A 288,358-nucleotide genomic window follows, 5' to 3' on the forward strand; every position below is an offset into this window, starting at 1 on the left:
AGCCGGGGCGGAAAATGTTTAATATGGTGGCGGTGTCTCATAGACACCGCCAGCCATATTACAGTGGGCTTTCAGACATGCCTTTCCGTGGCGGCAATGCCGCCACGGAAAGGCATGCGGTCTTCACTCTGGGGGCCCCCTGCGGGCCCCAATAGTGAAGGAGGGGTGGGGGCTGCACACGGGGGGGTACCTGTGGTACCCCCCCACATTTGCATAAACAAAGCGGCAGGCACCGCGCGGTGCCTGTTGCTTTGTTTATGCAAATGCTGAAATGCATTTCTAGCATTGTGCAGGGCGGTGCTGAAAGCACCGCCCGCCACAATGCTAGAAATGCAGGATGTGCCCGCCACTGTGGCGGGCACATCCTAATGCCCCCCACGGGACCGCCGCCCTTATGGCAGGCGGTCCCAATCCCCGCTAGGATGACGGGCGGACAAAGTCCGTCCGTCATCCTACTGGACCCCTTAGTCTCTGTACACACTCCTCATGGGTCAAAAGTAACACTCTTCTCTGTGTATTCAATTCCAATAGATCTATATATCCCTGTTCTCTCTGTTAATGTCTTTTATACTGCCCATGAAAAACATTCAGCTCTGTACACACCCATGGTAGTTCCCAGCAGCAGCGGCTGGTGTCACGGCAGAGTTTTGGGAGTAGTGGAGGTGAAAATCAACAACTGCGAAAATATATTAAAAAAAATAACTTACCTGCCGTCCGTCACATCGCCGCTCTGCTGCTCCTCCTGGCTCGATATTGAACAACAATGGTCCGAGACCTCTATATTTCCAAACAAATTGAATTGATCAATCAAGGTTCACAAATAAGGAGCAGGTACTTATTAATCAGCTCCACTCAATTAATGATAAACACATGAATAAGGCAACAGCATCCATTTCCAAAAACAGCACAATATTTTAATCTATTGTATCAATTTCAACCAAGAATAAGAAATTCAAAGCTTCAATTTTGAAATCAATACAAAAATATATACATTGCCCCGTATAGAGCGTGCAGCATAGCAAAGGGTGCCAAGAGACTGTGAAAGTGATTAAAGAAAAAAGAAAAGAAGAAATTAAAAAAGGGTGAAATACAATTCCAATAATTTTTAACGAACAGTATCAGGCCTATAAATCCCGGACCTGCACAACCTAGCCACTTGAATTAATTAGTCCGCACTCTCTCTATTCTTGACTTAAGACAGAATTATATGTCATTAATATCTGCACATAATCGTGGAGAGAGAAAATAGTGGTCCAGGTTTTAGTAAAGTGTCGACGTTTCGACTCGTCTTACGGCCTTGCGGTTAATTATGCCTGGGCCTGGGCCATGCGAGTCTCGAGGTCAAGGTGGTTATAATTCCCACACTGAATGGATAAATCAATTTAGTCCTAAAAGATTCCTGTTGTATGTACTGGTATGATGGTTAAACCAGGATTCTCTTCAATGGTCTAGAATTTTTGTGTCATACCAGTACATACAATAGGAATCTTTTAGGACTAAATTGATTGATCCATTCAGTGTGGGAATTATAACCACCTTGACTTCGAGAAGGGCTCATCATAAAGATCCCTGTTTGCCCCGTACAGTATGTCCTGAAGAAGACTCGCATGGCCCAGGCATAATTAACCGCAAGGCCGTAAGACGAGTCGAAACGTCGACACTTTACTAAAACCTGGACCACTATTTTCTCTCTCCACGATTATGTGCAGATATTAATGACATATAATTCTGTCTTAAGTCAAGAATAAACAGAGTGCGGACTAATTAATTCAAGTGGCTAGGTTGTGCAGGTCCGGGATTTATAGGCCTGATACTGTTCGTTAAAAATTATTGGAATTGTATTTCACCCTTTTTTGATTTCTTCTTTTCTTTTTTCTTTAATCACTTTCACAATCTCTTGGCACCCTTTGCTATGCTGCACGCTCTATACGGGGCAATGTATATATTTTTGTATTGATTTGCAAATTGAAGCTTTGAATTTCGTATTCTTGGTTGAAATTGATACAATAGATTAAAATATTGTACTGTTTTTGGAAATGGATGCTGTTGCCTTATTCATGTGTTTATCATTAATTGAGTGGAGCTGATTAATAAGTACATGCTCCTTATTTGTGAACCTTGATTGATCAATTCAATTTGTTTGGAAATATAGAGGTCTCGGACCATTGTTGTTCAATATCGATGTAATACCCAGGTCCAATACCTTATGGGTTACCCCATTTCTGTAATGGCTCCTCCTGGCTCCACACAAGCTGCCACACTCCCCTAGGCCCAATCCTGATACTGCTCGCATGCATCAGGATTGGCCGGAGCGGCCTGGATGTCTGCCCCCAGAGAGACTGGGGTCCCGTGCCTGCTGTTTCCTATCCGGCAATGTCGCTCGGGTTGGAGACAGCTCAGTGCGCATGTCAGTTTGGCCTTTCTAACACACCCGGCCAAACCCACATAAGCACTGACACCAGTGCAACCACTCTCCCTCCATGACTGTCATCCCCATGGACCTGCCCCCAAGACTCGGTCCTTAGAACTTGAAAGATAAAACAGTAATAAACCTACTTTATTGTCATTTTATTTTTTTACTTTTGAGGCTGCTGGCAGGAGGAGGCGACGCTCCTCTGCCATAGCGGAGGGCCCGCCACTGGTTCACAGATAACACTGTCTCTAGTCTCTCTATAAGTGCCCTTTTGGGTCCCAGGTGACACTATTCTCTGTGCATGCTACTCTAGTGGATTGCAGGTGACACTGTTCTCTCTGGTTCCCAGGTTATAATGTTCTCTCTGTTTGCGCTCCTAGCTGTTCCCAGGCAACACCATTTCCACTTTATGTACCTGTGGCAGTTTCCAGGTACAAGTGTTCTCTTTATATGCATGTCTGAATATTCACAAATGCTATTATTCTCTCTGTATGTATCAGCAAGGTCACGTTATTGTGTTAAACCTTGTATTAGCACCTGTTTTCTGAACGCCCAGCTTTGCATCTCTAATGAGGTGCAAAGTGGGCGTTCCTGCCCTGACATAACTGGAGAAATGTCGCTAAGCGACATTTCTCCAATTATCAATGGGCATGCTAAACTGCAGAGCGACAAGCATAGTAGCGATAACCTCTGTTATCGCTACTTTCCTTACGCCTGCTTCAAGACTGACTTAGTCATGATATCCCATGTAAAGTGGATATCATGGCTAGGAATGCCTTGCCCTATCATCAAGGTATCGCCAAACTTTGTGAGATTATCGCTGGATTTCCCGCGATAATCTCACATTTGGCAGTTAGCGCTTGGATGTTTATCGCTTTTGAGATAAGCGTTGCTAATAGCACGCTATCTCAGCGATAAAATTCCACATTACCCGGCGATAAATATACTAGCGCTAAGTGCGCTGAGCGATAACTATCGCCGGTCCTTGATGATATGCCCCTTGGGTCTTTGAAACAGTCCTGCACATATTAAAAATATTTTAAAAGAAAGATGAAAAAAAATAACCAGCTGGTTCGACACATTGCCAAATCAAGACACCACTCTGCCAGCTTAAGGACGTGCTGACCTTTATCTTAAAACACTAAGAGGAAGAATGCCTAACCTGAGATGTTATAATTTTTCACAGGTATTGATCGGTGGCAATGCTGCATCCTGGTATCTAAGATCACACAGCAATTTTAAGTTCATTTCTCTCGACTGTATCCCGTACTTTTTGTATACAGGTCGATGAATCTGTTTCCTTTCCTTGAGGAGGGGTACACAATCCATCAATTGATGGATCACTGAATATTTCCTACCCCGCTTATAGAGGCATTGGCCATGGCCCTCGTCTACTTTGTTTTTTATCCCTGATTTTCGCCAACCCGGGTCGATTCCCACCCTTAGAATTTTGTTCCATAAAGACTTATCCGGAATTGCATATAGATACGGAAAGAAATCCATGTTCTCCTGCGCAGCTAAAAAGTAAATAACTGAACTCTTAACTTTGAGATACTGAAGGTCCTATTTCCAACTGGTATCAATAGCACATTGTCTGAAGGTTCTCTTGATATGACTAACTTGTGTTACTGTCCCTCCGTCGGTGCGCAAATCAGGAACTTCCAAGCGCTTAGACATTTCTATCACAGGGGTTCCTCCTAGTGGGGAAGGTTGCCAGCATCACTGCGGGTGGGGCTCTCTCACTAGGGATGTGTCCTTCTGGGGTACCGGTGCTGCACTACTCTTCTGCGGACCTTCGCTCTTTTGACACTCTGGTCAGAGGCTGCCGCACTGTCTTTCCTGGACGTCATCGCGGGAAATCCTGTTGCCCGGTCTGCAGCTGGCGCCCTAACCGCTCTCAGCTTTCACGCCCCACCTTTAACACTCTTAGTGCGGGCTACCGCTGTTTGCTACTTAACACCAGGTCAGCGGGTAAACATGCGCAGGACATTTTTGAGCTCCTTGATACCGTGAAGCCGCTATGTCTTATGCTAACTGAGACGTGGTGGGGTGATTCTTCCAACCCAGATGTCGTGACGGCAATTCCGCCTGATTATAACATCTTCAGGAAGGATAGAGCTAAGGGCAGGGGAGGTGGAGTGGCTTTGGTGGTCAGGAAGGGCATCTCGTGTGTGATCTTGCCAGTAAAGGACATTCGAGGTTCGGAGACCCTTGCTTTTGTTATTACTCTGTCTCCACATCATTCTGTTAAGGGATTGCTCGTGTATAGACCCCCGGGCTCTCCCGGCACGTTCTTTGAAGATCTGGACTCCGTGCTGTTGGGGCTGGCCCTGAAAACGGAACATTGCATCGTGGCAGGAGACTTTAATTTCCGGATGGATGATCCATCCGACCCTGCTGCCATTAAACTTTCCGAGGCTATGACCCCGCTGGGACTGATCCCCTATTTGCAGGGGCCTACACACGAGAAGGGGCACACTCTGGACCAGGTATTCTCGTCTTCCCCGCTTGAGGAGATTGAGATTACACCTGTACTCTGGTCAGACCATCTGCTTGCCAAATATACGATCAAAGGCATAGCTAAACCGAGGGTTGCCCTTGCACAGCAACAGGGCCGGGTCCATAGAGCTTATCACCGAGTGACCCCAGAGTTGCTGGCTCAGGCCGCTGTGGATCACCCGTGTTCCATCTCGGGCGATTTGGACAGGGATCTGGAGACCTTGCAAGATTGGCTTCTAGACAGGCTAAACGATCTGTCCCCGGAATTGACACCACGCTTGACACCGAAACGGGTCTCTGCGCCTTGGTTTACCGCTGCACTGTTGGCTTCGCGGCAGCAGTGTAAGGTAGCCGAAAGAGCTTGGCGGGCTAAATATGATACGGTAGCCAAGTTGACCTATCAGACGGTGGTCAAAGCCTATCACCGGGACATTCGCCTGGAAAAGAAGGCATATCTTGCTAGGAGAATAGAAGCTGCTTCTAATTCCTGCAAGGAGATTTTCTCCATTGTGAGAGAATTTATCTCCCCATGGTCTAACACCTCGGATGAGAAACCGTCTGGCACCTGGGCTTCGGACCTTGCTGATTTCTTTACGAGCAAGATTCAACGCATACAGGATTCTTTTCCATCGCCTGGACCTACGGTCCAGACTAATCCTGAGATCACCTTATCACCGCTGGCTTTGCCAGCTGTGACGTTGAATGTGTTTCCACCGATGTCTGCCCCGGACTCTTTAGCGATAATGGGCAATCTTAAATCGGGGTCGCCCCTCGACCCTTGCCCCGCTAAATTCTTGGCGAAAGTTGCGGAGGTGATCAACCCTTTGGCAAACCCGCTGTTAAATATCTCATTGAGCAGGGGAGTGGTCCCGCAAGCCTGGAAACAGGCGATGGTGATTCCATTGTTGAAAAAATCTGGCCTGGATCCGAAGGCCCCGGTCAATTACAGGCCTATTTCTCTGCTGCCGGCTTTCTCGAAGATTGTGGAAAAGCACGTCCAGGCTGTGCTTTCCAATTTTCTTGAAACCAATGGGATCTTGCATGCCACGCAGTCTGGTTTTCGTCCCCATCTAAGCACAGAGACTGCGCTCCTTGAGGTTTCGGAAACCATTAAAGGTGTCCTGGACTCAGGGGGCAAAGTCATGCTGGTGATGCTGGACTTGTCGGCGGCATTCGACACCGTCCCCCATGACGGCCTTCTCGCTAGACTTTTTGAGATAGGTCTACGGGGGACGGTGTTCGATTGGTTTTCTTCCTTCCTAGCCGGCCGCCGGCAAACGGTCTGGGTGCCGCCAGACTCCGCCGTGATGCCGCCTCTGGGAGTCGGGGTTCCACAGGGCTCTATTTTGAGCCCAACCCTTTTCAACATCTTCATGACCCCATTGGCGGCGTTGGCGGAGTCGTATGGCGCCCGGATCGTGTCTTACGCTGATGACACCCAGCTCCTCTTCTCTTGTCAGAGGGGAGGAGACTTTGAGGAGGAGAGTATCCGGGATTGCCTTGGGGCTGTTTTTCATTGGTTCCATCTGAACAGCCTCAAGTGCAATTCCGATAAGTCCGAGGTACTCTTCTTCGGGTGTGACACAGAGCCAGACTGGCAGGCCTGGTGGCCGATTAACATGTTTCCTCCATCCTGCTCTTCCCTGGTCGCGAAAAATCTGGGGGTCAAGATGGACAAAGGATTAACACTGAAATCCCAGATCCTTGGGGTTGCGGGCACTTGCTTCGGCATCCTCAGGATGCTGCGGAGGTTCCTTCCCCTGTTGTCCGAGGAGCACAGGAAAGTGACAGTGCAGGCTCTGATTGGGTCCAGGTTGGATTACGCCAACATTCTTTACCTGGGCCTTCCAGAGTACTTGCTGCAGCGGCTTCAAGTGGTGCAAAACGCCGCCGCGAGAGCAATCTTTGGATTAAACAGGCGGGCCAGTGCATCTGGCCTGTTGATAACTCTGCACTGGCTTCCCATCCGGAAACGGATTGCCTTCAAGGCTTTGACTCTGGCCTACAAAGCTCTCCACTTGGTGGGAGCTAAATACCTTAAAAAAAGACTGGTCTTTTATCAACCGACTAGGTCCTTGAGGTCAGAATCTCTGTTTTTGGCGGTCGTCCCGCGTGTGCAGAGAGCGCGCCTGGGAGGTCGCTCCTTTGGTCTGCTGGCACCACAGTTGTGGAATTCTTTGCCGCTCGTCCTCCGGGGAGCTTCTAGTCTCTTTGCTTTTAGAAAAGGTTTGAAAACCTGGTTGTTCACTCAGTAGCCGGTTTTCTGTTTGCACTTGTTCTGTATTTCTGTTTTTTTCTTTTATTCAGTGTTATGTTATTATGTGGCAGCCTTCCTTCTCCAATAAAAGCGCCGGGACACTCTTTTTGAGTAGCCGTGCGCTATATAAAAGAATAAATAACATAACATAACATAACATAACACTGGTAAAATTATCCCCAACAGGGACCCCACTTTCAATCGAGAAATAAAAGTGTAAAACTGGCATTTGCCAGCACACTCCAGTCTACTGTTCTCAACTCCCTTCTAATGGCTTATATCACATCATTTTTTGGTAAATCCAGGAGCAGTTTCAACGAATTACCCTTCTAAAGCATCCCAAGCAACCCGCCTATCCATTGCCAACAACTCTGCACCATAATAAGTCTGGGATATAAATTTGCCTTGTATAACTTTACTTAGTGGCTCAAAGGTATAGCTACCAAATTTGCCGCTGAACTTCTTCAGGCCGTTCACTACGGTTGAAAGTACAAGTCTCCGGGAGGCCACATGTTTATCCCACCTCAGATCATGAGAAAAGGTAATGCGCAGATACTTATACTCCCTAACCTGCTCTAACCACACATTACCTAAGAACCTAGCATTTTTTTTTTTTTTCTAGCGACATCAACATTTATCGTCAATTTGTTTTCCAGAAAATAAGTGTTCATTTTCTTCAGAGCCCTATTGGCTTTAGGTCCATCAGCACCATATTGTCCGCGTACATAAGGCAGCTAGTGTGCCTCCCCAATCTTTGGAGAGTCACTGGGCATACCAAGAGACCATTGATTCTGCTGTAATCTCAATGAATTTATGTAATGGAAAAACACACTTGTTCACATAAAATAAACATGCACTTTTCTTTCTGAAAAACATAAATGATTGTCAGTGAAACAGGCTGCAGCCCAAAAATGCTTACTAAAGCTTACCTACATTAGGGCCTGATTTACAAACGGTTTGCGAGCCGGTAACCAGTCACAAGCTGGTAAGCACCTACTTAACATGCTGTTTGCAATTTAAGATGATTCTCTAACTGAGTGTTTCTTATAAGAACACACCACACAAATAAATATATATTTCTTAATTTAGCAATAGAAATTACAGAATCACTAAAAGCGATTTCCTAATAGCAAGTCGCTAGTTTGATTTACAAATCATTTGCAATAAGAAATTTAGTAAAAACACTGTTTTGCACGTGCAAATTATCATTCATTTGAAATAGGTGGTAGCCAGGTGCAAACTATAAAAAAGATGCCAAAATGCCCTGCAGTCTTCCACAATGGCTGCACTGTATGTGTTAGTTAGGAAGATACACATTCTAGTAGCTCAATGGCGGAAAAGGAGGAAGGGAGAAAGGATTTTCAGGCAAAGGGTGACATTTTGTTTGAACAAACAGATACGTTTTATGCCAGATACTGATTTACCAAGGGGGTTATTTTGAGCTTAATTAATGAATCTGACCCTGTAGTAAACAGGCCTACCCAGTGCAATGCAGCAATACTTATATATATTCAGGTATTATGTAATTGACTCCTGCTAACTTCTGGTACTGTGGTTGTTACTGATGAAATTTTGCAAAGTACTTTATGTAGGCTTTTCTGGCATTGATTTAGAGACAATTTTGTCTCAAACTAATTCCCGCATTTCTCTACTTAGCACCCCTGCAGAGTTGGGAAATACCCAAATTCAATTATATGCCATAGCACATTTCCCACAAGTGCTTGGTTATGTAGATGGAAAACATATTTTAATATCCAAACACTCTGACAAGGAGTATGTGTACCATAACAGCAAGAGTCACCATTCTTTTAAATATCAAAGTAGTATGTATTGCAAAATGCCTGATCACAGACCTAGTTGCATGATACACTGGGAGCACTTGTGAAATCATATATATTTAGACACTGCAGACTGTATGAACGGCTATCCAGTGGAGAATTTGGAGAAGGCTGGTTGTTAGATGATTTATATTAACAGGTCTACTTATTTTTTCACATTTAATAGGCGATAAACATTAAACCAGTTGTGTTAATTTTGGTGTAGAGTCAAAATATCGTGTTTTTAATTTCGACTAGACATAATATCGAGTAAAAAATATAGAATGGACATAATATCGACTAGACATAATATAGACTACCAAAATATCGACTAGAAAATTTAAATATCGAATAAAATGGACATAATATCGAATCAAAAATATAGAATGGACATAATATCGACTAGACATAATACAGACAACAAAAATATCGAATTTTGGGTAAGTTCATATTAATTTTTATTTTTTGTGTAATATAAATCTGTAGCGGGTTGTGGGTTTATAGGGGAATAGGGTGGAAAGTAATTTAATTATAATTAATTAAATATGTTATTTTATTTATTGTTATTTATTTAGAATTAATTGTTAATTAATTATTAATTGGTAATTAATTAAAATGTAATTGGTAATTAATTTTAATTGATTAATTGTTAAATATTTTAATTTTAGTAATTTATTTTCTGTAGCGGGTTGTGGGTTTATAGGGGAATAGGGTGGGAAGTAATTTAATTATAATAATTAAATATGTTAATTAATTAATTGGTATTTATTTTGAATTAATTGGTAATTAATTTTTAATTGATAATTAAGTAATTGTTAATTGATAATTAATTTTAATTAATTGTTTAATTCACAATTATGTGAATAATATTTTATTTTGTGGGTTTATAGGGGAATAGGGTGGGAAGTAATTTAATTATAATTAATTAAATAAGTTAATTAATTAATTGATTGGTATTTATTTTGAATACATTGTCAATTAATTTTTAATTGGTAATTAATGAATTGTTAATTGATAATTAAATTTTATTATTTGATTAATTGATAATTATGTGAATAGCATTATTTTATTTTTAGGAGCGGGTTGTGGGTTTATAGGGGAATAGGGTGGGAAGTAATTTAATATAATTAATTAAACATGATAATTAATTAATTGGTATTTATTTTAAATAAATTGTTAATTAATTTTTATTTGGTAATTAATTAATTATTAAGTGGTAATTAAAATGTATTAATTGTTTAATTTATAATTATGTGATTTATATTAATTTATTTTCACTAGAGTGGGGATATTAAAATTTACCCCTATGCTATCCAACGCTTTCCCTACTGTTGCACTCTCTGGAGTGGGAATAGTAATTTTTACCACTACGCTATCCAACGCTTTCCCTACTGTTGCACTCACTGGAGTGGGAATAGTAATTTTTACACTTACGCTATCCAACGCTTTCCCTACTGTTGCATTTGGTGGAGTGGGAATAGTAATTTTTACCCCTACGCTATCCAACGCTTTCCCTACTGTTGCACTCTCTGGAGTGGGAATAGTAATTTTTACCCCTACGCTATCCAACGCTTTCCCTACTGTTGCACTCTCTGGAGTGGGAATAGTAATTTTTACCCCTATGCTATCCAACGCTTTCCCTACTGTTGCACTCGCTGGAGTGGGAATAGTAATTTTTACCCCTACGCTATCCAACGCTTTCCCTACTGTTGCACTCGCTGGAGTTGGAATAGTAATTTTTACCCCTACGCTATCCAAAGCTTTCCCTGCTGTTGCACTCTTTGGAGTGGGAATAGTAATTTTTACCCCTACGCTATCCAACGCTTTCCCTACTGTTGCATTCGCTGGAGTGGGAATAGTAATTTTTACCCCTACGCTATCCAACACTTTCCCTACTGTTGCACTCTCTGGAGTTGGAAAAGTAATTTTTACCCCTACGGGATCCAATGCTTTCACTAGTGTTGCACTCGCTGGAGTGGGAATAGTAATTTTTACCCCTATGCTATCCAACGCTTTCCCTACTGTTGCACTCGCTGGAGTGGGAATAGTAATTTTTACCCCTACGCTATCCAACGCTTTCCCTACTGTTGTACTCGCTGGAGTGGGAATAGTAATTTTTACCCCTACGCTATCCAACGCTTTCCCTACTGTTGCAGTCTCTGGAGTGGTAATAGTAATTTTTACCCCTGCGCTATCCAATGTTTTCCCTACTGTTGCACTCTCTGGAGTTGGAATAGTAATTTTTATCCGTACACTATCCAACGCTTACCCTACTGTTACACTCACTGGAGTTGGAATAGTAATTTAAACCCCTACGCTAACCAACGCTTTCCCTACTGTTGCACTCGCTGGAGTTGGAATAGTAATTTTTACCCCTACGGTATCCAACGCTTTCCCTACTGTTGCAATCTTTGAAGTGGGAATAGTAATTTTTACCCCTACGCTATCCAACGCTTTCCCTACTGTTGCACTCTTTGAAGTGGGAATAGTAATTTTTACCCATATGCTATCCAACGCTTTCCCTACTATTGCACTTGCTGGAGTGGGAATAGTAATTTTTACCCCTACGCTATCCAACGCTTTTCCTACTGTTGCACTCGCTGGAGTTGGAATAGTAATTTTTACCCCTATGCTATCCAACGCTTTCCCTACTGTTGCACTCGCTGGAGTGGGAATAGTAATTTTCACCCCTACGCTATCCAACGCTTTCCCTACTGTTGCACTCGCTGGAGTTGGAATAGTAATTTTTACCCCTACGCTATCCAACGCTTTCCCTACTGTTGCACTCTTTGGAGTGGGAATAGTAATTTTTACCCCTACGCTATCCTACGGTAAAAATATTGTATATGTTTTGTAAATAATATGTATACATATATATATATATATGTATTTAAAATATATATATTTTTTAGTTACATTAATTATTTCTCAATTTTACGTTTATTTAAGTATTTTAAAAATGTTTAAATTAATTTAATTCATTATTATATTACTTTTAATTTACTTTTAAGACATTTAAAAAAAATCGATATTTTGGAGTCGATATTTTTGTACTTACCTGTTTGAAGATAGGAAGTCGATATTTGTACTTCTATATTTTGTCCTCTCAATATTTTGTCTGTCGATGTTGTGTCAGTGATCCGTTAATTTTCAAGTGAGAGTGTATACTCTTTAAGGCATTGGCTTATGACTCCATACAGGCTGGAACCCATAGACAAAGGAGATACAATGCTTCCCACAGACAAGAAAGTGGCATTTTAGAGAGAACTTTTGAGATACTTAAAGGTAGATTTAGATGGCACCATAAAACGATGAGTGCCCTGGAGAATTACGCTACAATGTGCTGTACGATTATGGCCATATGTGCTATGCTACACAACTTAGCATGAAGATATCTCCACTCACTTTCCTCCTCTAGGACCATATGCTGCAAGAGCTGCAAAGGGACATGCACCTCAAAATGAAGTTACAAATAACTATTTTTAAGATAAATAAATACATCAATTGTATACAAATATAAAGAAAACCCTAACTCAAGATGTGGTGCATTCTAATAAAAAAAATACTTTTCTTCACAGATACTGTTGAAAATTGACAGAATATACAATATCATTTTTATTTTTCATCACAAATGTGTTCTTTCCGCATTATTGCAATTTAAGGCTTGTCAAAGCTTATGTTACTGTTTACACCTTTGAAGCCCAGTACTTGGCCTTTATTGAGAACACTCGTTGATCCTTCCTTGCCCTTCCACACTCTGGCTTCTAGTTTTTCTAGATGTAGCAAAGGATATACCGCTCACACTTGAGTCCTCATCAGTTTCCCCAACAAACCTTTTGGGCCTATTTTCTGCATTAGTAATTAGCATTTCTTTAAGGGTGTTGGTTATTCATGCAAGGCTCTTTGCAACATCACTACTGTGACTCAACCTGCATGTTGGTTGTTCTCCTACACATTGTTGATGTCACTGTAACCAAATCTTACCAAAGAACATCCAAATGTTGTAGACAAGTGTTCTTGCACTTCTGTTGACGCATGTTGGAGCAGAGACTTCTGCCATTTGATTGGCTAGATCTTTTACAGCCATAGTTAAGCCTTCACAGCCTGTTCTCATAATCTCATTGCCTTCTCTAATGCCTCTCTCTAATCTTCCTACCCTTCTACATAATTCAGATGTAAACAATACATAAAACATGATTAGGATCCGCATAGTGATAACATTATTAGTTCTATAAAGAATAAATAAGCAATTTAACCTACAGGGGAAATAATGTATCCCCCTGAAACAATCATAATTCATTTAACACAGTTTACAAAAAATCTAAATCCATAAAATTCATGTTAATGGAAGAATACTAAAGCATGTAAAATCAATGCCCCTCCTTTAATTTCTCCCTTACAAAGTCTTTTGTTGCTTTCAGAAATTTTCCCAATGCAATTGTAATATCTAGAGATGGCATATCCGTAAGTAGACAAACTGCTCGGGCATGTGAGTTAACCTTGTACTGCTTATGTTGTATTTTCGGCCTGGATTGCTCCAATACATATAAGTGTGCAGGAGTAGGCGACGACTCACGGATATCTTGCCTCCTAAACCTTTCAGTCTGTCTCACAGGCCTTTCTCCTCTATACACAACTAGTACTGATGGAATGCTTTTTTCGTCATTGTCAGTCGAAGTGGCAGGAGTAATAGTGTGTCATAATAAAATATTTGCACTTAAATTGAGTGCTTCCTCCATCTGTGTCAGTGGAAATATAATTGACACTTTCTACCTGTTGAACTTGAGTGGGAGTTGGTGTTTTTCCTCCATCCTCAGTTTCAGGTTGTTTAATATTAGTAGGTTGATCTGTAGCATGTAACAAAATGAAAGAAGTAGTTTAACAGTTGTATTATTGGTTTATATAAAGTAGCAATGCTTACATTGATGTTTTTTTTCTTTACAGGAAAAATACATTTCAACATCAATAATGTTTATTATTTTTTACGTATAAACCTAGAAATTTAAATTTGTATTTGCTCTGGCAATGTTTTTATTATGACTCTCTAGACTACATTATCCACAATGATTTTATGGAAACCAATGAAAAACAGATATGTATTTTCCAAACAATGTTGTATTAACTTCATTTGACTAATGAAATACTTATTTTATTAAATAAAAATCATACTGAAATATTTGGCATATCTATTTTCTAATGATTAAGCATAAGTTATCAAAGTCAGTACCTTTTTTTATTAAGAACATATCTAAGAACTAACCTTGAATATCCGATGCAGGGACAGAAGTTTCAATGGTAGATTTTCAAGAGCTTCCGGCTGCACGGTGGATTCTATTGTATCTTCCATAAGCGGGGGGTGTTTGCTCTTTACTCTTGCCTCCACCAGAAGCTGCCGCCTCCTTCATTTGGTTTGCCAGCTTCTCTTTGGTACTAGAGTGAAGGTCGCCCTACTTCATGCTTATTTCTTCCACTGATCTTTTGGTCACTTCAACAGTATTTATTTTGCCCTGTATCCTGGTCCATATTTGTTTTTTGTAGACTCAGGAAGAGACAGGGAAATCCAAAGAGCCTGTCATGCTCCCTACACACTCTTCTACCTAAATACATTAAATGTTTGTTTCCTCTTCTTCCCCCTCCTGCTGTGGCTCTTGACTTGACATCTTCAATGTTGAAAGTTGTAACAAAGAAGCAAAACAATGACTTTGCTCTGCTGGTCCCAGGAAATACCCTTCCTGAACTGGGAGTGGTCCTCATTCTCTCCAGGAGTGACAATCACACATTACAATTCATATATCAAGTTGCATTTACCAATTCAGTATTTTAAAATACTGCATTACAACAAAGCGCTATTTACCTAAAGAAAAGCTTCGTAAATCACAATTACCTATTTTGAGAATCGGTATGCATACACTTCAGGAATCTGTAAATTTGATTTTCAGGACCATTGTCATTATTTTCTAGTAAATTAAAACTCTCTTACAAGGACATGCATTCAGAGACACTGGGGGACAAGGTGAAATGGGCTGTAGAGAGATTGTGGGCTTGGGTGTTGGGAACAGTAATCAGGTGAAAGTTAGTGGAGTGATATGAGGTTCAGGAAGGTGAGTTGTGGGAGAGTGTTCGCCATGTGAAGGAGGCGATAGTCCTTTTGAAAACCAAGATAAGAAGCATGAACCAAGTTCTTTTGTTGGCGGAAATCCAACTGGCCTATCAGCAATGCAATCTATGGGCTCAGGTTGAGGGGGGGGGGGGAAGGGCACACTGGTTGGAGACTATGTGAAAGGGAAGAATGTATTGTTTAGCAAGAAGAAAAGCAGAAACTTCCAGTAGTTACGTTTTCTCATGACAACTGTGCTTATGAGGGCCTCAAACCTGTGGAATTGATGTTGCTGCCTCGCGCAAACTTGGACCTAAGTACCTCTCGGAGAGATTCACTCCCTATATTACATCAAAAACCCTCAGGTCCTCATTAGCTGACTTCCTTAGACCTCCTAACTTAAGAGATATAAAACTAAAGGAGGAAAGACAGTGGCCGTTCTGGGAACTAAGGCATGAAACAAGTTGCCTATCCATCCGAGACTGCAAACAAATGAAACCCAATTCAGGAAATTGTTCAAAACATGGATATTCAGCTCTGCAGACGAATTATGTCTGTCCCTCATCTAGTTGCCCAGAGAACCACCTCTCAAATCTAACCAGCGCCAGGATGCTCTTTTCGGAGTGGCAGTCAGCGCTTTATAAATAACTACATTACATTACATTATCAGAAATTCAGCAGCTGACTTCTACCAGCATTAGCTGCAGTGGAGATGAAGGAATGCAGAAGTGTTTTGTATCAAATGTCACCCCAAGAATTACGGCCTAATGGGGAAGAAGTGAGGACTTTAAGGGAGAAAGTGTTCAGAAAAACCATGGAAGTTATGTTAGAGGAGGCGAGTAAACAGATGAGTAACATTTTCAATGAGTTGAGCATAAGGGAGGGACCATTGAGCAATTCAGTCATAGCAGTGAGAGAGTTTGGGATTCAAGTGGGGAGCTGAGATCTGAAAGAGGACAAAGAAGATTTCAGTTTCATCAGCAATGGAGTAATAGGACAAGCCAACAGAGGATATGGAGCCGCTCAGAGTAGAGGAGTACCGAGGGAAGAGTAGAGGCACCAAGACTAAGCCCTGGGCTGGAGAAGTGCATAGAGGGAGACTATTTTGTTTTCAATAATCGAAGCAACAATATTGCTATCATGGTTTGCCTTAATAAAGTGCAGGATTACATTAAACATATACTGATGGCCTAGGCGCAATCTTGATCAAGTACTACATAATTTATTTCAGTTTAATTTAAATATACATTTTCTTGGTCTGAGTTACCCCTGCAAAAATATATATTAGTATTGCAACAACATGGTTTTATTGAGCTGATACAAGTTTGTAGCAAGCTCTTCTTGGTCTAGTGAGTTACATTTTTAGGTCTCGCCTACTAGACACTACAAGCTGCCTGTTGGTGTAAATAACTATTGTCTGCCTCTTAACATTGGTTAGATTTATTGTTGCTCTCATTTGCTTGCTTTTATTTGTCAGCTTGTGTGGGTTTAATTTCCTCTTGGGTTTGGCTCTCCCCTGGAGCAGTGACACATTACTTGTGTCCTTCCACTGCTCACTCCTACTTTATTCTTTTTGGTGAAGCATTTCACAAGAGTCTGAGGGGCATATTATCAAGATGGGTGTTAAAATTATTGCTGCTTTAGTGGCAAGAAACTGCCGCTAAAGCGGCGATAATGGGCTTGATAATATGCCCTTGAGAATTCCCATAGAAGCCCATGTTCACACCAGAACATGGGCCATCGCCCATTCCTCTCCGTATTGTGCTCACCTTTGTGTGCTTTTCTCTCGCATTGCTTTTTCACCTGTTTGCTTCCCTCAACACTGTCAAATTCCTCTCTCTATCCTGTGTATTGCTCTTCACGCCCACTATCCACGTTCCGCTCTTGCCTGTGTTGCTTCCCTGTCCTATGTATTGCTTTCCCCAGTCGCGTCCTCCATTTTGCTTCTGCCCCCATGTTGCTTTTCCCACCCTGTATTACTTCCCTCCACACGTGTGCCATCTGTGTTGCTTCACCCACTCGCATCCTCAGTGCTGCCTCCTCGCACAGGCTTCTCGAAGTTCATAAAAAATAGGAAAACGCTTTAAAGAAAAAGGAGAATACAAGTGCCCACATAATTGTTATAGGTGTGCACATGCATGTTTTGCGAGCCTACAAAATGAGGCAGGTGGACATGTCATTGTGCTTATTTCTTGTTGTTTACTCTTCAGCCATACTGCACAGCTTTAGGGATGCTGCGCATCTTTGCTAAAAACCATTGTCAAAGCCAATAGGTCCAAAAGGCGAAACCAATTGGCTTAACCAATGGTTGTTAAAGATTCGATAGCACCTGCACTTCTTTCATTGTAATTCTAGAATCGAAAGCATCTTTAAACATTCTGTGATCATATGACTGAATTGCTAATTCTGAATGTATTCATATATTCAGTTACAGTGTTTGATGTTCCGCCGCTTACATGAGTATAAAATTCCCCAAATATTTATGTAATACCGAAAGAATCAGAGATAATTGCACCCAAATCATTTTCTATTTTATCATATTTTTCTCACCGCTTCTGTGCAGGCAACAAGATCCCCAGCTTTATATCCATATTTAATGTTGGTTCTTCTTTCATGGATATTGACAAACCGTATGCCATGATTTCTCAATAATAGATATTTGGTTCAGATTTTATACAATTTAAATTTTAGTGACTTTTTGTAATAAAAGATCTTCATTGCTTGACAAATTAACATCGGGCTGACTTAACACATTCAATACAATATAGGTTTTGAGATTATTTGCATTGCATTTTATGTGTAGTAGGTAACTACATGTGGTAGGTGTCTATTAAGGCTTACAAGGGATAAAAATGCAGTTTTCTCTCTTTCGTTTTCATTAAAAATACCTATAATAGATTGCGAGGAAGACACTTGAAAACATTAATTACAAGCTTTAAAATGTATATTGAATAGAATCAGACAATGTTACAATTAATGTAAGTAATTCACTTTGTATTTAATTTCCTTGAGATGAGCATGTGAAATCAATAAACAATCAATACAAAACTAAGTCAGTCAGTTATCTTTATTGTTTAACGCCTTAACTGCTTTGAACGTTCCGCGCCTGTGCGGAACGTTCTAAAAAACGGGCGGGGCCGCATCGGCCAACGGACGTGCGCAGCACTACCGAGGTAGTGCTTGCGACGGCCGTTGGCTGACACCCACAGTGAAAGGGTTAAGCAATATGCATTAAAAACACAAAAAATAATAAAATCGAGTTAAAAAAATTAGGGATAGTAAAAAGGAAATAAAAAGAAGAAAGCTGACAACATTCGAAAAATTAATTCAATAATATCATTTTAATAAGAAATACTACTCTAAAACAGTATTTATGCAGTTTAAACGGCATGAATATCAAAGAAATCATCAGAAGCCAGAAAACCTCAGCTAGCCTAATCAGGTGTGCAAATATTTTTTTTCAGAGCAAGCCATGCAGCCCAAATATAGCATGTGACAGACATAAATATATAAAGTCATCAGTTCTCTGGCAAAATTAGGAGCAAAGTGAAAGTGTGTAATAGCTCTCCCAAGTATTACGCATCAGGGGTTAGACTAACACATTTTAGTGCTGGTGGCCCCATCACTAAACTAAAATGTATTACTCACACTTTTATGGACCTCCTCCGCACTGTGGAGATCATGGGGCGCTCCACTGCATAAAGGCAGCCCGTGAGCAGCGCTGGTTATACACTGCTATGGCGCTCTGCCTGCCCAGGCAATTTACAGCTGACCTGTGGGCCTACTTGTTGCTATAGTGATCCTGGTGTAGCATTTTGAGTTGATACATTGTTTCTCTGCTGCGCACACACAGAATTGTGCTGCCTGATGGGGCCTGTCCTCTCCGGGAGATGCACAGACGAGATACTGGCAAGATTGTTCTGCTAGAGTTAAGGTCAGCGGGAGTAACTTTTTTCAAAATAAAATCAGACAAACAGCAGGCGCTGGGTGCATTTCCACATGGATCCAGCGTCTTCTGCTGTTTTAGGACCCAACTGCTGCAGGTCATTTGTACAGGCGGTAGCAAGAGTTCGCAATAGTAAGAAATTAAATTTCCCCCTGAAACATGCTGCACCTGCCCATAAAAGTGGCGCTATGGTGATGCAAGTGGTCGGAGCAAGCACCACCGGAGGACTCAGGCTATAATTTACTGCCTCCAAGGGAGAGCCCTGTGATTTTGAGTTGCTGGCAAAAATCTGCAAATGCTGAGCGGAATACAGTCGAGACAACAACCGGATTGCAGAGAGAACCATCAAAATAAGGAGCAGTGATGATCTTGGTGAGTCCAGGTATCTGTTCGCAGAGCCACCGGAAGCATGTTTTGACAGACTTGATTCTTTATTATGAAAGTGCCTGATCTGTTTGACAATATTCCCTCCCATGTCCGTCTTATGCCTCCTTTGGCGTGTTCAGTGCACTTCCTACTGTGTAGTTTCTCCTGTCAGGGGTGTAACAGTTTCTTGTTTCTTCTACTGTTAAGATGAGGTGGTACTTCTGTGGGTGTGTTTTGTGGGGCACACATGAGCCTGGGGTGTATATACTCTGTACTGTCTTTCCCTGCCCGCAGAAACTGGACTTCGCGGGCAGGGAAAGACCGCGAGGAGGGATCATGCTACCTGTGATTCTATGTCCAATTATGCTTCTCTATCTTTACTGCACATATTTGACAGCAGACAATTACAGTCAAGAAACTTTAAACTTCATTTCCCATGTACTGTAACCACATCAACATCACATGTTCCAATCACCATGAAGCTAGTCCTTTAAGAGTCGACACCCCCATTCTGGATCCTCTTTCTTTGCTGCTGCACAGCCAGTTAAGTACCTTTTTCACTATTAGCAAATGCTATGTGTAATATTTGTGATAATAGATATTAATCATTGGTGTAAAGCTTTGACTTAGGCTACCCTGCTGTGGGGACTTTTCCCATCTTGCACTTTATCAGGTGTGGAACACATCTGAAAATCCGTCAGGAGGAGATGCTTACCGCACATGATTTCTGTTTTGTTGAGATACCTTTTTCCTTACGGGTGGAACCCGGCCTGCCTCTAATTCGTCAGCGGCCCTAGGCGCTGGCGTTGATTCTGTGGAGCAGGAGTGGGACACGCCCGTCCCTGAGATGGTTGTAGTCCATTTTTATGTTTAGGTGCCATACGTGTGCCTGCACAGAGTAACCGCGAACTCTGAAGAGTGAGGTTACAGGTTTTAGATACGTTTAATGGCTCATGTTTTGCCGCTACTCTAACTTTAGCCTTTATTATACCCCAGGGAATCCCTGCTGCACCAGAGGCTACTCAGGCTATTAAAATTCTATTAGGCTTATCCTAGAGTATGATTGACAGGCGACTCCCTCCACACTTTATTTATTTGTTTGTATTCACCTGTCTAGGGTTGTGCACTCCCCTCATTGCTTGATAGTGTGTTTTCCACTTTGTTTATTGATAATTGATTGTTCCATTTATGGATTGGTGCCATGGCCCAAATATGACCCATTTGAAGTTGAAGACTCCTAACAGGATGAGCCTGGGGGCTCCCTGGAGCAAGACGTTGTAGCCCCCATGAACTCAAGAATCCAACAATTTGTGAATAGAGCCCTGGCAAGGGCTTTGGGGCCTTTTACTCAGCTAGCACAAGGCTACGCCCATCAATAGGGCTGGGTCCCTTCACTCACTCCTTCGAAGGATAAAGCTGATCCCCCTCAGAATCCCTGCAAGGCTAAGTCCAAAACCTGTGGGTGGCCTAATTCCAAAGCTTTTGAAAAGCTGTCTGGCACATTGGTGGGTGATCATGGCTTCAGCGCCCCTCCATTGGGAGTTTCCTCTCGCTCTGGCCTTCTCACCAAGACTGATTCCTTTGTGGACACAGATTTGGCTACAGTGCATTCCAGTGATAGCGCTCAAGAGGAGGAGCCTATGCCAAGCAAAAAGAAATGAGCGCTTGAGTGAACACCCTAAGGTCTTGAAGGTGTTATATTTCGAACCCAGTGACATCATGCATCTCAGTCGTCTAGTTGGGTTCCCCCTTAAGAGGTGGTGGATTACGTTCAAGTTCACATTCGACAAGGCTTCAAGAAGGAGGTCAGAGCCTGTCTTCGGGCTGAGTGTCCTACACCAGACCTCCAAGGCAAAGTCACCTAGCCCCTATGGTGGTCACTTTTATGAAAAAGTACTCTAGCGACCCCAAAAAGGGGGACCCAAAAAAGGGTTTAGACAGAGCTTGGCGTAACTCTCAGGACAAACTGCTAGGTATTTCTGGCCCCCTGACAAAGATCCTCAAGCTTCCATATCAAGCAAGGGACTCCTCTAGCCCTATAGACCAGAGGTCTTCAAACTTTTTGATGCAGAGACCCCCTTGTCAAACCTTTTTAGGTGTAAGGAACCCCTTTTGAGAAATGTTTCTAGAAACTGGTACTCTCCATCATCAGAATCTATCGAAAACCATAAATGCCCCTGTTAGACCTGGCATCTTTTGGCATCTTTCCCCTGTTTTTTTCCTTTTTGATCTTCTAGTTTAGACTCTGTTTTTGCTGGTTTAGTGTCTCTGTGCACTTTCTCACTGCTGTTCAGTGTTAAAGTGCAAGTGCTCCTATTGTAAATCGTTTAAGGATTGGTGCTTCCATGATTGCCATGTTTGACTTACTAGTAAGTCTCTAGTAAAGTGCATGGAGGGTGCCAGGGTCTGTAAATCAAATGCTGCAGGTGGGCCTGCAGTACCGATTGTGCCAGTCACCCAAGCAACCCTGAAAGGGGTTACCAGACCTGCCACTGCAGTGTCTGCACGCAGTTTGTTACTGCCATGTTGACCTAGCAAGTGCACCCACTTGCCAGGCCCTAATTTTCACTTTTCTTACATGTAAGTCACGGGAAAAATCCTTTACCACGCGGATTTTACTCTGCGTGGCCTTTAGAACGCGTCCGTTACAACGCAAGTCGTAACCACGACTTGCGCTGGAGGGCGCTAGAGGATTAAAAATAGTATATTTACTATTCCAACACCTTCCCTAGTGTCCACGGGGACTGGTGTTAGAATAGTAAATTATACTATTCGAAATCCGCGCCCCCAACGCAAGTCGTGGTAACGACTTGCGTTGTAAGGGACGCGTTGTAAAGGACTGCGTTGTGACGGTACGCGTCGTACCGTCATACATCCGTAAGTCACCTTTAAGGTAGGCCCAAGGTACCCTTGTGGGCAGGATGCTGTGTATATTAAAGGTAGGACATGTCCTGGTAGTGAATTATAGTGTGTTTCATTTTTCACTATGGAAAGGCTATCTGTCCCATAGGATTGAATGGGAGCTTACTTATAACATCTTATACGCATATCTTACCATTGGGACAAAGTAGAGAAATGGGGTTTAGTATGCCTGAACTCAGAATATAAAAATGCATCTTTCAGTAAAGAGGCTTTTTATGTTCTGTTTTTGAAAATACCACTTTTAGAAAGTAGGTATTTTCTTGCTTAGCCACCCTGAGTGCCTCTGCTGGGTTTGTGGATTGACTGTCTTGCTTTCGAGTGACAGGGGCTGGGGATGTGCATTCTAATCAGACAGCCACTGGTGGAGGGGGTGTCAAGGTGTGTCCTGCCTTTCCCGGATGAGTCAGGGCTAGGCTGAATAGACCTGGGCTGTATTTATGGTAGTGGGAGGAGATTTCCTTGCACCTGAACAGGCCTGGTCTGCCTTGGACAATGCTGTCTCCACCTCCTGCCAGGAACCTGAGTCAGAGAGGATGGAACTGGTTTGGGCTGGGCACAGGCACTCTCTGTCCAAAAGCACAAAGAGAAACTGAGTATAGATATTGGGGCCCAGACCCCAGAACTTTAGAACTCAATGGTATCAAGGAACCTTCCAAGAAGAAGATCTAGAAGGACTTCCAAGAGGAGTACTGCTCCTTTGCTGTGGTGTTGCTTTGTTGGGTTGGCCTGCAGTTGCTGCTTCTGCCTTGGGCAGCGAAAGGAATGGACTGAACTTTCTTTACTTGTTGCTGAGTATCTCCAAGGGCTTGAAGTAGAGCTTGCCTCCTGTTCTGAAGTCTCAGGGACCACAAAGACTTCACCGACCTCTGTGTACCGCCTCTGGACTAGTGGTTTCATTTGCCACAGAGGGGGGAAAGCAACCGACTGTCGCTGGCTCCGTGTCCTGAAGGCACCACAGAAGGCACCGCCGCATCTCGCACCGCAACCCTGGTCTCACTGACGACGACTACCGCTGCCGGGCTGCTGCTTTCACTGTGACTAACCTTGGGCGTAGGACTACGCTTGCCTAGTTTGCGCAACTACCTGCTTCGCGAATTGCACGTAGCACAGTGCAAGAACGCGTAGCGTAGTGAAGTGGGCATTTTGTGCTTGTTCGCGGTCCTCAGCGTCAAGTTGGCGACCTCGAGCGAGCAAAATGACATCCCGGCGAGACTTTTTCCTCGTTCGCGATCAGCAACATCAAGTTGCCGAGCGTGGAAAATAAGCCTCCTGGCGAGATTCTCAAAATGGGAAGGTCAGGTTTCTCATTGTGAGTGGTCGTGTATGCTCGAGACCGCTCGTTATGAAAAACTACCAGTCTGCGTTGAGAAAGCTTCCGCTCGAGTACAAATCTACTCGAGCGGCAGAAAATGACTGCTTGCACTGTGCAAGATGCAGTTTGCACTGATTGCAGAGTGCTGATAAGCATCCGGCACTTTGCAATCAGTGTGAACAGCAGTTTGCACAGTGCACTATGCAGTTCGCGTAGCTTGCGTAGTGCGAAGTGCACTTCGCGTAGCTACGCGTAACTCTACTACGCGAACTACGCCCAGGGTTAATGGTGACCTGTGGGCACCGCACTCCGCACTGCCTTGCTTCACTTCGCCACCCTTGTCTCACCGACGGCATTGCTGACTTCGACAACCATGACTGCACCGTGGCTTGGGGGCACTGCTCGTAAGTCTTGCAACACTCCGCCCTGTCCCACACCTCAGTCCGGTAAACAGCCATAACAACGCGGGCATTACCCCACGCTGCTATTACAACGCTGCTTTTACAACGCAAGTCGTTACAACGACTTGCGCTGGAGGGCGCTGTTGGATAGGGAATAGTTTAATTTTCTATTCCAACACCTTCCCTACTGTAACGTGGGCTGGAGTTGGAATAGAAAATTAAACTATTCCACTATCCAGCGCTTACAGCAAAAGTCGTTGTAACTACTTGCATTGTAAAAACAGCGTTGTAATGGCACGCGGGGTAAAAACCCGCGTTGTAATGCCATAGAACCCCTCAGTCCAGACCAACCGACACCAGCTCTCCGAAACCAGGACTGTCACCTGCACTGTGATCTGCCAGCACCACAATGAGCACCGCCTTCACTCCGCACAGCAGCCCTAGTCTCACCGATGCCGCTAGATGGCCGTCACCGAGCTGCTGCCTACACGGCCACTTGAGGGCACCGCACACTGCACCGCTCCGCTTCACAACGCAACCGCGATGGTGGCCACGACCGGCCCTCACCAACGTCATTGGCCGCAGCGAAAAGGTACTGTTTACAAGTCTGAGGACACCTCGACCGACGCAGTCAGACAAAACTGTTGGATTCTGTTGTTCTCAGCTCCACTATAGCACCGGACGGAGCTACCAACTTCAAGGAACTGTATTTTTAAGGTTATTCTTGCAAAGTGCATATTTTTAAGTACTGTTTGTTGGATTTATATCGTTTTGGTCTTATTTTGAATATATAAAGTATTTGATTTTTTTTTTTAACTGTGTGGTGTCCTTTTGTAGTGTTTTCACTGTATTACTGTTGGTTATGTGCAAATCCTTTACACACTGCCTCTGAATTAAGCCTGATGCTCATACCAAGCTACCAAGGGGGTGAGCAGGGGTTATTTCAGTAGTGTATACCTCTTACCCTGACTAGAGCGAAGGGTCCCTACTTGGACAAAGGTGCAAACTATTGCCAACTAGAGACCCCCATTTCTAACAACCCCCAATTACCACAGCAAATATTTTTTTCGGTGGGGAAATTATAATAAACAGTGTTTATCAAAACAAAGGTCATTGAGTGTAGGGGTATAGCCAAAGGTGTAGTTAAAAACAAAGAACCTCATTTACGAGGGATTGGCATAGGGCAGCTCCTCAAGTCTTCTTGCGGCGCTGCCCTATGCCAATGTGAAAGGGCAGGAATGCACCATATTTATGAACTACGGTTCATTCCCGTCCTTTTCCCTTCACAAATTGCTGCCTAGCACCAAGGTAGGCAGGATTGTTTTGTACGGGAAGAGGCACCTTCCTTCACCAAAACAATCCTGAGCGGCATTTTCCTATTTCTATGTGAGATGCAGAATGCAGCACACATGGAAAGAGGAAAAAACACGGAGAAATGAAAACATTTCCCCTCGTTCCAACTCCACTGGGGATGCGTCTATTTTTGGAGCTGCCCCAAGTTTACGTGATTTTGTAAATATGGGGCAGCATCAAATCCATGGGCTTTGCATGGGAACCCCACGCAAAGCCCATGGAACACCTCCTTGGCGCAGAGTAATGCAACGCAGTGACTTGTGCAGCAAGGTCTTACTCCATAACTATGAGGCCATGCAAAGCTATGCAGGGTGACTTTTCACTACCTCAACGGTTTGGTTGAGACGCTTGCGCCACCGGAGCATCAACAAAAGTGATGCTCCGGCGATGCAAGCTTCTCATAAATAAGCCCAAAATATTATGAATGTTTTTAGGTCTTTCACCATCAGGTATTTACATATAAAATAATGGGCAGCGTAAATGAAAAAAACTTTTTAAAAAGTTATTGCTCAATGGGAAATGCACTGTAGTACACTATGACACCTCTATTAGTTAATGCACTGCAGAGGTCTGTGTGTAACTAGAGAACCACAGAAATAAATCGTGATTGGGGCAGTGCAGCCTAGTCATGTGTATTTTTAGTGCTACAAAGTCACAGCATGTGACTGAAAGCACTGCGAATATGTAAGTAAATTTTTTATACTTTCATTACATACAGTGTAAGATAGAATGCTGCAAAATGTGTAAATAGTTTTACGATAAAATGGTGCTTTCAAAATATAGATTTTAATAATACTAGAGCATATGTAATGCAGTTTTCTTTTTTTACATAACTGTCCCTTCAGCACCTCTTTAGGGGCACTACGGGCTGTGTAAATGCAGTCAAAATTAAAATCAAGAACTTCCCAGCCCAGCTGTTAACTCTTTGCACTTTCACTCAAAAAAAAATCTTTGTCATTGCAAAGTGCCAGAACTGCTCCCAAGCATCCTTTACACTTGCAGATTAACTGATAAGGCACATGTGCCTTTCATTCAGGCAAGCAACTGATAACAATCTAAATTAGCCATCCCAGGATGGCTGTCTTTTTGCAGGGTCAAGTGATGCTGGGGAACCCTCTTCCCAGGATTCCACAACCCCCCTGGGGGTCGCACCCCACAGATTGAAGACCTCTGCCATAGACTGAAGACCTCTGCCATAGACCGAGATGTCCTTCTAAGTTGGGTCCAACGTGTCATTTGGCAGTTAGGGAACATTAACTGTGCGATTTCTACAGAACACAGACAATTGATTCTGATGCGTATTGACCCTAAATTAAATGACTTTGCTTCTTCGGAGGCCGGTTTAGTGGCCCACGGTATCCTCTTTGGGTGGCCGATTGTGTAGGACCTGGTCAAGTTTGTGTCCACCTACATCACTCTAGATAAGGCGCAATTGTCCTTTAAGAAGGTCTTCAGGCAGACCCCTTTCGGCAGGACTGGGTGATTCAGGGGTCGCTTGTCAGGTCGTGGATTCTATCAAGGCTCCCAGAAAGAGTATTCGTCCGTGGTCGGGGAGAATGGCATGGGCCCACCTCTGGCACCATGTCCTTCTCCTCTAGATTCAGGGGAGGTAGTAATCCTTTCTGCAGAGGGCACCACATGGAAGTGCAAGGAGCCAGTCAAGATCCCGGAGCTACAGGTAAGAGTTATTCCCCTTTCCAATGTGGTTTTGGGGGGCAGAACTTGTTTATTTCTCCACAATTGGCAACTTTTGAAGCAGGACACGTGGGTCCTCGAGTAGGTTCAGAGGTAGAAGCTAGAATTCTAAGAAACCCCTCATCAGCTCTGCCCTTCACAAGAAATGTATTTTTCCCTAAATTAACAGAGTTTCATCTCCTCAGAAACAAGTACTCTTGTGATAAGATGCAATTTGTGTTTCCAAACCTCACATCCATGGATTTCTCAGTACCATCTTCTTGGTGGAGAAGAAGGGTGGCGGGTGGTGCTTGGTCTCAAAATTAAACAACTTCAGTGCCTGGATTATACACAAGCATTTCAAAATGGAAGGGATTCATCTCCTTCGATACATTCTTCAAGAGGACGACTGGATGGTCTTTTGGATTTGAAAGACGCTTACTTGATGATTACCTTTTTTCTCCCTCACAGGCGGTTCCTAGAATTCATGTGGCATGACCGATGCTTTGAGTTCAAGATCCTCCCATTCTTGTTGTTGTCAGCCCCCTGGTGCTTCACCAAGCTGATGTGGATGGTGGTGGAATCTTTGCGTGCAAAAGGAGTTTGCCTTATAATTTATCTCGATGATCTCATTCTAATGGCCCAAAACCATCAGACTCTGATTTGTCACCTAACATGGACTATCCAACATTTACAAGACCTGGGTTTCATCATGAACGAGCAGAAGTCAACCCTTCTCCCCTCTCAACACCTGCAGTTTTTGGGCTTCCAGATAGACTCTGTTCAGTGGCAGTTAGTCCTTCCCCTTCAAAAGATCCAAGCAAAAAAGAAAGGGTTGAAGTCTGCTATGAGCTGGGCGATTTCTCTGAGATCTGTGGCTGGGATTGTAGGCCTCCTTGCCTCCTCAATACAGGTAATCTTTCTGGGCCCTCTTCATTACAAAGCACTGTAAAGACTCAAGACTCAACACCTGCGGAAGGGTCTGGCATATTCAAACCAAGTCCACTTGACGAATGCGGCCAGAACGGAGATGACATGGTGACTTGACCACATAGAGTCTTAGAAAGGCAAGGCAATATTCAGCTCTATCCAGGAGATCAATATGGAATCAGATTCCAGCAGATGGGGCTGGGGTGCGAGATGCGCCCAATCTCCAAAGGGCACCGATGGTCAGAGTTGGAACTACGCCTTGGCGATAAATTCAGATCTCACTCTGTCATGGATTACAGCAATTGGAGGCTTTACCCAAAGATCTGTGGGGTCTATGCAAGGTAGATTTGTTTACATTCCACCTCAAATGTCAGATCCTGATTTTCTTCAGCTGGCGCCCGGATCGGGAGGCTCAAGCAATGGATGCCTTTCTCCAGGATTGAAAACTAACAAAATACAGGTGATGCCAAAGGTAATTCAAATTGAAACATAATTATTTGGGACACAGATACAGTCAATTGTCTGTCTCCAACATATATATTTTTTATACAGATTCAATCCAATCTTACATTTTCATGTTCATCTTATGGAAAGCTTAGAAATAAAGAAGAGATTAGAATAAGGAAAAAAGAACCAAACACATAAATGGTATATCGTCTTTATGTATTAATCCATAAAGAACCGTTTTCAAATCTTCAATATTTAGATCATACAAATCAGAAATAAACACACAATATATTCATTAATTTTCAACAGGACATATATATATATACAAACTAATAATCAATCAAGTTCCACAATCCTTAACCCTTGTTCCATGGGTTATGTCTGCAGCCCAAAAGTTAATAGCGGAAGGAAATTTTGGTAATTTCTTTTGGCAACCTTAATTCCTTTTTCGAACACCATAAAGTTATGTATAGGATTCAGTAAAGTACCACTAAACGTTTTTTGTGTGGCTCCCAAAGTCACTCTGAACTCCTGAGGAATATATCCGTTACTGTTTTTCAATCAAACAAAAGGTGTCGAAATCAATAACAAACTGTCGACGCGTTTCGGCCTGTCAAGCAGTTTCAGGCCTCATCAGGACAAAGGGCAAACAAAAACACGAAATATTTACCTACAACAAAAAATCAAAAAAATACAATAAATATTCATTATAAAAATCACAATATCATGTTAACTGAATTCATGGACACAGGCACCCGAGGGTGCCCCTACCAATCTCGAGAGTGAGATTCCTAAAGGTTGGGGTCTCTTAATCATTACCACACCTAAAGAAAAAGTGAGTATAGTAGTAGCCACCACCAAGAAAACACCTAGATTGAATAAACCACTAAATTGATATAACACCTACAAGTACCATATTCTCCAATCACCAAATTATTATCACACCTGAATAACCTGAGTGCAAGTTCAATATATTACCTACCGCATATCTCAATGCTGGAAGACCCAAACTAGTATCACGATCGTATGTACAGCTATGTGGTACACCAAAGGTAATTAACTGCCATTTTCCAATTAGGCGGTATAACCTGCAATGCAATGCATATATCAATAGGGCCATCTCTAACTGTTATGCAATTCCAACTCAAAAATATCATCTCAAGAATACATTCCACTATGGTATTAGGCTCCATTAATTCCTACTTTAACCTTGTCCGTGGCAAATGACTCACCACATATGCCCTAGGCAATAGATAAATCCGAAAGAGCTCCTAATTATCTCCAAAATGTACTCATAATCCAGACTCTATTTATACACAAGCTCCGCTATTAATTAACTAGAGGTGTCCAAGTGTGATATTTAAAAATGGGGATTACTCCATTGAATTGCATACACTACACCGCATGTCACACTGCCATCTACAATTCTATATTACCTTATATCTAAATATGAGCGCGATCTCTCCAAGTCACATCAGCCACCAAAGGATCACTTCTCGGCCGAAGCGCCAACCATTCACGCCAAATCCCACTCGGTAACCCTGAGTATTACCGGAAACAGCATCCCGAAGCAACAAGATGCCTCGGATATCCGCATCTATTTCAACTCACCAAAGATAGTGGAAGGACTAACTCAAACGGTGCGCCTTAACCAACATGGCTGCCGTTCAGCCTCACTTAGCGTGTATGAACAGAATAGCTCCGTGTCCCCATAGGAAGTATATCGAAATTCTATCAACACCCGGGACTAATCCGAGGCAGTAGTCCGAAGGTTATAACTTTAAACCACTCAAAATCGTATTTATTAAACCCAAATCAAAATTATAAAATAAAAATAAGCTAGAAATAAAATAATTAAAGAAAAAGGGAGGAAAACACTAATCACCCGTGTGAGACCTTGCCCCTCTTACATTCTACATTTTAAATGATAACACCAGCAAATAATTCGCTCTGGCATATCTATAAAACTGTACATAACATACAAATTACAATCAATCAGCATTATCTTTGTATAATTAAAGCTATACCCAGCAACATCTCAAAGTACTATTCCACCTACATTAGTAAAAGAAATAAGTGAGATCCATATAAAGCATTCAACCTATTAGGGACCATATTTCATCTCTGTCATTCAGTCCAGTTTTAGATGTCTGATATTTCTCAATAAGTCTTGCCTCCAATTGGTTAAGTTTTGCTTCAGTGTCTGGTCTGTTTCTGTTTGTCACCACACATAAAACAGACCATTGTATCTCCTTAAATGAGTGATTATGGGTCTGATAATGATTGACCAAAGGAGCCCCTAAGGTCCAGCATTTAATTCTCGATTTATGCTGCAAAATTCTTGCTGTTAAAGCAAGAATTTTGCACCTTAACCAACATGGCTGCCGTTCAGCCTCACTTAGCGTGTATGAACAGAATAGCTGCGTGTCCCCATAGGAAGTATATCGAAATTCTATCAACACCCGGGACTAATCCGAGGCAGTAGTCCGAAGGTTATAACTTTAAACCACTCAAAATCGTATTTATTAAACCCAAATCAAAATTATAAAATAAAAATAAGCTAGAAATAAAATAATTAAAGAAAAAGGGAGGAAAACACTAATCACCCGTGTGAGACCTTGCCCCTCTTACATTCTACATTTTAAATGATAACACCAGCAAATAATTCGCACTGGCATATCTATAAAACTGTACATAACATACAAATTACAATCAATCAGCATTATCTTTGTATAATTAAAGCTATACCCAGCAACATCTCAAAGTACTATTCCACCTACATTAGTAAAATAAATAAGTGAGATCCCTATAAAGCATTCAACCTATTAGGGACCATATTTCATCTCTGTCATTCAGTCCAGTTTTAGATGTCTGATATTTCTCAATAAGTCTTGCCTCCAATTGGTTAAGTTTTGCTTCAGTGTCTGGTCTGTTTCTGTTTGTCACCACACATAAAACAGACCATTGTATCTCCTTAAATGAGTGATTATGGGTCTGATAATGATTGACCAAACAGCAAGAATTTTGCAGCATAAATCGAGAATTAAATGCTGGACCTTAGGGGCTCCTTTGGTCAATCATTATCAGACCCATAATCACTCATTTAAGGAGATACAATGGTCTGTTTTATGTGTGGTGACAAACAGAAACAGACCAGACACTGAAGCAAAACTTAACCAATTGGAGGCAAGACTTATTGAGAAATATCAGACATCTAAAACTGGACTGAATGACAGAGATGAAATATGGTCCCTAATAGGTTGAATGCTTTATAGGGATCTCACTTATTTCTTTTACTAATGTAGGTGGAATAGTACTTTGAGATGTTGCTGGGTATAGCTTTAATTATACAAAGATAATGCTGATTGATTGTAATTTGTATGTTATGTACAGTTTTATAGATATGCCAGTGCGAATTATTTGCTGGTGTTATCATTTAAAATGTAGAATGTAAGAGGGGCAAGGTCTCACACGGGTGATTAGTGTTTTCCTCCCTTTTTCTTTAATTATTTTATTTCTAGCTTATTTTTATTTTATAATTTTGATTTGGGTTTAATAAATACGATTTTGAGTGGTTTAAAGTTATAACCTTCGGACTACTGCCTCGGATTAGTCCCGGGTGTTGATAGAATTTCGATATACTTCCTATGGGGACACGGAGCTATTCTGTTCATACACGCTAAGTGAGGCTGAACGGCAGCCATGTTGGTTAAGGCGCACCGTTTGAGTTAGTCCTTCCACTATCTTTGGTGAGTTGAAATAGATGTGGATATCCGAGGCATCTTGTTGCTTCGGGACGCTGTTTCCGGTAATACTCAGGGTTACCGAGTGGGATTTGGCGTGAATGGTTGGCGCTTCGGCCGAGAAGTGATCCTTTGGTGGCTGATGTGACTTGGAGAGATCGCGCTCATATTTAGATATAAGGTAATATAGAATTGTAGATGGCAGTGTGACATGCGGTGTAGTGTATGCAATTCAATGGAGTAATCCCCATTTTTAAATATCACACTTGGACACCTCTAGTTAATTAATAGCGGAGCTTGTGTATAAATAGAGTCTGGATTATGAGTACATTTTGGAGATAATTAGGAGCTCTTTCGGATTTATCTATTGCCTAGGGCATATGTGGTGAGTCATTTGCCACGGACAAGGTTAAAGTAGGAATTAATGGAACCTAATACCATAGTGGAATGTATTCTTGAGATGATATTTTTGAGTTGGAATTGCATAACAGTTAGAGATGGCCCTATTGATATATGCATTGCATTGCAGGTTATACCGCCTAATTGGAAAATGGCCGTTAATTACCTTTGGTGTACCACATAGCTGTACATACGATCGTGATACTAGTTTGGGTCTTCCAGCATTGAGATATGCGGTAGGTAATATATTGAACTTGCACTCAGGTTATTCAGGTGTGATAATAATTTGGTGATTGGAGAATATGGTACTTGTAGGTGTTATATCAATTTAGTGGTTTATTCAATCTAGGTGTTTTCTTGGTGGTGGCTACTACTATACTCACTTTTTCTTTAGGTGTGGTAATGATTAAGAGACCCCAACCTTTAGGAATCTCACTCTCGAGATTAGTAGGGGCACCCTCGGGTGCCTGTGTCCATGAATTCAGTTAACATGATATTGTGATTTTTATAATGAATATTTATTGTATTTTTTTGATTTTTTGTTGTAGGTAAATATTTCGTGTTTTTGTTTGCCCTTTGTCCTGATGAGGCCTGAAACTGCTTGACAGGCCGAAACGCGTCGACAGTTTGTTATTGATTTCGACACCTTTTGTTTGATTGAAAAACAGTAACGGATATATTCCTCAGGAGTTCAGAGTGACTTTGGGAGCCACACAAAAAACGTTTAGTGGTACTTTACTGAATCCTATACATAACTTTATGGTGTTCGAAAAAGGAATTAAGGTTGCCAAAAGAAATTACCAAAATTTCCTTCCGCTATTGACTTTTGGGCTGCAGACATAACCCATGGAACAAGGGTTAAGGATTGTGGAACTTGATTGATTATTAGTTTGTATATATATATATGTCCTGTTGAAAATTAATGAATATATTGTGTGTTTATTTCTGATTTGTATGATCTAAATATTGAAGATTTGAAAACGGTTCTTTATGGATTAATACATAAAGACGATATACCATTTATGTGTTTGGTTCTTCTTTCCTTATTCTAATCTCTTCTTTATTTCTAAGCTTTCCATAAGATGAACATGAAAATGTAAGATTGGATTGAATCTGTATAAAAAATATATATGTTGGAGACAGACAATTGACTGTATCTGTGTCCCAAATAATTATGTTTCAATTTGAATTACCTTTGGCATCACCTGTATTTTGTTAGTTTTGAATCACCCAGATGCCCTATGGTTGATTGGGTTTCCCCTGTTATTACTACACACTTTCTCCAGGATTGGTCTTCATTCCTGGGCGATGCATTCCCTCTGTTCCTCAAGATCTCTAGAGTTGTACGACATCAGAAAGCGGAGATCCTTCTTGTTACTCCGTTGTGGAAAGTTCTGCCTTGGTTCCTGTTGGTTCTGGAAATGTAGTGTGCTCTCCCGGTGGGAATTACTTTCCGTCAGAGCTTGTTGCTGGACCCAGTGGGCCAGCCTCACCCATTTATCCTTCCAGGGGATCTCATGCAAATGGCATGGAAAGTTTTCTGGGAAAGATGTAGTTTGTCATGTCATTTGCAGCATGCTGCTTTCTACATCAAACAAGCATGGTCTGCTAGGACCTGCAAACGATATGCTTCGACATGGAGACAATGGTGTTGTTGGTGCAACAAACAGTGTGCTGATCCCATGGGAGCAGATTGTTTCCTAGTGATCAACTTCTTGTCTTCCTTAGTGACCTTTGGGTTAGCGTATAGATCAATTATTAATTTCAGGTCTGCTGTTTCTGAGGGTCATCTCCTGGTTGACGGTAAGGCTGGTAGTGAGCATTCAGTGGTATGCAAACTCATGCGAGGTATTTGAATGTCTAAACCTCTGCAACCACGGTACTCTGTGTTATGGAATGTAAATGGGGTACTCAATTTCCTAGACAATTAGCCAGATAATAAATGTATTTCTCACAAAAACGTTTTGCTAAACTCACTATGTTACTCTGCTTTATTTCATGCAAAAGAGTTTCGGATGTCGAAGCTCTTGATCTTTCTGGTAGAGTTTTTTCTCCAGGTGTTTCTTTTTACATTTCTAGATGAAGAACATCATAGTCCAGATTTGTTTCATATGCAGCTTTTATGAATAACGCAAATTGGTGTGTTGTTCAGTGCCTCAAAGTGTGGGAAGCATGTACTAGCAAATTTAGATTGTGCCCTCTGAGCCAACTGTTCATCGCTTTACAGAAGCCCTTTAAACCCGTGGCAGCGGCCACCTTGGCCAGATGTACGCGCTGGCTTTTGACCAAGGCAGGTATAGATACTTCAGTGTTTGGTGCTCACTCGTCTAGGGGAGCGATGGTGTCCAAGTCATTCACCTTGGGTTCCCGTCTGGATGACATCATGAAAGCGTTGATTGGTCCTCCAAATCCACTGTCAAAACCTTTTCTTATAAGCCTATTGTGGATTTTGTGTCAGGAGTGGTATCACAGCTTTAAACAAGCATAATCAGAGCCTCCTTTTCTTACATAGAATTTAAAAAAATTCAGGAGATAATTACTCCTTTTGCCCTCCTGTTGTGTTGTACATATATCCAATCACAATTCAGTCCTGAAGAAGGTGGTCACATAATTCCAAATACGGGCGTTGACTTTCAACGTGTCCAGTCTGGTGCCATTACAGTAGGTAGAGAGAATTATAGAGATCCTCCTGGTGTATTTTGGAAAATTTTCTGCTTTTCCAGATTGGTGTATGATGAGTGTATGAACTGTAGTGTGGGATGTTAGCGGAGAGTGTGACATAGGAGGTCGAATGTAAGAGTGATGTTTTGAGGTGTGAGAATTTTAAATTTATAGATGAATTTGTAAAATGTTATGATTGAAAAATGTACAATTCAGGGTATATATTGAAGAAATGAATACATATCTGTTTTGTAATAAATACTAAATAATGGATTTTTTATAAGGAATGATAAAAAGTATAAAAAATAAAAATCAATAAAATATGGCAAAGTAACATGCTACATGTTAATGAAAAAATATAGTATGTTCTGGTTCTGATGGATTCATTCTCGTGAAAGAAATTTAGGCAGGTAGGACCACTTTTCTAAAAACAATATGTTGCGCTTTTCCCCCCTGGTCCTATGCCTTCCATATGTAGAATCAAAGTGGGCCCAGGAGTATATTTTGGGTGGACGATGATGGACTCTGGATGGATCCTAACCTTCACAACATGGTGTTAACTGCTCTCAACAGGGCCTGTTCTGCCAAGGATTACATGGAAGTTGAAGTTATCAGTATTGGAGATCGGTTAGCACTCCTGTGGGACTTTTAGACTTGACGTGGTTTAAAACAGTATGGTTATTGTTCCAAAAGTTTGTTTCTTCTGTTACGTTGGCAAAGATAGAGGATCCAAAATGGTGGTGTCGCGCCTAAAAGGACTGGCTTCATGGTGATTGGAACATGTGATATTGATGTGGTTACTGCTCATGGGAAATGTAGTTTAAGTTTTCTTGACTGTACTTGGCTGCTGTCAAACATGTGCAGTAAAGATAGAGAAACATAATCGAAGCCTCCATGCACTTACTAGACTTGAAAATTCTTATTGCATATGCTAGAAACGTTCTTACTCTCTGCTTAGACCAGAGTTGGAGAAGGGCAGAGAATAGGCTGGGCACCAAAATAAAAGTGATAAAAGTGCCCCTGTTAGTGAATAAGTTAGCTAAAAAAAGTGACCAGACCATGCTTGCAAATTGCGGCAGGTTTCCACTTGTAAGTGTTTTGCAAGGAATTGAAGAGTGTTTGAAATTCAGCTTACTGCAGGCAATGTTTGTTTTAATAATGGAGAAATCAACAGTGAAAACCGGTCCGGCAGACCACAAACCTGGCCCATAAAGAGCCCCAAAAAAACACAAACAGCGCAAACAATGACCTGGCAGACCAGGCCTTGGGCACTGCCCGACTGCTCCATAGGCCAGTTTGATTTTGGCTCAGACACATCTTTCAACTGACGCCTTCAGTTACAGTCTGTGCTCATTCTACCCAGCCTGGCCAAAGAACACACAGTTCAATCGACAAAACGCTGACCTGGAAAATTCAACATATCAGATGGGAAATGCATTCTTTTACATTAATGTTACAAAACCTTCAATTGGTTGCTGCAATCACTGAACTTTGTCCTATTTGGCACAGTGCTGGATTGTGACTTCTGTATTACTGGTACGAGGTCCCAGTACGCGACTGAAATCACTGTGAATATGCACATTGCTTTAAACTTGTATTAGTACACAAGCTGAAGCAAAATGTGTAGAGATTTAGGGGCATATTTACAAGCCCCTTGAGCTGCCGGTGTGTCACTTTTAATATGGGAAAAAGTGACGTACTGGCTTGTAAATAAGCACCTTAGTGTTCATTATGAAGCCAGAGTTAACCTTCCATTGGAGGGGTTTTGCAGCAATTTCAAGATATTGTTAGAGCTTCTCAATATTCAAAATTTCGGATATTTAACCATTTCCATCCACCTCATTCTTGGATTCACTTGTGAGAAAGTGTCACTCTTAAGTGTCACACATTGGTGATTGAATGTCACTCATAAGTGCACTGAAACTATGGAAATGTCACACATAAGCAATCTGAAAAACTGGCAGCTATGGTGTTAGTGCAGGTTGTCGGAAAAAAAGGACAATGGACTGCCACTTGCAGCAAGGAGAGGATGGTGGGAAGCAGGGAGAAAATGCAAAGAAGCTGGAAGAGGACGCTAGAGAAGATCATCAGCTGGGAAAGGAGCGTGAACGACACAGAAGACTAGACTACAGAGCATCCCAGTGATTATTTTGAGGCCGTCCACACCGAGAACAAGCTGACTCCAGTGACGAGGAGAAGAGAGTGAAGAGATGTGATCGGAGGGCTGATGGATGACACCAACAAAGGTCGCAGACCACGCCAGAGTTCTGGAGGGCTATGGCAACCTGGGTGAGTGAGCATAGCCAAAGAAGAGGAGGGTGAAGGGAATGGAAGAGAGGTTTTTAGGGTTGGGTTTCATTTTTTGCTTTATTTTTAAAACAAATTTATAAAGCTGGGGTTCACTGAGGGCTTTGTTATATGTGTTACAATATTCTGCCTTCTAGTGGCGGAATGTGCTAATAGCCTTATAGCCCAGAACAGCAATGTAATTCCAGCTCCCTTGTTAAGGGCCCGGGCCTTAATGGCCGGTATAACCCGCTACGGTGGGCTATAAGGCGATATCAGAACATTGAATGTACCCACTAAGGGTACAATGTTCTAAATTGAAAAGGGAGAAACATGAAGACAAACATTGGAATGTTCTTAGCTCCAATGAAGACAATGGAGTAGCTCTGGGTTCTTAATGGCTGATATAAGCCCATGAGCTCCAACATTCCAATGTTTGTCTTCATGTTTTTCCGTTTTCAATTTAGAACATTGTACCCTTAGTGGGTGGAATCTTCCAATAGCCTTATAGCTCTTCTACGTAGGGTTATACCTGTTGTTAAAAGCCCTCACCTCGTTATGGGTTCAAGGACTTTAACAACCGGTATAGCCCTTGGCTGCCGGCTATAAGGCTATAAATCAACATTTTGAAGAGCATAAGTAAACTTCTGAAGCCTTTTTTCTGACCCATTCTCCAACTGTGCATTATCGTGCAATGACCCCCATATTCAAAATCACAATACTCACTAATCGCTGGATCGTTAATGAACTTTAAAAACTATATTCTAGTGGGGAGAACACTAAATCTAAATTTGAGATATAAAGTGTGACGTGCCTATGATAAGATGCAGATAAAATATCCTTCTAGTCCATAAGGATGTTTTACTAGAAGGTAGCTTGCAGTCTGTTGTGATGTGTATGCAGTTTTGGCCATAATCTTATACTTGTGGGACCAATATGCTTCTTTTACTTGCATAGCAGCATCAGGGGAGATTGTTGCAGGGTCATTCCATTGACCTTTGAACACCCAGCTCCATTAACCCCTACCGCGCTACCGCGTTTTCCCTCTGTGCGCTAAAATTTAAAAAATGGCTTGATCATGACAAAGCCAGCTCGTCATCCGCGCAGCGCAGGTAATGTTGATGACGAGCTGGCTTTGTCATCAGCACTGAAGGGGTTAATGTTCTTTTGACATCTAATGCCCATAGGTTGCTATAAACCTTGCCAATTGAGGATGCCTTAATTAAGGTTCTTGGATCTACTCTCCGTATCAGTTTCTGTTCAGACGCAACCAGTACATGACGCAGCATAATGTAATGATATTGGATATAGGTCAGACACCTGTTTGCATATACAAAAGGAGTAGCTGTGTTCCAAGACCAAGCTTTAGAAGCATCCTTAGAAAGTTGTTTTTCTATTGATTGCAAATGCTTGGCCCTAGTGTAGCCCCACAGTTCAGCTCCATAATTGCTGCAGTGACTGTTTCTGTCCATACATATGTAGTTTACACCCAACGATTGCCTGCCTATTTTATCTCGAAGAGGCAGTATCGCATTAGTTGTTCATCTGAGAGTGAGTGCACCCTTGTCAAAAGGGTCATGCTACTTTAATTTGTAGTTAAAATGTATGCCCAAATAGTTGAACATTGGTACACTCTCAAAAACGTGGGCGGTTACCACAGAGGAGCAACCGTTTGAGCACCATTATCTTTGTTTAGGTGGAATTGATTAGGAGATCTATATCTTTGTATTATTATTACAAATTAGCCAGCAATCTAAATGCAGCATTTTGCGTGACTGGATAAATCACTGCATCATCAGCAAAGCGAAGGATTAAAAAAAAAATTTGATTTATTTTTATTTCACAAGAGAAAAGAAATACAGACAAAATACAGCTTACAGAGTAGACGGACTCCCAGGTCATCATTAATTACCTGCAGAGAAACAGTGTTAGCCGCACAATCTCTTTGTCGCATAAAATGTTTGTTCCAGACACTATTAGGCAACCCATGGGACCTGCTGTGTATGTTATGGAACCTTGTCAAGTTTAAAGAAGATGGTTCACCTTCAGACCATATAAATTGATATTGGTAAATAGGCATAGTGTCGATTGCATTGAACTTTACTACTCCTCCCGTAACTGTGCACATGCCTCCACTGGTTTCTAAGGTGAGACCATCATGAATAGGAGGTATGATTGCAGAGGGCTCAATATGTCTATAAGTAGGTGTGTCTGTAGGATTGTAGAATAATATATTTTTAAATGCTTGTTGCAATAGGCTGGTTTCTTCATTAAATCTCTGGGGCTTGTATCGGAGGTGGGCAAATGATATGGAAAGCGCAATGATTGCAGAGAAAGAGGTATTTAAACATCGAGGCTGTCCCAAGAAATGGGATCAGAAATGGGCCAAGTGGAATGCGTCAAGAGGGGATTTATGTGTTTCCCCAATGAAGGAACTGGGGGGTGCAAGAGTAGATGGTAGTCTTGATCTGAGCCAGGGTTGTACTCAACTTGTGTTACCGTAATTGATTACTGTGGTACCAATGTCACTTTCAAATGTAAAATGGCTTTACTATGTACCTTACTATACTGTCACAACTGTTTAATAAAAAGTTTATTAACCCCTTCGATGCTCATGACGGAACGGTTCCGTCATGAGCTACGGTTGAGCTGTGCTCATGACGGAACCGTTCCGTCATGGCCACGCCCGTTTTTATTAGGGCCCAGCACCGGAGGGGGAATCGCGGTCGCGCTGAAAAGGTTAAAAAAAAAGATCTCTGGGGCTTGTTTATTGCAAAAAATATTAAATGGATCGATTTTATTTAGATATACAATGGTATCTCTAAACAAATTGATGTATTTAAGTCTGGGATGTTGCCCTGCCTTACTCTGAACAATGAGCTGGAAGCCAGGCAGTAAATCAACTTTCTGCAATGTGACACACAGCACGGTTTACCTCTCTAAAGCCCTTCTGTGCTATGGTAGTCTATGGTGGTCTGCACTGTAGGCTAGTGATGCTGTCAGCTTCACAATTATGGGCACTGCAGGCTGCATGCCTGCGTGAGGCCAGACATCCATCATTCACAGGCATATATCCACCCATCCTCCCATTCGGCACAGAAGTGGGTCCAGGCGATGTGAGATTTGGTGCCTTGTTGTCCTCTGTATTGGTAAGTGTTGTAAACTTGTATTAGGCATATTGTGCTGAGACACTTGGTCACGCTGACATCCCCCACTGTGACACCCCAGCCCGTGGCTGTAGGTCACTGGCCCCTTTAGAAGTGGAGCTGATGTGTTTGTTTTCTGGAAAAGTTCATCCAAAAGACCACCAGGGCTTTTGTTCCCTTGCAAAGCTGATCCAAATAGCTGAGTCAAGTGGGAAGGCAGAAATATGTGCTTGTAGTGTCCTGATTGTGGAACACCAGAAAACTGTAAAAAACATGAAATGTTATGAATATGCATGGCTAGAATATGGAGCATAATTCCTGCTTATTAAGGTCCTTTTTTAGTTAGATTGTTCGGTGCAATGGCTTTAGAATGTTTTATCCCCACTGTGGACATGTTTGGATTTTAAAGGCAGTTACACACTGTAGCATGCTTGGTGTTTTTATGCAATATTCTGCGGATATGACATTAAAACGGACCCTATTTTCATGCCCTTAACATTATTGCCAAAAACATGGATTGATTTCCAAACAATGAATGTTAAAAATGTTAAGGTAATGCATGTTAGCAATTTAGTTCTTCTTTAGTTTCACATTTTACTTAATCTTGCACTTCCTAAGGGTGTTAGCTCTTTCCATCATGTTGTGTTTCCGTGTTTTTTCGGTGCATCTTATAACTCTTGTATAGTGCAAACTTTGAGTTGTTTCAGGTGTGCTGAGGCACCGCGATTAAGAGCTCTGGTGCTGAGGCTGAACGCCGTGCGAGCTACTGATGGTGCCTGTAAGCAGATTGGCCTCCCTGCAGAGCACATAGAGCAATGGTGACGTATTCCAGTTGAAATTGAAATTCTGTGTAAATGTGGGTACCTAATTGTCAAAATATGTACAAGGCAAAAGTAAAACAAAATAAAGTACTTACATGTGAGTGAGGGCAGTGTATGTTTGAGGTGGAAAAGTGAGGAAAATGTGAGGAACTGCATTCGAGGGAGAGTGAAAAGAGGGTGCTGAAGAGAACAGAGATGCGGTTGAGGATGTACAGATGGATGAGATGTGGAGAGAAAAAGGGCATACATGTCTAAAATAAAGTGCACATAGCTGAAGACTAACACTCCTTCCAAAGGCATCAATATCATTTGCTTCACGGTCTCACAATTTCAGAATTTAAACATTTTCAATGTTAATTATTTACGACAAATGATTGTCATTCATCTTAAACAGCTAACAAAGTCAATAGTCCTGGCAGTTTTATATGTAAGTCAACTGTTGTGTTATACATCTGGATGCAGTAACAGCTCAGACAGAAACCAAAATAACGGCCGGGTGTCACACTATAGGAATACCATACATTTATTTTACATGTTCTCTTTTAGAGAACCCTACTTTTTTATCCCACTTAAAGACCTGTCTGCACAAATTTCTACATGACTGACTGCAGCAAGTAGCTGTGGGTGCTTCATGAAGCCCGTTAGAGCATTTTCTTCCAAACTCGATGCTGCATAGATCGGAAGGCAGTGGTAAAGCACACACTTTAACAGTTCTTGCACTGTACAATTTGCCAACTACAGTAACTGTCGAACATATTAATGCAGTAAGATATGCTGCAGTTTTTAATGTGTTTAAATGTTTTGAGACTACACATTGATGGTTGTTTTATAAACCTTCTATCTTTCACACTAAATTCTTTATTAAAGTTTGCTTTAAAATGCACCGTTTGTCAAGCTTTTTTACATTTTTTCTCAAGGGGAGAACTTGAACAGACGTTCGTCTATTTAGCATGCTTGCGACATAAGTCATAACCAACTTAAATGCACTACCACTTTCAAATGTTACCAGCCACCACTGAATAGATTAGATAATTAAAGCAGGTTTTTTACCACAGGAGTAACGTCTTTACTCCGCACAATAATCACTCATCTTTTGGCCATTAACAGTGCCACTGACGAGAGTGGTTGGACAATCCAAAGTATCTCCCTTGTACAACCTAGGAATCCTATTTTTCGGGACGGCATAATCATTGTACCAATTTAGTTGGAGACAACTTGAAATTCCTTGCACCGGTATCTATACACAAGAGGCTAAGTGTATGAAGTTGGCGTCCTGGACTTTGCATCTCACACAGATGAAATTATCCCTCAGTTTATTATTAAACCGTTTTTATAGTGTGTGGTATGTCTGGTTGATGTGTATGAAATGTTTGAGGCGTAGGTGGTAAGGTACAGCAATGTAACCAGCATTTGCTTGAGATCTGATCCTTCAGACCACCCTCCCATTTTGCTGTAGTTTCAGGTACCACCACCAGGGCTTCTGTCTGCATCGTCAAGTGCAGTCTAGGGACCAAGCATTTGGGTGATTGCATGGTTAACAATAATATTAGGGACTGAGAAATAACAGCGTCGGGCGGAATGTTGGATATCGGTCCTTACAGAGAGCCTGAAGTTGGAAATACGTGAACATATCAAGTACAGTGACACCCTCTATATCTGCTGAGTTAACGGTATCAGAATATTGTAAAGGAGGCATGGTAATTTGAGAAGTATGATCATTTGAGAAGTATGATCATTTGAGAAGTATGATCACTGCCTGGCCCTAAACAACGCTAAAAACCGCCCCAACGAACTCTTTAACATCATTAGCAGCCAAACATCCAAACCGGCAACAACCAACATGACGGCGTCAAAATCGCTGTGTAACAACTTTGCTAGCTTTTTCAATGATAAAATCGCCAAAATTGATCTGGCTCTCAGCACGAACCGGCCTCTCTCACGGGGACCTCGACACTAGCAACATTAAGCAATCCTCTAGTGAGTCCTCCTACGCTTTGGTCCTCATTCCGCCCTATCCAGGAAGTTGAGATAATCAAGCTGATAGCCGACACTAAACCCTCATCCCACTCCCTAGACCAGCTCTCCTCGAACCTGATGAAAGACATGAAGCTCACCCTAGCCTCAATCTGGTGCAAGATAATCAATAGTTCACTGAGTACGGGACTCATTCCTGACTGCCTCAAAATAGGCCAAGTCACGCCGTTACTAAAAAAACCTGGTCTGGACATTGAGGACATAAACAACTTCAGACCGGTGTCCAACCTTCCGCTCCTATCTAAAATTCTCGAAAGATGTGTTCTCCCTCAGCTAACCCAACACCTAGAGAATATCAATCTACTTGTCCCTCACCAATCTGGATTCAGAAAGGGATGCAGCACCGAAACCGCAATCTTAAACGTCCTAGACGACCTTCACATGTCCCTCGACTCGGACCAATGCAGCCTTCTCATCCTACTTGACCTATCAGCCGCGTTCAATACAGTTGACCACTCCCTGCTCCTCAAAGCCCTCCAAGAGTGAGCGGGCATCGAAAGGACGGTACTTAAATGGTTCTCCTCCTTCTTTCACAACCGCTCACAAAGAATAAAAATCAACGACTTCGAGTCCGACCCCCGGCCCGTCAGTAGAGGAGTCCCTCAAGGATCAGTTCTCTCTCCTCAACTCTTCAACGTATATATGGAACCCCTTACCACACTTCTAAGGAAATCTAACATTCCCTTCCACCTCTACGCAGACGATACACAACTCTACCTGGAAACCACATCGATTGAAGACATCCACAGACTAAACGCCACACTCAAAGAGGTCCAGCAATGGCTCTCAATGAACCACCTCAAACTCAACCAAGAGAAAACAGAAGTTCTTCTCATCTCAAACTGAGACAAAAACCCGCAAATCGAAGAATGGCTCAAAGCCTTAGACGCCCTCAACGGGGCTCTCACGCCAACGAACTCTGTGAAATCCCTAGGGATCACCCTCGACTCCAAACTGGACATGAAAAATCACATCTCAAAAGCCGCAAAATCCGCATTCCTAAACCTGAAGCTCCTGTACAGAATAAAACCCTTCCTACCTCCCAAAGATCTCAAACAGGCCACACAGGCGTTGGTGCTTTCCAGAATCGATTATGGAATCGCAACCTTGACCAGTTCAGCAAGTTCTCACTTAGGTCCCCTGTCCACGACCCTCAATGCAGCAGCAAGAATGGTCACAGGAACGAAAAAGTTTGAGCACATCTCTCCGGCACTTAGGGAACTGAAGTGGCTTCCTATTGACCAACGAGCCAGCTTTCGCACAGCCTGTCTCACCCATAAAGCCCTACACACAGGCAAACCGGAATATCTGGCCGCCAAACTCAAAAGGGCCGGTCAGTCCAGGAACCTCATAAGCTCCAACACGCTTCTACTCATCCCACTAAGAGCTCGGAAACAAAAAACCAAAACGAAATCCTTCGCGGGTAAATGCGCCCAAAATTTGGAACTCCATCCCTCCCCACATCAGACTGACCCCCTCCTTCCCGAAATTCAAGATACTTCTAAAAGCCCTCTTCCTAGAGCGCTCTCGACCGTAAAGATGAACACAAAATGGACTGAAGAAGGCTTATATTGATTTCCCACCTCCGGGAATCACGCTCCGGTACTGTTGTCATTCTGACGCTGATTTACTTAACCAAAGATGCTTTGTCTGTATTTTCTTCTTTGCTCCTATTTTCCGATATTGTTTGCACACAATTTGTACATGCTGTGAAGCGCTCTGATACCTCCGGGTCCAGCTAGCGCTATACAAAACTTCAATAAATAAATAAATAAATAAATTTTGATCACCGCAATCCTGCCCGTAAGGGATATCGGGAGTTTTAAATTTTTGTATTTGGTTTCCTTCTTTCACAAGGGCAATACCATGAATCTTCATATTTACTGTACTCTTATTAATTCATAAACCTAAATATTTGACAGAGTTTGCAGACCATGCCTGTGGGAAGACCAGCTCATGGGTCCACTTGGCCTGTGTTAGAGGGAAGGATGTGCATGTAGTATCTTAAGATCCACTGGCAAGCATTGTGACAAACTTGCACTGTCTTTATCCTTTGATCTGTAGCTCTCACCCAGATACCTATAGACAACTCACTCAGTTCACAGTGTGCACTTTAGAAAAGGGGATATGTTGCATGAAGAAACCTACAGAAACATGGCAGCCTGAAAAAGGAAATACGTGTAGGGAATGAAAGGTGAAGTAAAACGTGAAAAGTGGACGGAAACTGCATAGCAACTGGTCAACACCCCCACCCACTACGCCGGCCACACGCTTGATCCCGTCTTCTCTTCCAGCAAGTACATCACCTTCAGCCACGCCACCGGACTCCACTTGACCGACCACAGCTGCGTCCACTTCAGCTTCAAAAGATCCACGACCCACCACCACCCGCAACAGTTACCTCACAGGAATTGGAGCAAGATCACCGCAGATCAGCTCACCACCTCCCTTAGCCAGAGCCCACCAGCCAACACAACGGACCCCAACGAAGCAGCCCGCAACTTCACACAGTGGCTGACCGCCTGCACCGACGACCTCGCGCCACTAAAGAACCCTCCCAGCAGACCCAGAAGCAAGAAGGCATCCTGGTTCACCGACGACCTCAAGGACTCCAAGAAGACCTGCCGCACCCTCGAGAAAGCCTGGCTCCTCGACCGGACCACCGACAACATGAACGCCCTCAAACACGCTACCCGCAAGCACCACCAGCTCATCCGCACCACCAAGAAGAAATCCCTGAAGGAACGACTGGACAACAACGCCCACGACAGCAAAGAGCTCTTCACTATCGTCAAGGAGTTCTCCAACCCCAGCACCGACACCAACGACATCACTCCGTCACAAGACCTCTGCGACTCCCTCGCCTCGTTCTTCCACCGCAAGATCGCCGACATCCACAACAGCTTCGGCGCCCCACCCACGCACCCAACCGTCGAACCAATGCCCCCCACCGCCACCCTTCGCACCTGGACCACGGTGACCACCGAAGACACAGCCCGCATGATGAACACCATCCACTCCGGATCACCGACCGACCCCTGCCCACACCACATCTTCAACAAGGCCAACTCCACCATCGCACCCCAACTCCGAAACATCATCAACGCCTCCTTCAACACCGCCACCTTCCCGGAGAGCTGGAAGCACGCCGAGATCAGCGCCCTCCTGAAGAAACCTACAGCGGACCCCACCGATCTCAAAAACTTCCGCCCCATCTCGCTCCTCCCTTTTCCTGCTAAAGTCATCGAGAAGATCGTCAACAGACAGCTGACCGCCTTTCTTGAGACAAACGGATCCCTCGACCCCTCGCAGTCCGGCTTCAGAGCCAACCACAGCACCGAGACCGCCCTCATCGCAGCCCCCGACGACATCCGGACCCTGCTCGACAAGGGGGAAACAGTGGCCCTCATCCTCCTGGACCTCTCCGCTGCGTTCGACACGGTCTGCCACCGCACCCTAGTCCAGCGCCTCAGCAACATCGGTATCCAAGAGAAGGCACTGGAGTGGATCGTCTCGTTCCTCGCCGGAAGAACACAAAGAGTCCACCTCCCCCCGTTTCGCTCCGAGGCCACCGAAGTCATCTGCGGCGTCCCGCAAGGATCTTCACTCAGCCCCACCCTCTTCAACATCTACATGAAACCTCTCGCAGCCATCGCACGCCAGCACAACCTCAACATCATCTCTTACGCCGACGACACCCAGCTGATCCTCTCCCTCACCAGAGACCCCGACACCGCCAGAACCTGCCTACACAAAGGGATGAAAGACGTCGCCGAGTGGATGAAGGACAGCCGCCTGAAACTGAACTCGGACAAGACGGAAGTCCTCATCCTGGGATCTTCGCCCTCCGCCTGGGACGACTCCTGGTGGCCCCCAGCCCTGGGCACCGCACCCAAGCCAACCGACCACGCACGCAACCTGGGCTTCATCCTGGACCCCTCCCTCTCGATGTCCAGACAAGTCAACGCCGTCTCCTCATCGTGCTTCAACACCCTGCGTATGCTTCGCAAGATCTTCCGCTGGATCCCGACCGAGACCAGGAAGACTGTCACCCAGGCACTCGTCACCAGCCGACTGGACTACGGAAACGCCCTCTACGCCGGAACCACAGCCAAGCTACAGAAAAGACTCCAGCGCATTCAGAACGCCTCCGCCCGACTCATCCTGGATGTCCCCCGACGCAGCCACATCTCCAGCCACCTGAGGAACCTGCACTGGCTCCCCGTCGACAAGAGGATCATGTTCCGGCTCCTCACCCACGCACACAAGTCTCTCCACGACCTGGGCCCCAAGTACCTCAACGACCGCCTGACCTTCTACATGCCCACCCGCCAGCTACGGTCCACCAGCCTCGCCCTCGCAGCCGTACCATGCATCCGAAGAGCCACCGCCGGAGGAAGATCCTTCTCTTACCTGGCTGCCAAGACTTGGAACTCCCTCCCCATCCACCTTCGGCTGACCCAGGACCATCTCGCCTTCAGGAAACAACTCAAGACCTGGCTGTTCGAGCAGTAGCATACCCCTCCCCCCAAGCGCCTTGAGACCCTCCCGGGTGAGTAGTGCGCTATACAAATGGCATGATTGATTGATTGATTGATATCTGTCATCAACTACCTTAAAGGTTGGTACAGTCACTGTTGATAAATCAAACCGTGTTTTTGCCTGTAAAAGTTAAGGATATGAAAATTGGACATGAAAATAGGACATAAAGGGACCAATTTGATAGCCTCTTAAATCCCTGCTAGCAGTAAGCACTGTATAAAGGAATGTCATGGCTCAGGCACTGTGTACAGCATGATCTCGGATTCTGAACGAGGGCTGACAAGGATTTAGGCGAAAGGTTCTGCATTTTTTGTGGATGCTTAAAAATTCCTTTTATTTATTTTTTATTTTATTTTTTTATAAATTTTTTTTATTGCAAGTTGGTCAGGTTACAAAGAATTCAAAAAAGAGCAAACAACAACATGAAGAAAACAGAATATTCCATTCAAGGTTATGCATGAAACAAGACAAACAGTCTCTAGTAATGAAAAAAAAAAGGCAACTACCCCGATTCCCCCTCCATCCATCGTTCCAAGGGTGCCCAGAGTTTTATTCCTAATGCCTTTCTTTTACGCCCTTTAGTTTTATAGATAGCACGTTCTAAAACATACATGGCCAGGAGGCGCGCACTCCATGTACAGAAAGAGGGCGGGTCTAGACTAATCCAATCTTGAGTTACACATGAATGATAAACCCCAGTAGAAATAAATATAATTTTTTTGTGATCATTGCACAAAGGTGCAGAAGAAACTCCAAACAGTACAAGATCTGATGTAAGTACCATAGAGATGCCAAGTATCAAAGAGAGAAAGGCTTGAATTTCAGATAAAATTGTAGTTAGCTGTGGACACGTAAAAAACATATGGACCGCATCAGCAGCATGCCAGCCACACCTGCTACATGAAGTGCCAACCAATGAACCCCATTTTGAAATTTTAGCTGGCGTGTAATACAAATCATACAGCACCATATAGTGCTGTGTCCTGCTCCTTCCAGAGAGCAAAATAGAATTAGCCAAATAAATGGACTCCTCGATGTTAATGGAGTCCAATCCCAATTTCTCAGCCCACACTTTTTGTCTAAAGAGTAGATCATCCGGATGTGAGGAAAACAAAATATTATAAAAATAACCAATCTTTCTCCTTTGATACATGGAATCAATCAGAGGAATCCAACATAACAATTCTCGTTCCTGACACGTTAATGAATTAAAATAACTATGCCACTGCAAATATTTGAAATAGTCAGTATTCACAAGTTTAAATTTCGCTTGAAGGTCCACAAATGTTATCATTTTATTGTCCTGAAGTAAATCACTAATTTGATTAATGCCCAGGTTGTGCCATCTTTTCATGGTGTAATCTGTACTCGCAAATGGAAATATATGATAGGACGTCAGGGGTGTATATCTCGTAAGTTTAGGGATAACCATAATACGTTTAATAAATTTCCAAGCCCTAAAAGCAGCTTTTAAAATCTTGAATTTAGTTCTTTTGTAGTAACTAGGCTCAACAAATTTTAACAAAGAGCCCCTAGCCTCTACCCCTAGAGCCAATTCGTAGATTGATGGAGAATGCGAATCCAAAATCGGAGCCTTGTCACCAATTATTAAGGGAGTAATAAATTGCAACACTGGCGCCAAATAATAATAATAAAAATATGGAATACCCCAAACCCCCCCTAGCCTTTGGAAGTATCATTTTAGGAAAAGCTCTTCGGTGAGGTTTATAACCCCATAGGAATCTCCCTGTCATTTTCTCTAGCTTTTTGAAAATGGAAAGAGGAAAATCCAAGGGTATACAACGAAATAAATACAAAAATTTCGGCAGAACCACCATTTTCAACACATTATTTCTGCCATATAAGGATAAATGTAGGTGGTTAATACGCTCAAGTAATGCATCAGATTTTTTTATCATAGGAACGATGTTCATTTCAGGAATCTGCGAGACTGGTGATGTGATCTTTATACCCAGATAAGTGGCTATGGAGACTATATTAGGACGGTCAGGAGGGTTCTGGCCGGTCACCAGAATTTGTGTCTTCGACATATTCAGTTTATAGCCAGAAAAGGCTCCAAACTGGGCTGCCAAAGCTTTTATCCTTGGGATTGCATTTACTATATCCGTGGTGAGAACCACCACGTCATCTGCATATGCCAATGCCCTATACTGTACACCTGCTGTCACCACTGGTGTTATATCCTGCGCAAGGTTTAGTTTATTTAAGAAAGCATCAATATAAATTGTAAGGGTGGGCGTAGTTCGCGAAGTAGCGCTACACAAAGCTACGCGAAGTGCACTTCGCACTACGCGAACTTCACGTAGCACTACGCGAGCTGCGTAGTAGCATGTTCGCACTGTGCAAGATGCGTTTTCAATGATAGCACAGTGCGGACAAGCATCCGGCACTGTGCAAGCATTGAAAACGGCATCTTGCACAGTGTGAGTTGTAGTTTTCTGCTGCTTGAGTAGATTATTACTCGAGCGGCTGCTTTCTCAACGCGAACAGGTAGTTTCTCATTGGGAGCGGTCGCGAGCATGCGCAACCACTCACAATGAGAAACCTGACCTCCTCGCCTTGAGAATCTCGCCGGGATGTCATTTTGCTTGCTCGCGGTCGCGAACATGACATTCAGGACCGCGAAGAAGCAAAAAATTACCGCTGCACTACGCTACACTGCACTACGCATGTTCGCACTGTGCTACGTGCAGCTCGCGTAGTGCGAAGTTGCGAAAACTTTGCAAACTCCGCGAGCGTAGCGTAGTGCTTCGCCCAGGGTTAATAAATTGCATAAAGCAACGGGGAGGATGGACACCCTTGCCTTGTGCCTCGGTAAATGGAAAACGAGGTTGAATTGTTCACTCCAATTTTAATAGAGGAAGTAGGTGTTCTATACAGAGCTTTCACTGCGGTAATAATACCAGGTCCAAACCCCTTAAAGGATAAAAGGTCCCAAAGGTAAGGCCATGCTACTCGGTCAAACGCCTTTTCGGCGTCAAGCAGAGTGACCGCTACCGCTGTGCTTGTGCCCTCTGCCCAATCCAACAGTGCAATTACTCGACGAACATGATCCGTGGTATCACGGTTAGGGATGAACCCATGTTGCCATCGAGAGACTATGCTAGAAATTATCGATGAAAGCCGTGCCGCTAATATTTTAGAGAAAACTTTACTGTCGGCATTATTAAGTGAAATCGGCCTATAAGAAGCCGGATCAGCGGGAGGCTTATCCTTTTTAATAAATGCCATAATTATTGATTGACTCCATGAAGGGGGGGTATCGCCTTTCTGTGCCGCCAAGAAAGTAGTAAACATGTCTTGTTTTAGGACATTTCTGAACATTCGATAAAATTCTAAGGGAATCCCATCTGGTTCCATGGCTTTACCCATTGCAAGAGACAGTATCGCAGACTCTATCTCTTCCCATGTAATATCTTGATCTAGAGTCTGAGCCTGTTCTAGTGACATTTTAGACACATTGTCATTTGAAATAAAATTCAGAAATGAGTCGCTAGAGTAATCTAAGATTTCTTGAGCATAGAGATTGCTATAAAATTGACGAAAGACCTCTAAGATCTCATCAGGTTTAGTATGTACCTGTCCAGTCTCGTCCTTGATTGAGCTTATAAAGTTTGATGCGTCTTTTTGGCGCGTCTTTTTTGCCAGAACTTTCCCTGAATGTTCACCCATTTCATAAATCTGTGCCCTCATAACTGCAGACTGTTCTGCCAGTTTTGCTGCAAAAACCTCATAAAGTTTTGCTTTAGCAATAGCCAATGAGGTTTTAATGCTAACCGTGTCCTGGTTGGCCTTAATGACTGATATCAGCTTCTCCTCACACTCACGTACCGATTTATGTAAGAGATCCATTTTATTTCGAATACACTTCTGTTTATTAATTGAATATGATAATGTCTCCCCTCTCACTCCCGATTTGAAGGCATCCCAAACTATTATGGGGGAAGCACTCCCTCTATTGAATTGAAAAAATTCCTGAATCCAATTTCCCATATGTTCCAAGTAAATTGAGTCTGCCAGCAATTTCCGATCGAATGACCACAACTTGAAGTTCTTACTAACATCAGTTTTAATCTCAATCATAATCGGATTGTGGTCCGATATTATTCGTGGATATATCTCAAATACAGTGCTATCTAAAAGGGAAGTATTGATGAAAAAGAAATCCAACCGCACCATCTTCTGATGCGGTGCAGAGAAGAAGGTATAATCAGGAGAATTAGGATTTTTTGCATAGGCTACATCAGACAAACCAAATTCTATGATTAAGCTCCTGAGAGCCTTATAAGTCTTTTTCTTTACACCTAAATAAGAGGCATTACTATAAAGATCTAAGCCCCCATACAAGTGTAGATTAAAATCACCACAAAAAATCAGGGGAGATGGCCATTGCGCTAACTAACTCTAAACTTAAAAAGTTAAAGATATCCGGATCATCTGTATTAGGGGCATAAATTGAGCAGATAGCATATGTTTCACTATCAATGTTAACTTCCACAATAACCCATCTACCGTGTGGGTCAGCCTTGCTGCGCTTTAAATGCCCTAACCCTCTTCTAATAAGAATTGCAACCCCCTTTGTAGTTGTTCCTTGACGAGTGCAGCCCAATAGATGCATGCCTAAATCATTAAAGTAATGCTGATCGTGCCAGATCAAGTGTGTTTCTTGTATGCATAATAAATCTATACGCATAGTCTGTATCATCTGTGCACAAATCCCCCTCTTCTTTTTATTATTAAGACCACATATATTCCACGAACATATCCTCAATTTCCCCATCGTGAAAATGTAATCAAACACTGCCGAGCTGCCCCATCATAGCATTGTAAAATTATCTCTTGAAATCCCCTATGCAATACAGAAAAAGCCAGCCTATTGATATTGCTTTTCATATTCAAATAAGCTGCAACAACAAAAAAAAAAAATTTTTTACTCTCTGCTTGACTTTTATGGAAGTTACGCTTCACCTGACCATTCTTGCACCCTACCCTCCACCCTACCCTACCCATTCCCACCCTAGCAGCCCCACCCCTCTCCCACCCCCTCCCAAGGAAAGGCAAAGGGACTAAAGAGTCCCTTATTATGATGAAATGTGAGATGCAACTAGTGTGGCTCGCCGTTCACCCTCCACTAACACCAAATATGAAAAAAGAATACAGAGAAAAATCATGGATCCATACGAGCTACATAAGAAATACATTAAAAAAATTAGAATATTAATTAGTTAATTAGTTAATGAGTAGTAACTCCATAAAAAAACCAACCGATGTTAAATCCAAACAATATGCTCTTTTGGAGTCTCCCGCCTGGCCACATCATACACCATCAACTACTAAGGTCTAAACATAGTTCATATTGAAGTGAGTAGCTCTTTAGCTGCCCCCTCTGAGGTAAAAAAAATATGTTTTATCTTTAAATACAACCTTCAATTTAGCAGGGTTGAAGAGAAAGGCCTGAGCCCCCTTTGCCTGAAACAATGGTATTAACTGACGCAATTGCCATCGGTGTTGGACAGTAGTATGGCAATAATCAGGACGGACAAAGAACTCAAGACCTCTCCCCCTACGTTTCCTATCTGGCCTAGCTAGGTCATACAGGGCTTCCCTTGCAAGAAAGTTATTTAGGCAGATCAAAATAGCCCTAGGTTTAGAATTTGACTCATTTCCAGCCTTCTTTCGAAAAGGGAACCTATGTACTCGTTGCAATTCAATATCCCATTTCCACTGAGTGAGTTCTGGAAAAGCCTCTGTAAAGAGATCAACTATAAATTGTCTAATATTCCCCCATTCACTATCTTCAGGAATACCTAAAATCCGCAGGTTATTCCTGCGTGATCTATTTTCAAGATCCACAAGCTTCCAGTTGATCTCCTCTTTTAGGTCCCCTAGCGAGGATAACTGTTTATTTTGCTGAGTCATGGAATCCTCTATCGCTGAAATCCGAGCTACGGCTTCAACCACTCTGGCAGAAACCTCTCTGCAAGTTTTACCAACTCGTCGCAGGTTGTTTTGAAGACGGCGGACTGCGCCTTGGGTGATGGCGGACGCAAGGCGTCCGTGTGAGGAGCAGCAGCAGTAGTGAGCTCGCCACTATTTTCTCTCCACATTGATGGGAAGCATTATTTCAAGTGCTCCGTTACGGGCGTCTTTCTGAAATAGCTGCAAGTAACATTTATTACTGTGCCTGGATGCGGCGTGACCTTACTTCGAAATTTCGGCGTCTGCTCCAGGTGTTCTGGCGACGGTCTGCTGGGAGAGGAGACGCTGTTCGCAGCTGCGAGATTACCGGTCCGAGTGTGTTTGCTAGAGGAACTCGTGAGACGTGCAAGCCTGCCGGGTCCCGACGTCAAGGAATACAGTCAGTGGAGCCGGTTTGTTACGCTCGAACCAGTATGCCGCCAAAGCCATTGAAGCCAAAAACCCGTGCCGCGATGGCTCAGGACGCGGGGCAGAAGCGGGGAGCTGTCACATCGCCATTTGGTCTAAAAAATAAAGACAAAGACGGTAATGGTATTGTTGCTATAGGTGGTGGAGATAACATAGCAAGTAAAACTCCTCCGGGAGAAGGAGCAGGATTGACGACAGCAAGCACTCCTGGTCTGGATGACGGGCAAGTACCACCAGTGCATTCTGGGACTAGTGGTGCCTCTATTGGTGCCTCTACTGGAGCTGTTCCAAAATTTCATGGGTTTTTTCGGAAAATAAATAAGGGTACTATTAACAACAAGGGAGAGCAAGATGTCCAATCCCGAATCCAACAAAATGTGACCCAGGGGAGTGATGACACAGCAATGCTTAACAGTCCTACTCTGTTAAATACAGGCATTCATACTGGCGCTATTATTGAGCGGCCTCCTCAGCACGTGGCTCCATCGGGCTTATCAGCTTCTGTAGAATTAGAGCTTGGCGCCTCAAGTGTTGTTCGATCATCGGCACAGCAATTGCAGTTGGAGGGGCTGTCATCCCCTGTCACTCTTTCTCGAGAGGCCCCGGAGACAATGGTCACAACGGAGATGGTGAATATACAGACAGATGTGGATTCAATCGATTCAGCCGGGCATTTCTATTCAATTTTCAGATTTATCTAATGCGCTGGAATCTGGTAGTTGTGATGGGGAGGAGGATGGAGGGGGAGATTGGGGAGACGATGAGAGCGGGAAGAGTATACATAGCTCTCTCCAGGATTCTGATTTTGATCTAGACAAATCTCCGGAGCGGCTGGACTGGGGCTCTGAGGAGCATACTGTTCTCACGGTTCAAGGGGCTAGTGAATTACCTATTACTCTCCCGGTAAGCATGCCTGAGGTATCATCGATTCCTGAGATAACCTTAACTACTTTATATCAGGTAATGCTTCAACATAGGGAACAGACCAGGACAGAGAACTTAAAAATTCCTTTTAAAAGCAGCATGCTAGCGCGTACTCAAAAATTAAGGGCTTGTGCAGTTGGACTCTTGCTCTTGGACTGTGGTGCTCGCCTGGCATCAATAAGCTGTCCCATCAGGCCCATTGGCGCATTGTCCCCCACTTTCCTCCTGTACTCTTCTGCAAACATCTCAAAGTTCTGGTGAGTATGCCCTACATCGATCGCCCCATTAATTTTTGTAGGGTATAAATGTGCTAATGGGACAGTAAGAACACATAATTTATTTTATTGAATGGTAAGAAAAATCCAGGCCCGTTCATGCAATTTGAGATGTGTAATGTGCAAAATTAGACCTGTCCCTGTAAATATTGTAAACATTAAATTGACGCCATTTAGAAAAAGCTCTGTATTGACTGAGAGCTTGACTTTATGGGAATTTCTGACAGCAGGATACTGAAAAACATAAGAATGTGGTTCAACTTTACTGTGAAGCAGAGACGGGTTATCTGTGCGCGCATTATCAGTGTGGCGCCAACCTCTGGGGCTGGGTGCGTGGGCACTGCTGTAGAGTCAGGAAGGGACACATGCCACATCAGGGTTGCCACTGTTAGAGCTCTAATAGGGAACAAATCATAAATGCAGGGATGCAGGGCATAGGATGACTGCGGCAGGCCCTACTCCTCACTGACAGCAATATTAAGTGTGCACCGAGGAGAAGATGGTCCGACGCAACGACCACCACGCCTATGCAGACATATGCGCACGAGTAAGCGCATACTACAAGTGCACTCCAAGGTGCATCAGTATTCATGCTGGTGAACCTTCTGCAGTCCAAGTCAGGTTCAGCTAATTGACATCTATGAATAGAAAGGTCAAGCATCAAGAGAAGAAAAATTAATCACCATGAGATTGAAAATGAACTATTAGAAAAGTAGGCGAGGTATGCTTCCCTCTCAATTGCATTCCACCTCTGTTCCCTTGATGTAGCCTTCTGCTGCTGAAGACTACAGGGTGGTTCATGCCCTCATCACCTTATCATTTAACTGTGACAAGACAGCCGCAATGACATGTTCTGAAGCATCCATCTGAACTAGTATTTCCTTGTAGAAGTTGGATGCCTTGAGCACTGGTGGCACACACATGGCCCATTCAGGGTGTCAAAAACTTTCTAGCACAGATGGATCCAGATGATCCTTTTTGGGCTGCTTCTTGGAAGCCAGCTCAGTTAAGGGGGCAACAATGGGGCCATATCCCTTACCAATCTTGTTTAGCACCAAGTGAGGCCTAAGAAGGCTCTCACCTGAGTTTGTGGCTTGGGACGCTCCCAAGCCATGATAGTCTGTATTTTGGGATGAAGAGGCAGATATTTGCTGCCACTAATTTAATGGCCCAAGTACACTATTGATCTGTGTCCAGCACCTTCCTGAGCATTAAAGGATGCCTACCCTGTCAGTGGCAGATGTAGCTCAAACCTAGACCTGTCTCCCCAGTCACCTTGGCTCCAAACCCAATGGGAGGAGGAGCTGCCCCAGACCTGGTTTGGAGTGACCACATTGGATAGTTTGCCTATTATCCTAGCCACACTTCTGTGTGGGCACATGGAGCTCTGACCAGGGGAAGAAAGGTTCTACCTTGCTGGTTTTTGGGGAAAAGGGGTGCCCTCATAAACCTTGAAAGCGTTTAGATTGAGAATGAGCAATGACGGGGTCGTGCAGATGTTTTTCTTCTGGCACTACCTGTTGTGTTATCAAAGACAGCCTGCAGCATATCTCCCATGCCTTTAGTGATGTGACATTAGTGGTCAGCACCCTCCCTTTAAAATGTGTTCCAGCTTCAATGAGTGGGGTAGAGGTGAAAATGAGAAAGTGCATGTCTAGAACTATGTGAACTAGAACTCCTTGAAGAAGTTAGAAGTTATGTGGTAGGGTAAGGTCTTTCTGGACTCAACTGAGGGACGAGGAGGATTCCCAAGGGACCTTTTTGAGACTGTTTACCTCTAATGGTTTCCATGTAACATTTTGCTTATTCATTATGCATCTTAGGGCTTGCAGGTGACCCCATTCTCACTAATTACCGGGTAACCCTTTTCATTCTATATGTGATGACCTTATGATGTTTAGGTAGCACTGCCTGTTAGGCCTGAACCCTTCAAGTAGCATTTCCCCAGACTTCTTGCTTTTTTCTCCCGGGTTCTGTGGTGGCCGTAGTGATTGGGGTGCTTCCCCACTGCAGATGCATTGGGAAGGTGCGTGCGCGCCCGTCCTACACACGTTAGGAAGAGGTGCTTATCTGATTTGACCATTAGTATCAATGGTGGGTTCTACAAGCGAGGCCAGCCTGCCATTGTAGGCTGGTGTGTGTGTTGCCCCACTAGTGTTTCTGAACACGGGACAGCTTGCCATTGCAGGCTAAGGGTGCGCTTTTGCACTGTTGGTATTTCCACATTATGTGCCCAGTCTACCATTGCAGACTGGGGGGAAATGTTACAACGCTGGTATTTCTAAGTACATGTACAGTCTGCCACTACAGACTGGGTTGCGTGTTGCACTGCTGGTATTCTGAAATACTTGGGCCACCTGCCAGCCCAGACTGGTGTGTGGGTGGCCCCGAGAGTGTGCCCAACCTGTGTTGAGCTTGCCATTGTGAGCTGGTGGGCACACTGGCACTGATGGTGCCTCTGACTACATGTCCAGCCTGACCTGGCAAACTGTTACATTGCGTTGCAACAATGCATTGCTATGGTGCACCCTTAACATGTTTCCTATGATTGGATTTGCAGTGATAACCCTGTTCCAATGATAAAGGTGGCTTTGTCATAATTCACGTAGAAATGTTAGTACTAGAAGATGGGCATTTCAATGCTCTAGCATTATGTTGTGTTCCTTTGTGCCTGGCTCCAGTCCATTCAGGAGGTTGGGGGCGCACATCTGGGCATTCCCTAAGGACAGTCATAAAGCACTGGTCATGCAACTGGAACGACAGACCTCTGCCACTTGCGGGTCGACTGGAGAGATTGGAGTAAGAGGTTTTGACACTTGGTCTCTGGGAGCCGGATCATGGCCCCACTAAAGATTAAAATCTGCATTCCATGGCCCCATGGCAGACACGACTGACATTTAGGGGACACATCTGTGGTTCAAAGGGAGGCCATTTGAATACCCCAACTTCAAAGAAACACTGGCGCCGCAATTCAGCAAGGGATGAGATTACAATTGTGGGTGCATAGGACTGAAGATCCTGGTCTATGTGGTGCACATTGCCAGAGGACTCTGTTGTGCACAAAGAGAATTACTGTCATTGAAGGAGACCGCATGCCCTTCGTGAATAGTGGCTGGCCTGGGCCAACTAACCCTCCAAGGGCTTGTTGTGCAAGCTCCTGTTCTCCCGGAGATCGCAGGGACATCAAAGATCTCCTACGAGGGACGCCCACAATCTACCTATGACATCTGGAGTACGGTGCCCTCTCAAGTGCACCGGACTTGCGCCTCATTTCCAGGGAGGTATGGAATTTGCAACTCTTCATTGTGCTTGCGACCAGACCGGCCTGGTGTGACTCATATCATTGTGCACAAGATGATGTGCCTGGATTGTTTAGTGTGACCAATATCAACTTGCACTGGACACTTGTGCCTCCTATCGAGGGAGGTACTGGTTTCCACTCTTTGTTGTGTGACCAAGACGGTCTGGTTAGACCCGTATCATTGTGCACCAGACATCGTGCCCATATTGCCTGGGTACGACACGGATCGATCTATACTTGATGGGGTGCCTCTGCCTTTCGAAAGGCACCCCCTCCTCTGCTTTATTCGATGATTGTTCCCCCTCTGGCCCTCCAGCGCGGTAGACCCGCTGGTCTCTCCTAACCTGGCCATCCCAAAGGATATTGTGGTGCCTGGTAGTATAGCCTGGCTAGGGCCTGAGTGGTAAGAGTGATTGCCGCAAAAAAGAAGCTATAAACATCTCTGTGAAGCATAGTGTAGGACCAATAATACACCTTGCACCTTGGGGATACGCCAAATCTACAGGGAAAGGAAACCCTTTTCTTCATATAACTCTCCCCCACACCAGTAGCGGCATGTTTCATCATCGGGTTCATCCTGACTCCTAAAGGTCAGGGTGGATTCGACCATGTTTCAGTCAGCTCTTATGAAGACATTTTCCCAAGGGGACGTAACCTTAAATAAAATTTCTCACCCACCTCAAAAGAATCGTTTATTGGTGGGGTGGGTGGGAAGGTAAAATTAAAATACTATGAGGGTGTAAGGATGTTATGGTCCTATGACACCAACATGTTCAGCCCTGTTCTACTGGCCTCTATGAGGTCCTGGGTTTTCGTCATGTTAGTAAAGAGGTCACCCCCCCATTTATATGTCTAACGTGTGTTTTTTTAGTAGTAGTTGCTGTAGGCATGCAATTAGAATGCACAAGTTTTTCAATACTTGCCATTGTTGGGAATTACCCCCAGTGAGTGGGACAGCTGTTCCCACATGAGCTTGAGAGGGCGGCCTTGTAGGCGAACTTTCGTCAAAGGTCCATACCCGTCTGGTTACCTATCCTCAGCTCAGCTCCCGTTTTTGGTGAGGGAGGCTGTATCCCTTCACACTAACTCCGGAGACCTCTTTGCCCTTGAGGAGCTGTATGTATTTACCTCTAGTCCCCCTGTACCATGTTATATATGGTAAGAGTGATTGCCTGGGCTGGATAAGTGTTTCCGAGTTCAATCGGAAGCAGGTTGAGATACTGCGTGATCCCCTTGTGTTTTACGTAACTGGGCTGGAGCTGGAAGGCCCTTGTGGACTCCTTTGTTGTGACCGACTATTGCCCCCAACCCGTCCCTGCACTGCATCCTGTGGGTGAACTTCTCGAGTGACTGCCAAATTCCTTTTGACTGCTGCTTTCTAATTGACTTTGTTGCCTACCTTCCACCTGCTTCCCGGGGACACTGACTACTTCGGTCGCATGCATCCTAGTGTCTGGGGGGAGGATGGGGTGTCTTTAATCGGGGGAGGGGGTGAAGGATAGCCGGGTTAATGTGGAGGGTGGAGGGAAGTTTGGGGTTATGGGGTCCACAGCATGTTACTAATTGACCTGCTGGGTTTTAGTGGCATAGCATTAGGGAGCTGGGTGTGTATGTGTGCGAGTCTGTTCCGTACGGAACTGACTGATTACTGTGGCACAGCCTAGTGGTGCAGAGTGAGTATGTGTGTGTGTGTGGAAGTGACCGTTGGTAAACCGCCTGTGATTCATGACACTGGTCAATGGTTTGCCTAGTACGTTGCTTTTATGTAAATAAAGCCTTATGTTGGACATTAGTCTTAACCACGCTGCCTCAACTCACTGAGTTGCTAAAAAGTGGTATTGTTTGGTATATGTACATATTTCTGATATCGTTGTGGCCTGAGGGGCCCTGTCTAACTGTGTGCTGTTGACTTATAATCATTGTGTGGTGGGGCTGAGGGTGTACAATGTATTGCACCATATGAGGCTGTTGCAGGGTGGTGTAGGATCGAATTGTGCCCAAGTGTACATATCACTGATTTCTTTTGGAATCCAGCTGGGTCTAGTACTGCTAGAAATAATTTCCAGTGTGATTTATGCCCAGACGGACCCAATGCTAATGTTATGCAGATTATTAAGTGTGTCTTGAATATAAACGTTATTTACATACATTACGTGTGAAGCCTGCTTTGTGGCATTCCGTTATTTATCGTGAGTGTGTGCTGTGCCAACGCTTTACACATTGCCTCTGTGGTGAGCCTCACAGCTCAGTGCCAAGCTACCCAAGGGTGAACGCAGGTAATACAGTGTGTGTAATCACCCGCCCCTGACTGGAGTGGTAAGTTCTGCCTGGCTGGGGTTTGTCTCAGCCAACCAGCTCCAATACTGCCTCAATCTCTGTGTCCCTCATGGATCCCATGTGCGCCTGCTCTCCCTCTTGCTCACGGTGATGGTGAACAGCAGGGCCACAGTCATTGGCTTTACCATACTTGCCACACAATCCACCATCAGCTGCATTATTCAAAAGATCCATAAAACATTTCTAAACAAGTGCCACCATGGCAGCTCTTTTGCAGCTCAGATGCTGACTGCTGCGTTCGTGCGTTAAACTGCTACACGTGAGGCAAATCATTTTCTCAGTGTGTTTAAATGCAAAAATAAAAAACAGTCAAGTAAAAGCTGGATCATTTGTCTTTTCTTGCCGCATAATTTAGTCAAAGGCGCCAAACATTTTGGAGCATTGCTTCATAATGCCAGTGTCCTTGGTACACAGGTAGCCGTAGCACTGCTCTCACTGCCTACGCCCGAAAAGCGCTAAATGTACGTGTTGCCAGTCCAATTCTAGAGAGGATGATAATCATATTTTGTTTTTCTGTACTGCATATGATTTGGCAAGGAAACGATGGATCAAGCCTTTGTGTAATGCTTTAGGTATACGATCGTACGTTGAAGCATATAGGATTATCAAAACGGATACTAGACAACTTGTCGTGTTCTGTGTCAGCAGATTCTTATTGTCAGCAAGCTTTTCCCGTAAGAGATTGGGTTTAGACCTATAAACGACTAGGCTGTGTGTATTTATCATGTATATTTTAGGTTTGTTCTGACTATTATTGGTTGTACATTGATGAGTTGCTCCAGCAGAATAATATCTCTCGGAACTGCACAAAATAGCTCTTTTTAAATTAATATTTTAATGTGCCTTTTTAAATAACTTATGAATTTTATTGTATCTTCCGCAAACCCCATTGGTTATCTTGCAAATATTTTGTTTTCACCATTGTAATATGTGCTTGTTGTTTTGTATGTATCTTTTATGGCCACAATGTGCCGAAATAAAGATTAAATAAATAAATAAAATAAAACATTTCTAAACAAGTGCCACCATGGCAGCTCTTTTGCAGCCTCAGATGCTGACTGCTGCATTCGTGCGTAAAAACTGCTACACGTGAGGCAAATCATTTTCTCAGTGTGTTTAAATGCGAAAATAAATAACTGTCAAGTAAAAGCTGTATAATGTCTTTTCTTGCCGCATAATTTAGTCAAAGGCGCCAAACATTTTGGAGCATTGCTTCATAATGCCAGTGTCCTTGGTACACAGGTAGCCGTAGCACTGCTCTCACTGCCTACGCCCTTGATGACTCCCACGTGTCCCTGCTCACACGCCTGTGTTCCTTTGTTGTACCCTGTCCCAGACATTGTCCCGTCGTGAGTAGCTGACGGTGCAATGCTTGAGCTGCACGCACGCACTGGCTAACGCACGTGCAGACCTCTCGCGCCCTCCTGCTCTCCCTCGCGGGTGGCGCCGCCTCTGAACCCGGCTGAAGATCAGATGCGGGGGGCGTGGCGCGCGCAGACAGGGCTGCCGCCAAAGTTCAACCTCCGGAGCTCCCTCGGCAAACAAAGCAGGACGTCCCGTGACGCACCCACCTCATTCATCGGGTACAGGGCACAGCTGGGCGTCCTCGCCAGAGAGGGGGACTCTGGGTCCTCACTAGTCTACAGGTTGCGTCATACCGCACTTTCAGCAGCCAGGACGGCAACTCGTTCGCCTGTTGGATGCGCACAGACAGGATATATCGAATTATTTTGTATTCTGGGCCTGACTGAAGACCACGAGAAGCAGTCAAGCGTCGCAGCCCCCGGACTCTCTACCCAAATCAGCAAGATGCAGCGTCAACGGGACACTTACCCTGTGTTGCAGTCTCCACAGGATGAGAATTAAACTACAAACTGCCGTCTTACCTGTTCTGCTGAGGAAACTTGAAATGAACATGAACTTGCTCACGCCCTAGCCCCCTAGGAAGGCACAGGGGCCTCCAGGGAAGTTCCCTCCACGGTCTGCTGCTTCAAAGAGAACGGATGCAACGTTGCCCCATGTTACAACATCTTTTGATTTTGATCTTGGGCCACCTAAAAGTGTGTGAAAAGTGCCCTAAGTGCGTGTGACTGCACAACAGCCTCACTTTGTCATTAGAGTTCATCGAGTGTGAATATATAAGTCCCCAAAAAGTGCGGAGTGTGCTTCTATCCAGGGCTTCACACTTACCCGCACATAAGCGACAATCCGTGCAACATGGCTTTCCTTGTCCACCTTCTGGCCTGCTTGTTCGGCATCGGCGCTTGGGTGGCCATCAATGGACTCTGGGTGGAGCTCCCCCTCATCGTGAATGAGCTCCCGGAAGGCTGGTATCTACCCTCTTACCTCATCATCATCATCCAGTTGGCCAACGTTGGGCCGCTTTACGTGACCCTGATGCACAAGTTCCTGCCAGGGAAGGTCAACGAAGTGGCCGCCATTTACACCATTGTGGCCATCGGCGTTGTCGCCTGCCTCCTCTTGGGGTTCCTCTGGAGGTACACCTCCGTGGTGGGAGGAGTCCTTCACAGCACCGCCTTCTTTTCCATCACCTTCCTGCTGTCCCTGGTGGACTGCACCTCATCGGTCACGTTCCTGCCCTTCATGATGCAACTTCCGCCCAATTATCTGACCACGTATTACGTGGGCGAGGGTCTTAGTGGCTTCATTCCAGGCCTGCTAGCCCTGGCTCAAGGTGTGGGCATGCACAGTTGTGTGAATGTGTCCTTGTCTCTTAACAGCACCTTGGGGAACACCTCAGATGTGGAGTACCAGATCCAGACAAAATATCTGCCGGCCAACTTTCCGACCAATGTCTTCTTCTTCCTCCTAACTGCGATGATGGTCTTCTGCTTGGTCGCGTTCTTCTTCCTAACGCGCATTTCTGGAGCACAGCAGGCTCTGTCCAGGGAGAACCTACTCACAGGATCTGCTTCCCTGAGCAAATTTAAAGATGCTGCCCAAACAACCAACGGACCAACACCCTCTGGAGGTGAAAGAACCCCCTCAGTAGAAGGTCCACAGGAGACAATCCTGGATGAAAGACCCAACACTGAACCGGAAAAAGCCAGCTACACCTGCGCCCACTTGGTGTTTATTTACTTCCTGGTTGCCTGGGTGAACTCCCTTACCAATGGGGTCTTGCCATCCGTTCAGACGTACTCCTGCATGCCATATGGTGGCATGGCTTACCACCTCTCGGCAACCTTGGGCTGCATGGCCAATCCACTGGCCTGCATCATCGCCATGTTCTTACCCACCAGGTAGGTGTGCCTCATGCTTCACGGAGGAGAGTTTGGTTGTGCCGGAACATGAGGGGTTAGTTCAGTCTCATAGCTGGCACTGTGACCCTGAACACAGAACATCCTCTGCATCAAGTTTGTAAGTGACTCCATCTCTTTTTCTAAGCTTCTCCAGCAGTCACCTTCATTTCTAGTCTATAAACAGCTGGCTCCCAAGTGTGGAAAGTGTTCTATTTCAGAACTCCTTGAACAGTCGAGACAGACACCAGGGAGGAATGGCGGCAACATGCTTGATGGGCACTCTGAGGGGCATGGGTGCAGCTACAGCATGGAAACTGGCTGCACATAGGGTGACCACCTCACTCCAGGTCATTACAAACACTGGTTCTAATCCTGAACTTTTCACATACATTTGTCTGATTTACAGTATTAGCTCAATTAGTTAATTGGAAGAAAAAAAAGAAACCACCACCCAGAATGCATTAGGCTATCACACAAAAGTCCAGGATTGGGAATAATACCTGTATTGACCTGGAGGGAGCTGGTCATCTTGGTAGATTTCACACTCACCAACGTGAGTCCGAGACATGAGGCAGAGGGCACTAATTATGGGTTTGTAATGTAGTGACGTAAATCCCAAATGTACGGTAAGAGCATCTGGGACTGGAGGCACAGTGCAGGAGAGTGAGGAGTGTACAGTGATGGAGGTGAGCCCACAGAAAGGAGGAAAGGGAGAATCAGAGGAAATGCTAGGCATACCTGCCTAGATTCCCAGATCCATGCATGATGTGCTTGTCCAATGCAAGGGTTTTTTCTTTGAATTCTGGGACTTGTAGTCTTAGGGCCGCATTACAGAATGCGGCACATTTTCCTTGTTAGTTCTGGGCGAACCTTTTAAAAGGTGTGCTTCGTGCTAACAAGGAGAGTGTGCCATATTAGATGGAAAGCGCTGCCCCCAGGGCAGCTGCGAACCCCTGTTACCCTGAGGGCAGGGCAGTCAAGTGAATACGGAGCTGCTTTGAAGCTGCCCCTTCATGTTTCTCTGTACAGGCAGCAACCCACCTGCACTTTTAAGGGGAATTAGAGATCCCCTAGCAGGCGTGTGCAGTGAGTGACTGCAACCGCCTGCAAGTGGATGTCTGGGGGGGGTCCATAGGACTCCCTTTCCCGCCTCCAGAGGGCTGCCATCAGGTGACACACTGACAGTGCACTACCATTTATTTGGTGCACTGTCAGTGCACCTCCTAACAGCTTCTTTGCCTCTGTGCCCGTGCCTATAATATGACACGGGTGCAGAGGCAAAGGAATTCCCTCATTTACATGGGGCCATGCCCCCATGCAAATGAGGGAACACCCTCTAGTGATAGCCCTAGGACATGTGAGGTGGGCTGAGACTCTAATATAGTTACTCTGTAAGAGGAAATTACCCAGGGAGGGTGGGAGTGTACAGTGAGGTGGTGAGTACTTCATTTCTGTCTGTGGTTCCATGTGGTGGTCCATCAACATTCATTTTTTGGGGATGGGGTATAGTTTTCATCTTCAGACTTTGTCAGAGAGCAAGAGGGAGGCTGGCAGAAAATAGGGAAAGAACAAAGAAGAGAAAGACAGGAAAACAGTAGCAAAGGGATAAAGAAGTGATGAAAAAGAACCAACAACAGGAAGTGAGCTAAAGATATTGGGAGTGTGTGGTGGTGGAAGAAAGGGTCATGAGGTGGAATTAAGACTAGGCCTCCTGCACCAATTTTTAAATATTTAATTATTTACAAATTAAGCACTCAAAGGATATGATACTTTCAGGGAGAATGTGCCCTAAAATTCAGAGAGTGTCATATTGAACGGCCCCACGATTCAAGTCAAATTTACTATTCACTTTTAAACAGATAATTTGTGGCTCCTGTTGGCGAATGACTCAATGTCACCAAAGACACAATAATCCAATCAGAGGCCTGTTTTTAACCACGTTATTTTTTTTTCAGGTGTACTAGTTCAGTTGGAGCAACAGCAGGGACAGCTCCTCCATTATGGTAAGGAGCGTTGCCCCACTGCTGGAACCAGCAGACGCATGAAAAATAAAATGATAATAAAGCAGTTAATAAAACTGCTTTATTATAATTTTATTTTACTCCAGAGCTGCCGCTGAGTCTTGAGGGTGAGGACATCAGGAGCAGGAGAAGTGGTGCGCTCAGGGCACTGCCAGTGCGCATGTAGGTTTGGCCCGCCGTCCAAGGACGGCCAAACCGACATCGCTCTTGGATATCTCCAGGCTATTGCTTGGAGATATCGGCAGGGCTCAGGAGCACAGGCTACCAGTCTCCCCTGGAGCATGGAACCAGCCCGCTCCACCCAATCCCTACGCTTCTTTTATACTGGGTTATCCCAGCATGAGAGTAGTCTGGATTGGTGCAGGGGATTCTGGGAGACTGTGTGAGCATCGTCTGTAGAGGTGGCGGATGTCAGCCTTCAGGTAAGCATTTATGTTTTTTATTCCCCCCTCTCCCCTGCGCTGCTCACCGATACACCCAGCTAGCAGCTGCCACTGAGCAACTGAAGAGCCAGGATTACTACTCCTAGAATGCAACTGGTTATTAAATTAATACTCAGAAAAGGAACACTTTGTTCGTGGAGGAATGGACTTACCTGGTCACCTAATCCATTAAGTACACCCACCAAGAACAGCAGGCCTTCCCTGATCTGCCTTGCTCACCTGACTCCTCCAGTTGTCTGATCTAGATCGGTCACAGCCCCAGAAAACTGGACATATCCAATGTATTCCATGCACTGAGCAGGGAGGCACACTCACATGCACTGTGCACAACACCCTGAGATACCACACTCTTGCCCCCACAGTGCAGGTGCGCAACCAGACCCAGATCTTGGGGGGACTGATACTTAGAATAATGGGGTAGTGCCATCTTCATAGCTGAATTAAAGTTACTTGTAGGGTTTGGGTTGCCTTCAACATTGTGGTACAATACCTGATATGATGTGTCATTCTTCTCAGTTATATGTAGGCAATAATGCATTTTAAGTGCACTGGGCAGTAAGGGTGGGCTTATAATAACAAGATTTAACAACTCTAGGAGTGGGAGGGTGTTAGACTTTGCATCTTTTGGCGTGTTTCCCCCAAGTTTTTGCTTTCTGCCCTCCCGGTTTTGACTCTGTTTTTGCTGGTATAACGTTTCTGTGTGCTTTTCGCACTGCTGATCAGTGGTAAAGCCCTGGTGCTCCTTTGGTAAATTGTGTTATGATTGGAAGTGCGACTCACTAGTCAGCCCTCAGTAATGGGCACTGTGAGTGCCGGGGCTTGTGAGTACACCGCTGCTCGTGGTCCTGCAGCACGGATTTTGCCACCCACGTATGTAGCCCAAAAAAGGTATAAGTGAATGAAGTTTGGTATGGCTGAACTCAGCGTTTAAAGATGCAGCCTTTAGCAAGGGTGCTCTTTTCATTCTGAGTTCATAAAGGCCACTTTTAGAAAGTGGGTATTATTTTGCTCGGTCATCCCCTGTGCCTCTGCTGGAATGTGGATTGCATGTCTGGTTTTTAGGACGACTGATGGCTGGAGAGCGGGGTGGCCCCTGATAGTCTAGATAGGTCAGGAAAGGGCTAAACAGACCTGGGTTACGATGGGTGAAGAGGGAGGGAATCTCCTTGCACCTCAAAGGGCCTGGTCTGCCTCTGACAAAGCAGTCTCCACCTCCTGCCAGGAATTCACGCCAGAGATGGTCCAACTGATTCTGGCTGGAAACAGACACCCTCTGCCTGAAAGGTCAAAGGATTTTTGGATACAAATGCTGGGTCCCAGACCCCTGAACTTAAGAATTCATCTGGAACAAGAAGACTGCCAAGAAGAAGAGTCGGAGAAGCTGCGAAAGGAACGACTGCTTTGCTGGGTGCTTTGCTGGGCTGACCTGCAGTGGCTGCTTCTGTCTTTGGCAGTGAAAGGCCTGGACTGGACTTTCTGCAGCCAAATTGGTGAGACTCTCCAAGGGCTTGAGGTAGAGCTTGCCCCCTGTTCACGAAGTCTCAGGAACAGCAAAGACTTCAGGTTCTTCAACCCGCAGCACTGGGGACTGTGTGTTTTGTGCTGCAACCCGAAGAAAGCCCCTAGATGACGTCTACGACGACCCTGCCGATCCTGTGTCCTGAAGGCACCGCTGCAGCGCCGCACCGCGACCTTGGTCCCACCAACGACGCCTGCTGACGCCATCACTGAGCTGCTGCTTGTACCGCGACCTGTGGGCACTGCACTCCGCACCGCCTTGCTTCGTGCAGAAGCTTTGGCACCGCAGAGGGCACCGCCATACCGCGACCCTGGTCTCACCGACGATGACGCCACTGAGCCGCTGCTCGCACCGCGACCTGTGGGCACCGCACTCTGCACCGCCTCGCTACACGACGACGCCGTGGCCTTCCTGACACCGCCACTTCCCGCAGAAATCAACGTCGCTGCCTGCACCGTGGTTCGGGGGCACCGCTCGTAAGTCACACGACATACCGCCCCACACCCCAGCCTTAGCCTACCGACGTTGGCGCCATCGACTCCAGTTCATCAGCCGATGACAGTGCTTCAGCCACAACAATGCCGCAGCTTGCACCGTGACCTGCTAGCACCGTGACCAGCACCGCCTCAATCTCGCACCGCGGCCCTGGTCTCACCGACGACGCCATCTGACGGCGCCACCGAGCCGCTGCCTGCACCGCTGCCCGCACCGCGACCTGGGGGCACCGCACGGCGCACCGCTGCGCTTCACACCGCAGCACACGATGCCTGTTGGCGGCAGCGCTCCGGATCCCATCAGAAAGGAGCTCGACCTGCAACCCAAGTGACTTCAAGGGCCCCATCGCCCTGAAAGGTACTGTTTGCGGGTCTTCCCGATACCATAGTTGGCCTGCGAACCCGCGGCCAGCCAGAACTGTTTTTGGATTTGTTGTTCACGATGCCGTGATAGCCCCGGATGGAGCTATCGACATTAAGGAACTATTTTTAAAAGCATATTTTGATAAGTGAAGATTTTTAAGTGTAGTATTGTGGATTTTTATCGTATTTGGTCTTGTCTTAAGTATATAAAATTGGATATTTTTCTAAACTGGTGTGGTGTCCTTTTGTAGTGCGTACACTGTATTACTGTTGGTTATGTGCAAATGCTTTACACACTGCCTCTAAGGTAAGCCTGACTGCTCATGCCAGACTACCAAGGGGGTGAGCAGGGGTTAGTTTAGAAGTGTAACTCCCTTATCCTGACTAGAGTGGTGGTTTCAGCCTCGCTTTGGCGCAAGTCTCAGCTAGCCAGAAATCCCATTTCTAACAGAGGGTTTTCCCTCAAGGGATTTAAGAAGAATGAATAACAAATGTTGCTTTGTTGTATTACATATTAAGCCATTAGACTTGGTAGGTTGCGGAATTTAGGGTCCTGGTTTCTGGGTCTAACAGTATGAATTCTATCATACACTTTTCTTAAAAACAATGCTTGTAGAATATTTGGGTGGCCACCACACCACCAAATTAAGTTTTGCAAACGGTCACTGGTTAAGGACAAATTTGTACGTATCATTATGTTCATACTATATTTACCAGACAGTTTCCAGAATGGGCTCAACCGGATGGTGGACTGGACCACTCTTATCTGATCATATCTGAACACAACTGTTTAGTTGTATTTCTTCTGCGGTGTTTGATTTTGTGTCAAAAAATAGACTAATTCATATGTTTAATATCATATGATGTCCAAAAACATGTTCAAGTTCTGAATTAACAATCAGAACATTTGCCTTGAGTAGGAATCATGATGCGACTACCAGCAGTCCGACAGTCCCACAATGCCCCGACAGAAGGGAAAATAGTCATGCTCACATAGACGGTGCACGTTGTCTGTCTCTTCAACCTCAAAACAATGCTCTAGGGTTTAGGACCATGTGATAGGGAGGCGCCCCAGCGATCTCTGTGGAATGTTGGGCTTACTGGGAAAAACAAAAAAAGACTATTACAGGAAAAAACAGCAAGGACAGGGCAGCATACTTTTCAGAGCCATGCAAGAAACTTCTCTCCCAAGACTGACGTTCACTCGTTGGTGACTTTAATCCAGCTTATTAATTAATGCTGCACTCAACGAAAGACTGATATGTATCCTCTTCTGTTTCCTGTGACAACCAAATTTCAGTTCTGGGTGGTCCCCAAATACCCTGGTACAAGTAGTGACTCTTGCTTTTCCTTGGTCATGGCATCTTGCCCTCCTGGTTGGACCCAACAGACCCCTGATTCTTAGGGTTGCTGTGTCTCCACTCACTTCTTGGTGGGCCCCATAAGCTCATATAAGAAGTATCTCTTGATTGAGTCGTGCCATTTCCAACCCTGGGTGGATCCCATTAAGCCATATATGAATGCGGTCTCTTGATCTTGCTGGTTCAGAGCATCGCTGATCGTTGGTGCACCATGCAACCATGATGTTTGTTGATGTTCTTTGGGGTGCACCCATGCTTTGCCTGGGATCCAAACCCACACCTACTCACCAAGCACAGCAGAGATAGCTCACTCAAACAGCACCATTATCAACAATGATGGTAAGTATGGTGGGGTACGTGTCTGCAAAAGCAGCTCTACTTTCCAACATCTTTTCTGCTTTGTACCTTGGTTAGTGCTGCAGCAACAAATGACTGGGGATGAATGTTTGAATTGTTCAGCAGTCCGTCCATCATTTGTTCCTTTTGTGTTTGTTGCAATAAAGTGGGAGGAGTATGCTCAGACATGGGTCCCGTGCTCACTGCGCCAATGGATTCAAGCTAGCCTGGCTGATGAGGGGTGATGCCCTGAAACCGGTCCCAGGATGCTTGTTTCTGGTCCAGGGAGGACCTGGCTCTGCAGTTTGGGCTGGACTGTTCCCAAGGGGAGCAGGGTCAAGAATGATTTGCATATGGCTGGGTCCAAACTGGAGAGGTGTGGTGAGCAAAAGAATGATGGATTAAACCCAGATTTTTTTGACTGTGGGTGAATGTTTGCATTGTTCGGCATTCCATCCATCATTTGTTCCTTTTGCTTTTGTACCTTAGTTAAGCACAGCAAAATATTGCTACAGCTTTGTAGCACACCACTGAACTTCACACAACACCAAAATACGTTCAATATAGCCTACAATAGGAAACATACTGCTTACCAGCCATGCATATCAAGCTGAGTATATGCTTGCTTACCGGAAGACCCAGAAAAAACTTTCAGGCATTAGTAGGGACATGAAATTGCTATACAAATGGTACAGTAAAACACAGCAGTCCACAAAACCATTACCAAAACCAGTTCAGTAGGTTTAATTATTAGACAATGAACATGAAATGGGTGTTACATATAGGAACTGGTAGGAAAGCCACTTCGTTAGCTGCCTCGCACACAGGAACACTGCCTAATCAAATGTATATTTAATATAATGAGTGTATAATCAGGCAAGCCAAGATAAAATTATTCAAACCAATGTACATTTAAACCAAGAAAGTAAATTTAACTCTATTAATGTTTATCTGCTCCAAAGAATTCAGATCAATGAATGTACATTCACAGACACAAATGTAGATTTATATACTGTCTACATATCACCACATTAACAGGAGTCAACTAAACGCTTACAAGCTGAACTGACCATAAATGTATCCATATTCATAAAAAAAAACCATAAAATAGCATACATGCCTATCTGCCAAATTGATGGATCATCAGTTCTATTTATAGTCACGTAGACCGTCATGTTTCTGATGGTGGTGCCATCTCTGGCACCGGCTCTGCCGGTGGAAACCTTACACTGACAGCCTGACTGACAGGGGGTCTTTAGTGTAAGTACATCAGACCATCTGTTCTATTCAGAGTGGGTGGTCAGATGTACTTTTTTCGGTTTGGGACCACTGTGGAAAGCCTGGTGGTTCGGAACAGAAAAAAGTACCCTCTTACCCTGAGAGAAAACTCCCATTCGTTTTTTGTTTAAAAAAAATAAAAACTCCAGTTTGGGAGTTTGTTTTTATGAAGAAAAAAGCGTATAAAGTTCCTGCATGAAATGTGGCGGCTGCTCAGCACATTTTCAATGCCTTTGAGGAGCCGCCATGGCAGAGATCTCTTCCAGGCCAATGGTAATCTCTAGGTACTGTGGCCGGTAATCCATAGGGCAAAACATTTTAGTACTCCTGCTGCCCTGATGGATGGCGGGCTACCCACCAAACTCTAAATCAGGAAGGATGTAATTGGTTTGTTTTTTTAGTCCTCATATATGCGATTTAAGTGGTTATGGTAAACAAGGTAACCTTGTGCTAAGTAAAATTGAACCTCCCTTAGGTAGCAACGTGAGACCATGTCTTAAGAACCTTCAAATTCATTTGGGTTTATCCATCACGGATCTGCCATGATAGTTTCCCCAAATTCTTGAGTCGCATTGGGTAAAATCTTTTGACATCCCTTCCTACCCTTCCAATAAATTCTTATCCCAAAGTTCCTAATATTTAGTTTGTTTACTCTTCCCCCGGATTTATCTAATTTCCTGACCTTATCTTATCTACTGAACAAATCCAATCTACTACTTTAGGGGGAGTTGGAAGAATTCAATTTACACACACCTCGCGTCTAGCTAATAAAATGAAGACAAATAATAAATATTTTTGGTTATTACTCAGTATAGAAGTAGATTTATTACTGTCCAAAATGCCAAAAATAACAGTGAAGGTGCTTACCTTAATGTTAGTTTCTAGAGCCTTATTAATAATCTTACCAACTTCCTCCCAAAATATATCGAGATGGGCACACAGATGGAACATATGGATATCATTCGCTTTTGGCTCACGACATTTTGGACACGTTTTCATCGCCTGATTGTTCATTTTAGATAACTTCTCAGGTGTCCAGTAGGACCTATGTAAAGTCAAAAGATGATTTTTCCAAAGGGGTGCAGAAACAATAATCTACCATAAAAAAGTGCTGGATACTTGCCATTGCTGTAGCAAGTCTTGAGCCGGGAAGATTTTCTTCTAAATGTCGCCTGGCGTAGTAAATTCGTCGTCTTCTTTCTGAGTTAAATACCAATACCATTTCGATACCTCTTTTCGGGCTGGATCTTTTTGGATTTCTTCCTCCAATTTCCTACTGGATTCTAAATTTTTCTCTTGTTCCTTTGACCAACTCACCAACTGATAGTACTTAAACCTTGATATTTTCTCATTGGTTTTTTCCGACAGTAGGTCCCAACTATGTAGAGTTCCATACTCGTAAAGTTCTCCCCATTTTGATATTCCCGCTTTCTTCAACGGACCTGCTAGGTAGTCTGTTAAGTAGTCAGGGGTTCCAGGCGAGTTCCATATTGGTGCTAAACAACTATAGTAAGGAATCTTCCATGCTCTTCTTATCTCGTACCATAGTTTGTACACCGCTCCTAGTACTTCGGATGTCCAAACTTAAAAAGAAAATGGTCGTCAGCTGTTGCAACTTTCCAGTAGGAAGTGTAAAGCTCATGTGATCTAAAAAGAATTCTGATATTCTTAAATTGGAAGGCTCTATAATAAGCCAAAACATCGGAACTGGCTATACCACGTCGATTTTTCCTCTGACATAACTTTCTCCATGCTATCCTTACGCCTTTAGAGGCCCAAATAAAGGTATTGATTTCACTTTGGATCTTTTTTAACCATTGAGGTTTAAACTCCAAGGGATGGCATTGAATAGAAATTTAAACTTAGGCAGTATCGCCATTTTAATAACATTAGCTCTCCCCATGAAGGTAAGAGATAGACAACTCAATAATCTTAATAATTTTCTTATTTCCTTTACTTTTGAATTCAGATTTACTTGGGCGATTTCGTCAATATTTGTTAAAATTTCTATCCCCCAAGTATTTAATTCTGGTTTTAAGTCCCGTCGTTGGTAAGTTCATATTCCAATACTTAGGGGTCCATTAGGTTAGCAGGCAGATTGCCACTGCCCGTATGGCGGTAGCAATCCACCCGCTAAAAACCACCGCCCACTCTGCATTTCCTCCCCCCCCCCCCACATTACCATGACGGGGGGGACCCCGCCAGTTTTCTGCCAGGTCGCAGAGTCGACCGGGTGGAAAAGCAACTACCATGGTGGCGGTGTCTGGGAGACACCGCCATCCATATTAGCATGAATGCAGGGTTGTGAAAAAAGGAGAGCGGGGAATGGGGTCACAACCAATTGCACCTATCCTTAGTGCTGTTTAGTGAGGTTTTTTGGTGCCGCGGACCAGAGATTCACAAGCCCCTAAATCTCCTAAGACAAAAGTCTTTCTTACAATTTTGTAGCATACAGTGGTCCAGCACACTAATTTTACAAGTATATTCCAATATTTCAACAATAATAATAAACAGAAAAACTCTTTTAGTTCGAGTTGATGAAGACAGAAATTCAGTGGAGTTATTTTCATTTCACTCTTTATTCCTTTATTTTTCTTCAGATAAAACACTGTAGCAGTAGCCAACGCGTTTCATCCTTCACAGACTTCTTCAGGGCTACAAATAACATATATACATATATAGCAATTACTTTACAAACATTTACATTATATACAGTTAAAAAGCAGTTTTACTAAAAATGTTGTCAGTCACTAGAATCATTTTCATAGTTCATATATGATGTAATTTATACAGTATTTACAAAACATTCTATGATACAGAATAACTTAAAAGAAGAACAAATCTTTATCCCTCCACTGTTGCTATTCTATCAAGTCCATTGCGTGTCATATTACACAGCATATTTAGTCAGAAAGGAGAATTCTAAACCTTTCATGTCCTATTTTTATATATGGTGGGCTAACACTAACAAGACCATTATAACAAAACCCCGGTTGGTACAAATTCGATCGGAAAGCTAGAATTTCCTACCAGAAAAATAATAATAATGTTGGGATTTGATCTTTGGCGAGTTTTTTAATTCTCTCCCCAGTGGCATCCAACTTGAAATCAGAATGCCTAGTATATGAAGATAGGGGTTCAATCAGTCAGTTCTTCATTGATTAATTTTAGACAATAACCATATATGCAAAACACAATGCAATGCAATGCATACCTTGCAAATTCTCTGTCTTTTCTTCTTTTTAATAAATTCACAATGAAGCAGTTGCAAAGGTCCTCCTATTTCAAGGGTGCTCCTATATCCAGTATTTGATCCTATCATGAAGTTCCTAATACTGTTTGTAAAAAAAGGGGGAATAGTGAAGTATCTTTTAGTAATGTTACACTATTCCAAAAGAATATATATTAGTGTTAACATGCACATATACTTTCCATGTTTTTACGTCTTTTTTACGCTGAATAATGTTTTACTAATACAGCCTGCCCATTTGATCTTTTTTAAGGAAGGTCAGTATCAGCAGATTACAACCATTAATTTCCCTCCCTCATTAAGTTGCAGTTGGTATCCCCTCCAGAAGTCTACATCCGCATGTTATTACAAGCTGGTAGTGCCATATTGATCTACCCACAAACACATTTGGCCAAATGTACCAACTGCCATTGTACAGTGTATCTGCTAACTTTATGTGCAAATATAATTGGAAACATGCTTTTGCATATCAGGCTTAGCATAGTGCAGTTAGTTCTCGATATTAACTATCTGTAGTAGCACGAGGGAAAATGCGACCAGAACCAAAAAGAGTGAGTAATAAAATCCCCTGTCTTGCTCTCACTTACTTCATAAGAGATTTCGGGCCGGCTCGGTAGAATGCAGGGTTGTGCCTTTCCGTGGCGGCGTTGGAAAGACATGCGTTTTTTGCCATTGGGGCCCCGAAACCGGCCCCCAGGTATTTTGGGGGTGGGGGGTGCACATGGGGGTACCTATGGTACCCCCCTGCAGTTCCATGCACAACATGGCAGGCAAAGCGCGGTAAATACAAAGAGGAGGCACATAGTCAAAAAGCAGTGTGTGTAGTTGTGAGTACAAGTTAAGTGGAAATGAAATTGAAATTACACCAGGCTGAAAAAATTCCCATCAGCCCACCAAACGTGGTGGAAGCATCGTCATGTGGGAAATGGATGGTATATTCCAAATCTCACTCAACCCATCAATCGATGGTGCAGAGACCGGAAAACCGTGATAACCTTCGAGCCACAGTGTATTTCGGAGTGGTGCTGATGAATGTGCAGTGCTCAGAAAAAAGTGTGAAAGAAAATGTTAAAAACAACTACTGGAGCAGAAAATATGTTTATTAGGCACTGCTCTAGTGATGTGATTAAGAACATGCGCTTTGTAGTCTGAAATTATAACTACAATGTGGCGCTAAGCAGTGTGGTCAACATGTTTCAGCTGTTAAAGACATTATCCAGCTTTCGTCAGGACCAGTGATAATAAAGATGCAACTGCAAAAATATGGAACGGCAATTCAAAATGGAAAAAGTAATCCTACCAGCAATTTGGAGCCCCAATATTATCCGGAAGAGACTCTAAATGAATTGTCCTTTTCCCAGCATTATGTGGGAAGTAACCTCACCTCACCCGGCACCCGCTCGGGAAAAATGAGGCCCCGCTCTGTCCGTCAGTACCTCTGGCCAGCATCCGAGTGGGAGTGGAGGTAAAGCGCGGTGCCTGCCACGTTGTGCATGGAAGTTCACGACATACCTTCCTGACATTGCTGAGAGCACCGCCCGCCGCAATGTCAGGAATGCAGGATGAGCCCACCAGTGTGGCAGGCACATCATAATGTCTGCAACGGCACCCCCGCACCAATGGCGGGCGGTCCCAATACACGAAAGGATCGCCCGCCATCCTAATGACCCCCTTAGTCTCTGTCTTTTGGTGATTAACTTGGCAACCGGAGATATTCCCAAAGTTTGTTAGCAGTCTTGTTATGGTATGGAAAGACTTATAATGCCTCTTTCATAACCCATCCTTTACATTTAAATGGGGTTCTATATATAGGTTAAAAAGGTGGGGAGAGAGAGGACAGCCCTGTCTCGTACCTCTTTTAATCTGGAATTCTTTCAATAGACTTCCATTTATGAGGATTTATGCTACCGGAGCCTTATATATGTTCTTTACTGCTCTTGAGAAGTTTGCCCCAGACCATAATAAGAGATAGCAGCCTGCAGAAATGACCAGTTCACGCTGTCAAATGCTTTGGCAGCATCAAATGTAAGTACAGCGAGGGGAGTCTGTTCCTGGGTAGCAATATCAATGGCTCCAATAAGTTGGTGAGTGAGCTTATGTAACTGTCTCCCCCTAATAAAACCTTTTTGGTCATTATGGATAAGTTTATCCATGATAATTCCAAGTCTTGTTGCTAGAATCTGTTTGAAAATGTTATAGTCGTTGTTCAGGAGGTATATAGGCCTATATGACTCACATTCAAGGGGGTCTTTACCAGGTTTCAAAATCAAACTAATAGTGGCTTCATTCCATGATTTTAGAAGTGGTAAACCTTCTAAGAAGAGTGAGTTAAAAAGGTCCACTAAAGTCGGGGCCAAAAAATCTTTTAGAACTAGGTAAAGCTCGTGTGGAATTGCGTTGGGGCTGGCTGCTTTCCCTTTTTTAATCTGTTTAACACCTTCAAGACGTCGATAGTAATTGCTGCATTTAGTGATTCGCGGAAGGCTGCGTCCAACTTAAGAATTTGTGAATCTTTTAAGTAGGAATCTACTGTAGGACCAGAAGGTGTTAAATCCTCCTCATACAATGACTGAAAGAAGTCTACAAATGCATCTTCTGTACCTGTCCTATCTTCTACCTTTACCCCATCCTGGCCCCTATGCACAGCCACAATTTTGTTTCTGTTAGACTCAGTTTTAAGCTTCCATGCCAGGAGCTTCCCCGCTATTCTCCCCATACTCATAATTTGATGGAGTGCTTGCCTCCCACCTTTTTGTTACCCTTCCTTCCAGATAGAGTGATAGGTCATACTTCTTTTTAGAAATTTTTTCGATCGCTTTTTTTTGTTCTTCCTCCGAGGTTTCAGCTTCACACCTCTTTTGCCTATCTGATATATCTGCCTCTAACTGGCTGATTGTGAGCCTATTCTCCCTATTCCTTCTTGCCGCTAGACTGATCATATTCCCTCTGATCACTGCTTTGTAAGCATCTCAGACTACACGGCTGGATATTTCCCCATTAGTATTAACTTGGAAATAAATTGTTGTTGCGTCTCTCAATATTCCGATAATTTGTTGGCCTAGCAAAAGTGTACGGTCTAATGTCCACCTGGCTAACTGTTCCACATAATCTTCAGGAGGGCTGGAAATTTCAATTGGACCGTTGCCCCTGCTACTCTCAGATCTTGCATTAGGTTCCCTAGAGCCCACTGTCTATCTGATGTTGTCTTAGAGATGTCAGCATGAATTTTATAGTTATAACCGCCTTGGAAAGGGTACCTGCCTTTAAAGCCTTGTTTAGAATACTTTCTTTTAAAGTGTAGGTTTTAAAATTAGCAAGTATTCTCCGGTGATTTTTCCTTGATTTCTTCAATCTATAAGGGTCTCTGTGTACCCTTTGAATGTCGTCTATAGTTTTTTCGTCTAGCTCTGGAGAGATTCCCTTTAGCAATTTAACTATACAAAATGTTATATTCTGCCCTTCAGAGCCTTCCGGGATATTTAGTAATCATAGATTATTCCGTTTTGAATTGTTTTCTAAGGTCTCAACTTTATCTCTGAGCTCTTTTTCATTTGATCTTAAATTGTTGATATCGTTTTGGCAAGATTTCACCTCTTCCCTCGTCCGCTCCAGTGTATTTTCTATAGCGGACACTCAATCAACTAAGGCATTGACATTAGACTCCAGCGCCTCGCATGTTGCTTGTATTCTCTCTTGGTTTTTTTCGGACTTTGCGAAGCTCAACTTCATTTATTTAAAGAGTGACCACATCAAGTTCCCAAGTTCAGCCTGCGTAAGTGATCTGAGTCCGAATTCCTATTCAACGTTCTTTGAAGTTGGTTATCTTCGCTCTCAGGTCCCTCTTCCACTTCCGGGCCATTTTCTTCCATAGGGTCTTTTGACATAAGGACTTGAAACCGGTTGGAGGTTTCCATTGATCTTTTATTAGGAAAGGATGTTAGCTTTTGTGTGGATAGGATCCCTTTATTATCGCACCTTTCCTTTAATATTGCGTTTTTAAGCACTGATTTCTCCTGGACTTTAAAGAAGGTGCGAAGTGAGGGTGTTACTTTTAAATTAGCTCCTTTTTTTGATTGCCCTTTGTTTCGCCGCTTTAGCAGCTCTGGTTGATATCACAGCCGCAGTGACACCCTTTGTTCTTTGTCCTCTTTGCTTTTTATTTACTGTATTGTCCTTCGAAAATGTTGCTAGCTCTTGTTCTTCTTCAACTAAGGGCAATTGAGCTACGTCTTTGTCGCCGGAGGCGGGAGTCAAACCCCTGTTTCTTAGCGCGTACCTTATGTCTTGGGTGTGGCTCTTTGTGGTCTCTTCCCTATCAACACCGCTTAGTTCTGCCATGTCTTTTTTGGGGAAGTCCTGCACTTGGGATATTAAGTCAGTGGGGTCCAATAAATCCCCTTGTTGGGATTTCGTGCCAAGCTTGGAAGCCGACAGAGCCCCTCGTTTGCCCTTTCCCCTCCCTTTATTGAATTCATGCACACTGTGTGCTTTGAAGCGTTATTTTCTTTATGCTCCTCGTTAGTGTCGTTAATTTAATTCGTTTTTATTTTACAGTCTTGTTCTGCGCTCGCAAACAACCTGCCAATATTTGTAAGCGGGCTACTTGGGGGGCCTCTGTAACTCACTTTTATCAAAGTTCTCCTCCGCAATTTCAGTCCTTCCACAGCAGCGTCCAGACACCTCCCTGCCTCCCAATCATGCTCGGAGGGTTGGGACTCCGCTTTCCACCAGATCCCGCTTTCGCCTCCATTCTGCTGCTTCCTGACTACCCCGCCCGCCTTGGCCTCCAGAGTCCAGTTTCCCGGCGTTTTGAAGCTCAGCGTCCGCAGTCAAAAGTAAGCATTTTTCCCATTAAAGAAACCTTGTAATTACAATCTGCTTCGAGCCGCTTTGCGTTTCATCTGTGAACCTCACTCGACGGAGCTCGCGACCTGAGCTCTAGCCGGCTGCCATGTTCTCCCCCTCCAGACGGATGTAATTGTTGTTAGCATAATAACAAGTTTCTGATGAGAGACAGGAATGGTTCAAGGATTATTGGTATCAGAGGTAAACTTTTTATATTGGCTCCAGACTCTGCAGAAGGATCTTATTTGTTGATCCCTGCTGTGATATGGCATTCTTTGATGCCTGCTCCTCTTGGTGCAATAAGGCCACAGCGCATCACTTAGGATGCTTTTGAATAAACTTGTTATAGTTCCACAGAACATGACATGACTTTATGCATTATTAAGGAAAAGTTATCATTTGTATGGTGCTATTTTATATATTACTAAAGCACACTTCAACTCATATTTTCTAGTACTTTTTAAACTTTTCTTTTTCTGATAACCCACTGCAACACTTTGTGACACCTTGTTTTTATTGTAAAAAAAAATATATATATAGTATTGTAATTTCTTTTTTTTAGTGCTTACCATCCCGGACAAAGTGTTGGAGTGCTTTACGTAGAGTAGCACACTACTCCGGGAAACAAAGGTTAATGTTCAGTTTATTGGAATATTGGTTATTAGGTTTATGCTTCTAAATTCAGGGAACCAATTCCATGCTTTTTACTTCTGTTTCTTTGTCATAAACTAAATGGAAGTAAATGATAACGTTTGTAAGGGGTTTGTGGTATCATGCAAGTGATTGACTAGATTAATAGAGTGGCTGGAAGGGACTAGGTCTAATTGGGTTTCAGGGAGAGGAGGGTTGTGATGTATGGAATGGGATGTAGTACTGTAGCAGAGATATTAGTGCTTGCTACAGTAGATGTTGCCATATTACAGCACTGTAATTATCAAATGGGTTGATAATGCAAGAATGAAAAACTGTGATGTCCTTCAAAGGATACGGAAGGCTTAATACTGCCCAATATACTCATGTACACAAACATGTATGTATGCACATAAACACCCATGTACATTAATTGAAAGGCTGATAAAATGTCTTTGATAACTATAACTTGTTTACATTTATATAGTGCTGCATCATATGAAAGGCCTCACAGCACTGAAATAGTAAAAGAAACGACTAAGAATAACATAATTTTATGCTAATGTTACACATTTTTTGTCATGTTTTATTGAGAAGGCACAATTTGCATGTACTGCAGGAACCTTGGATGCTTTTTGCTTTATTGCTGTGTGACATTCCTGCGTTTTGGTGGTGAACAGGGCTAAATTCTATTATTAGAACTGCTTATTGCAGTAAGGGTTAGTCCATAGCATACACAAGCTTTGAGTCCGCAGCGCTCTGTGGCTCACCTGATGCACTTGCTGGTATCTTTTCCGCCGCAATGCAGTTGGTCTGATAACCTTGTCATGTGCCCATGTAATAATATGACAAAACCTTACACTTTTTATGTTTTCCCCTTTGTATAAGAATGTAAGAGCCACCTTTTTGTTCCACTGTCGAGACCACTTTGTCCATGCTCCTATATAGATGGTTTTAGTTATTGCTCTCTGTGCACTATTCAAATGTTAGCTCAGGAGCTATTTTTATTACGAAGCGATACAGGTAGTTGTGGGTAGGAATTATATGCAGCTACTAGTTTTAATATCTGATTATGTTTAGGCATATATATGCTATATTTTATCGTATGCAGGATTGATTGAGGCTGTTAAACTATTTTTGATGCTTTTATTGCTCTGTAAATGGATTGTGTTTTTAATGATGTAATTTATTGATTCGCTTTTATGATTTACTTTTAAATCGAATAAAGCTTGTTTGACTTGACTTGAATAGGGCTAAGATGTGATAACAGCTCTTGCATAGCTGCTGATTTAACATCTAACATTTAACTTCCTTTGGTGTTTTTTAGGTCAAGCTGCGAGACCTGTTGTATATACGTTGTATATATTTCTTTGTAAGCTTACAGCCCGCCCACTGCTCTACATTTGTTTTTTTCAGTGTCCTTTAAAAATCCTTGCTTGCTAGTGATCAATCTTTCCTCTTTGTCCCTCCTTTTTGTCTTTCGTTTCCTCCCATGGAGCAGGGCCCAAGTGCTGTATCTTTACGCTTCCGTTGTTTATCTATTCATTTGGGGAACTATCTTTTATTTCTTTCCTGCTCGTATTCGGCGGCAGTATTTTAGTGCATCTTCGCTCCCGCCCCCTCCTTGCCCTAATGTTGCTGCCATCCTTCTCTCACCGTCGGCTCTGCTGCTTGGTTTTTTTGAGACTCCAAAAAGATCTTTGTTTTCTTTCCTGTGCCGCCCGAGCCCAATAGCAGGAGTAGCGACTTGCCTGCAAGTCGTCTAATCTCATTGACTTGTCAATCACGCTCCCTGGTGGGAAAAGAAAGCTCTTTTGTGTCCGCCTCTGGCTTTGGGAAGATAAGAGGGGGAAAACACTTGATCAGAGGAACACAAGTGGATTGTGCCAGGGACTCTACTCGGATTCTGTATTTTTCGTTTTCATTTTGTTCGTTGGCATCTTTGATGTTTGCTGTGGGCAGTTCTGTGCACCAGGCAGAGTTTCTCTTTCCCAATGCTACAGCCTGAGAACTGAGGACCACAGCATTTCTTCCACATCAGCAGCCTGAAATGCGCACCATTGCGGAGTCAATCAGTGTCAGAGCAACAAGAGTTAAAGAAGTGGTGAAGGGTTGAACTTAGCTTTCCTTCTTCATCACCCTGGCTCAGAGGCAGTGATGGAAGTAAACCTTTTATCCCCGTCCCTCCCTCTAGAATATTGCATGCATGACCTCCATCCCCCCGGAAACATGTACACAACCTTTACTTCTTTAAGGAAAGAGACTTGCACAATTAATTGAAAAATACATTATTTATCAGCTGTGCCTCATTACCATTGCTAGACATTACTATTTCTTATGTAAGTTATCAGATAAATACAAAGTACCCTCTTTCTGCTACAAAAGTGATCAGAAATGTTGTCAAGTGATGTGGGCTTCTGGGGCACAGCAGCTCTAACGATATCCTTTCTTGCAGTCCTAGAAACTCCTCCCCTCATCACACTTTCAATAAATTTTTAAGACTCAAACAATATACAGCAAACTTAATTCCAAGAGACAATGGAGCACTTTACATTATAGCAGAAACATCTTCGATATAACTTGTACATAGAACCAGTGTGTGGGTTCTGATTGAGAACCGACCCTAGAAACTACAGCTTAATAGGATGAAGGGGGTTACATGTAATTAAGACCGTAGTAGATCGGACTCTGTGTCTTCATTAGACATACAGTCAAAGCATCAGCAGTGCCATCTACACTGGTTCTGTAACCTATAAAACCCAGTGTGTGCTCAGGTGGGCATAGGAATCGCGTGCTCTTACACAGTGACAGAGAAATAACATTTTCAGTGCGGTAAAGTCAACAGCCCTTCTTCAGGAATGCAACTGGTAAGTGGTTCCAGGAATGCGGCTTACTTCGAGAAGCTTATCTGTGACACAAACTGAATAATGGCTGTCATGAGCTAGGCGTCTTTGCTATGTTTGTTTGCTTCTTTTTTCTGCTGTTTTTTTAATGAATTTTTTTACGAAGTTTAATATAGCGCAAACTTGACCCGAATCGGGTGTCTGAGCACTTCACATGGCACCAGTTGCGTTACATGAGGACACATTCATTTTTAGGTCTCGCCTGGCGTTGGAGCGCACATGCGCGCCTCGTTTGCGAGAGCTATAGTTAGGTATTCAGTTTCGAGAAGGGGACTCGAGCTCCGCCCCTCATTTCCACTGGGTAGTGTCAGCGTTTATGGTAAACGCTGGCTTCCCATTGGAAAGGAGGGTTTTTCGTTGTTCCCTTTGCCGGAGCATGCGCATTCCTGGTGAGGAATGCACATGCTCCCGCGCATGCGCAGTTTCAAGAAGAAGGCATGATAGACCAGGAAGATGACCCCGCGATAAGGTAAGTGTTATTAAATCTTATTTTAGGCTTTAATAAATGTTTAATATTGCAGGCGGGAGGCAGGCGGGAGGCGGGCGGGCGGGTGTCACGTAACGGAAATTTGCGGAGAGGCACGGAGATTGGTTCAATCTCCGTGCCTCTCTGCGAAAGTCCCTTACGCGACTTCCGCCCACCCCTACCGCTGGTTGATGAATCTGTGCGAAATTTTCAAAACTAATGGCTAGCTCCGTTACGCTCCTTTCCTGAAAGTCTCAAGATGATTCGTGTAGCGGGGGCCGAGAAAAAGGGGAGTCCCAAAACGTGTTTTCCCATGCAATTTCCCATAGGACCTTTAGCCGCAGCTACAGCCCGAACTGCTGAACGGAATTACCCTAAATTTGGCAGAGATGTAGTCCTCTGTTCAGACTTGTGCCTTTCTCTTAAATGGTGTCAATCTGTTCAGTAGTTCCTGAGAAAATTACAGTTAAAAGCATATATATATCTATGGGCGCGGTGGATCCGCAGACTCTGAGCGCACTGTGAGCACACCATAAGCGCACCCTTCCGATCACGCGCTCAATGCTAGTTGGCTGTCAAGTGGTTGTCAACATTCCAAACCAGGAACTGTTGGCCGCCATTTTGTGCCTCGGTAGAAGCGAGGCTGAAGAAGTCAGTGGAACAAGCGTGCAAAACGTACAAAGGGGGCAGGGCAGAAATATCCTGATCCCCTAGACCTGTTTAGGGGACCCCCAGGGCTCATATATATATATATTTTTTAAAGCAGGTGTTTCCCAACGGGGCTTCTTTTATAATTAGCCCCTTGGGGGGCCAAATCCCAGGGGCAAATTAAAAAAAATTATGGGGGGCTCAGAGGGGCCCCCTAGCTCTGGGGACCGCCACCCCCGCTCTTTTTCAAAATCCAAACCAAGTTTGCTATGGGAGGGCGGGAGCCGCGAGACTCCCCCCCTCTCATAGCAAACAGCAGTGTGTCGGGGTAGGCACCCCGGGATACTGCAGGAGCCGGACCAGGGGTGTTGCGGTCCCCAGGGCCCTCGAAGGTTCCAGGCGGGGGCGACGCAGCCCTCCTCCCACAATACAGAAAGCCCCGGGGGGTGGTGGTCCCCGGGGCTTGGGGGGTCGTTAAGGCCCCCCACCTCTAATTTTGCAGGGGGGGGGGCCTTGGAGCCCTACCACAACCATTTATTGTATAGCCCCGGGGGGTGGCTCTCACTCTTACAAAGCAAACAGAAATGTTGAAAAAATCTTCCAGTAAGATAACAAAGGATTTTGAAGTCCATTTTCGCCGTTTTTGTTGTAGTTTGCTGCCGTTAAAGTGGCGACAATTTTAACGCCGTCTATGTAAATATGCCCCAAAGTTTTGTAATGTCGACAATTCCGCCTCCCTTTTAAATAGGCACAAAATATTTCTTGAAGTGAATTGTGAATCGTGAAGCAATACTTTCTAATTGTGATCGATAAAGAATGGAAAGAGTTGTGTACTTCTTTTGCTCATAATGTGCATAGGGGCAGATTTACAAGTTCATTGTGTTACTATTGCATCACTTTTAAGATGGGAAAAGTGACGCGAAAGTGGCGCAAGAGGCTTGTAAATCTGCTACACAGTGTTCTGTCTTACTTTGCTTTCCTTTCTGTCATGTAGAGGATCTTGGGTAAATATAACGGTTTCTGTACAGCCAGTACCTTTCAACCCTACCCCCAAACATCTTACTGCCTGTTACCATAGTAACCGTTCATGGAACAGTTAAGTGAGCACAGAGGTTAGAAGTTCACCACAGAATGTTGCTAATCGAAACAGTTACTGTGCTGGAGTTGTAAAGGTTTTCCATATGAACCTTTAGTCGTAGCTATAGACTCTGGTAAAGAGCTGGTAAAGAGTTAGCCTCAGTATTATCCTTCTAGTTGTAAATATCATTTCTATTTTTAAATGTTTTCTAACTATATGATTATCACACTAAATAAAAGTGAAATGTTGTCAGAAAAAGAAGACGTATGTACTTTTTTAAAATTAACTTAAATAACTAGAAACGTAACTTTAAGATAATAATGTAATAAATAACTAGAAACATAACTTTAACAAAACAATATAATAAAGAAAATGTGATATGGACTCCAATAAAAGTAGGGTAGGTAATCTGCAAAACAAAAATGAAAATAAGTGTTTAAAATTAGATCGATGTGATTGAAGGAGGTCAAAGATTATTTATTTATTTATTATTTATTAGTGTTTTGTAGAGCGCATGGTTACACTAGCAAGTGTGTCCCCGCGCTAAAAGATTGCTGAAAATAGTTCAGGGCTTGCATGCTCCTGTAAGATCTTAGTCTTTGGGGAAGAGGATTGTCTTTAGCTCTCTTCTAAAGTGCGACTCAGATTGTTCAGTACGCAGTTTATCTGGCAGCTGGTTCCATGTCCTTGCAGCCTTGATTCTGAAAGATTTACCACCCATCCTGGCTGTTTTGACCTTCGGGATTTGTACTTGCCCGGTGCCGCAAGATCTCAATTGGCGGGTGGGTTCATACCATTTCAGAAGGCCATGCAGGTATTTAGGGCCTTTGCTATGCAGGAAGCGGTGTCCTACACACAGGGCTTTAAAGGTCACCCGCTCCCTGATCGGAAGCCAGTGAAGGGTTTTTAGAGCTTTCCTTGAGGATGCTCTTCTGGGAAGTTAAAGGATCAGGCGGGCCGCTGCGTTCTGTGTCCGTTGTAGTCTAGAGAGACTCTTTTCGCTGGCCCCTAAGAACAGAACGTTCCCATAGTCCAGCCTAGATGTAATCAGGCTGTGGACTATGGTCTGATGCACTGATATGGGCATGAGGTCCAGCGTTTTTCTGAGGACACGCAGTATCCCAAAGCAGGTGCCTGCCACTTGTTTGGTTTGGTGGTCGAACGTTAAGTTTTTGTCTAACCAGACCCCTAGATTTTTTACTACGTTACTAGGGGTGGGCAGCTCACCCAGTTCTTCCGGCCACCAGGCTGAGGTCCATACTGATGGGGATTTACCTATGATCAGTACCTCTGTCTTATTTCCATTCAGGCGTAAGCAATTGTCTGCCATCCATAGGGCCACCTTCTGCATACAGGTCGCGAAATTATTGGCGCTTTGTTTCTCTGGTTGCGTTAAGGTCACAATCAGTTGTGTATCGTCCGCATACGATACTATCTCAACCCCGTACGTATCTGTAATTCTTCCAACCGGGGCCACATACAGATTAAAAAGGGTGGGGCTGAGACTTGAGCCCTGTGGCACTCCCTGATTTAATTTTCTTTCGTTGGACCTGAACTGTCCCTGTGCAACCTGAAATGTTCGGTCCGTTAGGAATGATTGGAGCCAGTCCCTAGCTTTTCCTCTCACTCCTCCCTTTTCAAGACACTGTAGCAGAGTGTGGTGGGCTACAGTGTCGAAAGCGGCACTGAGATCGAGAAGAATCAGTGCCGTCGTCTGTCCTTCATCTGCATATCTTCGTAAAGCTTCAGTTGAAGATAATAGGGCCATCTCAGTCGAGTGAAGAGCTCGAAATCCCGACTGTGAGGAGTGGAACAGTCCCTTAGTTTCAGCAAATGCTGACAGTTGGTTGTTCACTGCTTTCTCAGCAATTTTTGCAAAGTAGGGGAGGAGGGAGATAGGGCGGAGGTTGTCCAGTTTTTCTATGCTAATATTCGTTTTTTTCCTCAAGGGGAGGACAGTTGCTATTTTCCAGGGAGTGGGGACTTGTCCTGTGCTAAAGGAAAGAGCCAGGAGATGACTGATATAGGGCTCCAGGGTAGTGATACAACCCTGGAGTCTTTTGGGGGTTGCTGGATCATTTGGTGATCCAGATTTAATACTATTAGCTATGTGACATATGTTTTCCCTAGACGGAACCAGAAATGCTGAGAGGCAGTTGGTCTCCTGTATCTGTACGATGTTGTTAGTCTGTCCCCCGTCTGCTCTGGCCGAGTCTGGGAAACCCGCGTAGATTTTATCTACTTTGTTAGCAAAGAAGTCAGCTATTAAGTTACACGTTTTAGTGGATCCAGTCATAGGGGCTGCTAGAGGGGTAAGATCAGAGAGTTCCCTGTATACTAGGAACATTTCCTTCATAGAGCTGTCCGCGTCTTTGATTCTAGTGCAAAAGTAAGATCTTCTAGTTTTACGAATCAGTGCGTGGTATATCTTAAGATCATTCTTGTAGTCCGCCCTATCAGTATCTAGGTAATGTCTCCGCCATTTCCTCTCTGAGCTTTTCCATTTAGTTTTTTGATCCCGGAGTTCAGTATTGAACCAGGGCGCGGATTTGGATTTCCTTGCCGGAGCCTTATGAGTCCACGGGGCCGTGCAATCTAGCGCTTGTGTGATTCGCTGATTTAATTGAAGGCAGGCGGTTTCTATATCTTTGCCTTCGGGGGGGCCCCCTGACGTTATAATTTTATTGAAGGCCTCCGTGGAAAATTTTCCCCACTTCCTTCGTTTGCTGGTTGTAATAGGTTCCTTCTGGCGTCCATTGTCTGGGATCGCCACCCGGAAGGTGATTAAAGCATGATCTGACCAGATTACCGGGGTGGGGGGCTCTACGGTTATAGTATCCCAGTTGGCAAAGATAGGATCTAGGAGATTGCCGCGACAGTGAGTGGGCCTTTCTGATTTAAGCACCATCTGAATGCTGGCCAGCTCTTGTTTAATTTCCTGGGCTTCAGTATTTTTTGGGTCATCAAAATGATAGTTTAGATCGCCTAGTAGGAGAAGTCTCTCATGTTTGAGAGCGGAGAGTGTAAGGTTTTCCATAAGGTGGGCGAAAAAGGGAGCTCCAGGTCCTGGGGGGCGGTATATCAGGTAACCCCTGATGCAATACCCCTGGTGTACAGAGATGGAAAAGAAGCCTGTTTCGCTGCTAGCAAGATCCCCTTCCTCTAGAGAGCACACCAGGTCTAGTTTATGAATTATTGCGATTCCCCCCCCTTTTCCCTTAGGCCTATCTATTCTCTTGATGTTGTATCCCGGTGGGAGGGCTGCCAGTATGTCTGGTGCCGATGTGGTATTCAGCCACGTCTCTGTAAGGAATAAGGCATCTACTTGACTATCCATAAGGTAGTCGTGTAGCTCCATCTTGTGTTTTCCTAGGGAGCGGCAGTTTAGCAGGGCCAGGTTCAGTATCTTACTTTTGTGTCTGGGCCCGAGTTGTCTGGTGACTGTAAAGGAACAGTGAGCACACCATTTTTCTCCCTTATTGACATTTACGCTATGCAGACAGGGATTGTCTAGAAGTGGACATAGCCTTCGCAGTTCTGAGGCGCTGTAACGTTTCTGGAGACCCGGATCTACAGGGAGTCCTGCCCCTAGTCCCGGTCGGTCACGGACGGGCACAGACGGGCTTGCCTTTGGCGCGCTTCCGGCGCGCCCGTCCGCTGCGCTTCCTAGGCCAGGGTGTCATTTTATGCAGGCAGGGGCGGGCGGGGCGGAGCACTAGACTGCTCGCCCAGCTCGTCCCCCTCACTCAAGATGGCGGGGCCGGTGAGGCGAGATCGCGGGGTTCGCGCCCTGCTCTGTGCAAAGTGGCTTTTTTTAAAACACAGTGAAATACAGTAAAATACAAGCAATCTGTATAATAGTGAGTAGCAGCAGTTTAGAGAATATTTAAAAACAGTCCCGGTTTCCGCCTCAGGACAGCAATCCTATCACGCTAGCAATCAGCGAGGGAAGAGGGTTCTCGGGGCTTTTATGCAGGCAGGGGCGGGCGGGGCGGAGCACTAGACTGCTCGCCCAGCTCGTCCCCCTCACTCAAGATGGCGGGGCCGGTGAGGCGAGATCGCGGGGTTCGCGCCCTGCTCTGTGCAAAGTGGCTTTTTTTAAAACACAGTGAAATACAGTAAAATACAAGCAATCTGTATAAAAGTGAGTAGCAGCAGTTTAGAGAATATTTAAAAACAGTCCCGGCTTCCGCCTCAGGACAGCAATCCTATCACGCTAGCAATCAGCGAGGGAAGAGGGTTCTCGGGGCTTTTATGCAGGCAGGGGCGGAGCACTAGACTGCTCGCCCAGCTCGTCCCCCTCACTGAAGATGGCGGGGCCGGTGAGGCGAGATCGCGGGGTTCGCGCCCTGCTCTGTGCAAAGTGGCTTTTTTTTAAAACACAGTGAAATACAGTAAAATACAAGCAATCTGTATAAAAGTGAGTAGCAGCAGTTTAGAGAATATTTAAAAACAGTTCCGGCTTCCGCTTTAGGACAGCAATCCTATCACGCTAGCAATCAGCGAGGGAAGAGGGTTCTCGGGGCTTTTATGCAGGCAGAGGCGGGCGGGGCGGAGCACTAGACTGCTCGCCCAGCTCGTCCCCCTCACTCAAGATGGCGGGGCCGGTGAGGCGAGATCGCGGGGTTCGCGCCCTGCTCTGTGCATAGTGGCTTTTTTTTTAAAACACAGTGAAATACAGTAAAATACAAGCAATCTGTATAAAAGTGAGTAGCAGCAGTTTAGAGAATATTTAAAAACAGTCCCGGCTTCCGCCTCAGGACAGCAATCCTATCACGCTAGCAATCAGCGAGGGAAGAGGGTTCTCGGGGCTTTTATGCAGGCAGGGGCGGGCGGGGCGGAGCACTAGACCTTCCTAAACATTATTAAAAGTTAAATGTGCATCACAGGGGTGAGAAATGGGCGAGGGAGCGGAAGACACACGGCCGTTTAGTGGCCCCTCTCACCAGATCAGTACATCTTGGCCCTAATGGAGATCGTTAGCAGCTCCCGGTGAAAGCCAACGATGGAGGGCTGTTGGATCAGGTGAGGGGCCATCGAGCCAGGCGTCGCGAAGCTCTATCAAACCCAAAGCAGCGCTTTCCGTGGTGGAGGTGGGGACATTAAAAGTTAAGTTAATACTTGGCAATATTTCTTAATTTACAGGTCTGCAGTGTGCCTGATACATTCCACCTCTCAGACGCCTGCGTTCAAGAGGTGTCTGTATGGAAGTGCCTACTGCATCAGATTTACAGTATGGACGGACAGGTCTTTAAAATGATTCAGAGATGAGATAGAATTAGGTGAGAGATCAAGTCATAATGCAGGACAATATTCTTTGGGGCTTATTTACAAGCCCCTTGCGCCACTTTTGCGTTACTTTTACTATGTTAAAAGTGACGTAAAAGTGGAGCAAGGGGCTTGCAAATAAGCCCTCTTATTTCTTACGCATTTAATCGGAGGCATTGTGTATCTAGGCCGCTCTGCTTACCTTCTGTAAACTCTGTGGCAAACAGAGTTCACAACTTGAACTCAGCTTTGGTTGTACACTGCAGACTTACATTCAGCCTTGATTTTTTTTATCGGCAGAGTGGACAGCAGCGTTCATAACTTTACAAGAGAAAGAGAGAAAAAACGACATTAAAACTGTGAGAGAGAGAAAGTTATAGATGGAGCAGTTAATACTGGAGAAAATCTTCGTAGCTCACCTTTTTGCCTCCGTTGTGTGTTCAAGCATGTGCCGGTTCATAGTGCACCCTCTAGTTTAGTGATCTGAAAGATAGTATAGAGTTAGTAATAGCAGAGTATATGCAACTGCACAAGTATATTTTTACTTTATGTCTTTGTAACGATAGGACACTGTATTTCATCAACTTCCACTGTAAGAAGGTATCTGTGCGCTGTTTTTCTTCCAAAGTACTATATCCCATGCACTCCCACTGCATAGCGGTGAGTTCTCAATACTGGGTACCCAGACTGTTGCACCCCATTGACTCCCAGAGTCCGAAGGTGAGTGCTTTTTTTGTGCACTCAGGGGCAGATTTACAAGCTCCTTGCGCCACTTTTCCCATGATAAAAGTGACACAAAAGTGGTGCAAGGGGCTTGTAAATCTGCCCCTCAGACTGTTGTAACCTATCTATTCTTACTGCTCGGAGGTAATTGTACATTCCTACGCAGTCAAGCTGCTGCACACTACCCACTCTCTCCGTCCACAGATGACTTGTCGTTGTTTCGGAAACAAGCTTCTTTGCTCACCTTATGCCATTGGAGTGATTCAAAGAGGGTGCATCACGTGTCAAAGCAGCTTTCTCAGAAGTTGTCACGATGGCCACGCATCATCGCAGAATGCACGAACGTTGAGCTTTGGAGGTGTTTGGTGGACCAATTTGTGAAACACAACCTGTAAGATAAAAAGGAAGTTAACATTGTGTGTCGTTTCTTTATCAAAGGAGAGAGGAAGTGAGAGAGTGACTGAAAAGAATATTTGCAGCTCACCTTTCTGTCACCGGTGTGTCCTTTCACCACGTGCTGGGACATAATGCACCCTGAAGCTCTACATCTAAAAGATAGTAAAAGAAAGATGTTATGATTGGTAATTGTTACTATCTTAATGTGGAGTAGAATTACATCGCCCTTTCACACACCTTCCCTCCTGCATTTAAAAACAACTATTTGTACAGTTCCAACTTGTTAAATAGGCTTCGATTTTTGAAAAATGACTATAGTAGTAATCTTTTTATTTGGTTGTGAAAGCAAGTGGTGCAAAGTGATACACGTGGTTTCGATCATCACGAGCGTCGGACATTTGACCGATTATAAAAACGTTCCTGCTATTGTAAAAAATATATAAATGCAATAAGATACGGTATATAGGACTGCGTACGCCTAAATCGCTGCGTCGCCTTTTTTTATCCAGTCTGCTGCATCCCATCGACTCCCTCCACTGCGCACCCAGGCCTCATTGCTCACCTTTTCGTGGACAGGATTCCTTCTACATCATGGAGTCCTACTCTGCCACCAAGAAGTCTGACATATGGTGCAGAGTCTTTATATCGTTATGGGAAAGGACATACTCGTGCACCTATCTTCATCGCAGGTTCCTCACCCGCTCAGTCCTTGCGGTACCACTAACTCAATGACCAAAGATGCCATGCACGTAGTGGTGGACCGTTGTACTTGGTGGTTCGGGCCTACATGAGGCGTCCGAACCACTAGGACGGGCCATCACAGCGCTTGCGATGGGAGCAACTCTAAAATGGCGTAGAGCACGGGCGCCAAGTCTTTTTTATTGGTAGGGTCACGTGTGTAGTGACACGTGTGGGATGGGTGTGGTGTGGGTGTATACCAGGCATTGGGGAGTGTGTGTGTGTGCCGTTCTGACAACTAGACCTGGAAATAAGAAATCAGTACAATGGAAATCTGGGCAATGTTGCTTTTTTGTTTTTTCCTGGAAGCGTAAGCGGAGTGGGCTGGCATGACGTATACCAGTGCTGAGCGAGGGTCTGAACCATGATTCCGGAGCTATGGGCGTGGTTCCGTCATTAGCTATGTGAGAAATCAAGTGATTCGGGTGTCCGTTTTGTAGTGCTGACGTCACCCGGGTATTAACCGCAAATGTGTCATTATTTGATTTGTTTTGATTTGATTTGTGATTTTGTAAAGCGCTCGTATGCCCTTGGGCGTCTTGGCGCTGCAGAAAAAGACAGTGTCCCGATGTCACAAGAGCTGGGTTTAACGGGGGTTGAAGAGCCATGTCTTTACTGATTTCCTAAATGACATCAGGGAGGTACAGTTCTTGATAGCAAGGGGAAGACGATTCCAATCTTTGGCAGTATGTAGTATAGAGCTTCTGCCCCCCCATCTGGCCTGTTTGAACCTAGGAACTTGTACAAGTTTTGCCTGGCTAGATCGTAATTCTCTTGTGGGGGTGTATGATTTAAGGTGGGTTCTGAGGAACAGGGGTCCCGTGCCCTGGAGTGCCTTATATGTTAGACATAGTGATTTAAATCTTATTCGTTTTGCCAGTGGGAGCCAATGTAGGGTATCCAGATGGTATGATATGTGTTCTGTTCTAGGGATGCCTAGGATTAGGCGTGCTGCCGAGTTCTGCAGGCGTTGTAGTTTGTTCAAATGTTGTGCCTGCATCCCAGCGTATAATGCGTTCCCGTAATCGAGTCTTGACAAGGCTAAAATGGTCACTACAGTTTTACGGTAATCCAGAGGAATATATGGCACTAGTTTCCTGATCATTTTTAGGATGAACCACATAGTGGATGCTAATTTGCTGGTTTGGGCATCAAAGGTGAGCCTGTTATCTAGCATGATGCCTACGTTTTTGACTTTAGTTACTGGTGACGGACAGTTGTCCAGATCCGCCGGCCACCAGTCTGGGGACCAAATTCCAGCATTTGTTCCTAGTAACATGACCTCGCTCTTGTCCCCATTCAGTTTTAAGCAGTTCTGCTCCATCCACTGCCTGACCTGTGTCATGCAGTTTTTAAATTTGTTTGCGGTGTTTGAGCTGTCATTTTTGATTGACACAACAATTTGCGTGTCATCCGCGTATGACACGGGCAGGAATCCCAAAGCCCTGATGATTCCAGCTAGTGGTGCTACATATAGGTTAAAAAGCATAGGGCTTAATGATCATCCCTGCGGATCCCCACAGGGTGAGTTGAAGGGTTTGGATTTTATCCCTCCTAGTTCCACTGTGAAAGTTCTATTGTCTAGGAATGATGCCAGTAGTTTTCGTGCATCCTTATGTACTCCTGCTGATGCTAGTCCATTCAGGAGCGTGTTGTGATTTACCGTGTCGAAGGCCGCCGAGAGGTCTAATAAAATCAAGGTGGCCTTCCACCCGGCGTCCAACACGCCCCTGAGTTTTTCCACCGCCATCAGCAAGGCTGTCTCAGTACCGTGTCCCTCACGGAAACCGTACTGGGACGGGTCAAGGATGTCTGCCTCGGCAATAAACTGGGCAAGTTGTTATTATATCTGTAAAGTTCCACAACATGTCCAACATGGAAGGTAGGGGGTATCACTGACCCTATATTCATCTGTAGATGCACACATAAAAGATGGTGGACATGACGCATTTCTGCGATTATGAATGTTTGTTGTACATTCAGTGGAGTGTTGTAGCTGTAGTAATACAGGGCTGTGAAAGGCAGATAATTTATATACGTATGTTGTCATTCAGGTATACTATTGAACTTGGTGCTGGAAATCACTGTTCGAGGCTCGGAGTTGCGTCCACATCCTGTTATTGTAGAGTAATGATGTACTCTACGCGTGCCAGAAAATGTACTGTAAATACGGTGCTCATGTAAATTGCTGATATAGTTTTGGGTTGATTTTGCGCTATATAAATATACTAAAAAAAATGTTTTAAAGGAGGAATAGCTCACACTTACTGTCAGAGGTAAGATGGTTGCATACGCTATTTATAGCACAATATAATGTGGTAAGGTGCAGGAGCAGCATTTTATAAACATAATAAATACACAGACAGATAGATAGTTGAAGTGGGTACTGGCACGTGTGCTCGACTCCATTTTATTACGTTGCTGTTGGTAACAAGTAGAATAGTAATCATGATATCATACACAGATATTCAATCATAAACAGTTTATGACTTATGCTGTACAAAGGTAGGAGCAATATATGTGAAATAATACACAGAAGATTTTATCGTAAAGGATTCATGAATTGTGGTGCACTGAAGTAGGGGCAATTTGTGTGGAGCCCGCGATGATGCGTGGTCCAGGCAGACCGCACTGGTAAGAATGTTTTTTGGCAACTGAATTGTGCCTTAATAAGGCCACGTGGCGATTATTTATGGTGCACTGAGTAAGTGGTACGTGCGGTGCTCAGCGTGTGCTCACCCTGGAATGATGAGTGGTTTGAGCGGTCTGTACTCAAAATATTGAGTGTTGCATACTGCTCTGCATGAATAAAAAAAAAAAAATCTTTTTATTAACAATGCTCATTTCATTTAACATGTCAGTTCATTGGTCACATTTCATTAAACAAATAAGGAGAATACAGTACACTGGATAATCACGACCAATCCTCAACAATACATCCATTCCAGAACCCATTACCCCAAACCACCCCACATTTCATTAAACAAATAAGTAGAATACAGTACACAGGATAATCACAGCCAATCATCAACAACACCACAATCCAGAACCCGTTATCCCAGACCACCCCCCATACCTCGATATCTTCTCCAGGGCCCCCATATCTTCTTCCACTTTTTCGGGCACCCCCTGCTTTTGTAAATGGTTTCCTCTGCCCGCTGGCACCGACTGCGGAGCGGCTGATGCCCCCCAGGCCCTGGCAATGTTCCGATTTGCAACCCCCACCGCTATTGCCAGCCAGAGTTCTTCATGCCTGGTCCAGTCCGTGGGCCCTTTAATCATTAAGAGCAACCATCTCGGCTCCCTGGGAACCGGTGATCCCACTACTTCCACCATTATATCAGTGACCTTGGTCCAGTAGGGAACAATCTCAGGACAATCCCACAGTCTGTGGTAGAAGGATTCATCCCCCCCACATCCCCACGCACACAAGGTTGACTGACACCCAACCCAGGAGTGCAACAGGGTGCGAGGGTAGTACACCCGATGTAGTATTTGAAGCTGTATCAGCCGGAACCTAACACGGATGGCGATCTCCCGGGGACTTTGCAGAGCGTCTTGCCAATCGTCTTCTTCTAATGGGCCCAAATCACGCTCCCAGACCGCCCTTAGGGACACTAAGAGATCAGGCATATTATTGACCAACTTTCTATAAATCGTGGATGTGGGTTTTTCAAGAATGGAATGCAGGAGCAAACAATCCTCCATGGGGGAATACTTAGGAATGGATGCACCTCCTTGAACATGGGACCTTATGGCATGGACAAGGCACAGATAGTGGTAGCGCTGCGAGTCCCGGAGATCATACTCCTTCTGTAAATACTCAAAGGAGCGGGGAGCGTCCCCTTTCCACACGTCGCCCAGATATTCTATTCCAATGAGCTGCCAACCCCTAAATCCCTTCAGTTTAGTTACTTCGCGCAATTTCTCCCCAATCCACAGAGGGGTCCTCCCCGTCAGTGATCCCTTCCACCCCAAGAATTGATTCGCCTCCCTCCAACATTGGACCACCACACGAGTATGTGAGGGCCAGTCCGCACTCATCTTCCGGGCATATAACAGGGATTCGCAATTCCCTCCTGGCATCGCAAAACGGTCTACTCTGTACGCGGGTTTCCGACCTATCTACATAAACCCAGTCGTTGACGACTTGCAGCTGAGTTGCCCAGTTGTATAATTGCACGTCCGGCAGGGCCAGCCCACCGTCATACAGCCCCCTTGTTAGTTTCCTCAACGCAATCCGAGGGCTGCCTACATCCCAGAGGAGCGTCCTCACCGCCTGGGAGACTCGTCTGAAGAACTCCGGCGGGACCGGATAAGGCGTATTATGTAGGATATATAGAACTCTGCATACATTTTGAGGTTAAAAAAAAACTACCATCAATGGTTATCAATTGCTCTGCAAACTAGGTCTACTGATTGCTCCCCATAACAAATTAAACAATTGCATTTCACGCAGTGCATTCTAACTTTCTCAAAACGGGGACGTATGTCTGGTGGCGATGTTGAAGGTGATACCCCAGAGGTACTTGGTATTGCCAGTGGTTGAGGTACTTTTTGGGGCTGTGTTCTACTTTCTTTGTAAACATAGTTTACAGGATGGTGGGATTAAAGGTGCTTGCGCATACTAGCAGTGCCACAGGAGTATTTTTTGTATGTGCCTTAAGTAAATCAAGGCTAAATTCCCTACTGTCTGTAGTGTAGATACAAAGCTGAATTCAAGTTGTGAATCCTACTGTCCGCAGTGTACATCGAAGGCACTATTCATCAGTTATAGAAGAATGCTTTTTTTTAACTTATTTTAACAAAATCTCAATACATACAGTATAATTGTCTCTGCATTAAGTAAATCAAGGATGACTTCCCTACTGTCTATAGTGTAGATGCTAAGCTGAATTGAAGTTGTAAACACTGATGTCCGCAGTGTAGATCGTAGGGTGGACTGCTTCATCTGTAATCATGATTAAAGTGAAAGATAGAACATGTATGCATTCTAAATTTTATTATTCAACTAAATCTATAAGTGATATGAAAGAAGTTTTTGAAGGAAGCATACTAAAGGGATATTGTGTAGGGTTTGATAGGTGTTATACTTAGTTTGGTTTGCACTGAGTTAGTGGTATCTGTAACAACAAGGTTCTGTGGAGCCTGCGATGATGCGCGGTCTGGTCAGGCCGTACTGATAGTAATGTTTTTTGTCTTGTGAATTCCGCCTTAGTAAGGCCACATGATAATGATTTTTGGTACACTGAGTTACTAGTACATTTGGCGCTTAGCGTGTACGTATCCTGCGATGATGCGTGGTCGGGGGGAGGGGAGGGGTACAGTAATTGGACTAATGTGTTTTGTCGATTGAATTTTGTATGAATTCCATTTAAAATGGACAGTATGTCTCACTGTGACATAAAACTGTTCACTCTTCTTTGTGATGATTTATGGTGCACTGAGTTAGTAGTATCTTTGGCGCTGAGCTTGTACGTATCCTGCGATAATGCGTAATGCAAGAGGGCTGCACTGGGAGCAATGTTTTTTGCCTAGTGAATTCTGCTTTAATAAGGCTTAGGGGAGATGACTTGTGGTGCAGTAAGTTAGTGGTACCGAAATAACTCAGCGAGTGCGTACCCTACGATGATTCGTGGTTCGGGGGGGTCGCAGTGGTATAATATTTCTTGTCTACTGTAATGCGTCATGTACAATCGTCATTCTACCTGAATGGTGAGCCCTCACAATGTAGATCGAAAGCAGTAGTCATCACTGACATCAAGAAATTATTTTTGTCATATCTTTTAACAAAATCTGAGGACATAAAGTACAATTAACTGTACCTTAAAAAAACAAGGTTAAATTTCATGCTGTTCGTTGTATAGATTTAAAGCTGAATTCAAGATGTGAACCCTGCTGTCCGCACTGTATATTGAAGGCAGTAGTCATCAGAGATATCAACGAATGATTTTTGTCACTGATTTTAACAAAATCAGAACACATACAGTACAATTGTCTCTGCATTAAATAAATCAAGGTTGAATTCCCTACTGTCCGTAGCCCACATGCAAAGTTGAATTCAAGTTGTGAACCCTGCTGTCCGCAGTGTAGATCAAAGGCAGTACTCGACACAAACATCGATCAATGCTTTTTTGTCACAGTTAACAAAATCTGAGGACGCAGTACAATTGTCTCTGCCTTAAATACATCGATAATTAATTTAATGTTGTCTGTAGTGCTTATGCGCTTCTGGTATCAAGTAGTGAACTCTGTTGATCGCAGTGTACATTTGAAGGCAGTACTCCGTACAGACATTGGGGAATGTTTTTTGTTGCATCATTTAACAAAATTGTCTCTGCCTTACATTAATCAAGGCTAATTTCAATGCTGTCCGTACTGTAGATGCAAAGCTGAATTCAAGTTGTGAACCCTGCTGTCCGCAGTGTAGATCGAAGGCAGTAGTTGACACAGACATCGAGGAATGCTTTTTTGTCACATACTTTAATAAAATCTGAGGACAAAGTACAATTGTCTCTGCCTTAAATAAACCAAGACTGAATTCAATGTTGTCTGTAGTGCATATCCGCAACTGGTATCAAGTTGTAAACTCTACTGACCGCACTGTAGATCAAAGGCAGTAGTGACCACAGATATCGACGAAGAATTTTTGTCACTTATTTTAACAAAGTCTGAGGACAGAGTACAATTGTCTCTGCCTTACTTAAATTAAGACTAACTCCAATGCTGTCTGTAGTGTAGATCCAAAGCTGAATTTAAGTTGTGAACCCTTCTGTCAGCAATGTAGATCGAAGGCAGTAGTTGATACAAACATAAGTCTGCGGTGGTGTGGCGCTGAGTTCGCAATGGGCATGTATCGAGGAGGCACGTGGTCATGGCGGCAGCCACGTGGCAGGGTGAGGACCTTCGCTGTGGTGGAGTCTCTTCTCTTTGCAGAAGTGAACCACGCCCAAGGCCTAGCCAAATTATTTATAGTCGTACGCTGACGTTGTATATGTTGGACCAGCCTACTCTGATCCTGCTTCAAAGGTGGGGGGGACACAGCTACATGACCGAAATATTCCCCAGTGTCTGATATAATATGGTTGCGTCCACTATGCAGTACACTACACGTATCAATGGTATATCTACACACGGAAACGTTTTTGGTTTGTATAGTGAATTGTGTATATCATTTCACCGGGAGTCTTGGCGTTGTGTATATTATTGTTGATGTGCGAGTTCTTTCCCTTATACATAGTTGGTTGCCACATCTCTGAACATTGAGCTAGTGTGCTGCTGAGGGTATATATTATTTTGGGAAGGTTGGTTGTCCTGTTTTGCGCTGCCTGTGAAGTAGTAGAGAGGGAGGGGTTAGGAGGGTGGTTGTAGTGGTGGTGGCGCTGGGTATGGAGATTTTGTTTGGTGTCGAAAGTGTATAATTAGAACCTCTTATCACATATTGCTCTTTAAATATGGGTGTGAGTTGGATGTAATCACGCAGTACATAGTCGACATCCTTACATTAGTTAAAGTTTGATGGTAATTTGTTAGTGGTAGGTGGAACTATTGCCTGTTTTTTTAGGCACCATTGCAGATTTGGTTTCTTATTGAAAATATGGGGAAGTGGTCAACATTATAATTAGGAATGGTCATTTAAAAAACATTTGAAATTCACAAAAAAAAACATAGGTTTCAGGCCGGTTATAGTTAGGAATTATCTTTTAAAAAACCTTTGAAATTCACTGAAAAAAACATAGGTTTCAGGCAGGTTATAGTTAGGAATTATCATTTAAAAAACCTTAGAAATTCATTGAAAGAACCATAGGCTTCAGGGGTGTTCTAGTTAGCTGGACATTTCTCTCAACAAAACCATTGCAATTCCTCTGTTATAGTTAGTTGTACTAACTGTAACTCTTGTGTCCGCAATCCACTGGTGATGATGTCACATATTACATTATTCATGACATGGTCAGTGACATCACTGATGACATCTCAAATGAATTCACTGATAACTTCACTGATTACATCATCCACGTGACAATGAGATACACCTCATCATACACTAGTATAACCTTTCATCACTCACTGAAAGAGTATCATATTTCTACACACACATCTAATCAATTACCTATAGATTCAATGATACATGCTGTCAATAATCAATAGAACACTATGAAATATACGTGTACACCTATATTGATATTACACACCAGCACACATCCTATTCACTTATGCAGTCATCCTACTCACTTTTGGAAATAATGTATCATATTTACATTTATTCAGCTACACACTTATACTAATAGCACTTCATTTATTTATATACATAGTAACTGATACTTAGTGTGTTATGAAATCACTATTACAAGTATACAGTTATCTATACAGTCACTCTTGCAATTAATGAGTTTTATGTATAGTTATTTATATACAATGGCTGTCATATACACTGCCTTTTCTTTTTTCTACTTTGTTGGACATGTACCATTGAGAAATATATTTGCTCATCACCACACCCATAAAGATATTCACTCACCCAAACAACTATTATAACATGTAGTCTTAACGTCATATACCTACTGAATTAACTGTTAACATCTCTTTGGGCAGTCACAGATCCCCCACCGAACCACACACAGATTCACTCTCCCATACAAATAATCAGTTAACTAACCAATATCTAATATAGGCTTTCACGAAGCTAATAACTAACTGGTGCAGCAGTTTACACAACAACTGACAAAATAATACAGATATTCACAAAGTTTAGTCACTATCCAGTATATTTAGTGAGACACTATACATTAGTCAAGTAAACAGTCAATCACACTGCTACTAAATCCTCCCTCAAGATAGGAATATATTCACTGATTCTTAAATGCAGATTGCTATTTATATAATAATACATAGTTAAATATCAAACCAAACCACATTCACTGGATGATGTCATCAGTGATGTCATTTGAGATGTCATCAGTGATGACATCTCAGAAAAACTATACAGTCATTAGATTTCCACCCTTTCAACTGGCCAAGGCTCACTCCACTTGCAGGTACCACCGGCACTAGTCCCACAAACTTTTTTTATCACATAATACAATAGAACTGAACTGAAAATGTCAAAGGTCCTCCTACCCTGTCACTGGCAGATGCCCACTCACACTTCAGCCACCAACAAGATGGCCGTGGGACTCAATCCTGTGTGCTGTGCAACAATTTGTGCCACACAACACTATTACAGTGCAATTGTACTATCGCAGCCCCCTCGCTCCTACAAGTTGACAAGCACACTACACACCACCACCACTCACAATAATGCCACTCACATGCTAGTAACCTCAAGATTACTACACCTTGCACACTTCATCACAACAGACAACTCACCCCCAGTGGCTGAAATCACCCCCGCACTATAATTGCAACACTTTCAAACCACTCAAAATACAGTTCATTTACAAAGATCTCAACATTCTTATTAGCATATTTGGCGACTTCAAAGTAAGTACATTTAGGGGGGAAAAGGGAGCTGCAACACTTTTTAAATTCTTGAGGCATGGGTTAGACCAATACACAGACTGTAGGGTTCACATGATGAATTGACCAACGTTTGCTTCTAAGTAATCTATACCTTGAGGTTATTGTATCTAATTTAATGCACAAATCATATATCGCAACCATTTGTGATTTTATAGAGTAAACACAGAATCTATAGATTTAAACGTTTATGAATAAAGAGGAGTGTTTCTTTGGTTAAAATAATGCATGGCTAAAAGGTTTTCCACCTCTTTCATTTATTAAAACAAGCATTGCAAAGCCTATCGGTCCTACCTATGGGATATATTGGCTTTGCAAATTGTTTTTTGTGGTGCAGTGCAATAAAAAAAGGTGCAATGTCAGTCGCATCATTCCACTGACATGCGCCAGCTGAATGCGACAGGTGCCATTTGCTTTTTTTTATTCACCGTTCCATGATGGCAGATGTCTTTTGGATTGGTTAATTAAAGATCTTGTAGTGCAAATGGGCCAAGTGAAAAAAAAGATTGCGTGAGGATGTGGTAGAAGAGGAGAGCATGGGGGAGGACGAGGAAAATGAGCATATGAAGTGCTGGGGGCAAAGCACGAGAGGTAGAACACCACAGAAGCACACAGGCGAGAGACAGCAGCACGGTGTGGGAGGAGAGAAGCATAGGTATAAGAGAGCAGTGCAATGTGGAGAAAAAGAGACGGATGAGAGAGAAGAAGATAGAGAGGGAGAAAGAGAGAGAAGCAAACAAGATGTGCCCACAAGACTCGTCGCCAATGTTTATGAATGAGAGAGCACATCATTCCTGGCCTTAAAATCCCCTCCAGGCACACCATTCAAATCCACTTTCACAAAGATGCAGAATTATCAAAACCGTTATCGCTTAGGGGGACCCCTGATGATTATAATTGCAGATCAACAGACTTGGGGCCTGAAGATCTTTGCGGATGGAATACTCTGTCACAAATTTGTTTACAAGGGCATTATATCCTATGACACTTGTAATATGGCAGAGGGGATATCCATCATGTTTGTGACAGAGTATTCTATCTACCAAGATCTAAATCAGGCCATTATTTGTTTACCGATCCAGATGACACCTGGATGGAACAATACCAGAGCACAGGGGGTGGAGTGGGAGCCAGTGATGGACAACCAGAGCAACAGACAAGAGCTAACTCCAGAAGCATAGTTGGCCTGAGTAAAGAGCCCCACGCAGCCCTTGTCCCACTAGATCAGATGAGGCTTCGGAACTGATATTAGGCATGTAGCCGCTCCCAGGCTTCGCTATGTCTACATTATATTTATCACACTATCGGTTTGCAAACAGTTCTAGTTATTGTGCCCAATTGTTATTGGTCAAAGTGGCCTTTTCCACCCGATCGGGGGTTAACTGAATAATGTTTTTTTTAAAACAGATTGTATTGAGGTTTGTCACATCAGCAGACTACAACCATGTGTGCATCATCATTGCCTTACAGTGAATCAAAGCTATTCAGTTGTAGGCCTGGGAGGCAAATTCTGTTCCGCTTGCGGAATCTGGGCAATTTTGCGTTCCGCAGAGAACGCAGAATTGCCAAAAATTCCGCTATCCGCGGCTTCACGGAATTCTTTGCTTGTTCGCGCTTTCAAAATGCGTGTTCGCAAGATATTTCTCCCCGAGCACGCAAACAGCATTCGCGAACAGGAAAAACGCATCGCGAATGGGCGGAACAAGCAATTCCGCGTGTTTGCGGAACTTTTGCGTGCTCACAGAGATTATTTACCGTTTCGCGTAGCTTTGCGTAGCGCGACTACGTAAATTCTGCCCACCCCTTTTCAGTTGTCCTTAATCAAACTCCCCACCCTCCTCGTAGTAACACAAACAGCAATTGAGAAGTCTAAAGCAATATCCTCCCATTAATCCAATCCGGTCACAAGAATAATCAAAGTGCTCATACCATGCTCGTGTTGGTAATAATTGTAAAGCAGCTATTGCACACATCTATGATGTTTAAGGAGGGGCATTGGTAGGTGATCCCCTGGTGTTGCCATTTGTGATGGGTGTTCTGGGTCCTTTATGCAATTTAGCAATGTTTCCCAAGCATGGGCTGTCTCTAGCGAGCCTAGGACCTGCCTAGCTTCTCACAGCTTCCCCCCACCCACATAGCCAGCCTACCTCTCGAGCTCACTGCGCCATGCTGTGACCCGGGGACCCACCCGGGGCCTTCCAGTGCCTGGTTATTTTCTTTGTTAACCAATATATAGACAAAGTCCTGAAATCTACTTGTGACCTTAGTCTTGGAGGTGTGTGGGAACCAGTGCAGTAAGCAATGACCTGAAGAACAGGGGACCTCCCTTGATATGATGTCTTCACCCACTGTTGTTACCTCCTCCCAGTACGCAGTTAGCCGGGGACAGGTCCATATCATACGTATGATCTCCGTGCCTACCTCCCCACATATCGGACAGGTCACCCCAGCCATATTGAAATATTTATTGATGCACGCGGGAGTCAGACGCGCCCTATGTAGGACATAGTCATTGATTAGTTTGAACCAGGCATTTCTAGTTTCTAATGTTTTTTGCTACCTAAGATTGTCCAATCACAATCAACCCTGAGGGGTGCTCTGTTAGATGGAATGTTGCTTATTACACAAGGCGACTGGTTATGGTTACTTCATCCAAAATCCCACCACATTATATTTCATCATGATTAAATACCTATAAACAACATGGAACACACAAGGGTTGGGTTTGGTTCAGTAAAGATACAAGGTACTGGCTCGACTACGCTGTCGTGGTGCATAAAATGTGTTCCTGCAGGTGACACAATTGATGGACGGGGAGGGCACTAAATTAAAACCCAAGTGGAGGGGACAGTTTAACGACACAAATTACTGCTGGAGGCGCAGCACCGGAAATGCCGTTCTCCTTAGAAGAAATATTCCTGAATCCAAGTGGGCAGTATGTCCTGCTCAGTGGCTGGCAGGCTGGGCATCCCATAGTGCTGGACAGCATATACTCACCTAAAGTCGTCCATCCTACCTTCCTGGCAGACCTAACATGGAGGCTAGCTGACTAGGTACACTTGCAGTGGTCCTGGGTGGGGATTTTAATAGGGCGCTAGATTTGGACCTCGATCACTCATATCCCTCTTGATGAGTATGCCTGCGACCCGCAATGCCACAGCACTTGAGATATGGTTACGTGAGTGGGCACTGGCCGACTCCATTCAGTGTAGGAATGAAGGGATGCCATATTACTCCTTCTATTGCCCTTACACAAGTTAAATCTTAGGTTAGACTGAGTAGTGTGCTCTGATTATCCACAACCATCAATATACTTTGCAACATACATAGGAAAAACATTATCAGACCACATTCCCTTGGAAATGGGCTTAAACTGGGGAGGAGGACTCAATACCATCCTGTAAAATACAGCCAACATGGCTTGGAGTCTCCGCTGCTAGGGAATTGCGGAGGTAAGTAATACTCAGCTAGGGTCGTGTAAACAGCCGCAGCCCGTGCAGGTAAGAGCCGTGGGATGGGTGAGGGTATTTTCTAAAGATTCTGATGAGGGAAAATTAAATAATTAATCTTCCCTCGTCGTTGTGTGTCGAAATCCCCTCCCACCCTGACCCACTGCTCTTACCTGCATGGGCCGCGGCTGCGTTTAAATAAGAATACTACTTCCTCACCCCTACTGGAGTGGGAGGTTTTTTAAAGTTGTGGGGTAAAACCCCTGTATCAACACCACCACAGGTGCTCACAGGATGATTAGGTCACATATGAAAAAGGTTGAAGATTCCCTGCTAGACAAAGAACAGGCTGCATTCCTGCTCAAGCCTGCAGAAGTACCCTGAATTAGTACAGGGCTTAGATTTCTTGATTATGCAGCCTATGCATAAAAACCCAATAATATAGAAATAAAGCAGGGAAGTTCCTGCCATGGCTCGCTAGGCCACCACGGCCGCAAACATCCATATTATCCATCAGAGACCAAGCAAGGGAAGAGGTTCATGTGCAAGAAGCGATAAATTGAACTTTAAGAGCTTACTATGCTAAACTACAGTATAGCACCATTGATCATATTACATAGAGCATAGAAGGCTGTTTTGGGGACATAGCATTCCCCCAAGTGCCTTGTGATACTTCTGAACAGTTGACACCCCCATCTTCATGCAGTAAATATGTCATGCGAGAATCGCTCTCTTGCTAGGAGCAAGACACCTGACTTTAATGTCCCACCCATCAAATTTTACTCCACCTAAGATTAGCTGCTTATACCTAAATTGCTTAAATGATACAGATCCCTGAAGACATTTGGCCATCTTCCAACCATGACTAATGAAGAGTTAGTCACCCCAATCCTTAATCCTGGGCAGGACGTATTAAACTGATCCTTCTACCAACCTCTTTCAATACTAAATATAGAATATACATTACTGAATTAACTTTTTGCAGACAGGCAACTCCCCGCCTTTCCTGAGCTTATTCATGAAGGCTGTAATGACTTAATTCCCAGAAGGAAAACTTCCCTGAACATGAGACGGTTCTACTAGAGTAGGTCCCTACGAACTGGCCCACTTTCGCCTGCCTTGAGTTTGTTCTTGACCAGGCCTTTGACACACTTGTGGCGTGCCGCGCTACTTACCACAATCTTACAATATTGAAACAAGCACTGGCGTTGCCAATAGGTCTCGCATTAGGAAAGTTTGAGCTATTGGTCTTGTAAATGAAATTTTTTTTTATTCATGTGTTGGTTTTGAAAATAGCTTAATTAATAGCTTTGCCATTACAATTTACAATGCCAATAGTTATAACTTTCGCAAATGTGACACCTATAGCAAAGCGCACACACACACACACACACATACATACTGCAGGCATTAGAGATGTTAAACTGCAATCCCAATGACGGATGTTCTGACAAATTCATTTGTGTGTTAAAAGGTGAATGCAAGAAGAATGTTAAGCCACTTTAGAAACAAATGACAGATGTGACCACCCTACAGACTGGGTAAAAGTTTATTTTAAAAGTTACTTTGCACACAGTCAAACTGATGTTTAGTGGCATTTATCATTTTTTAACTACTTATTAAACAGATGGAATAAAGCTCAAATCCCAAAGCACCATTGTTGAGGTCCGACCTATAAAGACCATCTCTCAGCGTTGCAACCAGAGTTGGGAAGGAGTGGAGGGGGCCGTGATTTGTCCTTCTGGCAACTCCCCCACGCCCCCCAAGTGCTGTATTTTGCCTTGTCAACAGGGTGTGTGGGTCACTAGAGATTACAAGATCATCATAGTACCCAAATGCAAGCTGGAGAACACATGAATGTTACCTCCTCTTGCCCCGCCTTCGCCCCTTGCCCCACATGAGCACATTTTACACGTAATGGAATGAGAAATAGATTATATTGTTAAACAGCGCTAGGTTAGCGCACAATGTACCTTTAGTTTACAATGGTAGTCTGGGGTATGACCTTCCAGAACGTTTCCACCAGTGGAAACGTGCAGTCATGCCGGGGCTTTGCAGAATCAAAACACGATGGGGTCACAGCCAGAACGCAGCACATTTCAGATTTAAAACTGACGCTTGACAGCTGCTCTTAAGTGCCTGCTGAGCAATGGAATATGCATGCAACACGCATTCAAACAAGATTGAGAGCACACCACCTGTAAAAGCATGTCTAAAGTACTGTTTTAGTATTTTAGCATTCTTGTTAAAATAATAAGAAATGACGAAGTACCCAGCAGTGTCAGATGCATGTATAATTTAAGAATAGCAATTATACAATGTGCATATTCCACAAACATATTTAGTAGCAACATTTAGGTTGCAGCAAGAAGTGTATTTTCCATTAATCTGTTTTATGCACGGATTTCATCTCATTGCAGAACAGCTGGCTGACTTTTATGTAAACATTAAAAAAACAGAACTGTTTCGTTCACCAATCTGGCATGCAGATGATCTGACCGATTCTAACAAGCAAGAAACCGTTTTAGATATTTTCGGGGCATGGGAAATTCATATTGTAACTTCTGGGTAAGCAACATACATACACATCAACCTCTTATCACTATGTTGCAAGCAAGCATTGAGGGAGAGTGTTGCCTTCTCTGCTTTTGGCTTTTACTGTCACAAAGACAGGAAAAGCAGGGGAGGTGTGCGTCTGACGGCAGAATGAATACAGACTGCTGATCAAAGAAAAAAAATGTAGCCGCCTGATGTTAGACAGAGATTCATGAATATGCGTGACCAATTTGACGAATACAGCTTTATCCAAGCTGTAGCGTGTACCGCCTCGAAAATACCTGACAATGTATTAGCCATACAAAGGGATGGACTGCCGACTGCCTACCGTTCAAAGCAGCCCTTTGATTTCATTATAGGCTTCAGCCACATAACACTGGGGGAATTCTTGTGAAATGTTGATGGATGTACCTTACATCTCTATGCGGCTATTTGAAGCTAGTCCTAAAAGCCTGATAACGGAGTCAGTGACTGTACATTTAATGTCGAGCCCAACACATCCACCCACACGCCTGTCACTGCCGGATGTCAGATCTCATTAAAAAAAATCTGCAAGACTGTATAACGGAGGGAGAAATGAAGGGAAAAAAATAAAAAAGGCTAATGGAAATTAAGGATATACATTAAAAAGCGTGGTATCCATTTGAAATCAGATGAAAGGTTTAGTGTCTGATAAATATTAGTCTTCAGGCGCATAGAGAAAGACCACACGAATGTTAATATTAATACCACACGAATGAAATCTGTAAAGATGAACAAACTGGTTGTCTGCAGCATTGAGCGTGCCCGACAGCGCTTTAAGACCCTTTAAAAGATATCCAGGCACAGTGCAGTGATTTTTTAATCTGCTCGACCCCGGCACGTGGTGAATCTGGCTGTCGGGATTTGCCGGGATGCCAGTCCAGTCTATGAAGCGTTTCCAGGAACCACGAGAGAGGAGGGAGATTCTGGAAGCTGAGGGCAAGCAGCAGAGAGCAGTCACCAGGAAGAGGCGTGAGGTGGGCCGAGGGGAGCATGGAGTGGAGGGGGTGAGAATACTGGGTAAGTTGAGGGCGAGAGAGGAGGAGCATGGGTCAACGGAGAGGAGTGAATGCGGGAGTCGGCTTGATAGAGGGCAGAAGGGGACTGAAGAGGATGAGAGGAAAACATGGGCAGAATGCAGGAAAAAGCGAGGTGTAGCAAGAGAGTGAGTTTGTTTAGGGGAAAAAAGGAAATAGGTTTGGCAGGACAGAGGAGAGTAAGACATTAAACAAGGAGAAACACGAGAGACGGCCGTCAAAGTGAAAGTACGGCCGGCGGAGGAGAAATGCGACACGGCGGGCAGGGGAGGGGGCGGAGCGGGGAGAGCAGCATGAGGGTGTGAAGCAGCAGGGGCCTGAGACGAGGCCGCCTTGCCTTTGATGTGGTAATGCGAGGCAAGCGGCTGGTGGCATTGTGCACGCGCTTTCACGTGCACTGGAAGAAATCGCCTGGGAATCGCCTGATCTCGGTAAGCTCTGTTTAAGCCGCAATAGATCGAGCTCCCGCTCTCAATGCGCATGCGCATTGAGATAGGTCGCTCGACCTAAAAATAGACTACGGCAATCTGCTCAATTCTTTTCTTCATCGCGGCTTGCCGAAGTCTATTTTTTCAAAGTTGTAAGCTTTTAGTAAGAAGGGCACCACAGGCGACATGCTGTGCTGCTTACCAAAATCTTACAGTATTAAAAAATAGACTTCAGCGAGCCGCGCCTTTCTGTTTTTCAGCACGGCTCATTGCAGCTGACTCTTCCTCGCCGTTTGCTCCCTCTCTTCCACTGCAGCATCAAGCAATGCAATAGGTTTCACATTAGTGAGGGTTTAACCTATTGGCATTGTAAATGACAATGCTTTTTATTAATCTGTTGTAAAAACTAACACATAAATAAAATGAATTGTCATTTTACAATGCTAATACCTTAAACTCTAGCAAATGCAAGACCTATTGCATTGCAAATGCTTGTTCTGATTATGCAGCCGACAGCTCAGTTTCTGGACAATATCTCTTCTCTCTAGTTTAACATCTGTGTTTATTTCTCTTTCAGGAGCATAGGATAAATCAATCTAAGTTAGTATGATGTAGTCACAGATGTGGACAAAAAGAGAATCAAACCAACTAAATGTTGTGAAAATGTGTCTGCACTGTTCACCTTAATGACAATGTTAAGTGTTAAGAAGAAGCAGCATTCAATTTATGATGGAACTCCATTGGCTCCCCTCGCCGGCCCGCATTGTCTTCAAAGCTAGCTGCTAGCACCCCCAGCTTATCTTGCAGACAGCTCACCATCCTTGGTGGATCTCAATGCATTTGCAGCCAAGACACCACCACACTACAGCCTTAGAAGTGTAAAACAGAAAAAAACAAGACAATAGGCATTTTCCATCTATGCACTAGGCCTGGGTGGAGTACGCAGAAGTGACCAAACAAATCTGCTGCGCTACACGGAGTTCTGCAAGCAGCGGAGAGCGTTAGGTAAAGCCGTTTGCGCTGATTTTTAGCAGTGGGTGTTAACCCCGTACTGGAAAATCAGTGCGATTGGCACGATGCGCAGTGCAAGAGGGCGCTGCTTCTTTCTGCCACTCGATTAGATGTTCTACTCGAGCTGCAGCAACCTCAACACGAATGAAAGGTTTCTCAATGCGAGCGGTAGCGGCCATCCAGGTGTCTTACTCATCACTATTGTTCAAGGAAAAGCCAAGTTTTAAGGGTTTCCCTAAACGTAAGCAAATCAGTCTGAGATTTTAGTTGCGGTGGTAAATTATTCCATGTCTGCGCAGCTTTAATAGAAAAAGCTCGCCCCCATTTACGCACCCTACTTAATCTGTGTTCTTGAACAAGATTAGCTGTAGCTGAACTTAGCGACCTTCCTGGAGCCCATTCCTTCAGCCTGGCCTGCAATGGCTTTGGGCCCTTATTTTGGAGGGCTTTGAGTACAATGCAAAGTGATTATTTTTAAGAGGTTCCTATGTTCAATGGAATTCTCTTAATTTCTGTAGCACCTGTGACACATGTATCTCATGATCAACAATGGATTTAGAAAAGATGAAAATGTCATCAATATACACTATCACACTCACGTCCAAATACTCCCTCAGAACCTCATTAATAAAAAACTGAAAAGCAGCTGGGGCGTTACACAAACCAAAAGGCATAACGCAATATTCAAACAAACCAAACTTCGTTTGAAAAGCGATCTTCCATTCATCCCCTTCACATACACGAATGAGATGGTATGAACCCCTCAAATCCAGTTTAGTAAAAACAGTAGCATGCTTCAGTTGATCGAGAAACACAGGAATTAACGGGAGTGGATATTTATTCCGTATCGTCACTTTATTAAGTGCTCTCGAGTCCACACAAGCTTGAAGACTGCCCTCCTTCTTAGGTATAAAAAAGAAGACACGGGTGAAGAAGAAGGCAGTATAAAGTCAGACGCCAACATCTCATCCAAATACTCCCTCAAATGTTGCTGCTTTGGTTCTGACAACGCATAAATGCGACTACAGGGCAATGTAGCACCCAGCAACAAATCTATGCGGCAGTCAAAAGACCGGTGAGGTGGAAGAGTTTTGGCCCGAACTTTATCAAACACCTCACCAAACTCCACATATGGAGCAGGAATACCACCACTTTCTCCACAGTCACCCAGTGCACAGGTTAATGGCATTACCCAGTCCGTGGCAACCTGATACCAACATTGTAAACAGTGAGCAGAGTCTAACGTCACTGTTCACCTTAATCAATCCTAGGGTTATGCTACTGCAGCCAGGGTACACCAAGAACAATTCCAAATGAAGGAGCATCTATAAGATCAAAACTTATAGTCTCTGAATGTCCATTATCACATAACAGACACAAGGGTTCCGTTTGACGAGTTATAGAACCTGAGGACAACTCGGTTCCATCTATGGCTCTTACAGGTACCGGTTGTTCCTTGTACACACATGGAACATTCAATCTCTCAGCGAGTTGGATGTCCATAAAATTCCCTGTGGCCCCAGAATCAAGCAACAAAGACAAAGCTGATCTACCACTATTGGACAACACCAAACAGACAGAAATGGTGAAATGTCGTAGAACCCTCTGTACAGCACCAGATATCATGTATGATTCACTAAAAGCAACGTCTCTCAGGGGACTTACTCCTTCCTGTCTACCCACAAACGCTACAGCTTTTCTTATGGGCGAACGAGATGGTTTCATGGGACATTCGCAAGCAAAATGTCCACCTTTCCCACAATACAAACATAGGTTCTGTGCTCGTTGTCTACCCTTTTCCTCATTCGACAATGGACCCCTCACTCCACCTATCTCCATAGGCGCAATCCCTTGTTTCAGCTCCACACGCCCTTTATTTTCGCTTCTCACACTTACAACACGGGAGGCCTGAAACCAATTCCTCTCCCCACGTCTTTCAGACAATCGGTGATTCAATTTGACCACTAAGTGAATTAAAGCCAAACAATCCTCGGGAGAATCCACCACCTGAGACACAATGTTCTTCAACTCTTCGCTCAACCCCTGATAGAACAAAGAGGTTCTTTTTGCCATGGACCAATGCGTCTCTGAAACCAGACGATTAAATGAGGCGACATAAGACAACAAATCCTGTTTACCCTGTCTCAGTTTCAATAATTCAGCATCGCTAGCTTGCATAAATGCATGCTTTGCAAACGGACAACGCATTTGCTCCTTAAAAGCCAAATAATTGTACAGCACAGGATCATCGATATCCACTAGCGGAACAGCCCACATAGCTACCGTACCTGCTAAGTAAGAGATAATAAAAGCCACTTTGGCAGAATCATCCGTAAACACTGTGGGACTGCACATGGAATGCAAGTGGCATTGATTCATTAACACACTATATTTATTACAGTCACCCGTAAATCGTTCTGGTACAGCCAAAGGGACAGGAGTGGGTGTAGTGACCGTGACAGCAATAGGAGTGCTACCACTGGCCCCTTGCCATGACGCCCTGTCGAACTGGAAAGTGGCGGGTTGTACTATAGGTCCCTGACCCTTCAATGAAGGACCCCTACCCGTACCCCAGGCCTTTGGCTTATTTGTGGCACCGCACGCGGCCCTATGTTTTTTTCCTTCTATTCTTAACCGTTGTTTGCAAAAGTGCCCCTTGCGACTCTTTCACGTTAATGGCTGCCACGCCCCTTTCTTTAGATGAGCCGCGTCTAAGGAAAGGCGCACAGCGACATTAAAGTGAAAGCGCTGCCCGGGGCTCTTTTGCAAACAACCATTTGCAATGCAATAGGCCTAGCATTTTCGAGAGTTTAGTAAATGCGAGACCTATTGCATTGCAAATGCTTGTGTTTTCCTGTTTCCTAGTTCCAACGTCCAGGGAGCGATGTCAGCAACGTGTACGTATCCCAGCTCTATTATCCCAGAGTTTCAAAGGTACTGGTCTCCCAACTTCACAGCGCAAACCATGGAGAGGACTGCAGGGGGTTCCCGGTGCTGTGTCTGCATCCCACTGGTAACTAGCGGCCCTTCTGTAGAAAATCAAACCCACCCCTCTCAAATCAGGACTTTAAAGGTCCAAGTTCGAAAAGTCTAGTTAAAACAAAAGAACAAACTCTGATTGGTAGCTATGCCCCGAGGTGAAAACCATATTATTTGATTGCTTGGTCAGTTGATTCTTCTATCCTGTGATTGGCTATTGGTCCTAGACCCGACAGGCTTTAGGATTGGCAGATTTGATTTTGTTGCTAGCCAGATTAGAGGCGGTAAATGTCGCTAGGCTCCTTCTGAAACATGCTCATTGCTAGCCATAGCAGAGTGATTTGCGCAGATTCAATTGTAGAGCTAATGGAATCAGATGCTTTGTTTGTTTCTCTTAACATCTGTTGGGTTCAATGGTCCTCTTCTCGATAGGCGCTATAAAAACCTATTCATTTCAACGGAGACCCCAAGAGAGTGTTTTTACTTGTACTGCATGCCTTCCCTCTTTATCTTTTAAACTTTTAATTTGCACGAAAGCTTAAGCGAAGCCGTACCTTTGTTGTGGTTTTATTAATATCAGGCACACAACTATGTGAAGTCTATTAGCCATCCACAATAAACCACTTTGATACACCTTCTCGCTCTCTGGACTTTTATCAAACTGCCTATTACCATAACTGTATTTACTCCGATTTAGGTGTGCGTGGAGCCATGGATAGCAGAAGTGTCATTTGGATAATGCAGAACAAAAGAGTATCTCTAAACCTGCTAATGTTTACTTGAGGGTATCATTTGACTGCTTATCCAGTTTTAAAGGTCAATTGAACTGGCATGGCATGAATGTTTTAGAAGATCCTGGAGTAAACTGGTCTCTCTTTTTTATAACCCCTTATTTACTTTTCCCCAGTTCTTTTTAGGCCGCGCCTGGGCAGCGCATGTGCTACTCTGCGAGGCATGCTATATTAGAGTATGCACTTGAAACTCTCCGCCCATATTTTTCATTGGCTTGTGTCTTTGTCCTTTCTAAATGATGGCTTCTGATTCGGTAATTGGCTTGTTAGTCCCTCCTTAGTACCGCCTTATCTTCATTTGTAACCCCTCTTGATGACTAGCCCTTTTACTTCGGTTGTTACACCGTCTGTGTTATTTAGTCTGTAAGCACTATTTTCCTTAATGAGTTTCTCCTTCTGCAGGCACAACGTGCTTTCCTTACATTCAGCTTGCCATGCATGCTTTCGCTTTACAAGCAGCCCGGTACAATGGTGGCTGCTTCTTTGGAATGGAATAGGTCTCGCATTTAGAAAAGTGTGAGCTATTGGCATTGTAAACGACAATAGCTTAAACTCAGTGGCGGCTGGTGGAATTTGAAACTGGTGAGGCGTATGCCGAACGAAGCAAGGTATGTGAGCGAGCGCAACGTGCACGCCCGACGGCAATAAGGGGGATTTGGGGGGTTCTCCCCCCCATGAAGAATTTTTTTTTTATTGCCATCGTTTTGGTGTGATTTTCAGCACTATTTCTGGGATAAATGGACTAAAAATTCAGTTCTTCTAGGCATTCATAAAAGAAAACTCATACATTATTTCAGAGACTTTCTGGGTTGCCAAGCAAGTCTGACTTCTGAAGAGGGCTAGGATACTAAGCAAGCCTGCTTTGGCTCTACCCTTTCCAATAGAAAACAGAAGTTAGTGATGTGAACAAGTTCAATGGACAAACCTGGGGTCTAGGGAGAGTCCCTCTCCTGAGAAAGACATTTTTAAAAAGATTGGCAAATGGTGCATTTTAAAGCAAATGAATGCAGCGATAAAGCAAGGCTTTTTAAGCAGTGGGAACATATAGCCTTAAAATATTAAAGACATTAAAAACTGCCCAGTATCTTCTTGCATTAATTTGTTCAACAGTTACTGTAATATGTAAATTGTTCTGCATGACTACTTTAGCCCTTTAAAATGTATGCTTGCCCAGTGTCTTGCACTGCATGCAGCATTAACTTTGGAAAAATATGCTCTAACCAGACTTTGGGAAGCACCCACAGCTGCTGGCTGTAACCAGTCATATAGAAATATGTGCAGACAGGTCTTTAAGTGAGATGAAAAAAGTGGGTGCTCCCTATAAAGGAACATGCCAAATACATATCTGTGATTCCCATAGTGTGTCATCAGACCGGTATTTTGGGTTCTCTGTGAGATGTAATTTTATCCAGATAAATGGCACCACCAATGACATACGCCTAAAGCCTGTCAGTATGATTGGCTTTGTCACTGGGTGTTAACTGTTTAAGATAAATGAGTAACAACAATGATTTCTTATAAATAATTAACATTGTAAATGTTTACATTCTGAACTTCTGAAATAGTGAGTCTGTGAATTAAATAGCATTGAGGTCTGTGGAAGGAGTTTTGCCCTTCAATTATGTGTGCTTCCTGTTAGATATGTATCCTCTTTTTCTCTGAATATCTGGTCCATCTGCACATCTTCAACCCCCTCTTTTTCCTCTTCAGCATCCTCTTTTAACTCTTCCCCGAATGCCCTTCCTCACTCACATCTGTGTCACTTCACCGCCCCAACATGCACTGCACTCCCTCAAATATAAGCACCTTCATTTCTCTTACTTTTGCATTGCAAATATTTTTACATCAGTGTACCTCGTTCACACACATTTCCACAGAATTTCGGTTGCAATGGAATACACAAACATTTGTTCTGTGTGCTCTGCAGAGAGGCCAACTCACCGACAGGCACTTTGTTTGGCTTTAGCCTTAGCGCCTGCATGACATGCTTAAAGCCCCTTATAAACACCTGGCATGGCTCAAGCCTCAAAGTATGCACAAAAAAATACAGATAAACAACATTATAAAATAGCTAACTCGTGGGGAATGCAAGATTAAGTAAACATGAAAAATAAGAGAGGAACTAAATCGCTGAAATGCATTCCCTCGTGCCAAAAAAAAGACATGTAAAGAGCAATTAATGGGCAGCAATGTACAGAGTCGACAATGAGCAATGGGCAGAGCCAACACAGAAAGATACAGAACCAACACAGAACTTTGTACAGCATTGAGCAATGTACACAGCAAACACAATGCAATATACAGAGCCAACAAAGCAATGCACCAAGGCGAAAACTCAATTTTAAGGAGTCAACGATGTGCAATGCGCAGAGTCAATACAGAGTAACGTACAGAACCAATGATCAGCAATGTGCGGAGCCAATAGTGAGTTGAGCCATTGCTCAACCCTCGCTCTCCTAATGGGCTTGCGCCAACCAGAGCAGACACTAGTGCGCATGACTATGCATTTTATTTATTTATTTATAATTACACTTGATTAAGCGCGCAGCTACCCGGAGGTTTCCCGGCGCTAAAGTAGACACAAGGTAAGGGGACAGAAGGGCAGCAGCTTACATATCAAATAGCCAGGTCTTAATACCCTTACGGAAGGTCAGAAAACACCTTTCCGATCGAAGAAATAAAGGTAAGGAGTTCCAAAGAGAGGGGGCTAGCAAAGAAAAAGACCGACCACCCATTTTGGCTCTCTTAATTCGCGGTACTTTCACTTTATTTTGGGTAGAGGACCTGAGTGCGCGAGATGGAACATAACGCTGCACTAAAACAGATAGATAATTGGGGGCTGTTCCAGTCAAGATTTTGTGCATGAGACACAACGCCTTGAATTTAGTCCTGTTCTCAATACGCAGCCAATGCAAGTTGCGCATGTGAGACGAGGTCGAAGTTCTAACAGGAAGGTTACAAATAAGGCGAACCGCCATATTTTGTACCACCTGGTATTTCCTAGTTACCTCCTTACTGGCACCCAGGAGTAAGATGTTCCCGTAGTCCAGGCGTGAGATGACAAGCGCCTGGACTACCGTCCTCAGGGTGTCAGCGGGCAGCATCCACCTGATTTTCCTCAGCCACCTAATGATGGTGGTACAGGTGGCGGAGACTTTCACGACATGCTGCTTAAAGGACAATTGGTTGTCGAGGAGGACTCCAAGATTACGAGCATTCGTAGTTGGAGTAGGAAGAGGACCCATCTCCGGAGGCCAGTGCTGTGGGCCCCATAACGAGATGTCTTGACCAAACAGAAGCAATTCCGTTTTGTCCCCGTTTAATTTTAATTTATGATCATGCATCCATGCAGATATTTGTCGGAGTCCATTTTGAAGAGACGAGGAAGAAGAATTTTTGTTGGCGGAGAGTGAATAGATGACTTGCGTGTCATCAGCGTAGGAGTAAATCGTGAGACCTGCCTGCTCTGCCAAAAAGGCCAGGGGTCTCACGTATAAATTAAAAAAAAGGGGACTGAGAATAGACCCTTGTGGAACACCGTGTTTAGAAGGGAGGATGGATGAAACAGAAGTGGGAGAAAACACTTGAAAAGTGCGATCTGAATGGCTGAAAAATTTGCCGACCTTCCCCACTCATGCGCACTTGTGTTGCTGCCTGCTGCCCCTGGTCTGACAATGCATGTCAGTCAACATGACGCAGGACCGACCACCCCATTCAGACTCTGAAGGGGTTTGGCGGTCCGACGTCATGCTGACTGACATGATTGTCAGTTCTCCCTCGGCGTCTTTGAACTTAAGTAAACTGAGAGTTTACTTAAGTTCAGAGACACTGAGGGAGGTTCGGGCGTGGGAGCAATGCCCCAGCACCCTAATGGACGAACAGCCCCTGCTTAAACTCTTGCAAATGAGACACCTATTGCTTTACAAATATTTTTTTTGTGGGTTGTTTCCAAGTGCCCCAGATCTATTGAATTGCAAATATTGCTCGTCTAAAGAAATTAATATATTAATGCAATCATGGCATGGGACACTTGGACACAAACAATATTTGCAATTCAATAGCTATTGACATTTACAGTGCCAATAGCTCAAAGTCTCGTAAATGCGAGACCTATTGCATTGTAAATGCTTGTTTATTTATCTTATTCTCTGGGAGGGTAATACTCATCCCTTAGAGAAAGCCCTTTTGATCTATTCTCCTTCCCAACCTGGAAAGGGATTCACAGAAGTCCTGTGCTGGAGTAAATTTCCACTCTTTCAGGGTGGAAAGTGAATGAAACAGAATTTGGGAATGTCCACAACCATATCAGTTTGTGAGAATGCTGAAACTGCCAATGCGAATCACACCATGGAATACTCACTTTCCCAGCACTTGACTGAAATTTACAGCTGAAGAGATCTCTGTAATAGTGGCAGAGATTTCCTGATATACGTGAATGGGGTCATGCATGCTAGGAAAAACTTTGTAAATTCCTGGCAGGCATGAAAAAGGTAAATTTGATGGAAAACATTTGTTTACAACTGAATTTTCCTTTCTAATTAGGGCCCAATGTGTATCCATCACTACCCCTCTGTACACTAAAGCAATATCATCTCTTTAGCAAACCTACAAATCCCATCTTATCCTGAGGAAACCAGAACAAATAGTCTCCCATCATACCAAAAAAAGGAAAAAACAAAGAAGACCTCTGGCCGTGATGCTGCAAGCAGGATGGTGCTGGCAGGTGACAACCCGATGAGAGGGGGGTGCTACAGCTGGAAATTGGGTGCAATGGCCCTAATGTAGGTTTTTAACCCATTGCCACAGCAGCCCCTCCTCACACTGCAGACCTCGGAAGGCCCTTTGGCCAGAAACAACTCTGCTCCTATATTTTCCTGCATAGTCACCTTCCCACACCTGGCCTAAATATTCTACTTTCTATGCTTAACAGCACTCTATGCATCTCTGCTGCTTGACCACAACCACCTTCCACTACAAGCTATCCTTTCTTCTGCCTCTCACAATTGCAAATTCACTCCAGTCTCGTCAATGAAAGTTGCTACACCTTCCTCGGCCACCACTTTGCGTGCAGGTTCTATCCCCTCGGTACAGTTTCTTAGACTCTGATTAAAAGTGGCCCTCCTAGTACCATGTGCAGTATTACTATGGGGGTCATACTTAGGGGTGTGTGAAATCTGCATAATTTGTTTTTGTGTAATTGTGTATTATTCGACAAAATTACATGTTATTACGTGAAATGCAAATCTGTCAGCGCTTTATTTTAGACAAAAATATTTGATACAAGGAAACATTATACACTTGAAAGAGTAGTAAGAAAAACACAATTGGTGCAAACAATAGCCGCTCGTGTTCTGGCTGTTTGCATTGTTCTCATGCAATCATGTCACCACAAACAGAAGTGTTATTAGGCAATGCGGCGTTCTGGTCTAATTTCAGAACTTTTGCATAACGAGCATAACACGAAATTCCTGAAATTATTCAAATTATCCTGGGGTAATTTAAATTTCAGCCGAGCCTAGTCACAATACTAATTTGTTAGCCACTCAGGTGTTTGCCTAAAACTGTCCTAATAGGCCATTCATTATGAGATCTTTAAAGGCTTATTGGTTTGATTGGTGATTGAAGATAACTTGTGGGGTGAGTTTTTCATTGCTTAGTTTTTCTTCTACCTTTTCCAAATGAATACTTCTGGCTTAATTGAAATTCCATGTGTTTGAGTAGACATGCGAGCGCGTGATTCAAGATGGCCGCCGCGTGAGAGTCTCCGCGCGTTTTCGGCCCATTTCCTAACGCCTAACGCCGATTTCCTGTCAGAAAATATTGCTCAAGGAGGTCGCTGCAGTTCTACACCAATATCCTCACCTGTGAAGCGTTTTCTAAGATTTCTGCGCAGTGGAAGTGGTTCTTTTTATCCCTTGGTTCCTGCTTCCAGCACAGCCAGGCATTCAGTCAAGGGGGCGGGGTGACTTGTCAGGAAAGGGCCTGGCTTGGGCCTAGCCACTCCCCCAGCCCATTTTAGCTGCTGCACCAGTTATTTTTTTGGCTCTTTATACAGTTTTTGCTTGTTTTTCTACAATACTTTACTGCTGCAATTATAATCTTGTCTCTTTTCACTTCAAAATGGAAAATAAAAGTGCTATTAATAATAAAAGAAGACAACAAGTTTCTTCTCTTCCTGCTAAATCTAAGGTAGTGGAGTCGTCTGAACCCTCATTATCTTTAATATAGGAGGAAATTCAGGCTCTTCGAGTCAATACAGATGCTATTGCTTCTGAAATAAAAATGTGCATTAACAAATGGCTAGCCTGTCAATTAAAATTTCGGATAACTCCATTAAAATACAGGATAATAAGGTCAAACTTGACACTTTTTCCCCACTTGTGACAAAAATTTCACCTATGAGTTCAACATTATTGGACTTGGAAAATCGGAACAGACAATATAATTTACGCATATTTAATTTGCCTGAGGATGTTGAGGGAATTAACTGCAGATTATATTTGGAGAACTTATTGCCTGGTCTTTTACAAATTAAATTTTCAGAAAAATTTGAGATTGATAAGGCTCACAGGATTCCCTCTCACAGGAACCCTATGCACACCAAACCACGACAAATGATTTTTAAAGTTCTTCGGCACCACCATTTAGTTCTAATCAGAAAAGCTGTTAGAGAAATACCTTCATTGATTGTAAATGGAAACAAAATATTAATTCATCAAGACTTTGCCAAGGAAATTGTTTCCATTTGCAAAGAATTCACTGCTATTCGATCTCAATTGCAGAGTCTAGGCTACAAATATGGTCTTTTTGATCCGTCGACGATGCACATTTGAAAGGATAACTTCTCTAAATCTTTTCATCATCCAGAAGATTTGAGACATTTTTTGGATCAGCAGTTGCAGCACTCAATGGATACCAATGACTCTGCTACATGACTTTTACCAGTTATGTATTTTCTGACTCAATTCTGAATTTTCTTTAGAAAGGGCTCCAGCGGTTCTGGTCATGCTTGTAAAGTGTGTGCGCGTTTCACATTTCACATTTATCCTTTCCTTTTTTCTTCTTTGGAGCTACCTTTTTTTCATTCTCTTGATCTACCTTTACTTTCCTCTTCTTGATTTCTTTTCTCCTTTCCTCCGTTATGGCTAATTTATACAATATTAAAGTAGTTTCATTAAATGTTAAAGGTATGCGCCATCCAGTTAAACGTACCAAAATTCTTAATTATCTCAATAGTTACAAAGCGGTTGTTTGTTTTATACAAGAGACTCGTATAGATGATAACATTTTACATTAAAAGAAGAAGAAATGGGTAGATGCTATTGTCTCTTCTCTGCGAATGGTAAGAAAAATGGTGTAGCCATTTTATTTTCAAAAAAATTGCATTGTCAAATTTTAAGTAAAACTTCTGATAAGGATGGTAGATACTTTATTGTTAAAATTAAAGTTCATGACAGATTTCTATTTTTTTAAATGTTTATGGTCCTACAGCAGATGCCCCAGTTTTTTTGGACTAATCTTACTTCAGAGGTTCTAAAGATCGGTAATGCCCCTTTGATTGTTGGAGGAGATTTTAATGTTATTTCTGACCCTTTATTATCTATGACTAAGTTTCACCCTTCCACAGTTTATTTTGCTTTCAAATCATTTATTCAAGCCACTAAGTTAGCTGATACTTGGAGGTTACATTTTCCTACGGAAAAAGGTTTTGCGTTTTTCTCAAATCCTTTTAATTCCCATTCTAGAATTGATTGCTTCTTGGTTTCCAGGCAACTCATCAGTTCAATAACTACTCCTACTATTGGTAACATTTATATATCAGATCATGCTATGATTTCTTTGGTTTTGAATTTGGACTCAAATTTTATTAAACAATCTAGATGGAGAATGAACGCTGGTATAATTTTAAATAAATATAATAAGCCTAAACTGTTATCGGCCATTCAAGAATATTTTATACTCAATCCTGAAGGTTCTACATCTATAATTACTAGATAAGATGCTTTCAAAGCTTATATTAGGGGCGTTACTATATCTATTATGGCCCATGAAAATAAAACCTTTCACGCAAAGACTAAACTCCTTCAGACACAGATTGCAAAATTTGAGCGACTTTTATTACATCCAGCAATCCTCAATATAAATTTAACTTACAAAAATTACGCTATGAATTTAATTCCATCCTTAGTAATAGAGCTGGGGTCCAAATTTCGAATGCTAAGGCCAGATTTAGCTTTAATGCCAATAGATCTGGAAAACTATTAGCTAAATATTTGTGTATAAAAAAAGATAAAACTCAAATCAACTCCATTCATAGTCCAAATGGTAACATTGCTCTTTCTCACAATGACATTGTTAATTAATTTTTGAATTTCTATTCTACATTATATAATAAGCCCGATTTTCAGGATGATTCTTTAATTGATTCCTTCTTAATTTCATGTAAGTTGCCCAAGATTTCACAAACAGATAACATTGGTTTGGATGCTCCTATTAAAAAAGATGAAATACTATCAGCTATAAAATCCCTTGAAAAGAATAAATCTCCTGGTCCTGATGGCATTCCAGTGGAATTTTACAAAGAATTTCAGTCACACCTATTATCTTTTTTATATGAACTATTTACGTTTTTGGCTCCACAGGTACTGCCTCTGGATCATTTACAGAAGCTTTAATTATAGTACTTCCGAAACCAGATAAAGATCCCACTCGTGTGTCTAATCATCGTCCTATATCTTTAATTAATCAAGATTGCAAGTTATATGCTAAAATACTTGCTTCTAGACTAGCCCCAATATTAGATTCTATTATACATCCTGACCAATCTGAGTTTATGAAGAATAGATATTCTGCTAATAATACTAGAACTCTATTGCATATTATTGAACAAAGTTCTACCCTTTCCTTGCCCTCTGGAATTTCAGCTTTAGATGCTGAGAAGGCATCTGATAAAATCCATTGGCAATTTTTATTTTCTACATTATCATCATTTAATTTTGGAGATACTTTTATACGAATGATTTCAGCTTTATATTTTGCCCCTACTGTCCGTTTATTTATTAATGGCCAAGTATCAAATCAATTTTCGCTTTTTAGAGGTACAAGACAAGGATGTCCTCTTTTCTCCTCTGTTATTTTTGATTGCAGTGAACCTTTTCTTATTTCTATAAGAAATTGTGATAATATTAAAGGGATCAATATTAACCCGCGACGGGAGCACTAACTCCCTAGTGCTGCCGTCGGCCAATGGCCGACGGAGCCCCGCCCACCTACTGGAACGCCCGCACTGCGCCGAAATAACGGCCCCAGTTAAGGCGTTAAGGATGTTATTGTAAAAACCCTTGCTTATGCGGATGATGTGCTTTTATTTGTAAGTGATCCTTTAGCTTCATTCCCATCTTTAATGAATATTATAACAAATTGTTCTAAAGTTTCCGGTTACACTTTGAATACCAACAAAACAGAATTTTTCCCTTAAATGTCTATTGCACTCCTGATATGCTTTCCATGCGTGAAATTATTTGGCAAAAAAAAAAATTTAAATATCTTGGAATCTTATTTTCTTCATCTATCAAAACAACAATAAATTTAAATTGTGATTTCATTCTAAATTATATTAAAAACAAAACGTCTAAATGGGTGTCATTACATCTTACATGGTGGGGCAGAATGGATTCCATAAAAATTACTATTGCTCCCAAATTCTTTTATACTCTCGCCATGATCCCTACACAATTTCCATTAAAGTTTTATAAAGATATTGATACATTTTTGTCAAAGTTTTTATGGAACAAAAAATCTCCTCGTATTAGTTATAAAAAATTAAAAGTGCCTAAGTGTAATGCTGGTTTTGGTATCCCAGATTTTTTCCTTTATCATAAAGTTTTTATTTTAACACAAAGTTCATTATGGGTTTAATCACTCTTCTTTAAATAATCCTCCTGCGTGGTTATGTATCGAGAGGTCAATAGTATATCCATTTCCTTTACCTACTTTGGTGTCTATGTCTAATAACGCCTCATTTTTCCAAAAATCAGTTATATTAAATACACTAAAATGTTATTTAATGATCTTGATTTAATGTATCTTAGTCCCATGAATAAGACTGATGAAGTATCTCTTTGGTATAGTAGTGTTATCAAATTGAATAGAAATATTAGTTTCTGGCTTTCATGGATTAAAGCTGGTATTTTCTATCTTAAAGATGTTTATTTCAATAATACCTTTATTTCTTTTGAATCGTTGTAAACAAAATTTGGTTTATGTAAGTCTGACTTTATTAAGTACCAATATTTATGTAGTTCAATCTTAGATTCCTTTCCCAATGATATCTCTTCTACTGTTAAAGCTGATTTACCAATTTACATTCAAACAATCTCTTTTTCATCTCCTGGGGTTTTTATTCTATATAAAAAACTATCTGATACTCTAGGTAGCAATTTAGAAATGATTTCAAATTTTTGTAATAGTGAGCTTTCACTTTCTTTATCTATTGATACTTGGAAGGATATTTGGCTTAATAGTATATCTGGTTGGCTGCCTGTTTTAATATACCAAACCAATTCGTATATCCTATACAATCGTTTATGGACACCATCATGTTTATTTAAGGCAAAACTTATTCCCTCTGCAGACTGTTGGCATTGTAAATTACAGACAGGTACATTGCAACATATGCTTTTTGATTGCCCTTTAGTTTTTAAATTTTGGTCTGAAATCTGGGACGTTATAATAAAGATTTTCAACCTCCACATTGAAGTCGCTTATCAATTAGTAATATGTAAATCCACTATTATTTCACTAAATTTACATGATTTAGAAGGCAAACGTTTCAATTTCCCAATCTCAGCAGCGTTAAAATCCATTACTTTTTGTTGGAAAGATGCATCTATATTATCTGTTCATGCTTGGTGGTCGTGGGTTATTTTTACCAGAAGAGGTGCTCAATTATCCATGAATGGGATTACTCATAACTCAATTTCTTACCAGTCTTTTTGGTCACCAGTGGATGTTTATTTATCCTCTTCAAGTTGTATTTATTACTTTAATTCTGATTTTTAATCCAAAAAGTTTATTCCTATTGTATACTATAGTAGCTCTATATATGTATGATGATTAATTGATATATGTATCCCCTCTTCCATTCCCTCCTTTTTGTTCCACATGCACATTTATTATCTAATTACCTATTGTACTTTTTATTGTTGATGATTGATCTATACTTGATTATATAGGTATTTTTTTACCAAATGATAATATTTTTTGTATTGTCTTTATTGGTTGATCATATCTAAAAAATTTCAATAAAATATTTTGAACTCAAGAAAATCCATTTGTTTCAGGTGCAAATTCTACTTCATTCATCTGTACATAGGTTTCATGTAGTTCTTACCTTGGTGCATACCTGCCAACTCACACAGTGCCACTGTGTGATACACGATATCAGCTCCCATCTGCAATCACCCGGTGGGGAGCCGATATTACAGGGTGGTTGGAAAACGAGCTGAAAACCACTGTAAATAGTGCGTGCGAGGTATTGAACTGCCGACTTCCATTAAGGGGTATGAAACACCCCAGGACATCGGCACCAGCCTCAGCAAGCTTTTTTTGGGGTGGGGTTTTGGGGAGGAGGGAGCTTGGTGGCAGGGTGGGGTTAATGCATCTTTTAGGTATTTCTAGGCATGTGGCCCCGCCCCCTTCAGGCCTCCACCCCCTCCTCACACTATGAGATTGTTCTTCAAGTTGGCAGGTATGGTAGTGTCTTAAAATTTGGTGAGTGGCCCGCCAAATTTCTGGGATAGAAAGAGATACTGCCTCCACCAACCCAGCCACAGCTTGCTACTCGCCAAACCCAGAGTTGGGAAGATGGCATCAGTTTCGGGTGAAAAGAAAATGATAGCGGCAGGTTCGGCATGTAATGGTGGCTTACCACCAGCTATTATTTTTGGTTCCCCAAAGACAGACCTCTGAAGTGTGACTTTCCTTTTGGATAATGCATGTCAATGTCCCTGATGTGCCGCAGTGTTTTGAACAAGACCGTGAGGAACATTATTTATTTTTTCTTGAATAGTACTGCCATGCTATTCCTGTCAGCCGAGAACAGTAAAGAAAATATGTGACATAGTGTTGGAAGGCCTCCCCTAAACAGTGACTGTGTGGTGGGTGGAATTGTTTTGGTCGGCAACGTCTGCTGTGGCTTTGCCATTAATGTAACTCGGCCACCAGTGCCGTCTTAATGCATGAGCACACTGGGCAGTTGCCCAGGGGCCCCACGAGCATAAGGGCCCCATGCAGAATTTAACACTAATTTTCCATTATACATTTTTATTCCTGTGAGTGGTTGTGTAGACAGGGCCCAGTGCACTACTTTGCTGTTAAAATGGCTCTGCTTGCACGGCCACTGGAACAGCTGCGCTTCCACCACCTATAAATGAGGTGGGGTCACAAGTGCTGGCCACACTGTACATCTGATGAGTTTTGATGGATGGCTCTTTGCCGCCCAGCTCTAAATTATGTCCTTAATTATTGTGATGCAAGTGACTGAAGGAGGGTAAACAAGTGTTTCTCTTTACTCTGGATAATCTCATCAGATCACTGGTCATTTCTTTCATGCTCTGGATCTCTGTTGCCCCTTCTTGTTCTCTATCTCCACTGGCGTTTCTCTCCCACATCTGTTTCTCTCTTTCTGATAATGCTTCTTTTTCTCCCCTCATTCTACAATGAATGGTCTCTATTTTTTCTTATCATCTGCTTACTGTAGCTCCTTGTCTATTCGGTGTTGTCTTCTACTCTTTGCACCTTGCAGTTCCCTCTCTCTCACATTACAGGTCACCTCTGGTGTCTTTTATTCTCTGCAGGTCTCTCCCACTGCTGGGTGCCCTGTCTCTGGCTGGCACAGCCTTTGGGGCCTATAACATGGCGACCGCTGTTATGAGTCCTTGTCCGTTTCTGCAGCATTCGCAGTGGGGTGTTGCTCTTATTGTAAGTATTTCATTCCAACTAATCCCACAAGGGCTGCTTCTTTGCCTTCACTCTCTACTTCTTCTGCAGCTAACCACACCACACAAACAAATGAATGAGTTATTGTTTTCTTTTCTAGAATACAATTTAAATGTTCATCCTGAAGCAGGGTAAGAGTATATATCGATCACAAATCAGAGAATTATGAATACAAGAACATTTACAAAATTTAACAAAGTAATGAAGACATACACATTGCATAAATACACAATGGAAAATTATTAATGAATAAAGAGAAGGAATGCATCCTGATGTGTATGCTGTCTTCAGTTAAAACAATAGTTCTGAACCTGCGCTCTTAAAAAATTTATTTTACCTTACATGGTTATGTAGCACAGGTATATTCTCATAATTTATTTCCTCTCAAATATCCCTTACGGTATCAATGAAGAAAGCTTTTACCAATTCTAAGGAAGGTATCACTTCGATTGTAACGAGGAGGTGCTGCTTTTACCACATAATATCCTGTATTTCATTTCAAGTTCATAAAGACTGATTTTTTTTTCTGATTGTAGCATATGGAAAACCGACTAATGTTCTAAACTTGCCTTTCACTACATTTTCCAGCCAGGAAACCAGGATCATTCCTAGACATTTCTGGCTTCCCGGGTCCTACCTTGCTATTCAGCTAAGACTTTAGTGAAGCCCTGAGTGATTAGATTCTTGTGGCACCTAGAGACTTAGCGGTAGATTGAGAAGGGGGTTTCATAAAGCCACTGATGTAAAAGAGAATCAAACAGGGATCGGATCTGTCCAAATTAATATATGTGCCAATAATTATTTGTGGCAGGCTAAAAAAATTAACTGCCACATGTATCAACCTATTTGCATTTACAAACGGTGCAAATCACAAATTAGGCCGTTTGAGAATGCAAATAGCCTTTCAAGATGTATGAAAGGCTTTGGCAGTGCATTTTAGGTAGTTGTAATTTCTTCCAATTACCTAAAACTGCGACTACAAATAGGGAATTGCAATTTGCGATTCTCTAAGCACATTTACCAAGCAGTTTCTAAAATGCAAACTGTGGATTTAGGAAATGCTATTACCATTGACTCAAAGTCAATGGTAACCATGTGTGATATTTGAAAATGCACATAAAATGCATTTTTTAAAGTGCCATGTAGCGCACACATGCCCTAGGGCAGGTGTGAACCTTACATGTGCACATTTTTGGGGGGTGCTTCAGGTATGGCCTTAGGGCCTGGGCACCCTTAGTTTCGCATTTCCTAATTTGTGATTTTACCTAATAGCGATTACTTAATTGCAATTGTGACTGTAGGAATTGTTATTAGGTAATCACTATTTACTTAGATACCATTTCGCATTCCTTAAATAGCGATTACCTAAAATTCGCTATTTAGGGAATGCAAAATAGATTTTTGATACATGTGGCCTTAAATCTTAAGGTGCTGGCTTATTTCCTTGATTGCCAAGATGTTCTGATCAATAGAGAAAATGTACCTGGGGTGACTTAGGACTGTCGAACAAGGTTCATGTCAGGCTGGAGGCCCGTCTTAGCCACATATCTGCAGAGCTGGTACCAGGACCTGCCCATGCACATCTGCCTCTCTTTACAGTATAAAGTGCAGGATGTAAGGGGTATGTATGCCTCTAAGTATCAAAACTAAAATATCAAGGTATACAAGTATTGAGGACAAAATGTAAAATCAAAAATATCGAAAGGTAAGTATAAATTTTCTATACCTAACTCCACATATATGTACCTTGGCGATATATGGATCTTCATGATACACAGATATGGAGTTAGGAATAGTAAATCTATACTTTCTCTATATGAACTTATCTTTCAATATTTTAACCTTTTGAGGCCTTATGGCTTCACTTTTTTGTCACTGTGACACATATTAACACCATAAGGGCAAATGTTTCACCATATTGATCTCAGTTAAACACTTGAATACAGGAATCACCAACTGACAGGCAACATGCCCCTGCATGACAGAAGACATACCACTGCATAACCGACTCAGCAAAGTTTTTTGTAACTTTTGATCTGTTTGAGCAGGAAACTTTTTTTGGTTACAATCTGCAAATTATGCAGAAAATGATGGATTATGTGTTAAGTGCAGCAAATCCAAAATTTTGCGGAAAATACAGCGGATGCCGAATCGTATAATTCCAGTTGCCCTGGTTATAAGTGGGTATTGAAAGCAGACACTTGTTGCAGTGCACCTTATATCTCCTTTACACCGCTTCTATCTTTTTACTCCTCAGTTTACGCTTTATTTTCATTACACAAGTGTGGATCTCTTTACATCTCCCAGGAGTCTCACTCCGCCATTTCACCATCCAATCTCCTTACACTTCTGTTGGAGGGGTGGGGGTTGGCCTGGGGGAAAAGAGGGGGTAGAGGTCCTCACATCCCTATTACATTTTCTGATCTCTTTGCCCTTCCTTGGGGTTAGATGGCCATTATATCACTTGTGATTCCTCTGCACCTCACTAAAGGTCTCTTACAACCCATAAACCCCCCTGTAGATGAAAATGTGGCTTTGCCATCCCTCCATTTTATTTTGAAAGGACCAGCTGAGAGCCTCTTGGCTTTGCCAGCATGGCAGGGGCTGTGCACCCCCATGAGACCGATGAACGTTTGTGGGGCACTTGTACTCACGTTTCCTGGCATTTCTGGTCACTAACAAAATACTTGCCCTCTTTCCTGTGCCCTGTGTCAAGGTGCGTGGTAGAAGAGTGCAGTCACAGCCTGCACAATATCCAGGGCCACTGGAATTATGCGGCAGGGGAGGATAAAATTATGCGGCAGGGCTGAGTAAATTGAGTAGCAAGAAACTGCAAATTGTATGGCATTTTGCGGCACAGTTTGTGATAGTATTAATTCATTATTTTGTCACTTTTACACTTCTTAACACGGTCTGGGCTTTGGTTGCACCTCATTAGTACCAGTTTAACACACAAACATAGCAATAAGCTACAGAAATGTGACCAATCAACCTTTGCAAAGAACCTCCCAGTGCACAGTAGCGCATGCCACTGCATTTTTACTAACTTTGGAACCCCTTGGGCTAGAAACACATTTTTTTAAAAATAAAATCTGCAGATGGTGGATTATATGGCAAATGCAGCAAATCTAAATCTGTGCGAAAATCGCAAAGGACGCACAATCGCATAATTCTAATGGCCCTGATGATATCTCTTATACCCTGAACAAGAGACAAGCGCTATCAGGGTCCAGAGTCTGCACTTGTAAGCTCCTGACAGTAAGAAATGTTAATAGTTCCTTCCACACCCAGGACTCGGAGTCTCTGAGTCACATCAGAGAGCGCCCTGGGCGAAACCAAATTTGTTGCCCCCTCCCACTCATCCTTTTTAATTGTGTATGTTTTTAAATTTTTGGAGGAGTAGGAGGAAGGTGAGGTGGGCAAGATTAAAGAGCACCATGAAAGAAAAAAAGCATACCAGGGAGCCAGCATCCTTGAGAAAAGATGTGAACTTTTTTTGGACCAAGGTCCTAAGGACACTGCTGCAGGGTGCTCCTGCGCCCCTATGGAGATCGTTGCCTTGGGCGCTGGCCCTGCTTGCACATGCTAAAGGCCGGCCCCTGCTCAGAGGCTAGAAATGGAACAGCCTCTCCCGTGGTTACGCCAAACCCATCCATTTGAGCCTTTTTCCCCTGGTCACTGGGCCGTCATTGGGTACCGGGCTGTAAGCTAGGTGGTACTGTTATTTACCCCAGTATTGGAACTTTCATAGATTCCCATGCTTTGTATCATTCCCCATCGTCGGAATGGGAGTCTCAGTAACAAAAATACCATAGCTGTAGGTACAAAAGACCAAGGAAAAAGGCCTAGGCCTCATTCCTTTTTGTAACATATTACCCTCTTTGTGTAAAAGAGACCAACCCAGGCCTCAGCCAATCAGAAGTGCCTCACCCCTTAGAACCTTCCTGAAGGAACCTCAGAGCCTCAGATTTTCTACCGCACGTTGTGCTTAGGGAGTCTCCTTTGAGCTCTGCTCAACTTCTACTTTTACAAAGGATTTCTTCAGGATTACTTCTTCAAAATCTTCAACTTCACTTCAGAATTATTAGCTGCCTTCCAGGATGTCAGAAATGGAGAAGAAAAAAGCCATTTTCAAGCCTTGTTCCACCTGTGGTAAGAAAAGGCTTTTTGTGGAGGATAGGCACAAGGACTGCATTTACTGCCTCTATCCTGACCACCAGGCTGCGGACTGTAAGATCTGTCGCACCTTTTCGGCCAAGACCCTCCGGGACCGTGAGGGAAGACTCTTGACATGTGAGGATGCAGCTTCGATGTCTTCTTCCAGAAGGTCAGTGAAAAGGGGTAGGGGTTCCCCTTCGCCTTCTATGGAAAGATCTTCCAAGGCCTCAAAAAAGACCCCCAGTGAGTCTGAGAGCCCAGGTCCCAGCAAATCTCCTCACCGAGGTGTAAAGGAGAGGGAAGGACCAGATTCGCCTTCTAAGGGTGAGAAGACTGTTACAGCCTTCAAAAAACCTTCATCCCAGTCTTCTGAGAGGAGTTCCAAGTCCTCGACGACAAAGACGTCGACGGCAGAGGTTCCGTCGACGAAAAAATCAAAGGCTGCATTGATGTCATCGACGATCCCGTCGACAGGGGAGTCGTCGACGAAGATTCCGTTGACAGCGGTTCCTTCACCGTCGACGGCGGCGACGCCGACGACGAAGACCCGACGGGGGCAAGGCCGACGACAAAAGTGCCGACGACGAAGGCGCCGACGACGACGACTTTAACAACGACAACAGCTGGCGTGTCGACCATTTCCTCGTCGACGACTTCGACGACCCCGATCTCGTCGACGCGTATACAACCGTCGACGACGGAACCGTCGACGATCTTATCCTCTGAAAAGAGGATTACCATTTCTGTGACACGAATCACACCGGAGGTTACTTCTCCGAAGGCTATGTCTCCTCTACTGTCAACCATGCTTCTACAGGAAGGAGATTCTGAGGAGGAGGACCAGGACTCATACAGCTACGCTGACAGTCCCTCCCAGCTACTGGTCAAATGCCAGGACACTGACTCTGAGGGTGACTACGGACGCGAGGATGTGGCGCATCATCAGTCGGCCCAGTTACAACATCATGCTGAGCAGGAGATGGTTTCAGTGCCATCTTCGTTTCTCCAGGATCTGCATAAGATGCTGCAGGACTATAAATCTAAGGCGAGTATGCCTACTTTGGTGCCGTCAACGCCAGTAACTCCTGCAGAGATGTCAACCTCATTCGTGACGCCTTCCACTCCAGCTCCGGTTTCACCTCGGCCTCAAATGCCCATCCATCATGAGTCCTCCGGGTTCCAAGACGTCCATGAGGATTCCTCGGATGACGGTCAACAATCGGATCATGGCGCTATTCCTGATACCGAATATGACGAATACATCATTCCGGATCCAGCATCGCCAGTCCCACAGCCGGCGGATTCCCCGCCTGCAGACATTGGAGGCTTCCATCAGCTGATGGAGAGGGCCGCTGCGAGATTCAAATTGGCCATGCCTAAAGTTGCCACGGATTGCTTTTTATACGATTTCAAGGAGCCTTTTATGAAATCAACTAGATCCATTCCTATTGTGGATCATGTGTGGAAGGAGGGACTAAAAGCCATGAAAAACCCGGCGACGGTGGTCCCGGTGCTACCGCGTCTGGAGAGAAAATACAAGGCACCAGTTGATGGCCCGGCAGCCTTAACGGGCCATCCCAAACCAGACTCTGTGATCTCGCATGCTGCGCAGAGGAAATCCCGTAACCCCTCTGCTCCCTTAACAACTCCTCCGGACAAGGAAGGGCGGAGGTTGGATAATGTGGGGAAGAGATACTCGTTGATGGCAAGTTTGCTGGTGCGAGCGGTAAATGCCCTAGCAATCATGGGTAGATACGACCGCCAGCTTTGGTGTGATGTCGCTCCATACCTTGACCAGCTGCCTCCGGAATCTACGACTGAGGCAAAGAAAATCTTACAGGAGGGAGAAGCAACGTCGATGGAAATCATTGACTGCGCAATGGATATTGCGACAACGGCGTTCCGTTCTTTGGCTGGGGCGGCAGTTCTCCGTCGCCAAGGGTGGCTCAAAGCTACTTGGTTTAGGCCTGAAATTCAGAACAAGGTCCTGGATCTTCCCTTTGATGGGGAAGCATTATTTGGCAAACTTGTGGACGACACTCTTCAGGACATAAAAAAGGACACAGACACTGCCAGGTCCTTGGGGACCCTTCAATACAGAAAGTCTCAGTTTAAGGGATCTCGAGGTAGAGGTGGTAACTACAGAGGATCCTATCACCAACAGCAATGCTATTCCACCACGGGCTCAGGTTCCCAGCAATACCGTCAGCCTTATCAACAGCGGCAAGGCCAGTCTACCAACTACTCCAGGCCTTACAATAAGGGGAAACAGGCTGGACGGGGACGAGATTCGTCCAAACGCCAATAGCGGCCTCCTGGCTCTTCTTACTGGACCCTCCTTCAAGAGATCATCAGTTGGAGGCAGGGTCACCAAATACCTTCACAACTGGTCCAAGATAACATCAGACCGTTGGGTGCTAAACATCATTCGGAAAGGGCCCACCCTGGAATTCACGCAAGTCCCTCCATCCAAGCCCCCGGCAGCCATTCCATCGAAACACCAGCGTCTCCTGCGGCTCGAAGTCCAACAGATGCTCCAGAAAGGAGCGATAGAGCCGGTCCCTGCAAACCAAAGGGGACATGGATTGTATTCCAGGTTCTTCCTGGTGAAGAAGACGCAAGAAAAGTGGCGCCCCATTTTAGACCTCAGGGAGCTAAACACCTATCTCATCTCCCTGTCCTTCCGGATGGTCTCTCTCCAGGACATCTTGAAGCTCATCAACCCGGGGGATTTCATGGCCACGCTCGATCTCGAAGATGCGTATTTCCACATTCCGATTCACCCAGCAGACAGAAGGTTTCTGCGATTCACAGTAGCCAAGAGCCATTTTCAGTTCAGGGTCTTACCCTTTGGACTCCGTTCAGCCCCAAGAATTTTCACAAAGGTGCTGGCGCCAGTAGCAGCTTCCCTGCGAAGGAACCATTTCCAGGTCTTCCCCTACCTGGACGACTGGTTACTGAAGGCTCCGTCCGGAGAAGCAGCGCTGGAGGCTGTTCAAGCTTGTACCAATTTGTTTCAGAATCTGGGACTCACTCTGAACAACGAGAAGTCTTGCTTGCTCCCGTCCAGAAAGGCTCGCTTTCTGGAAGCCATCTTGGATTCCAAGCTCTCAAGAGCCTTCCCTACTCAGGAAAGGAGAGACAAATTACAAACCATGGCTCGGGACTTGCGCAGAAAAAAGTGTCTTTCAGTTCGCCGCTACAAGTCTCTGCTGGGGGTGATTTCATCGTGTATCCCACTAATTCCCCATTGCAGGCTACGGATGCGTCCTCTGCAGGAGCAACTAGACAACCAGTGGCAGCAGGTCCATGGTTCATTCGAAGACAGAGTGATGGTCACTCCAAGCATGAAGGAAGCAGCGTTATGGTGGACAAATATTATGTTATGTTATGTTGTCTTGTAAAGCGCATGGCTACCCCAGCAATGGGGCGTCCCAGCGCTGTAGACCACTGGGGAACCCATCCTGGCTTTCCCTGTGAGATGATCCCTGCTGGCTATCTCCAAGGTGAACAAAACAATAAAGACCCACTCCCTCGGCGTACGACCAAATCAGTGACTAGAGGGGGGGTGTTTCAAACGTCCTACTCCCTACCACTCTCTTACCAATATTGTAAGAGACAATATGCACTGTTCTCCGCCAATGTATAAAAACCTGTTCTCCAGGGCAACACACCAGAACCAACACATAAGGTGTACCCGAATCCCGGGATTTACCACTGTATCCACACCCAACGTTGGACACTGCTCTTGTTAGAGCAAAAAATGTGAAAGACGCAAGTGACACCTCACGGAAACACCACCGTCGGGGTAACTGGTATCAAATTTCCAGACAGGCCCCTGTCTCATCATCGGTTGTCACATGCGTCTTAAAGAAAAATAAGATGAAAGGAAAGAAGTGTCCAAAACAACAAACATATATAGTGACAAACTAGTGAAGGTGCAGAAATATCTGCTAGTGACCAACACATATAAACAAAGTGAAAATAAAGTAACAAAGTGCATAAAAACACACACCCAATCAACCGTCCCTTACCCAACTTTATTCATAGGGCGGAGATGGTGTGCTTGTATAAAAAAGGGGGCTGGTAGTTAATCATATCTACCACAACCTCCTGCCAGTGCCGACATGTTTCACTGCTATGTTATATTAAAGCAGTTTCTTCAGGGCTGCACTCTGGGAATGTCACTTCACTGTCTTGGACACTAGTTCTATAGTGTGCAAAGGGCAGCCAGGCGCCTTTCCTCAGCCTTCCGAGCACGGCACGATTTGATAATGGAGCAATAAGGCACAGACTTACATGAGAAGTGTTGATTGCCCTTATAGATACAGGAGCGGCCGGTATGAATGGCCTGGCTGCCCTTTGCACACTATAGAACTAGTGTCCAAGACAGTGAAGTGACATTCCCAGAGTGCAGCCCTGAAGAAACTGCTTTAATATAACATAGCAGTGAAACATGTCGGCACTGGCAGGAGGTTGTGGTAGATATGATTAACTACCAGCCCCCTTTTTTATACAAGCACACCATCTCCGCCCTATGAATAAAGTTGGGTAAGGGACGGTTGATTGGGTGTGTGTTTTTATGCACTTTGTTACTTTATTTTCACTTTGTTTATATGTGTTGGTCACTAGCAGATATTTCTGCACCTTCACTAGTTTGTCACTATATATGTTTGTTGTTTTGGACACTTCTTTCCTTTCATCTTATTTTTCTTTAAGACGCATGTGACAACCGATGATGAGACAGGGGCCTGTCTGGAAATTTGATACCAGTTACCCCGACGGTGGTGTTTCCGTGAGGTGTCACTTGCGTCTTTCACATTTTTTGCTCTAACAAGAGCAGTGTCCAACGTTGGGTGTGGATACAGTGGTAAATCCCGGGATTCGGGTACACCTTATGTGTTGGTTCTGGTGTGTTGCCCTGGAGAACAGGTTTTTATACATTGGCGGAGAACAGTGCATATTGTCTCTTACAATATTGGTAAGAGAGTGGTAGGGAGTAGGACGTTTGAAACACCCCCCCTCTAGTCACTGATTTGGTCGTACGCCGAGGGAGTGGGTCTTTATTGTTTTGTTGACTTTGAGTGGAGGGCGACCCGCTCCAGCATCCCTCTGTGCTCCTTTAATTGTTTAAATGCTATCTCCAAGGTGAAACCAGGCATCCCCGGTGTATGTGGGGGGCCGTTGTGGAGATGAGGCAAGCTAATGCCCAGAGTTGCCGAGTGTGATCCCTGGTTAGAGTAGGCACCGAAGCGAGAATTATCGAGTCCGCTGACCCTGGTCCACGACCCCGCCGCGTCGGAAATTGAACCCTGGTCCCGGGCCGTCCTCTGCCGCCTCTAACCAGTGAGCCACACCTCTCCAATCAAGACAACTTGTCCCGAGGTCTATCCTACGCAAGCGTCCCGTCTCCGCAAGTGATGACAACGGACGCGTCATTGGAGGGTTGGGGGGCAGTGATGCAAGACCTGCATGTCAGCGGTCATTGGTCGCCCCAGGAGAAACGCCTCCACATCAACCTGTTAGAGCTACGGGCGATACGACTGGCTCTGCAAGCTTTTCTTCCTCGCCTACAGGGTTCACATGTGCTTATCAGGATGGACAACACCACGGCCATGCACTATGTGAACAAGGAAGGGGGAACCAGGTCTCGTCCATTGTCGCAGGAAGCTCAGCAGATCTGGGAATGGGCAATCCTTCAGAGGGTTTCGCTAAGAGCAGAACACTTACCAGGCATCCTCAACGAAAACGCCGACAGACTGAGCAGGTCATCCTCAGTCAGCCACGAATAGGAATTGAATCAGAGAGTCTTGGAGGAGGTCTTCAGCCAGTGGGGCAGACCAGAGATCGATCTTTTTGCCACTCCGACCAACAAGAAATGCCGGTCTTATGCAAGTAGGCTTCCCCATCGAGATTCTCTTAGGAGTGCGCTTTCGATAGCATGGTCGAGGACATTTGTCTACCCTTTTCCTCCCATTCCTCTTCTCCCACGACTCATCAAGAAGATCAAGGTGGAGCCGTGCAGGATGATCCTGATAGCCCCTGCTTGGCCGAGGCAGTTCTGGTTCACGGAACTCCATCTGCTCTCGATGGCCCCTCCTCTTCCTTTGGAGGTTCTTCCAGATCTCCTCATGATGTCCGAGGGACAAGGTTGGCACCCGGATCCGCAGTCCCTACACCTGACTGCATGGCTCCTGAGCAGCGAGAATTTATGAACCTGCCCATTTCTGCTGAGATTAAGGTGGTCCTTTCTCAGGCAAGAGCTCCTTCTACGAACAGGACTTACCGTCTTAAGTGGAAGAGATTCTGTTGCTGGTGCAAGAAAGAAAGCATTGATCCTTTCGCTTCCAAGCCTCATCAGATCCTTCCTTATCTGCTGTCCTTGGCCAATTCGGGACTAGCCCATTCATCAATTAAGGTCCACTTGGCGACAATGTCGAGGTTCAGGAGAACGGGCTCTGGACCCTCCTTGTGGTCATCCAGAATTGTCAAACAATTTCTAAAGGGATTGTTCAGAGTTTATCCACCAGTGAGACCACCGCCTCCGACATGGCATCTGAATCTAGTCCTTTCACAACTCATGAAGGACCCGTTTGAACCAATCCATCGTTCTGACATGAAATACCTTTCATGGAAATTGGCTCTCCTCCTCGCTCTCACGTCGGCTAGGCGTGTTGGTGAGTTACAAGCCTTGACTATCCAAGAACCTTTCCTTCAATTCAAGAGAAACACTGTCATCATGAGAACTAACCCGAGATTTATGCCTAAAGTTCCCTCGGACTTCCATTTGAATGAGCCGGTCATTCTGAAGGCGTTCTTTCCTCAACCGGCTACACCAGCAGAGAGAGCATTACATTCGCTCGATGTGCAACGGTGTTTGAAATTCTACTTGGAGCGCACTAAGAGTTTTCGGAAAACATCTCAGTTATTTGTTGCCTTCGGAGGTCCAAGGAAGGGCCTTCCTCTTTCCAAGCAGGGCATTTCCAGATGGATCACAAGTGCCATTCTGCATTGTCACACTGCTGCAGGAAAACCTCTGACTGGAAAGGTTCGAGCGCATTCCACGAGATCTGTGGCTTCTTCTACAGCCCTCTTCGCAGGGGTACAAATCAAGGACATTTGCAGAGCTGCTACCTGGAGCAGCGTTCACACATTTACCAGGCATTACTGCTTGAAGTCCCTACAACAAGGTGATGTGGCAGTAGGACAGGCTGTCCTGAGGAACCTCTTCCAATGAGTGGTGAGCTTTCCTTTCTTTCCCACCTTCCGTCTTTCACATTTTGTATCTTGATGTTATGTTGCCTATTACTATATTGTGATGATGCAAAATGTGGTTCTGTTACTAACTGCTTGCTACTCTGATACAAAGCATGGGAATCTATGAAAGTTCCAATACTGGGGTAAGAAAACAAGTTACTTACCTGTAACTTTGGTTCCCCAGTATTGGTAACTTTCATAGATACCCATGCGCCCGCCCACCTCCCCGAGGAAAGCTCAGCCTACAACAGATATGGTGTCTAAGTACACAACAGCTACGAAAATCTGAGGTCTGAGGTTCCTTCAGGAAGGTTCTAAGGGGTGAGGCACTTCTGATTGGCTAAGGCCTGAGTTTGGTCTCTTTTACACAAAGAGGGTAATATGTTACAAAAGGGAATGAGGCCTAGGCCTTTTTCCTTGGTCTTTTGTACCTACAGCTATGGTATTTTTGTTACCGAGACTCCCATTCCGACGACGGGGAATGATACAAAGCATGGGAATCTATGAAAGTTACAAATACTGGGGAACCAAAGTTACATGTAAGTAACTTGTTTTCTTATCACTGGTGTCCCAGGATCCCGCCCACCGTTGCACTCCAATTATATCACCGATTCACTTAATTTTCCCTTTGATTTTCCAAGGATACTGAGGGTCTACTCCAGAAGGTAGCTTAGGGTTTGGAAAAAGGTTTTATATGGATACAAGTAGTTTACGCTGGATAAGCTCAATGTTCAATTAGAGCTATGTCTCAGAAATTAGTAGGTATTTTGTTTCTATGTGGGAAAATAGGGCAGTAAAACTGGAAAATATTCATTAAACAAAAGATCTTAGCATTCGTGTCTCCGGCAGCCTTTGTGACGTCTCCGAGTTACCACGGGTGTTGTTTACTAGGCTTAGTCAACACAGCTGAGGTGATGGCTATTAAGCTATAATGCATTAAGTGGTTTGTGCTATGGCTGCCCTCTGCTCTAGTTTCCCAACGGCCATGGGTGAAACGCTGTGTGACTCGCCACTCATGCAAAATAAGGGTCAGGTCAAAGCCAACAAGAGACTTTGGCCCCCATTAGGATGGTGGGCGGACTTTGCCCGCCCGCCACCCTCGCGGTACCAGGGACCGCCCACCATAAGGGCGGGGGTCCCGTGCCTGGCATTAGGATGCGCCCGCCACAGTGGCGGGCGCAACCTGCATTCCTACCAATGTGGCGGGCGGTGCACTCAGCACCGCCCGCCACAATCGCAGGAAGGCATGCAGTACACTTCCATGCACAGCATGGCAGGCCCCGCTCGGTGCCTGCCATGCTGTGCATGGAACTGCTGGGGGGTACCATAGGTACCCCCCATGTGCACCCCCAAACCCCGGAGTCCATGGAGACCCGCATCGGGCCCCTAATGCAGACTCTGCATGCCTTTCTGTGGCAGCATTGCCGCCATGGAAAGGATTTTCAAAAGTCCCATCCTAATATGGCTGGCGGTGTCTGATAGACACCGCCACCATAGAAAGCCATTTCCGCCCCGGTTGCAAGGCGACCGGGGCTGAAAAGCGGCAGACGGTCTTTCCGTCCGCCGCGGACCCCCAGCCATGTTAATATGGCGGGGGGTCTTTGCAGCAAGGATGGTGGGTGGATCGCCCCGCCAGGCCGGCGGGGGCGATCCGCCTGCCATCCTAATGGGCACCTTTGAGTTCAGTGGTGGGCTCATAAAATCTTAGTGTCTGCTTGGGGGTACCAGGAGGGTTGTAGTGTTGGTCCAGGAGCACTGAGAAAAGTTACTGAGGAAACTTTTGCATCCATTCCCTTGAGGTCATTACACCTCTAAAGCACGATTTCTCATATCTGGCCACTTCCAGTTATGGTTTGTGGTGGCATGGACACCACCAGATATGGCGGCCCCCCACTAATCCTCAAGACTTGCCAGTTGGACATTGGGGTTTAGTTTTGGGTCAATCTGCAACTTCGAATGGTTAAGGCCAGAGAGAGTGCTGAAGCAGTTTTGGAATTAGAGCATGTGGCCACGGTCAATAATGCCCAAGCCGTAGATCTTTATAAAAATGCTTAGAATAACTACTTTGTCCTTTTCTCCCTGTACAGACGCACATATAGGCCCCTAAAAAGTTAGGCCAGGTGCAGGATGGGTCGAGGATAATGTCGACTCACCGCTGTAGCAGCCCTGGAATGTAGTCTATAGTTCTCCATCTCTTCGATGAAATATTATTTCTTGGGTAGGTTCTGGTCATCTGATCTACGATTTCCTTGTGGCTCCCATGTGCCACACGTCCTCAGCAGTAGGGAAGCGGCCAGTCATGCCCTGGAAGAAAGGCCCTTTGTGCGAGCTCTGACTGAACTTTCACAAAACCCAATCAGCTGCTCAGAGGTAACAGATTTATGAGAGGAAATCCTTGGCCCACCTTTGGTATCTGAGAGGTCCACACCAAGTTAGAAAATAGATACAAATTTAATAAGCACAAATACAAAATGTTGGAAAATGCTGCAGAAAAAATGTGGATGGTCGGTGTGTGGGGGGTTTAAATATCGCTTGATCTCTCTGGAAACAAGTGGGCAGTATTAAAATATTGCTTGGTCTGTCTGGAAACAAATGGGTTACTTATAAAACTTGTTCAATAAGCCAGATTGAGAGGAGTCGTTTTGGAGTAAAACTTCCTTGCGAATAATAGCACACTCAGTAGCAAGAAAATAGTCCGTTATTAAAGTGGGCCACTAGACAGCAGCAGCGGGTCATGCCTCTCCATAAGAAATCTATGCTCAAATGAAAACACAGAAGTCGAGTTGACGAAGACATTGACCTTACGGCACTCTGTGCCACATGTACAAAGGCTTTCTGTGGTCGTAAATGGGCTGCTTCTTAGAATCGGCCTAAATGACAATTTTTTTTATGTGTTGGTTTTGAAAATAGCGAAATTAATAGTATGTCATTTACAATGCCAATAGTTATAACTTTCGCAAATGTGACACCTATAGCTTTTGTAATGTTTGTAAGTGAAGGTGATAGATAGAGTGAGGGCGAAAGATAGATAGATAGATAGATAGATAGATAGATAGAGTGAGGGCGATAGATAGATAGAGTGAGGGTGATAGATAGATAGATAGATAGATAGATAGATAGATAGATAGATAGATAGATAGATAGATAGATAGATAGTGAGGGCGATAGCTAGCTAGAGTGAGGGCGATAGATAGCTAGAGTGAGGGCGATAGCTAGATAGTGAGGGTGATAGATAGTGAGGGTGATAGATAGATAGAGTGAGGGTGATAGATAGATAGATAGATAGATAGATAGATAGATAGATAGATAGATAGATAGATAGTGAGGGCGATAGCTAGCTAGAGTGAGGGCGATAGATAGCTAGAGTGAGGGCGATAGCTAGATAGTGAGGGTGATAGATAGTGAGGGTGATAGATAGATAGAGTGAGGGTGATAGATAGATAGATAGATAGATAGGTAGTGAGGGCGATAGCTAGCTAGAGTGAGGGCGATAGATAGAGTGAGGGCGATAGATAGATAGCTAGAGTGAGGGCGATAGATAGATAGTGAGGGTGACAGATAGTGAGGGCGATAGAGTGAGGGCGATAGATATATAGAGTGAGGGCGATAGATAGATAGATAGATAGATAGATAGATAGATAGATAGATAGATAGATAGATAGAGTGAGGGCGATAGAGTGAGTGCGAATGATAGATAGATAGATAGATAGATAGATAGATAGATAGATAGATAGATAGATAGATAGATAGATAGATAGATAGATAGATAGATAGATAGAGGGCGATAGATAGATAGAGGGCGATAGATAGAGGGCGATAGATAGATAGAGGGCGATAGATAGAGGGTGATAGATAGATAGATAGATAGATAGATAGATAGATAGATAGATAGATAGATAGATAGATAGATAGATAGATAGATAGATAGATCGAGTGAGGGCGATAGATAGATACATAGATAGATAGAGTGAGGGTGATAGATAGATAGATAGATAGATAGATAAATAGATAGAGAGATAGATAGATAGATAGATAGATAGATAGAGTGAGAGATAGATAGATAGATAGATAGATAGATAGATAGATAGATAGATAGATAGAGTGAGGGCGATAGATAGATAGATAGATAGATAGATAGATAGATAGATAGATAGATAGATAGATAGATAGATAGATAGGGCGATAGATAGATAGATAGTGAGGGCAATAGATAGATAGAGTGAGGGCGATAGATAGATAGATAGATAGAATTAGGGTGATAGATAGATAGAATGAGGGCGATAGATAGATAGAATGAGGGCGATAGATAGAGTGAGGGCGATAGATAGATAGAATGAGGGCGATAGATAGATAGAGTGAGGGTGGTAGATAGAGTGAGGGAGATAGAGTGTGTGCGATCGATAGATAGATATAGTGAGGGCGATAGATAGATAGAGTGAGGGCGATAGATAGAGTGAGGGCGATAGATAGAGTGAGGGCGATAGATAGATAGAATGAGGGCGATAGATAGATAGAGTGAGGGTGGTAGATAGAGTGAGGGAGATAGAGTGTGTGCGATCGATAGATAGATATAGTGAGGGCGATAGATAGAGTGAGGGCGATAGATAGAGTGAGGGCGATAAATAGATAGATACAGTGAGGGCAATAGATAGATAGATAGATAGATAGATAGATAGATAGATAGATAGATAGTGAGGGCGATAGCTAGCTAGAGTGAGGGCGATAGATAGCTAGAGTGAGGGCGATAGCTAGATAGTGAGGGTGATAGATAGTGAGGGTGATAGATAGATAGAGTGAGGGTGATAGATAGATAGATAGATAGATAGGTAGTGAGGGCGATAGCTAGCTAGAGTGAGGGCGATAGATAGAGTGAGGGCGATAGATAGATAGCTAGAGTGAGGGCGATAGATAGATAGTGAGGGTGACAGATAGTGAGGGCGATAGAGTGAGGGCGATAGATATATAGAGTGAGGGCGATAGATAGATAGATAGATAGATAGATAGATAGATAGATAGATAGATAGAGTGAGTGAGGGCGATAGAGTGAGTGCGAATGATAGATAGATAGATAGATAGATAGATAGATAGATAGATAGATAGATAGATAGATAGATAGATAGATAGATAGATAGATAGATAGATAGATAGATAGATAGAGGGCGATAGATAGATAGAGGGCGATAGATAGAGGGCGATAGATAGATAGAGGGCGATAGATAGAGGGTGATAGATAGATAGATAGATAGATAGATAAATAGATAGATAGATAGATAGATAGATAGATCGAGTGAGGGCGATAGATAGATACATAGATAGATAGAGTGAGGGTGATAGATAGATAGATAGATAGATAGATAGATAAATAGATAGAGAGATAGATAGATAGATAGATAGATAGAGTGAGAGATAGATAGATAGATAGATAGATAGATAGATAGATAGATAGATAGATAGATAGATAGATAGATAGATAGAGTGAGGGCGATAGATAGATAGATAGATAGATAGATAGATAGATAGATAGATAGATAGATAGATAGATAGATAGATAGATAGATAGATAGGGCGATAGATAGATAGATAGTGAGGGCAATAGATAGATAGAGTGAGGGCGATAGATAGATAGATAGATAGAATTAGGGTGATAGATAGATAGAATGAGGGCGATAGATAGATAGAATGAGGGCGATAGATAGAGTGAGGGCGATAGATAGATAGAATGAGGGCGATAGATAGATAGAGTGAGGGTGGTAGATAGAGTGAGGGAGATAGAGTGTGTGCGATCGATAGATAGATATAGTGAGGGCGATAGATAGATAGAGTGAGGGCGATAGATAGAGTGAGGGCGATAGATAGAGTGAGGGCGATAGATAGATAGAATGAGGGCGATAGATAGATAGAGTGAGGGTGGTAGATAGAGTGAGGGAGATAGAGTGTGTGCGATCGATAGATAGATATAGTGAGGGCGATAGATAGATAGAGTGAGGGCGATAGATAGAGTGAGGGCGATAAATAGATAGATACAGTGAGGGCAATAGATAGATAGATAGATAGATAGATAGATAGATAGATAGATAGATAGATAGATAGATAGATAGATAGATAGATAGATAGATAGATAGATAGGGCAATAGATAGAGTGAGGGCGATAGATAGATAGATAGAGTGAGGGTGATAGATAGATAGAGTGAGGGCGATAGATACAGTGAGAGCAATAGATAGATAGATAGATAGATAGAGTGAGGGCGATAGATAGATAGATAGATAGATAGATAGATAGATAAATAGATAGATAAATAGATAGATAGATAGATAGAGTGAGGGTGATAGACAGAGAGAGAGGGGTGTAGAGAGACGGGGGTGTAGAGATGTGGTATAAAGAGAGAGGGGTGTAGAGAGAGAGAGGGGTGTAGAGAGAGAGGGGTGTAGAGAGAGAGGAGATATCGTGTATTTGGCCAAATTGTGTGAACTTGGGAAAATACTTTTTGAAATTATTCCTTTGCTCACTTTTCGGCAAGATTGGGAGTATTTAGAATTAATGTAAAAGGTGCGAGCAAGAGCATAGGTAACAAATGGACTGAATAGTACCTGGGGGAGGGAGGAAGTGCCCAGTCTGATATAGTCACCAAAATGCAATATAACGGTAAATGTGAAGCCCTGGGAGCAAGTAGGAGTTAGATCCTAGGCACATCAGACTCTCGTGGTACCTCTGTCCACAGATTTAAAAATACTTGAGCACTCAGAAAAAGCTTAATAGAGCAAAGAACCACCAAGGTGATACTCCCAGGATTGGTCCCTAGTATTGTTTTCGTTCATGTATCTGGATCAGTGGCTTTATTTGCGTCTCTGTAGCTGAATAGGGGTGCTGAAGCTGATGTGCAGGGCCCCTTTGTGCTGAAGCTCCTCCCTACCTAATTGAAACCTCTTACACATAACATTAGGGGGTATAGGAATGAGAGTGAAAGGGTTAAAAGTGGCTGGGAACCAAAATACAGGGCAATTAACATCCCACAGTACCTTTTTATTTTAAAGGTTTTATATAGCGCTGGCTAGACCCGGAGGTATCAGAGCGCTTTACATGAGCATGAGTTACGTGGGTAACTGGACAAGAGGCAGGATAGCAGGGAAATGGTGGATAGTTGCCCCTCCCATTTACGTCTCAGCTTATTTCTTTTATTACAATACCTGCATTCCCTGCATTTCACAGCTGAAAGAATGTGACCATTACTCTTAACTGAACGTTATCAATGGAAGCAGCGAACACACGGTACACCTCACTCAGAGCGATCTGCAGCTGTATTACCATGCCAATGTGACCCCACCCCTTTGAAACCTGGTGTAAATAATGATTACAATCCCGAGGTGGTGGAAGCAATCACAATGTCCCTGTGCATCCTGTACTCTGTGAATTCATCAGAGTTTAATAAAGCGAGTGTGGCCTGATTAGCAAAGCGTGTGTATCACACGTAATTACAGGCACATTTTTTTCTCTGGTTTGTGTAATTTTGTTTGTAATCTTTGCTATGCCCACAGCTACAGAAACGCGTGCGAAGCTGGAAAGCAATGAAAGGAGCAAAAGGGCAGGCATGTGGGGGAATAGATAGCAACATGGAAAGTGAAGGGGTGGGAGAAAGTGAAGTGGGGAAAAGCACATGGAAGAAGGAGAGTGCAAGCAAAGGCAGCAGTGGAAGGCTGCAGTAAAACAAATGTGAAAAAAGTATACTCCGCGGGAGAGACAAACACCGAATAGAAAGGAACGGTACCATTAAACAAGCTCCAGTTGTTTGCAGCGTGGTTTAGTTTCCATTAATTAAAACGGACGACCATAAAGCAGAAGGATGGAGACGTTTTCAACAAACAAAAAAAAAACGTGACCAGCGCAGTTTGTGTCATTTTGTTTGTAATCTTTGCTATGCCCACATCTACAGAAACTCGTGAGAATCGGGAAAGCAATGAAAGGAGCAATAGGGGCAGCCATGTGAGGGGATAGATAGCAACATGGAGAGTGAGGTGATGGGAGAAAGTGAAGTGGGGAAAAGCACATGGAAGAAGTGCAAGCAAAGGCAGCAGTGGAAGGTTGCAGTAAAACGAATGGGAAACTAGGTAGACAGACTCGGTGCTAGCGTAGCAGTGGGCCTTAACTGCTTTCAAATTCCACGTTTTCTTCATTGATCGGGCATTTACCTCCACAGGCCACTGGGTGGCGAACTTGCCTATTTCATGAAACTGTTTGGGTTCCAAATAAACCTGTTAACAAAGTTACGAAGCAGAAAACTATCGAGATATTTCACGTCGTCAACATAGAACACTCTAAACACGTTTAGGACAAGAAGTCGTCCAGAGCAGATTGGTTCCTAAGGAGTTAATGAATATGAGTCAAATCATCTATGCACGGATCAGACACCCTAGCGCCTCTGGGATCCATGTCAGTCGACCCTGTTGAGTGTTGAGGCGGGAGACATGATTGTTGAAGCCAAACAAGCTCTCTGCATTGCGTGGGGGGGGCAGGGCGAGGGAGCGGCTTCCTTTGAAGTCTGATTGGGGGGGGGAGCGGATTCCTTTGAAGTCTGATGCCGAGGCTCACAAGCTGATGTGTGTGCGATGTGCACGCACCTGGCTCACATGCACTGTAGGCAATCCGCCTGCTTTGGGAGCATTTTTGAAAGCCCCACTAAATATCCCGCCAACATTAAGCTCGACCTAAAAAACGGTGTGTTGTTGCTTGTTGCGAGTCTCACATTCAAGCCCCGCAAGGGGGTGGAGAATACGCTTGTTATAGTGAACCTGCAGTAATGGGCGTGGCTTGGATGCCGAGGAGGTAGGCTGCGTGAGCTCGGAGCTCCGTGCCCGATCCCGGATAATATCCTGATAATTCATTTGAACCCCGAGATAAAGAACATAATCCGATACTGGACGATACTGCGGAGGGTCCGGAACCCACGGAGGGCGACACCGAGCCTTCCCACAGCAGTCACTCGACTCTGAAAGCTAAACTTGGCCGGGAAGTCGCGGACCCCAAAATGGCGGCGAGGGCAGGAGATAGCTAGAGACGGAGACGTCTGCTCGGAGACCCACCGCAGATCATTCCTAACCACGCTAGAGGCGTTGGTGGCTGCATCGCGCCCCTCCCCGGGTGCCAGTTGGACAATAGGCGCGCCCTTGGACGGTGGTTGAGGACCGTCTCAGGCTTGGGGCAATAGCGGTGCGACAGTGACCCGGAGGAGAGGACCCCGGCCCTCTAGCGCGACTGGCGCGGGCTGGGCCGCGGACGCTTGGTGCTGCCTGCTTCTTGGTGACATTTCTGGGCCTGAGCACTAGGCCGGAGATCGGTGCCCGGCGACGATCGGAGGAAGACCTGGTGCGCACTTGCAGACCGTCACCCGTCCAGGCCCCAATGGGGAAGCCGAAGGGGAAGAGTGATGGCGTGACTGACGCTGAGACGGCGGACGGAGCGGAGAGAGACCAAGCGGCGTTACAGCGGATGCAGGACCGTATCTTGGAAGCCATCGCTACCACGAAGGATGCCCTGCAGCGAGATATAGCTCAGGTGGCAACGGGCTTGGGTCTCTTGAAGGCCGACCACGACAAACTGAAGGACAGGGTGAAATCTGTGGAATCTACGATCAAAGACTTGGCCCCGGCCCAGGCAACGGTAAAGGCCCAGATGGCCGACGTGATGGACCGTCTGAAGGTGTTAGAAAGGAGGGCCGAGGATGCGGAAAACAGGAACAGGCGCAACAACGTACGCCTGGTGGGCCTGCCGGAGAAGATTGAGGGCGACGACATGGTGGGCTATTTAGATAACTGGCTGCGGACGGAGGTGGCGCCTGAAGGTCTGTCCCCCTTCTTCTCCCTGGAGCGGGCGCATAGAGTTCCGGCGCGTCCGCCAGCATTGGGCCTTCCACCTCGCCCGGTGGTGTTCAAGTTGCTCCATTACCGGGACAGGGACTGGCTTCTGCAGAGGGCGAGAGAGGCAGGGCCCTTCCAAGTGGAAAATAGCAGAGTCACCATGTTCCCGGACTACACATTTGAGACTCAGCGACTCCGGGCAAACTTCCTGTCCCTCAAGCGGGAGCTCCGCCAGGAAGGCATCAAGTACTCCCTGTTTTTCCCTGCCAAGCTCAGAGTGGTGGTGGATGAAAAATCTTTATTCTTCATGTCTTCCGCGGACGCATGGGAATGGTGGGACACTTATAAGGCTGGTACGGACGGTGCTAAGGCCAGGGAGGAAGAGGCTAAGATAGACAGGCCGATCAGGCAATCACAACGGATCAGGAGGAACCGCAAGAGGACCGGGAAACCATCGATGTCGCAGACGGAGGCGGAGAGGCAGGCGGCCCTGCAGGCGGTGGTGGACTTATCCAGAGCCGCCAGAACTCAGTCTGAGAAGGGTACGGATTCGGAGGCCCCGGGCACGGGCTCAGAGACAGGACAATCGGAATTTGGCGGAGCCCGGGGCCCTAGTGTGACGCCGCAGACCTCGGGAGAAATCCTGGAGGCGTGCTGAACTGGTTTGGCGGAATGGACTAGCTGGTTGGACATCGGGGCGATGGACCCGCATCGGATGTTGACTGAGGTTTTGGGGGGCTGTAATGTGGGGATTGTGGGATGGAGATCGCGGGGCTGATTTGTTGGAGGTTTTCTAGCATTGAGCCGCGCCTTACTGGCCCCTAAGGTCATCGCAGTGGAGACTGCGAACATTACCACCTTTCCTTGAGGGGTGGTCGGGAGTGTTGGTTTGGATGGGGGTACTTCCAGCTGTGGGGGGGCCTGTCCTGGGGGGGTGGGAGTTGCGAGCGGTTGGGGTTGCTCGGGGGGTTGTAGTTCATGGAGGGGTATGGCTTCCTGTTTGGGGGGGATGGGGGGGAGGGCCCGTGGTCGCGGGATTTATACGACCACTGTTCTTTACTGTTTGGTCCGGTTGTGTAGGGGGGAATGGCTAGTACCGGAGCGTTGAAATGTGTGACCTGGAATGTGCGGGGTATGCAGTCCATGACGCGCAGACATAAGATTCAGGCGTACCTCAAACGTAGGGGGGTTCACATAGCGTTCCTGCAGGAGACGCACCTAACTAAGCAAGAGGGGGCGGCTCTCCAAAGGCGCTGGAGGGGGCAGTTATTCTATACGACATTCTCGGCATTTGCGAGGGGGACTTTGATTTGGATACGGGCGGGGGTCCCCTTCCAGGTATCGAAGTCGTCGATAGACCCAGAGGGCAGGTATGTGGCGGTGGAGGGAAGGCTGAGAGGCAGGATGATTTCTCTCTGTAATGTATATGCTCCTAATGTAGATCTGCCTGCTTTCTTGTCGACCATATCGGGCAAATTGGCGGGTTATTTGGCGGGGCCGGTCCTTTTGGGGGGAGACTTCAACTCAGTTGAGGATGTGCTGCTAGATAGATCCCATCCCCCGCTGCGCGCGTCCCCGGCACATAGGATCGCCAAGCGTAGAATGGAATGGCGGGAGAGCTGGGCCCTTACGGATGCATGGAGGGCGTTGCACCCCACCATTAGGGACTACTCCTTTCACTCGCACCTACATGATTTGCATGTGAGGCTGGATGCGTTTCTTTGTGCGGAATGTGTGCTCCCAGCGGTGGGGGGGGCGGAATACTTGGCCAGGACGATATCAGACCACAACCCCTTGTTGATGTCTCTGGAGTGGATGGTGACTGTTAACTGCGTGCCAACCTGGCGCCTGCAACCTGATTCCCTGGACGACCTGTTGTTCAGGGAGGCCCTGAGTGAACGTATTGAGGGGTACTTTGAGGAGAACGGTGGCTCGGCTTCCACGAGGGCGGTTGAATGGGACACTTTCAAGGTGGTGGTGCGGGGACACTGTATTGGGCACACGGCGGGAGCGCGAAAGACTCTGTTGGATGATTTAGACAAGGCTGAGACGCGGCTGAGAGATTTTGAGAGGAGGCGCCCGAATCACCCTGAACTGCAGGAGGAGCTTAGCGGGGCGCGGGAAGGGATGGCGGTGGAGCTGGAGCGGCTGCGTAGCTTCGACCATAAGGCGTACGTGACGAAGGCGCATGCGGAAGGTGATAAGGCGGGGGCGATGTTGGCTTGGCTTGCTAACCCTATCCGGGGGGGAGGGCCGATCATGAGGATCCAGGAACCAGGGGAGGAGCCTTGCCACTCCCAACCCGGGATCCTGAACAAGTTCCGAGCTTATTATGAAGGGCTTTATCTGAGTGGTGAAACGGGTGGGACGGATGAGCTTGAGGAGTTTTTAGACGGGTTGGAGTTACCACGAGTGGAGGACTCGGAGGCAGAAGAATTAGGACGGCCCATCTCCCTCGGAGAAATAGGCTGTGCTGTAAAACAGATGGCTAGAAACAAGACCCCGGGCCTCGACGGTCTACCGATCGAATTTTATGGCAAATTCCTAGAACGTCTTGCTCCACGGCTGCGCGAGGTATATAATGAGGCGCAGGAGATAGGCCGACTCCCGGGCTCTATGCGCGAGGCCCTCATGATTCCACTATTAAAGCCGGGCAGGGAAAGTGCGGCACTGTCCTCGTATCGTCCGTTATCTATGTTGACGACGGACTATAAGATCCTCAGTAAAATTCTGGCCAACAGACTACTAGTGCACATGACGAGCCTGGTTCATGGTGACCAGTGCGGTTTCATACCAACGCGCAATACCACTCATAACATCCGTAGACTCACGAGACTGATGGGGGCGGAGTGGCCGGACACCGTCTCCCCATTTGTCCTATCCATCGACATTGAGAAGGCATTTGACAGCCTCGAATGGGGATATCTGTATGAGGTGATGCGTCGCTTTGGGTTGGGTGACGGTTATATACGGTGGACCAAGGTACTCTACACTGAGGCGGTAGCTAGGGTCCGGGTGGGTGCACTGATCTCGAGCCAATACCCGATTAGGCGTGGTACTAGACAGGGTTGCTCCCTGTCCCCATTGCTGTTTGCGTTGGCAATGGAACCCTTCGCTGCGGTAGCCAGACTGGGCCGCCACTATGCCGGCCTGTCTTTTAGGGAGAGGCCACACCTCATATCCCTATATGCGGATGACTTGTTGATGTTTCTGGCCGATGCCGGCGCCGACCTTCAGGGGGCGCGGAAGCTACTGGAGCAGTTCGGTGGGCTGTCGGGACTGAGGGTCAACTGGCCCAAATCCTGTCTGTTTCCCCTGAGGTCGGGAGAGCTGTGTCCACTCACTGCTCAGGAACTCCGTTGGGAGCCGCGCTGCCTACATTATCTAGGGGTTTATGTTTACCACACCCCATCCGACCTGCTAGAAGGCAACATAATTCGCTGTATTAACGCCTTGCGTGGGTCTATGGACTTCTGGGCGTCTCTACCGCTCTCCCTGGCTGGTAGAATTTCCCTGCTTAAAATGGTAGCTCTACCCAGGCTACTATATTATTTTAGGACACTGCCGGTATGGATCCCGAGTTCGATTTTCAAACGTCTGAGGTCACTGGTTATAGCGTTCCTGTGGGGCACGGGTAGGAGACGCATAGCGCTCGATACGCTGTTGCGCCCCAAAGATGAGGGAGGTATGGCAGTGCCCGATTTCGAGGGCTATTACCTCGCCGCGCAGCTGCAGACTTTTACTCAGGAAGTGGCTAGAGCGTATAGAGGCCCCGAAGACATGAGAGCCGTAGGCACCCCACGACACGTTCTAGCTTATATTACGCTACACCAGAAACTCCGAGTGGGAGACCTGACGACAGAGGAACGGACTTTCCGTCTATGTTGGGATCGAGCCCGTAAACGGGCGGGTGTCCGCCTTATGTATGCCCCCGAAATACCGCTGGGAATGGTCACTGCCCTCCCACATGGAGGTGATTGGTCACGCTTGTTAGAGTGGGAGGAGGCGGGAGTGCACGTGCTCGGAGACCTCTACGAAGATGGGGTGTTACTCCCATTTCAGGACCTGCAGGAGAGATTTGACCTACCGAGGGGCGACTACCTGCTGCACGCGGCAGTCACGGGCGCCATGCGAGCCCATTGGGGGGATGGGCTGAAAGAACCGGGCACCGCGATGGCCTGCCAGTACGCCATGATGGCAGCCGGAACCTTTAAGGCCGTCACGTGCCTGTACTCGAGAATGCAGCGGGAGGCCCTACAGCCTTTAGCAGCTCTAAAAGCCAAGTGGGAGCTGGACCTCCAGATGGAGATACCAGACACGACCTGGGGCCAACTGCTGAGGAGGGCGCGGAAGAGCTCGAGGAATGCAAGGTTTCAATTGATCCACTTTTATGTTGTCCACAGGGCGTATCTCACGCCCGGGAAACTCCGCCAGTACTTTGGGACGACCGACGCTGCTTGCCCCAGGTGTAATACAGCGGGGGCGGACCTATGTCATATGCTGTGGGACTGCCCTACGTTGGGCGACTATTGGCAGGAAGTTGGGCGGGCCCTTAACGGCGCGACGGACAGGGATATCCACTATACCAAAGCTGTTGGCATCCTTCACTGGTTCCCACACACACCTAGGAATACGCTGTCGAGTAAATTCATAGACTTGGGGCTTATCTTAGCCAAGCGGGAGATCACACGTAATTGGAAGTCCAAAGTGGGGCCCACGTATAAAAGATGGTATGGGGAGTGTCTGAGATGGGCCGCATGTGATAGTACCTTACGATACCAGATGGCTTGGAGGTCGAATGACGAGAAAGCGCTGGAAAGGGCGACTGCATGGGAGGTGATGGTGCAGGCGCTCAGGGATGTAGACGATGGGGGGCAGGAAGGCGAAAGCGAACTAGATGGAGCGGACCCTGACACTACACAGGAGAACACATCTTAGTGAATGTTTGCTTCCTCCTTGACACACCGGGCACTAATGCATGGTTACCCAAGCGCAACGCGACCACGGGGGAGGGCGGGTAGGAAGCTAGATTGGAGGGTTGTTGGGGTACCGAAATTAAGAGTGGTGGGGGGGAGTAAATTGCGAAAGCATTCCAGGGATGTATGCACAATGAAGCGGTCAGACACTGTAAAAGGAACGGAACCAGAATGGTTATGGAGCCACACCTTTCAAGAGCGGGATGACTTCCCCGGATGGAGAACAATTGTCTTTAATGATGTCGGCTCTTGTCATGCTACTTTTGATGCATACCCTGTCTGTACATTTATACTGGTGATGCAATAAAAATGATGTTAAAAAAAAAAAAAAAAAAATAGTGAACCTGCAGTAGCATCTACTGTACGATTTAAGTTTAACTTTCTTAAGGTTTTAAAGTGTTCATTCAATTTGTGACTGTATTTTAATGGTGTTCTGAGATGCACAGCTGCTAAGATGATTCACATCATGTGTGGCATCCTCAACTTGTCCTGCGTTTGTAGCCAACATTACATTTACTTCTGTGACATGCAGTTTTACCAGTAGACGGTGTGCGACAAATAGGCATGTTGACAAAATCACAAATAGAAAGATATGCAAGTTTATAGATTATTCGAGAAAAAGGGTGCAGTTTGCGTTCTCATACAATCATCGGAACAATGCCATGTCGTCCTTAACTGGTATGAGACAGTCTGATTCAAGAAAGGTTTTAATGACGCGTAATGGCCAGAGCTGCCCACTTTGGGAAACCAGGCTCGAGCATCGGCGTTGGATCAACATAGTGTGATTCTGGGCAATTCACTGAAGCTCCCCGTGCTGCCTACCAAAAATGAATGTGTCCTTGTGCAACGTAACGGGTGCTCATGTAAAGCACTATATTTCGTGCTATATAAAACTGCACAAAATAAAAATAAAAAAGCACGCGAGTCGTGTACCTCAAAGCCCCAGCCAAAGGAATTTAGAGAAGAGAGAAATGGTGGCAGCATGGAGGCTCCGGCACCTAGGTCATTCTGATCCTGCATGCCTTGGAGCCATCTTCGGATTGCAAGGTATGAGAGACAGTGGGCAGCAGTACGGTAAGATGGCCAGCGCTGTGGTGACGCGGCTTTGTTTGGAAGTTTCAGCACCGTGTCCGCGAACAATCTATGAACGGATGCTCATGTAAAGCACTATATTTCGTGCTATCTCAAACTGCAAAAAATACAAAGAAACAAGCAACACAAAGGAGGCGGGGATATAAAGTTACACAACACAGATTGGGCGGTTGGAGAGAAGGTAAACAAGCGATGTGTGCTCTGTGCTGGGGGAGGGGGAGGGCGAGGGCCATTTTTAATGACGGCGTAATGGCCAGAGCTGCCGACTTTGGGAAACCAGGCTCGAGCATCGGCGTTGGATCAACATAGTGTGATTATGGGCAATTCACTTAATCTCCCCGTGCTGCCTACCAAAAATGAATGTGTCCTTGTGCAACGTAACGGGTGCTCATGTAAAGCGCTATAATTCGTGCTATATAAAACTGCACAAAATAAAAAAGCACGCGAGTCGTGTGCTTCAAAGCCCCAGCCAAAGGAATTTAGAGAAGAGAGAAAGAGCGGCTTGTGTGACACGGGGACAGAAGGTCAGCGCTGCCGACTTTCCCCTGCCCCGTGGCCTGATAAGGTTTTCAGAAGCGGTGTCCTTGCAATGGTGTCAGCATGGAGGCTCCGGCGCCTAGGTCATTCTGATCCTGCATGCCTTGTAGCCATCTTGGGATTGCAAGGTATGCGAGACAGTGGGCAGCAGTGCGGTAAGATGGCCAGCACTGTGGTGACGGGTTTGTTTGGAGGTTTCAGCACCGTGTCCGCGAACAATCTATGAACGGATGCTCATGTAAAGCGCTGTATTTGGTGCTATACCAAACTGCAAAACTTACAAATAAACAAGCAACACAAAGGAGGCAGGGGTATAAAGTTACACAACACAGATTTGGCGGTTGGAGAGAAGGTAAACAAGCAAAGCGTGCTCTGTGCTGGGGGAGAGGGAGGGCGAGGGCCATTTTTAATGACGGCGTAATGGCCAGAGCTGCCGACTTTGGGAAACCAGGCTCGAGCATCGGCGTTGGATCAACATAGTGGATTCTGGGCAATTCACTTAATCTCCCCGTGCTGCCTACCAAAAATGAATGTGTCCTTGTGCAACGTAACGGGTGCTCATGTAACGCGCTATAATTCGTGCTAAATAAAACTGCACAAAATAGAAATAAAAAAGCACGCGAGTCGTGTACCTCAAAGCCCCAGCCAAAGGAATTTAGAGAAGAGAGAAAGAGCGGCTTGTGTGACATGGGACAGAAGATCAGCGCTGCCGGCTCTCTCCTTCCCCATGGCCTGATAAGGTTTTCAGAAGCGGTGTCCTTGCAATGGTGGCAGCATGGAGGCTCCGGCACCTAGGTCATTCTGATCCTGCATGACTTGGAGCCATCTTCGGATTGCAAGGTATGCGAGACATTAGGCAGCAGTGTGGTAAGATGGCCAGCGCTGTGGTGACGCGCCTTTCTTTGGAGGTTTCAGCACTGTGTCCGCGAACAATCTATGAACGGATGCTCATGTAAAGCGCTATATTTCGTGCTATATCAAACTGCAAAACTTACAAATAAACAAGCAACACAAAGAAGGCGGTTACACAACACAGATTGGGCGGTTGGAGAGAAGGTAAGCAAGCGATGCGCGCTCTGTGCTGGGGGAGGGGAAGGCGAGGGCCATTAGCCTGAGAGAACTCGCGGCGTGTTCTAAGAAGGGTGGGAGGGACATTGGCGAGCGAGGGGTGAGGGGGTGTGCAGCCTGGTGAGCTGAAGTGGCAGCAGAGGCGGAGCGCTGCGCGCGTGCACGAAATTCGTGTGGTTGTGCTCACATGCACTGTACGCGATCTACAGTTTGGGTAGACTTTTGAAAGCCTTACTATAATTTCGCCAACAAGCTTTGCTAAAGCAATGCCTTAGGCTCGACCTAAAAAAGCTTCTTTTTATGTTCAAAGCCGTATTTGCGATTCGGTAACCTATTATCGAATCACACATTGGGTTTGCGATACGGTATTAGGAGGGGGCGTGTTTGGGGCGTCCCTTTCTTTTTTTTTTTTTTTTTTTTTTTTTAAAGTTTCAAAAACCTTTATTTCGTTGTCAAACAAGTTACAGGGCGCACTTCTCGCAGCACAGCAAGGCCGGACGCCGGCATTGAAACAGCACATACAATCACAATCACGGATTTGAACACAGCCTGTTTGCCGACATCCCGGAGGCCCGGCGGCGCTCAAGAATAGCATGGTGCAACAATATGCAATAAGTATGTGGCCGGCAACTCAGCGCTGTCATACCTGCAACCACTCAGTGCCCTTTGCAGTGTGTTACTAGCAGTCGTTCAGCCCAACCCCTATTGCTGCAAACCCATACCCCCCGCTCGTAAAAGAAAACAACTACTACCTACCCCAACTAACCCCCCACCCATTATTGTCAATTGTGTGTCTGCCCGCACCACTCCTCTAGTTGGATTATCCGAGTGTCTCCCCGGGCGGCTGCCGGGGGGGGGGGGGGAGAGGAAGGAAAGGGAGATGTGTCATGCGTCCCTGGCTAGCCGCCCAGCCCCCTCCCACCCTCCAACCCGACCCCCCAGCAGGCCCAAATACTCACATTAAGTGTGCCATCAGTCCCAACCCACTCTCTCAATCCATGCTAGAAACCGTATCCGTGTATCTATCCTAGGTCTTCCTCCCGCCTCCTGCCCGTTCCCGATCCCTGACTCCCTGTGTGCTCTGGCTCAGACGAACCCACATCCTGCTCACTGCCCTCCCCACCTCCGCCGACCTCTGCATGTGCCTTGTACAGACTCCAGAAGTTCTTGGGGCGACTCTTAGGGGGGAGCAGTTCACTATATACTTCCGATTGGGTGCAGCAGTATAACATGTCTCTGTTCCATTTCTCCTTAGTAGGTAACGGGCCCCTCATCCAGCAGGTGGCGACAACTCGTCTGGCCATAAGGAAAGCCACATCCACCATACGCCGTAATGCAACCGGAAGTGGCTTCGAATATCCAAGCAGGGCCAGCGCCGGGGAGAACTCAATCTCCGTATGCAGTAACAGGCTCATTTCCGAGAACACTTCTCCCCAAAATTTTTGGATCCCAGGGCAGTTCCACGCCATGTGCAGGAAGTCAGCAACTTGTGCATGGCAGCGTTCGCACTCCGGGGACTGTCTCAGACCGTATCTGTGTAGTCTCTCCGGCGTGTAGTAAACCCGGTTCAAATATTTGAAATGCACCAGTCTGTGCCGTCCGTTCAGTGAATTTTTTTTCGTGCTGACACAGCAATAGGTCCACATTGCATCATCTATCTGCGTCTGCAGGTCGTGCTGCCACTCTGCTCTGGCTTTGGAGGGTTGGAGTTGTTTATGACGAACTCCCAATTTATTTAGGTTCGTTACCAACTTGCGAGAGGACACTGTCTTAATGACGTAAGTGAGTTCCGGCAATTCAGATGGCTCTGCCAGCTCCGGGCCCAAGATTTCCTGCATCGCGCTACGGAGTCTGTGATATTGAAAGCGTGTTAACAACGACGCTTCAGCCCGCACGGGGGGCAGCTGTTCCCATGTCTTCACCGTCCCATCTATGAACAAGTCTTCCAATTTCGTGATCCCAAGATCTGCTAGCGATCTTGTGACTCCTCTCTCCATCAGCAGAGGGAGCCATATTGCCCATTCGATTGGCATGAGGGGGGAGTACAGTAAATCACATCCCTGCGCCTTCGCCAGCTCATGCCAGGCATGGTTCGTGGCTTTTATGGAGTCAAGCTGGCCAATCCTACGGTCCACCGGAAGGCAGACCGTGGCCGGCAATGGCGTGGGCTTCGCGAACAAGCGTTCTAGGATTACATGCGGAGTGCGAGGATGCCCGTGTATCCACGAGTGCAAGTGAGCTGCCTGTGCCACCCTGTAATATCTTTCCATATCCGGAGCACCTAGGCCCCCCATTTCATATGGCAGTGTCAGTACTCTCCATTGAATTCTAGGCTGTCCACCCCCCCAGGCAAGTCGCGTTAGAGCTTGTGTCAATTGTTTGAAGAAGGCCTTCGAGAGGACAATAGGTAAATTATTGAACAGAAACAGAAACCTAGGCAGAACTACCATTTTCACGATAGCAATCCTACCCATGAGCGACAGGGGGAGCCTGCACCATATTTCTACGTCATCAACTAACTTGGAAAACGCAGTCCCATAGTTCTCCCGGAGCAGAGTTTCGGGGTCCGTGTGAAGTCGTATTCCCAGGTATCGTACCGGGTCCGTGGACCACTGCAGCGGATATTCCATCTCGAATGGTTCCGTGACTGGTGTTAGGGGGAACACAACTGACTTGGCCCAGTTGACCTTTAGGCCCGAGAGGGCCCCGAACCGCACAACCTCTCTGATCACTGACTTAAGGTTAGATTCCGGATCCCGAACATACAGCAGGGTATCGTCAGCATACGTGGAGACACCAATTTTGTATGTCGGGAAGTTGATACCTTCAGCCGCGTGATATTCCCTAATAGCGCAAGCCAAGGGTTCCGCAATCAAGGCGTATAAGAGCGGGGAGAGGGGGCACCCCTGCCTCGTACCTCTACTTATTCCAAAGGCGTCTGTGACATAGTCCCCTACTCGTAGTCTGGCAGTGGGTGTATGATATAAAGCCCCTAACATTTGCAGGAAGGGTTCTCCCAACCCCAATTTCCTCAGCACCCTGACCATGAACGGCCACTCGACGGAGTCGAAAGCCTTTTCCATATCCAGGAAAACTGCGATCGCTTTTTTGTCTTGTCGGACATGCTGCATCGTACCCAACACCGTACGAATATTATAAGTCAAGTTACGGTCTGGGACGAACCCGGCCTGCTCCGGGGCCACTAGGTCTGGGACTAGGAGGGCCAAACGTGTGGCCAGAATTTTTGCATAAAGCTTGGCGTCTACGTTCAATAAGGAGAGTGGACGATAGGAACCGCACAAGTCGGGAGGTTTCCCAGGTTTCAAAATTGTGACTAAAAGCGCTTCACTCATGGTTAGGGATACACTCCCCTCCTCGCATACGTCGTCAAAGAGGGCCAACAGGTGAGGGATCAGTTTATCTAAGTATACTTTATAAAAGCCCACTGTGAGGCCATCCTCCCCAGGGGCGCTTCCGTCACGCATCCCTCCCAAAGCGTCCCTAATTTCGTCCTCTTGTATCGGTGTCGACAAGAATTCCCTCTGTGCGTTCGTCAGGAAAGGCATTTTAATATAGCTAAGGTAGTCCTCAATCTCTTCTTCCATATGGGAAGCCTTAGACTTATAGAGGTCAGCATAGTAGTCTTTCAATTCGCCTATAATCTCAGACTCATCTGTCAGAACCTCTCCTGTAGCAGTTCGGAGTTCCTCTATTACCAACGGTTTCCTTTCCTGTCTCAGTATTCTGGCTAGGACAGAGCCAGGTCTGTCACCCTCCCCATAAGTCCGTTCCGTGGCGTATTTGCCCATGTGGTGCACCTCCCTATCTGCCTCTTCATTATATTCAGCTAGTAGTATTTTGAGCTGTTCTGCAACGGCAGTGTCCGGATCAGTGCGCTGTCTATTCTCGGCATCCTGCAATAGCGATTCAAGGTGTTTCAATTGCTGTCGAATAGCCTTAAGCACACTGGAGTGTTTAGCCATAGCCATCCCTCTAATGTAAGCCTTGAATGTGTCCCACAGCGTTTGGAAACTATCAACTGACCCCAGGTTAGTCTCAAAAAAGGTGTCTATGTCATTCGCCAGCTCCCCTCTAAATACTTCATCCAGCAACGAGTAGGGAGGGAATCGCCACGTGAATGGGGGAATCCGCTTTGTAGGGGTCTCTAGGGTCAAAAGCAGCGGAGAATGGTCCGACAGAGTCCTTGGGATCACCGTACATCCCCGGGCCCAAGGGAGAAGTGTTTGGGATGCCAGGAAGTAATCAATTCTCGTGTGGATGTCGTGAAAGGCTGAGTAGTGTGTAAAACCCCCCTGCATGGGATGTTTGTAGCGCCACACATCCACAATGTCGAGTTTGAGAAGTTCTACCTGCATCAGTAGTGCCGCGGCGGAAGGTGGGCGGGATGGCCCTCTGGATCTTTTCCTGGTAGGGTCAAATACAAAATTGAAATCCCCACCCCAAAGCATATTAGAGGAAGCATAAGATCTGCAGAGCCTGGCCAGTGTCGCATAGAACTCTGGATTATCAAAGTTCGGCCCATACACGTTTATCACTATAAAGTCATGTCCTTTTCCCACACACCTGGTTATCAAATAGCGACCTTCAGAGTCAGCCACCAATAGTGTCTGCTTCAAGTGAGAACGAGGATTCACCCATGTTACCACCCCTCTGGAGTGCGTAGTGAAACCCGCTGCCAGGCTATTACCCCCCATACCTCTTGTGGCGTGCATCTTACTCTGAGGGGGGAGGTGGGATTCCTGTATGAGGGCCAGATCAATATGGTGCCTGTGTAGGTAGTGCAGCACTTTCCTGAGTTTACGGTGGTCATTCAGCCCCCTGACATTCCAGGTTAATACTTTCAGTGTGGTATGATCATCATCTTCAGATGCACCATTCAACTCAGCCATGATAGATTAAAAGTACAGTGTTTGTGCACAATAGCCTCTCCCGGCTGGTAAATTGTCTCTGCAGGTACACACCCTGTGTGAACATTCCATGCCCAACATAAACATTCGAGATCATGCAGAATTCAAGACACACAACCATAACCGTGCTGCAATAATATCCCCCCACCCAACGACCCCCCACCCACTGCAGGCCACCCCCAACCTGGCCAGACAGAACCCCTCCCCATTCCCCAAATGCAAACTTGAAACCATTCCCTGAGTACTCCCTAATGAAGGTAGCTCGGGGAAATGCTGGGCCAAAGGCTCTACGGGCGGAGGTCACCATGTGAGTCACACACTCGTGTGTCGGTGAACTATCACTGCAGACTAGCCCTCAGCGCCATTACCCCAAACAATTTTCCCACAACGGACACCCAATCCAGGGTGCTACATGACACACCGCAGGCATCCCTCCGACCAGTGTCCCACACCCCACCGCTATGAAGGACCGTGTGCAGTTGGGAGTAGCAGTGAGCGCTAGACATAGTACTACACAAGAACAAGCCAATGTGGCTCCCAAAATCATTATAGTTCACAGGGTGTGATGCCGATGTAAATGAAATGAAACTATCTCACCCAGCCGCCACCAGGCAGCAAGTCACAGAGTGCAGGCCTCTCCGCTTCCCAGCCATAGGTCTCTACTGGTGGTCGCTCTAGACGATTGGTGTCCAGTCCCTCAATGCCAAAAGATTATATACACCCGACAGTAGTTCAAGCCTTAGATAGGGCAGGTGGTCATTCCTGTTCGTCAAGGCGGCTATCGTCGGTGAGGTCCTCAGCTTGTCCGCGCGGGCTTCTCCGTTGTTCCTTGGTCCACTCCTTCAATGACTTCTGAAGAGACTTAGGGTCCGTGAAAAAATGAGAATGTCCCTGCCGATTGACCCGTAGTTTCGCCGGATACAGCATCGCATAGTCCAGGCCTAGGTCTCGCAATTGCTTCTTGTAGGGGGCGAAGTGTCGTCTCTCCTCCTGCACTTTCGCCGTGAAGTCTGGGTATAAGGAGACGTCCATACCCTCGAATTGCAGCTTCCCCTTGTCCCTGGCCACCCTCAACGCCGCGTCTCGATCCCTGTAATTCAGTAGTTTAGCTATTATCGGCCGCGGCGCAGCTCCCGTGCGAGGGCGCGGGCCTAGCGTGCGGTGCGCCCTTTCCACTATGAACATCGGGGAGAATACATCATCGCCCAGCAGGGTGACCAGGAGCTTCTCCACGAATAGTTCCATCCTCCCAGTCTGGGTCGTCTCCGAAATCCCCGTGATGCGGATATTCGATCTTCTGGAGCGTGCCTCCAAATCCTCGGACTTGTCTTGAATGACCTGCAGTAGCCTGGAGAACTGCTTGCGATCCTTGTCCCATTCAGTCTGGGCCTCCTCTACCTCAGTCAACCGTCGCTCCAACATGTCCAGCCTCTCCGATTGTTTGTCTACACGCTCCGACATGCGGTCCATGCGGTAGGTGAGTGCGTCGATTTTCGTACCTATGGAGGCCATGCTGTCCTGTAGCCCCTTTTCCATGGAGACTAGCATGTCTTTAATGTCAGTGTACATAGTGTTCTCTGAGCCGGCGCTCTGCTGGGATGCGTTAGGCGGCGATTCCTCAGGGGTCCTGGTCTTACGCTGTTCGAACGCCAATTTCGTTTGGGTCCTGTCGTTCTTACCCATAGTGCGACACCGGGCGTGGGCAACGCTCTGCCTCCAATCACGCGGTCCAACCGGGGAGGGGTCCCCCACCAGCAGAGTCGCACCCCCAATATCCGCAGTGTTCTTTTGTAGCCGGGGAGCAGGAGCAACGGGGAGCCACTGTAGTTAACACACTTCCAAGTTCAGTTCGGCTGTACTCCCCAGTCTCTGCCCGCGTAGCAATGGCGCAGTCAATTTTCCCAGTGGTTAGACACACGTGCTCACAGGTCCGTAGGCCCCCGATGTCCTAAGGTCGAATGCTCCGGTGGCGCGTCACTCCCAGTGTCCAGTAGCTGCCCCTCTCTACCTCCCGCTGCGCAATGCAATCGTTTTCCAGTATTCAATCCCCCAAGCTTGTTTGCTCCGGTGCACAGGCCACTCGCGTCACACGAGGTGCAGGCCCCGCGGCATACCTCAGGTCCTGGGGGGGTGAGAGCGGGTATCAGTGGCCAGGGCCGCTATGCCCGTGGGCAGCCGCCGACCGATCCTCAGGTTACAGGCACCCCGAGCAGAACGACCTCCGGGGCTCGGCAACAGTCCCCCTCGTGGTCCCGCACCAGCACTCTGTCCGCCGGGGCTGTCTGAGTCCGCCGGCACTCCAGTGGTTTCCCAGCAGTCAGGGGAAAAGCAGGTCCGCCGGGCCTTACGCCGCCGCCAGCCACACGTCGGTGCACGCACTCCGGCCAGTTCTCCAGGCAAGGCCGCTGCTTTTGGGCCTAGTGGCGCGAACGTCTGCGAGTCTCGTATCTTCCCCGTACCACCGCCGATTTGCTCCGGAAGGCTCACCGGGGGTGTCAGCAGGGGTCAGCACACCGCCACTCACTCAGATCGCTGTGGGGGTCCGTCTAGGAAGGATAATGAAATATATTTTTCGGGTAATGGCGCGGAGCTCCGCTCTTACACGTCTGGCATCGACGCCGGCAAGCTCCGCCCCTAGGGCGTCCCTTTCTAATACCGAATTGCAGTGGTATGTGTAAATGTTTGTGACCGAAATGTGGTTGCAAATCATTTGCATTTTACCACCTACTCCAAATAGGTGGTAACCCATTTGCAAATTCCCCTTTGTGAATGTTTGTAAAAACATTTTTTTAAGAGCAGGGAGTGGTCTATTGCAGGCTCTTAAAAAATGGGAAAAAACGGTTCTTTTAAAAACAATCTTATCCAGCTTTCCTTTAAGGAAACGGGCTGTACTAAAAAATATATATTTTTTAAAGATTGCTATATTTAAAAGAAATCACAGACTAGGTGGTCTGCTGACCCCAGCAGGCCACCATCCCTGTGATTTTAGCGATTCCCAATGGGTCGCTAATCGCAAGATTTACCTCATAAATATTCATGAGGTAGGTCTATTTGTGACTCACTGGGAATCAAAAAATGTGTCAAAGACAAACTTGTACATTGATGTTTGCGATTACCAAATAGCGAATCGCAAAAATTTTCTTTTTGGTAATCGCAAATGGTTACCTTGGTACATTTGGCCATAAGTTCTTTGCTGATTTTCCATGTTTGGTTTCTTTGTGTTTCCTTCAAAACTGATTACTAAAGCAACAGATCGATTTGCAATTTTGTGAACCAACCTCTTAGTATATAGGTTAGTTCACAAAATTCCACACTGGTCCCAAAAATGTTGCTTGCAATATGCAACCAGCATTTTGAGACCAGTGTTTTGAATCTCCTCCCCATTGTTCTGGAACAAGTACAAGAAGATACACGATACAGGACACACACCTGTTTTGTGGTTCGGAAAGAGCTTCCCCACAAGAGGGGAATCTTTTTGGTCTGGCGTTCTGTGTACTACGCAGTAGGCACCCTTAGTGACAGCTAGCACATAAGGAGCGTGGTGGGGCAGGAGGGAAAAAAATAAAAGTTATACATTTAAAAAAAATGTAATTACACTTAGCTTTAATCCTGGCACTACATCCTCCTCGATCGGGTCTTCTCCAGACAGGCAGGCTCCAACATGGGATCAGGAAACTGCAGTAACCAATCCTGGTGCAGCTTTCATGCAGCATGAAAGAAGCGCCAGGATTGTAAGGATCGGCTTCCTTCGGCTTTCTTGTGGACACTAGAGCTCATTGTTGTCTCTAACCCAGCTGTCTTAGACAGCTGGGTTAGAGAGGTTTAAACTGCGAATGTCTGGCTGGCCGTCTCAAGACTTCTGGCCAAAAAGACATGCGCACTTTAAGCCTAAAGTGCCCTACACATCACTGCTTTCTGCTGCTGCCTGACTGGCAGCAGTAGAAACCAGAAAGTCCCCCCCCCTTACACTCGGTTCAGGGTGGGGTTTTGAAAAATAGAATGGTAATACATTAACTTTATTTCTATTTTATTTTTCCATATCTGGGCAATTTGGTTAGTGGGATGACACACCTCTGCCTTAAAGGAGGAGCCATGTGTGTTCCAGAGAATCCCTGCCCTAAATCAATCCAATCCTATTACATATTTTTGAGAGCTCGTCTCTGAGGAGAGTGGTAGCGCACAATAGCAGCATGAGGAAGGCCTGAGGGTGAAGCATGCTACCTCTGTGGCCACACACACAGGTCCAGCATGCAACCTCCACCTATGGGTCTTCGACTGTGCTAACGCACTGGCTCCTCTCAGGAAACTCTCAGGCAAACAGCCCACCGAGGAAGCCAACTGGTTCTCTCTCACCCTCCAAGAGTCCAGGCACACCTGCAGATGACTTGAGAGAAGATTGAGTAGCAGCAAGACCCCAGCAGACTACGCAGCCTTCAAAACTGCCCTCACCACGCACCACCACCTCATCAGTGCCACAAAGAAAACTACCATAGAGGAACATATCAAAGCCAACATACACACAGCAAAGAACTCTTCACGGTGATCAAAGAATTTGCCAAACCCAGCACGAATGCCACTGAAATCCCCCATCCCAAGCCCTCTGAGAGATAATCTTGTCACCTTCTTCCACTGCAAGATCACAGTCAAATTTGCAATGAAGGACCCTCTCACCTCACCCACAACCACCACACCCAAATGCTCCATATCCCAGCCGACCCTGCTCAACTGGACGACCCTCACAACCAATGTTCCCTCTAATTTTTTTCCTCCGTGTGCGGCAGTGGAGGGTCTCTGTGCGCTGCAACCATGGCTACGTGCGCCAGGAACCAGACCAACCGCGTTTGCAGTGCCAAATGTCACTCCGAACGTTTACTTAAAAAAGAGAGATGGTGCATTTTTACACTTACAGCTCCATGTTAAGGGTCTTAAGCTTTGTTTCTTTCCTTTTTGAAACCATGACTGGTTTTAAGGTTTATGTATGGTCATGTGCATTGTAATGTTTTCTCATCAACTGTTTTTTGTCAATTGTGTTAATGTACATTCACTGTTTGAATTGTGATGTCTCCCCTGTTCTGAACATATGTGAATAGCTATGCTAAATCAAAAAATAATGAATAATTGAGCAGATAAATACTCCAAACCATATGATTGTTTCTTGGTTTGCCATGTGATAATTGCATAACATGAATGTGATGACTAGATGCTCTTTGTTTTTCTAATAGTAGGCCCTTTCCAATTGTCGTTTAGGGCCATACCCCCTTTGATATGAAAACTTTCTAAAACTGGCATTTTCAGAGTTGTGACCTAAAATATGAATTTACCATTGAAGAGGATTTCAAATTACAATTATGCAGACACCAAACAAGGCATTCCTACCTGCTCCAAAACAAAATAAATCACTTATTAAATATAATTAGGCAATCCAATGTTATCCTAAGAGAGAGGTTGGCCTTGAAATAGTGAACATTGGATTTGGAAGTGTTTCACTACCTAGGCATGTAAAACATAAAAGTATATATAAACTTTTTTAAATACAACACTTCCTGCCTTCTGGAATGTTTAAGGTCTAACTTAGAGTGACATATGCATTAAAAAGAAGGGTGGTCTTGGCCTGGCACAATGTTTATATTGGCCGTTTGAAACTGCACATACAGGCAGCTATGGCGGAGCTGAGCCATATTTTAAAGGGCAACATAACTGGGTGGCTCAATAAGTGGTGCAGGCCCACTCTTTGCATATAACTGACCAGCCATGGGTATATGGTAACTTTACTAGGGATTTACAATTCAATTAAAAATGCCATTATTTGTGTAAGACAGTTTTACCATCCTTACAAGCACTTTAGCAGTGGAAAGTTTACAGAGTTCTAGAGCCAACAAAAACTAATTCAGCGAAACAGGAGGAATGAAGGTAAAACATTTGGGGAAAACCACACAAAAGGTGCCAGATGTAACAGGAAGGATATGGTTTGACTAGCATTAAACAATTCGGTGAACCAGGCGTAATACCACCACAGTGCATGACTTCTTGTTTCTAGATTCATAATGTTTTCACAACCCCACGTTTTAGTGAGTGGTCTATGTGACTCAGTGTTCTCTAACCATGGGTAAAATCAAATTATTGTTGGGTTATGGTCTTGTTTTCTTATCAAATAATTACTACCAATGTTTAGTGTAATTTAGTTTTCATATCTCTGTAAAAGAAATGGGTAGAAAAATATGTTGAGAAAGTGATTACCTAAGAGCGCAAAATTTGTCACAAGGGTAGGCTGCGATTAATTAACAATAACATGCCATTTGTTTTCATAGTTCCCATTTTGCTCCTTAGATAACGGGGGTGTGAGTGGTTCCATGGTGAGATCCGGGACTACTCTCACCAAGCAAATGCCACTGTGCTGTGGAACCTTCCCAGACTTTTAATAGAGTTCACACTTTTTGGAAAAGTGGTAAAGCCAGAATTAAACGTCAAATCTCCTAGCACAATGGTTAATGGCATTGTCCCAAATTTTGTGGAGGAGGTTGGGTGTTTGTGTCAGCCAACCTCAGTGAATTGAACACCTTGTTTGGGGTCTTTGCACTCACTACCTTAACTGAGCCTGTTTCTACCACTCCTATGGCTTACAGGTAAGTGGCCAAAGGCATAAGGAGATTGTGAGGCCTATGATTCTATTTCAGTTCAGTTCAATAATCAGGTTACTTCCTTTGTACACTTGACTCGCCAAAAGGAGCAAAATCAAGCAGAGGGATCACGATTCAGATAGAGCATAATACAGTACTATCAAATTTGTGACTCCTCTAGAAACTAGGAGCTTGGATTAGAGGGCAGCATAGATTGAAACTCTCAAAATAACTCCAAAACTCACTGCCCATACCATGTACATGCCTCGTTTCCTGGATGCCCACCTTACACGCACCCCTCCTATCACCACCCTGCTGGCCTCAATGCTGCCCTCGGTCACACCGGGCCATTCATTTTGGCCCCTAGTAAAACATTTGCGACTACACATAGTGTACCCTAAATAAGCTCTTGTTGTGCCATGGGTAAGTTTACACTATAAAAGTTCAAAACATACATTGCACTGGGGCCTGACGGAGACTGAACTAATAGTATTTTCACTCATAAGGAGTGCAGCCACATTACCACTAGGGGATGTGAAATCAAGCCGAACATCACATCATGATCTGGCAAAGTTGTGCATTGTATCCCTTGGGAAAGATGACGATGAAGGTCTAGCAATCATAGCATTTTGTCATTGACCAGAACGAAGATGATTGTCTACATTATGGTGTTCTGCAGTGGTTGTAATTCAAATCCTTAGGAGAACAAAGACACAACACAATCCCAGGTAACATAAAAAGATCATAGCTATGTCTCCATTCATGCACAAGCATAATTAAAGCTGGAAACACTATTGGGCTTGGGTCTCGATATTAGGCAAGAATAGCTGATTGTATGCACTTATGGTTATAATTTACACATAGTGTACTATTTGTGTGTGTGAATTCCATGGTATCATTCAGACCCAGGGGCTTTATTTGTGGTAAGGGATTTATATTGCCAAGTCCAATCGGCACTTACACACTGCATATAGGCTACAGTAGCTGTTATGGGACATATTTTAAGGGGCTCTTTAAGTGGGTGGCACAATACGTGCTGGAGGCCCACTAGTAGCATTTAATTTACCAGCCCTGGGTATATAGTATACCAATTTACGAGGGACTTATAAGTAAATGAAATATGCTAATCAGTGGAAGCCAATTGTGCCATGTCTTGGATGAGAGAAAAAGCACTTTAGCGCTGGTAAGAAGTGCTAAAGTTCAAGGAGTCCTAAAGGCCAACAAAAATGGGTTTAGAAAACAGGAGGGGTGAAGGCAAAAAGTTTGGAAGGCCAAGTCCAGCACCAAAACTACACTATCACAGATGACAGGTTACTAATGGTCGGTGATCCATACAAATCATTATCATGCCACATTGTGTAATTACTGAGCATACGTGGCAAAAAGTTAGTGTGAGCACATGGGAGCACCACAAATTATCAGAACACCAGCAGCTGCTGTTTGCGGTGCTTGTGTTTTTTATTTTATTTTTTTATTGCAAAATGTGTCTGTAGAGTTGCTGGAAGGTTCTTGTGCAATGTAGAATGTGGATCCAGTACAATAGAATGTGTCCTTATGAAGAAATGGGGGTAGATTAGGAGAAACTGTAAGAGAGAGCTGCAGGTAACTTGTTGAAGAATAAACTTGTATACCCACTACACTAAGCGTGTGGTGGATCTCTGCAGTGTCCTCACATTCAAAAGGGATGTAAGATTGCCTTTGTCGCTAAAATGTAGAGCCAAATACCAGTTTGGTATTTCTCAAAATTACATATCGTTTTGCATAATTTTCCCAAAATGTCCCATAGTTTCACAAATCAAATTACCCAAATTTTGCACATAAAAGGAGGGGTTAATGAGCTCTAGTTGTGGGGATTTTGGTGCCTTTATCCCTGATTTCCAGGGGCCACACCAAGTAAGCCCCTTTAGCACTTGATTCTCAGAGTGATGAAGCAAGCATTACAGGGCTTACTCGGGAAGGTGTCATGGAGTTAGAGACTCAGAATTCATTAACTCACAAAGTACCTCTCAATAAATAGCCTGACCAGCCAGTGCATTAACTTGATTAAATAAAATTACTTTATCCTACCAGCAACAAAAACTAGGCAAATGTTTGGCTTTTTGTTTTCTTCTTTTAGAAATAATTTTCATTAAAAAAACAACAAAAAACAATATACTTTTCAGACAGAGCTAACACTTGGCTGACAAATATTACAAAAGCGGGATTACACGTATCATTTACCAATGCATAAGGTATATGTGCTTCCTAATAGGAAATGGCCTGAACTGGCTCATTTTACCCTCAATGATATTGTAAAATAAACTTAATCTGCACCGTAATTATAAACCCAGGGTTTGATATTGCACTACATACTGTGCTGTTGCAATCTGTAAACACTGTAAATAGGAGTAGGTTATAGGCAGCAGCATGTTTTCTGTGTTTTGTGGCATAAGCTCTAAACGCATATTTCGTATTTAAAAAAGCAACATTCCTGGTTTTCCTGTAGTGTGAGTGATTATAGAATAAACAGTTAACTAACGGACTAGAAATGTTCTAGGCATTCAAAACAAGATGTATTGATTTTGCTCATGCTTGTGTAATGTTACCAGTACACCAGGCACAGGCATCACCATATGGGATACATTAATATGATTTTGCTTCAGCAGATTTCAAAATTAATTCACTTTAGGAAGAGTCATGTTTGTAAACTTTCCAAAATCCTGTTTATATTGAGAATGTGCTCCGTTGCAACACTACGAAGTAGGACGTGAACCAAAGGAAATGGCCAATTGTAAATTTTCGAAACAAGATGATGTCAATGTGTAGGCTAAACACATAAAATACTGGAAATGTCGAATAAAACTTTAGTTTCTAACCAAATGTTCCTTATATCTGTCTCTGATGTCCTCTTTACTTAATATTTCACAAAAAAAGTGAAGCTGCGGGGAGATATGTGCTTGTTTTTAAATGTCCATGTTAATTGCAGCCCCTTCACGAGCTGCGCTTAACATGGATATTTAAATACAAGCACTCAATCTGCACGCAGCCTCGCTTTACTACCAAACCAATACAGCAAGTCTGTGAACAAGGAAGATTAGCCTAAAAAACACACGCTGTGTTTTGAAACTTGCTGTATTGTTCTGAAAGTAAAGCGAGGCTGCGGGGGAGATTGAGTGCTTTTGTTTAAATATCCATGTTAATCGCCGCGCGTGAAGGGGCTGCAATTAGCATGGACACCTAAATAAAGGCAGACAATCTCCCCCGCAGCCTCGCCGTGCTAATAAAATTACATCAAACGGTGCGTGCGCTTCAAGGCAATAGAAAAAGCACACGCAAATGGGCACATCAAAACACTTATCTCCTCAATTTGGAAATGACCGTTTTTCGCGCCGCGCGCCTTTTAAAAGCGGCGGCGCTAATACTCTTGTGGGATGTGCCCTCTGTGCGCGCTCCACACATGGCACTGCGCGCTCGGGGGTAGTGAAGTGCGCGGCCGCGTGGCCGCGCGGCTTATTGGGAACAGTGCTCACAACTGATGACACCTTACGGGTCTTATGGACCATCCACTTTGGAGTCCCCTCAGACCTCTTCCTCCACCACATATGCAACCAAGCCAGCGCCTCCGCCCCAAACACTGCTACACCATCAACTGCTCCATCGAATCCACCCCCTTCCCTGAAGACTAGAAACACACAGAGATCAACCCCCTGCTGAAAAGACCCTCTGCCGAACCGATTGGCCTCAAGAAGTACAGACCCATCTCTCTGCTCCCATTCCCCACCCAAAGTCATTGAGAAGGCCACCAGCGCCCAACACACCAAATTCATCGAACCAAACCACATCTTGGACTCCTTCCAATCATTCTTCAGAAGCAACCACAGCACCGAGACTGCAATCCTCACTCCAACAGACGACATACGCAATCTCCTCGACCAAGGAGAAACCGCAGCTCTCTTCCTCCTGAACCTCTCTGCCGCTTTCCACACAGTCTCCCACCATACTCTCTATGCAAGACTCCACGATGCCAGCATGCGCAGAAAATCCTTAGAGTGGATCCTCTCCTTCCTCCCCGGACGAGGGAGCAAGCACTGACTAAGCCTATACTTCTGTCTTCACTTTGAGTCCTGATTAAAATATTTTTTTAAAACCCACTCCAATGAAAAACGAAACAACAATTTGTATCTATAAAAAATAATTTTACCTATGAATATATTGTGCACTTTTGAGATGTAAAATAGCCCCCTATGCAAACGGACAAAAGCATAAGGTGACAGACAAATACTCTAGGCGTAGCCAAGTCCCACTTTATGTGGGTTTTTTTAAATACAGAGCAGTTCTACAGTCAAATGGCACCAGCGTGGCACAGCTTTTCCAACTGTGTGATGAATTGTATCCCAGAATTAGGAACTGGATAAACTGAGTAATGTTCCTGCGCATTCACCCACTGATGTAAGTTTATCCAGCTGACGGAACTGAAACCAAATGCAATGAGGGTAGTGGGGAATTGAAATCATAATATAAACACTCAAAACACCAGCAGTATATTATTCATTCGTTTTTTTATATTCTATTTCTCAAAACATCAGTATGATTAAATTGTATTTCATCCATCAATTTGATTCAGTATACTTCGGTTACTTTCTATCCATCGATACAATTAGGTACTTCAAATCCAATTCTGCAATAATATGACAAACAATATATATATATATATATATATATATATATATATATATCCACCTCACTCCCTCTGAAGGAACCGGGACACCTAGACTGCGGTGCAATGCAGGGTCAGAGGACTCCCTGCCAATAGTATCGCGTCTCACACAACGCTCCAAAAGGTCGCGTCTTGCACTCCAGTTCGGCAAAATCACCAGTCAATTAATCCAGCTTGTCGTATATCATATACTTATTTTATTCCAGCATAATACATGGTGCAATGGAAACCATCCCAACGCGTTTCACCGAGGGTTCGGCTTGATCACGGGTGAATAGTGTTTGTCAAAACAAAAGTTAAATAAAGTTTAACACACCACTTCCTTGTATGAAAATCAACAAAGGACTATAACCTTAAAATATCGCGGCCATGTTGGAGCAGTAAACTCGCTCTCAAATATCACAGTGCCAACACTATAATTTCGCAAGTGCGTACTTTGTAACATCTCATTTATAACGGTATTATTATAGCATACCAGGTATTATCAAATTAATGACATTAAACCCAAGTGGGTCAAGCATGTTGGAAAACCTACATTACGGTATTGAAAATAAAATTTCATGCAATTGCCGTCCAAATTAGATGAACCATCCATAGGCACGATGTCTAAATGTGATTGCATACCAGAGAATATTAGAACTAAACAAAACACACATGTCATCTGTAACCCAAGTGGGAAAATAGTTCACATTGAATATAAGAAGAGTCACAGTATAATCTTCCATTTGGCGAATTCCTCCGGGCTCGGAGGAATTGTAGCAGGGATGAAGATTTTGTTTTGGAAGGAGAACGCATGAAGGAGCGATTCAATGAACGTGGGTATCATCCACAAGTAATTGAAGAAGCATTCAAGAAAGCAAGTGTCATCAGTCATGAATCATTATTGATCCCTAAGGAACAGGAAGTGTGTGAGAAACAGGAAGTGGTAAGATTTATATCTACGTACCATGCTAAATCTTGGCAGGTACAGAAAAGTATGAAAAAACATTGGAATGTTTTGAGAACAGAACTCGCATTATCTGATGTAGTGGGTTGCAATCCAAGCATCACTTACCGGAAGGCAGATTCTTTGAAAGACAGACTAAGTAAAAATGAAATAAACAGTAGATCTAAAAAAACTTCAGACATACAAGGGTTTTTTACGTGCATGTCATGTAAGGCGTGCAAATTTAGCCAGAATGTCAAGTCTGTCTATTATCCTATTGAAGACAGAGAGAAAATCATCCAACAACATTTAACTTGCCTTTCTGAGTACGTGGTGTACATTCTCGTTTGCCCCTGTGCCAAAAAATACGTGGGAAGCACATTGTTCCCAGCGAAGAAGCGTATTTTGGAGCACATGAGGGCAATCGAGAATAAAGACCAGAACTCACCAGTTGCTAGACATTTTGAAGAACTACATCGCAGCAATCGCAATCTTTTAAAGTTCTTTGTAATTGACAAGATACCACCCATGAAGAGAGGTGGAGATAGAATCCGTAGGTTGCGACAATTAGAGAGTAAATACATTCTTGACTTAGATACCCATATTCCTGGAGGCCTCAACTCTGAAGAGGAAATGAAGTGGCATTTGGGGGAGTGAAATCTATATTGTAATTGTAGTACAAAGCTGTAGATACTTGCGGTCTTCTGTGTGTGTTTTTAACGTAACAAAGATAACATCACTTTTATCACTTTATTAATTTTCACTTTTTGTTTATTGTTTATCACTGGTTTCGTTGAAATGCAGGCCATGCTTTGTCTACCAGTAATCTAGAACATAATGTTATGTTTTTTCACAGGTACTTACCATTATGGAGAGGAAGAATTATATGAAATTTCTCACTTGGGAATTGAAATGATGTATATGATCTCCAAGAAGATTATACTGTGACTCTTCTTATATTCAATGTGAACTATTTTCCCACTTGGGTTACAGATGAAATGTGTGTTTTGTTTAGTTCTAATATTCTCTGGTATGCAATCACATTTAGACATCGTGCCTATGGATGGTTCATCTAATTTGGACGGCAATTGCATGAAATGTTATTTTCAATACCGTAATGTAGGTTTTCCAACATGCTTGACCCACTTGGGTTTAATGTCATTAATTTGATAATACCTGGTATGCTATAATAATACCGTTATAAATGAGATGTTACAAAGTACGCACTTGCGAAATTATAGTGTTGGCACTGTGATATTTGAGAGCGAGTTTACTGCTCCAACATGGCCGCGATATTTCAAGGTTATAGTCCTTTGTTGATTTTCATACAAGGAAGTGGTGTGTTAAACTTTATTTAACTTTTGTTTTGACAAACACTATTCACCCGTGATCAAGCCGAACCCTCGGTGAAACGCGTTGGGCTGGTTTCCATTGCACCATGTATTATGCTGGAATAAAATAAGTATATGATATACGACAAGCTGGATTAATTGACTGGTGATTTTGCCGAACTGGAGTGCAAGACGCGACCTTTTGGAGCGTTGTGTGAGACGCGATATATATATATATATATATATATATATATATATATATATATATATATATATATATATATTCACGCTCCAAGGTTGTCCACCATGTGAGTAGCACGCGAGCAGCAGCTTTATTTATGTGTAGGTGAGGACGGGGATCCGCTTGTAGACGCCGCTCCGTAATGGATCTGCCCGACGCGTTTCGAAGCTCCATCTGCTTCTCTTCAGGGGCTTTAACGGAAGCGGTGTGCGCACCCGCTACACTTCTCCAATTATATAACTCGCCCGTCGATGGGAGGCTCCAGTGAGACTTCTGGGAAGTGTAGTACGGAAAGCACACAATCAAGTCCTGTATGGACTCCACAAGTGGGCCCGTCCTCGATTCCATGTACGGCTGCTACTTCACTGCCGTGACCCCCACGTTAACGGGGTGGTGCATACTCTGCGGCTGGACTGCCGCATATAGATTCACGCTCCAAGGTTGTCCACCATGTGAGTAGCACGCGAGCAGCAGCTTTATTTATGTGTAGGTGAGGACGGGGATCCGCTTGTAGACGCCGCTCCGTAATGGATCTGCCCGACGCGTTTCGAAGCTCCATCTGCTTCTCTTCAGGGGCTTTAACGGAAGCGGTGTGCGCACCCGCTACACTTCTCCAATTATATAACTCGCCCGTCGATGGGAGGCTCCAGTGAGACTTCTGGGAAGTGTAGTACGGAAAGCACACAATCAAGTCCTGTATGGACTCCACAAGTGGGCCCGTCCTCGATTCCATGTACGGCTGCTACTTCACTGCCGTGACCCCCACGTTAACGGGGTGGTGCATACTCTGCGGCTGGACTGCCGCATATAGATTCACGCTCCAAGGTTGTCCACCATGTGAGTAGCACGCGAGCAGCAGCTTTATTTATGTGTAGGTGAGGACGGGGATCCGCTTGTAGACGCCGCTCCGTAATGGATCTGCCCGACGCGTTTCGAAGCTCCATCTGCTTCTCTTCAGGGGCTTTAACGGAAGCGGTGTGCGCACCCGCTACACTTCTCCAATTATATAACTCGCCCGTCGATGGGAGGCTCCAGTGAGACTTCTGGGAAGTGTAGTACGGAAAGCACACAATCAAGTCCTGTATGGACTCCACAAGTGGGCCCGTCCTCGATTCCATGTACGGCTGCTACTTCACTGCCGTGACCCCCACGTTAACGGGGTGGTGCATACTCTGCGGCTGGACTGCCGCATATAGATTCACGCTCCAAGGTTGTCCACCATGTGAGTAGCACGCGAGCAGCAGCTTTATTTATGTGTAGGTGAGGACGGGGATCCGCTTGTAGACGCCGCTCCGTAATGGATCTGCCCGACGCGTTTCGAAGCTCCATCTGCTTCTCTTCAGGGGCTTTAACGGAAGCGGTGTGCGCACCCGCTACACTTCTCCAATTATATAACTCGCCCGTCGATGGGAGGCTCCAGTGAGACTTCTGGGAAGTGTAGTACGGAAAGCACACAATCAAGTCCTGTATGGACTCCACAAGTGGGCCCGTCCTCGATTCCATGTACGGCTGCTACTTCACTGCCGTGACCCCCAAGTTAACGGGGTGGTGCATACTCTGCGGCTGGACTGCCGCATATAGATTCACGCTCCAAGGTTGTCCACCATGTGAGTAGCACGCGAGCAGCAGCTTTATTTATGTGTAGGTGAGGACGGGGATCCGCTTGTAGACGCCGCTCCGTAATGGATCTGCCCGACGCGTTTCGAAGCTCCATCTGCTTCTCTTCAGGGGCTTTAACGGAAGCGGTGTGCGCACCCGCTACACTTCTCCAATTATATAACTCGCCCGTCGATGGGAGGCTCCAGTGAGACTTCTGGGAAGTGTAGTACGGAAAGCACACAATCAAGTCCTGTATGGACTCCACAAGTGGGCCCGTCCTCGATTCCATGTACGGCTGCTACTTCACTGCCGTGACCCCCACGTTAACGGGGTGGTGCATACTCTGCGGCTGGACTGCCGCATATAGATTCACGCTCCAAGGTTGTCCACCATGTGAGTAGCACGCGAGCAGCAGCTTTATTTATGTGTAGGTGAGGACGGGGATCCGCTTGTAGACGCCGCTCCGTAATGGATCTGCCCGACGCGTTTCGAAGCTCCATCTGCTTCTCTTCAGGGGCTTTAACGGAAGCGGTGTGCGCACCCGCTACACTTCTCCAATTATATAACTCGCCCGTCGATGGGAGGCTCCAGTGAGACTTCTGGGAAGTGTAGTACGGAAAGCACACAATCAAGTCCTGTATGGACTCCACAAGTGGGCCCGTCCTCGATTCCATGTACGGCTGCTACTTCACTGCCGTGACCCCCACGTTAACGGGGTGGTGCATACTCTGCGGCTGGACTGCCGCATATAGATTCACGCTCCAATGTTGTCCACCATGTGAGTAGCACGCGAGCAGCAGCTTTATTTATGTGTAGGTGAGGACGGGGATCCGCTTGTAGACGCCGCTCCGTAATGGATCTGCCCGACGCGTTTCGAAGCTCCATCTGCTTCTCTTCAGGGGCTTTAACGGAAGCGGTGTGCGCACCCGCTACACTTCTCCAATTATATAACTCGCCCGTCGATGGGAGGCTCCAGTGAGACTTCTGGGAAGTGTAGTACGGAAAGCACACAATCAAGTCCTGTATGGACTCCACAAGTGGGCCCGTCCTCGATTCCATGTACGGCTGCTACTTCACTGCCGTGACCCCCACGTTAACGGGGTGGTGCATACTCTGCGGCTGGACTGCCGCATATAGATTCACGCTCCAAGGTTGTCCACCATGTGAGTAGCACGCGAGCAGCAGCTTTATTTATGTGTAGGTGAGGACGGGGATCCGCTTGTAGACGCCGCTCCGTAATGGATCTGCCCGACGCGTTTCGAAGCTCCATCTGCTTCTCTTCAGGGGCTTTAACGGAAGCGGTGTGCGCACCCGCTACACTTCTCCAATTATATAACTCGCCCGTCGATGGGAGGCTCCAGTGAGACTTCTGGGAAGTGTAGTACGGAAAGCACACAATCAAGTCCTGTATGGACTCCACAAGTGGGCCCGTCCTCGATTCCATGTACGGCTGCTACTTCACTGCCGTGACCCCCACGTTAACGGGGTGGTGCATACTCTGCGGCTGGACTGCCGCATATAGATTCACGCTCCAAGGTTGTCCACCATGTGAGTAGCACGCGAGCAGCAGCTTTATTTATGTGTAGGTGAGGACGGGGATCCGCTTGTAGACGCCGCTCCGTAATGGATCTGCCCGACGCGTTTCGAAGCTCCATCTGCTTCTCTTCAGGGGCTTTAACGGAAGCGGTGTGCGCACCCGCTACACTTCTCCAATTATATAACTCGCCCGTCGATGGGAGGCTCCAGTCAGACTTCTGGGAAGTGTAGTACGGAAAGCACACAATCAAGTCCTGTATGGACTCCACAAGTGGGCCCGTCCTCGATTCCATGTACGGCTGCTACTTCACTGCCGTGACCCCCACGTTAACGGGGTGGTGCATACTCTGCGGCTGGACTGCCGCATATAGATTCACGCTCCAAGGTTGTCCACCATGTGAGTAGCACGCGAGCAGCAGCTTTATTTATGTGTAGGTGAGGACGGGGATCCGCTTGTAGACGCCGCTCCGTAATGGATCTGCCCGACGCGTTTCGAAGCTCCATCTGCTTCTCTTCAGGGGCTTTAACGGAAGCGGTGTGCGCACCCGCTACACTTCTCCAATTATATAACTCGCCCGTCGATGGGAGGCTCCAGTGAGACTTCTGGAGCTTGTGTGCTCCCCGGACCACACTTCCCAGAATGCACAGTCTCATTTGAGCCTCCCATCGGTGGGTGTGTTATATATAAAATGGGGAAGTGGGTCGGCGGTTGCGCACACCGCTTCCGTTAAAGCCCCTGAAGAGAAGCATATGGAGCTTCGAAACGCGTCGGGCAGATCCCGTACGGAGCGGCGTTTACGAGTGGATCCCCGTCCTCACCTATACATAAACCAAGCTGCTGTTCGCGTGCTACTCAAAGGTGGACACCTTCGAGCATTGATATATATATATATATATATATATATATATATATATATATATACTAGCAGCCCGTCCCGACGTTGTCCGGGTATGAATTGCTGCCGGCCAGTAGTATATTGTTTTGTAGGATTTCGTTTTGATAGCATTTCTTATCTGTGACAGGCATGTGAAATGCTCCGATTCACAGTACACTGCTGATGCACTTAAGAGTGCGCGTTCAGTAGTGTGTGAACTCGAGTTTCCCTACTTTATTTTTCCTTGCAATATTATATAGCGCAAACTCGAAAACATGGCATGAGCACAATTTACATTACAGAAGAACACATTCATTTGTGGTAGGCACGGGGAGACAAAGCGATTTGCCTGGAATCACAGGATATTGAGCTGATGCCGAGATTTGAACGTAGCTCCCCAGCTCTAAAGTTCCCAATTCTAGAACTTGTGGCGGGAGGTGTGTCTAAAAGTGTATGTCGGTGCTGGCCATCAATGAGAGAGACCTGTGCATTTTTCAAATTGGTGGTGAAAAAATATGAGCATGTTGCTGGAGATGTGGGCTCCCGTGTCACCAATGTACTTACCGGGGGAGGGTAAACACCCATTATTCCGCAACTTTCTTTCCGCATACCATCACTCCGCATACTTTCATTACGAAAGTACCATGACTCCGCAATGCCATTATAACGCATGGCATTACATTTTATATGCTTTTACCACGCATATTTACAACGAAATTCGTTGTAAATGCATGAATGGCAAAAGCATTTTTTTAAATGTTTGGATAAGGTAAGTATGGGTATAGGGGTATATGTTTTGGGGTACTGAGGTATATGTTTTGGGGTGTTTGGGTATTTTAAGGGTTCAGATATAGTTTTGGGTTATGGGCTACAGGGGTAGTTTTAGGGTTTAGGGATAGGTATGGGTTTTGGGGTAAAGGGGTATTTTTAGGGTTCAGGGCTAGGTTTGGGTTTTGGGGTATAGGGGTATTTTTAGGGTTCAGGGGTAGGTTTGGGTTTTGGGGTACAGGGTTAATTTAAGGGTTCAGGGCTAGGTTTGGGTTTTGGGGTACAGGGGTATTTTTAGGGTTCAGGGCTAGGTTTGGGTTTTGGGGTACAGGGGTATTTTAGGGTTCAGGGGTAGGTTTGGGTTTTGGGGTACAGGGTTATTTTTATGGTTCAGTGCTAGGTTTGGGTTTTGGGGTACAGGGGTATTTTTAGGGTTCAGGGGTAGGTTTGGGTTTTGGGGTACAGGGGTATTTTAAGGGTTCAGGGCTAGGTTTAGGTTTTGGGGTACAGGGGTATTTTAGGGTGCAGGGGTAGGTTTGGGTGTTGGGGTACAGGGGTATTTTTAGGGTTCAGGGCTAGGTTTGGGTTTTGGGGTACAGGGGTATTTTTAGGGTTCAAGGGTAGGTTTGGGTTTTGAGGTACAGGGGTATTTATAGGGTTCAGGACTAGGTTTGGGTTTTGGGGTACAGGGGTATTAGGACCCGCACCCTCCAGTTCTGGCCCCGCCACCCCCAACATGAACACAATATGCAGTACCCCACCTTACATTCGTAATAACCAAGAGATTTCGTGGGGTAAAAAGGCCATGTTTAATTCTCAACATTGAATAAACATGACAAGCATACACTATGCATATTGATATCCATAATTACATTTTAAAACAACTGTTGTACATTTCCTGTCCCCCCAGCCCTAAGGGAGGAGCACCATCTGGTTCGCATCTCGCGCTGGGGTATCCTACGCCAGGTGCCGTGCACCTGCCCCCTAGAGTGGTAGGCCCGCACTCCTGTTCCTTGTCCGTCATTACCAGGGCCCACCCCTCTACCACCAGGCTGCCCTGGGACGCCCAGGAGGCTTGAAATCTGTCGCCCTAGCCTCCCCAGCCGGTGGTGACTTCCTCCCCGCGGAGAGCTTACCATATCCCCTCTCAGAGCTGGCCTATGGAGTCCGCCCGGGGGCCTCCCATCAATCACTGTTTATTGCTCGCAGGTCTCTTTTCCGCAACAACGCCCCCCCCAAAACCACTATTCTCAGGGACGGGTGGGTGGGAGTTTCCAGAAGGTTGGTCCAGTAGCGGAGTTCAGCTGCGGGGCACACACGGTCCAGTAATGGTGAAGGGAACAGAGACCTCGGTCAAGGGAAGTTGACCTTAAGTAGGCCCGAGGTCTCCGCCCTCGAACCACTCCGGATGTGCGTCACCCGCGACCCTGAAGTAAAAGGGGGGGTCGGTTGCCTATTGGCCGCCCGGCCGCCCAACCAGCAGGAAGTATGGCGGGGCCCGGAGGGGGCGTGCCCTAAGGGCGCGCCTCGTGATCTTCGTCGCTTGGCATAGGACCCGCACCCTCCAGTTCTGGCCCCGCCACCCCCAACATGAACACAATATGCAGTACCCCACCTTACATTCGTAATAACCAAGAGATTTCGTGGGGTAAAAAGGCCATGTTTAATTCTCAACATTGAATAAACATGACAAGCATACACTATGCATATTGATATCCATAATTACATTTTAAAACAACTGTTGTACATTTCCTGTTCCCCCAGCCCTAAGGGAGGAGCACCATCTGGTTCGCATCTCGCGCTGGGGTATCCTACGCCAGGTGCCGTGCACCTGCCCCCTAGAGTGGTAGGCCCGCACTCCTGTTCCTTGTCCGTCATTACCAGGGCCCACCCCTCTACCACCAGGCTGCCCTGGGACGCCCAGGAGGCTCAAAATCTGTCGCCCTAGCCTCCCCAGCCGGTGGTGACTTCCTCCCCGCGGAGAGCTTACCATATCCCCCCTCAGAGCTGGCCTATGGAGTCCGCCCGGCGGCCTCCCATCAATCACTGTTTATTGCTTGCAGGTCTCTTTTCCGTCACAAGGGTGGCCAAGGCCCTCAGGTCTGACACCCTCCCCACCTGCGTTCGCAATGAATGACCAAAGTTCTCTTATGAAAGTGTCTGTTCCTAAGTCCGACAGGTGTACCCCGTCTTGGTGGTACATTGCTTCTCCACAGATCAACCTCTGCTGAATGTAGCGCAAGCGGCCCTTCGCTGAGCACAACTTTGCCAACTCACCATTTAGTCTCCTCACTGAAACGTTCAAAGATCTAACCCGGACTCCCGGGCCCCATGTCCTGCGTGAAAGCATGCCTGACCAAACAATCTTCGCTGCCGGGAACGTGTGCCCCAGCCAGGCAAACCCTGCCAGTAAGGCCTCCTTGACGGCCAAGCGTCCTCTGTCCACCATGCCGTTGCCCCCCAAATGTATCACAATCCAATCAGGAGACTTGTGCCGCTTCTGCGCTCTGAGTTCCTCGACTATCCGCCTCAAGTGTCGGATCCGCATCCCGCCGACGCCATGCCACAGGAATTCGGTATCGCCCAAGTCTGCTGGCTTCACCACTCGACGTTGCTGCAAGCGCACCGCCGCACGCCGCACGAAAGAGTGCCCCAGAACCCATACCACCGACTCGGGCATACTAATCAGAAGGAGAAAGAAGACACCGTTAAACACCATCCAACACGAGAAGGTCAATCCGAGTCATAACAGGTCAGGCCTCACATATCTGTTGTAGCAGCCCGACGCCCAGCGCCCAACACCCTTTACTGCGTCGGAAGAAAGGCCCGCCCCGGCCGCTAAGGTAGCAGCGCCAATTCTGAAGGAGTGAGAGGAAAACCCGGCAGAACCCAGACCCAGTTCCCCCAAGGCCAACCTGAAGACTGCCTTAAATTGGTTCTGTGATAGACAGTGGCCATTCTTGTGTATGAACAAGGCCAGGCCCCCCCCCCGCTGGACGTAAGGCTAGGTAGGCTTGCATCCGGGCTACCGGGCAGGCCGCCACTCCCGGGTCGGGACGAAGGTGGATGGAGGTACCCTTCCCACCCTGATCAGTTTTGGAACGCCTCAACAATACCACCAGCCCCTCCGGGGAAAGAACCATATCCCGAAACTGTAAGCCCCCCTCATGATCCACTCTGGAGGCCCCGACTATTTCCCCCAAGCGGAACGCCCCATAGAAAGCAAGGCAGAAGGCTGCTCCCATCAAGATCCCCTCAAACAGTGAATCACACACAGACGGTAGGACCCCCAGGATGTCAATCAAGGTCGGGAGATCCAGAGGCCTACGGCAGTCCCGCCTACGCTGTCAAGGCTTTTCGGATGAGAAAGGAGGTTCCAGGGTCCCGTTCCCCCGCTACTTTGGCAAAGAAAGAGATTGCCGACAAGTTGGCCCTTGCATAAGCTACGACCCTGCCCTGATCCCTTAACACCTGAAGAAAACCATGCATTGAGTCTGGGGAAAAGATTTTTGACGCGCCTGCCCGCTCAGTAAACGACCTGTATACATTAACATGCTGTTGATACACCCGCCTCGTGCGGTCACTCAGGGAGGCACCTACCAGCCCCGCTAAAGCGGGGCTCCAATTGTCCACAGTGATGTAGGGAACATAGTCATTCGCTCCTCCGCCTGCGGGTGGAACCTCCGGAACTCCTGTAACTTGTAACGAGACAAAGCATCAGCAGCATGATTATCAATACCAGGTATATGCGCTGCCTTGAAAGTTAAGTTTAATCTCAAGCAAGCCAATACCAACAATTTTAGTAAGCGTAGTACATGCGGGCAGGAGGCTCCCTGCCTATTGATGACCTGGACAACAGCCATGTTGTCAGACCAGAAAGTCACAGCCCTGTCCCTGAAGCGATCTGCCCGGATAGTAACCGCCACCCAAATGGGGAAGAGTTCCAGGAAGGCTATGTTTTTAGTCAGGCCACTCTCGTGCCAGGCCAGTGGCCATACTGCCCCGCACCATGCGGTGCCCAAGATGGCGCCGAAGCCAATGCTACCCGCTGAGTCAGTAAACAGGCCAAGTTCCGCACTGGACACTGGAGGGGCGGGCCACACCACCCGCCCATTGAAATCTCTAAGGAAACCACGCCACACCTTAAGGTCCTCCTTCACACTCGCCCTCAACCGCACCCTGTGGTGCTTCTGGGTGAGCCCCACCATAGCACGGGCCATAGACCTGGAGAATGGGCGACCCATCGGGATGATACGCAGCGCAAAATTCAACTGCCCTACCAGGACTTGGAGCTGGTGCAGAGACACCTTTGGGCCTGCCAAGGCCGCCTCAATCGCCTGAGAGAACGCTAGCACCTTGTCCAAGGGTAACCTGCACTCCCCGGCCACCGTATCTATTTCAATCCCCAAGAAGGACATGCACGTCTCTGGGCCCACTGTCTTGCTGGGTGCCAGGGGGACCCCAAATTCCTGAAACATGTCTACCAGTTCACTGAGCGCCTGCGCGCACCTGCCCGACGCAGCCGGGCCCATCACCATGAAATCATCTAAGTAGTGTACCACATCTGTGCACCCTGACCTGTATGAAAAGACCCATTGTAACATAGAACTGAAGGTCTCAAAGTACTTACAAGACACAGCGCAACCCATGGGCATACATTTGTCATAGTAAAACTGACGCTGTAACTGAAAGCCTAGCAAATTGTAGTCATCCGGGTGTACGGGCAACAGGCGAAAGGCCGCTTCAATGTCTGTCTTTGCTAACAAGGCCCCTCGCCCCAGGGCCCTCACTTTCTGCACAGCGGAGTCAAAGGACGAGTAAGTCACCGTACAAAGTGCTGGGTCTATGGAATCATTCACGGAAGACCCCCTCGGGGCGGAGAGGTTGTGGATCATCCTGAACTGCCCTGGCTCCTTTTTTGGTACTACCCCCAGAGGCGAGCAAACAAAATTGTCCCAGGGCGGGGCAGGGAACGGTCCCGCTACCCGGCCCAGGGAGCGTTCTTTTTCTACTTTTGCCACCACAACTGAAGAGTGAGTCCGGGCTGACAACAGGTTATTACACTGGCTAACGGGAGGGACCTGAAAAGCAGGAATGCGGAAACCTTCAGAGAAACCCTCAAATAGAACCTTGGCCGCCACCCTATCAGGGTACAGGTCCAGCCAATAAATCAGACGTCCAATATCTACCGGGGTAGGCAACTTAAACCTGTGGGGGTTTGATGTCCTTAGGGGCTGCCCCTCCCCCCGCTCCTTTGCTTTTTTATTGCACTTGAACTCGGGTGCGAGGGGTGACCACAGTAAGCACATGCGTGTTTAAACTTGCATTGCCCGGGAGGCCACGTGCACCCTTTGCTATTGAAGGCCCAACAAGCTCCCCTTTTTTCCCCCGGGCCCCCCTGAGATGTCCGAAAGGGCTGCCTGGTGGGCTGATCCTTCCTACTAACACTCTCCAACCATGCGTTCACCTCTACCTGGTCCCACCCAATGCCTGGGTTTTGTTCCTTGGCCCACCGGAAATCCCTATCATATTTCACCCACACTGAGCCCCCGTGAGTCGCATGAGCCTTCACAATTTTATTAGTGCAGAATACCAAGGGGATAGCTAGATCCGGTCTCTTCTCTAAAAGAACTGTTACAAAGACATGGAAACCAAAAAGCCAGTTTGTCAGTGTCTCCTCCACCCTTGGCCTCCTCTCCCTAAAGGAACCTTCTTTGCCCTCCCTCTCCTTGTAATCTACATCCCTCCTATTGGGCCTAATTAGGGAAAAGATGTCAACATAAGCACCTTTCCAAATTTTTTCGCGCATTTCCGGGGTCACGTGTGTCGCTAGCATACCTGATTGTGACAGCACATTGCCCTACATACCCCCCAGAGAACCCCCCAACCTCGCTGGCCCTCGCCGCATTGTCACCTGGCTTACCTCCTAAACTTCCCGGTGCCAGCGCGGCTGCCGGGGGTTGGGATCCACTCGCTCCACTTGAAGCCGCCTTGCGCAGCTCTACCACCTGCGCAAGCTGTCTCTGGATGTCCTGCAGCGCCCCTTGTTCTACCGCCTGCTGTGGAGCCCATGGCGCTGTCGCCCCTGTGTTTCCTCGCTCGCCTACCCTACTCGGGGATGACAATTGTCCTACTAGCGAAGTAACTGATGCTAGCAGGCCTTCCAATGGGTCCTGCACCACCGCGACTGCGGCCACTGGCTGCGGTGGAGGCAGGGCCGGGGTGCCCCCCCCCGGGGCTAATGCTTGTAATGCCTCCCTGATTCCCGTCAACAGTGACCCGACCGGATCTGCTGGAGGAGGGACAATGGCCTGTGGCACGAGTGGCACTGGTGCGGGGACAACCACTACCTCTGGTATGAGTGGCGGAGTGTGGACGGGACCTACTGATCCCTCGTCCTCCTCCCCCGATACCGGAGTATGTCTACGTTAATTGCTCCTGTCCCCCCCTTTACTCTTCTGCTGCGCCTTGCCCTTCTTTTTCAGTGGGGGAAACGCTGCTCTAGGTGGTACCCCTTCCCTGCGTGGCCTCTCTGCTACAGGTTCTGGCTGTTCATCCTCGCTACCAGTATCATTATCTGGGGTGTCTTCTCCCAGCTTGCGCAATAGCATCTTCATTATTTGCGCTAGCCCCGGGTCTGTGTCCTTCCTCTTCTGCCCTCCTCTCTTGGGCGCCATCTCAATAAAGCCCCTTTTCCACGCGTGCTAGCCTGTGCTCGTGGTCTGCGCTGCTGGCGTCTCCTTGCCTATCCCCAAGCGCGTCTGCGCCGCCTAGCAACCCCACCCGGCACGCTGCCCAGTAACCTAAACGCGTGCAGCCTCCGAGTCCCCGCTGCCCGCACCCGGTCTCCCCAGAGCAACCGCCCACACCGCCCGGCAGGAGCTCGCCCCCAAAGAGGCCCGGCGTGCAGCCGCAACCGGCAAAGGCGGGAAAGCAAGCACTAATTACCGGACACTTCCCCTCGCGAACCGCGGCTGCCCACAAGGCCCCCCGAGGCCCGACTCCTTACCTGGCCACGTGTACGGCACCCTGGTCCTCGTTCTCTGCTACCGACACCGACACCAGCTGGCCGCCGCACTCCCTCGACAAACCACGGGAGATGCAGCTTAAGGAGCACCGACGCCTGCCGCGACCAGGATCCCCTCCGACTCCGCCCGCTCTCCCTCGACAATCCAACGGGAGACGCAGGAAAAGTTTCCAGAAGGTTGGTCCAGTAGCGGAGTTCAGCTGCGGGGCACACACGGTCCAGTAATGGTGAAGGGAACAGAGACCTCGGTCAAGGGAAGTTGACCTTAAGTAGGCCCGAGGTCTCCGCCCTCGAACCACTCCGGATGTGCGTCACCCGCGACCCGGAAGTAAAAGGGGGGGTCGGTTGCCTATTGGCCGCCCGGCCTCCCAACCAGCAGGAAGTATGGCGGGGCCCGGAGGGGGCGTGCCCTAAGGGCGCGCCTCGTGATCTTCGTCGCTTGGCATTTGGGTTTTGGGGTATAGGGTATATTTATAGGGTTAAGATGGGTTAGTGTTTAAGGGTGTTGGGGTATTTTAAGCAGTAAGGGTGGGTTATGATTATGGGGTGCAGGGGTTATTAAAGGGAGCCGCGTGGACATCCAGAGCTGGAATGTACAGAACCTGGGAAGAAAAAACAATGAAATATTGGGCACAACGCTCACTTTTTTTCCGTAATCCCGTGCCCCGCACACGCCCACGCCCCCAGCACACGCCCACAGCACACGATATGAGACATGGCGTGAAGGGCGGAACGTACCACACGCCCCCAGCATTTGTCACCACCCCAGCACACGCCCACAGCACAACGCAGACACGCCCACAAGGGACTACTTTGCTGGCACGGTTCTTTTACCTTTTAAATGTATATGGTGTGCGTCTGCATAGCCTATGTCCTTCTGCTGCAACTGCCCTTTCCAACGCTGTATTGGGTGTTGTGATTGGTGCTGTGGTTCCTGAGATTACCCGCCTCAAAAGTTTGGGCTCTCTCTTTATTATATTAGTATAGATATATATATATATATATATATATATATATATATATATATATATATATATATATATATATATATATATATCTTAGTTGAATGTTAAGGGTGCCAATTAGAAGCACTGAAGTTGTCAACACGTGTTTCACAGAATACTGTCTCCGCTTCTTCAGGGCAACGACTACAACAGTAATCTCATAGAGTATAAGGAAAATCATCTGGGAATTTCAACCCTTGCAATGCAGTTGGACGAAAAGCTAATATGGAGTACAGGAACTCCCAATAAATTAAACTGCTAGTTTCCCATATCTACAGTTGGAGCAGAGGTATTTCTGCTTTGAATTACCTTGCAACATTTTTCAGCACGTTCACGCATAAATCAACCACTGAATTGTATCCCTGAAGCACCTGGTAAAATTTCCAAGAGGATCCAAAGAGAGCCTCAAATTGAATCACAGTGATTCCTTCACCTTCACAGGTGTGTTTAATGCAGTCAGTACAATTGAAGCAGACAAAACAGGCAAAGACAACAAGTCCTAAATACCCTAGCTTGTAAAAGGACAGCCAATGACATCAAAGGTGTCCTCTTGACGTAGAGCAATAAGAGAACCATCAGCAGAAGTGATTGTTTGGATTTCACTTACCTTGTATTGCAGTCATTGTGTGACCTGTGAGAGGGGCAAAGAGGCTTCAGAACAAGTGAAGGAGGCAGCTTCGTCATTAAGTTCCCAGATTCCTGATGCCACCCCTTCCCTCTCCTGCCCTCGTTTTTCACGGGGAACATCGTTTACAACGAAACTTTTACCCCGCACTACCATTACAATGCAGAAATTACAACGAAAGTCGTTACAACGACTTTCGCTGGAGGGCGCTGTTGGATAGGAAATAGTTTAATTTTCTATCCAACACCTTCCCTACTATCCACGGGGACTGGAGTTGGAATAGAAAATTAAACTATTCCACTATCCAGCGCCCCCCAACGCAAGTCGTTGTAAAGGCATGCGTGGTAAAAGCATGCGTTGAAACGACATACATCCGTTTTTCACACCGATCATTTTCCTCCTCATGCAGATTACTTTCCTTCTCATTGCTGACCCCTTCAGGAACACTCCTATGACACAGGAATTTTAATCAAAAAGTCTTTCTTCTGGGACCTGTGGGCAGTTAAGGTCTTTCTTCTGGGAAGTACCTGTGGGCAGTTTTCTGGCATCTGTCCAACTTATTCAACTGTTGCGTAAGATTGACTAATAACATCATCCTAGCCTCTGGCCAGAGCTTTATGTTTATCAGGTCTTGAAAAAGCCCATCATTGCTATTAGTGTGAAATTAGACCCCAATGGGATTGGTACCAGCATTGGTGGGACCTCTTTCCCTGCACCAACCTGTAGGCTATAACATGTATCTCAAAGAGGTTGTGGGGTAATGACCAGAGCTGCCGACTTTAGAGCTGGGGATCCGGGTTCGAGTCTCAGCATCGGCTCAACATCCTGTGATTCTGGGAAAATCACGTATTCTCCCTGTTCTACTCAAAAAAATGAATGTGTCCTTGTGTAATGTAACTGGTTCTCATTTAAAGCGCTCCAATACCTTCAGGTCGAGTTCGCACTATATAAAACTGCAACCAAAAAAAGAGAGAGAGAATAGGAACTACCGAGACATTGTAGAGGGCTACCTGGAATTGAGAAGAGAAGTAAAGATATGACTGTTCCCAGAATCATGGTTCAAGTGACTGTCAGAATCAAGTCATTCTTGTCTCCATTTTCAGCATGCTCCCTTCGCAGGCTACTCGATGCATAATGCTGTGCCACGCGCTTCAGGCTTCACGTACAACACCAAAGCCCACCACTTGCAGGTGATACTTTAACCGACACCTGCTTGCAACTAATGAAATAGCTTCTTGCCTAATAAACTGGAAAGGATCAGGGGTATGAAAACCCCATAGAAATGCTACAATACAATACACTACAAAACAGTACAATGCAATACAGTTTTCAGAAAAGTGTGTCTTGTATGGAGGCTCATATGGTTCAAACATCTAAACACACAGTTGCACTCAAAAAATGAATATAAAGTAAACTAACACTTGTGGCATCAAAGGACACCCAAAACTGCGCCCACCCAAGCGCTGCCTCAATACTCTGCCATACCTTAAACCTGCGATGCGGGACACAAGACTGAGGGGCCGACTCTGTTTTCCGAGAGGGAAGACCTCTAGAGACTCAAGTTACTTTTTTAAGGATTTTGTTCTGTTATGTCGCTCCCCTTATTGATGTAAATGTAGCTTTTGTTTAAGTGTTGCGCAAGTGTCTATGATCTATGTTTATTAGGCCCAGCACTCACTACTTTATTTACCTTCCTGCTTCCTCAAATTTGCTTAAAAATGCACCGTTTGTCCACTCTTTTTTCAACATTTTCTTGGGGGAAGAATCCCCCCAAACCACTTGCCGCAGTGCAGTACGACAATGTTACGCCTCACCACTTTAAAATGTCACCAGCCGCCACTGTAAACCTCACCCACTTGGGCTCACTATTATTGCTTTCCATGGGTTCCTCTCCCTTAAGTCTGCTACTGATTGTCCCCTTTGGGTATCATCCTGATGTACAGTGACTGAGGCCTCTGTCATTCTCTTGTTGCAGGTGCTGTCCTGGGTCCTTTTCACTGGATTCCTCAGCTATGTGAAGGTGATGACTGGCATGATCCTACGGAGTCACAGTCACAGCGCCCTCGTGTGGTGCGGAGCAGTTGTGCAGCTGGGCTCCATGATTGGGGCTCTTGTCATGTTCCCGCTTATAAATGTGTACAGCTTCTTCTGGTCTGCAGACCTCTGCAGCCTCAACTGCCCGGAGTGACCATGGGATGGACGGCTGCAGTCCAAGCGACTACATGACTGAGCAATGGATGGAATTGGGCCAAAAGTAAATGTGTTAGCGGCAGCCGGTATGGTCAAAAGAAAGAGGATGTATGTCGTTACTACGCATGCTTTTACAACGCATGCCTTTACCACGCAGGTTTTACAACGCAAGTCATTACAACGACTTGCGTTGGGGGGCGCTGGATAGTGAATAGTTTAATATACTATTCCAACTCCAGTCCCCGTGGATAGTAGGAAAGGTTTTGGATAGTAAATTAAACTATTCCCTATCCTATAGCCCTTCCCAGCGCAAGTCGTTGTAACGACTTGCGTTGTAAAAGTTGCGTTGTAAAAGGTGCGTGGTAAAGGTACTGCGTGGTAAAAGTTGCGTTGTAAACACTGTTCCCCAAAGAAAGAATGTACTCTGTGGCATTAGATGCACACCTAATGAATGAGACCTTAAGTCATGAAAACAGCTACTACCTATAATTGTGCAGTCATTAGCGTCTTTGATCCGAGGGTTTCCAGACATCATTTTACCTCATGTCGGCCAGTGTGGCTGGCTAACAGAAGACTAATCTTACCTAGCTGAAACATTTTGTTTACATTTTTCTTGTCAGAGGCCAAAATCCTGGTTAAGCCTGAGCCTCACATCTTTGGGAGGTTGTATGATACAGGCACGCATGGCTAAACCATCCGCGCCCCTACAACGCTGCCCGAATAACTAATGTGTCTGAACAACGCATTCCTTTACCATGTAATTTCGTGGTAAATGCATGACTGGTAAAGGGATGTATATTAAAGATCACACCTCAGCCCCCCGCCCAGAATCCTAAAACCACCCGACCCCACCCTGCCCTAAAAACTACCCCGACCCCTCCCTGAGTCCTAAACACTTCCCTGACCTCTCCTGAGCCCTAAACTCTACCCCGACCCCTAAAAACTACCCTGAGACCTGAGAACAACCCCGACTACCCCAGGGCCCTAAAACCTACCCCTCAACCCTGATCCCTAAAAACTACCCCAACCCTTAACCTCTTTGACGCTCATGACGAGCTGAGCTCGTCATGAGCCACGGCGCTCCGGTACTCATGACGAGCTCAGCTCGTCATGGCCTGTGGAACGCTCAGGTGCGGGGAGAATTCCCCCGCTCCGCTGAGCGTTCCACGGGAGTCAATACACCTGTGACGAGCTCAGCTCGTCATGAGCACCGGAGCGCCGTAGCTCATGACGAGCTGAGCTCGTCATGAGCATGGGGGCGCTGTGTGCGCCCCCCTCCCACCCAGCACAGTGGGGGAATAACCCCTGCAGCGAAGGGGTTAAAAACTACCTCCCAACCCCCACCAAAATCCAGCCCCAATTACCAGACCGGATTCCTCTCCTGATCCTTCCTCTTCCTGTGCCCGCCCATCCCAGCATCTAGACCACACATTGCCTTAACCATTCATATGCAAGGTTAAGGTAGATGCGTCGTTAACGCAAGCATGGTTCCTCTTGCAGTGAAATGGCACGCGTGGCTCACCCCGCGTTGTATAGGCCGTTTCCCCTCTGGGAACTCTCTTCTAGGGCTAGAAGCCTGAACAGAGAAGCTCTTTGACACTTGAGCACCTTTGGGCACGGCTGGTTGTTATTGTTCTAAAGCCTTTTCCCTGCACAAGGCGGCCATTTCATAAATTCACTTTGCAGGATGGCGCTTGGACTGGAGAGCAGCCTTTGTGAAAATGCCCATGCTAGCCCCCACTTCATCAAGAGAACAGGTTTAGCAAGTGATCCGGACTTACTCCAGGAGGTGTGATTGTGAAGAAGGATTTTCCCTCATAAAGATTTTGGTAACAACATGGCAGTCCTGGTGCATTTCAAAGGACAGATGCCAAAACTATTGTCTAAAAGTCAAAGGATTTATATGGGGTTCTGACAGGTACCTAAAGAAATATTTACTCACTTAAGGTTTCCTTACTGCACCCAGAAGCAATATATCTCTGTACAAAAAACAATATGTGTGGCTACACAAATCCACTAGAACTGAGTGCACAGCAAGCAATTATTCTAGACAGACCTTGTGCAGTCACCATGCTGGTGTGAGGCTAATTTGACTGTGATGATTAAAATCAATGAGCTGTCAGTTGCACACATCTTTTGCCAGGCTTAATTTGCTTTGGTGATTTCTGATGGACAGCAGGGAATTACCAGTGGGCTACTGTAGAGCATAAGTATGTTATCCACTGCTGCTCAGGGCTAAGGACACTGGAGTGGCAGCAAGTCACCCCCCTTACACACACATACACACAATCACCGCAAGCCAGCTGCTTTAAGGGATACCCTGCAACTAGATGGCCTACTCTTCTTCTTTGGGCAATCTAGCAGCAGGGACGTAGCGACCAAAACTTTGCCTTAGGCAAAGTATAAAACTTAATGCACATTTGCAAAGGACAACGTTTTCCAAAAGGAGAGTAGCACCCCTATTTAAAGTCCCCCACGCACGGGTCTCAATTAATTCTTATTAATTTGCTGATGCATATATTGGCCATAGGAGCATGCAAGATTGCCCCATCTCAGTACACTTGGTGATGCTCAGATTCACTTTAATCAACGCAGAGGAGTAAATGATGTGTTCTTCACTTTCAGACATTAAGAGAACTAACAGTCAGCCCTACGGTAGGAAAGTGCCACTCAAAAGTGGGTGATTCCTGACACTTAAGGCCTGAATTGAGTTTTGGTGTTATTTATCGCATGTGATAAATAACGATACTGTAGTGTAGTTCCTATATTCCCAATAGGCTCTGCGCATTGGAATAATATAAAAGGCCGTGTAGACGTAGGATGGAGGTCGACTAGGTCTCTACTGACTATATTAGACTTAATTAATTTTGCCAGCTAGCTCAGAGGTCACTAGAAACTTTCTCGAATAAACAAGGAGGAGTTTAACTTCCCTGGATAGACAAGAAGGGATTAGCTTCTGACAACCATAAACATGACAACTTTGCTCCCTCAGAATAAGAGTGTATCTCTAGAGTCGTGTGAAAACAATAGACAGCTATTTTACTCTTACGCGTTTTCAATAAAAGGTATTATTTATTGAGCAGTCTTCTTTCTCATGCAAGAGAAATGAATTGCCATAATTGCAATACTTATCATAAAGTAAAGTGCGTACAGTAAAAGGAGTATTATGAAATAATACTGTAAAAGCATTGATATGGTTTCTTAGCCATATGATACTTTAAAATGGATAAAATATATACATACATAAATACATTGACTAACGTACTCAACTGGTGCTTCTAAATACGCCTACCCCGGTGTACCTGACCTAAGCCTAATACGTGGGAAGGAGTAAGTAAGTAGCAGTTTAAGTTAAGTTGGTTTTGCCAAGAATCTGAGTCAAGAATTCTCTTTAAGGGTTTAGTCAGCTCCGTACCTGGGTAATAGAAAGCAAGAGGTCTGGTATCTCTCTCTCAGGACTCGATATCCCAGGCAACCCGCAAGGGCAGCTGGAAACACCGGAGCTAAATTTCTCGGCTGGAGAAAAGACAGCGTCTTTCTCAGTGCGTCAAAAGGGAGGGGCGGCATCCGTGGGCTCTCGCATCAGCTGGGCTCTCGGGCAAGTAGATAGCCGCTCTGCTCCAAACCACCGTGTGTTTGCTTAAGGCAACGTTGGTATATTTATACCTAAAAGGTGCCGGGTTTGACGTAAGGTTGGACATAAGACGTCAATAAAGATGTCACTAAGAACTGGCCGTTCTTTCAGTGTTCGCAGGAATTCTAGGACAAATCAAAACAGAAGCATGGGGATTTCCCAGGTTGCTGGAGGTTTGTTTTGTTTAATGAACTTGTTGTACTCTCTAGGAGCCTGGGGAAGTAGCCTTGCTTAAATTGGACTGCATGGGCTACGACTAAATATGGATATGATTCTTATGCCTTTATAAGGATATTAGTTATTATAACCACATAAGGGCATAAATCAGGAATATCGAATTAGGGTCCTAGATAGAAATACAACACCCACTCCACGATCTAATGTCCCTCATTACTTAAAACTAAGCAATAGTAAACATATAATGGTGCATGTGTTTTCCAACCCACCCCAAAATACATAACTCGCATTTGAAATGGTATATGGTAAATACACGAAAAATGAGTATTGGTACTGTACGCTTTTCAAGCAGTGGTATCATTCAGTTAAAAAATGCATATATATATCAGCTGAATGAATTTCGAAAATTACACATGAAATGGCTCTTAATACAGAAGAGAAGGTCGAGACCATTCCATCACATAATAATACAAATGTTGTACATGTGCTAGAGGCTGAGGTAAAATATTGTCTCTAGAGTCCCTAAAATAGAAGCTCTGTTCTCTAAGAATAGTTATCCTTTAAGCAGATTACTCTGTGCCAGAAAAAGGTAAATATTTTGGAAGCGGAAAAAAAATAATTTCGCTTTCAAGGGGAAAAATAGTTCCAATTGTTTTCAGTAGCTTTTTGTTTTTCAAAGCTGAAGGCCGAATTCAGAGTTCAGGGAATGTTGTGTGCTTGTTAAAAGTTCTTCTTTTTGTTCAGGGGAGAACATCATTTCAGACAGACTCGCAAAAAATTGGTCTACAGGATCAGGTGAAAGTTCGACCAAGTTCGAAAATGCTGTAACAGTGCAGTCGTGAGAATGATTGCTATCATCGATGTCAGGATCAGCAATGCTCACTGAAGGTTGTACCTGGGTGATGCTGCTCTCATCTCGTACTCCACTGCCACATACTCGTAGTGGTGAAGTCTCAACGTATGCCGTCATCAGAATGGGGAGCCGCTGGGGACAACACGATGCATGAGCCGTTACAGGACCTAGCAAAGTATCTGTATCCAATGGTACTGCTGATGCTAGTGTAAGACAGATGTCCAACACGCATTCTTCTCCGCATAGCATACATCGAAGCACAGGTAAGATGCAATTTTGCCAGATTGGTCTGAATGAAAGAAACCAGGTCATATTCAGATCTCCTAGCCGGGCTAATCCGAGGACTTTAGTTATGCGGTCCCGATAGTGTATAGCTAGGATCGTTTCTTCCATCGTTGCTGGAGTCTTGTCTGCGACTTGGCTTGCCATATCGGAGCAGAAGAATAAAAAATAAAATTCCTGCTACGAGTCCCAAAAGTAGCGGTAGGCCGCAAAAGACAGAATGGACAAAATTGGGGAAGATGCCCAGAACTGTTTCAAAGGGTGTTAACAGTCTCGAAAAAATTGTCTTAAATACATGTGCGATGCCACTGGTATCTGACATGTTTAGGATTTGGCTCAACATTTCTACGAAATGCACGGGGCAATTTGTTGATAAAAGGGTATGTTTCTCTGCCGTTGTCCTTGCAACTTGCAGATCATACGTTTCTTTAGACGAGGTCAAAGGCACAGTTGTCTGTAAAAGAACGGATTTCATTCTGCTTAAAGTATCAATTCAAATAGAAGAGATATTCAAACGAGGCCATATTGCCGCCTCCATATCTGGGTTGCTGTTTGGATACAATACTTGCATACAGCAAGTGACCATGGAACTAACGCTGACGAGATAGGCTTTTCCTGGCACCATGCCACAACAGCTGTGGTAATTTATTAGAATATAGCTCCCGTTAGAAAGTTGTCTAAAGAATGGCTCTATCTGTGTTGCAGGAGTGCCGTGCAGGTGACATGAAAGGTTATTCGAAGAACCTTCGCAGACCCCATGCAAGTTAATACCTTGACACAGAAGTGTACCTCTTAGTGATCGTTTATAATTTTTACCACTAAGAAATACATTCTTTTTCTTTTCACTGTAACATGTGTGTGTATAAGGTAGTTTCCATGTTGACTTGATGTACCCTTTACCCAACCTTTCATACTGGCCCGCTGGTATATATTCTTGGCAATATTTAAATTGGAAAGTTGTTATCGGAATTGTGATTATTCCGTGGATTATCCATTCAATGACAGGTCTTTCTGACATTGTCAATGGTAATCTCTCAAGTTTTTCAATGCTCAGAATCGTATAGTCTGCTCCTTTTTGTGCCAAACTGATTTGTTTATCAGTAAGGTTAAAGATAGAGAATAATGACGTTGAGTTGATTAAACGCCATGGTACGTAGCCTGAACGCAGATTTTGCAACGTCCAGCCAAGCTGTACAATAGAAAGTAATTGGGACTGACCATGTTGTAACATTAGTAAGTCCTGCTCTATTATATCAATAGCAGATGATACAATACTGTCCAGTGAATATATTCTGGAGGACAGAGTCGTTAACCCATTGTCCACAACAGAAAGTGATTTTTCCAAATTAATACGATCAATTTCTCGTATTTTTTCTGCTGTTTCAATTTGCATTAATTTCCAATCTTCGTTGTACGCCGCGTATATACCGGCTGCTATGAAACGTTTTTGACGCTGTTTGCGTGGTCCCAATATGAAATCACGCAAGTCAGCACCGTCTTTAAGTAAAGTCAAGTGTTGCTTAATTTCAGCCAGTGTGGATTTTTGTACCCATTCGAGGCATAGTTTCCCTACACTGTATGTTGTAACTATCCCTGGATGTTGTCTCTGGGAGTATCTTGGGTCTGGCCTGTTCAGTTTTAACCCCTGTATTTTGTTCAGGAATCTATCTTGACAGTTATTTGTGTCTGTGGGCCAGATCAACCATTTTTTCCAATCAGGATGTGTTCTGTTTTGGTATAAAATATGGGATACGTCTATCTCCATAGCAGTCGTGCTATTACTATCATGTATGGGCTTTGGAATAGACGGTTTGTTTAAGTCCTTAATTTTGCCTAGGCCAAGACAGGTAGTCTGTTGAATGGTGTCATTCAAGAATATTAATTGTTCTGGGATCATGCAGGCTCTAAATAATGCTTCTAAACCTTGGACCTGCCATTCCTTTGTACTTCAGATGGTTTTTGCTTCAATGTTGTTTTTCCAGAATTCAAAACCAAATGTAATAATTTTTTCATAAAATGTTTCAGAATTGATCAAATTAGTATTTGTCAGCATTGTTTTCATTCCTGTCTTATTTAACATTTTAAAATAAAACGTTTCTGCATCACTTGTGTTAAACCCTGAGAAGTATGGGAATTTCTCATAAAATGTTTTCGAGCTGCTTCTAGGTGGTGTTGCACAATGTTCCCATTGGTTAAAATTAAAAACCTTTCTAGGTTGAGCAGATTTATGCAAATAGTGATGACCAAAATGATTGTAGCAATACATTTCTTCATAATTTGATGAACCCTGTAAATAATCATGTTCTGTAAATTTTGCTGACATTACTAAATCTGACATCATATTATTAATATTTTCAAAGTCCCAATCATCAGAGAAAGTACTTGGTTTTACAAAGTCACTTAACGAAACCTTGAACTGATGTGGATATTTCAAGAGCTCAATCGGGCCAAAAACGTCGAATTCAGTTCTGTCCCATGCTACCCCACCGGGTATTGGATTGGCTGTGACGTTCACTGATGATAGTTCTCTTTTCTCGATGTGAGATGACTAGTGAGGTTTTAGGACCAAGTTGATGTTCTGAGTTGCTGTGTCCATTGTACTGTATTTTCCTTCAATGAATTTTCCCAAACAAAGAACCATGATGAGCCAAAGCAGGAGGAAAAGTACACCTAACACAATCCAAAATTCAATCCATGGAGAAATCAGATATGTTTCTTTGAGTTGATGAAAGAGTTCTGTTACTTTTTCTTTGAAAGTTTATGTTGCTGGCGTTTCTTCAGGCTCGCTTGGATCTTCAGAAAAGTCATCGTAATTGATGAAGTAGCCAGATGCAGTTCTGTCAATTGTTGGAATTGCTTCCGAATTTTCAGTTGCTTTTGGATTTTTCTTTGTTTCATTAGCATAGTCTGAGGCTACATCGTTGTAGACTGGTGTTTCTTGACGAACTGATGCAATTTGGGTTTCAAGAGGCACAAGTTCCATGGCTTTGTTGCATAGTCCTTTTTTATTCACTGCAGCTTTATTGAATGTGATTAGTCTCTCAGTTTGAACCTCTTGCATTGTAGCAAATGTTGGTACTCTGCTATTTCTTGGGAGTCCATTGGGCCTACTACTTATTATTGGCCACATGATTGTGGTTTTACCAGGTCGATGGATACAACTTGGTTCTCCTTTTTACCAGCAAGGGGCGGTAGTACAACTGATCTTGTTCTGCTGACAGCTAAGACAGGTACTGCTTTTCTGTAAGAAGGCCCAAATTCCTTCTTTACTGCGATCTTCTCTCTGACCAGATCCCCAATCTTTGGAATCCAGACAGGCCTTGCTGGGACAGGTGGTTTTTCTTCAGTGGCTGTTGGCTGTTGTTTTAACTTTATGTTGCTCAGGTTTCGTCTTGTTTCATTTAAGTTCTGCAAAACAGCCAAACGGTCTTTGATATCAAAGCATTTTTCTTCTACCACTGAAGTGTGACTATCAAGGTCCTGAATATACATTCTAGTACCAAACAATAGTTTGTACGGACCGAGACCTTTTAGAGAATTTCTTGGCAGATTAATAAGACTACGTTGGACACTTGTTAAATGTTGGACCCACCCATCACCCGAACCTAATACCCTCGCCGTTATAGATTGCTTTATGTCCCGGTTTTTTCTTTCCACTACCGCATTTCCCTCAGGATGGAAGAGACAAGAGTACCGCAACGTAATGCCCATGCTGGTCATGGCCTCCTTATAAGCCCGAGAGCTAAAAGCAGGACCCTGGTCAGAATGTAGCATGCCAATTGCGTATATGCTGATAAAGACTCGCAAATCTTTTATAACAGTTCTGGCGTCAGCCGAGCGCTGGTGTCTACATTTTAAGTGAATCTAGTCTTAAACATAAATGGGACGCATTTTTCCTGCTGGATTTTTGCGTATAGATAGCCTTATGCTGTCTAAAAGAAGGGTCCTGGCATTACTCCGGTCGGTTCGTGACCCCGATCTCTGTTGCAGTTTGGACAGCCAATTGCAAATTTGTAAAATTGCAGGCTCATCCCCGGCCACCAGTATTCTGATTGTAATTCTTTCAGAGATTCCTTGATCTCTCGATGCCTTAGACCCAATCCCATGTGTCCGCCTGCTATTAAAAAGACTCTCCTGTTCGTGTTTGGAATTACTCTATCCCCCACTCCAGGGATTTGAGCAAAAGGAATGGAGTTTGCATCAATTATGTATGTATTACTGAGTGGATAGTTCAGAGGTAATGCTGCACTGTCGCCTTTTAAAGACGCTTTTACCGCCAGCATGATTTCTCCGTCTATGTATTTTTTAGTACGCTTTTTTGTGGCTACGGAAGCCGGTTGAGCTGCTTCCGCTGTGGCTCTCGGAGCCAATGAATTCCCTGCAACGTGAACGCCATCACGTTGATGACTCAGTGTATGTATCACGTGAGTCTTTCGTAGTTCTTTATGCAAAAGAACTACCTGTTCCTAAAGCTTTTTATGCTTTATTGTGGCACCTGTGTCATCTTTGTAATCGTTTTGAACCCAGTTCTGCAAGTCATTATTATAAAACTTGACGCAGTAATGCGAATCGCACACTATTAGTGTGGGGAATTCGCAATCGGCATTTTCAAGCGCCATCTTTAAAGATCTTATTTCAGCTCGCTGAGTTGAACAGTTTCTGAGTGATTCAGTTTTGGTGACTATTGGTCGGAATTTACCAAAGCGCCAGCGACCTTTAACAATCGCGCACGCTGCGTTGTAGGATTTTTTCTCTACATCGTAGTGTAGTGCAAATCTGTCCATGTAGATTACACATGTGTATTGTTCGAGAGGCAGAATTTCGATTGCCAGAGTATATTCTTCTTCGTATTCTAGATTTTCTAGTTTTTTCATTTTGGGGTCAAAATAGTATTTCACGTCTTCTGCAGCAAGAGAATTTTCCCATTGTATCCATTTTGGATCTAATGCCACAGCAGTAAAATTGCGTGGGCTTGTTAATGCCTCAAGGGCTGATTCTGCTGTTAAAACAGTTAGGGGCCGATTAGGATGGCGGTTTTTCCGCATCCTCCGGGCCGGCGGAAGTGTCCGCCGGCCTGGAGGATGCGGAAAAACCGCTGCGGAGCCTCCAAAGACCCACCGCCAAATTAGGATGGCTGGTGGGTCTGGAATTCCGTCCGCCGCTTTTCCGCCGCGGTCGGCTTCCGACCGCGGCGGAAAAGCTATAACATGGCAGGCGGTGTCTATGAGACACCGTCCGCCATATTAGGATGTTCGTAAATACATGCTTTTCCACGGCGGCTTTTCCGCCATGGAAAAGCATACGGACATTCACTTTGGGGGCCCGTTGCGGGCCCCCTGGGTGAATGGGGGGTGGGGGGTGCACATGGGGGGTACCTATGGTACCCCCCTGCATTTGCGTGCACAAAGCAGCAGGCACCGTGCGGTGCCGGCCGCTTTGTGCATGTAAATGTAAAACATGCTTTTTTAACATTGCGGCGGGTGCAGCTTGAAGCTGCACCCGCCACAATGTTAAATATAGAGGATGTGACCGCCACCCTGGCGGTCACATCCTAATCAGCACGGAGGGAACGCCGCAGCCCCTGCGGACGTTCCCTCCTCCTCAAGGGTGGCGGACGGACGCAAGTCCGTCCGCCATCCTAATCGGCCCCATATTCTTCAGCCTTGGGCTCTTTCTTTTGCTACAGCAGTTTGAACCGCTATTATAATCTTTTCAGTAGAACTGAATTTCATTTCAGCTTGTGTGTACAAGTGTGATTTGTAAGCTATTGGTACCGTTTCTCCCTCATTAGAGGTCAGGTACGTGAATCCGCATCTTCGTGGGATGACTCGGATTACAAGGTTGCGTATGTTTTTGCGTGTTTGCAATTTCGTTTTAGCTAACATGTCTGTTTGCAATGATCTTAAAATTTCTGTGTGTTTCTGAGTCCAATTGATTGGTTTGAAATCAGGTTTTATTAATTCATAGAGAGGTTTAACCCTCTCTGCATAGTTTAGAATGTATGTTCTTCCGAAATTCAGGAAACCTAGTATTGATTGTAAGTTCTTCAGCGTTTTAGGTGCTTGGAGTACAGCGCACTTCTCTAAGAAGTTGTCTGCTAGGCTTTTGCCTTCACTTGATAATTCATATCCTAAAAATAGGACAGTTAGATGGGCAATTCATGACTTTTTAAAGTTGAATTTGTAACCCTCAGCTGCGAACCCAAGTATTATGGTGTTCACTCTTTTCAAGTGAGTATCCAGGTCATCATCTGTTAGATAGATGTCATCGACATAAGATAATGCTTCATCATCATATATTTGTAGTAACTCTGTTACTCTTGCTGAGAATAATCCTGGGCTATTCTTGAATCCCTGTGGGAGTCGACAGAAGTGTTATTGCGACCCCATGATTGAGAATGCGGTCAAATACCTGCTCTCAGGTGCAATGTTTTGACAAAAGAATCCATTAGAGATGTCTAATGTCATTTTGTATTTTTTGCGCACAATGTTATTCATTAGTGCTGCACTGTGTGAGTTTTGTACTGCAAATGTTTTGCAACAGGAGTTTAAGTGTCTGTAGTCCAAAACTAGACGATATGAATCGTCTGGCTTGGAGACAGGAAACAAAGGTCTTTAAGTAAAGTCAAGTGTTGCTTAATTTCAGCCAGTGTGGATTTTTGTACCCATTCGAGGCATAGTTTCCCTACACTGTATGTTGTAACTATCCCTGGATGTTGTCTCTGGGAGTATCTTGGGTCTGGCCTGTTCAGTTTTAACCCCTGTATTTTGTTCAGGAATCTATCTTGACAGTTATTTGTGTCTGTGGGCCAGATCAACCATTTTTTCCAATCAGGATGTGTTCTGTTTTGGTATAAAATATGGGATACGTCTATCTCCATAGCAGTAGTGCTATTACTATCATGTATGGGCTTTGGAATAGACGGTTTGTTTAAGTCCTTAATTTTGCCTAGGCCAAGACAGGTAGTCTGTTGAATGGTGTCATTCAAGAATATTAATTGTTCTGGGATCATGCAGGCTCTAAATAATGCTTCTAAACCTTGGACCTGCCATTCTTTTGTACTTCAGATGGTTTTTGCTTCAATGTTGTTTTTCCAGAATTCAAAACCAAATGTAATAATTTTTTCATAAAATGTTTCAGAATTGATCAAATTAGTATTTGTCAGCATTGTTTTCATTCCTGTCTTATTTAACATTTTAAAATAAAACGTTTCTGCATCACTTGTGTTAAACCCTGAGAAGTATGGGAATTTCTCATAAAATGTTTTCGAGCTGCTTCTAGGTGGTGTTGCACAATGTTCCCATTGGTTAAAATTAAAAACCTTTCTAGGTTGAGCAGATTTATGCAAATAGTGATGACCAAAATGATTGTAGCAATACATTTCTTCATAATTTGATGAACCCTGTAAATAATCATGTTCTGTAAATTTTGCTGACATTACTAAATCTGACATCATATTATTAATATTTTCAAAGTCCCAATCATCAGAGAAAGTACTTGGTTTTACAAAGTCACTTAACGAAACCTTGAACTGATGTGGATATTTCAAGAGCTCAATCGGGCCAAAAATGTCGAATTCAGTTCTGTCCCATGCTACCCTACCGGGTATTGGATTGGCTGTGACGTTCACTGATGATAGTTCTCTTTTCTCGATGTGAGATGACTAGTGAGGTTTTAGGACCAAGTTGATGTTCTGAGTTGCTGTGTCCATTGTACTGTATTTTCCTTCAATGAATTTTCCCAAACAAAGAACCATGATGAGCCAAAGCAGGAGGAAAAGTACACCTAACACAATCCAAAATTCAATCCATGGAGAAATCAGATATGTTTCTTTGAGTTGATGAAAGAGTTCTATTACTTTTTCTTTGAAAGTTTTTGTTGCTGGCGTTTCTTCAGGCTCGCTTGGATCTTCAGAAAAGTCATCGTAATTGATGAAGTAGCCAGATGCAGTTCTGTCAATTGTTGGAATTGCTTCCGAATTTTCAGTTGCTTTTGGATTTTTCTTTGTTTCATTAGCATAGTCTGAGGCTACATCGTTGTAGACTGGTGTTTCTTGACGAACTGATGCAATTTGGGTTTCAAGAGGCACAAGTTCCATGGCTTTGTTGCATAGTCCTTTTTTATTCACTGCAGCTTTATTGAATGTGATTAGTCTCTCAGTTTGAACCTCTTGCATTGTAGCAAATGTTGGTACTCTGCTATTTCTTGGGAGTCCATTGGGCCTACTACTTATTATTGGCCACATGATTGTGGTTTTACCAGGTCGATGGATACAACTTGGTTCTCCTTTTTACCAGCAAGGGGCGGTAGTACAACTGATCTTGTTCTGCTGACAGCTAAGACAGGTACTGCTTTTCTGTAAGAAGGCCCAAATTCCTTCTTTACTGCGATCTTCTCTCTGACCAGATCCCCAATCTTTGGAACCCAGACAGGCCTTGCTGGGACAGGTGGTTTTTCTTCAGTGGCTGTTGGCTGTTGTTTTAACTTTATGTTGCTCAGGTTTCGTCTTGTTTCATTTAAGTTCTGCAAAACAGCCAAACGGTCTTTGATATCAAAGCATTTTTCTTCTACCACTGAAGTGTGACTATCAAGGTCCTGAATATACATTCTAGTATCAAACAATAGTTTGTACGGACCGAGACCTTTTAGAGAATTTCTTGGCAGATTAATAAGACTACGTTGGACACTTGTTAAATGTTGGACCGACCCATCACCCGAACCTAATACCCTCGCCGTTATAGATTGCTTTATGTCCCGGTTTTTTCTTTCCACTACCGCATTTCCCTCAGGATGGAAGAGACAAGAGTACCGCAACGTAATGCCCATGCTGGTCATGGCCTCCTTATAAGCCCGAGAGCTAAAAGCAGGACCCTGGTCCGAATGTAGCATGCCAATTGCGTATATGCTGATAAAGACTCGCAAATCTTTTATAACAGTTCTGGCGTCAGCCGAGCGCTGGTGTCTACATTTTAAGTGAATCTAGTCTTAAACATAAATGGGACGCATTTTTCCTGCTGGATTTTTGCGTATAGATAGCCTTATGCTGTCTAAAAGAAGGGTCCTGGCATTACTCCGGTCGGTTCGTGACCCCGATCTCTGTTGCAGTTTGGACAGCCAATTGCAAATTTGTAAAATTGCAGGCTCATCCCTGGCCACCAGTATTCTGATTGTAATTCTTTCAGAGATTCCTTGATCTCTCGATGCCTTAGACCCAATCCCATGTGTCCGCCTGCTATTAAAAAGACTCTCCTGTTCGTGTTTGGAATTACTCTATCCCCCACTCCAGGGATTTGAGCAAAAGGAATGGAGTTTGCATCAATTATGTATGTATTACTGAGTGGATAGTTCAGAGGTAATGCTGCACTGTCGCCTTTTAAAGACGCTTTTACCGCCAGAATGATTTCTCCGTCTATGTATTTTTTAGTACGCTTTTTTGTGGCCGGTTGAGCTGCTTCCGCTGTGGCTCTCGGAGCCAATGAATTCCCTGCAACGTGAACGCCATCACGTTGATGACTCAGTGTATGTATCACGTGAGTCTTTCGTAGTTCTTTATGCAAAAGAACTACCTGTTCCCAAAGCTTTTTATGCTTTATTGTGGCACCTGTGTCATCTTTGTAATCGTTTTGAACCCAGTTCTGCAAGTCATTATTATAAAACTTGACGCAGTAATGCGAATCGCACACTATTAGTGTGGGGAATTCGCAATCGGCATTTTCAAGCGCCATCTTTAAAGATCTTATTTCAGCTCGCTGAGTTGAACAGTTTCTGAGTGATTCAGTTTTGGTGACTATTGGTCGGAATTTACCAAAGCGCCAGCGACCTTTAACAATCGCGCACGCTGCGTTGTAGGATTTTTTCTCTACATCGTAGTGTAGTGCAAATCTGTCCATGTAGATTACACATGTGTATTGTTCGAGAGGCAGAATTTCGATTGGCAGAGGATATTCTTCTTCGTATTCTAGATTTTCTAGTTTTTTCATTTTGGGATCAAAATAGTATTTCACGTCTTCTGCAGCAAGAGAATTTTCCCATTGTATCCATTTTGGATCTAATGCCACAGCAGTAAAATTGCGTGGGCTTGTTAATGCCTCAAGGGCTGATTCTGCTGTTAAAACAGTTATTCTTCAGCCTTGGGCTCTTTCTTTTGCTACAGCAGTTTGAACCGCTATTATAATCTTTTCAGTAGAACTGAATTTCATTTCAGCTTGTGTGTACAAGTGTGATTTGTAAGCTATTGGTACCGTTTCTCCCTCATTAGAGGTCAGGTACGTGAATCCGCATCTTCGTGGGATGACTCGGATTACAAGGTTGCGTATGTTTTTGCGTGTTTGCAATTTCGTTTTAGCTAACATGTCTGTTTGCAATGATCTTAAAATTTCTGTGTGTTTCTGAGTCCAATTGATTGGTTTGAAATCAGGTTTTATTAATTCATAGAGAGGTTTAACCCTCTCTGCATAGTTTAGAATGTATGTTCTTCCGAAATTCAGGAAACCTAGTATTGATTGTAAGTTCTTCAGCGTTTTAGGTGCTTGGAGTACAGCGCACTTCTCTAAGAAGTTGTCTGCTAGGCTTTTGCCTTCACTTGATAATTCATATCCTAAAAATAGGACAGTTAGATGGGCAATTCATGACTTTTTAAAGTTGAATTTGTAACCCTCAGCTGCGAACCCAAGTATTATGGTGTTCACTCTTTTCAAGTGAGTATCCAGGTCATCATCTGTTAGATAGATGTCATCGACATAAGATAATGCTTCATCATCATATATTTGTAGTAACTCTGTTACTCTTGCTGAGAATAATCCTGGGCTATTCTTGAATCCCTGTGGGAGTCGACAGAAGTGTTATTGCGACCCCATGATTGAGAATGCGGTCAAATACCTGCTCTCAGGTGCAATGTTTTGACAAAAGAATCGATTAGAGATGTCTAATGTCATTTTGTATTTTTTGCGCACAATGTTATTCATTAGTGCTGCACTGTGTGAGTTTTGTACTGCAAATGTTTTGCAACAGGAGTTTAAGTGTCTGTAGTCCAAAACTAGACGATATGAATCGTCTGGCTTGGAGACAGGAAACAAAGGATCGTTCATTTGTGAGGTGCATGTTTCAATCACCCCCTGGTATTCAAGTTGATCTAAGATCTCCCTGATTTGTTTTTTAGCTTCTTGCTTAACAGGATACTGCCTTTGTGCAGTGGGTTGACTTTTTAACTGGATTTTGTGAGGAGGAGAGTCCTCATCCCATCCTACATGATTTTTATATAATGCAGGAGCTTGGGCCACTGCTCATTTTCTTGCATATATGGATTTTTTATGAGTTGAAATATGATTTGAGAAGGCAGGCATAATCATTTCTTCGCCATGAGGGCACTCCCAGACAAACTCTGGTGGCCAGTCTTTCTCAGCTAACAGAATGTCATAGCCTTTCAAAAGGTTATCCCAAAAGAGACCCCTTACTTTCCTAGTCTTGTCCCCCTCTATACGCAGTGTTATTTCATATATTTTATGAGGTTTGCTAACTCTGGTATCTGCAGTTTCCACCTAAATGTATTCATTCATGTCCACTGTCTCCAGAAGATTCATCAGGATCTTGCGAGCTATGGTCACTTCTGCTGCGCTGTCTAGCATTGTCTGGGCCCACTCTTCGTTTTTCAGTTGTGTCCTCAGTATCCTCGGCATGTTTAATTATTTTAATCCTGGCTACCTTCTTTTTTTGGAAATTGTAATTTTTTACTTTGATGAGCAGGTTCTTTGTCTTTGGACTTGACGTGCTCTTCCTTGTGTTCTGACCGTCCTCTTCTTTCCGATTTCTGTGAGGAAGTCTGAAAAGATTGAGAGGGACGTGTATCAATATCTTGATATCTATCGGGTTTTCTCAATTTATCCCTATCTCTAAGGTTGTATCTTTTCTCAGAGGGCTCCCTCTGGGGAGACTTGTTTCCTTGGTCCGGAGATCTTTCTCTCCGTTGAGGAGACCTTCCTCTGGACTGGAATCGTTTTTCTTTGGGAGTGGATTGTTTATTACCATCCCAACTCTTTTTTGGAGTGTTTAGATTATTTTTAATAAAAGTTTTTTCAGGATTTTCAGTTAGTTGGGGTTTTACTGGTTTCCCACCCAAACTATCTCTACCTAGTTCTTCATAGGATTTTTCTATGATTCTGGCAAGTTCAAAAGGTTGTTCTGCTATATCTGTTTCTTTCAATTTCTGGCGGATCGCCACAGATGCTGCTTCTCCTTTTATGTTGGCTAGTAATATAGCCGAGACCTGCTTGAAGTCTTTCAGTAATTTCATACCCAGAGTTAAAGCAGGTTCTGGAACATATTCATTTTGAATTTGTCTTAGCACATCTGGTATAACCGCCATGGACGGAACACCATGTGTTTTTATGTAGATGGAAGCAAAGACTGTTCCCCAAGTGTCACAGTCCTCCAGATGTGGTGCGATCCCCATTGGAAGACAGATAGTCAGAATTCTGTGTTTCTCAGTAGGTGTAGTATCAGGAAATACTGCCTCTATTTGAGTGATTTTTTTGTGCTAACCAGAATGGAATTTGTTCCCGTTTTGCTGGTGTTTTACCAAGACATGATTGTATGTTCTGTGGTGTTATTTTGTTTGTGTTCCCCTGATGAGGGGTCAGCTGTGGAATGTTAATTGCTGATTGGACTGTTGAAGTCCGCATTACATATTGGACCAATTGTCTATGTATCTTAATTAGTATTTTTAGCTGAGCTAAAAGTTCCGGGAGTGACATTTTGTCAATGCCTGGATGTGGTGTGTAGCTGGCTAGAACCGGCCACGTTGCTCCTGGTCTACCTAGTGGACCGAGCCTGGTGATGTGATTTTTATGTTTTAGGGCACCTTTAAACCAGAGCAGGTGCTCTTGGTAATTTAATGGGATTTCAACCTCCTCGAAAGGAGTGTATTCATCCGGAGGTTCCTCTATTTTGTAATAGTGGAAGCAGTGTGTGTCACAGCATTTGCTGCTGGAAAATGTATCCATGAATAGAATACCTCTGTCTACCGATATTCATGGGCCTCTACCACGAATATGACTGTACCACCTTGTGATGTCAGTCAATTTTCTATAAGTTTAATAGTTATAGTTCTTCTTATATTTGCCGGAATGTAAATAGCATTCGGGTCATTCTGTTGGATATTCGTGTCATCCAACAATAGTTGAGACGCTGTAGCATCTCTTTCTTCGTCTCCGTCAGGCATTTTACTGACAGAAAGTTTTTTGGTTGCAGATCAAGTTTCAAGGGAAACAAAGATTAGGTGCACAATATTTTGGAACACTGTATCCTTCAACGTTGACTAAACCAAAAACTATACATAGGAATCTCTTCCTACTAAGTTCCGGCGGATTTTAACCTTTTACCCACTCCAGACGTCTTTTGGAGTATTTACGGGAAAAAGGGTTCTGTGTGAAAAAGCACGACTAAGTTACTCTAGTGTCTTGCGTTAGATTATCGCCTTACCAAATGTTGGGCACCATGTAGTGTAGTTCCTATATTCCCAATAGGCTCTGCGCATTGGAATAATATAAACAGCAGTGTAGACGTAGGACTGAGGTCGACTAGGTCTCTACTGACTATATTAGACTTAATTAGTTTTGCCAGCTAGCTCAGAGGTCACTAGAAACTTTCTCGAATAAACAAGGAGGAGTTTAACTTCCCTGGATAGACAAGAAGGGATTAGCTTCTGACAACCATAAACATGACAACTTTGCTCCCTCAGAATAAGAGTGTATCTCTAGAGTCGTGTGAAAACAATAGACAGCTATTTTACTCAGTCAATCGTGCATACTTAGTTTCACCAGAGTGCAGAGAAAAGAGAGACGGGCGTTTTCAATAAAAGGTGTTATTTATTGAGCAGTCTTCTTTCTCATGCAAGAGAAATGAATTGCCATAATTGCAATACTTATAATAAAGTAAAGTGCGTACAGTAAAAGGAGTATTATGAAATAATACTGTAAAAGCATTGATATGGTTTCTTAACCATATGATACTTTAAAATGGATAAAATATATACATACATAAATATATTGACTAACGTACTCAACTGGTGCTTCTAAATACGCCTACTCCGGTGTCCCTGACCTAAGCCTAATACATGGGAAGGAGTAAGTAAGTAGCAGTTTTAGTTAAGTTGGTTTTGCCAAGAATCTGAGTCAAGAATTCTCTTTAAGGGTTTAGTCAGCTCCGTACCTGGGTAATAGAAAGCAGGAGGTCTGGTATCTCACTCTCAGGACTCGATATCCCAGGCAACCCGCAAGGGCAGCTGGAAACACCGGAGCTGGATTTCTCGGCTGGAGAAAAGACAGCGTCTTTCTCAGTGCGTCAAAAGGGAGGGGCGGCGTCCGTGGGCTCTCGCATCAGCTGGGCTCTCGGGCAAGTAGATAGCCGCTCTGCTCCAAACCACTGTGTGTTTGCTTAAGGCAACGTTGGTATATTTATACCTAAAAGGTGCCGGGTTTGACGTAAGGTTGGACATAAGACGTCAATAAAGATGTCACTAAGAACTGACCGTTCTTCCAGTGTTCGCAGGAGTTCTAGGACAAATCAAAACAGAAGTATGGGGATTTCCCAGGTTGCTGGAGGTTTGTTTTCTTTAAAGAACTCATTGTACTCTCTAGTAGCCTGGGGTAGTAGCCTTGCTTAATTTGGACTGCATGGGCTACGACTAAATATGGATATGATTCTTATGCCTTTATAAGGATATAATTTATTATAACCACATAAGGGCATAAATCAGGAATATCGAATTAGGGTCCTAGATAGAAATACAACAATACCACAGGGTATGTTATGTACCAGGTGAGAAAAATAGCACCTAATTGCAAGTTGGTGGGGATTAACATACAAATTTGGGTGTTTAACGCACCAAACTCTGCATGAAACGGTAAATATTGTATGCTTTTTCCCAGTTCAATTTTGGCAGGTTTGATCTGCTGAAATTTAACTAAGGTTGTGGGGGTCCCTTCTCCCAGGTGTTTGTTTTTGAAAAATAAAAAACTTTGAAAAGGTTTGACAGCCAGCTATCATGTTTGATAGGGTCGCCCTTCAAACCTTTCCTACATTGACAGGAACCTCCATGACAGCACTTTCTGACAATGTTTAGGGATGGCCATGGGACCGGCGGACTTCTTTAAATTTGCTGAGATGATTAAAGGCAGGGTGGTGGCTGCCATGCAGTCTGCATTTACTCCATCTGACAAACCCTAAATCAGGCCGTCAGTCTAGAGTAGCAAAGTGGGAGAGAAACGATGGTCTGCAATGCTACCCTGAGCAAATGCCAGTGGTTAGACTATTTGCAAGCTCTGATTCCATCACCTGTTGAGTGTTTGATTGGCAGTAGTAATACTGGCAACCAAAGACTGGCACATCTTACCAAGCCTACTACTGCCAATATGTATGACCTAGAAAAAGTAGTAGATTTGCATCTATTCAAGGAATACTTCTATGGGTACAGGTTTGCTACTTTTTTAGTAAACCGGTCACTATATATATTAATGTTAATCCAAAAATTAACATGTTGAAATCTGTTCATTAAATCAGGTCAATGAGAAAAACTAACACTGTCATAGCAGACCCAACTCAGGGTCCCCAAACTCAACGACCAAGCTAAGAATGCAATTATTTGGGAAGGTGTCACATCCCAAGCACCCCTCCTGTAGCTGCGCCCCGAGCCAGGGGTTGTTAATGCCAGGAGTAAAGTTACCAGGTGTTCCGAATGAAACCCTTAGAATTACTGGGTGAAATGGTAATTCCAGGTCTGAATCCGCTGGAAATTTGTCTATTCCTCACTGCAGTGCCCATTGAAGGTTCGGCGGTTTATAAAAGCCACAACCGCAGAGGGACACAAGACTTGTCTGTGTTGTTTTTGCGGGCCTTGCAATTTTCACTGGGGCTGGTAACACAGGGCCTGATTATGATGGCGAGGGGATCACCACCGTGAGGCTGTTGGTGGCCGTCCCACTGCCATCCAGCCCATTGGAACTGACCGCCACATTAGGATGCAGGCGGTCGGATCTCGGCTGGCGGGGGGAAAGACTGCCGGATCCAACAGGATCAAGGATCCCGTCAGTGCGGCGGTCGGACTAGTTTTATTACAAATACAGGACAGGTTCAACAAAGCAACTGGGCAAATATATGCATTGGCACATGGAACAGGAACACCACTCCTAGCAGCAGTGTTAACTCTCCCCATATTTCAGGTGCAGCACAGAGAGACAGTAAAAATTCATATGCACACACACACAAACTAGCACAGCATAAGCAAATAAAGTGTAAGAGTCTCACACATACAGAACAGGAAAATATGTAGCCTGCATTCTTCTCTGACTTGTAACTGAAACACACCAGCAACAGAAGTGCAAGTTTCTCTTACCCCTATATCAAGCACAGTGCAAACTTTGCAAAGAAAACAAGTACAGCACAGACAGCAGCTGTGCAAGCTTCTTTCCCAAAAACGCACAATAGAGGCCCAGCAGATGCATGAGTTGTGCAAGCTTCACTCTGATAGAAAAGGGTCTTTGCTACTAATGGGGACCTTCAGCAAATTGTTGAACTCACAAATTGTCCTGGAGCAAGAGTCAGATTCTCCACATTCGTTTTTTTGTTTGCCTTCTGGCACCAACAGTGCTTGATGAATAAACAAAAAGCTAAAATATATGAACCAGAATGAATTTTGAAAAAGCATTGACAAAGTCAATAGGCTTGGTTATCCCTGAAAATTCCTCTTCATTGACTGCAACATTTGTGTGTATGCGTGTGGTATTGTGGATAGGGGAATGGGAGTATGACATGTGTGGGTGAATGCAAGAAGGAGCCAAGATTTTGGATGAATGAATGCAAAAATGAGTGACTGAGTGTCTGGATGATGAGTGACAAAATGTGTAGATGGGTAGATGACTAGCCGCATGGAAAGCACTTTCAGCTATAACTATTGGCTTTGCCAAAGTTTGGGGTTCATCTTGAGCATCCCCTATGCTGGCCCCACTTGTTTGTTTACCTCACAGGTGGATCCCCATTGGACATTGGAACCATCCTAATTTATTCAATATTCCTCATACCACGTAGGATGTTTAATCTTAGCACATCAGTATCTCCAGGGCGGAGCCATGGTGGGAGGTCTGCCGTTCATAGCTACCCTACACGGTGGGTTTTAGAGGACATGTCCCTCCTGCTATTTGTGGTGTGGTTCCTGGCTCACAAGAAGACTAAGGGGTCCATTAGGATGACGGGTGGACTTTGTCCGCCCGCCATCCTGTCGTAGTAGGGGACCGCCCGCCCTAAGGGCGGGGGTCCCGTGTGCAGCATTAGGATGCGCCCGCATTCATTCCATTGTGGCGGGCGGTGCATTCAGCACCGCCCGCCACAATGGCAGGAAGGCATGTCGTGCACTTCCATGCACAGCATGGCAGGCACCGCGCGGTGCCTGCCATGCACAGCATGGAACTGCTGGGGGGTACCATAGGTACCCCCCATGTGCACCCCCCACCACCCCCGAGTCCTTGGGGGCCCGTAACGGGCCCACACAAGCAATCACCACATGCTGCCGCCACGGAAAAGCAGCTGCAGACAGGCATCCTAATATGGATGGCGGTGTCTGATAGACACCGCCACCATATGTTCCCATTACCGCCCCGGCCGCAATGCGACCGGGGCGGAAAAGCGGCGGACGGTGTTTCCGTCCGTCGCGGTCCCCCCCCGCCGTCCTAATATGGCGGGGGGAATTAGAATGCGGATGTCGGGCGGGTTGCTCCCGCCAGCGGTGGCCAGCCTGGCGGGGGCAATCCGCCCGACATCCTAATGGACCCCTAACTCTTTATTGAACAGTTTCCATTAGAGAAGACCATTGGGCAGCGCGTCCCGTCCAACCCATGACTCCCTTGCTCTTGCTATTCCTACCCCTGTAATACCAGAGTACTGAGGACCAGTGAGAGAGAAGCAGAAAAAGGACTTCTTCCCCTCCTCCTCAAGCATTAGTCATAACAAGAAGGCACATGTAGCTACATGATTTGAGGATACACACAGTACAGGCGAATCAGATGGTAAAGCATTACTTTGAGGATGCAGAAGCTTCTTGGCCAGCTTGATGACATTATCCGAAGAGTGTGTGAGATTCAGGAACGTACTCATGATTAGAGCCAGCCAAAGTCATCGATTCATTGATGTCCTCCTCTGCACGAGGGGTTCAGCCTTCCTGTTGAACAGCAAGCTCCGGGGAGTCCTGGTACTATGGCATTGGCTCCGTCAGCAGGGAAATCTTTTGTAGCTTCCTCTCCTAGATAGTAGTGACCCGGATCAGAAATCCACCAGCTGATGAGATCATCCTGGAAGTGGTATCGAAAAGATACTGCTTGGAGTTTTCCTGCTTCCTTCCAGAATCGGTTTCCATTTTAGAACATGGCAGAAGAACAGAGAAAAAATGCAGGTCCTTTAGCTGTAGATCCAGCAGTTTCTAACCAAGAAAGCTGATATCCTGGGGCCCAGAAGTGAACACGACCAGAGACTTTTATGAAATCTTGCTTGCGGTTATGAAGGTATCCGGAGGGACGAGACTTGTCGTAGACCTAAAAAGGGTGAAGAAATTGATCAAGTCTACTGTATTCACTTCTAAGGTAAAGATTGTGTCAGGCAAGTTGATCCACAAAAGTTGATCCTTCATTTTCCCTCTGCTAAGGCTTCCTACTTCACCAAGTTGATTTTATTGGAGACGTTGACTTAGATCTAGCCAGTACTGTTACTTCTTCCTATTGGTTGTGTTGTCACTTAGGTGGCATCTACACATCATGCATAGGTCTGTGACAAAATCAACATGGCCTTGACCCTCGTTCATGTTGAACTTCCACCAATCCGAGAGATGGTGATCACTTGTGTTAAGGAATAAATGGAGCGTACCCTCATATATGTCTGGAGTAGCATTCGGGTCTTTCACACTACCTTGTTTCTCATAAACTCTGCAGTTGTTCCTTATATTCCCCTACATGTAAGCGCAACATTTCTCTCCTTTCTTAAAATACAGTGTTGCATTTGTTGATAAAGGTTTGTCTTTTCCTGTTTTCCGTGGGTGGGTCTGTGCCATTGTTACATCTGTGGTGCTACCCACATGTGTAAGAAATGGATGAATAACATGGTCAAAGAGTTGATGCTTGAGATCTTACTTGTAATCTTCATTACTCTGAGACCTTTTTAAAGATGTGTGAAGTTGAAACTTTGCCTTCCACGTCATTGGTAGTGGAAGCTGGAGAAACGTATGCCTTTATAAAGGAGGCTTACTTTCCAGACTTTACCCAAGGCTAAGTTTAGCTTTGCCTGTCTGCGATTCCTTGATCTGGATGTCTAGTCCAAGAAGGCATGAGACTTTAGGTGGCAGGGAATCGACTACTCAGCGGGAGGAGGTCAGGGTTGCCGCTCGCCCGACGGTAGCAGCGGGAAACTTGTGCAACAGCTGCCAATCAACAGTGGAACACCTGTCAATCCCCGCCCACTCCGCATCCTGCCCCTCAAGACGAGACTTCCGCCTGCTGTAAATGGATGGTGATTGGCTACCAAGCAGGGTTGGTCCCCATGTCATCCTTGAGTGACAGTGTGAGTATTTTCCCATGTTCCACAGAGCCCCTAGCAATCTACCTATAATTGTTTTTAAACTTTGTCATCTTAACAAAGCTGACAATGTTTTTTTTTTTATGTATGCAAAATCTTTGAGTCAGAACCTAGCCTTATGTTTGCTTGTCGCAGTTGGTCAATCTCTTCCTCCCGCCCTGGGTCGACTGGCATAAGTAGGCACTGGGCATTTTCCTGGGAGGCTGGAAGGGTGGGGCCGGTTTTGCAGTGGTGGGGTACGGTTTTGCAGCGGTGTTGCAATATTGCCCCCCAGTAACAAAAGCAGAAGTGATTCACACTTACTCTCCCTGGGGGGCCGGTCCAACAAATTTGCCAGGGCTGTTTTGGATTCCCAGTCCGGCCATGCTCCCACCTGCATGTCCAGAACAATCCACAGATCAGGCTTGGCCTGGGTATCTGGGCATGTACAGAAGGAACCAGGTGGAAGGCTTTTATAAGTTTGACAGGGATGGCAAACATTTAGAGCAACAGGGTATGTGTTCAAAGATTGCCGGCATAACAGATATGAGTAAACATGCAGAAACGGAGAGTACCACCACTGTAAATGTTGACATATTGTACATGTTTACTTTGGCAACACATGACCACCTTATTGATCCAATAAAGTACTTTGGGGGCCCGATGTTTGGTATAGACCACTCCTGAGGCAAAGTTACACAGGATTAAGAATGGGACCTTGAGGATTTCCCTAGAAATGCAGGATTACTAAGAGAATCTGTTACTCTAGCCCCAACTTTCCCCTGTAATTCCTGATCTTTCCCCGATAGGTCATGCAGTGACTCCACCTGCTCCTCTTACTGACCGAATCAGTGTTATTGGTGACCTTTTTATTGTGATATAACGTGGTGGAGAAGAGTACAGTTTATCCAGTGCTTAATTTGTAAAATAAAAGTGCCAGGGCCCTGACCAGGAGGCCACTGCAGCTTGCACCACCCATTTTCCCTGTCATCGTTGCCAAACCAACTGCGAACCATCTCTCTCACCTGCAAGTGCAACAGTTCAGATTATTCCAGGTCCCCCAAAGCTAAAGGAATGGCTGGGTGAGGCAGGTATTAGTAATTTTTAATGTATATTGTATTCATAAACAACAGGTTTTCTGACCATCTCTAAATTAGATGAACAGCACCACCATGTGGCAGACTTTGATAAGTGCGGTGTTGACAATTGGCTTTAGCACTGGAAACACCGGCTCAAATTAAGCACTTGTGTTTATCAACTAGTTTTGCGCTCAATATTGAACAAATACCAGACTAGTGACTGCTGTAACGATGCTGTTTACTTTGGCAAGAGTGCTGTCTCAATTGTCTTTTGTGTAAAATGAGATAGCTCTCCTGACACAGTTGCTAATGATACGTTATTACTGATGGCTGCAGGTGGGAGGTATCAGTACTTTTTTTTAGATAACTGGACTTATTTTTCATCACTGGAATTTGATCCAGAGCTACAGAAAACAAAGACGCAAAAGAAAAAATATAAGAAAGAAAAAACGTGACAAATGGAGAAAGCAGTACTTGCCAGAGTAAAATAAAGAGACAGGTAGGTAGGATGGAGGAAGAAAGTGACAAGAGGTGGAATAAAGCATAGGCAATATCTGTAAAATGGGAGAGGATGTGGCATTATGGCCAGAGCTGCAGCGTTTAGATCTGGGGAACCAGGTTCGAGTCACAGTTTCCCAACATCCTCTGATTCTGGGCAAATCACTTAATGTCCCCACGCCTAAAAAAAATCGAATGTGTCCTTGTTTAATGTAACTGGTGCTCATGTAAAGCGCTCCAATACCTCCGGGTCTAGTCCGCGCTATATAAAAGTGCAAAAAAAAAATAATCGACAAGAACATCCCCCTGGCGAGCTCCGAGGTAATCCCCGGTCCCTCCGACTCATTTGTTTACAGATTAAGCTCCGGCTTCACACGGTGTTTGCGACCCGGGGCGCGCGGCCTTTCCCAGAGTCACTGCCTGTGATTTGTTATCATTACATGAAGCGGCCGCCTTGGCACCTTTGCCCCGTTACTCATCAGGGGCGAGGGAGGTTGTGTATTCTGATGCGGAGGTTCTCACATGGCCTTGCCCGATAAGCAGCCTTTCCAGCCCCCCGGGAGCCCCCTCGGCCGCCAGCAGCTGCTGGGCTCCGTATTTCCGATGAGGAAAGAGATAAAATATTGTTCCCACCCACCCTCGGCCCGTGTGAGAACTTAATTAAACAGGAGGACGCCGAGGAGGCCTGACAGACAACCACAGCACAGCCATCTACAGCAGCAGGCAAAGCACAGGAGGCGGGGTGGGAGGGGCTTCGGGAGGCAGCCCCACAAAGGATGGGGGAAGGAGGAAGAGACAAGGTGGGTGAGCTGCAGGGACAGAGGCAATGCTTACTTTGTGGTCCACCAGCATTGGATATCTTGGGGACATTAGAAAAGCTTCCCTTGGAAGGCATAAATGCCCATTTCTTTCCTCTGCTTTGTGGTATGTAATTCACGTGTTCTGGCTTTCTATTTGCTAGCTTTGCTTTAAGCTGTCGATTTCGTCACTTCCGCTGCCCATACCTTATGTACTATATCCTTCCCAGTGCTCCCTTTCAGTAACTCTATGCCAATGCCCTGTCACCGTACGCCACTCCACTCTACGCCACTCCACCCTGCATTCACTCCACCCTATGGCACAGCAATCTACCCTGCACCACTCTCCTCTGCACACACCACTCTATGCCATGCCACTCAGCTCTGCACCACTGCACTTTATGCCATGCCACTCTACTCTGCAACACCGCACTCTCCGCCACTGAACTTTATGCCACTCTGCTCTGCACTGCTGCACTCTATGCCATGCCACTCTACTCTGCAACACCGCACTCACCGCCACTGAACTTTATGTCACTCTGCTCTGCACCACTCCACTCTATTACACTCTACGACAAAACAGTGTATGCCACTACAGTGTACGGCACTCTATTCTACATCGCCCCACTCTACTCTAATCCACTCTTCGCCACTCTAAACTACTCTGCATCAATGCATTCTATGACACAGCACTCTACTGCACTCTACTCTATGCCACTTCACTCAATGCCACTTTACTCTATTCGGAAACAATTTAATCTAAGCCAGTGCACTCTACGCTACTCCATTCCACTGCGCTATTCCAGTCTACGCCATTGTAATCTACCCTGCACCACTCCACTTTATGCCATGCCACTCTACTCTGCAACACCGCACTCTCCGTAACTGAACTTTATGCCACCCTGCTCTGCAACACCGCACTATACTCTGCACCAATCAGCTCCATGACAATCTATTTCACTCTACAACAAAACAGTGTACGCCACTCTACACTGCGTCGCTCTGCTCAACTCCAATCCACTCTAAGCCACTCTAATCTACTCTGCAACACTGCACTCTACGACACTGCACTCTACGGCACTCTACTCTGTCACTGCACTCTGTGCCACTTCACTCTACTCTGAAACAGTCTACTCTAAGCCAGTGCACTCTATGCTACTCTATTCTGCTCAGCGCTATTCCAGTCTACACCACTGCAATCTACCCAGCATCACTCCACTTTTCACCACTGCGCTCTACGCCACTGCACTCAACACCATTTTACTTAAAACAATACATTTTACGCAACTGTAGTGTACACTACTATACCCTACTCTGCAACACTCTACTTTACAACAGTCTACTCTATGCCATTGCACTCTATTCCACTCTGTTCTACTCTGCACCGCTCTGCTGTACTGCACTGCTCACTACAGCACTCTACTCCGCAACACTCTACTCTGCACCACTGCACTCTACGCCAATGCACTCCATGCCACTCTAATCTACTCTGCACCATTTCACTCCATGACGCTGCACTATAAGCCACTGCGTACTATGCCACTCTACACCTCTGCATTTTCTCCTGCACCACTACACTCTACACCACTTCACTGTACTCTGAAACAATCTACTCTATGCCACTGAACTCTATTCTACTCTAAGCCACTCCACCCTGTCCACTCCACTCTGTCACTGCATTCTACATCGCTGCACTCTATGCCAATGCACTCTACACCACTTTATTCAAAACCAATTTACTCTACGCCACTTTACTGTAAGCCACTGCACTCTGTGCCAATCTACTCTACACCACTTTACTGAAAACCAAAGCACTCTACGCCATTGCACTGTCAACTACTCTCCACCACTGCACTCTACACCACTATACTCTAATCTACAACACTCTACTCTATGCCACTTTATACCATTACTCTCTATGACACTGCATTCTATGCCACTCTATTCTACTCTGTACAACTGTACTTTACTGCTTTCTAAAGCACTCTATTCTGCAACTCTACTCTATGCCAGTGCACTCTATGCCAATGCCCTCAACACCACTGCCCTCTACACTGCAAGATTTCGCTCTCTGCCACTGGACTCTACGCTACTCTACTCTACGCCACTGCATTCTACTCTGCACCACTCAACTCCACTGCACTCTACACCAATGCACTCTACCACACTACACTCTATGACTCTCTTTGCATCACTCCACTCTATCCTATTGCACTCTACACCACTCTAAATTTCTTTGTGCCACTGCACTCAATGCTACCTTACCCTGCACCACGGCATTCTATGCCACTCTACTATACACTTTTGAACTCTATCCTGCACCACTCCATTCTACCCTGCACCACTTCACTGAAACAAAAAAGTCTATGCCACTGCATGCTACACCACTGCACTCTACACCCTTGCACTCTACGCCACTGCAATCTCTGCTGCACCACTCCACTCTACACCAGTGCTCTCTACAATACTGCACTCTACCCCACTCTATTCTACTCTGCACAACTGTACTGTACGGTACTGCTTGCTAAAGCACTCTACTCTGCAACACTACTCTATGCCAGTGCACTCTATGCCAATGCACTCAACACCACTGCACTCTATGCCACTGCACTTACTGCATCTACTCTGCAAGACTGCACTCTCTGCCACTGAACTCTATGCTACTCTATTCTACATCACTGCACTCTATGCCACTGCACTTTACTCTGCACCACACAACTCTACGCTACTCCACTGCACTCTACACCGTTGCACTCTATCACACTACACTCTACGCCACTCTACTCTGCACCACTTCACTGAAAAAATCGACTCTACACCACTCTACTCTGCCACTCTACTCTACACCCTGAACTCTATCCTGCACCACTCCACTCTACCCTGCACCACTTCGCTGAAACAATAAACTCTTTTCCACTGCACGCTATACCACTGCACTCTAAGCCACTGCACTCTACACCACTGCAATCTATGCTGCACCACTTTATTCTGCACAACTCTACTTTCCACCACTCTACTCTACATCCCTTCACTCTACACCACTTTACTCAAAACCAGTGCAGTCTACGCCACTGCACTTCACGTCCATCTACTCTGCACCATTGTACTTTACACCTCTTCACTCTAGGCCACTCTACTCCACTCTCTGACACTTAATTCCATGATTCTCCACTCCACAATAGTCCACTCTATGACACTGTACTCCGTTAAACTTTAATCCACTCCATTAAAATCTACTCCACTCTATGACACTCTACGCTGCTCCATTCTGCAACACACTACTCCACTCTATGGCATTGCATGTCACTACTCCAATCTACGATGCTCTAAGCAACTTCCTCTATGCCACTCAATGCCCCTTTAGTCCATTGTATTTTACGACTCAGTACTCCACTCTATGCCACTCCACGTCACTCTATGCCACTCCACTCTATGACACTCTATGCCACTCCACTCTATAACACTGTACTTCACTCTGCGCCACTCCACGCTACAACACTCTACTCTGCTCTATGCCATTCCACTCTGCTACACTACTTCATTCCATGCCACTCCACTCTACAACAGTCTACACCGCTTTATCCAACTCTACTCTACAACACTCTACTCCACTGTACGCAACACCCTCTACGCCACTCAACTCTGCTCTACACCACTCAATGGCACTCTAAACCACCCCACTCTATGACACTGTTAGACTTGGCATTTTCAGATATTTGCCTTTTGACCTCCTGTTTTTGACCTGTTTCCATTGGTTTTAGGACTCTGGGCACATTCCCACTGCTATTCATTACTAAAGTGTTTGTGCTTTCCATGTAAATTGTGTTTATGGATTGGTGTTTCCATGATTGGCTTATTTGATTTACTGCTAAGTCTCTAGTACATTGTACTGTGTGAGCCACATGCTCACACAGCTCACATAAATCACATGCTGCTAGTGGGCCAGCAACACTGATTATGCCACCCACACAGACAGCCTTTCAAAGGGTTCTCAGACCTGCCACTGCAGTGTCTGTGCACAGTTTTGACTGCCATGTCGACCTGGCAAGTCCACCCACTTGCCAGGCTCTAACCTTCCCTTTCCGTACATGTAAGACACCCCTAAGGTAGGCCCCAGATACCCCTATGGGCAGGGTGCGGTGTGAAAGGTAGGACATGTACTGGTGTGTGTTACATGTCCAGATAGTGAAATACTGTGCATTTAGTTTTTCAGTATTGCCAGGCTATCTGTCTCAGAGGTTAACATTGGAGCTGCCTTCTAACATCTTACAAGCATAACTTTCCATTGGGACAAGATCGAGAAATGGAGTTTAGGCTTCCTGAACTCGGAATTTAAAAATACATCTTCAAGATGATTTTTATATTGTGTGTTTGAAAATGCCCCTTTTAGAAGATGGGCATTTTCTTGCATAGCCATACTGTGTGCCTCTGCCACTTGTGTAATCACCATCTGGTTGTGGGGTGATGGGAGCTGGGGATGTGCATTCTCACTAACCAGACACAAGGGGGATGTTCAGGTGTGTCCTGCCTTTTTTTGAATGACTCATAGCCAGGCTGAATAGACCTGGCTACATTTAGAGTAGTAGGAGAAGCTGTTGCTTTCACCTGAATGGACTGTGCTATTGTTGCTTTGTTGGTTTGGTATGCAGTTGCTGCTTCTGACTTGGGCAGGGAACGGACTGGATTGTCCTTTCTGCATACTAAGTATCTCCAAGGGCTTGATTTATAGCTTGCCTCCTGGTGGAAGTCTCAGGGAAATCAAAGACTTCAACACCTTCTGGGTACTGGCTTCTCGAACTGGAGGTTTCAGATGCCACAGATAACAAAGGTAAGCCGACGCCGCAAGGGAGAGGAGAGGAGTTGGCCAAACGGTAGTGCGTTCGACCTCGGACCTGGGGAACTGGGTTCGAGTCTCGGTAACGATGCTGAACATACTGTGATTCTGGGCAAATCACTTAATCTCCCCGTGCCTAACAAAAATGAATGTGTGTCCTCATGTAACGTAACTGGTGCTATGTAAAGTGCTCTGATACCCGATGCGGTTGCGGGTCAAGTTCGCGCTATATAAAACTCTGCAAAAAAAAAATTATGACGCTGCCAGCTCCATGACCTGAAGGCACCGCAGAGGGCACCTCTGCACTTCACACCACAACCTTGGTGTCACCGACGATACCTTGCAAAACTACCACCGAGCCGCTGCTTGCACGTGACCTGTTTGCACCGCACTCCGTACCACCTCACTTCACACCGCAACCCTTGTATTAACGACTCTACTGCCTGCACCCTGACCTGTAAACACCGCTCGTGAAGAACATGAATCACTCTCCCTCTTCACACTGCAGCCCTGGTTTCACCAACTCCATACCTACTCCATAGCACTCCACGCTATTCCACAACACTCTACTTTATGACACTCCACTCCATGCCACTCTCCTTTATGCCCCTTAGTTTTAGCAATACTGAACAGTAGCCATGCTGGTATACTACATGGCTAAAACCTGTTGTTTTTGTCAATGTTTGTTGAGGAATGAGACTTATTTTTTCGCAACAGAGGTTGACCTCAGAGAGAAGAGAGGATGTGGCATCATAGCCAGAGCTGTCCTCTGTGGAACTGGTGCATGCATGCTATCATGTTAGAAGAGGAAAGTGGGATATTAAAAAAATAATCGGGAGAATGTATTTCCCCCATTGATTTCTATTGAAGGAAAGGTCGTGTCAGACGGGAGACAGCCAAAATCGATAGTCTCCCACATGAATCAGGTCTGTCAGCATGCATGCTGGTGAATCAGGTTTGATGCTGGCAGGCTCAACATCCTGTGGTTCTGGCAAATCACTTGTTCTCACAGCCTAAAATAAAAAAAAATGAATGTCTCTTTGCGTAATGTAACTGGTGTTCATGTAAAGTGCTCCAGTACCTATAGGTGGAGTTAGAAGTATATAACAAGCATTGGCATTGCCAATAGGTCTCGCTTGTGGGACCTTATAAGTATTTAGTTTTGCAGCACAATATCCGATTATGCAACAAGGATATTGTGCTGCAAAACTAAATACTTATAAGGTCCCACAAGCGAGACCTATTGGCAATGCCAATGCTTGTTGTACCATTATTTTTCAATAGTATATTACAGTTCAGGCAGGTAGACTCTTTCTATGGTAAGCATACGTTCTGCAGTAAACTACTCTCTCTGTTTTATGTTCCAAGCACTACAAAACACTTATTCAGAAGCATGGATTTTGCCCACAAGGTGCAGGGGTCATTTCCATGGTGCCTATGCAGAAGATATTTATTTTGAGATCAGCCGTGAGACTCTCGACCAAAAATGTGATACAAACCACAACTCCTTTGAGGAAAGACTGATTAATGTCAACAAGTCTAGACGGCAGGAAAGAGGGGAAGGCTGGCAAGTAATGGTGGCATTGAAATCATCTTCACTGTAAACGCAGCACAAGTAGGCAGATATTTTTTTTTCTATAAATCGTTTCTTCATAATGAGAAAATGATACTCAGACCATGTAAGCATGTTTGACACATCTGCGCGTGAATAAAAAAACAAGTACTTAACAACTTAATCCGTAGTAGTGCAGAAAACTGTACTCGTGCTTTGATTTACTGTAATTCCAGAAGACGGACCGGTAATGTGATGAAAGTATGTCAACACCAGTTGAGGCGCTGGACTGCTCTTAAAAATGGAACCGTGAGGACGCAAAGGGTTTAAGTGGGTTCTTATTTCTCCATGTTGTCGGCAGAAAGAAAGGGAAAGATAGTTGAAGTCGGGTAAAGAGACGGCTTTCTTTTTCCTGCCTGTCCCACTTTCTCAAAATAGTTAATAAATGCTTGCCCCTCGTGTTCACGCAGCTCAAGCTGAAGGAGGAGGGGGTGCGAGGGATGAGGGAACACGGCCTGGGGGAAGCTGGCTGGGGAGGGGGAGGAGAAATGCAAGGAAGGCTGTCTGTGGCGTAATTAGGGGAGGAGAAGCCGAGAAGCCGCAGAGCGCACGCTGGGCGAAGCCCTTTGATGTGCTGTGCGGCAAATGGAGGGAGGCTGATGCGCGTTCATGTTTGAACACGTGGTTCACGTGAACTTCATGAAAACGCCAGCAAAAAGCTGGTGGTTTCATGAAGATTTTCGCCACTTGAATTCTCGCTCCGCTCGATGCGCATGCGCGCATCGATAGGTCGCGAGACCTAAAAAGTGCACAAAGAGGAATAACAAAGCCTTAACATAAGGACAGACAAATACGTACTCACTGAAGTGAAACCAGAAAACCTGGATAAATCGCTGCTTCCCCGCCTACAATTATGTGATCTTAGGCAAATATTTTTCCACATCAATCACCCCATCATCTCGCTTAAACCTCCGCAAGTCCCGCCTAAATGGTCGAGAAACCTCTCCCAAGTACCCCAAGACATCTTGGAAGGTCAACTAAGCGCTCTTCTTTCAAATAACACTATGCACCTCTCGACCAACGACCTCGTCGACCACTACAACTCGGGGGTAGTCGCCATACTTGACAATCTAGCTCCTCTAAAGCTCAAAAGAAACCGAACCACTCCATCCAGAACCTGGTTCACTGCGGACCTCAACGCAGAAAGAAGAAACCTAAGAACCAAAGAAAGAAAGTGGAGAAACAACCCAACCGCCATTCTCCGCCTTCAACTAAAATCAGCCCGTAGGAAGTACAACAACCATATCAAAAACAAGAAATCCAGCTTCTTCCGCGAGGCATTGGTCAAATCCAAAAACAGACCCAAAGAACTCTACAACATAATCAGACAACAAACAACAAAGCCCCTGCCCTCAACCCTACTGGCTTCCAAAGAACTCTGTGACAACTTTGCCAACTTTTTCATCGATAAAGTCCAAAAAATCGAACTATCTCTAGACATCAACAACCCACACCTCCAGAAGAGCTACTCGACCTCCCCAGTGGCACTCCCATCCGACTCCTTTCCCTCCCCCTGGCTAAGCTTTCGCCCCGTCCAGGAAACTGAGATAATCGCGCTGATCTCGACCGCCAAACCTTCAGCACACTTCTCAGACCCCATCCCCCCATCTTTAATCAAACAAATGAAGCTTACCTTAGCGCCCATCTGGGGAAGAATCATAAACAGCTCCTTACAAAGCGGTGTGGTCCCCGATTGTCTAAAAATGGGACAAGTCACTCCTCTCCTGAAAAAACCCGGTCTCGACTCAAATGACTTGAACAATTTCAGACCAATATCTAACCTCCCTTTACTCTCGAAAACACTTGAACGCTGTGTACTCCTGCAACTGACGCAACACCTGGACAACATCAATCTCCTGGACCCCCTCCAATCTGGCTTCAGACAAGGCCGCAGCACTGAAACTGCGATGTTGAACATCATAGACGACATTCACGGATCTCTTGATGCTGACAAGTGCTGCCTCCTCATACTCCTTGATCTCTCAGCAGCGTTCGACACGGTGGACCACAAGCTCCTCATCATGACTCTTCAAGAAAGAGCCGGCCTTGGCGAGGTAGTTCTCAAGTGGTTTTCCTCTTTTTTACACAACCGCTCGCAACTAATAAAAATCAAGAACTTCACCTCCGATACCCAGCAAGTCAACAAGGGTGTCCCTCAAGGATCGGTGCTCTCCCCCCAGCTCTTTAACATCTACATGGAACCACTCGCTAAGTTACTCAGGAACGCCAACATCAACTTCCACCTCTACGCGGACGACACGCAGATTTACCTGGAAATTTCCTCTCTTAAAGACATCCAGAGACTCAACGATGTCCTAAATGAAGTTCAAGACTGGCTGACAAAGAATCACCTGAAACTCAACCCCGATAAGACAGAAACACTCCTCATCTCAAACAAAGAAGATAACCCTCAAATCATCGAGTGGCTAAAGTCGATCGATGCTCTCAAGGGTAACCTCACGCTAGCCGACTCCGTTAAATCCCTGGGCTTCACCTTAGACCCTAAACTAACCCTGTCAAATCACATTAAGAACTCGGCGAAAAGCGCTTTCTTCAACCTCAGACTTTTGAACAAAATTAAACCTTACATTCCCAACAAGGACCTCAAACTAGCCACGCAATCTCTAGTTCTATCAAGACTGGACTATGGGAACTCAATCCTAACAGGCATCCCCAAATCCCACCTGGCTCCACTAAAAACAACACTTCACGCGGCAGCAAGAATGATCACAGGCTGCAAAAAATATGATCACATCTCCCCGGCTCTCAAAGAACTCGAATGGCTCCCTGTGGAAATGCGAAGTACCTTCAGAACGGCCTGCCTAACCCACAAGGCCCTCCACACCGGCAAACCGGAATACCTGGCTAACAAGCTCAAAAAAGCAGGCCAAGCCAGAAACTTGAGAAGCTCTAATTCCCTGCTGCTCATCCTACCAAAAACCAGAAGGAAAAGAACTGCGGATTGCTCTTTCTCAGGAAATGCCCCCAAAATATGGAACGCCATCCCCCCGCACATCAGAACTCTACCGTCCTATGCAGAATTCAAGAGCCAACTTAAATCCTTGTACCTGATCCGCTCCCTTGGTTATGGATAACTTGGAGCTGCAAACGTCCCAGAATCCATGCGTTATTGTTGAATCCAGTACTGAGAAGCCCTGCTGTCCGAACTTTTCTTCTTTCCAAATTGTCTGTCGCCGATTGCTTTTATTGGGTTTGTTTCATGTTGTTCTCTTTTTCATGCCCACTACTGTGAAGCGCTCTGATACCTTCGGGTCTTGTTAGCGCTATAGAAAACTTCTAAATAAATAAAATAAATAAATAATTTCACCAAAACTCTTTTTTCTTCATTATTGCATATGAAAGCACTTTTAAATATGTGAGTTTAGAATACCAGTTATATAAAAACCCTGTTGTACTGGATCTAAAGGCCAATAATGTTGTTCTATAATAATCTGGCCACGCACAGGGTACATGACAATTTTCTTGCCCCTCAATTCACTAATAGTTCATGTATAAAAACTATCATTTTTAATTACGTACTTCTTAGTGCAGTGCTATAATGTGACTTAATAATGTTAAAGCTTCCACATGCCAAAGAAAGAAACTTTTTTTAAATTTTGATGAGACTTTGTCATATTTTACGTTATATTTGGTCTATTATTTACATAGCAATCATTTTCAGGGCTCGGCTAATGCGCAGGCTGTAAGATCCAAGCCAGACCATTGGCTAGGCTCTGGCTCATCTCTCCTCACTAATTTGCTGGTTCTCCCACACAGGGCTGACTTTAGCGCTAGTGGCGCCCAGTGCAACAATGTTTGTTGGCGCCCCCAATGAATACCTCTACTACAGAATCCTTCACTACCATCCTTTCACAGTGTCCCTCAAGTCTCCATAACCACTCTCTCTAAGATGCATTTAATACCTTTTATAGCGCCACTCATACCTATGTCTAGTGTCAGAACACTTTATATCACTCAGATTATACAAAGACAATCAATCATACGTGTGCAAATCAGTGTTTAGTAACTGTTACTTAAGACAGAGAACTACAATGTGTAGGAGTCACATGTCATACATACTGGTAGGCAGTATAGTTTAGGAGCGCCTGGTCTGGAGAAGCACAAACTTAGAATATTAAACCTTACGCCATGGCTGGGGGTTCTCTTTATTAATAAGAATTGATTTATACCCTAACTAACCCATTTTGCAACCTTAGGATAATGAAAACTCTGGAAAAATCATAATGCTCCAGTCTATACCTTGCAGTTTCTTTCAGGCATATTAACCCTCTGCACTACCTTACTTGAGTAAAAACTTCCAGTAGACAAAACTCCATCTTTCTCACTTTCTCCAGGAAGAACATTAATCACTGGAGTTATTTTGACATTTTTATTGTTGGCTTAAAATTGCTGGAGGCAAAGATCATAGCAGCAGGTGCTTTTAAAACCATAATATACAGAGCCCCCACACAAAGTCAGCACTGCTTTAGAGCCAGCCCTGCTCCCATCTCTACTGCAGGAAGAGCAGGAGGGGGTCACTAGAGAGTGCAGATGATTGAAGAGGACTAGCAGGCAGGAAGTATAAGCAGCCATTTTGAATTCAATGAACAAATGTGTGAGAGACAGTGAAGCGTAATACAACTAGCAAAGGAGCAAGTGTAGGTAAAGAGCAAAATAACATGATGGTGACACAAAGAGGATAGATGCAAGCCGTCACTGAATTGTCGTCTCAGAGTAAGTGCTGGGATGTACGTTGTGACCTCACATTACGTAGGGAGTGAGTGATATGTCCAGGCCTGGACTGGCCGTTGCGGGCACCAGTCAATCCCCCGGTGCGCCGCAAGGGTGGGGGCTGGTTTTGGGCCCCTGGGGCCGTTTTTGTTACAGGGCCGTTTTTGCAGCGTTGCTGCAAAAACGACCCTGTAACAAAATCGGCCAGGAACCGGCCCTGGAAAAGAGTGCGGTCGCACCCCCAGCCACCAACCCCGGCCTGCGGGGGGCTGGGGGCGGGGGGCTGGCCGAGCACTTTGCCAGGGCCGGTTTCGGTGCCCAGTCCGGCCCTGGATATGTCTGTGCAGTGTTTAAACTCAGGGGCCGCGGGCACGGCTTGCCGGTGGATGTTTGGCGCACAGAAGGGGGGGATGTGGCAGCGGGCTGCATTAAAAATTAAAATTAAATAACATGTAGCTTGTTGCCACCGCCGGGTTCCGTGTCTTCTCTCCTGCTCACCTGTGTCTGACTCCAGGGCGGAACAGGAAGCAGGCAGCCAGGCTCCTACCCCAAAGCCAATCACAACATGCAATGCAGCGTTGTGATTGGTCTGATCGCCATGATACAGCGCTCAGCCAGGGGCTGGAGGAGTGGGCATTGTAGTAAAGAGGTACACAGCTGGCTTAGATAATATCTTTATTCTTGTAGTAAACACTCACGATGCCGTCAGCTTGTCAAGTAGGAACCCAGCTCACTATGTCAACATTCCATAGCGAGCGCCGGGCTGTCAAGCGGACTGTACCATAGTCTGTGAACAGGTAGGGGGAAACTTGGAATGGGGTGAACAGAAACATTGCAAGTTACAACACATCATCCTTCCTAAGGAAATAAGAGAAGTCAGGTGCGTGGAAGAAGGGTGGTGTTAGATACTGCCCTCACACCTATGGTTGGGGAGAGTGGCTGCCTCATCCAGGTCCTAGTTCGGAGTCTTTAACCGAGGACCCTCCGGGGTACCTGGAGCTACCTGCTAGCTACTATCTCATGAGGTAATGCTTGTGCCACTGAGGAGAGATCCTAGGTCTATCACTCTTCCTGTCTTGTCTGATACCACCACTGATGTCCCCACCCTCCGACCTTCTGGTGTCTGACCTGGGTTTTTCCCCCCCAGCGGGAACCACTCGATCATGGCTCCATAATCTGCCATCCTCCATGACTACAGTGTTCCTATTTTGTTTTTTGATGGCGTTAGAGGCATAAAACTTGTCACCCCCTTTTCCCAGTCTCTCCGGTTTCCTCACATAGACTCTTTGTCCTAGCTGGAACTCTCTCTCCCTGACTCCCCATTTCTTATCGTACCATTCCTTGTATTTCTGTTGATTTGCTTCAATCCTCCTCTTGATCTCCTTGGGGTCGGCCTCCTCTATTTGTTTTCTCCCCATCCAACTGGGTGTCAGTTCAGTGCCAGCTTTCCTGCCCCTTAGTAACTCAAAAGGCGTGCAACCTGTAGTAGACTTGGGCGTAGTGTGGTACGCCCACAACATGTCTCTTATGGCTTCCTCGATGTTCTCCCCCGCTTGATTAGCCAACTGTATGCACTCTTTCAGCATGCGGTTTACTCTCTCCACTTTGCCGTTGGCCTTGGGGCAATACAGTGGTGTGCGGGTGTGGATTATGGAACAGTCCTTGAGAAGCTCCCTCATCTCTTCTGAGATCAGCTGCACACCATTGTCTGTCACCAGTGTTAAGGGCATTCCTTCTCTTGAGAACACCTCTTTCAGGAACTCGATGATCGCCTTGGTGTTCACGTTGTGGACCATCTTGCACGTTATCCAGCTTCAGAAGATACCAGTCTTGGGGCCCTTTGCCATGGATTGGTCCGGCTATGTCAAAGCCTAGCTTGTTCCACGGAGCCTCGGGAACTTCCACAGGTGACAAAGGTGCTCTCCTCGTGATCTTTGACTTGTCACTCAAACTGCACGCGTAGCAATCGCGCACCTTGTCCTCCATCTCCCTGTCCATTGTTGGAAACCAATAGTCCATACGCAGTCTAGCTTTGCTCAAACTGCGGCCTAAATGTCCTTTGTGTGCTAGATCCACTATCTGGCCTCTTAAAGCTTCTGGCGGGACTAGTTTCCCGGACTTCTGTATGAAATCTCCTTCTATAGATAGATCTTCCCTCACATTCCAATAGGGTTGAATGCCTGTCTCCATGTCCTTGCACTTCTTTGGCCATCCCGTGAGAATATGTCTCTTCACCTTCTTAAGTATTTCATCTTGTTCCATCTGGGTTGCCCATGCATTCTTTTCCACCGCTGCTAAACGCAGCTCCAGAACTGAGCCATTCCTTAACTCTTCATCCTCCTCTCCTTCTGTAGGAGCTCTTGTTAGGAAATCCGCCACCCTATTTTGTTGCTCCGGAATGTAGGATACTCTGAAATTGTAGGCTTGCAAACCCACAGCCCATTTAGCTATGCGGGGCGTCATGCTTTCCATGTCCTTCTTTGTGAACAGCGAGACCAGTGGTTTATGGTCGGTCTGTACTTCAAATGGAATTCCCCAGATGAAAAACTTGTAGTGACAGATAGCCCAATAGACCGCTAGAGCCTCCTTCTCTATGGTCGAATAGTTATTTTCTGATGCAGTGAGGGTTCTTGAAGCGAAGGCCACAACATTGACCTTATTCCCTTCTCTCTGCGCCAACGTCGCCCCGATTCCTCTGTTGCTGGCATCAGTCGCGATGATGGTTGTACCATTCGGGTCAAATTTTCCTATAAACGGGGCTTCGATGATTGCTTTTTTTATGCACTGCATGGACATCTCTTGCTCCTGTCCCCAAGTAAAGACGCTGTTTTTTTTTATTAAGTCTCTTAGCGGCTGTGATACCATAGCAAAGTCCTTGATGAACTTGGCCATGTATTCAGCAAGCCCCAGGAACGACAGAATGTCCTCTTTGCTCTTGGGTGTGGGAGCATCTCTCACTGCTCTGACCAAGTCGTGCTTAGGCTTGATACCTTCTTCAGACAAGGTGTGTCCTAGGTAGTCCACCGCACATACTCCTAGCTTGCATTTGGAAGGTTTGGTGGTGAATCCTACCTCTTTCAATTTTTCCAACACCTTCTTTGCCATCTCGTTGTGCTCGCCCTCGCAACCACCGAAAATCAGTATATCATCTTGAAAACAGATGGTGTTCCTACAGTCCTTTAACACATGTTGCATGACTCTTTGGAAGGCCGCAGCCGCTGACGCCAAACCAAAGGGCATGCGTAGAAACTTGAAATTTCCAAAAGGGGTGGTAAATGCCGTAAGTAGTTGAGAATCCGGGTGTAGCTTAATTTGGTAATAGGCAGAGGACAAGTCCAGCACACTAAAATACCTGGCCCCCCTTATAGTGCTTAACATTTCACCAATCTTGGGAAGAAGGAACCTGTCCACCAGAATGTTCGCATTAAGATCCCTCAGGTCCACACAGAGTCTTATGCTTTTCCCTCCATCCTTGGCCGTGATCACGATTGGGGCCAACCAGGCGGAACTCTCAATTTCTGTGATCACTCCTTGACTAACCAGTCTCTGAAGTTCCTGCTGGAGGGGCTCTCTCATGCGCAATGGTATGGATCTAGTCTTGTGCACTACTGGTTCTGCCCCCTCCTTTAGAATGATCTTGTGCATATAGTTCTTAAATACACCCAACCTGTCACTGAATACTTCTTTAAACTCCTCCGTAAGGTCCCCTGCTATGCCTACCGGGTCAATTAACAACACCTGCTCTTTGTTGTTCGGATCCAGTTTCATACCCAATTCCTTCTGGTGCTTCCAGCCCAATAAGGTCGAGCCACTAGTGGAAACATAAACTTTCCCCACCGTGTGTCTATCTTTAAATGAGATTCTCATCGTCACCATGCCCTCAAGTGGAATTTTCCCTTTGTTGTATCCCTTGGGACTGATGTCAGGGTGCATCATATTGACAGGTTGGTCTGCAAATTTATCTTCAAACATTTTCTTATCTACCAAAGTGTAAGGGGAACATGAATCGGCATACATGCTAAACTTCACACCATCAAGCCATACATCACATTTAGGGTAAATGTCATCATTATTTTCATCATCATCCCCCACTTGGAAAATATAGGATTTTTCCCCTTCCTCATCCTGGGGGGAATCTTCAATGACGTGCACTGCCTTGCCGGGAGCCTTACATACCTTAGAATAGTGCCCCCACCTGTTACACTTTCTACATTGCACATTTCTCGCTGGGCACTTCCAGTTATTGGCTAAATGGTTGGGACTCCCACATTTAAAACATACCATAGAACTAGATTTACTGCGGTTCATCTCTTTACTCTTGTCCCCTACTTTACAGACAGTTTCTCCCTCCGTGCTAGCCTTGTTTTCTGCCCTCTCCTTGTTTGCCCCCTCTTGCGATTTCATTTCTCTCATACATCGCGCGGTGTGTTCTAGGCCCTTAGCTATATTTATGGCTTCCTCTAGGTTGGGGTTCTTGGTAAGTAACTCCTCTTGAGTCTTGGTGTCGTTGGTACATCTCACCAGTTGATCTCTAATCAATGAGTCTGTGAGTTGCCCAAATTCGCATGTGGCTGACAATCCACAGCAACATACGCACTCACTCTCTCCTCCCTCTTCTGCACCCTCTTAAAAAACGTATGCCTTTCCATCACCACATTTATTTTCTCCTTGAAGTGAGACGCCAATTCCCTCAATGTGCTTTCATAGACATTGACACCTTCCTCCACTTCCTCTTGATCATCCTCCACCAACCTCCCTGTTATATCTTCATAGATCTTCCTCCCTTGTGTGCCTAGATTGTGAAGCAGTATATGTTGTTTACGTACATTGGTGTCATTGCTACCTCCTATGGCTATTAGATAAGATTTGAAAATACCTTCCCATCTTCTCCAGGGGATAACTGGTTCTCCTAACTCATTGAGAAAGGGTGGAGGCTGACTCATACCTGCGCCTGCCATTGCCATAAGATACCCTAAATTCCTGCAAGACCTTTCCTCTCACTCTGTGGACAAATATATAATAAAAAAAACTGCACTGAAACGATCAATGAGAAAAATCCTACTTCAGTACGACATTTTGTGCACCCACACTCTATTTTTCCAACATCCACGCAATCTCGTGCCTCACATGGGGAATTAGCCTTAACTCTATAGTATAGTAAGTCCCCTTTCTTCTTCCACAGATTTTGCTCTGTGATCCAATGGATATGCCCGCCACCTCCCAACCTGGCGGGAACTTCCTGTAGGGAGGTTTTCCTTGAAGCAGTTCCTGTCAGAACGAAGAAAGGATATGTCCCTCTGGTGACTGCGTGTGACCGGTTTAAAATACTGTCACCTTGCTCCAAGTACCGCTATGTTTTTTTTTTTTCAAGTGAACAATTATGCAGTCAAAGTGAGTGAACAGCGAGTCTGCTGATCCGTGATTCTTCCGTGTGGAAGCCTGCCGGTAAGCGCGCTGCCTCGCGCCAAAGCTTAGTCAGGGCGCCATCTCATTCAAGCGATCCTCAATAAGCTCCGCGCTCTGTGGTAAATCAAGGGCGCAGCGCGTTTTACTGGGTAGTCTGCAGATCCGCTGGCTGCCCCTTAGGCAATTCTAAATCCTTCACAAAACGCCTCTCAGAAACGGCTAACTTTAACCCCCGTCTTCACTCTCCTCAACAAGACGCCCCCTGTGCCCGACTCGACACTCGACTCCGCTCACACAAACAGGACACCCCATGTGCCCGACCTGGCACACGAGCAAGCCTCCTTTCTTGCTGGACCCTGGAGCCTGGTAACAGCTCCCCTCACAAGCACATTCCCACGACAGTCAGTCCGAGTTCATGGTGCGCGACCTAGCACCCGTGTGAGCTGCCATCCCTCAGGAATAAACCTCCTTTCAGCCTCCGTCAAAAACTCACCAGCACCTTGCTCAGGTCCGACTCGCATATGATTTCAATTGTCCTTACTTGTGTTCCTATTCACACGTGTCCGTTCACAGCGGTCACCGGCTCCTTCAACTGCCGATCGCCAAGGACTCCGTCTTCTTCCTTTACGTTGACAAGCACTAAATTCACACCAGGGAGACGGCATGCACTGTCCCTGGCACAGTCTCCTCACCTCGTCGCCAAGAATTGTAGTAAAGAGGTACACAGCTGGCTTAGATAATATCTTTATTCTTGAAGTAAACACTCACGATGCCGTCAGCTTGTCAAGTAGGAACCCAGCTCGCTATGTCAACATTCCATAGCGAGCGCCGGGCTGTCAAGCGGACTGTACCATAGTCTGTGAACAGGTAGGGGGAAACTTGGAATGGGGTGAACAGAAACATTGCAAGTTACAACACTGCATGTTCTCCATTCAGGCTGTAATGCAGCCTGCATGGAGAACAGGGAAGTGCGCAAGAATATTTTTGGGGGCCCGAGAGGGCCGACAAAACAGTCATTGCACACAGGAGCTTTCTTCCATTCCTCCCCTGCTCTGCAGCTCGCTCTGCCCCCTCCCACATGCTGCTGCAGCAGGAGGACAAAATAAAATGATAAAAGCATTCCGTTATTATCATTTTATTTTTTCCTTTCTTTTGCTGCTTCCTGGCAGTGGGGCGACGCTCCTCCGCCTTAAGGAGGAGCCACCACTGTTTAAACTCTGGCAGCAAACTTTACGCATGTTTAAAGTTGCAAAGCCTGAACTCTGCACAGCTTCACTTAAGGATGTAAGCTGCTAACAACAACTTTTTTTCCTTGCAACAAGTCTCACTGAAAAAAGTAGTTTGCTGATTCATTTATCCTATAAAATCTCCTTATGGAGGATTTTATAGTCTGTTTTTTTAAAGACTACTAGTTTTGTAAATTTCACGAAGCTAGCAAAGCAAAAAAGAGAAATCACTACAAGGATGTTAATTAAGTTGCTGAGTTCCGCACACCCTTATAATGTGTTACCTTTGCGTAAAATGTTGGTTGCCCCTTAAAGTGAAAATGCTCTACATGGCCTGTCAGATGTAGATACATGTAGGAGCCCCTAGCAAACATAGGATAGTTTGATAGACAGCATGGTTACAGCCTGGCTGCCATTTTGCAGAGAGTGAGATTGTGATTGGTCAGATTGATGGATGGGCATGATTGAAGTCTGCCTGAAAGAAAAAGAGAAATCCTGAAGTTTTGGGCTCTTTGTGACCGAGAACGGGCCTGTTCCCTCCAAAATCTTGCCACCCAAACCGACTGCCAACGCTCAGCTAAGGTGAACCCGACTCCTAGGGAAAAAGCGCCCGCCAGTGACAGCCAGCAAGTTGAGATCTGCACTTTGCACTATGAGCATCAACAGCACCGCAATGACCGTCAACTCCTGTCGGGCTGTAGCCCAACAGGACCTTCAGGCTACAGTAACGATCGTTTACAACATCCTCCCTGCTCTTCAGGCTACAGCGACGACCATCCATGACGCTCTCCCTGCTCCGTGCAGCCTCATCCACTGCAAATGGAACAATTTGCGCTGGACTTTAGAAGGTAACATTTTTAGTAGGACTCACCTGATCCCTGTATCTGATCCGTGCATCATCGTGGTCTGCCTGAACCTGTGACTTTTACCTGGTGTTGCACGACCTGAGAACCGGGAGTGGCAATTTGTGCTTTTAGGCACTATGCTTACCTAAAATCTTTTTTTTTATTTCAAAGTATTTTTTTAGTTTTATACAAACAAATACAATAGAATTCTGTCACAGGGTTAGCCAAACGTTGTATATATGCATTGGTTACATGTACTTTATGATAAGATATCTGCTTTAGCTAATCCTCTTGTACATTGACTTGCCGCGAAATTAGGCAAAGGCTGATAGAAAGAGAGAAACAGGAAAGAAAGAGGTGAGAGGAAGATATGAGAAATATTCTGTAGCCCTGAGTCTAATAGGGGTTTTATTCATGTGATAAAACTGACACCCCACTAGTTGACCTATGGCTGGAGAGGTGGTCAAACAGGGCAGTCCAACAAGCCCCCCGATGTCCCTTCGGCCCGTGGTGTTAACCTCCGATTTGCTCCGTCCCCCCATAGGGGAAGGGAGGAGGGAGCCAGACTGGCTTCAAAGGGGTTCGTAAGAGTCTAAGTATGCATCGAGTGACTTCCACATCCCACTGGTTGCTGGTCTCCAGGGCGAGTTCTGCAATGCAATGTTGTCCGCGCCTCTGAGGTACGTCACCCAGTTGAGCCAGCCCTTGTATGAGGTCTTAGTCATGTCCTTCCAGTTGGTGAGGACCATTTTGACTGCCGCAATGAGAAGCAGGTTAAGTAGGTTTTTATCATGCTTTAATCGCAGTGCTTAGGTCATGAATGCAGTGGCGAGGGAGGAGAATTCATTTGTTAGTGTGCAGCCCAGTACTTTATTTATGAACCCAAAGATTTTCTCCCAGAACTTTTTGAGTGATGGGCAGTAATAGATAAGATGTGCTAGGTCCCCCATTTCCTTGCTACAGTTCCAGCACAGGTCATCTTCTCTGAGTCCTAGTGAAAATAATCAAGCGGGGTCCAGAAGGCTTTGTGGAGTAGCCAGAATTTAGTTTGTGCTAGTACTGGGGTGATTTTATTACGTGAGGCAGAGGTCCATAATGTCGCCTGTTCTTGCTCATTAAAGCTGCATATCTCCAGTTCTACTGATCGGATTTTTAGGTTTCGCTGGAGGGCGGAGCTCTTAGCTCCGCCTCCAGAGAAATCTCTTGATTTCCAGTAAGGAAAATGGAATACGCCCCCCTGTCCCATTGGCTAGCTCCATAAATGGAGGCTAGCCATTGGAACAGAGATCTGTCCGTCAAGGCCGGACCAGATTCGGGGGCGTTCCCGAGATTTTTTCCCTGGGCGGAGTTTCGTTTTTTCCCGTTCCCTCCCCTTTCACTGAAAGTGATTTCAGATGTGCTGTCCATTCCCGCCCCCTCCGTGTGCCTCCCCGCCCCCGCCCCCCCTCGCTGTCCTGTGCACGTTTCCCGCCTCCCTCCCGCCGTCCGTGTCCTCTCCCGCCCCCCCTGTCCTCTCCCGCCCCCCTCCACGCCCACAAATCCTCAAAATCCGGAAGCTTGTGTCCGCCATTTTCTCTCCTTGCAGTGAAGGTAAGCCCGTGTTTGTTTCCCTCTGTGCCTTCTTCCCCCTGTCCGTTTCCCGCCCCCCTCCCGCTCTCCGTGTATTTTGTTTCCCTCCGTGCGCTGTGTCTCCCCCTGTCTGTTTCCCGCCCCCCTCCCGCTCTCCGTGTATTTTGTTTCCCTCCGTGCGCTGTGTCTCCCCCTGTCTGTTTCCCGCCCCCTCCCGCTCTCCGTGTATTTTCGCTGTCCGTGTCTCCCCCTGTCTGTTTCCCGCCCCCCTCCCGTCCGTAAATGCTTGTTGAGACATGCTGTAAAGCGACTGTGTGCCAACTTTCCAAGCTGCTAAGACCCCTCGGCCCTCTCCCCCCAGGCCCGCCAGGAGGGGAGTGCCCACCGCGACATCCAAGCTGAGATTCAACTTTTCAGCAGTCAGAGCTTTCCGCTGCCAACTGCCTCGAGCCCATCCGTCACCTGGCCTAAATCTCCTGATGACACCCGGGCTCTATTTCGGGTCTGGTTATGTTTGTTGTAGGGGCGTCCGGGTAACTTTTCCCGGGAAGTCTCATTGCGATGGGCCCTCCTAAGATTTGCGAGAAATTGCTCCGGATTAATCCCCTGCTTCGCGGGCAGCTGGCACGCTACCCTGCTCGTAAGGGGAGGGGGTGGGCAAAAATGCCCGGCTCAAGGGATCGGAGCAGTGGCCCGGCCAATAATTCCATTTTCAAACCTTACGAGGTTGGCTCGAGGTCGTGTTTTCGAAGGCCATTTTTTACTCTAAATAACTTTGAGAACATGTGTTTTTCACCCTTTGGGGAGCGGGAGGGGAGGTGGGTTCTATTTTGTACTGTAGCTAAAGGGGCCACAGTTAGTCGGGGGCCCTTGTTCCTCCACACTATTTTTCTGCCGAAGGCTGCGTTCGTCGGCGCCTTGAGAGACGGGGATTGATGCAGCATGTGACCTTTGGCTGCGCTGCAGGCATCAGGTTTGAAGGGGAGCTCAGCGGACGGGGTTGATGGAGGGCACTCCCCAGTGCTTTAAATGGGCAGGTACTGTCCGGTACTGAGTACCTGCATTTCTTTAATTGGAAAGGGAGAGTATCTGCACTTCTCAGCACTGATGCAATACATTTAATGAAAGAGTACCGGCACTTCTTGAAAGCAAACAGGTACTCTATCTAGGGAGTACCCACACTTCTACGTTTCCATCTAAAGCACTGGCACGCCCCACACTAAGTGCTTATTGCAGATTAATTTTCGAAATGTTCAGTGAATTTAGTGATTACTGGGGCTGGGCACGAGGCATGCAGGCGATGGAATAAAGTATACCATTAACCCCAAATACACAAAAATGCGAATATGGATGGCACATTACTCAGATGTAGGGCCTGTGCTTCTGAAACGCAAAATAAGGCGCCCTGGTGATGGTGCCACGTTTTCTCACAGACTACCGTAGTAGACTAGGGTTTCGGTGCTGGTGACCAGGGAATAGAATCTTTGCATTGGTAATCCATGTTAAAACATTATAGAATAGATAATATTTTGTTTTGCCAACCACAGTTTTATGACTATGAGCCAGGTGGTAGCCTTGTGGGTAAGTTTACACTCAGTACAGTAGACTTGAGTTGATCATGTGACATGCCAACCATCAAGGCTGCAAATCTCACAGATTACCGCAGTGTGCAAGGGTTTTTGTATTGGTCACTCCCTTTTACAAACAGTGGGGTTAGAGGATCTTAATTCTGCTAATACTTGTAGGGCATTGAGAGAGGTACTGTATATTGTTGTGCCAGCTGTAATTTTGTACATATTTATAATTTTAAATCTTTATGCCTGATGGTTGCCTGCTTATGTGCAATTGAGTAGACATGATGGGTGTGGAGTTTTTTTGACACTTGGCAGGCATACAGCGCATGGAATTATGAGGGTAATCTCATGAAATATGAATATGCACTGAAGCCACTTGGCCTTTCGATATTTATTTATGTTTCTCTTATTTAATTTTATTTTTGTACTGAATGTACTTTGCTCACTACAAATGTGGTTTAATGCAGCAGCCAAATGTTTATGTTAACAACGATATGTAGGCTTTACTAATAATGTTAGGAATGACTTTCATACCGGGTGTTAAATGGATGGGCCATAGCAAAAAGATGCAGTACTTCTTCTGTATTTATGATGAGTGCCCACCCTGCGTTTGCTTTTTAAGAGTGAAAGGGCGCCATGAATCTGTTGTTGTGGCCGTGATGAAGCCTGGGATCAGGCGAAACGCGTTGCCAATAAAGCTTTTTTTGAAAGCTGACACTGTGGAGTGCGAGCCTTCCTGAGATTATCTTCTCCCAGGACCTTTGTGTCGGAATTATTACGGGTCCTGCACCCGCACCAGTGTGGACATGACCTCTCATTTTGCAGGATTGCTCTCTTGTTAAACATGAATATATAAACACACACACATATATATACATAGATATATGTGTGTGTGTGTATGTATACACACACACATACACACATCTTTTGGCCTGTCAGGAAAATATCCACTTCCAGCATTTTTACCATTCACTCCCACCCCTCCACTGATCTCACCCTCCCCTATCCTACCAACCTCTGCAGGACCAGAACCAGTGTTAAGATGTGTACTGTACCTGGTCAGAGCCAGTTATAAAGAAATATACAGAGGTGGCATAGAAGAGGGGAGTGCGGACGTGAGCAACACAGACCCAGGGAGGAAGGCAGAGAAGAGAGAAATATGCATAGGGTGGACAGCAGGAGTGGAGAAATAAATATAACAAGCATTGACATTGCCAATTTGTCTCGCCTTTGGGGCTTTATAAGTATTTAGTTATGCAGCACAATATCCTTCGTGCAACAACATCAACTGTTGCAAGGCTAAACACTTATAAGGTCCCAAAGGCGAAACCTATTGGCTATGCCAATGCTTGTTGTTGTTTTGGTGTCAAATAATATATTGCATTTTACTCTATAGTTCTAAATTGCTGTGGGATTTTTCTTATGTTTTAACTTTATTACGGTTTGGGTTCTGCATATATACTTAACACATTGCCTCTACGTTAAGCCTGACTGCTTTTGTCCCATCTTACCAGAAGGTTGAGCACATGTTAATTAAGTGACTTTTTGTGGTTCATCCTGACAAGAATTGAGACTGTTGCTTGAGTAGGGTTTCACCCTTCTATCCCCTCAATACCAACCCAATTTCTCACATTGCTGCTCAGTGGTGCGATTCAGTTTGTTGTGTTTGTGCAGAACCATAAAGTGATCAGTGTAACACTAAAACCCCATATAAATATTTTGATACCAGATTCAACCTATTCTTAAATTCCCTTTTTTTCTTTCAAATTGGTATTTTTTCTAAATTAAATTCCTACCTCACCTTCATACACTTGGGACTCTTTTGCTGTTGCACGTGTGATACCTTGCCAGAATAGAAATTGATCACAGCTGCCTATCAGATGACAATATGAGGGAGCTTGTCCATTTTGATGACTTCAGCAAGGCGGAGCGGCGGACGCTCGGCACGTAGAGGAATCTGGCAGTGTTAAAGGGGTCCACTGAGTAGGACCATCGGGATGTCCTTTATGCTTTTGAGGAAACATGCTGGTTTGCAAGCGACATCAGGGGACCAGTAGGGTGATGGCCCTGAGAAAGATGAGGAGGAGAAGGAAGGAAATTACTTAGCGATGGGTCCAGAAAAGAGAGGATGAGACACAAAGATGGAATCCCCTGCAAGATCCAATGCAGGAAGAAGTGTATTCTCCCAAACCTTGTAATCTGAGGAGTTGTATAGACAGGCTGAGAGGGACCGAAGCTGCAGCTAGCCAGACTGGCTGCAGGAGAGAGAAAAGCTGAGGCCAAAAGAGCCTTAGCATAGGAGAAGGTGCTAGCAGAAAGGGCCTTTGCTGAAAAGAGGACGAAGTGGGCTAATGAACTGAGGGGCAGATTTACAAGCCCCTTGCAACACTTTTATGCCGCCGTTGTGTTACTTTTGTGATGCAGTGGCGCCGTAAACAATGCGCCACTATGCAACATATTTACAACGTTACGCATCTAGTGAGATGCGTCACGTTGTAAAGCCCTGCGCTACATTATACCTGCGTCAGGTATAATGTATGCAGGGTGGGTGTTCTGTTGCAAGAAGGCCCCGTAAAAGTGACGCAGTGAAATCTACAAGATTTCACTGAGTCACTTTTACGTCCCCGCTGCGTCAAAACCTTACGCCTGCTTGTAGCAGGCGTAAGGAGTGACTCAGCACAGCAAGTATGGGGCGTCACCTTTACGGCATCAGATGCGTCACGCATCTGTCTATTCTTGCGCCATGGTGCACCGCATTGTAAATGCGTGGCATCCATGGTGGCGTAAGGGGTTTCTGCCGTGATGCTAAATAACTGGTGCATCCCTGCTGATATGCAGGGAAGCGCCAGTTATTTTAAATCTGCCCCTGAGTCTAAAGGAGCTGGGCCTAAAGCTCAAACGAGCCTCAGAGTCCAGCAGCAATAGTGGAATCGACCGCACTGTTTCCAATGGAGTACAAGGAGTCGACATACCTTAAGACCTGGTGTCCAGCTTTGAGGTAAGTGATGATGTTGGCTGGTGGTCTGCAGCCTGTGAGGTAGCCCTTAGAATACATAGGGTCTCAGAGGAATTTTGGGTGGCCAGACTGTGGAGACACATGCCAGCTTTTAGCCTTAGAGGTGGCTGACCAGATGCCTTACATGACAGTAGCCCATATCACTAAGTTTAGCTTCACCCCAGAAGGATACCGCTTAAGGTTTGGGACAGTCACAGACTGACAGGCCAGTCTTCTGTAGATTTTCTGGACTTCTTCAGTAAGGCACTGAATGATTGGATGAATGGCAGCCAAGTGAGTAGTTATGAAGCTGTATGATCTAATGTTGAGAGAGCACATGCTCAGTAACTGTTTCACAGCGTAGTACCAATGCCTGGTTGACATCAAGATCACTGACCCCAGGTAGCTCGCAAAGGAGGCAGACCTCTGGGTTAGTACCAGAGTGTCTAGGAAGATAATTGGGAATGATCCTGAGGATAGTAGCTCAGATTCCCCCCCCCAACAGAGTGTTGGGGAAGTACACAGTGACCTAGACAGTCCTCAGAATAGTGTGGAGGGGAAGGGGTTAGTATTCCCCTTTTAAGAATAGGACAGGAGGGTCTTGTTTGGCAGCGGCCCAGGGTGCCCCATTTCCAACACTGGTGATGTAATTGCTCCCTTTGAGGCACAAGTGAGGGCACTTGATCTGTACCAAAAGACTACCCACTGGGGGCAGTTCCACAGGGGTAGGTAGCCCCCAGATGCCCTTTGACCATATTCTGGGTGCTACTGAAAGCTAATTTTTCTTTGGTACTACTTCCAAGCAGAGGTGGTGGAAGGCCAGATGGAGGGGCTGGGGAAGGAAGGACTCCCCCTGCCACATGTTCAGCCTCAGGGTACAGACCCTGAGCTGAAGGTCCAGTCTCGGGTTACCCCTCAGCACTGCTGTGAATGAGAGTGGAAGAAGGGTGCCTAACACCCAGGGCTGTTATCACCCACTCTGATAATCCTCAGAGACCAGAGAATCCCCAGGAGCCCCTAGGAAACTCCTTGCCATCCCCAAGGCTGGAAGTGGGGCCAGCCCAAGGTCCCCACTTGGAGCTTCCATCTGGCAGTGGATGGCCCGGGATCTGGCTCTTGACACTGACAGCTGTCAGTTGTCTCTGATGGTTACTGTCCATATGGGCAGAGTTTTTCTTGGGTTGGAGACAGAACTCTGATCCAAGCGGTGGAATCAGCCACAACACCTTTCTAGTACTGTCTGCCTACCTGGATACACCTGTGAGCAGATTAAGTTTAGGTGCTGCACAGATGGTGTCCACAAGAGAGAAGAAGGGGTCTCCAAGGGTCATGTCAAGCTCAGGCGAGTGTAACCAGAAGGATCCAACTAAGTTCAGAAGAGATTGGAACTGACATAACAGGGCCTTTGTCTATGTTCTATCACCTAATCAGGGAAGTCCATCAAGGTATTCACTAGCCTACCCTTGCTTTTGGCCAGATAGGGATTGTGCTGGATTTTACCCTTTCTGCAGGGTCATGCCCAAACATTTTATCTTCACCCTCCTGTTTTCTGGTCTGTTAGGAAGTGCTTGTGGCATCTCCCTTAACATGGTCAAATTGGCGTACAATCAATTGGCACATTTAATTTACTTGTTAGTCCCTGCTAAAGTTCCATTACATGTACCCAGGGCCTGTAAATTAAATGCTACTAGTGGGCCTGCAGAACTGATTGTGCCACCCACTTAAGTATCCTTTTTAAACATGTCTCTGGTCTGCCATTTCAGCCTGTGGGAGCAGTTTTAAACTGCCAATTTCACTTGGCAAAACAATAAACCCTTTGCTAAGACTGAACCTCCCTTTTTATCAAATACAAGTCACCCCTAAAGTAGGCCCTAAATAGTCCATAGGACAGGGTGCATTGTAATTTTAAAAGTTGGACATGCGCTTTTAAGTTTTACATGTTCTGGTTGTGAAAAACTCACAAATCTGTTTATCACTTCTGTGAAGCCTGCCTTTCCATAGGATAACATTTGGTTATGTTATAACATTTAATAAGTGCTAACTTTTGATTGGGAGCAGGGAGGAAAGTCATGTTTGGTATCTGAGGAGTTGTAATTTAAAATCTTCTTTGATGATAAAGTCGGATTTTAAGTCACAATTCTGAAAATGCAACTTTTGCATTTGTTTTATCTGCCGACAATTTTTATAAAAGCATGACCTGTAATAGCATGGTTTTTACTTCCCCCCTTTTTTTCCTCCCCGCTACCTTCCCCTAAAATATTAGAAAATGCTTAGATTCCTAGTGTTGTCATCAGTAGTCTTTGGTTCTTTCCATATATTTTTCCTCTGCATTTTGCCCCTATTTTTTCTGCTGATGTCACCTTGTTGTTATATATCCTTTATTTCAATAAAGCTTTCAAACACAAAAAAAATGTTAAAATTTCCTTATCCTAACCACTTCTTGTCTGCAGCCTATTCCCAGGTCACATGACTAGGCATAGTTGGAGGTGGCCTTTGTGTATTCCTCACTGACAGTATCAGAAAATAAAGTCTGGGTGTTGGCAGGATGGGACATCTCTGACTTAATGGGGGGGGGGAGCAGAGCTGTTCCCTAACACACTTTGTACTTCAAAGGCACTATGTCAGCTCACACGCACTAGCCGAATTTGCCCAAAATGGATTTGGGACCAGGGCAGTGAGGCAGGAAATTCCAGAAACATTTGTAGGGGAAACTCTAAAGGCTTCTTTCACTTTAAAGTGGGCACCAGGTACAAATATTGGAACCTCAGACCCACTCTTGAGTACACTCCTGGATCTGTGTGTACTACAGAAGAAGGACACCCTGCTGCTTGAGGCCTGTCCTGCTTGCTGAGAAAGAAGACTGGACTTGCACTCTTCATCCCAGACTGAAACGACTCCAAGAGTCAGCTGACGGACCACCTGTTCTGAGCTTCAGGAGCACAACAAACTTCAGAGGACTCCCTGCAACTGCCAAGCTGACATGCTGCAGTGGCCCAGCCTGGACCTGTAACTGGACCTGCCTGAGCCCTGCTGACCTCTGCTGGAGCGAATTTCTGATCCCCAAGAGGTGCCCCTTAGGTACTGGATCCTTGTGTGGCAAAATCCTGAAGTTTTGGGTTCTTGTGACCATGAACGAGCCAGTTCACACCAGGATCTTGAAGCCCATGCCGACCGCCAACACGAAACTCTGATGAACCTGACTATTTGCGTTACAGCGACCACCAGTGATGTCCGGCAACTTGAGATCTGCAGTTCAAGCTACAGCATTGTAAGCCCACTGTGACCACCAACGGGAATCTTCAGCAATGACCATCGCAACACCCTGCCTGCTCTTTGTGTTACAGTGACAATCATCTTCGATGCTCTCCATGCACCTTGCGGCCTCCTCCAACTCAAACTGAACTCTTCGCACTGGACTTTAGAAGTTAACTTTTTCAGCTAGACTAACTGGTCCCTGTATCCAGCCTTTGGTGTCAAATAATTTATAAACTTTTACACTATTTGTCTAAATTAGTGCAGGATTTTTCTTGGGTTGTGTTTTTACTTTATTACTGTTTGTGTGCTGCATAAATACTTTACACATTTCCTCTAAGTTAAACCTGACTGCTTTAGTTCAAAGCTACCAGAGGGTTTAGCACAGGTTCATTTAGTGTCATTTTGTGTTCACCCTGGCAAGGATTGGGGCTGTTGTTTGAATAAGGTTTAACCTCTCCCGCTTTAAACAATAACCTATTTTCTTACAGAGGGCATTAATCAAGGAAAAATCTGATTTCGTTGACAGCACTGACTGGGTTATTGCTAGTATTTCTGAGGCTCTTGTTTGGCAATAGACTCTGAAGTGTTAGAGGGTAGAAAGGGGACTTGTATGAACACGCCTAAGTCACCTTTTGCCATATGCTGTTTTTTGTTCCATCTTGAAATAGATAACAGATGTGGCAAGTCTCTAGAGAGTGGTCTTCTCAGAAGCACAGGGTCATCCTTTGTCAGGACCAGACTCTTGTTCAGCCAAGAGTTAGTTCACCCAAATGACTGATGGATGTCAACAGTGAAGGCATCCCTCTTGTTTGTGTTGTTGATTTCATCCAGTGGAGACTCAGATTGTGAACTCCTGCTGCCACCATCACCTGGAGACAAAGAGAGTGACTGCACAAAAATAGGATGGATACACAAAGTGAAGGAACTGTCCCATGAGGGCTACCAGAATAGCATATGTGGAAAACACAAACTATGCCTGAGAAAGGAATATCAGAGAAGGACTGATATTGCTAGTTTGTTTTCTGGAAAGTTTCACTGATAGGTGTAGGTGACATCCTGCAGAGTTTTGGGGAAAGTTCTGAGATCCAGTGCTGGTGTCCGAGAGAGTCCGCCTCCCAGAGGTGAAGGGACATCACCTGAAAAATCCTTCAACTATCTGCTGTAAGAAGCTGCGGTCTGCCTCCATAAGGAAGTATGACCTGTTGAGCGATAAGTGCTGGAGGTTTGTATCCCTGCAGGAGGAGGCTTCACAGAAGAGGAAGTGCAGATGCCCAGGGGAGTGGTAAGACCAGCGAATAAATTGCTGATTCTCATCAAGAATGTGACAGGCGCTGCCCAGGGCTGTGATGAGCTCCTGGTTGTGGTATAAGCCCCATCTTCCATCATTCGCTCTCAAGATATTTTTCTGCCCCCTCTATGGCCAGGGATTGGTTGCACTGGTGGCTGGCATAGACCAATGGAAGGATATTACATTACTAACCTTAGCATGGTGGAAGGTTTTATTCCCTTAATTTCCTGCTTAAGGGACACTGTACATAGACGTGTGTCCTCATCCAGTGAACATGGCAGCAAAGAGAACAGAGCAATGAAGTTTGCAGTACCAAGAGGGTACACTAAACTGCAGTCCACAGTTGTTACAGCAACCCAGCTGTGCTGGTCTGGGCACCCTATGACTCAGGACCCCCTTTTTGCAGTACAGGCTCCTAAGAATTATTGACAGCCCCATACAAGCTCCTGTGCACCTGCTTTAATATCTGGAAGTGGGATGTCCCCCTTTGTTTGGGCAGGAGGTTTTGTGTTGGGGATGAACTGCATTGTCAAATGTGCTCACACTTTGTCGTGATCCCAGCCGCACTGGAGGAGTTGCCTTTACTTTGAGGAATGATGGGCTAGATATTGACTTGAAATGGATAGTAGAACCCCTTTTATGAATCCCACTGCAGTGCTTCAGGTAAAGCAGTGAGCCTGACCGCCTTCGAGCCCATGAGAGGCTGCAGACATTATCCTTAACCTGCGAAAAGTACTAGATGAGGATGCACACACTAAAGGTTGACCTATTGGCCCAGGCAGCTCACTTCTCCGACGGTGACCTGTTTGTCTCTAGCTTTCCTGGCTTACTAGTTTGGGTTTGCCTTCCCTTTGGAATTGTATTAGTAGACTCTTGACCAAAACAGCGACTGGACATTCTTTTAGTGAGTGATATTTTGTTTATTGTTAAGTTCTTAATCTAAATCTATGCTAAATCTATGAGCAATCCTTGGACAACTCACCTCGCTGCCTGAGAGTCAAGTGCTAAAGGGGTGTACTTGGTGCTTAGTCATTAGTATCCATTGCAAGCCAGGCCATGGGGCATTATTAGTAAATAGACTTAACACCCATTGTTGAAGACCAGTGACCCCTTTGGGAGCCCTGGTCCAACTCTGACAGTCCATGTATGGATTTGTTTACACTAACAACTATTATTAGCTTCCATCAGCAGTTGTTCCTTGACATCCACCACTAGAGGGATCAACCCAGCGGTGGGCGGAACTTGTGGAGTTTCAATCCGCCGAATTCCACAGTGTAACATAAAAACTCTGCAAGATTCCCCTGAGTTCCGCCAAAGGGCGGGCATATGCATGTTGTGCTACTCACACTGTAATTTAGCGGCGGTAGCGTGAGCAGCGCTAAAAATCAGCGTAAACGGCACCATGCAGTGTGAAAGATCGCACTGCCATTCGAGTTGATTTTGCTGCCACTTGAGTAGAAAATCTACTCGAGCTGCAGCAAATCTACTCGAGAAGCAGCTTTCTCACTGCGGCCGCTTGGGACCACCGGGAACTAGGTATCACCAGCTCATGCAATGGTTATGCATATATGTTATAGAGATGCAGACCCACAGGTGACCCATATTGGATTCAGAAAGCCATCGTCCTAGGACAGTCCTCCACCTGATCAACGTCCTATCTGAAAAGAGTGAAGCACAGTGCTTAAGCATCTTTTCTTAAGTGCTTGCTGCATTTCTCTGTCTTACCTATTAGATGTCATGATCTACCATATATATATATTTATGTTGGAGTTTTATAAAGGACAGCGCGCAACTTTTTAGCTACTTTAGAGTTCAAGGTGAGGAAAGGAACAGTGCCAGACAGAGAAAAGCAAAGTAGAGCGCAAGTGTGTCTAGTTGGGTATGCACTCAAGGGCCATTGTGGCCCACAGGGTCTGTGGCTGATAAAACAAGCATCACCACTAGTCAAACCTAGATATTATTGCCTTTCATCAGCAGTCCAAAAAGTTGTTCGCCCCACACATGTTGGTTGGCATACCCTAGATGTCATCTTAGCCGTTCTGCCTTCACTTGAAATGGAAGAAATGATACCTTTAGCTTGGTTAGACCACTATTGTATTCCTTTTCATTTGAATCTTCCCTCTTCACAATCTGTAAAAGTTAATAAGGCAGAGATGTACCGCCCTTGGCATGCAGACTCGGATATTGTCAATCTGCTTTCCGGTCTAGGTAGAACAGTCTGTTGACATCAGCACTGCAAATACTAGGTTTGACTTAATTTCGATTTAAAAACACATCTCAGATAAAAGCAACACCCTTTTGCACCTTGGTTCTCTGCAGAAATGAAGGGGAACAAGCAAATGTAAAAAATTGGAGACGAAATTTCAACATCGTTTTTCAGAAGGGGATAAACGTATTTATAAGTCCGCCCTGAAACTATTTAGGAAAACATCAGGTAAGCAAAAGCCTGTATGTTTTCCAGACAGATTGGGGAAGCCGAAAATGCCCCAGGCCTTAATTTAAATTGTAGATTCTTTCCTGAACCCGAAATCATGTAAACAACAAACTCCCACCTCTCAAGAATTTGCTGATAATTCATCTTGTTTTTTCCAGAACAAAGTGCCATACGTATCAAGCCTTTTTCCCGTTTGCAAACGGGCCGATTCTCAGAATCTGCCCCGAGTGGGGAAAAAGCCTTTTGGGATGTATCATCCCAAAAGGCCATTGCAAAATAGAGAATCGCAAAATTTGGAATTTTCTATTATGCAAATGCAATTAAAGATTTGAAAATTGCGATTCCTTAAATGCAATTCTGGAAGCACCAGAAATTAGCTATTTGGCCTTAAGGAATCACACATTACCATCACCATCAAGTTGATGGTAATTTGTGATTTTCGAGAAAAAAGCAGTTTTTTGCTTTTCTCAAAGTGCCATATGGTGCACATACATGCCCTTAGGGCATGTATGTGCGCAACATGTGCACACATGCATATTTCAGGCGTGCAACAGGGTGTCCTTTTGACACCATTGCACCCTTTAAATTGCATTTGCAAATTGCGACTACCTATTTGGTAATAGCAAATTGCGTCTTCCCATTCATTCCAATGGGCCTCTAGGCCCGTAGAAATGAATGGGAAGGTATTCCTTAATTGCGATTTGCAATTTGCGAGTCGCAATTAAGGAAAATGTAGGATTCGCAAATGTTTGGGCAAATCCTACATACATTGCATTTTGCGATTCTCAAATTTCAAATCGCTAAAAATCGCAATTTGAGAATCACAAAACTATTTTTTGATACATATGTCCCAAAGGGTCCAAAATGTACTTCAAATTTAAAGATAATCAGAATAATGACCCTTCTAGTTCTCTTCTATAACATCAGGGTATTCGGCCACAGCTCATCTCATTTGACAGGTTACCCTCAAAGGATTCTGAAAGGATCATGCAACAATCTAGATCTTTTTCCCCACTAGATGTCTGCCCTTCACAAATACTAAACGTACAATTAATTCTCTCAATCTGTAGATCAACAAACTGTTCAACCTTTCCCTATAAACCGGCATGGTACCGTTAAACTGTAAAAAGGCTATGGTTCTCCCTCTCCTGAAAAATACAAATTTGGACCCATTTAATCCAAATAACTATAGACTGATCTCCCTACTCCCAGCAGTGGGTAAAATGTTATAATCTTGGGTTAATGCACAGTTCACCAATCTTATTATAGTCAACAACTGCTTGCATCCATTTCAGTCCATCTCAGTCTGGTTTCTGCGGGCGTTTTCAGTACAGAATCAGCTCACCTACAAATAAACAGACTTTATTAAAACCTGTGTAGACTCTGGCAAGAAAACAATTCTAGATTTGGTTGATCTCTCAGCCGCTTCTGAGACTGTCTCACATGCGACTGTAAGAGATAGGCATAACTGGCACTGCCCTTAGTTGGTTGAAATCCTTTCTTGAGGACAGATAGCAAGCTATCTATCTCCCCCCCCCCCCGTTGCATCACAAAACGATGGAGTCCCACCGGTGTTAGCCCTCAGCTCCATGCTATTCAATATCTATATGGCCCCTTTGGCTGCAGTGGCACAAGATTAGGGTTTCAGTGTTGTACCATATGCTGACAACACGCAATTGATGTTTGTCTTCAATGAGATGGATAAGACTGTCATTGCCAATTTTCAAGGTTGCCTTTTGGCTGAGGCAGAATGTATATTTAAGGGCTGCCTTTACTTGAACTCAGACAAGTCTGGGATTCTAGTGTTCGGCACTGCATCACCACTGGACACAGCACGCTACTTGCCCTCTGAACTGGGAACTCCCCAGACCCAACCACAGTGCCAAAAACTTGGGAGTTAAAATTGATACCTCCCTTTCTTTCAAACCATGTTAAAGTTAATTATGGCCTCCTGACCTAAGAAGTCCATACTCCTGAATTTATTGATGGAATTGTTGATGGTGTTGAGGGTGAAGGAGAGGTCAGGGCTTGTAGAGTTATTTGTAGTGTGTGGATCATGAAGAAACTTTGTTGAATTCCGATGATGAGGATTTGGAGAAAGGGGAGGAACAAGGCAAGGGAGGTGATGGGGAGATGGAATAGTGGTCAGCGCCGGTGCACAGACATAATATCGACTCCAAAATATCGTCTGGACAGAATATCGAGTTTTAAATATCGTTTGGAGAAAATATCGACTAGACAGAATATCGACAGCCAAAATATCGTTTTTAAGGTAAGTGAAGTAATATCGACTGTAAATAATATAGACAGTGAAAATATCCAAGTATATAATCTAGATAGTAAAAAATATAGTTTTTTAAATAATATTTAATTATTTATAGTGTGTTTATGTTATAATATGTGTGAAAAGTGTCAATTTATTTTATTATTTTTTTTAATTAAATTTTTTTTTAATTATTGTGTAATTTAATTCTGTAGCGGGTTGTGGGTTTATAGGGGAATAGGGTGGGAAGTAATTTAATTATAATTAATTAAATATGTAAATTTATTAATTGGTAGTAATAATTAATTAATTGGTAATTAAATAATATATGTTAATTATTTAAAATTTAATTGGTAATTAATTTTATTTAATTGATTAATTGCTAATTATGTCAATTAAAATAATTTATTTTCTCTAGCGGGTTGTGGGTTTATAGGGGAATAGGGTGGGAAGTAATTTAATTATAATTAATTAAATATGTTAATTTAATAATTGGTAGTAATATTTAATTAATTGTTAATTAAAAAATGTTTGTTAATTAATTAAAATGTAATTGGTAATTAATTTTATTTAATTGATTAATTGCTAATTATGTTAAATGAAAGGGGTATTTTTAGGGTTCAGGGTCAGTTTTTAGTTTTTGGGTAAAGGGGTATTTTTAGGGTTCAGGGTCAGTTTTCAGTTTTTGGGTAAAGGGGTATTTTTAGGGTTCAGGGTCAGTTTTCAGTTTTTGGGTAAAGGGGTATTTTTAGGGTTCAGGGTCAGTTTTTAGTTTTTGGGTAAAGGGGTATTTTTAGGGTTCAGGGTCAGTTTTCAGTTTTTGGGTAAAGGGGTATTTTTAGGGTTCAGGGTCAGTTTTCAGTTTTTGGGTAAAGGGGTATTTTTAGGGTTCAGGGTCAGTTTTCAGTTTTTGGGTCAAGGGGTATTTTTAGGGTTCAGGGTCAGTTTTCAGTTTTTGGGTAAAGGGGTATTTTTAGGGTTCAGGGTCAGTTTTCAGTTTTTGGGTAAAGGGTTATTTTTAGGGTTCAGGGTCAGTTTTTAGTTTTTGGGTAAAGGGGTATTTTTAGGGTTCAGGGTCAGTTTTGGGTTTTTGGGGTACATATACAATATTGCCTATTATTTAATTAAATGTTGTTACTATATATATATGTTTTAAGAAATATGATTAAAAATATATATATTTTTTTACTTTCATTAAATATTTAATTATTAAAAGTTATTTTAAGTATTGTTAATTATATTTTAGTAATTAATTTTTTATATTAATGTAATTAAACATTGTTTTTAGTAAAGTCGATATTTTTTACAACGATATTTTTGTAAACGATATTTTGTAGTCGATATTTTTGTACTTACCTGTTTGTACATACAAACTCGATATTTTTGTAGTAGATATTTTCACCTCGATATTTTGGGTACTCGATATTGTGGTAGTCGATATTCTTTCAGTGATCCGTCAGCGCCATGTGTTTTGCGTCATGGGCTAGAGGATGAATAACAAGGAAGGTGGAGTTGGGGTTTTACACATGCAGTTGATAAGAAAAATGATTGTAGTCAAGTGACAGAGCTACAGGAGTGTCGGTTGATACCAGATATCAGGCTTAAGTGCAGGATTCAATCTTGAACCCAGGTAAGGATCAAAGGAAGATGCCAGATAATAGTTACTCAACATTTTCTGTCAAATCCGTGGGCAAAGTTTGCAAAGTAGGCGCTAAAAAGGTGCAACTTTTGAAGGACAATTATGGATAGACCAAATTAGGGGAACAGAAGATGCAGGAACGAAAGGGTCACATGAAAGGAAAGACACATCAGTGTGTGTAGACGATAAGGGTAACGGGGTGGAAAGGATGATGGGACAAATAAGGAGAGTAAGTAAGCTAAAATAAAATAATATATAACGTGGGCATTGCATAAATTTTGTGGTACACTGGGAACAGCACCGACACCCACCAACCATGCATGCAACATAGGATTCATCCTCGACTCCTCCCTCTCCATGTCTAAACAGGTCAACACAGTCTCCTCCTCCTGCTACAACACCCTCCGCATGCTCCGTAGGATCTACAAGTGGATCCTGACTGAAACAAGAAGAACGGTGACACAGGCCCTCGTCAGCGGCAGACTGGACTACGGCAACACACAGGAATCCCAGCCAAACACCTATGACGACTACAACGCATCCAAAACGCCTCCGCCCGACTGATCGTCAACATCCCCCGCCGCAACCACATCACCCCCACACCTGAGAAACCTACACTGGCTTCCCGTCGACAAGAGGATTACCTTCAAGCTCTTCACCCACGCACACAAAGCACTCCACATCGCCGGACCAGCCTACCTGAACAGCAGACTCAGCTTCTACACCCCCACCCGCCAGCTCCGCTCCGCCAGCCTCGCCCTCGACGCTGTTCCCCGCATCCAGCAAACAACCTCCGGTGGCAGATCCTTCTCCTACCTCGCCGCCAAGACCTGGAACACCCTCCCTACCCACCTACAGCAGACCCAAGACCTACTCGCCTTCAGAAGACTCCTCAAGACCTGGCTCTTCGAGCAATAGCGGCACCCCCCCCCCCCCCCCCGCCCCTCCCCTCAGCACCTTGAGACCCTCACGGGTAAGTAGTGCGCTTTACAAATACTCTGATTGATTGATTGGTACATTTAACTGCCTCTATTAAAGAGTGCATATGGAAGGGTGAGTACATTGAAGTTTCTAAATTATTGCAGAAGGAGGTATGTGTGAAGCAAGGTTCAAAGGAGGAAGAATTGCGAGATCCAGTCACAATACAGAACTGGTATATGGCATTGTGCATTTCCGCTAGCAAAAAAAAATCCAAAAAACTGCGTAGCCCTATTTAAACATATTAATGTAGTATGAAAGGCTCAATTGACATTTGAAGAGTGGGCATGGCTTCAATAGTACAAGACATTTCGGACCCATCTGGCAGAAGATGCTGAGGGTATTTGGGGACAGCTGGATAATGAGCTGTTTTTTGCGGACGATGGCACGTTCGATGCCGGGTCCTAAGACTTTCATGGCCAGTGGGTTGTCTTTAGTTTACATGTCCTTTCAAAGAGGTTCCTCCCAAGGAGGAGTGGATTGTGCTGGACGAGGGCAAACAGGACAGACAGAAGCATGTTGGGCATTCAAAACAGGTATTTCTCACAGGGAGTACTGCAACTTAAGGCAACAGTATTGCTTTCCTTAAGTTTTTCCCTAGATGGTAGTAGTGGTGTTGTAGGGTAGGTATTTTACAAAGAAGAAGGGTTTGTTCAATTTTAACAATATGGCAGTGGCGAATATTGCTAACAGTCAGTCGGCACAGGACACAAAATTTGTACAACTTACAAGACTTTTTGTTCTAGGATGCTTAACCCCTTCTCTACGGGGCTAATTCCCCCGCGGCGCTGGGGGGAGGGGGGACGCGCGCAGCGCAACAGTGCTTGTGACGAGCTTGGCTCGTCACTGTGCACGGTGGCGCTGTGCTCATGACGAGCTGAGCTCATCATGACCACGCCCGTTTCCGTTTAACGCTCAGCATAGCAGGGGAATTATCCCCACGTGTGAGCGCCGTGGCGGTCTTGACGAGCTGAGCTCGTCATGAGCACTGAAGGTGTGAAGACACAAGGTTGTTCTCTAGGTGAAGAATATTGCTGGAACTGACAATAACATTGCGGATGCTTTACCTTGTTCACAGTGGACGTGGGTCCAAGGGTCGGGTCCTGGGACAGACGCGTTGAAGACAGTGTTGCCCGTGAACTTGTGGGACATAGTGATAGAGATCGCAGGTCACCCGACCAACAATTTCACCATATAGTCCTCGGGCCCATAAATTTCAATTCACCATATACATTAATCAGGCGACCTTACAAATCTCCACCAGCAACCCTGATTCCTTCCTATTTAGTTCTAGTGTACCCGACTTACCATCCACCGTTACGGGTACCTATGACCACAATGGATCAGGGAGCTAGCTGTGAAAGAAAAGCAGGCAAAATACAAATCCAACTTCATATAACTTTGATATTCATAAAATGACCACGGACAACTGGAAAGTTTAAAGAGATTTATCTAGATTTCAGATTCAGTAAGCATCAAGTTTACAGTTAAAAGGCAATCAATAATCAAGATAACGAAAATTATATAACCATATAGAACAAGTGTTAGGGCAACCATTTATAAATTTAATATGATATGAGAACAGGGAATATGCTAAGCAGATTTCAAGAGTGGAATTCAGGAATGGACATTTATAACTGGGCAAACTTATGCATGTACTAGACTTATACTATGGGAACGTACTTCACGAATATGACTCTAAATTTAGGAAATCCTATACATCTATAGGAAGGGTAAAGAAAGTGGAACACACTATAACTCTAGCGCAGTTACTTTAGGTCAGTTTAAAAACCACATCTATAATTCAAACTGTACGGAGATTGGTACTAAAAGGAAGGGTAACATAGGAACATGCTATGAAATATTAGCAGAATCGTATGAGCTTTTCATTCAGTAGCTTTGCGAAAGCATGGAAAATAAACAAAATGCAAAGGTATGTCTTTATTAAAGCAAAGACAGAAAAATAGAAGGTGCAGTATAGAGTTCTCAGCAATATTTACCTAGAATGGTGTGAAAACCAACCCTGGCCACGGATCAGTCAAGGACAGGAAATACCCCACGGAAGGACAGTCATCAATGGGACAGCAGGTGCAGAATGGACACCCCAGGACAGGACAGGAAAACTAGATTAGGATCAGGACAGGACCACCAAGGCACGACCAGCACCCGCAGTTTGGAAGCAACGCCTGCGCTCCACCCTCTCTGCAGCTATCAGTCAGAACCCCGATTGGGTTAGCGAACTCCCCAGCAAAGTGCTCCGCCAGCACTTAAGGTTTAGTAAAACCTTTGAGTCTATGGTCAAATTCGGACAGAGTGCTCCGCAGCGCTCTGTATTCAGTTACCTATTGAGTGCGTTGGGTCAGTGACAGGTCAGCTATTCAGACAAGTCGGACCATTTCTCTAGCTAAACCTAGGCTAGATATCCTGTTTTCGGGTCAGTGTACCACCCCCCAATGTTGCAAAGTGTCAGAATCCCCAATTTCGATTGGTCCCCAAGTAGGATAGGTTAACACACCAATCAGCACACACTTCTACAAGTCCTACTTTACATATTTGGGAACCTCCTAGCAAGTTTGGGGTTCCCATGACCTATTCTACAGAATACAATAGCAGAATATACAATTGTTGCAAATGCAGTACAAAATTCTGTTTCTCAGGCTGGGTGAAGGTGCATCTTCCCAGGCACGTCTTGGCTGCCACTTCTGGTTGGCAGTCATTCAATGCCACTTTGCCACTCCTGGTCCTGCGCAGTACTGCACTTCAAAATGGACTCCCAAGCATCCCATCAACCCTCCATGCCGTGGATACATGAAAAGTAAGCGAGAACAAATTAAAACATAGAAATAAATGAATGTACCATATATCATGAGTAGCTACTTTATATTTCTTGCTTATAAACATATACTATGCAATTACGGGTTAGCGCAACAAACAATAACACGAGAGCATCTGCACGAGCTTCACCACGTTAATACATAAGCAGCCATCTTGTGGCTATTACGCATGCGCACATTCTCCCACCAAAACTGCAACTACGTCACGTCACGTGAGTGTGACTAACGCATGCGCAGAAGCAAATTCCAAAACAGCGGCCATTTTTAGGGACGAGAGTTAATCGTTTTAGTAAAACACATAGTCAAGCATCACTAAGATACACACATATTCAAAATAAAGGGAAATTAGTACAACATACAAATTTGATTACAGAGTTATACATAATTCGAGGTTCATGACTCAAGCAAGTCGCGTAATTTGCGAAATCTTGCTCTATCAATCCCCTCTTTGATGATATTTACTATCATCACAAACAAAAGGAACCAGATGCCAACTTTCTCACACTTTGTGCATCTCAATCTCTTCCAACAGACGATTCAATTTCTCTTTCACATCCTTGTTAGGGTGAGAATTTTTCACCCTTTTGTAAATTTGATTATTCATTTCTTCTAATTCGAGCTCATTCACACTTCGTTTCACACCTCTCTTATCCATAGTGTACTTCCTTTGGTGTTTGCGACATTTGCAGCAGAAAAATATAAGGAATATGATGAAACCTATCACTCCAATTGGCATCAGTACCTTAAACAGTAAACCTTTCCCTAAATTAGCAAACCAATGACCTACACTGGAGAGACCATCAGTAAGTCTCTTCCAGGCACTATCAACCTCCAGTGGTTTGAGTTCCTTTTCCAAATTAGTAATGTTTTTCACATATCTTTTGATCTGTACACTTTTATCCGGTATGTAAGTGCAACAATGTTGCGCTTTCAACATCCGGCAGACTCCGCCCTCTTTTGCTAATAAGGTGTCAAGCGCAAGTCTGTTCTGCAAAACCATTGATCTGATCGCAACCATTTCGGTATTGACCATCAAAAATCCATGAGCTGTGTCCGTAGACAACACATCCACTATTGTGGATAATTTGCAAATTCTGTGTGTGTTCAGAACCACTCCCACTCCAGGTATCAGTGCACTAAAAATACTACCCATTATTTCACCAACACTTTCTCTTTTACTACGCGCTAAGCCATTAGTGTTTTCATTGCTTCCAGCAATTTCATTCACATGGTATATTTTCGGGAAGACAATGCCAAAGTAGCAGCTTCCATACCAGTGATCCGGCAATTTGAAATAAGCCTTGTTTCCACATATATAATAGATTCCGGGAAACACAGGTTCTGACCCATTTTTGAAACCCCAACCTCCAATTACCTTGTAATTGTGTTCACATTGACTGGAACCAATGAAAATGTTATTATAATAACTAGTCTTCTCGCGGTGAAGACAGAGTTTCCCTTTTCTCTCGAAATCCAGCAACAAAGCAGGACCACTCCCACCATCTGAGGTGCTTTCCATGTTTTCAGCCCATTTAGGAGTTTCTTGTCTTTTGTCATTTGCCTTTCTTTGGAAACTCTCCCTTCTTTTCTCTGCCATATTTAAAAACACCTTTTTTTGCTCATGTAATGAGCAGGTCAAGTTGTCCCTGTGTGCGTCATTTAGGTCTATTGTACCTATAGTCAGAAAGTGTTCTCCCATATAACGTGTAACGTCACTTTTAGTATGTACAGGATTCAGGTTTCCACGTATAGGAAGTTCAGAAAATATTACGTCTGAGTTAGAGTAATAGTACTGTAACGGTCCTCTTTTGTAAAATAAGCTTGCTAAAATAATACAGGAAATTCCATAGGTCAAAGGTAGGTGATGATAAGTCACGCCTTCAGCTACAGAAGTAGGTAGCTTCATGCAGACATAGCAGTCTTCTATCTCCATAGTTTCTACATAATGCACTAACAGGTTTGCGAAAACATTTAAATGAGTCTGGTTCTTAACTCCGTGGTAATGTAGTCCTTCCTCATCTGATGCTTCTAAGTCTCGTTTTGTTTGTCTGAGTTTTCACGTCTTTCTACACTTTGTGTGGTCAGTTCCTCCGTATCAGTAGTCACAGTCTGTGTAGGGTCAATATTAGTATCTTTGCTTATCGTATAAGGAATAAAAACTGTTAGTCCTATCCAAACTATTAACACTATAGCTACACTACATATACATATTTTACAGCACGTTTTGCAACAACTGCATCTAGGCCTTCCATTCATATTTGAATCAGACATTTTGCTCAGAAGAAGTTTTCAACCCCTCTTTGTAACTTTGCACAGGTAGCTTACTCTGCGCAACTTCAGGTTAGTTTGTCTTCTTCTTCCGCAGACTGATCAGCAATCGGTTCTCCGTCACTTTCGTCAGTTATTTCAAGATCCTCAAAATCCTCCAAAATTAAATAGGTCCATTCAGGATCTTGGTACTTTTCGTTCAGTCTTTTTATTCGATCACTCCTTCTTTTGGAGCTTTCTCCAGTTTCCTCAGTGATACGAGGACTTTTCCTTCTTTCTGCAAGTTTCTCTTCTACTGTTTTTATTCTTAGTCTCAGTCTCTTAATATATTTTGGTTCGATATTTTTCTTTTTCTTGAGTCTTTTAGCTGGTACTGTGATTTGGCTTTCTTCTAATGCTCTTTTATTTTCGTTTGTTCTTGGCACTTCTGCTTCTGTTTCTTCCCTTCCTGTCTGACAAGTCCCAGGTCTTGTATCTAATTCTTCTGCCTGGTTACTAAACTGGCCTGGTTCAGGTGAATTTTGGTTTTGGTTTTCGAATGTCTCTGTTTCTGCGTCCTGAACACGTTCTTCTAATTCTATCTGACCCTGTTCAAGCACTTCGATCCCTTGATTTTCTTCTGCTCGAACTTTTACACTAGTTCTAGTCTGTCCCTTTTCAATTTCAGGAGTTAATGGAGGTGTGTCGATCACTTTCTCTGTCCCTGTCTGACCTTCCTCTTCGTCCTCAGACTTGATGTGAATCTCAATAATCTGAAGGGTCTTCGCCTGTGCCTATCTCGTCCTCTCTATTCCACTCTCTATCTTCGTAGGTTCGCTCTCTTGTTCTGATTGGGTCTTCGGTTAGGTCGATTATGGGTATCCAATCCTCTTGGCTGGTGCTCGGCTGTTCGTCATCAGCTACTTCAGGACCAACGTCTGCAGACCCCTCAGCTGGACAACCTTCAGCTCCAGGTTCCTTGTCGGGAATTACCTTCTGTGTATGGCTGGCATGGATCCACTTGGGAACGCCTGCACACTTCATCGCTGTCGTGGTCACCAGTATTATTTGGCGTCTTTCTCCCCACCTCGGTGCAAGGCAACTCGAACGAGTATGTTTCTGGATTCTAACCCAGTCGCCAGGGACCAATTTGTGGACTGGAGTTGTTGGATTGGCGACGGCGTCTTCCCCAATCTGGCAAGAGATAGAACGCACTTTGTCACCTAGTTGCTTGCAGTACTCAAGTACCAAATCATCAGTAATGCTTAACAGTTTGTATCCTGGTACCCACGCTTGTCTCATCACTCTTCCCATCAGGATTTCGTGGGGGCTCAGGCCTGTTTTTCGGTCAGGAATACTTCTGAGTCCCATCAGAACAAGAGGCAAGGCATTTATCCAGTTCAAGCCAGTAGAATCACACATTTTTGCTAACCTCGATTTTATAGTGCCATTTATTTGCTCTACCACTCCAGAAGCCTCTGGACGATATGCACAGTGCAGTTTTTGGGTGATCTGGAATGCTTTACAGAGCTGATCGATTACTTCATTCTGAAAATGTTTGCCTCTATCTGATTCAATAGTGACTGGAACCCCGAACCTAGGTATCAATTCTCGTAGTAACAATTTGGCTACTGTTATGGCGTCACTCTGTTTGGCAGGGTAGGCTTCCACCCATTTGGAAAATAGGCAGACAATGACAAGGACATATCTCTTTCCCTCACAACGAGGCATGGTGATAAAGTCAATTTGTATTCTTACAAAGGGACCCCCTGATTTCCCAATTTTCCCCAGTTCAACTACTGTTCTTTTGCCAGCGTTGAACTGTTGGCATGTCAAGCACCTCTGGCAGAGTGACTCTGCTACCTTCCTGAACTTCGGATTGTACCATGTTTGTTGGAAGACCAGAACCATGGCATCCCTACCCATGTGTGAACCTCCATGTATCAGTCTTGCCATAGACGCAAGCAGATGTCTAGGTAACACAGGCATACCATTTGGGCCCACAATGACACCATCCTCACTCCTTGGTCGACAACCAAGTTTCCTCCACCTCTCTTTCTCTTTCGATGGCACAGCATGCTGCCAGTCTCTCACCTCATCCCAGGTAGGCACTTCTTCAAATACCATAAGTTGGCAGCTGTTTCCAGTTCCTCCCAGTTTAATATTTACAGACATGCGTTCCCTAGCGCACTGTCTTGCCACTTCATCAGCAAAATTATTTCCCAAAGATACAGGGTCAAGGCCCTTTTTATGAGCAGCACATTTGACCACTGCCAATTCCTTTGGTAATTGGATTGCCTCCAGTAAATCTTGTACAACCCTTCCATTACGAATGGGAGTACCTGATGAAGTCAGAAATTCTCTTTGTAGCCATAATTGGCCGAAGTCATGCACAACCCCATAACAGTACTGACTGTCAGTATACACTGTTATTCTTAGGTTTTTCTCAATTTTACAGGCTCTTATCAATGCAATCAATTCGGCTACTTGTGCAGACTTTACTCCAAATAAACAGGATGCCTCTTTAATGCCGTTTAAGGTGACTACGGCATAAGCAGCACTTAGGCCTACAAGTTCGTGTCTCATACATGAGCCATCCGCAAACAACTCCAAGTCTTCCGCAGGCAAAGGTGTTTCTTTAATGTCTGGGCGGGGTTTAGTACTGAATTCTGTCAGGTTAATGCAGTCATGCTCGTCCTCTCCCTCGGCTTCTATAAGCATAGAGTCAGGGAGTAGGGTGGCTGGATTCAAGATATTGCACCGGGTAATGACTACATTTGCAGCACCCACGAGAATCCTCTCGTATTTAGTCAGCCGACTAGGGGTGAGATACTGAGTCTTGGTTCGGGTCAGCAAAATTACAACTGTATGTGGAACATACACAGTTACCGGATGTCCCATAACAATGGATTCACTCTGTTCTAAACTCGTGCAAGTTGCAGCCACTGCTTTCAGACACCCAGGTAATCCAGCAGCCACTGGATCCAAAGTGGCAGAGAAATATGCCACTGGACGTCTAGTCGACCCATGCTCCTGAGTTAAGACTGACAATGCACAGTTGTCTCGTGTGTCACAGAATAGTGCAAACTCTTTGGAATAGTCAGGCATCCCTAAAGCAGGGGCGGTACACAGGCAATCTCGTAATTTAGTAAATGCTGTTAAGCTTTCATCATCCCATTCCACTGGGTCCTTCACCCCTTTCTTTGTCATTTTTATTAAAGGCTTTGCCAGGACTGCGAATCCCACAATCCATTGCCTGCAGTAACCTACCACCCCAAGGAACATTCTGACTTCTTTCTGAGTACGAGGTAACTGCATCTTTTGAATTATTCTGACCCTCTCTGAGGTTACCTTTCTGATTCCTTTTTCTATCTGGTGCCCCAGATATTTCACTGACTTTGAACAGAACTGCAATTTTTCAGGAGCCACTTTATGTCCCTTTTCACCTAGTTGATTCAGTAAAGCAATGGTGTCAACCACACAATCTCTATGACTTTTAGATGCCACCAAGAGGTCGTCTATATATTGCACCAAAACAGAGTTTCCAGGTAAAACTAAGGATTCAAGGCACTTTTTCAGACTCTGATTAAAAATCGAGGGGCTTTCTGTGTACCCCTGGGGGACACGATTCCAAACGTACACGTGACTGTCGAAAGCAAATGAGAAAAGAAATTTGCTGTCTGGATGCAATGGGATCGAAAAGAATGCGTGACATAGGTCTATCACAGTGAACCACTCAGCATCCCAGGGAATCTGATACAGGATCACTGCGGGGTTCGGGACAATAGGACAGCAAGGAACAACGATCTTGTTTACCTTTCTCAGGTCCTGCACTACTCTGTACTTGCCACTAGGTTTCTTGATTCCAATTATGGGGGAATTACACGGACTACTCATCACTTCTTGTATGATGTTGGCTTCTAGCAATTTCTGTATCTCAATGGCAACTCCTGCCCTCACTTCGGCACTCATTCTGTAGGGCTTGGTATTAGGGTAAACTACATTTTCTTTCATGGCTATTTGTATTGGGTCTACATTGGCCATGAATCCTACATCCTTTCCTGTAAAGTCCCATACTTCTGGTTTCGCTGTCTTTTGGAGTTCTTCGGGTAAGTCCTGTATAGTCATTCGTTTGATTTCTGAGTCAGGTCTGATTAACATTAATTTGTATATGCCATCTTCGTCTGGGGTTTGAATTTCGACGCCTTTTGGTGAGCAAAAGATAGTACAGTTCATTTTGCACAACAAATCACGTCCCAGTAAGTTTACTGGACTGGTGTCACAAATGACAAATCTATGCATTTCTTTAAAGTTCCCTGTTGTGATCTCCATGGGCTCAGTAACTGGGGTACTAATCAATTGATTAGACACACCCACTACCTGGATTGCTTCTCCCGAGAGGGGTAGGTTTGGAACGTCCGCTGTTCTCACAGTAGAACGGGTAGCACCAGTGTCCAATAGAAAGGTGACATCATTTCCATCAACCCTTCCTTCAATGTATGGCCCTGACTGGTCTACCGGCAAGGAGGCGCCAAGTACACACTCCTCGTCCTCCCCTCTCAGGCCCCGTCAGTATTGATCGTCGCAGAGAAAAGTGTCATTCAACAAGAACTGCGAAGTTGCTGCATTTCTATTTTCATTTCCTCCCCAGATTTCTATGTCGTCACCCTGCGGTGATTTCCCTTTATAATTCTGTCTTGGCACTCGGGGCAATTGACTTGCCTTTACCTGATGCTGGGTCTTTCTTGATTTTTCATTCTGCGTCTGTGGAATTAAATCAGGGGTTTGGGTATTATCATTCTGCAAATACGGACACTCGTCTCTCCAGTGCCCGATCTCTCCGCACTGGTGGCAAGGAAATTTCTTTTTAGCTTATTCTGTGCTCATTTTTACTTTGGGCTTTCCCCCGCCCCCAGAACCTTGATTTTGGGTGTTCTTATTTATTTTATTTTATTGTTTTTCCTGTTGCTCAGCTAATTTTACTTGTGCCCACATGACCTTCTCCTTCAAAGCCTTACGCTTTTCTGCCATTTCATCCTCACAGTACTTGGCGTACCGTAGGACCTCATCCATTTTCTTAGGCTGCCAACAAATTTTATTATCTTTGATCCATTGGCAAATTTCGGGTCTTAAACCATTTACAAACCTGTAAATGGAGTGGGTCATGTCCTTCATCTCGATGTTATCTATACCACTGTAGGTTTTAAACACCTGTAACAGTCTTTCATAAAAGGAGTGTACAGTCTCATCCCTTTCCTGCGTGGTCCTATCTATCTTGGTCCAATCAGTTTCCTTTGCAGGCACCTTTTGCTTCAGATGTTGAATTACCTGATCATATTTTTTCATCACTTCCTTAGAGGGTTCTCCTGTTTTAGAGTCCCTCGGGTATTCCTCACTAGGCCAAGCTATGGCTATTTTACACTCAGTCCATAAATCTACAGGGACCACAATGTCAAAGAACCCATCCAAGTCTTTCCACAGGCATTTTTGCACCTTTACAAACCTTTCCACCTGCCTGTACCAGTCCACAGGTTTTTCTCGTAATTTTGGAAAATCATTTGTAAAGGACACAATATCTTGTCTGGACCACGGAACGTGCACGTATTTTCCACCTGGCACTTCACGCATAGGGTATAACTGCTCTGGCTTGTCAGCTTCCTTTAGAACGAATTCTGGGGTTACTTGTTTAGACCTGGCCTCATCTTTCTTCTTGGCCCATCTGGCTTTCCACCTTTCTACATCTCCCCATTTCTGCAACACTGTCAATAGTTCTTTGACCTGTGCCTTTTTCCCTGACACATTCAGGCTTTCTAAATCTTTGTCTGAGAAATATGCTCTGTATGGTTTTTGCAATGGTTTCGATTTTGAAATATCTATTCCCATACTAGCTGCAGTGTCTGTCAGTTTTTCATGGAGTACTCTAGCATTCCGGGTGAGGCTCTTACAGATAAACAGCAACTCATCCTCAGAGTAAGTATTTAGTCTGTCTAATCCCACATTTCCTGCCATTAATTCTTCTATTTCTACTCTCAGTTTGTAGAGATCTAAAGGTTTCGACTGAGGAACTTGTTTCTCTAATTCTCGACTCCACCTTTCGATTTCTTCAGGAGTCACCAACGTGACACTCTTGGTACCCGAAGTTGACTCCATCTGAATCTCCCTCGAGTTGAAAGGATTATGTCTTTTCTGCATCCTTTTCCCTGTACCCCTAATGGGCAGATCCAGTAGCGAGACCTCAGATTCGCATTCACTGGTCTGGTCATCTACGATTAAGGGTTCTGGTCTTGGCGGTGCTATAACTGGGGTAATAACTGGAGTCTTCGGACTTCCCTGTCTATCCCCATACAGCGGAACCACTGGTCCAATAGTTACCGGGATTGTCAAGGCTTCAGGACTTGTATTTAACTGAGATATTTTCTGAATTATTTCGGCTCTCTGCTTAGCTAGAGCCTCTCGTTCCCTGTCCTCTAGTATCCTGTCTATGGAATTGTCATGTAATACCTGCGGGGTCAAAGTTGGGGCATAACTCGGGGCAGTGGGATGTGTCTCACTCGGTCCTTCACCGTAGTTTGGTTTTGGGAACAAACTTCCTGTGCCTAGGGATCTCGGTTCCTCCTCAGACGGGGTCTTGAGAACGGAAGTCCTGACGTTGAAGGCCTTACCTCACCCTCGTAGGGAGGTCTAGAGCAAAAGTCTCTTTCGCGTGTGTATCTCGCCTCTCCATAAAATGGTGCTCTTTGACAGTTATCTCTAGCCCCTAGGGGTCCTAGACCCTCATTATACTGAGGTATTTGATAACCCTCTCTTACACTTACTGATCTGGCCTCTTCCCGGGGAGGAGGTCTCCGAGAATTATCCCCTTCACTAGAGGGTCGGCATCCTTCATTATAAGGAGGCAGACTTCTATTAAACATGTCATCTAATAATTCATCATCTGACTCCCCGATGGGCACCCAATGTTTGCTTTTTTCTGTTTTCTTTTCCCCCCCAGGAGGACCACCCATCGACATCATTGGAAACAGTCCTTCTACAATCATATTCTGTCTCCATTGTTTCATCTTTTTGTCTCGGGTCTCTTGTTTCAGTTTTGGATAGAATTTTGTTAACCCTTTATCCATTCGGGGCTTATCCCTTTCAAAAACTTCGATTTCCCATTCCTCTAATGCTTCATACTGCGTCAATCTAGGTCTGGGATGTAAATCATTCATTCGGGTTCTCAAATTAAATAAAATCCTGCCATTGAAAGTACCCTCTAATGGAAAAGCCAATACTCCGTCATCTTTTGTGTATTCCGCCCAATTTTCCAACCATACACACGAGTGATACCCTTTATCGAACATCATGAAAGATGCGGGAGTATTCGGTGGCGGAATAACAACACCTCTGGTTCTAATCGGTTTGTCCTTTTTTTTTTTATAAATCTTTTTATTATTATAACACAAGAGGAAAAATATACATATCGGGTGTCATTAAACAAAATACAGCACAGTTGTGGACGGGCAAATGAAGTGACGAAATAATGTACAGTCATAATCAGCAGAAAAATCAAATGCAGCGTGAACCAGAAGCAAAACAATTGGATAGCAATGACCGCAGGCACCCATCAACAGCACCCGCCCACCAGGAGTACAGGATGTACGGAGCAAACATGTGACACCCGGATACGTTAGGCAAGAATCAGGAGAATACGCCACAGCTCTTGTGAAGAAAAGAAAGGGGAAATAGAACGGTCATAGAAAATAACAAAGGAAAAATAAACCCCCCCCCCACAAACCCCCCACCCTACACACCTGCAGATGGCTACGACCTAACCCCACTAGCAGCGTGCCTGTCGCCCCCTAAACTACACCCCAAGGAAGGGAAAAAGTTGGAGGAGGAGAATATAACAAATCAATACGAGCTCCCGGACTCCCATCCCCCCACCAAGAGCAGACACCCCGTACCGTAATGTTAAGCAAGTTACAACAAAGCAAGAGACATTTCGTAGGGGAGTCGCGAGCAGAAAAAGGACCAACCCGCCCGATCCCCGGCTCCATAGAGGCAGCAAGTCCCGTCCCGAACACATCAGACACATAAATATCAAACACTCAGAACCACGTCTGGCCCTCGCTCCCACAGATATAACCCAGCAAAGACAAAAGAAACATTGTATCAAAGTCCAGTCCAGTTCAGCCCAAACCCTCACGTTCCGTCAAAGTCAATTCGAAAGAAGGGAAAACAGGATAGACGTACACAGAGTCTAAAGTCAAAGCAGGGCCACCGTCCACCATCGACAAATCTGCAAAGCGGTTTTGATCACTCACGAAAAGAGGCAGAGGGTTAATCCTACAGACGCTGGAGAAGACACAATGGCTAACAATCCAGGACATGGCCTCAACCCTGTCCCGTTCGATCCAAAACGTCAGCAGAGATCAACCGGCCAGCCGCCATGTTAGTCGACGTGGGCAACAAGGGCAACCAGGACAGATCGGTGGGTTGTCCCCCCAAGCCAGCCGTAAGCAACAGCAGTTCACAACATCCAACGGAGATTGTTCGACAAGATGTCCGAAGCACCTGCACAAAGTTCAAAGACAATAAGTCTGACATCGGCCCCTGTGATCCCTGGGGGACCCCCAAGAGACATTCTTCAGATCGCCAAGCCCTGCTTACACAATTACTGTGCTCATGGTGAACAAGACCGTGGGAAGATGTAGGGGGGAACATGTCCAGTTGCGTCTGAACCACGTCGTCAACAAGTCCACAGGGCATTACTAGCTGGGGCTCTTCCCCCTCGTCGGCCCCGGCGGGAACAGCTCTTGTCGGGAGGAGCGCAATGAATCCTGTATCCAGAGCAGTGGTCAGCTTTACGAACTGCTCATCAAGAGAGACTCGGACATCAGCTATGGCCGCCATGATGTCTTGCATCGTAACCGCCATCTTGGGGATGGGGGGGTCGTCGGGCGTTCCAAGCATTAGTTCCCAGCATGCAGGTGAATACTCCCGGAGACCACGTAGCGCCAGCAATGGGGGCACCTCAGTATCCCAGAAAAAGTCTCATCTCCGACAGGATCTGCAGGGCCGGTCGTGCGCCCGTGAGAGCAGCGATCGTCCTCGCCCCGAGCGGCGCCAGCCGAGAAGTCGGGAGCGGCCCGCGAAAACCGGGCCGAATCCTAAACAGCGTCGGAGTCGTCACAGTATGTGCTCCGCAGACATAGAATGTATCCAACAGGCCAGCGCTTCGGGGGGTGCTACATCGCCACGTTGCCGGTCAAGTAAGGCGTCCGCGGCAAAACCTGACCGATGGCCACTTCGCACTAGTAGACCGACTCCGCCCCTATACAGATGGCCGCTGTTGTTGCTTCTTCGTCCGGCCATGCCCTGCAACCCACGTCCCGGCTCAAGAGACTTTAGGGCCGCTAACTACCGCTGCGGATGTCTCCGATTTCGGGGCCGGCAGGGAGCCGGGGATCGTGCCATCAATTTCAGCGCTCCATCCCCAATACAGAATATAGCGCGATAACAGGATGATATGCAGGATAGTTGTGAGGGGCTCGGAGGGTCACGGAGCCGGGAGCCTACGCGTCCGTCCTGGTCGCCATCTTGGCTCCTCCTCCGGTTTGTCCTTTTTGAAATAATTCTTCACTTTGTTTACAAGGGATAGTTTTCTCTTGTTTCCGTACATAATGTCGTTTTTAACACCTTTCCACTGATCGTTCTCAAACCCTAAATGTCGCGGATCAGGTCTAGTATGCGGTCTATACGAATGCCACATACGATTTCTGCGAGTGACTCTGTTTACAAATCACTTCCAATCCAAGTGCATCTTTTATTTTCGTGCAACCAATGAAGTGCACGGTTTCAAAGAATTTCGACCAATGGGTGCGCGGCCTTTTCGCGAGACAGTTCTCACGCTTCGGCACTCACCCCTCCTTTACAATTCCAGCTCCGCTACACACCCGCTGCGTCTACCAATCCCAGCGCGGCACGGAGTGACGTCAGAGCAGCCTCGCAACTGACTCCCTCCTTCACAAGGTAACGGAAACTTTCTTTCTTTCTAAAGTGCTAGTGCTTGGTTATTTAACAACGAATACACATTCGCCACTGTACTCAAGTGTCTAGACAGTAAAGAATCTGTTTCACTGCAAGTAAACTACTTCCATTTACTTTTCACACACTACGGATAGATCTCTTCTGCCTATCCTTCACTCAAGCATTAGGGAACCTGCTACTTCTTAGACTTATCCACTTCTTTCCGGGATATATACTAAGTCTAAAGTTTCACCAGCGAACCTCTTTGCTGTCACCCAAGCTCCGATGAATCCTGCTACTCCTTCCGGTGCGACCCTTACTAGGTTATATCACAATAGAAGTTTTGCCAGTAAACTCGTTGCTATCATTTATTCAACTATTCATTCAGAAAAACCCTAGTTAGTGCTTCCAGTTCTACCTAACCTGCACCAACTTTCCTTAAGTCACTGACCTCAAAGCAAGTGGATTCTCTTCACCACTCGCTATTCAATTCCCCGGGGATTACCAACAACATTTAACAGTAACTAACGAATGGGTTAATACATGTATCAGTACAATAATAGGAAAAACAATTTAAAACATTTCATAATTTTCAAAGCAAAACATTTCACGTGATCGATCAAATTATTATCAACAATATGTTCACAATTTTAGCAGCAAAATCTCTATAGCAGCATCCGACCTACCTAGCTACCTTAACTAGTCCTACCTAACTTTAGCTAGTCCCTAACCATTACCTCTGCTACCAGAAAATTACTGATAGAGATCGCAGGTCACCCGACCAACAATTTCACCATATAGTCCTCGGGCCCATAAATTTCAATTCACCATATACATTAATCAGGCGACCTTACAAATCTCCACCAGCAACCCTGATTCCTTCCTATTTAGTTCTAGTGTACCCGACTTACCATCCACCGTTACGGGTACCTATGACCACAATGGATCAGGGAGCTAGCTGTGAAAGAAAAGCAGGCAAAATACAAATCCAACTTCATATAACTTTGATATTCATAAAATGACCACGGACAACTGGAAAGTTTAAAGAGATTTATCTAGATTTCAGATTCAGTAAGCATCAAGTTTACAGTTAAAAGGCAATCAATAATCAAGATAACGAAAATTATATAACCATATAGAACAAGTGTTAGGGCAACCATTTATAAATTTAATATGATATGAGAACAGGGAATATGCTAAGCAGATTTCAAGAGTGGAATTCAGGAATGGACATTTATAACTGGGCAAACTTATGCATGTACTAGACTTATACTATGGGAACGTACTTCACGAATATGACTCTAAATTTAGGAAATCCTATACATCTATAGGAAGGGTAAAGAAAGTGGAACACACTATAACTCTAGCGCAGTTACTTTAGGTCAGTTTAAAAACCACATCTATAATTCAAACTGTACGGAGATTGGTACTAAAAGGAAGGGTAACATAGGAACATGCTATGAAATATTAGCAGAATCGTATGAGCTTTTCATTCAGTAGCTTTGCGAAAGCATGGAAAATAAACAAAATGCAAAGGTATGTCTTTATTAAAGCAAAGACAGAAAAATAGAAGGTGCAGTATAGAGTTCTCAGCAATATTTACCTAGAATGGTGTGAAAACCAACCCTGGCCACGGATCAGTCAAGGACAGGAAATACCCCACGGAAGGACAGTCATCAATGGGACAGCAGGTGCAGAATGGACACCCCAGGACAGGACAGGAAAACCAGATTAGGATCAGGACAGGACCACCAAGGCACGACCAGCACCCGCAGGTGGAAGCAATGCCTGCGCTCCACCCTCTCGGCAGCTATCAGTCAGAACCCTGATTGGGTTAGCGAACTCCCCAGCAAAGTGCTCCGCCAGCACTTAAGGTTTAGTAAAACCTTTGAGTCTATGGTCAAATTCGGACAGAGTGCTCCGCAGCGCTCTGTATTCAGTTACCTATTGAGTGCGTTGGGTCATTGACAGGTCAGCTATTCAGACAAGTCGGACCATTTCTCTAGCTAAACCTAGGCTAGATATACTGTTTTCGGGTCAGTGTACCACCCCCCAATGTTGCAAGGTGTCAGAATCCCCAATTTCGATTGGTCCCCAAGTAGGATAGGTTAACACACCAATCAGCACACACTTCTACAAGTCCTACTTTACATATTTGGGAACCTCCTAGCAAGTTTGGCGTTCCCATGACCTATTCTACAGAATACAATAGCAGAATATACAATTGTTGCAAATGCAGTACAAAATTCTGTTTCTCAGGCTGGGTGAAGGTGCATCTTCCCAGGCACGTCTTGGCTGCCACTTCTGGTTGGCAGTCATTCAATGCCACTTTGCCACTCCTGGTCCTGCGCAGTACTGCACTTCAAAATGGACTTCCAAGCATCCCATCAACCCTCCATGCCGTGGATACATGAAAAGTAAGCGAGAACAAATTAAAACATAGAAATAAATGAATGTACCATATATCATGAGTAGCTACTTTATATTTCTTCCTTATAAACATATACTATGCAATTACGGGTTAGCGCAACAAACAATAACACAAGAGCATCTGCACGAGCTTCACCACGTTAATACATAAGCAGCCATCTTGTGGCTATTACGCATGCGCACATTCTCCCACCAAAACTGCAACTACGTCACGTCACGTGAGTGTGACTAACGCATGCGCAGAAGCAAATTCCAAAACAGCGGCCATTTTTAGGGACGAGAGTTAATCGTTTTAGTAAAACACATAGGCAAGCATCACTAAGATACACACATATTCAAAATAAAGGGAAATTAGTACAACATACAAATTTGATTACAGAGTTATACATAATTCGAGGTTCATGACTCAAGCAAGTCGCGTAATTTGCGAAATCTTGCTCTATCAATAGGATGGTCCAAATGATAGAGTTGATTGCACAGTCCATGTCAGCGTCCACCAGAAAAGTGTACAGTCAGACCTGAGCTGATTTCCTGGCATCTGGATCTGGGCAGATGAGTCTTGAGGACGGTGTAAAACAATTAAGGGCAAATGTAGTACATTTCATAATGTCCATGATTGATAAATGTTTGTCTCCAGTGATTATTGCCTAGGCATTCTCTGCTTTTTTGGAGGGAAATTGTATTGAGGTTACGGCGAGAGAAATGGATAGGAGAATTTTGGAGGGCTGGGCACGGGAGAGAGAGTGGCTTTATTGGTCTTTGACGTTGCAGATATTGAAGAAGTTGTTGGGGTGATTTCAGGAGTTATATATATTCTTTATTTGTATACAGTTAGTTAAAACCATTACAATTGTTTAAAGAAAAACATACAACAAGGTAAGATCTCAAATCGAGGCAGATTACATTCTCCAGGGTACACTTCACAATTGTAGAAAAGGACGGTCACGGGAATATTGTTATAACAGGTTACAGAGGCGATGTTTAAATTAACGGCAGTAAAGTGCTTGAGCAGGGTGGGTAACAGCAGTAAAAATTCTGTTTAAGAAGGCTGTCACACAGAAAAATCACACGTTGTGTTCAAAGGTTTACAAGTGATAAAATCACAGTCAATTCAAGAGACATTCACAAATAGATATATCGCAGTGAACTGGGCTGAGATACAGCAAAGTGTCGATGCAAGAACCTAATTTGACGGAAATTATAAAAAAAACACCCTTATTGCCTAACACTAAAGCCACTGACACGTTTTAAGAATCGATCGAAGGTTCTTAAGACTCACTATGTGTCCAGATTCAAATTGAATGCGGAATCCTTCACAAATGGCTGGACTAACATTGTAGTGTGATAAAGTGCTTCTACAAGGCGTTATGTAAAAAAAATACTTGTCAACCGTGCTGTCTAACACTAAACTGTCTCACGTGAGACATGAGAAGCGCACAATATTTTCAAATACATTAAGCAGTAGTGAAGTCTCAAATCAGTCCAACGTGCACTCACAAGAGGATTCACTGCAGTGAACTTGACTGTCATTTTGTTGTGACAGTGGAAGAAGCTAAATTATCTTGTGTTAAAAATGCTCGTGCAATTGATAAATGCTACGCGTAATTCTCTTGAGGGAACCGTCCATCCTTATGCCTGACGCGGGGGTCGCCAGCACATATTGAGGACACACTAAAATTCTCAGATAATGCAATTTTTCAAATATCAGACGAATGCAGAAAGCGTTTGCGGGTGGAAACATTACAAAGGCTGAGCTAATATTTTAGTGTAACAAAGTGCTTATGCTAAAAGTGCTGGTGCGATTGCTGGTGACAGCAGAGTAGTCATGTCAATGATTCCATCTTTTGGCTGCCTTGGGAAAGACTCGACAGTCATATTTTCGATGTGCTGGGACCTGCCGAAGGGGCCCCAGAATGACAGACTCTGGTGTGAGCTAAAAAGACACATTTTGTCTGCAGAATGTTTAAACGAATGTTATCAGGATTGAAGGAAGGAAATGGCTTGCTTGCATGGGCAGACTCCCAGATTATTCCATTCACGCTTTAACCTGTTTTTCCCTTGACCACTGCCCACAGGTCATACAGGTTGTACCTCCTCGAGGTCAACGACAGCTCAATCATTCAATCTGGGAATCGTAAAGCGCGCTACTCACTGGTGAGGCCAGGTAGACCAGGGTGAAGTTTGCAGAGTTCCGTGGAAGTCCGCGAAGTGACAAAAAATTCTGCTGTGCTATGCGAAGTTCCGCAAAGCAGTAGAGTGCATTAGGTCACGCCGTTCGCGCAGTTTCAGTGGTGGGTACTTGTCCTGCTCTGGAAAATCAGAGCGAACAGTACTATGTGCAGCGTAAGAGGGCGCTGCTTCATTCTGCCACTTGAGTAGATCTTCTACTCGAGCGGCAGGTTCCTCAACACGAACGGATGATTTCCCAATGCGAGCGATCATGATTATCCGCAATCACCCGCGTTGAGAAATCTCGCTGGGAGGTGGTCTAGCTTTGGATTTTCCATGCTCGCGCTTGCAAACTTAACATTGGGGAACGTTTAAGGGTCTGTTCAAGGGAGCTGGATGGGGTGGCTAAGTTATGGACATATTAAGTAAAGCCAGGGCTTTAGTTTGTATGGCCAGCACCAATGAAAGTTTACCTCATTTATACACTTGTCTCATTAAAGCAACCTTTTCCACATAATTGATATTCTTGTCCTTTCTGGTTATGCCATCCTGCCCGAAGCATATTCCACTGGCGAGCTTTAATACACAGGTCTTCATTATTAGTACCAGGGTCCTGCATTCAAAGTTAATGTTATCAGGGCTTTCCTTAAAACCAGATATATCAGGTATTCTGAGTGGCATAAAAAGGATTCTGTAAGAAATGGGGAATTACCAGTTGAATCAGTAATTCTGGGACTGATTCGCCCGGTATTTGCCCCCTGCAGTTTCCCCTGGATATTTAAACTGATTTAAACAGCTGGAAACTCAGTAGAAACAGGACAGGTCCTCAATGTGTCTCCAAACCTCATAATTCTGAAGGGCCCATTATTGGGCCTACTGAAGCTAATGGGCCACATTTAATTTATCTCTTTTTTCTTAACATTTCCTCAAGTTGGCCTTTAGTTTTTTCCAGTGTTTACTTCCTATTTTTATCTTTTCCTTTGTGTAGCTAACCTGCTAATGAATTCTCAAATTATGAAAATGTTCCCTCCCACCCACAGGATGTTGTAGGAATGTTTAAACTCATGTTTGGCCTCCAGGATATCTGCCACACCACACATGGCAACATTTTAGAGGAAAAAAGTGTGAAATTAGAAAACAAAAATCAGGCAAATGTATTTCTCCCCATGACTTCAATTGAGACCTCAACCCGGTCTGTTGTCACGTATGGGACTTGTAATTGTTCTGCTGCAGGAACGGATATCAGAAATACAAATATATATTTTTTTCTTTGTCTGTCAGGACCACGGAGAAAGCGGTATGGCAGTCAGAGAGAGCGTGACAAAAATGTTGTGCACTGCCCTGCAGGAGCAGGTTCTGGCAGTGCATGCTCCAAGTTACACAAGACCAGCACCTGTCTGGAGAAGCCCACCTAGGAATCGTGTTTGTGCATGGAGAATCAGGAGGTGGGAGACTAGCCTTGAAATCAGCAGTCTCCCACCTGAATCGGGAGGGTTGGCAAGCATGCACCACTGATGTTGCTCTCTCTTTATTTGATAGCATGTTGAGTATAATATTCAACCTCTACAAGGCATCTGCTGCATCAATGGTAGCTAGGCCCCTGGGTATGCACACTTTGATGCCATGTATCTGTACAGTGCCAACAGCCTGGCTGTGTGCCCAGAGTGGAGGACAGGACAAAAACAGACCACTTGCTGCAGTTCTGCAGAAGATAAACATGTCTTGCCCGCCATGGCCAATGTACTGTCCTGATGGACACCTGGATGCTGATTCCCATTTCAGCCGGAAGGGCTCCGAACCATGTTTGGAGCCCTTCCGACCGAATGGGTCAGTGCCGGTCAGATTCCTTTCCGACGAGCCACTCCGATGGGCTCGGTCGGAAAGGAATCCGACTCGGATTTCCGGATTGCTGACAACAGGCTCTGTCCATAGTCCGGATATCCCTCAGTACTCCCCCGGTCGCCTCTTTACGACCGAGGGAGTACGATGGCAGCTTTTCACTGCCTTTTCGTGCCGGTGTGTCCGGCACGAAAAGGCAGTCGGAAGCTGCCTGTGGGGGCCCCCAGCAGGTCCCCCATTGGTGTGGGGCTGCCGTATGGCAGCCTGGGGGCACCTATGGTGCCCCTCCGTTGATCCATGCACCTGGTGGCAGGCACCATGGGGTGCCAGCCAAAGGGTTCAGGGATGAACTGCACCCCTGCTTTCAGCAATGCAGGCATGCAATCTGCTCTGAATGCATAATTGCATTGTAAAGTATACGAATGCGACCGAACCCTGTTCGGTCGCATCGTACTAGCAGGGCTGTAACCGACGACAGCAGGTCGGTCGGTTACAGCTCCTGGCCGATGTCGGACGGACCTCGGAATCGGCCCCATACTAGTGCTTTTTTACCAGTCACTCCCAGAGGACTGGCTTTTACTCCCCCACCCACCCACAGTGACGTGGATCTGCCAATAAAAGAACCCGAGTGCACATACTTGTGGCCAGTTGTATGTGCAGTAAGCATGTGTCCGAGTCCATCATTTATTTAGTATGTGGGCCTAGGCCACTACTACTTTACAGCCATTAGGGACCGCAGAGAGCAGCTCTCAGCAAAGCTAGACCGCTGTTGGCGCTGCACCGCATGACTTTCAACCACGGAGTCATCGAGGTATTGATGTCAGCTCCCTCCAACCTCTGCGCTGCCTTTTCTGCCCCTATTGTTTTTCGAAACACTTCAATTCAGAAGCATAATTGATGCTGAGACCCGCTGTTTAGGTCTGGCATTAGCCAAGACCTTTTGGTTTAACAAATGTCACATGCATTTATAATATACTTATAGAGGCTTTCATCCGGCCCCCTTTGTCATGTGGTCTGTTCTTCTGTCATCAGCAGCTCAAGTGCATTAAAAAGTATAAGAACTGGTATCCTGAGCACAATGGTCCTGGATCAATGGGTGTGGCTGACAGATCAAACATTTGGCTAAAAAGAGCAAAATGTCCTGTAACTGTTTTGTTGATCCTTCACCTTCAGGAAACTACCTATAAAATAATGCACAAAGCCAATAAATTACAAATAAAAGCAAGTTTAATCATGGTAAACCCAACTCTTTTACATTATGGAACATCAGTTGGCTAATGTGATCACTGATCATGCCTGTCTGCGTAACCAAAGAGTCACAGAATTGAATCCTGGTTTGGGCAGTGGGGGATAGTGACTTGTGTATTGATGGTGCTATGACGTCCCAGCCTGTGACAGAAAGCACTAAGAATCTGTGAGTCATTATTTTAAAACTGTATTGCACACAGTATAAAATGAGCAGCAGCAAAATGTGCAAAAGATTAAGGGCCAGATGTAGGTAGGCGTTTACCGGGTGGTAACGGCCGAAAACCGGTAAAATCGGCCGTTACCGACCGGAATCCAGGAAATGAGATGTAGGAGGCCATTAATTACCGATTTTAGAAAATCCGAGTCGGAAACATACCGACTCGGTAAAAATGACCCGGTAAAAATACCGTGTCGGAATCTACCGTATACATAAATACCGAGTTTGTATTTTCCGACTCGGTAAATCAGAAACGGTAATAATTGGCCTTGGAGATGTAGGTAAGCACAAAAATACCGATTCTGCCGAAAAACTGTATTTTTTAGTCGGTATTTACCATGGATTGAAAGCAGGTGGTAACCAAGGGAGGGCTATAAAAAAAGTCCCAAAATGCACCTCAGGACCCATGATGGTGGCTTTTTACATCATAGCAAGACGGCAGAGACTACAGGCAGCAGGACAGAGAGAATGGCTAAGGGAGGAACAAGTGTACAGGCAGAGGATAACACTGTTCCAACTGACAGAGCCTGAAATACTGCAGAGGTACAGGCTACACCCAGACACCATCAAGCAATTGATCAGGGACCTACACCCTCTCCTGGACCACCCAACACCCAGGGCCCATGCCATCCCACCTCATGTCCAGGTGCTATGTAGCTTACACCTGCTGGCCTCAGGGAGCTACCAGAGTGTGATAGCTGTAGTGGGTGGCGTGTCCCAGGGCTGCCTGTCCCGCTTCTTCAGGAGGTTTCTTGACGCCATGATGCAGAGGATGGGGCATTATATTTCATTCCCTGTTACACCGGCAGAATTAGCCAAAACCAAGACTGACTTTTATCAACTGGCACACTTCCCGCACGTGATCGGCTGCATCGATGGCACCCACGTCCCACTCTGTCCACCTGCAGCCACAGAGCACATATACAGGAATCGCAAATCGACCCACTCCATCAACGTCCAGGTCATATGTAATGCAGGTAACCTCATCACTGACATCGTAGCCAAGTTCCCCAGAAGTACCCATGATTCCAACATATTCCAGAATAGTGGAATATACACACGCCTACTTGCCGGAGAATTTGGAAATGGATACCTGCTAGGTAAATCACAATGACACACCCTGACACTCACATTAGATCTACGTCTCATGTACTTGCAATTAATGTCTATCTTTCTCCCCCTAGGCGACAGTGCATATGCCCTGCGGTCCTTTGTGCTCACTCCCTACCTCAACCCATCCACCAGGAGTGAAAGGCGATACAACGTGGCTCACAGATCCACACGAAACGTAGTTGAGCGCACATTTGGACTCCTTAAGAGCAGGTTTCGCTGCCTCCACAAGAGTGGAGGTGCACGGCAGTACACCCCAATCATCTGCTGCAAAATAATAGCGACCTGTGCAATGTTGCATAATCTCGCCACCAAGCAAGGCACTGAGGTGGAGCTCACATATCATGAGGACATTGATGACGACCCAGAGGTGGCAGAGCCCCAAGCTACAGTGGCAGCAGCAGCTACAGATGGGAGACTGAGACGGGCAGAGGTTACACAACAATATTTCTGAGTGAGTAAAGAGACACAGGCATGAATGTAACTTTGTGTAAGTAGTTTAATATTCACTACGCCACAGCATTGTTAGCTCACATTGGGCTCACTATATCAAACACTCCATGAGTGTGTTGTCACGGTTAACACCACCGTGACTACAGCCTTGGGTGGAGGGCAAAGTCATTGTTTGTGGCCACGGGCCACAGGGCGGGGCTGCTGTGGCTGTGAATCAATGTTCTCACTCTGGCCTGTCACACTTCCCCGACGCCTGCCACTCCTCCGTAAGTCATGCACAGGAGTGCTTGCACCACTCCTGCTGGTGGACACCTCGCTTTCGGCAGCACAAGTGTCGCCTCCAGTGCCAGTCTGATGCGCGAGCACTAGCTCCATAGCAGAGGTCATCCTGGCCATACCTTCACTTAAATTGTTGCAGCACTGCACTATGGCATCCTGCATCGTGACTGACCGTCTGCACAGCACAGTGGTAGCAGTCGCAAACCTGTTCAGGGCCTTGGTTTGCTGGCGCACATCCACATGGGCCTTGCGTCTCTCCAAATGGTCCCTGTCCAATTTGTCACACAGGACAGTCATGCACTGTGTAATATCAGATATTCCTGACGCCATGGATTGCATGCTTTCTGCCATTTCCCCTATGCCCTTGCCTACTGCTTCCAGTTTATTATTTGTTGTGCGTGCGTGCCTCTGAACCCCCATCATCGCTTTTGCCTGCAGGCGCTGCACCTTCACCATGGTGGCCTCCAGTCCGCAGAAGACACCTTGGACTTGACGCACATCCTCTACCTCCCGTGGCCGTCGCCCTCGGACACTGGCCCGCGTGACTCTGGGACTGGGGCTGCTGCTCGGTGTTGCCTCTGTCCTGTGTGTCACCCTCCACCTCCTCCTCCGATGATGTTTGCAGTATTCTGTGAGGGGGCACATCATGGCTCCTTACTCTTCCCAGCACTGGGGATGGTGATGTGGGGGTGGGTGATTGTTCTGCCGCTCCTGTGTCCTGACTACCGAATAGGAGAGGGGATTGTGGATTTTCTGCAGTTGCCTCCTCAGGTATCGGGCTGCCTGCTCTTGGTCCTGCCCTCCGTGAGATGTGCTAGGTCCGGCTTTTTCCCTCCTCTTGTCTCTGACCTCTGCTGTGCTGCGCTTTGACTCTCCTGTGGACAGACATGGACATTGTGTCAGTAATGTTGTTCACCTGTGTCATGAGATAAAATACACTTCTATTGCACTTTTGCCTGTCTCTCATTTGCCTATGCTACTTGTCTGTTGCTCCCCTTGCTGCAATGCACGCTGACTGCTCTGAGGTATCTACACATGACTACATTTCCCAGGATGCATTGCAGGACATTAGTTAAACCTGTTGTGGAGTCTGATTTGTCCTGTGAGGGGAATAGGTAAATGGGTAAATGATGATGTTCTTGCATCTTACCTGGTTTCTTTGCTCCTCTTGCTGAGCTGTCAGCGTCTCCAATTCCGTGAATACATTCCTTCTCAAGGGTGGATGCCACCATCTCCTCGATGTCGGTGAGTCTGGGGGCTCTGTTTCTTCCTCCTCCTGTAGCAGCACTTTCCTTGCGGTGGGCAGCAAGTTTTTTTTTGGTGATTATGCGGATGTCATACCACCTTTTTTTAGGTCTTCAAGGTCACGGTGGGTGACACCAATGGCATTTACCTTGCCTTGTATGTCCAACCAGGTGCTGCGTTTGATTGATTCTGCAACATGCAGAGTTTGCTTTCCAAAAATGTTGCCATAATGTCTGACAATCTCCGAAATTAGCACCTGCAGTTCCTCCTGGCTGAACTTCTGCTTCCTTTTGCGCTCTGCTGCATCTCTCTGTGCCTCCTGGCTCTCCATCTTGCAGTGTAGTTTGTATCAGGAAAGGCTGCTCCACACTCTGTCCTCCTGCTCTCCTGACTGTTTGTTTCTGCACCTGCATGGGCGTGGCCTGGCCCAGGTACTGGGGTGTGGTGCTTGGATCTGATTGGTTAGTTCCCCTGTGGCTTTGGATTTGGGTGTGGTTGGAGTACCTGATTGGTTCACAGGCACACATGTTTGTCAATTTCAAATTTTTCGGCGGATAGTTCCGACTCGGTAAATACCGGGTCGGTTTTTACCGACTCGGTATTTTCCGGGTCGGGAGTTGCCATTCATTCCTATGGGCCATGGCACCGGTGGATCAGTTTGGGTTTTTCCGTCTCGGATTTTACCGTGTAGGTATATTCCGAGTCGGTAAATACCGTTTCCGATTACCGACAGGTTCCGAGTCGGTATTTGTTACCGGCATTGTTACCTACATCTCATTTTCCTACTCGGTAATACCGAGTCGGTATGACTCGGTATTTAAGAGGTCGGAAAATAAAATTTACCTACATCTGGCCCTTAATATTTAAGTTGAAAAAGGGCTTTCAAAATATATATTTTAGTCATACCTAATGAGACTGTACCTAGTGCAGTCACGGCTACTGCTACTATGGAGTGGCGGGAAGGCAGGGCAGGAGGAGCGTCGGACGGGAGGCGGGGAGGTTGTTGAATTAAAAAACAATTTTTTAAAACGTACCTGTTCTGCGGCCGCCTCGCGCTTCGGTGCTCCACCGTTCTGTCGCTCCCAGCAGTCCCTGGGGCAAAAGACACCCCATCCAATCCAGACGCTGCTCTCATTCTATGAGAGCATCAGGGGGATTGGCCTGACCGGGCTGGTTTTACGCTCCGCTTAGGCACAACGATTCTGTGCATTTCTCTAAACCTGGCTGTAGAATACAGCCAGGTTCGAGAAACCTAAGTGCGCATGTCTGTTTGACCGGCCTAGGACTTAAAAGTGCTCAACATTCCTCCTCTCGCCTCTCATCGCCAGGCCCCACCCCTTCCTACACGGCCTGGCTCAGAGCCAGCAGCTGAAAACTAAAACGATAGTAAAATATTGTGATATTTTTCAGCTGAGGCTCTGAGCCAGTGGGGCGATGCTCCTCTGCCATTGCAGAGGAGCCGACGCTGACCTGGTGCAAACATTTCTTATAAGTGTCTAGTAAAAGGACACACTCCAGAGATAAAATTGTAACACTGTTACATTACCACTCAAAAAGAAAAGACTTTGCCACCATGAAGCTTCAAGTGACTCCATCGATTAACCCCTTGCGTGCGTCGGACGGCACGGTGGGTGTGTGCGGAGGACGGCCAGGGGCCGTCCGAACCATGCCCACACCATAAATCACCCTGCACCGCGGGCGGAATTTCCACCGCGGTTAAAGGGTTAAAGCTTATACTGGCTCCCAAGCAGCTTTTACATTTGGTAATTAACCAATCGCACACATTTACATTTCTTTCTAGTAGCAGGCGCACTTGTGAGAAGGAAGAGACCACCACCTTCTACTTTCAGCCAGAGACACCTGAAGGTCGCCAGTAACTGTCCAAGGACAGTTATTGTTAACAAAAAGTATGGGAATTGTTTTTTTTTAATATAAATGCATAGATAACTACCACTTCGACCTCTGAGTATCATTCACCTTTTTCTTTGTTTTGGTTTATTTACGTCATCATTAACATTCTTCGTTCTCCCACCATAGCATGCAGCGGTGGGTCCGCCCACTTCAGCTATTGGCTACCTTCAATGTGAATGACAGCATTCGGCCTTTTCACAGAGCACTTCCACACAAAGTAGTCCATTTTAGTACCATGGCAAAGTGTGCTTTGTGAGGCCTAAAAAATTGTTTTTCCTTTCAGCCAATGTTTATTTCCTTATATTTCGAGGGCCGGCAGCGCCTCAACTCAACAACACAGTTTTACAAAAATCATGACAAAACAAGCATTGACTAATCCAAAAGGCTGACAGCAAACACCTGCGTTATTGCTTTTCCAATGCTTGTCAAGAGCGAGCATCCGCATTTCTCACCATTGCAGCGCCTTTTTTTCTGAGGAAGCAAAGCCTCATTAAAGGGGATGATTTCATGACCTATGACCTCGTGGCGCAGGTGTAGCTGAGCTCACACGTTGGCCTACGAGCTCCTCAAATGCCACCCTGGACTGCAATCTGGAGATGACACGATCTATTCGATTTAGAAACATGGAGGTCACGGAAGGAAGCAGCTGCCGTCTGTGAGAACCGAGGGGGGTTCTGACGTAGGAAGCCCCAGTGCTATGTATAACCTGAGGGATATCTCTGCTGTCCGCAGCACGTGAGTTTTGCTACTTGAGCGGTACCTCCGATGCCCAGAGCATCTGAGAACGGCGACTCGAGCGATATCTCTGCTGTCCGGAGCACAGGAGATCTGTTACTTGAGCGATAGCTCTGCTGTGTACCACACGAGGGATAGCTCTGCTGACTGAGTAAGGCCTGTGATGACGGCTGCTTGAGGGGTGGCTGTGTTTTTTGCTACTTGAGGGATAGCTGTGCTATCTAAGTAAGACCTACTGCTTGAGGGGTGACTCTGTTGTCTGCTGCTCAGATGATAGCTCTGCTGTCCACAGCACTGATATCTGCTACTTGAGCGATAGTTCTGCTGTCCAGCGCTCGTGAGATCAGCTACGAGGTTGAAAATTCGGCTGCCCAGAGCACGTGCAATCTGCTACTTGGGCGATAGCTCTGCTGTCTGCCACGTGAGCGGCAGCTCTGCTGTCCGAGGCCTGTGAGGTCGGTACTTGAGGGGTGACTGTTGTCAGCTGGTTGAAAGATAGCTCTGCTGTCTGAGGCCTGTGACGATCTGCCGCTGCAGACGTATAATGGCCTTTTCTTAATTCCCATGCTGGCATTAGCCGTGACGGTGTTCCGTCCCCCTCGCACCCCTTTCAGCCCTGCGAGCTCTTCGGATAATGAGCCCTTAAGAGGCCGCTTCCCCTCTCGGCGCCCCTCCCCCCCTCACTTACTGCATTGAAATGCAAAGTGTTGTCTGCTGTCGGCCTGTCAGATGGGCCCGGGGCTGCAGCTGGTCAAGGGGCCGGTGCCACCTGGGGCTACTGCAAGATGGCGGGCTGCAGTCTGCAGGGGCCGCTCTCCCATCTGCTCCGTGACGGCCCGCCTCCTTCCCTTGCCCTCTCCCTCAGCTGCACCAGGGTGATGGGCACAGGCCCGGTTTCATCGCTGGTGGTGCCCGGTGCGAGAATCATTTTTTGGTGCCCCCCAAACCCATGACCACCTCCTCGGATTCTCTCACTACCACCGGGCATAAGTGCCAGTCATTTCACCTATCCTAAGTTATTGCTAAACACATAGCCCCCCCCCCTTAGTTTGGTGCCCCCCCCCACAGGTCAGCGCCCAGTGCGGCTGCACCAGTCGCACTGCCCTAAAGCCGGCCCGGGATGGGCAGGCCCCACAGCCACAGGCTGGCTGAAACCCCATGTGCGGCGGAGGAACGGCGGGGCGGGGAGCAATAGAGTCACGGGTGGAAGGTACAGACAGGGCCTGTGTGTGTGAGGCCAAAAAACACTACTGGGTTTAGGCTCCCAACAGTAAGGCCAAGCCTTGAACAAGTAAAGAACTTACCAAATGCCAATACTGCTTCCTTATTTAAACTCTTTCTTCTGCATCGTCCTATTGAAAAAGCAACAACATGGACTACATACTCGTTTTTCTGTCAGAAATCAATCTTATTTTTTATTTAATCTTTCACAATATATAAAAAAAATATCATTACTTCCTTCTTTTTTGCCCTATTTAAACATCACACTCCTAATACTCAGGATTCAGAATGTAATACAGAGGTTAGGATTCACTTTACTAATGAGAATTTATTTCTTCACAATCAAACCCATTTTAGCAAAATTAGGATAATGAAAGACTGTGACAAAAAAAGTACCGTTCTAATCTAGATTACAGTTGTAATTTTTGAACTGCTCGTGCTCGGAAACAAGATTATGAGCCCGATTCACAGAACTAATTTAAGACAAGATCCTAAACTTACTACTTTTGGTATTCACAGAATTTAGGATTTTGTCTTAAGTTTGTCTTAAGACAGATTTAAGACTAAATACTAATTTAAATCTGTCTTAAGTCTGTTTTAAGACAAAATCCTAACTTCTGTGAATACCAAAAGTAGTAAGTTTAGGATTTTGTCTTAAATTAGTTCTGTGAATCGGGCACTATCTTCGTGACAAAAGCAGTAGCCAACTGAGCTATGCACATAAAAAACTGTTCTGTGATCTGCATAGTATACGCTCTTTTCAGCAGGTATATTATTTGATATTTTGATATTTTATATTTATTGGGATTTATATAGCGCGACTATCGCTCCGGAAGGAGCATCTTGGCGCTGAGCAAACAGAAGAACCAGCATAGGGAGGCATAGATTAGATGGCTGCGAGGACCGATGGATCAGGCTGAAGGAAAATCCAAGTCTTCAGGAGTTTCCTGAAAAGGATTTCTGTAGGGGCGTGCCTAAGGTTGCAGGGGAGAACGTTCCATGCCTTGGACGCCAGGAATGAAAAGGTTTTTCCACCTTTAGTTTTTAGCTTTATTCTAGGTACATTAACCAGATTAGCTTCTGATGACCTCAAGCAGCGCGATGGAATATAGCGCCGAAAGCGCTTAGCCAGGTAAGAAGGGCCGGTGTTCCTAGTGGCTTTGAAGACCGTGACAAGGAGCTTGAAAAGAACTCTCTTGTGAAGGGGTAGCCAGTGAAGAGTATTAAGGGCTGCAGAGGCCGAGGACCTTCTTGGGAGTTTAAGGACGAGCCTGGCCGCTGCATGTTGGACGCTTTGCAATTTCTTGAGGGAAGACTTCTTTATTCCTGCCAGGAGGCCGTTACAATAATCCAGCCGGGAAAGGATTAAAGCCACCGCGACTGATTTCCTGGCAGAGATGGGGAGGAAGTCGAACAATTTCTTCAGCTGTCTGATAATATTGAAGCAGCACCCTGCAGTGATGCGCACATGGTCATCAAAACTAAGGGACGAGTCAAATTGGACGCCTAGATTGCGGGCCGAAGAGACCGCACTCGGCGGTGCTTCAGAGTTTTGAGGCCACCAATCCTTTGGGGAGAAGAGGATGTCTTTGCCTAAGGGTATTATTTCAGTTTTAGCGCTGTTGCACTTAAGATGGTTAAGGTTGAGCCAAGAGAAGACTTGGGAGAGGCAATTCTGAAATCTGAGGGCGGCATCGGGGTATTTTTTATTTTAACCCTCTGCACTACCTTAGATGAGCCAAAATTGCCACTAGACAAAACTGCGATCTCTCTCCAGCAGCTATATTAACCTCCAGAGTTATCCTGCCACTTTTGTTGTTGCCTGAAAACTGTTGGATATGCAAGGAAGTCTACAGCGGGTGCTTTTAAAACTGTTGCACTGCCAAAACCCCAGTAACAAAAGCACCCCCCATCCTTCCAGCTTCCAGGGAAACGCCAGATGCCCACTACGGCCAGTTGGGCCTTGGTGAGGAGAGGGGCATTGTGGGAAGTTTGGAGCCCCCTCTGCTGAAAGGGAGGCAGGAGGCGCCTTAACCACATCTAGAACACACTACTGGAGGTTCTATGACACACATGGCCATGGCTCTCGCACGCGCTCATAGTACGGGAAGAGTCCTATTATAGCCCGTGGAAACATCGCACCCAGCGTCCTGTAACATTACCTGTGTGTGCACACATGCTACCCCCCCCTCCTCCCCCTGATGGTCCTCCAGGCCCTTGGTATAACATCACACAAGCTTCTAACTTGTTCAAAAGACACAGGAGGCTAGGTCATCTCATACAGGTTTTTATAGGACCTCACGCAGATCTCTCTAATATTAAATAAATATGTGTGTATGTCATCCCACGAAGGGCTCTTTAACCCGTTGGCTGCTTCCGCGATTTCGCGGCAGTGCGGCCGTTTTAAAAAAAGGGCATAGTCATGTCGGCCATTGGCCGACGGCAGCACCAGCGAGGTAGTGATGCCGTCGGCCAATGGCTGATGGCAGTATGGAAAGGGTTAACAACAACGCACAGTCTTCTGTAAAACCCTACTAAGGAATGCATGACATGCCACGCAGGGGTAAATTACACCACATACCAGGTTTTATGACATGTCTCTGATGTCATTACATACTGGATACTATGCCACCCCATGCAGGGTTCCGTGATAATAGATACGCAGGTTTCCATGTCATCATACAAAGGGTTCTATTGCATCATAAAGGCTTCTGTAATATCACTCCAATGATTCTATGTCCTGTCAGGGAGTGTCAGTTACATTCCATACAGGGTTTATACCATGTGCACAGGGTTCTGTGACATCGCACTGAAAGGTTTTTGTGACATCCCAAAAGAGTTCAATTGCATCACACAGGCTTCTGTAATATCGCTCCAAGGTTTCTATGGCATGCCAGGGGGTGACAGTGACATTCCTGGTTCATACCATGCCGAGCAGGGTTCTGCGACATTACATACACAGGTTTCTGTGACATCCCACAAACAAAGGGTTCTATTGCATCACACGGGCCTCTGTAATATCACTCCAAGGTTTTTGTGGCATGTCAGGGGGTGTCAGTGACATTCCACACAGGGTTCATACCATGCCAAGCAGGGGGATTACTGGCATAATTGATGCACGCAATATCAATATACAAAAATATCATAAAAAATATATTACAAACACTCCTTAGTATACTCAACTAATAAAATCACAAATATCGTTAAAAATATAGATTTTTACTTCTTATTGAAAATCCAAATTTCAGAAGCAAAACTATTGTTACCTTTGGATAAACATATATTTTGACAAAAATATCACCTCAACCAAAATTATCTACAATAATATCCCCAAAATATTTATATTATAATTAGTACACATAAAATTAACTAGTTTTTATGTTAAGCAAATAATTACAGTAAACATTAAACAATATATGAACATTTTTAAATTAAA

General features: G+C 45.1%; 1 protein-coding gene across 1 annotated transcript; it reads left to right on the top strand.

Moving 5' to 3' along the window:
• The first annotated feature begins 62,869 nt into the window (after nucleotides 1–62,869).
• Nucleotides 62,870–191,896, top strand: SLC52A3 (solute carrier family 52 member 3). Its single transcript, XM_078651721.1, has 3 exons — nucleotides 62,870–64,574; nucleotides 127,980–128,103; nucleotides 191,206–191,896. The coding sequence occupies exons 1-3, from the start codon at nucleotides 63,529–63,531 to the stop codon at nucleotides 191,416–191,418; spliced, it is 1,383 nt and encodes a 460-aa protein (XP_078507847.1). The 5' UTR covers nucleotides 62,870–63,528; the 3' UTR covers nucleotides 191,419–191,896.
• The last annotated feature ends 96,462 nt before the right edge of the window (nucleotides 191,897–288,358 follow it).

The sequence above is a fragment of the Lissotriton helveticus genome, chromosome 7 (genome assembly GCF_964261635.1).
Source record: "Lissotriton helveticus chromosome 7, aLisHel1.1, whole genome shotgun sequence".
NCBI classification, from domain to species: domain Eukaryota; kingdom Metazoa; phylum Chordata; class Amphibia; order Caudata; family Salamandridae; genus Lissotriton; species Lissotriton helveticus.

What these genes read in the sequence shown, in the direction of transcription:
- SLC52A3 (XM_078651721.1), top strand. Translation starts at nt 63,529, where the DNA reads ATGGCTTTCCTTGTCCACCTTCTGGCCTGCTTGTTCGGCATCGGCGCT. An exon ending in GCCATGTTCTTACCCACCAG is followed by an intron (nt 64,575 to 127,979) that starts GTAGGTGTGCCT and finishes TATTCTCTGCAG; the next exon opens with GTCTCTCCCACTGCTGGGTG. An exon ending in AGTGGGGTGTTGCTCTTATT is followed by an intron (nt 128,104 to 191,205) that starts GTAAGTATTTCA and finishes CTCTTGTTGCAG; the next exon opens with GTGCTGTCCTGGGTCCTTTT.